The 224,169-nt window shown below is 37.0% G+C and overlaps 23 protein-coding genes and 4 long non-coding RNA genes across 47 annotated transcripts; 15 read left to right on the top strand and 12 right to left on the bottom strand.

Moving 5' to 3' along the window:
• The first annotated feature begins 1,346 nt into the window (after positions 1-1,346).
• On the top strand, positions 1,347-2,810 carry LOC113737782 (probable aspartic proteinase GIP2). Its single transcript, XM_027264956.2, has one exon. The coding sequence runs from the start codon at positions 1,385-1,387 to the stop codon at positions 2,675-2,677; it is 1,293 nt and encodes a 430-aa protein (XP_027120757.1). The 5' UTR covers positions 1,347-1,384; the 3' UTR covers positions 2,678-2,810.
• Positions 2,811-3,449: 639 nt separating this feature from the next.
• On the bottom strand, positions 3,450-5,634 carry LOC113736357 (small ribosomal subunit protein eS21y). Its single transcript, XM_027263293.2, has 4 exons — positions 5,498-5,634; positions 4,702-4,775; positions 4,433-4,565; positions 3,450-3,690 (listed from the first exon to the last, which is right to left on the bottom strand). The coding sequence occupies exons 2-4, from the start codon at positions 4,749-4,751 to the stop codon at positions 3,625-3,627; spliced, it is 249 nt and encodes an 82-aa protein (XP_027119094.1). The 5' UTR covers positions 4,752-4,775; positions 5,498-5,634; the 3' UTR covers positions 3,450-3,624.
• Positions 5,635-8,514: 2,880 nt separating this feature from the next.
• Positions 8,515-10,036, bottom strand: LOC113738110 (peroxidase 5). Its single transcript, XM_027265293.2, has 2 exons — positions 9,694-10,036; positions 8,515-9,502 (listed from the first exon to the last, which is right to left on the bottom strand). The coding sequence occupies exons 1-2, from the start codon at positions 9,901-9,903 to the stop codon at positions 8,723-8,725; spliced, it is 990 nt and encodes a 329-aa protein (XP_027121094.1). The 5' UTR covers positions 9,904-10,036; the 3' UTR covers positions 8,515-8,722.
• Positions 10,037-14,377: 4,341 nt separating this feature from the next.
• Positions 14,378-14,785, top strand: LOC113738111 (protein RALF-like 33). Its single transcript, XM_027265294.2, has one exon. The coding sequence runs from the start codon at positions 14,378-14,380 to the stop codon at positions 14,783-14,785; it is 408 nt and encodes a 135-aa protein (XP_027121095.1).
• Positions 14,786-16,585: 1,800 nt separating this feature from the next.
• LOC113738112 (heat shock factor-binding protein-like) lies at positions 16,586-20,196 on the bottom strand. The gene is made up of 5 exons (XM_027265295.2): positions 20,055-20,196; positions 18,376-18,429; positions 18,102-18,125; positions 17,878-17,920; positions 16,586-17,005 (listed from the first exon to the last, which is right to left on the bottom strand). Exons 1-5 carry the CDS (start codon positions 20,055-20,057, stop codon positions 16,863-16,865), a joined length of 267 nt encoding a protein of 88 aa, XP_027121096.1. The 5' UTR covers positions 20,058-20,196; the 3' UTR covers positions 16,586-16,862.
• A 1,218-nt stretch (positions 20,197-21,414) lies between these two features.
• On the top strand, positions 21,415-22,787 carry LOC140038597 (uncharacterized). 2 transcript variants are annotated; one of them, XR_011842173.1, is made up of 2 exons: positions 21,415-21,560; positions 22,705-22,787. It is a non-coding gene; the product is annotated as an uncharacterized lncRNA (long non-coding RNA). The 2 variants fall into 2 exon arrangements; XR_011842174.1 differs by having other exon boundaries at positions 21,550-21,684.
• A 3,375-nt stretch (positions 22,788-26,162) lies between these two features.
• Positions 26,163-28,285, top strand: LOC113738109 (xyloglucan 6-xylosyltransferase 2-like). The gene has a single exon (XM_027265292.2). It carries the CDS (start codon positions 26,610-26,612, stop codon positions 27,990-27,992), a length of 1,383 nt encoding a protein of 460 aa, XP_027121093.1. The 5' UTR covers positions 26,163-26,609; the 3' UTR covers positions 27,993-28,285.
• Positions 28,286-31,972: 3,687 nt separating this feature from the next.
• LOC113738107 (probable histone-arginine methyltransferase 1.3) lies at positions 31,973-39,826 on the top strand. Its single transcript, XM_072084187.1, has 15 exons — positions 31,973-32,550; positions 33,183-33,245; positions 33,985-34,087; positions 34,470-34,613; positions 35,246-35,349; positions 35,462-35,560; positions 35,659-35,728; positions 36,390-36,486; positions 37,039-37,093; positions 37,273-37,356; positions 38,119-38,196; positions 38,409-38,512; positions 38,601-38,773; positions 38,901-39,052; positions 39,534-39,826. Exons 1-15 carry the CDS (start codon positions 32,341-32,343, stop codon positions 39,621-39,623), a joined length of 1,626 nt encoding a protein of 541 aa, XP_071940288.1. The 5' UTR covers positions 31,973-32,340; the 3' UTR covers positions 39,624-39,826.
• A 324-nt stretch (positions 39,827-40,150) lies between these two features.
• LOC113738108 (uncharacterized) lies at positions 40,151-41,481 on the bottom strand. Its single transcript, XR_003460032.2, has 5 exons — positions 41,206-41,481; positions 41,044-41,095; positions 40,881-40,950; positions 40,649-40,721; positions 40,151-40,469 (listed from the first exon to the last, which is right to left on the bottom strand). It is a non-coding gene; the product is annotated as an uncharacterized lncRNA (long non-coding RNA).
• A 473-nt stretch (positions 41,482-41,954) lies between these two features.
• LOC113738106 (isoleucine--tRNA ligase, chloroplastic/mitochondrial-like) lies at positions 41,955-54,676 on the bottom strand. 2 transcript variants are annotated; one of them, XM_027265290.2, is made up of 22 exons: positions 54,436-54,676; positions 53,416-53,623; positions 52,823-52,977; positions 52,648-52,749; positions 52,415-52,484; positions 51,982-52,094; positions 51,794-51,862; positions 51,410-51,517; positions 50,827-50,974; positions 50,338-50,569; positions 49,721-50,007; positions 49,476-49,612; positions 49,033-49,180; positions 48,612-48,743; positions 48,127-48,255; positions 46,879-47,006; positions 46,632-46,796; positions 46,285-46,410; positions 44,928-45,001; positions 44,282-44,531; positions 43,577-43,756; positions 41,955-42,574 (listed from the first exon to the last, which is right to left on the bottom strand). In XM_027265290.2, exons 1-22 carry the CDS (start codon positions 54,460-54,462, stop codon positions 42,332-42,334), a joined length of 3,231 nt encoding a protein of 1,076 aa, XP_027121091.2. In that variant the 5' UTR covers positions 54,463-54,676; the 3' UTR covers positions 41,955-42,331. The 2 variants fall into 2 exon arrangements, with proteins under 2 accessions (XP_027121091.2, XP_071940287.1); XM_072084186.1 differs by lacking the exon at positions 48,612-48,743 and having other exon boundaries at positions 54,436-54,608.
• Positions 54,677-56,419: 1,743 nt separating this feature from the next.
• On the bottom strand, positions 56,420-60,892 carry LOC113738104 (translocase of chloroplast 101, chloroplastic-like). The gene has a single exon (XM_027265289.2). It carries the CDS (start codon positions 60,595-60,597, stop codon positions 56,569-56,571), a length of 4,029 nt encoding a protein of 1,342 aa, XP_027121090.2. The 5' UTR covers positions 60,598-60,892; the 3' UTR covers positions 56,420-56,568.
• A 1,162-nt stretch (positions 60,893-62,054) lies between these two features.
• Positions 62,055-65,319, top strand: LOC113737882 (uncharacterized). The gene is made up of 4 exons (XM_027265025.2): positions 62,055-63,440; positions 63,569-63,795; positions 64,407-64,610; positions 64,854-65,319. Exons 1-4 carry the CDS (start codon positions 62,117-62,119, stop codon positions 64,983-64,985), a joined length of 1,887 nt encoding a protein of 628 aa, XP_027120826.1. The 5' UTR covers positions 62,055-62,116; the 3' UTR covers positions 64,986-65,319.
• Positions 65,320-65,406: 87 nt separating this feature from the next.
• LOC113738103 (uncharacterized) lies at positions 65,407-67,384 on the bottom strand. The gene is made up of 5 exons (XM_027265288.2): positions 66,999-67,384; positions 66,747-66,853; positions 66,387-66,534; positions 66,019-66,213; positions 65,407-65,909 (listed from the first exon to the last, which is right to left on the bottom strand). Exons 1-5 carry the CDS (start codon positions 67,206-67,208, stop codon positions 65,682-65,684), a joined length of 888 nt encoding a protein of 295 aa, XP_027121089.1. The 5' UTR covers positions 67,209-67,384; the 3' UTR covers positions 65,407-65,681.
• Positions 67,385-69,350: 1,966 nt separating this feature from the next.
• LOC113738102 (uncharacterized) lies at positions 69,351-76,857 on the top strand. Of its 3 annotated transcripts, XM_027265286.2 has the most exons (13): positions 69,352-69,951; positions 70,549-70,732; positions 71,608-71,676; positions 71,761-71,859; positions 72,561-72,640; positions 72,930-73,761; positions 74,011-74,702; positions 75,334-75,418; positions 75,600-75,651; positions 75,746-75,795; positions 76,041-76,088; positions 76,212-76,384; positions 76,483-76,857. In XM_027265286.2, the coding sequence occupies exons 1-13, from the start codon at positions 69,614-69,616 to the stop codon at positions 76,484-76,486; spliced, it is 2,706 nt and encodes a 901-aa protein (XP_027121087.1). In that variant the 5' UTR covers positions 69,352-69,613; the 3' UTR covers positions 76,487-76,857. The 3 variants fall into 3 exon arrangements, 2 of the variants coding, with proteins under 2 accessions (XP_027121087.1, XP_027121088.1); XM_027265287.2 differs by lacking the exon at positions 76,483-76,857 and having other exon boundaries at positions 76,212-76,388; XR_003460031.2 differs by lacking the exons at positions 76,212-76,384; positions 76,483-76,857 and having other exon boundaries at positions 69,351-69,951; positions 75,334-75,447; positions 76,041-76,078.
• Positions 76,858-83,449: 6,592 nt separating this feature from the next.
• On the top strand, positions 83,450-91,893 carry LOC113738101 (ABC transporter C family member 4-like). 3 transcript variants are annotated; one of them, XM_072084184.1, is made up of 13 exons: positions 83,450-83,589; positions 84,017-86,156; positions 86,248-86,568; positions 86,729-86,815; positions 87,289-87,966; positions 88,046-88,210; positions 88,621-88,915; positions 89,279-89,493; positions 90,055-90,360; positions 90,460-90,523; positions 90,607-90,846; positions 91,141-91,283; positions 91,370-91,893. In XM_072084184.1, the coding sequence occupies exons 2-12, from the start codon at positions 84,060-84,062 to the stop codon at positions 91,239-91,241; spliced, it is 4,569 nt and encodes a 1,522-aa protein (XP_071940285.1). In that variant the 5' UTR covers positions 83,450-83,589; positions 84,017-84,059; the 3' UTR covers positions 91,242-91,283; positions 91,370-91,893. The 3 variants fall into 3 exon arrangements, with proteins under 3 accessions (XP_071940285.1, XP_027121085.1, XP_071940286.1); XM_027265284.2 differs by having other exon boundaries at positions 83,493-83,813; XM_072084185.1 differs by lacking the exon at positions 88,046-88,210 and having other exon boundaries at positions 83,493-83,813.
• A 740-nt stretch (positions 91,894-92,633) lies between these two features.
• Positions 92,634-98,026, top strand: LOC113733959 (ubiquitin-like-specific protease ESD4). The gene is made up of 10 exons (XM_072084183.1): positions 92,634-92,769; positions 92,859-93,991; positions 94,083-94,162; positions 94,263-94,356; positions 94,472-94,570; positions 95,426-95,518; positions 95,613-95,732; positions 96,080-96,183; positions 96,895-96,967; positions 97,776-98,026. The coding sequence occupies exons 2-10, from the start codon at positions 93,182-93,184 to the stop codon at positions 97,836-97,838; spliced, it is 1,536 nt and encodes a 511-aa protein (XP_071940284.1). The 5' UTR covers positions 92,634-92,769; positions 92,859-93,181; the 3' UTR covers positions 97,839-98,026.
• A 659-nt stretch (positions 98,027-98,685) lies between these two features.
• On the bottom strand, positions 98,686-106,496 carry LOC113738098 (kinesin-like protein KIN-13A). 2 transcript variants are annotated; one of them, XM_072084181.1, is made up of 15 exons: positions 106,271-106,496; positions 106,004-106,126; positions 105,643-105,893; positions 104,783-105,004; positions 103,968-104,159; positions 102,768-102,872; positions 102,534-102,611; positions 102,070-102,151; positions 101,638-101,800; positions 101,179-101,508; positions 100,517-100,735; positions 99,740-100,403; positions 99,569-99,640; positions 99,194-99,379; positions 98,686-99,118 (listed from the first exon to the last, which is right to left on the bottom strand). In XM_072084181.1, exons 3-14 carry the CDS (start codon positions 105,838-105,840, stop codon positions 99,197-99,199), a joined length of 2,508 nt encoding a protein of 835 aa, XP_071940282.1. In that variant the 5' UTR covers positions 105,841-105,893; positions 106,004-106,126; positions 106,271-106,496; the 3' UTR covers positions 98,686-99,118; positions 99,194-99,196. The 2 variants fall into 2 exon arrangements, with proteins under 2 accessions (XP_071940282.1, XP_071940283.1); XM_072084182.1 differs by lacking the exon at positions 98,686-99,118 and having other exon boundaries at positions 99,189-99,379; positions 106,271-106,410.
• A 4,554-nt stretch (positions 106,497-111,050) lies between these two features.
• LOC113737215 (uncharacterized) lies at positions 111,051-118,147 on the bottom strand. 7 transcript variants are annotated; one of them, XR_011842368.1, is made up of 7 exons: positions 117,898-118,145; positions 117,272-117,347; positions 113,648-113,773; positions 113,293-113,433; positions 113,029-113,084; positions 112,877-112,926; positions 111,051-111,764 (listed from the first exon to the last, which is right to left on the bottom strand). It is a non-coding gene; the product is annotated as an uncharacterized lncRNA (long non-coding RNA). The 7 variants fall into 7 exon arrangements; XR_011842365.1 differs by having other exon boundaries at positions 113,293-113,773; positions 117,898-118,147; XR_011842364.1 differs by lacking the exon at positions 111,051-111,764 and adding an exon at positions 112,733-112,795 and having other exon boundaries at positions 113,293-113,773; positions 117,898-118,147.
• A 1,980-nt stretch (positions 118,148-120,127) lies between these two features.
• LOC113738097 (universal stress protein PHOS34-like) lies at positions 120,128-121,253 on the top strand. Its single transcript, XM_027265281.2, has 4 exons — positions 120,128-120,384; positions 120,558-120,652; positions 120,763-120,884; positions 120,956-121,253. Exons 1-4 carry the CDS (start codon positions 120,210-120,212, stop codon positions 121,041-121,043), a joined length of 480 nt encoding a protein of 159 aa, XP_027121082.1. The 5' UTR covers positions 120,128-120,209; the 3' UTR covers positions 121,044-121,253.
• A 1,155-nt stretch (positions 121,254-122,408) lies between these two features.
• On the bottom strand, positions 122,409-124,478 carry LOC113733955 (translationally-controlled tumor protein homolog). The gene is made up of 5 exons (XM_027260212.2): positions 124,322-124,478; positions 123,403-123,476; positions 123,055-123,183; positions 122,819-122,976; positions 122,409-122,665 (listed from the first exon to the last, which is right to left on the bottom strand). Exons 1-5 carry the CDS (start codon positions 124,347-124,349, stop codon positions 122,548-122,550), a joined length of 507 nt encoding a protein of 168 aa, XP_027116013.1. The 5' UTR covers positions 124,350-124,478; the 3' UTR covers positions 122,409-122,547.
• A 9,231-nt stretch (positions 124,479-133,709) lies between these two features.
• On the top strand, positions 133,710-141,396 carry LOC113736823 (condensin-2 complex subunit CAP-D3). The gene is made up of 9 exons (XM_027263992.2): positions 133,710-135,435; positions 135,911-136,651; positions 137,070-137,564; positions 137,978-138,069; positions 138,170-138,257; positions 138,382-138,496; positions 138,580-138,706; positions 138,785-138,959; positions 139,230-141,396. Exons 1-9 carry the CDS (start codon positions 133,945-133,947, stop codon positions 139,920-139,922), a joined length of 4,017 nt encoding a protein of 1,338 aa, XP_027119793.1. The 5' UTR covers positions 133,710-133,944; the 3' UTR covers positions 139,923-141,396.
• A 1,069-nt stretch (positions 141,397-142,465) lies between these two features.
• LOC113738095 (chaperone protein dnaJ 49-like) lies at positions 142,466-146,497 on the top strand. Of its 5 annotated transcripts, XR_003460030.2 has the most exons (4): positions 142,466-142,613; positions 142,862-144,048; positions 145,435-145,563; positions 145,837-146,497. XR_003460030.2 is itself a non-coding variant. In XM_027265276.2 (3 exons), exon 2 carries the CDS (start codon positions 142,990-142,992, stop codon positions 144,040-144,042), a length of 1,053 nt encoding a protein of 350 aa, XP_027121077.1. In that variant the 5' UTR covers positions 142,466-142,613; positions 142,862-142,989; the 3' UTR covers positions 144,043-144,048; positions 145,435-145,729. The 5 variants fall into 5 exon arrangements, 4 of the variants coding, with proteins under 4 accessions (XP_027121077.1, XP_027121080.1, XP_027121079.1 ...); XM_027265276.2 differs by lacking the exon at positions 145,837-146,497 and having other exon boundaries at positions 145,435-145,729; XM_027265279.2 differs by lacking the exon at positions 145,837-146,497 and having other exon boundaries at positions 145,354-145,729.
• Positions 146,498-154,882: 8,385 nt separating this feature from the next.
• Positions 154,883-156,718, bottom strand: LOC113736237 (beta-D-glucosyl crocetin beta-1,6-glucosyltransferase-like). The gene has a single exon (XM_027263114.2). The coding sequence runs from the start codon at positions 156,594-156,596 to the stop codon at positions 155,208-155,210; it is 1,389 nt and encodes a 462-aa protein (XP_027118915.1). The 5' UTR covers positions 156,597-156,718; the 3' UTR covers positions 154,883-155,207.
• A 5,243-nt stretch (positions 156,719-161,961) lies between these two features.
• Positions 161,962-169,905, top strand: LOC113738092 (putative E3 ubiquitin-protein ligase LIN-1). Of its 4 annotated transcripts, none has more exons than XR_003460029.2 (17): positions 161,962-162,716; positions 162,940-162,991; positions 163,329-163,460; positions 163,547-163,626; positions 163,727-164,917; positions 165,281-165,422; positions 165,511-165,756; positions 165,863-166,157; positions 166,920-167,041; positions 167,837-167,956; positions 168,211-168,355; positions 168,452-168,574; positions 168,671-168,781; positions 168,856-169,002; positions 169,063-169,188; positions 169,455-169,571; positions 169,657-169,905. XR_003460029.2 is itself a non-coding variant. In XM_027265271.2 (17 exons), the coding sequence occupies exons 1-17, from the start codon at positions 161,962-161,964 to the stop codon at positions 169,672-169,674; spliced, it is 3,909 nt and encodes a 1,302-aa protein (XP_027121072.1). In that variant the 3' UTR covers positions 169,675-169,905. The 4 variants fall into 4 exon arrangements, 2 of the variants coding, with proteins under 2 accessions (XP_027121072.1, XP_027121073.1); XM_027265271.2 differs by having other exon boundaries at positions 168,224-168,355; XR_003460028.2 differs by lacking the exon at positions 169,657-169,905 and having other exon boundaries at positions 168,224-168,355; positions 169,050-169,188; positions 169,455-169,488.
• A 549-nt stretch (positions 169,906-170,454) lies between these two features.
• LOC113736527 (uncharacterized) lies at positions 170,455-172,635 on the bottom strand. Its single transcript, XM_027263549.2, has 3 exons — positions 172,476-172,635; positions 172,294-172,384; positions 170,455-170,835 (listed from the first exon to the last, which is right to left on the bottom strand). Exons 1-3 carry the CDS (start codon positions 172,543-172,545, stop codon positions 170,700-170,702), a joined length of 297 nt encoding a protein of 98 aa, XP_027119350.1. The 5' UTR covers positions 172,546-172,635; the 3' UTR covers positions 170,455-170,699.
• Positions 172,636-174,540: 1,905 nt separating this feature from the next.
• Positions 174,541-178,078, top strand: LOC113736526 (UDP-glucuronic acid decarboxylase 2-like). Its single transcript, XM_027263547.2, has 8 exons — positions 174,541-175,223; positions 175,629-175,927; positions 176,188-176,335; positions 176,674-176,753; positions 176,851-176,934; positions 177,014-177,088; positions 177,393-177,485; positions 177,587-178,078. The coding sequence occupies exons 1-8, from the start codon at positions 174,905-174,907 to the stop codon at positions 177,809-177,811; spliced, it is 1,323 nt and encodes a 440-aa protein (XP_027119348.1). The 5' UTR covers positions 174,541-174,904; the 3' UTR covers positions 177,812-178,078.
• A 3,693-nt stretch (positions 178,079-181,771) lies between these two features.
• Positions 181,772-182,718, top strand: LOC140038596 (uncharacterized). The gene is made up of 2 exons (XR_011842172.1): positions 181,772-181,822; positions 182,396-182,718. It is a non-coding gene; the product is annotated as an uncharacterized lncRNA (long non-coding RNA).
• Positions 182,719-224,169: the final 41,451 nt, after the last annotated feature.

Genomic DNA, 224,169 nt, shown 5'->3' with positions numbered 1-224,169 from the left:
AATAAATCAAAACTAAATGCAAAGAATAAAATAAAATACAGAGCTACAAAAAGCGAAAAATAAAAAATGAAATAAGAAAAGTGTTAAAATAAAACACCAAGAAAATTAATAAACTCAATTGGATTGTATAGATAACATCCGAAAATACTCATAAAACGCGTAATATGCTTGTGTCAAATGTCAATTAGAATTTTGAATAGAAATAGAAAAAGGTTATGTTTAATTAACAAATATTCTAAATTTATTATTATTAGATTATATAATATATTACATTTATTTATATTAATAAATTGAAGTGGGGGACGGGGTGGGGGATGGGGCGTGGTTATCGTCCCCCGCTCCCTGCTCCATTTAGAACGGAGTAAGAAAAATTCCCCTCGTCCCCACCCCCACCCCATTACTTCCCTCCGCGGGGCGGATGCCCGCATTGCCATTCCTAAAAAAAAGTAATCCCATTTTTTAAATTGTTCTTTGCATTCTAAAAATTAGTTTCCTTTTTTTTTGAAAAAAAAAAGCCGAAAATCACTAAATATTCCCTCAACTATGTAACATGACAAAATAATTTGCTACACCCTACTAGTTACTTGGGGCCTCACAAAATTTATATATTATTCATTCTTAATACTCTAGCAATGTATCCCGGACAATAATTGACTTCTATAATAGTATTCACGTGATTTTTGATGGCAACAATAATTTTTTACACTAATAAAAAACTCTTATCAAGAAAAGTGACAAGCTCTCTTGAAATCATTTCATCTTTAAAAATTGTCAACAACCTTTCCCCTAACAAACGTTCCCATGAAAGTCGAATATACCATAACTTTCCTACCACGTACTATAAACAGCGAATCCACCAAAACTTTGCCGGCTACACCAGGATAGAGCCCATAAATAATGTCATCATCATAAATTCTACGTTCACAAAGAGTTAAAATAATGACAATTTCAAACATTTGGAGCAATGGATGTTTGAACTATCACTACATAAATTTCATTCAACAATGCTTTCTGTACGTTCAAATATACTTTTGGTGTACGATGGTTAGCGGCTTAATCCAATATAAAGAAAGACTTTAGAACTAAACTGACCATACTCAAATTTCGCCCATGCGTTGTCAAAGTTGACGAGTGAGTTGTAAAGTATCCATGCTCGGCCTCTGAAGCATCCATGGAGACACATCACATGTACATGCCCACGTGCAAATTTGCATATTTAATCATTCATCCACCATTATTAGACATGCTTATTAATCACCTGAACTTTTCAAATTCTCATCTCAGGTAACCTTAAAATAATCAAACTTCTAACGCATCGTTCATCTATAAAAAGCCCATACAACAGCCCAACTTTCCATCAAACAACTACTTTTCATCACGTACAATGGGATTGCTCTCTTCTGTAATTTCCATCTGTGTTTTGTTCTTCCTAATCACTTCCTCCACAGCCAAAACAAGCCCTTCAAAACCGCATGCGCTTGTTCTTCCACTAGCCAAGGATGCCTCCACCGGCCAGTACATCACTCATATCAGCCGAGGAACCCCCTCAGTCCCAGTGAAACTAACTGTAGATCTTGGTGGCCAGTCGTTGTGGGTGGACTGCGATCAGGGATATGTTAGTTCATCCTATAGGCCCGCGCATTGCGGCTCAGCTCAATGTTCACTTGCAGATTTTCATTCTTGTGGGGACTGCTTCAATGGTCCTAAACCGGGGTGCAACAAAAACACTTGTTCACTCTTCCCGTACAACGCTGTAACCCAAAGTAGCACGACTGGGGAGCTTGCACAAGATGCTGTTTCTTTGCAATCTACTGATGGATCGAACCCGGGACAAATTGTTTCATCCTCTAAAGCGCTCTTCGCCTGCGGCTCTACATTTCTCCTGGAAGGTCTAGCTAATGGAGTTAAGGGGATTGCTGGACTTGGAAGGGGAAAAGTTGGACTTCCTTCTCAATTAGCCAGTGCCTTCAGCATCAAAAGAAAGTTTGCTATCTGTCCAGGCTCCCGCGGGGTTATATTCTTTGGCGATAGCCCCTACAATTTTCTCCCTGGTAAAGATATTTCCAAATCACTCACTTACACCCCACTTTTCATCAACCCTGTCAGCACTGCCGGTACTTCTTTTGAAGGGGAGCCTTCTGCGGAGTACTTCATTGGGGTGAAATCCATTAAAATCAATGGAAAACCTGTGTCGATAAATTCGACGCTGTTAACCATCAAGGAAGGAAATGGGGGTACAAAGATTAGTACTGTTGATCCTTACACTAGACTAGAGACATCCATCTACAACGCTTTTACTAAAGCTTTTGTTAAAGCTTTTGCTGGAGTTCCCAGAGTGAAGGCAGTGGCACCTTTCGGAGCATGCTTCAACTCGAGCAATTTACCTAGCACAAGAGTTGGTCCTCCAGTTCCAACCATAGATTTTGTGTTGCAAAGCAAAACGGTATCTTGGAGGATGTTTGGTGTAAACTCAATGGTTCCAGTGAAGGAGGACGTACTGTGTCTTGGATTTGTAGATGGAGGTGTGGAACCTAGGACTTCAATTGTGATAGGGGTGCACCAGATTGAGGATAATCTACTGCAATTTGATTTGGCAAGGTCCGTGCTGGGTTTCAGCTCAACACTCTTGTTCCAGCAAACCACATGTTCCAACTTCAACTTTACAATAAAAGCTTGAACAGGGTTTCTTCTACGACAGGCTACTTGAACAATTGCTTATTGGATTTCCACAGGAATATTGACTTTGCTTTTTTGTTCTTTTGACCCAGTTTTTGCTGATGATTTCGGAGTTTCTATCTGTTGTTAGTTGAGCCGAGCGAGGGAAATGATGGTTCAAGTTTGATTTGTTTTAATAAATGAGGAAAACTTTGATAAACCCAATTCCTTTCTACACGCTATGTGATAAAATCAGACCTCCACCCAATTTGTACTTTGAACCTTCTTAAGACACTGCATTATTGGATTTGCAGGCTGAAGCTTACGGCATCAATTTTGCAATTTCGCCCTAAGCGCACTTACAGCTTCCAATTATTTCTGTCAAATGCAATTTGCATGTTTCAACCATTATCATTTTGCTATTTGCACCTTAAAGTATTAATTATAGCACTTACCATCTAAATTTACCAATTCATAGGAGACAGCTCGTTGCTCGAATGTGTTGCAACCTTATCGATTTTGAGAGAAAACTGAGGGGTTCAGGCGGGTGGTGCACTAGTACTAACAGTGCACCATAGTAGTTACAAATAGTTTGAGGTGCATTTTGCAAACCGATTACTGGTTTAGGAATGCATGTTTCGGTCAACCTATTTCGACAAGTTAGACATGCGCTTGTAGGTTTGACTACAAATAGAAATTTGACATCTGTTTCACACAGTTATCATTCATTTGCCTATTGACCATGGCCAAGCTGCTCTCATGCAAAACATTTGCCAGAACCTTAACACCATGACTGAAGGTTCACCAGCTGAATATGTCATTCAAGATATAGCCTTAAAATTTTCAAGCTAGGGCCAAAGTTGGCATAGTACACAACAGAAAAGATCTCAGTTCCAAAACAGAAAATTCACTCAATTGCTAAACAAAATAGGAATTTAGATCAATGCAAAATCTCATTATAGTCTAATTCTACTGTTGACGAGCTTCAACTTTCTTCTTTTGCCAAAGACGATCAAGGGCACTGTCAGCATCACCCTGAAGAGAAGCCACAACAAATGTCAACTGTCAGAAAAGAAAATGAAAAAGAACAAAGAAGAGAAATTGTGGAAATGCATATATTTCACTGCCAAGTTAAGCACTTAACTTAGAAAAATGGCTAAAAAGAAAGCAGTAATAAATAGCCTGTAAATATTGACAAAAGGATAATTGGAACTGCCACTTAATGTGTATATTGTAGCACAAAAATCTCTTTAATAAAATATAGTCCACTGTTTCAAACCAATTTGGTTAGTACAACAAGAATTACAATACTTTGTCTCCCAATTTCAAGCACGGGATAAAGTGCATACATTATCTTACCTTATACCACCCACCCCCCTCTCTGTCTTAACCAACAAAAAATAAAAAAAAAGAACCTTTTTCCTGTGGGAGGAGGGGAAGTAAGGAACCTTAAATATCATTTACAGTCCTTTCAAAGTTATGTTAATGAACACATTAAAATTCCACATACTTGTCACCAATTATGGTCTCGGAAGAAACTAGCAAAAACCAATTTGAAATCCAACAGTAAGCTCCACTAAAAATCTCAAATGGATTGTATCAGAGAAGCACATAGGGTAGGCAAATAATGATCAACAAACATGGCAGGAAGAAGAAAAAAAGTCCAAATAAAATGAATCAGCATATTTCAAATCCCAAATACAAAAGCAGATAGTCAGTTTCAATGGTATGTACTCGACAATAAATGGTGTTCAAAATTTACAAACAAGAGGCCAACCTGGGCACGAACAAAACCACAGAGAGCAAAAGTAGAGAAGTTGCCAGTGTAGATGCCCCTCTCATCCAAATGCCCAACGTTGACCTGAACAGAGGCATGATCCTTTGAGGTGATCAACCTATTTGTAGCGGAACTGCAATTACATGACACCAACAAAGTCAAAATGAATAAGAAAATGCCCAGCCCACAGAAAACCTTTGATTAGACCATAATGTGGGATGGAAAAGACAAAACTAATGCAATATAAACAGACAAATCTGCATAATTACCATTTCCTTGGGATGTAAAGATCCATGTTCTGTCCTTCCTCGTTCTGCATCTTTGCAACAGTTTGTCAAAGAAACTGTTTGAAGTTCAAATTGTAAGTGCCAAAAACAAACAGGAAGTGTCTAGAGTTCAAAATCATTAGCAGAGATGAATCATACAAATTATCCACATTCACACATAAAAATGAAAACACACACTAACACGTTTTTCATTAAAAAGATTAATGGGACACAGTATCGCTTTTTTCATGTATCTGATGCCAATTCACATTTCTGGGTCTGGATTGAAAACAGAGTACAAACACACATAACACTTTCGTTATCAATACACGGAACAAGTCCAGAGTTTAATTTTCAAAAACAAAACTACCAAAACTAAATCCCCAAATCTTCATTCATCCAACAACAATGAGATTACAATATTCTCCCAGGCCACAAATTCAATTCAAACGAAAACGAAAAACAGAAATATCTCGGCAAAACGCATCCAATGATGAATTTAACAGCTAAATCTTCCTTTTACGGGGGCAAAATTTATTCTTTCATAGCGAAAACTAAAAGAAAAAGTCAAACAACAAAATTACAATTAGCAAACTAGTTATCAAGTTTTTCCCTGACAGTCAACCAATAAAACAACAATAAAATCATGGTTTTGATTATCGCAAACTACAGAGACTTCATCTAGAAATCTCATATACCAGCAATTACAATGTACAAACAAATCTATACATACATATACTACTACTCGTTCAATGGAAAAGAGCAGAAATTACTCTAATCGGAAATACTTCCGATTTACCTGGCCAAATGCAGCAGAATTCGGTGGCGGCCAATTGAGGAGGAAATCTTAGCTCTGCGGCGTGAGGGTTAGGGTTTAGAGCGACGGGAGCTCCTTAAATAGATCACGCTTTTTTCTTTTTATTTTGGGATAATTTCAGAAACCTAGCATGAGGTTTCTAATAATTTCATCAGCCTCCCTTAATTTTTGTACAATTATACAAACCTCCCCTAAAGTTAAGGTTTTGATAGCAAAATTAATCTAATTAGAAAAGTACTTTAAGGAAAAAAATAAAACTTTTATTCCATAAATAGTCATTGGCATGTATATAAATTGTATTAGTAAAAGAATAAAAAAATTAAAAATTAGAAACAATTACTACATAATTTCACCACTCAAAAGTTCGCATTTAATAATTAGACGATATAAATAATCAACAAAATTACACTAATGATCACAAGATTTAGCAAAACAAACCGGTCATCTCTTTTAACATGATATTTGCTATGATTCTTGTGATTTAAAATAGAAAAATTTTCAAACTTTGCCTTTTCTTTTTCCTTTACTTCCACGAAATTATTTGACAAAATTTATAGCTTTAAGAGTTTTAAAGAAAATATCCTCATGAACAACTTTTTTTTTTTGCCTGTGTTTTTTTGTTCTACCAAAACCCTTTTTCTTATAGTGTATAACTGATTTCTGGTCATTGTCAAATTTTATCAATCACAAAATAGTGCCATTAGATATATCAATTGATGTATTTTGTAATTACAAGTCATCGTTGATCATTAAAGAAATTTTCAACATTTATTTCCATTAATTAGTGCTCAAATTACTTAATCATCAAATATTAGTAAAGGAAAAAGGAAGGAAAAGAATAGCAGAATTTGAAAATTTTTCTTTTTAAAATCACAAGAATTATAGCAAACATCATGTCAAAAGAGATGATTAATCTGTTTTATCGAATCTTGTGATCATTAGTATAATTTTGTTACTTATTTGTGTTGTCTAATTTATTGAATGTGAATTCGTGAATGGTGAAATGTGTGTATTAATTATTTTTAACTTTTAATTATTTTCATTTTTTTAGTAATACATCTTATATACATGCATAAGGGGTATTTATGAAATAAAAGTTTCATCGCTCTCCTTAAAGTATTTTTTTAATATTATTTTTTTTAATTGGACTAATTTTGTTATCAAAATCTTAATTTTAGAGGAGGTTTGTATAATGGTTATAAACATAAGGGGAGGCTAGTGTGATTGTCAAAAATTTTAGGGGAGGTTTCTAAAATTATCCCTTTTATTTTTTTCTTTTTGGCTGGGTTGCTGAGTTGCTGGTTTTAACTAATATTTAAGTTTGGGCCTCCAATTAGTTTACCATTTTACACCTAGACCCCTAATGTTTTTCTGCATCGTTCTTGGGCCCGATTGAAAACTTTAACAGACAGTTAGTACTTGACTTAAACAACGACAGAACAATTTTGTCCAGACCAACTTTATAAACAGAACAATTTTGTCAATGAACAATTTTGTTTAAGAAAAGAAAGAAAAAAAACAGTGGAGTTATAACTTAAAACTGTAGCAAAATGATATTTGAGACAAGTCTAAGAAGATCAAATCGCCTATTAATAGCCCTATAGTTTGAACTTGGAGCATAAATGAACAATTTGTAATCAACCAATTTTATGATTACGATTTGATCAAAAAGCTAATAAAAAGCTCCTAACCTGTTTGGATCATTAGATAGTGAAGAATGAAGATGTTGCTGTAAGTTATTATCACAAGCTCCTAACCTGTTTGGGCAATACTTTGTTTTTCTTGAATCTCTTGAGTATAGTGAAACTTTTGTTGGTGGCAAACGTGACAGGTAATTGCCAGAGTAGAGTAGTGATTTATGACCAAAAATAAAACGAAAAATTGGGTTAAAGTAAACGTGGATGGGTGAGAAAGGTTTACCATTTATGACCAGAAAACAAATAATTGGGTTAAAGCTAATATGGATGGGGAAGAAAGGTTCATCAGATGGAAGAGCCCTCTACTGAACTTGTTTAAAGTAAATATGGACAGGGCAGCAAGGAGAAACCCGAGTAACGCCGGAGCAGGAGGAGTTATCATAGACGCAGTGGGAAGATAGGTGTGGCAACGCCATGCCTGCTACCTAGGCTTTTAGTCTTGAGATAAATGAGATGGCCTGCCTCTCCTTAGAACCCCAAAAAAGAAAAAAAAACTTTTTTTTAGTATTAAATTTATTTTTTTCAAGTAGAAAAGAGGTGTGGATTTAAAAAGTGATGAACGAAAATGAGATTAAATTTTAAGATTTTTAAATTGTGTGACCTCAATTTTAGCCACTAAATCGGATCTTTTCGACAACAAAAGGTTATTTAAAAATAATGAGCAACTAAGGGTTGTTTGATAATATAAAAAAGTGTTGAAACTAAACCTTTTCAGACATTCAGATATTTTGAGTGTTTGATAAATGAAAATCTATGTGCTGAATTTATTAAGCAGTGCTAAACTTGTGTGCACTTTTTTCAGCACAAAAATCCTAACTGAATGCTTAATTTTGATAAGAATCAATATAATTATTTCAACTATCTTATCTTATCTATCAAATCTACTCTTGTTTGTTAATTATATTCAAAATTCTTGTCTAATTAAAAAACTTGATATTTTCTATCTAACGGTTTAGGTTTCTCTTTTCTCCCTTTTTCATGACTTTCACTTCTTCTCCACACTCCTCATATAATATATTTCATCTTTTATATTAATTTGATTTAAAAATAAATATTGTTATTTTCATACCTAACAATTTTAAACTAATTAAATCATAGGTTCTATTTCTTTTTTGAATGAAAAGATATAAAGGCAAAATTGTCAACTTAAATTTATTAAGCATTCAGTTATAAATATTTATTAAACAGTATAAATAGGTTTAACATTATAATTCAGACATTCATATATTTCTTTTCAGTATTTAAAATTCAGCAAATTAATTGTTTCAGTATTCAGATTCAGTTTTATCAAAAGAACCTAAGTATGAATAAAAAGAAATGAAGCATTTATTTATTGTAAATGTCTCGGGATAACGGCAAAAATCCTCCAATTAAGTACATCAAAAGCACACACTCATTTATTTCTAATTCCAATATACATGAAAGCAACACATGACTGTTAAAAAAAATAAAAATAAAAATAAACAGAAAAAGCAATTAGCACCCCAAAGAAACATGGAATTTTTCTAAGTCAAAAGTTTACGAAGTGGCAGTTCTTCCTTATCTCTCCTCGAGTTCCCGTGAGGAGTTCAATTGAGCCCATTCGCACCATAGCAGCTGCAAATTTCCGAGCCCACAAATTTTCATGGTCTGCATTGTTCTTCACCATCTTTCTTGTTGAAGGAGTTGTCCAGAGGACTTGATCAGAAAACAGCAACCCTTTATGCTTCTCCAGATTCTTATAGTAATGATTATCAAGTCGGTCAGGTGTTGTTGGATCAAATGACACCACCTGATTAGGACCTGTGCTAGCACTTGGGGAAATTCTTGGACATTGGCTTCTCAAGTAATTTGCATAAGCAGGATCAAGAGATGGATCTTGCGAGTATTTTGAGTTGAATGAGTACAAACGATGGACGAAATTCGAGCAGTGAGAGCCGCCTATGGAATGAGCACCAGAAAGTGTTACCATTTCCTCTAATGACAACCTTTTTCTGGCAAAATTTTCTGTAAGCACTGTAACATTGGAAGTTGCCATCGGGAGATTTTCAGCTGCTTCGGAGGCTCGTGAAATTGTTCCGTCGCGACGCCCGCTGGGAACAGCGTAGTGTATTCCACCAGCCCTGGAAACACCATCTCTAGCCGCAAAGGCAATAATGTCTGCACAAGAAACTGTATTTGGACATTGAGCTTCTATCTTGGCCTTGGCCTCATCAATCAACTCAAAGCCTTGTACACCAAAGTTGGCGGGGCCATCTTTTTCAGCAACATTTCCTGGTACTGAATTCAGAAGAACCGATGCATCACAACCCTGCAAATTACGATGAAGTATTTTACTAAGTAGCACTAAAATAACAGTTTCCACAATCATGAATGATGCCATGTAGTTGCACAGATGGCTGCAACTATTCATTCAAACCAAACTGCATGCATTAGTTTTTTTTTCCCCCTTTAAGGGGAAAAAAAAAAGGAACCATATGCGTAGTATCTAAGATCCATTACCCTGACAAAACAGTCATGGAAGTGAAGTCTAATGAGAGCAGGAGCTATCCCTGAATCATTAGCATATGCTTGGCTTACAACACTTTCCACTATAGCTTCTGCTGATGGACATGTCTTTCGATAGAAGCCCACTTGCAAAGATGCAACTTTTGCTGAATAGCTCAAAAAAGTTGCAAGAAAAATTGTCAAACAAGTGAACGGATATGCCATTTTTTTTTCCCAGTGAAGCTGATTAATCCTAGTATGCTGAAGTGTATATAGGTCTAATTAAACTTAAGCTAATGTTTTTGGATAATTATGAGAAATAAAGAGAGCGATGTTGAGTTTGATGCGGAGTTCACAAGGTTTGGAGAGTGCAATTTATAGCACGCTTGCTGGAGAGTTCAAATTTGAGTTGAAAGCTAAGATCCGCAGAAATGCTAGAACAGGCAATACCGGAGAGATGCTTGGCAAAACTGCTTTGACTATAAAATTCTCTAGATAATAATAAACAGATAAAGGCGTGTGCCTGCCACAGGATTTCCTCAAGTCATTGTTAACTTTAGAATTAAAATATGCTAAGAATGCTTAGCTGGTCATCCAACACAAACCGCGGCTTCACCAACTCTTTTGATTCCATTTTGCAATCATAATTAAAGGACTACTAAACTTGGGATGCAGATATTAACCATGGTATAGACTGAAGTTAATCGGGTTGATTGAGGAATGACAAGAAACAAAACAATGCTCGAAACTTAGATTGCCATCAATCATTCTCCTATTTTAGAAGTCCCTTTTCGATCCTATCTTCTCATGAAGAAGTGTTGCTAAACTCAATAGTGCTGATGATCATGACCTTGGTTAAACTTCATCATTGGATACAAATGCTATGTTACATGACAGATCTAAGCTGAAATATTGCAGAATTGAAGTGCAGATGTATAGTTGTAGATTAACCATAAACCATTCACAACTATTGATGTCAAAACCTTGGTTATTGCAAGTGGTATGAATATATGCATCCGCCTGTGTGAACGTCTGAAAAGTAATGGAGAAGAAAAAGATGCCATCCTAGAAAATTGAATGAAGGAACAGTCAGGAAACTAGTTCTGCTGTCTTCGGATTTGGGGGGAGTACATCAGTCTATCCTTCTCCAGCTTAGACAAAAAAAAAATTTTTGGATGAAAATTCTGTTTAAATTAATTTATTCCATATAAGGACAAAATTCGTGGTCGTGTAAAATTTGCATTCTTCTTCTATAGATTATCATATATGGTAGGAGTAGCACTTAGTTTGAAACCTTGAAAGCATTCCGAATTTTGGTAATGTCTTCGTCCTACATTTGTTTCTTAGGGGTGCTTGAGAAGCGATTAAGGTTGATTTTCAAATTATCTTTGCTTTTATGTACAACAAGTATAGATAATTTCAGTTTAGCTCAGTAATATAATTTTTGCTAGGTCATAAAATAAAACAAACTCTAAAAGCAACCAACCTCTTTCTTGCTTTTTGTACTAGTGTTCTGAAAATTTGGCCGGTTTGACCGGTCGAACCGTCAACTGGTCATGTCTCCAATCTGATTCAATAGCTGACCCCAAAAATTTAATTGAACCGGTCAAATTTAATCAAAAATTAATTAAACCAATAAAAATTGGATGATTCAGCCAAATTTACTGACTTCTTTACTTTTTAAAATAAATATTACATCTTTACACATTATTTAAAATTAAAATAATTTTAAAAAAATACTAATTAAACCTTTGAATCGAGCGAATCACAAACCAAAAGCTCTTCCAATTCATTTTCTGATCCAGATTTAAAAACATTGCTTTTCACAAAGGTTCTTATCGACTTCATTGAATGGTTACCATAGCCCTTGATGAATAATGGTTATGTTATGAGCCCCAAGTTGTAAAAACACATTTCTCTAAAGAGTTCGGTTGCTTCAAATAAAAACCTTTGTGACTGGGGCTATGGTTACCCAATAGTGAAAAAGTCTTTCCCGCCCCCCGAAGCTTTATTGGGGACGGCACATAACTGGATCTAATTCGACCAGAAACTCCTTGGTGCACCCACAGGTGTTAGGTATTGGAAAGGAAACCCTCGTAAAGAAAAAAGAATAGACGGGCTGGAACTCTGGCCCAGTGAATGATGAGTTCAACGAAGGCCTTGTTTGCCTCGGCATCAAATAGTTCAATACCTGTCCTTGTCTGTGTGCTTGAAAACTTTCTAATTCAGCCCAAAAGCTACCCACAAACTTTCTTTATTAGTATTGTTTTTTCCTTTGACAAATTGGATCCTCTATATGCTAATTCTCGAGGGAAAAAACAAAAGAGAAAAAGGGCTGTGCCACACGGATCCCGTCTTGAAATGAGAGAATGGCCTTGCTAATTAACTAAGACATGGTCTACTAATTAGTCAAACCTTTCAGCTGCTGCAAGGGAAATTAAATTTTTGGGTTTTACTTTTTGTCAAAAGCCACAAAACATCTACTAACAAGAGGTTTGTTACCGAATCAAGTCGAATTCGAGTTGCTTCACTCGAATAAAAAATGCTTGAACTTGAACTTGTCGAACTCGAGTTTGAACTTAATTTTTTTTTTTTTTACTTGAACTCGAATTCAAACTCAAGTTCAATCAAAATGAGTTCAATCAAATTTAATCAATCTCAATTGAATTTTTGAACTTGATTTTTTTAGTTAATCTTTCACAATTTTATACTAAATGATTAAAAATTATATTATAAATGCACTGCTCAATAAGGTTCGACCAGTGCCGGGACTTTAATTTTTTCTGTCATAAATGCATTGCTCAACTTAATTACCTTCTTATTAAGTATGTAGCAGTTGAAACTCGACTCTGACTAATACGAGTAGTTTGATTAGTTTGCAGCCTAACTAATTAATAGTAAGTCCCAATAGTTCTTTTGCCAGGAGGGAAGGCATATATCTTTTTCGTTAGTGGAATTACACATGTGAGCGAGTGGCGTCCTACCGTAAACCAGAAGAGAGGGAACGGAGTAAGTGGTTGACAGCTGGTGACGAGTGGAACTCAATCGATATGATTTGACTAATACAATGCGGTGTAGTATGTGGAGCTTGTTGATTTGCCAAATCACGTCCATGGCACACGTAATTGTAGACACAAAGAATAACTCTAAACTGAGTGATGAGCTTTTTTTGTAAACAGGAGACTTTTTCAAAACGTATGTGGTAGTGCTTCAGCCAAGAAAAAAGGAAAAAGAATACGCGGAAATGGTAAAATGGTCACAGATGATTGATACAATCTGGGCTGGCTTCAATTAAGATCCAACCAGGCTATAGAGAATGGCGTGCGTAATGGGGAAGCGGTGCTCGAATTTAAGTCCATGCAGCAAAATTAGGCTTTTATAGTAAATGCTTGGGGTTGAGGAGGGATGCGTCAATTCAAAGCATGAATTGCTTAAATTCTACTAGAACTCTGCAGCAAAATTATCTACATCTAGTAGTAAATGAATTGTCTCTCTTGCTACTTTGTTGCTTCAAATTTGTTTTGCCGCAGGTAGGATAATAACCTTAAAACATCAGCTATATTATATTATTATGGTAGTTGCATTTTTGGCTATAGAGTTTGAAGATAAAAAATAAAAAAAAAGGAACATTTAATCAATGCATGATTGAATGAACTTTTACTTCGTGATCATATGAAAAGCTACAGGTTGTGTTTGGATTGCATTTTCCGTGATTTTTCCAAATTGGAGCCACCCTTGCATCCATCCACCGTCAAAAATCATCATCCACACCATATCTTCTTTGCACTTTGAACCATGCTAAGCTAGACATTTCGATCTCTGTTTGGATTGCATTTTTCTAAACTTTTTATAGATAAATTATTGTAACAATTTGGTATATATAAAAGAAAAAAATGATTAAAAAATGTGTTCATATAAAACGTAACAATTTTTCTTTAAAAAATTGACCCCATCTCATCCTCTAAACCTCATAGTAGAGTATTACACCAACCCGAATAAATGTCCACAGCTTATATAGCTTAAAGGTAGCACATCGTGGCCTGCAATGCCTCCTTCCTCCCAATCAAATTTGCCTACTGAACCATTGTCAAATGGGCAAAATGATCATTTAACATAAGCAGACACAATAGTGAGTGTATTAACGGTGCATAATTCTTAAATTTTATACAATTTTTAATGAACATTATACCTTCATTTAACTGATATATATATATATATATATCTATAGATAGCTAGAGAAATTCCAAAGGGTAAAAGAGGATCTAAAACACTTCCAAGTCCAGTTGAACACATCATAGGTTCTTAATTTTACACCCAAATTAGCTCTCAGTTGAGATTGCAGATCAAAATTTTCCGGTCCGGTTAATTTGTTTCTAAGTCTCAAAGCTTGCCATCATGAAAAGGTAAAGTGAAAAATATAACAACATACTAATAAAATTGCTAGTAAAAAAATAAAAAAATGGCATGGTCCATAAATAATCATAACGTCAAGGTCATTCTCAAAGTCCAATTTCCCATATAATTCCATCTCCTCCTTTCTCTCTCCTGTTCCCTAGAGCCAAGACTCTTTTCCTTTCTTCTCACTTCTCTTGAGCCTTCAAGAGCAAACAGAGAAGGCCAAAAAAAAAAAAAAAAACCCAGAAACACAGACCACACCCCAAGTTTAGCAAAGAAAAAAGACAGGAAAAGCAAAAGCAGAATGGTGAAGCCAAGTGCTGGGCTTTTCTTGATCTCAGCAACCCTGTTTGCAGCGACAATGCTGGTATCATTCTGGGCCGTGGGGGATGCAGCAAGTGGGTCCCACGAGCTAAGCTACTACTTCCCGGCGGTGACCGCCTCAACGGCGTCGTTCTGCAATGGGGGCTCAATTGAGAGCTGCCTGATGAGTGAGCAAGAAGAAGATGATGATCAGGGGGAGCTGGAGATGGACTCAGAAACCAACCGGCGCATTTTGTATTGGAGGAGAAGGTACATTAGCTACGGTGCGCTGACGAGGGACAGAGTACCATGTTCCAGACGGGGTTACTCTTACTACAACTGCCGACCTGGTCGTCCGGTGAATCCTTACAACCGAGGCTGCAATGCCATCACCCGTTGCCGCCGGTGAAGCCTCACTAATTCCGGTGGTTTCTGGACCTTGTTCAAAAATGGATTGGTCACGGGCATATCTATCTGTTCATGACAATAATAGTATTTTATTGCTGCGCTACCTACTAAATGGTCTACTGCTGCTTTTTTTTTTAATTTTATTTTTTAAATTATTACTATTATTTTAATTTTCGAATGAGCCAGCTGTTTCTGTTTCTGCATTATCATTACTTTTCTTTGTTGCTTTCCTCAGCATAATTTTGCCTGTCAGTTTCTCTCGTTTACGGCACGAGGGATACATTTGTTGTCATAAAATTTCTACCTTTTGAAACAAAAATTGGTCATTCTGTTTTTTTTTTCTCTTGTAATTAGGAAATATTTGATAATTTATGACCATCACTCATCAACTGATGTAGTGAGGAGAACCAATTTATCCTAAATTCTCCGTTCACGTAGTGTGGCTTAATTCGCGACAAGAATAGGAATAGAGAGAGGGAGAGACTGTGTATATAGTATTCTGATAGATGGGGAAATCATCGCTGGATATGCAATTCGTAAGATCTAAAGGATTCTGCTTCCTCCTTTACTTTGTGGTGAATTTTATTTTATTTTATTTTTTCAATTTTGGGATTTGTGAGTGTTGGTCGGTTTCTTTCGGGACCAATGACTAATTGAAAACCATATCCCACTAGATGGATTCCATAATTCTTGAGCAGAAAGCTGTATTCTGCATTTTTCCCAGGTTCTTCCTATTTCTCAACTTTAACATCATTTGCCATGAATGAAATGGGTTACTCGTATGGACAGAATCAGAGAGGCCGCAACCAGCATTTTACTTTTTTGTGGGGGTAAGAAAAACCAGCAGTTTACTCACTCGCCCAATGATGATTGATGAAAGATAGACCTCTCTGTAACAGTGCAATATATCTAGACCTTCATTTACTTTCTAAGTTTAGCAAGAAGATTTTCTGATTTACCGGCAATAATGGTTTGAAGGACCAATTTCCAAAAGAGGTGCTACGAATTCAGGACAATGATCAATAAAGGAATAATAACAAGGACTAAAAACAAAGAGAAATAACAATTCCACAGTTCGTGGACTGGGAGCATCACAGCCTCGAAGAAACAAAGCATGGGCATAGCAAGCACTAACTTAGTAGGGTTTCATATACTCATATCATATTACTACTTGAGTTGGTAGTGGTAACAGATTTTTAATGAAATGGATAATGAGATGCCATTTCATGATTTTCATCTGTGTTCAAAACAGAAAAGTAATCTCCCCATAGTTAAACCCTCCTATTGAAAAATGGATGTAACACCAACCTCAGTTGAAATACAACCAAAAATTAGCAGTCGGAACGCATACCACAGCTAATAAAGTGAAAAAACCATCAAGTACACAAGTCACCGACAGATTTCTAAGGTCATTGTCATATCCTGAACAAAGAGAAACCTCACACATAGCTATCAATTATTTCCTTCAATTAAAATCAGGAAAACCGGTATTTATCAACTGACCAATGGCAACCATCACATGCTCCGGGTTTTAAGGCACACATTTTATGTCCCACAACTATAGAACTAATACTAACTGCAAAATCATTTCCAGCATGATAGGCCTACAGAGCTGGAAACTTTCAGAGCTTTCAGGATCAAAAAAAGGTACAATTTATGGGATGTTTGCAGTAGAACCTGGATCCTTCACAATTTATGGGATTCAGCAAGTTGCCACCAGCCAGGTTGCTTGGATTTGCAGCTGCACGTGTAAAAGTACACTATCTACCAGTACAAAGAAACCATTTGTATTAAATGGCGCTGCACTTTAAACTCAGTCATTCTCGATATTTATAAGAACAAACAACCAAATGAGTTCTTATAACGCTTTTCAAGTTCTACACGATTCACAAACAGATTTAAGGAATAAAAACGGCAAACCAGAAGGCACTCCATATCTTGGTACAATGATAGGCAGAGAATGCCATGGCAGATGAAATTAGGCATTCCAAGTAGTCACAAAATTATCGTTTACTGTTTCCAACTAATAGTATCATGACCAACCCACAAATATCCAACGCAACATGTCATTGCTCAATCTAAGCAGAATCATCAGCTGACTTTGGCTCATCTTTTGACTTCGGCTGTGCTGACGGAGATGGAGAGCCCTCTTGACCCATCTCAGCTCTAAGATCATTGATGCTCTGTTCCAACTCATCAATCCGGTTGCCCATCTCATCAAGTGGAAACATGGTTAAGAAAATGCATGCCTTAAGGCCCTGAATCTCATTGATGGATGAAAGCAAAATCTGCTTCACATTTGGAGGACAGCAGGCACAAAATAAAAAGTAAACTGGCATATATCAACTTAAGAAGTTTTCGTTTCCCCCCCTTTCTGTTTCCTCTTTTCCCTTGTTTTCTTCTATAACTAAATGACAAATTCAGCTCTTCACGGGAATAATGCATCTATGAATTTAATGATAGCATTCTAGAAGAGTTCTAAATCTTGTATTTAAACAGTGATTACCAAAAACATCAACATCACTATAAGAAAGACAATCAAACTTCAGTAACACATTTTTTGGTCCATCCAAGTGCCTCAATGTTTGACACCGTATGAAGAAACCAAGGTGTAATGGGGCCTATCTAACAACAACCCCAATTTCCAAATTCAATTGCTTAAAACACTATAATTACCATGTAAACTCTAAAAAAAAAATCAGAAAAAGTATTGAAATGTCCAATACAATTATTATTGTGCATGTATGGCATACAAACTACTCATGCAACTTTGACAACAACAAAGCAAAAGGTCCAAACTGCCCTTTGACTGCAAATCTCCACCTACTGTATAAGAACAGTATTTCCTCCTTTGGAGATCACAGATTAATGCTGGCACCACATAACAAGAGGGAGCTGCATGCTATAGTCTTAACTACATGAGAAGTTAATGAATAGATTTCCAAGCAAAGAAGGCAAGATATTAGAACAGACAACAGATAACTTTTGCACTTAACTAAATTGATATACAGCATCTAAGAGAAGTTTATAAGACAAAGATATCAAAGTCATTATTTCATCAACAGAATGGACATGGATAAAATGGAAGGATATTCTTTGTAATAATTGATTCCGACATTGCTTGAAACCTGGATTGCTGAAATAGAAATGGCGTATGAGTGTCAACACAGCTTATTTAAAAGTTTGTACATGACTAAAACAAATATATTACAGCCCAAAGCTATAGAAAGAAGAAAATGGTGCAGATTCAGAGTGAAATGAAAATAATAAAGAAACTAAGACCACAATAAAGAAGAAAAAAGAAGATGCAGACATACCATTTGTTGAAGAAGGTTTTGTACCTGTTAAAAATAAACATAGTCAGCGACTAGCACAAAGAGACAATATCAGATATTGCATAATAAGGATAACTTTCAGCCAGATAGCAAACGCTCAGACATACGCCGCCAGAATTGAGAATGAAAAATTAGTCAACAGTAACTGACAACCAGTAAGACCATACGTAATCACAAGATATTGAAAATGTAGGAATGCTCTTAGCGTAAACAAAATTTCACAACACAGGATAAATCACAGAGAAAGGATGCTTACAAAAGCAGTCATATCAGCAGTGCTTTGCTTTGAAGCATCACCATCATGCCCATCCTGCCAGCAAAAGAACACAGTATAATTTACACAGATGAAGGGCCATAAAAAGGCATTTCTTTGGATTTAAGTTACATCATACATGAGTTCTATGTTCTTTCAATTTGAATCTTATAGCAATCAAAAGGTACAAACGCATCATCTAAATTTTAACGAGCCGACCTTATTATCACCAATACAAGCAGATTTCAAAGCAACAGCACATCCAGTTAAATATGTAGTCACTAGTGACGATAACGCTTAAGATGTCAGACCCCATACTTATCTAGAATTTTAGAGTATGATATTACAAAACAATACCTGTGTGCTTATCAATGACATCTATTATGATGCTGGTAAGGTCCCACGTAATGATTCCTCCAGAGAGGTACCACTATCTCTCAGGTGGAAACCAAAGAATGAATCAGAAATCATGGAACCCAGTGACAATGTTGAGTGTGCTTATTGTAGAAAGAAAAAAATGATAATTATTAAGGACTAATGAAGATTGTTATCCACTCTTCAAACTATCATTTAGGAACAAGACAACATCTCAACTATTAAAATTTCAGAACAAATCTTATGCTGCCAACTTTTTTTCCCGTCTTTTTTCACCAAGATGGTCAAACACAATACCATTCCATATAAAATGGGATAAAAAAGCTTCAATTAGTTGGTCAATATCTTCCTTTTGACAACCAAAATAAGTTAATAACCTAAAGAGCAAATCCCCACAGAAAAAAGAAACTTCAAATAACTCCTCATCCACAAACTAGTTGGAGGTAATTTCTTTTTTTTTAGTTAATTTCGTTACTAGTTAAAAGACTAATATCCATGCTAAACAACACAACATCGTCTTTTGAAATCTAGATACATCGACTTAAGAAATCAATCATAACATTTTATAGCAAACCTGTCCTTTCTAATATTATTAGTTCAAACCCCACAAAAGTGTATAGTACCCAGTCATTCATATTTGGCTAAATAGTACATTTAATACCCAATCATCTTTTTAACACGCAGGTACACCAGCTGATGAAATCGATCTATACTATTTCCACCCAAACAAACCTTAAAGTTCTCCTTCAAAACACAAGGAGTTTCCAGATTTCGAGAATTATTGCATCTATCACTTTCCTTTGAAAGAAAAAAATCCAATTAAACTGTGCCCCTAACTTTCCTTTTTGATAGAACAACAATGCGGAAAGAGAAGGTAAGGCCACACCACAATGAGCCAGGCGCAGCTAAACACTGAGCAGGGAACCATATACTTCCTAGAAGGGTAGCCAGTAGCCACATAGAGACCCCATCCATGTCCCTAATTTTTGTTTCATCCCTAAGCGTTTTCTAAAAAAGTAAAAGGAAAAACCAAAAAGCACGTACAGCGTAAAACAGATAACAGATCAAGCATACTCGCAACAAAATTAAACATCACCAAAATCAGAAATTTTACAACCAGAAATCATTCATTGCTTACAATGGAACAACAATTTGCAGCAAATATAAGGAAATTAAACCAAACCCTAGAAGCTAATTTGTGCGAAGCAGATTCGAAGCAAAAGAGATATTTCTGCTGAGTAAACAGATAAATCAATTGATACGAACGGAAATACGAACATGGAAATTGAATTTAGCTACGACATTACCATTTTCTCGGCGTTCTCAGTGGCTGTTGGCCCGAAAGAAGGAGACACAGTTAGTGTGTGAGTGTGTTTGGCTTTCCCCTTTACAGAACGAAGAAAAGAATGATGTGGGTGTGATTTTGAATTTGATTGGCAAGCTCGCAAATGTGTAAATTAGGAAGACGCTTGGATGATGCGAAATGACAAAATTCTCCCCTCCAACAAACTTTTTTTTTTTTGGCTCCTTTATTGAGTTGTCTTTTCTTTTCTCTTTTTTTCTTGTTTTCTAAAATGCAAGGAGCCTTCGCATATCATGATGGTTGGTAAGAAGACAGGAATATTTGTTACGGAAAATCTACAAGAAAATGCATAGGTATGTACATATCTTCTCTTCAAGCTACGTTTAAGGATGTAAATTAATCAAGCTATTCAATTCTAACTTGCAAGTAATTAAGTCAAAGGTTCAACTCAAATTCGAATTAATTTCGAGTTATTTGACAAGGAAATTGAGTCGAGTTCGAATAGAAAAAAAAATAAAACTCAAATACTCGTAAAGTTATTATCAAATGGTGTATTTATGATATAATTTTTAATAACAAATTAAAATTTTATGAAATTTACTAGAAAAATGGGTTTGAAAACTTGATTGAATTCAATTAAACTTGATTTAGTCAAAATCGAGTTCAAGTTCGCAATTATTTTTGCTCAAACAGAGTTTGAGTTGTGCACCGCTCCAATTTAATTTAACTTGATAGCAGCCTTTGTTGTGAATGGAAGCACATTATGTCAAAGTTAATAGAATCTCAATGAAGTTGAGAATGAGTTTGAGTTCAAAATTAGTAAATTGTACTTGATATATCTGAAATATATATGTATATAAAAAATAAGAGACCATAAGAAACGAACATGAACTTCTTCAAATTTAGTGGATAATAAGATGAATATTTGGGAATGATGCACTTCTGTCGAATTTCAAAATTGCACCATCTCAAAGAGATATTTATCCAAAAATAAAAAAGGGCAAAGAGGACAAAAGAATTGATTCTTAAGGAAATCCTTATACTATATAAAATTGAGTTTTTGGTCAAAGAGTAGGTTGAATTTCAACCGCATGGGTGGGGGCTTTTTGGGAATGTTAAATATTGTGTATTAGCCTAACAGCTTTAGGTGCAACTTCACGAAGCATGTATTTGGATATGTTTACTGAAATGACCCCATTTTAGTACATTTAAAGTTCTCATTGACGAGCCATCTGAGTATTGATGGAATATATAACGAGTGTGCAACCATTTTTGCCTGTTGTACACCCCATATATGCTTGTGTGCTGATGTAATTACTAAAATACCCCTTAGACCCAATTATTCCTCTAAACGGACAAGTAAACGTTGCTTCTATGTGGGAGGGGGTGTCGTTGAAATCGTCCGGTACCTGAAACATTCCAATGGTTGCCTAACCGGTATGGCTGTTAATGGTTTGGTCGGAACCCACTTCCTCATCTTTTAATCTGCATTTATGCCCCACGAACGTAGGTCCGTTACCCCCTTTCAGCTTCAATTTCCCGTCGCCTCCCTTTACAGTGACCTGCCATGACGTTTCCTCTTCTTGGATTCAATTGCTTAGGTCCGACTTCTGTTAGCTAGATGAGCCACTGGTGTATGAACTCTACTATGAAATTACCAATCATTTGTCTGTTCTTTTTAGACTTTGGATTGATCGCAAATTCTAGCATGATTGGTATTCGGCCTTTTTCTTTTCTGTGTAAGAGTTTTAATTAATTTGTCGAATGTGATTTGCATTTTTTTGGTTTTCAATTGGCGAAGAAAGAGTAAAGATGCCCATTTTTGTTTCGAATTTAAGCTGCATTTCTGCTGCTTGGTACTTGGGAATAATTGTTTTAGGAATTTAGGAAAATGGAAACTTTTGCAGAACTTTGAATAAGCATAATCCCATTTCAATTTTCGAAGCCTCGTATGGTGCCTCAAAGGTATGATCACAGACTCATAGCAATGTTGGAGGGTATAGTGATTGTGAGTTTTGAACTCTAATTTATTCATGATTCTGGGAACTTTTTTCATAATTTTGATTGCCATTAGGAGTTCATGAAAGGTGTGGTTGGTGCAAGGTCATCTTCTGCATTCTTTAGGTTATTTTGCTTTTTGGTAGTATCGAATTTATGGGGTTCAACAGCTGAAGTTTAACAATTGATAAACTTCAGGTTTTCCTTTTTCCTTTGCAGTTCAAGAGTTAATAAGTTATTAGACAGTGAAGTTCTTAGTTCACCACTTTTGCAGTTCAGGGTTTTTCTATGTTTGCTATGAAGAAATTATTTTATCTCAAGTCATGTTGCAGCGGAAATGGAACTATTTGCTTTGACATTTTCACTGATCAAACATTTTCTGCATCAAAGTGGTTTGGTAGCTCCTTTTCAGCCTCTTTTCTGCTCAGGAAAGAAAATTTATTAAGGGAAGGGTGGTATTCATTGCATATTAACTGGATTTCTGTTCGGTGACAGTTGCTCTTCATTTCATCTGGTCTTTGGTAGTAATTTTTAGCACCTTTTCTTGCTTTTTTTGCTTTCTAATGCAAATTTTAATTTTTACAACCGTGGTTTCCATTCATTTTATTTAAATATTGTTGTAAATGTCTTAATGGTGGTGAATGGATTCTTTGTAGGTAATTTTTCCTGAAGTAATAGATGTTGACATGGATGACGACTATGAGGATATTATGCTTTTGGATAGAGAAGTGGACACAAAGAGGAAGGGCAAGGTAACTATAAACTTTTGTTCGCAAAATGTTGCTTGGTACAATATTAATTGGATTTGTGAGTCAGCTGACTCCAATATGGTACTTCTTGTTTGTAGACATGACTCTTATATGGTAATTTTGAGAGTTTGATGGCGGTTTTTCCATGTGGACTTGCATTTTAAATTTGAATTCGTTATATGGTTGGTATTCCTGTTAGAACTTGGTTGTATTTATATATCTGCAGATGTCACAGCGAGGGGGTTGTTTTGGCCAATAATGGGCCAAGAATTAGTTCATGGTAAATTGGTGAAGGTATTACTAATGTTGTTGTACTTATCATAAATATTTGTCCGTACACCTTTGGGAACTTGCTGCATCTAATTATTTGTTTTCGGGAACTTCCTAATTCTAATATTGGAAGACTCTTATGTTGTTTGTCTTATAATCATACCTGTATTATTATTTGTCTAACCAAAAAACTTTCTTCAACCACAGGCACCAAACACCCGCGCGATGCGCGGGCACTCCTCCCCTAGTAGAGAAAAGGAAACACTACTACATATTAGTATACATGTTTTCAAATGTACATTTCATTGGCAGTGCCAAACTTGAGACGAGAAGTATAGAAAAAGCTGTTGAAAATGTGAATGATGACTTATTCCAGTTTATATAAATATATATATATATATATATAAAATGATCCAAGTCTAAAATGCAACCATCATAAAAAACTTTAAAAAGTTACAAAAGACTTCCACACCCATGGCATGATGGGTAACGTTGCCAACATTGACAAGATTATAATTGCACGCCGCGCTTTGAGATCAAACCTCAAAAATGATGCTTCTTAACAAGTACTACTTAGCAACTAACAAGCAAGACACAAACCGCCTGCATTTATCACCAAATTTGTCCCTCGAGAAGTCAAGGAGATCACCAAGTTCCATAAGTACTTTAAATTTCTAATTAGACAAAAAAAATAAAATTAAAAGGGCAAATGGTGCAATTATGTTTACGGCAAGCAAGCGAAATATCCCATGTAATACAGAACCCATATAAATCTCAACATTTGAAAGTGGAAGCACAAAATTCTCGTGCTCATTCAAAATATAACTCTTTGTGTTTGTGATGTGATATATACATATATGAAATATAAAATGATTAAAAAGATAAAAAAAATTATTAAAAATGCATTTATGATACAAGAAAAATAAAAAAAAATCAACATCCAAACATACTCAATAATTGGTGTACAATTTCCTGAAAAAAAAAGCTAATTTACTCCGTTTGAATTAGTTATTTTAAAAAAATTTTACTGCAACAGCGTATATGCAAAAGTTTTACTATAAAATTTTTTTAAAATATTTAATTTATTATATGGATGAAATGTTTTTGAATTATTTTTATTTATACATTGGTGTAACATTGTAACACTACTGTCACTTGAGGTATTTTGTGCACAGGAGCCTAGCTAGATCGCCTCACAAGTTTTGATTCCGTTCCTTGTGCCTACCCAATTCCATTTCTTAAATAGTACTAGTGATTAGGTTTTTACCGGGTCTCGCCTCTATACAGCACCGATTGTGGATCTGTAGTCTGAAGAAACCAGCCGAAGTTCCAAAAAGAATGGAATATGCTTCACCACCCCACTGCTCCACATGTCATGAGTGAAAGATCTTCTTCAGTTGTTTATAATCATTGGTACCTCCCCTTTCAAGAACTTCATCATTCTTCGTTTATTGACAATTAACAACTAATACTAATGATTACAATCGAGTTATAGAGTAATTGAATGATTACTAATCAATCTCCACCTTCCTAAAAATCCTTTCACCATAATTACCATATCAAGTCTAATATTGCATACCGCGCAAAGGGAAATAGTCGTATGCAAATTGATGGGTTTAATTAGTATTTTGAATTTACTCGTTTCTTATTAAGTTAGTAACAAGAATGCCAATGGAAACAAAGCTAAGATTTAATCAGGTACTTACACAGAAGGATTAAATTAAGGATTTAATCATGTGTCTTATGTGGTTCAAACACCGAACTAATAAACTATCAAGCAAATATGATTTTACTTTTAATATTTGAGTAAATTTTATATACACTGACTGACAGTGTATATATTATCATAGTTAGATTCGTGACACACGTGTAAAAGTTGAATTTTAAATTCAAAATTTATACAATTATCATTTATTCTTATCACAGTTAGATTCATGACACACGTGTAAAAGTTGAATTTTAAATTTATATAGTTATTATTTATTCAAAACACTGTCAGTATAAAAAAAATTAATCATTAATATTTTAGTACCAAAAAAAAAAAAATTTAAAGGCATCGGCATGCAACGTGTATAGACAAGTCAACTTGGGTCCGGGGCAAAAAAAACTTCAATTAAGTAAAACGTCGCGCTTTCTGTTGGCTGTATCTGGTTTGCATTTGATCCGTTCCACCACATGATGACGGGACCCGCCGGACAACTAAGGCTGAGACATACCACGCTGATGGGTGATGGCTAAGCCCCCACTCTCGTACGCGTAAAAGTTCACGTTCAAACTTCGAGCCCTCATTGCCTTAATCTACTCGTTCCGTTTGAACAACAAACAAAATGAAATCCTTAACAATGGGAAAATAACTAAAATAGGCATCTAGCTTTTCACTGAAATTTGTTTAGTCCCTCAGCTATTATTTTCACTTAAATTGGTCCTCAAAATTTTTTTTTCTGTGTTAACTCTGTCCCCTTAGTAGTTGCTTCCCCAAATGAAAAGAAAGATAACACTTCTGATTGATGCAAGGTGCATATTTAGAAACCATTGGTCATCTTACAAGTGGTGCTAATCTTATTTACTCTTTTCTTGGTACTTTAAATTTGTTAAGTAAACAATAGACTATGATAAAAAGTGTTATTTCCATAATATAATTGAATCTTTAATCAATCAAGGTCTCCATCTTGAATCTGACCAAGTTTTTTTTTTTTTTTTTTAAAAAGCTGATTTTATTTCAAATGTGTGATCCAAATCATGCCCTTTGAATCTGCATGGCATTGAAGATTATTGGAAAGAAAAATTAGGCTAATATTGTGACAATTTTTTGTAATTTGTATATACGAGGTAGAAATTTTATTAACAACATGTTTATGATGGAAAAATGTTTTGAAAAAGAAACTGAGAAGTCCAAATGAACTCTTATGCCTATATCGAGTCAAGCAACTATTGGGGGACGGAATTAGCACCTAAATAGAAGTTCGAGGACCAATTAAATGAAAACAGAAGTTGTGGGCGTAAGAAAAAGTTAGAGAATTGTTTTCGCTATTCAACCCTCCTAAAAAGGTAGTAGTAATATGGACATATTTCCTCTGTCCGAACCCAACTCTCTCTCTCTCTCTCTCTCACACACACACACACAAACACAACTGTTCTCTCCTTTCATTTCTAATAATAATCACCTTCTTTCCATCTTCTCTTCTCTCCAGCTTCCTTCAAATCTCGCCTCTCACTCTCTTCACCGACACCACCCCCACCCAATCACCCCTCGCCCAACAAACCCTTTACCCTATCCCGTACCCCAAATTCATACCCTAGCTCTACTTTCTTCAAACCCCTCACACATCTCAATTTGGTAATTCAACCAAAAGCTAGAATAGAAACCCATTATCATATTCTTCTTCTTTTTTTTTTAATATCTCCTATATTTCCACTTTTCCAATGAAACCCATCTCCATTGTCTGACAATCGCTCCTAACATTTATTATTTTGTAGTACTAGACTTTGTATTATCACGTACTGTTTGATCTTTCCTCCTAAAGAAGAAAAAGAAGAAAAAGATGCTGGAAAGATGCTTGAGCCCGCGTCGAGCTAGGCAAATGCAGAGGCTCTTGAGAAATGGGAAGCTTACACTTCTTTGCCTGTTTCTTACGGTCATCGTTTTAAGAGCTAATCTGGGTGCTGGAAAATTTGGCACACCCGAGCAGGACCTTAATGACATCCGGGAAACCTTTTCTTACATCCGCCGGCGAGCTGAGCCCCGCCGTGTTCTTGAAGAAGCCCGGCAAACCTTTACTGCCACGGACAATGGTGCTTCTGATACCAATAGTTATGCTGATTTCGATATTAAAAGGATAATCGCTGATGAAGATGACGGTGATGAGGTAGTGTACAAGAGAGATCCCAATCAGCCCTATAGTTTGGGCCCGAAAATATCGAATTGGGATCAGCAGAGAGCTGAATGGCTGAAGAAAAATCCCAACTTTCGGAATTTTGTAGCACCCAATAAGCCTAGGGTGTTGTTGGTTACTGGTTCGTCGCCTAAGCCCTGTGAGAATCCTGTTGGGGATCATTACTTGTTGAAATCGATAAAGAATAAGATCGATTATTGTAGGCTACATGGGATTGAGATTTTCTATAATTTTGCCCTGCTTGATGCGGAGATGTCTGGGTTTTGGGCGAAATTGCCATTGCTCAGGAAGCTTTTGCTTTCGCATCCTGAGGTTGAGTTTATCTGGTGGATGGATAGTGATGCTATGTTTACGGATATGGCGTTTGAATTGCCATGGGAGAGGTATAAGGATCATAATTTCGTGATGCACGGGTGGAATGAAATGATTTATGACCAGAGGAATTGGATTGGGCTGAATACTGGTAGCTTTTTGTTGAGGAACTGTCAATGGTCTTTGGATATTCTTGATACTTGGGCACCTATGGGTCCTAAAGGCAAGATAAGGGATGAAGCTGGAGAGCTTCTGACTAGGGAGCTTAAGGATAGACCGGTTTTTGAAGCTGATGATCAGTCTGCTATGGTTTATATATTGACAACTCAGAGGGAGAAGTGGGCCGAGAAGGTGTACCTTGAGAGTGCTTATTATTTGCACGGTTATTGGGGAATTTTAGTGGATCGATACGAGGAAATGATTGAGAATTATCATCCTGGTCTGGGCGATCATCGGTGGCCACTTGTGACTCACTTTGTCGGTTGCAAGCCTTGTGGAAAGTTTGGGGATTATTCAGTTGAGAGGTGTTTGAAGCAGATGGATCGTGCACATAATTTTGCAGACAATCAGATTCTTCAGATGTATGGATTCACTCACAAGTCACTTGCTAGTCGGAAAGTCAAAAGGACACGGAATGAGACAAGTAATCCTCTTGAAGTGCAAGATGAGCTTGGGCTACTTCACCCTGCATTTAAAGCTGTTAAGGTTTCTGCTTCTTAGGTGCGCATTGGAGGGGTGGATTTGGAATCAAGATTAGGTTGCCCTATCTGCCTTATTTTTGTTTTTTGGGGGACTGTTAATCATAATACATGTCATTTTGTATTTTGTTGTTGTCTATCACTCGTCTAGAGCTCTGGTTCTTGTATTCCTTTATTTGTCGCAATCTTTATGTGAAATAGTCTTAATGAAAGCATAGTCAGAATTTGTATTAGCTGTTAACTTTGGCAGTATACTTCAATTAATGCAATATCTAAGGAAATGCGTCTTCTGGGTTGCATTTTCTGTTTCCTGGACAGTGCGTTTAATGGATCACTGAATGTAGTCCAATAGTTGATCAACTTGCACTTATGGAATTTAGTCCATCATTAAGTGGTGAGCGCGATTCATAGTAATGTACTCCTTTTTATAGAATTTGGTTGCTTGTCTATATTTGGTTCCTTAGCATAATCTAAACCATTAATATGTTTTGGTTGTCTGTCAATTGTCTATTATCCGATTCATTTGGGTGTTTCTAGTAGCAGAAAGTTGTGAAATACGCTTGTCATACGATGGCACATTACATCTTTCAAGTGTTTTGAGTTTCTGTCATATTATACCTTAGCCCTAGCAATGTAAGGCTTTAAACTTGTGAAGTATGTGATTGAACATCCCCAATAAGCCACTGTCTAGTATGATGACATGACAGGATTAAGTTGACAAAATATTGCGGCACACACAAGTTGCCTAAGGTTTGTAACAGAAGCTTGTGATATTTGAATCAACTGCTCTGTGAATACACCAGTTTTCTATAGGTAATTTGGTAATACTTTGTTCTATATATTCATTTATGGCTGCAAGTTCAATACTACTGGTTAATTAGCATAATTCCAACACTGGATGCAGTTATGTATATGCATGTTGTAATAGTTCCATAAGAGGGAGAATGTGAGAAGATTGGTGGATGGACTTCATTTCTTCTCAGCTATTAGTAGGCTGGACTCCTAATGACTTCAAGGCATGTCGTTTTCTGCTTTTCCACCATCTGTTATTTCGATAAACTTTTCCTGCTGCTCCTGAACTTGCCTGAGTGCTGGAACGTCTGTATTAGGTAGAGTTTTCAAGTTGGGTATTGCCCAGAATATGTTGGATGTAAGGTAGAGTTTTGATATTGATATCAATTTTAAGGGAACAGAGACACCATCAAATTCATCTTGAACAACTTTTGCTGAAAAGATTGGTTTCTGAATCAATTAGTGACAATAGGCTAACAAAATTTGGTGAATTGACGGGGCAATGTCCATATTGGAAGCAGTTTGAGATCAACCTGTTACGTTTGTCAAGCTTATTTCTGAAACTTTGTTGACGATTTTTAAGGTGTCTGTCTCTGCTGCAAATAGTGTTCTGGCATTCCTAATATTTATTGACTGACTTTCTAAATCTTTGAAATTGAATTGGATCTGTAAATGGAGACAGAATATCAGCCGATTGAACGTCTCAAATGTGTTCCTGATTTTGGTTCTTTCTTCCTTGTCTTGATATTTGGATTAGAATTATGGCTTAGTTCATTTAACGTGCAACTGTTACACAACAGCTGAAGGCTGGAGAGAAGGTGCTTGGCTAACAAATGGACCTGTTTCTGCTGTATGTATGTATGCCTGTTGTTTGTTATTGGAATAAAATGGAACAGAATTCTAAACAGTGTGATAGTCAGTATCTGACATGGTTGTAGACTTTCTCTGATCCTTATGATTCACTGCAAATGGGTAATTGCAGCAATATGCTATGTCGTTGATCAGCATGTGATGCGGTAACCGATAATACCTTGATGGACTAAGCTGTTATGTTGGCTTAACTCTCAAAGAGTTTGAGGCTTGAAATTTGCATAGTGCGCATAGATGCACGAGTATCAAGGACGTAAGAATTATGGATTGTGGACTGCAACCGTTTGTGCGGGTTGTATTCATTTTCCACGGCGCGCGTAACTTTCATTGTACACGATGTAACTTACTTTGCACACAACGTAATTTTACAACACTTTTTTGTGGATCCCACACATGACGTGAAAATCGAGTTACATGGTGTAATCTGAGCCGCACAAATTTTTAAGGCCACATCGTGACCGTGAACCTTCATGAACGGTTGTCACTGATAACCGTTCCTGCCCCATTTCCTTGGATTGTTAAGCATAAGCTTGAAACCTAGTAGCACTGCTACCTGACTAACATCGAGAAAACAGTGACAAATACACAGTAGTATTCGCTTTTTGAAGTTGAATGGAAAAGGTTACTCCAGAAGAGTTTCTGTGCTGAAGCAACATAGTATAATTTTTGTTCTTTGCGGCACTAGGAATAATGGCCACGTTTGATAAGATCAGGCTCCGTGGTCTTAGAGCATGGGCGACGCGAAATAATGAATGCAATTGCTGAAGCTGATGATACGCCATGAGCCAAAGGTCAGGTGCCAGTTGGCCTTTGGTGATGTGATAAACTGGTTGAAGTCAGATAGAAAACTGAGTGGTTTATGGATTTATTTTAGTTCACTTTTTATCTTTTGGCCCTTTTCCTTTTTGTCTTTTTACAATGCGGCCGACAGATGGAGAAAAGATGAATCATGGTTTAGCTTCTTGCTGCTGTGATTTCAGTCTTTTCTTTTGTTTGTTAGAACACTCGGGAAACCACCACGAAGTTTGATTGCAAGCACTTCGTGGGTAGCTTGTAGTTGTAAAATGTTATTGACTGATACCGAAAATGTGTGTGAATGATGATGAGTCCATTTGCCTAGACAATGAACTAATCTGTTTTGTTTTGACTGATAAGATTAAAAAAAAGACTTAACCAGCACGAGGATCCATAATCACAGCTTGAAACAAGCTTTGAGGATCCAATTCCACGGGATTCATCATGAGTACACTGCTTCAAAAGGAAGATCACTGGTTCAAGTTATGCTCTGTTAAAGCGCCATGCTTTTTCCATTGCATGCCCCCTAATATATTCCATAAGCACTAACTTTTTTGTTGCGATTGGTATAATCTACAACTTTGCTTTTGTACTTTCTGCTCCTATAAGATTGATTGGGATGACTTAATCTGTATGATGAACCTACACTACGCCACACTATTCAGAAGTATACCTTTGAAAAGCAAAAACGATAAACTGCCGTGCGTTGAAACAAGAAAAGCACCAACAGAGAATTTAGTTCTAAAGCGTATGCTAAGATGTCCGAATTTTCTTGTAAACAATTAATTAATTACAATCTTATACAAGAAATACTGCGAATTAGCAGTAAAGCTAAACCCTTTTTTTTGCTAATACACCCTATTGCTATCTATAGGGAAAAGTGATCGGATTTTTGATTGAATATATTATTTAATGAACCTTAATTTTTATTAGCAACTATCAATTATGGTTATATGAATTATCAATAAATAATTATTATTTTTTATATATTTTATTTTAGTGAATTTTCTACATATTTACCATTACAACATAAAACTACTTTTTTGTGAAAATAATAATTTCAAATATATTCAAACACAAATTACTTTCATTAGTTGCATATGTGAACGTGTGTGCCTTAGACACTAGTCTTAAATAATCAATTACTTTAGAGTAGTTGGCTATCAAGAGAGGCTTAAGGTTTGACTTGAACGTAGGTCAAGAAATCATACCCCTGGCCTGCATTTTAAATTTAGAATTTTCTTAAAATATTTTACCAGCGGGTGTATAGATATCCATTTAGATCGATAGTGGTTTACTCCCCCAGATTTTTCCCTTGACCCTTTTGGATCATTCCTTTCTCCTAGTATAAAGTAGGACTCCCAGTATAGGGTAGAAATATAGATATCCGTCTAAACCGGTGTTGGTTCAGTTCCTTCGAATTTCCTCTTAACTCCTTTGAATCCTTCCTTCCTCCCAGAGTGGGACTTCTAGTATAAACTCCTAGTATAAAGTAGAAGTAAGTGTAGATACAGAGTAGAATCTACTGGTGGTGGTCCAGTCTCGTTAGGTTCCCTCTTAACCCTTTTAGATCCCTCATTTTTTCTAATATAGACTCTTAGAATACAGTAGAAATAGATGTAGAATAAAATCTATCGTGTCTGATTAAATAAAAAAGAAAAAGAAAAAAGACACTAGTCCTAAACAAGGTGGTAGAGTTCCAGTACAAGAAAGCTGTTGCGGCACTAGAACCGCCCCACTACTTTGTCACCTTCTGTCAGTCAGTCAGTCTTCTCTTAAACCCTAGATTTTCTCTGTCATCCTATACATACGGATATATACGTATACACATTTGTACACACACGAACACCCCCCAATTCTTATTCATACAGAACTAATTCCAATAAAGCTCCGAATTTTAGAGAAATTGAAAAATGGAGGTTCCTGTTGTAGAAGAGGGGAAAGAGCTAGTAAAAAACGAAGAATTTAATGTGGCTTCAATAACGGAGGTACCGGCGTCATCGTCTTCGAGTTCTTCTCCCGTGATTGGGCGGTTTAGGTTGAATAATGGAGTGGCGGAGCTTCGGTTTGGTGAAGATTCTGAATCTAATTTATTGCCTCATTTTGATCTTCGTTGCACTCAGGCAAGTTTTTTTGGTTTTCCTTTATATTCGTGTAAATTCTATATTTGAGATATAGCTTGGGGAGTGCAAGTCGCACATTTAGGATGTTTCATTAATAGAGAGAGATTGTATTGTTTGTTTTGTGTGTGTGAAATATTATTTTGCAATTTAAAGTTTGGAAGTTTTAGCTGGGAAAAAAGGACATCTTTTTAAAGTATTTTATGGTTTTTGGATGTTATGGTTAAAAAAAGATTTATAACTCGAGGAATGTCCTTTCATCGAAGGCAACAATGCTACTAAGATTTTGAAAGAAGGTGTAAAGTTTATATTTTTTTTGTTTAAGTTTAATGTCTATTTAAGTAGCTTAGAGCTGTAGATGTCCTGTTTTGCTAACTCGTTCCATGGTCTGTTAGAGTAAAAGTCGGAGGTGTTTTTGCGATAGATCTTAAGGAATTTGTGTGATGCTGTTTTCCTTCATCAATTTTTATCTTGAGAAATTGCAAATAGAAGTTAATTAAGGCAATAGAAAAGGAAAAAGGGATTGGTGAAAAGCCTAAAACTTTAACATTTGTAGTAATGTCATCTGACTGTTGAGACTTGCTTGCAATTCTCTTGAAGCGTGAATCGTTTTATTTTCTTTTCATTTTTGCCAGCTTTTTAAACTAAGCCAAGTTCAGTCAATGTGCATACAAGAAGCTTCGGAAAGTAATAAAGAGGTACAAGTTACTGATTATCAACTCTCATTTACTTTTATGAACCATGCATTATATGGAATAGTTTTCTACATTTTAAATTTACTTGAGCTGTTCAACAATGGTGGACTTCTGATTCTTTTCATCTTAGAAGAATGGCCATGTTTTACAAGCTCGGACTGATTTTTGGTATCTGATTTGACACCCATTGACCCTGGTATGCCTACACATTCAACTTGTAGTTCCCGAGACCTGCAAGTTGGGACATTGTCCCAAAATTTTTGACTAGACATGCTAAGGATCTTGAAAGTTTTAATCTTCCAGATCTGCATTGTACCAAAAGAACCCCGGAAGGGGGGGGGGTTGTTGGCATCTTTTCTGATCCAATTTCTGTGGCTATCAGGCTAACATCTTCTCTCTCTCTCTCTCCCTCTCTCTGTGCATGTGTGTGTGTGTGCACTGTACTGTATAACCTTGGATATATGGACTATTTCGTGGTGCAATTGCAGATTAAAGTTGTGAACTTTGAGCATTATTTTACTAATCATGCAGTAAGGTTTCAAATTGATCTTGCCAGATGAAATAGTTCTTCAACTATTTTATAAAAGCCTTAACAAAGAATTTACTTGTAGTATAAATTCTTTTATTTGATACCAACAAATAAACTGGAAAAGAAATATAATTCTCTTGTGCTTGGCATTATTGTGGAAGCTGCCCTTGCATTATCAGATGTCCTTGTGTTGACTTTGTGCTTTTGAACCAGAAAACCTATTCAAGGGGAATCACCATTCAATTTAGAAACGAGGAGGAAAGTAGGGCCTTCCATTGTGCATTTGATCAATGGAAGAAAGAAGTGGTTTTTCAAGGTCTGTTTTGATATTTATCTATGAGTTTTGGAGAATGGACTGGCATGTTGACTTTAGTTGCATATTGCATGCATCTTCTGTTTCGCATGACTGAACTCCTCTTTTGTCTGTTGTGGGTGAGGTTGTTTCTTCTGATGCATTTAATGGTTAGGATAGTGTATCAAACTTGGACTTTTTGCTTCATTTTGTATACATAATTTTTCATTGGGACAAACTGCATTTCAAATGATATTGCATTTTCAATTTGCATTTAGAGCCAGTTCCTTGAGACTTTTAGATAAGAGATGGGCTCTTTATCATTACTTTGATTCCTGTAATTTTTAGATGTTTGATATTAGCTAAGAACAATAACTTAATTTGGCACTCATTCTTTTTCTTTCAGCCTCACATTTGCCAAATGGGACTGTGTTGGCATCACAAAGCAAATTTGATAGCAAAATAGAGGCATCTTCTGCTAAAATGTACTTCCACTATTATGGGCAACTATTGCATCAGCAAAATATGTTGCAGGATTATGTGAGAACAGGTTAGAATTGTAATCTGTAATTTTGTATTCCTTCAACCTCATCTATGGTGATATTTTGTTTGAACAAGGTATATGTTGCTACTAAATAGGATCCTTATTAAGCTGCTAATTTAATGCATGATGTACATGGCCATGGTCGAATAAAAATTAGGTTGTCTTAACATGGTTGGGCTTGTGCCCTTGCTTGGCTTAATGTAATGAATTTCACCTCATTTTAGCTTTTTCTTCCTTTTTGTTTTGTGAGTTCCTGTTTCAACCATTCTTTCTGTTATACACCTAGCAATCCCTCTCGTCGTTACAAAATTCCCTCTAATGGATTAGGCATTCATAGCTGACAAGCTTGATATGTAACATATGTTCATAATAATATGTATATAAATAATTAAAATTGTGCAATAGCCTGTTCTGCGATTTCTGAGCTGAAACGTTAGCAATTGAAGTGCGTTTCTTGCTGTATGTAAATCAAGACAGATGGAAAATCAGTATGAACATCTTTTCTGGAATTTCATTTAGTTGCAGCACGATGCTGATACTTAAAGCAAGAGTTGTAATGATAATGCTATAATTTTTCCCCTTTTGTTCATTGTTTCTTAAACTATGAAGCTGTGCCATTAATAATTTGTATGTTTCAGGAACATATTATGCTGCTGTCATTGAGAACCGTGCCGACTTTTTTGGCCGTGTAGTTGTTGATGTTGGTGCTGGTAGTGGCATTTTGTCCCTATTTGCTGCCCAGGTTTTCCTAATTACTTGTATCTCTCAGAAACATTTGCTCTTTATTATGGTTCTTTTTGTGAGACACGATATGAAGAGTTGTTTTGGCAGCTTGCTCACTCTCTCTCTCACAGGCTGGTGCAAAACATGTCTATGCTGTTGAAGCGTCTGAAATGGCAGAATATGCACGTAAACTTATTGCTGGGAATCCAATACTTAGTCAAAGAATTACTGTGAGTGCTTGTCTTGACATTTGATTTGTCGGTGAGAATCATTATTAGCTGTTATATAATACATTTGGAATTTAATATTCCCATCTATATTATAATAGGTAATCAAGGGCAAAGTTGAAGAAGTTGAATTACCTGAGAAAGCTGACATCTTGATATCTGAGCCTATGGGTAAGTTAACTTTGTCATACTCGAAAGGAGATCTAGTAGATGAGGTTTCTGGTTCTTGTCATTGCAATGCCATAGTGAATGACTAGTGGACTAGATGAGGTTTCTGTTCATTGTCTGCTTTTTATGCATTAACGTTCATCATCTTCATTTTCCAAGTCTCTTTAGAAGTTTCCTCTGTCTTCATCTAGGGTCTTCAGCATGTTCTTTGAATTTGTTTACACACAGCCCCTTCTCACCAAAAGAAAAGACCAAAAGGGAAAAAATATTGTTTACAGCAACTTGATTGCTGAGTTGTGGCTGAGGAGTTTGGCATCTTTTCTTTTTCATACTTGTTATTTTCATTTTTTTTTTTGCAGATTCCTTTCCTCTCCTATTGCCTTTAGCTGACTAGTCCGCATTTTTTAGTCATGAATGTTGTTATCGTAATGCATGGGATGGCAGCATGCTCCTTTTTGTTCACCTCTGTGCGTGTGTGTGTCTCCCCCCAGCAGGGCGGTGACGTTAAAGTTTGAATGCCCTTGTCAAATAAATCTTATGTTATTACTTCCCATCCAACGCATGCAATACTTGAGGCCTATGTGGCCTTTTTCTTTATTTGGGCTATTGTGATGAATATTAATATGTTTACCATCTAGTTGACGAGAATGATTCCCTCATGCAGGCACTTTGCTGGTCAATGAGAGAATGCTCGAGTCCTATGTGATTGCAAGAGACCGTTTCCTTGTTCCAAATGGAAAAATGTTCCCTGCAGTGGGAAGGTAATTTCAGAGACTATTACAACCAAGGCACTCTTTACTTGTCATTCTATCTAAAAACTAATTTTTCTTCTCTCCCCCACCCAAAAAAGAAAAAATAAGAAGCATTTTTAGGTTAACAAAATCAGTTAGCAGATTTATGGGTAGAGATACAATTTAATTGCCTTAATATGAGTATATTTTGTTCACATTTTGTCCTAGACAAATGGAAAGGTCAAATCTTGGTTCAAATGTTTACTTATTCTTGATTTACTGCACGACATTCTAGCAAATGAATTTCAAAAGAAGCATCAACTATTTTTTAATTTGCGAGAACTTTGTTTTTGTTGCTTTCTTTTCTTTACTAAGCATAGTCATCTGCTGCTGCTAAGCAACACACATTATCTATGTAATCCGAAGTTTTGTCAAATATGTTGAGATAGACCTTTTCCAGCTATATGTACCCATTTTCTAGCATGTAAGGCCTTCTAGGTCTCTGTTTACCTCAGAGGTTGATGAAGCTTCTTTTCTCATCCAGTGTAGCAGTATGATGGCTTGACTTGTTTGCTTTTGCAGAATACACATGGCTCCTTTCAGTGATGAATATTTGTACATAGAAATTGCGAATAAGGTATACATTTGAGGTGTATTGTTACCTACTTGCTCATTACTGGGTGAACCCGCGGGGGGGGGGGGGGAATACAAAAAGTCTGTAATTTTTTCGAAGCGGTCCTAGTGTCATGGTTAATTTTACTGTCCTTTGACAACACATACCTTTCCATGAATTTCCATTCATTTCTTGTTTTATAGGCTCTCTTTTGGCAGCAGCAAAACTATTATGGTGTTAATTTGACATCGTTACATGGATCTGCATTCCAAGGATACTTTTCACAGGTCTAACTTTTTTATTTCTTAGAGTATTGAATTTGGACTATTTATGGTTTATCTTGTTGATTTTCCTTTTTTACTCAACCGTTTTTTTGATGTTCTGAGGAGGGTGTTTTGAACACCAATACAAGTTAGAGCTATGTTATAAATGTAGAAATGTCTGATCAATATTAACATGTCTATGTTATTAAAGAACCTCTTAAGAGTATATGATTTTGGACTTACTTATGGTTTGCCTTTAGCAGAATTTGTTGCAGGTTCTTTGCTATTTAATTTCCTATAACCTCTGTGACTAGTTGGAAAACTTTTAGCTGATAATCTTCAAATCAAAATGAAGGGCGGGGTTTTGGAAATAGAAGTGCATTTTCAGTGAACAATGTTAAGTAAAAGGAGGTGATGAGAAAAGCTTGCATTCATGATCAGTGTGTGCTATATCTTAGCTTCTGCAAAATTTTCTGTAGACTCAAAATATGTTACATAACTTCCATCTATCCTATTGGACTTGCTGGTTTTGGTGGGACTCATAAACATCTGCATTTTTCTTCTAAGTCTTGAGAAGAAATTTTTATTTTTGTTCTCGTCCATCTCTGAAAATTTTTTCCTGTCACTTCTCTGCCCTATTTTGTAGTAAACTATACATCAGTCTCCCTTTCTTTATTATTGGTTAACCCTATATTTGTCTTTTCTTTGGAGAGAATAGGTTTTTAATTTTTGCCTCATCAATTATGTGCTTTCTTCTACTCACAACCTGCTTCCTGTTTGCTACAGCCTGTGGTTGATGCTTTTGATCCAAGGTTATTAGTGGCTCCTGCAATCTCTCATGTGATAAACTTCACTTCAATCAAGGTACTAGTAAAGTCTCTGCTGCTGCAAGTTACGTGCTCTTTACCAAGCAATGGTCCAGTTGTACCCCCAATTTCTTTCAATTTAATTAGGTGAAGAAGGGTCCTGTTATACCTTGAATATGCTGGGGTGTTTACATGAAGGAAGAAAAATTGGCTTTGATTTGATCCCTGATTGGCATCATGAGGGTAATGTAAATCTCAATCGTATTTCAGGAGGAAGAATTATATGACATAGACATCCCTTTAAAATTTGTGTCTTCTGTTGGCACTCGAATTCATGGTTTGGCTTGCTGGTTTGATGTACTATTTAATGGAAGGTAAGCCGTTCCGTTTTTGTCTCTTCAGTAGTCATTCTAGTTATTGATTGCATTGTAAAGCAATCGTGTAAAATTTCTTTGCCTGCAGCACTGTTCAGAGGTGGCTGAGCACAGCACCTGGCTCACCTACCACACACTGGTACCAGCTACGTTGTGTTTTATCTCAGCCAATTTATGTCATGCCTGGACAAGAAATAACTGGTCGACTTCACTTGGCTGCCCACACTGCTCAGAGCTATACAATTCACCTGACATTATCTGGTTAGACATTATAGTTCCTTCTACAATTTACTTGACTTGGACTTGTGATAATTTTAGTTTCTCTTAATTGCCAATGTTACCATATTTTTGTTAGTAAAAGTAAAAACTGTATTGGTGTCATTAATAGCTAAGACGTGGGGCCCTGGTGCTGAACAAGGTGGAATACTCCATACTTCAACGGGCAAACTTGATCTAAAAGAACCCTATTACCGGATGTCTCAACCCCAGGTCTACCCTGTGGCCCAGGACCAACAATCGCAGCAATTGTTGCAAACACAGGTATTGACTGGCATCATGTAAAACCCTAGTTTATCTTCTTTGATTTTCTGATATAGTGATTAAGAATTGAACAATTGCAATACATGGCTTCTCCTTCGCAGTATGGTATACATGGACTTTTAGGACATGCATGACCTTTCAGGATAGAAGCGTAATTGCTATCCCGCTTGTTGTGAGAGTGCCACTGTTGTAAAGCAAATGAAAACTGGTGTTAGTAGTATGCCGCTTCCCCCCTCCCCTCTTCCCTTTCCCCCCATCATTTCGTGTTGATTTATGAGCATTAGTTGGCTTTATGGTTTTGTTATGCAATGGAAGGAAAAATGGCTTAGTGATTTTGGTACTTTGGTCCAAAATGGTCTCCTCTCCTTTGAGTATGCTTTGCGACATGTTTCTGGTTTTATTGGGGGTCATGGCATTGGTGGGATGCCGTAATTCTTTTTCTCGATGATGACTCATAACTTACCCGGCTTATCCTTGGTAGGATATACCAATATTATCCCAAGATGAAGATGGATCAGATTTGATGCAACAACCATTTCAAGAATCTGGTGCTGAGTTCAATTCTCTTTGAAGTCATTGGTTGGTGCCGAGCTCCCATACTTGTAACATTAAGCCATTTGGCCAAACAATAGTGGAAGAGTCTTAATCTAGTCACGTAGTTTTAACCGATAGCTTTTCCATCTGTGCCTGTAAATTAAAAAAAAAAATACAAGATTTACTTCATATTCTTCAAGTGGTGGCAGATATTTTACAACTAAATTGCCTCGTTGAAAATTACTGAGTCAAGCTTAGAGCTAGTTCTTCTATAGTGACTTTTCTTTTAATAGTGACGTTTCATTGGAATTGCGTCTCTTTCCGCGCAACAGCGCGGGTAGACGCGGGTAATTTGCTCAGGTTAATTTTTGGTAATAAAAAGAAGAATTATTTGGTTTATTTCCTTAAATTTGCTGAAACAAAGATTATTGAATCAAAATTGGTTAATTTTCCTCGGCTAAGATTCTTTTTTATGTTTTGAAGGGTGCAAAATTTCTTCCACAAAACTTTTGAAGGGTGTCCAGATTCTCGAAGCAAAGATTATTCAATAGGCGGTACCAGGGGTCAAAGAAAAAGAAAAAGTAGTATTAGCATTGAATAAAAATTCTGCAGTAGAGAGCTGCAATAGCATGAATAGGATACAAGACAAAGTTGCCATTCCCCAGGTCTAATCTCATTCGTGCCGTTGATTGCCTTTCCAGTCAATCCTCTGTTGGTTTTCCACCGATAAATCCCTTGTCCTCGTCTTTTCTGTAGTTTCAACCCGTCAGGTGTCGTATGCTACTGGTTACTACTCCTCGCATATCTGACGCAGAGCACAAACACGCCTCCCTCTCTGTAGCTTGTTTCTCATTCATTCTATTGAACATTTGTTTCTCAAACCCTAGTAGATGCACAAGATCAAACATTTGATCAGAGTATTGATCATAAACCACCGAAAATAATTACTAGGACTAAATTTAACGAATAACTCTAGTAACTGCAACATGGTAAATGAGTTCACACAAAAGAATTTTCTTTGGGGCCAGTCCATTAAACAGCAGAACTTAATCAGAAAACTACCTTGACCAAATGTGCCATAGGATCACCCCATCTAACTCTTTCCTTGAGCGTTCTATCAAGTTCGGGGTCATCTCTGTGATGAGGGATTAAAAAACATAAAATAAATCAGGCAGGCGCTCAAGAGACGATAGTTTTTGTGAAAATCCAGATAAAAAAAAATTTAAGCAAACATTCTCCACATTGGCTGAGTAACCATATGCGAGAAGAATGCTTCCATGCGATTATCATAAACCTGAAGAGAGTGGAGAGGCAGCTAAAAGGGAAATACTGAAGTCTTGCATCAAAGACCTGGTTTTTTTTCCCTGGGTAAATACACAATTCAAGTTAATCCTCCTCATCAATCGTATCGTATCACTGAGGTAAGACACATAAAAAGCAAGATAACGTGCACTAACCAATATAATTCTTCTTCTTCTTTTTGGTCTGAAGCACAATCCATAGATTTAACTGTGGGAGAGCAACTAATAATTTCAGAACCATACACAATAAATCATGAATTTCATTGCCAAATCGCTTGGTTATTTTTAAGAACTAGGTCTGTTTAAAGAAAGGAGAACCTGGAAGCTACGGTGACGGCGGTGGCAACTGAGAATGCAGTGGCGGGACCGGCGATTGCAGCTGGGAAAAGCGAAGCGTAGAAGCGGCGAATGCAACGTGGGCGGTGTATTTTGGATGGAAGCACAAATGTGGAGCTAGACTTTCAGGTGATGTTGGAAATTTGGAGTGACATAACACTGAGGATATGAGCTGCAGACTGATGGAGGAGCTTCTGAGTTCTGAATATATATAAAACTAAAACTACATACGAAGACGAACGAGAAAGCTGTAACTAATTTGTGATGTTGTCGATAGTTTTTGTTGTATTCTAATTTTATATATATATATTTTTTATTCACTACAAAATTAAAATCTATAATTATTATTTTAATTTTTAACTGATGATATATAGTTTCTAATTTTGAATAATTAGTTTTTGAGATGTTTTCATATTTTAATTATATTAAGTATGTTTTAATCACTAAAAGAATTTAAAATATATAATCAGTCAACGAGCGGATTTTGCTGAATCTGATTATTTAGTTTCTATATTTAGATTTCGTGAAGCAACCGTCGAATTCTAAACTGAAGTCGATTTTCCAATATCAACTCCAGCTTTTAAAACTGCCGCCACTCTTCATTCTAAACAGACTGGATTCTTCTGACTACTTCATCTTATACTGAATTCGATGGACATATATATATATCTTCTTCGTGATTGGACAGCATCATAATGGTTCAATAAGTATTAACTTGCAGGCTTGTCATGTAATGGAAGCAGATGAAACAGTTTTTGCATTAGAAATCTTGAAAATGCTTCTTGCACTGATCAGCTAAAACACTCACAGCTTTCTAATGTTTCTACACATCCCTTGTTTTGAATATAATTACTGGTTTTCCTAACAGTAAATGGGATGTACTACTTCCCCCAGAATTGCCTCTAAGCTGTTCAGATCAATGTATTTACATATCAATTGACACCAAAACTTGCAAGTTCCAAAATTTGGGTCTTCTTCAAAATAATGAAATCCGAGAATTTCTTGTAGCTAACTTGCGAGGCCCAATGATAGCTTGGCTGAACTGAGAGTGATTCAAATATGGCTTTCAAAAAGCTTATCAGGGAGGGCTTTCACCTCCCCAAGTTTTTCAGCTCACAGCTGCCAGAGCAGGTTCTGGCTGACCGGCGACAACATTGTAACAACGGCTGCAAAGTGAAGGGTGCTCATCAAAAGAGCCAACTTGAGGCGAAAAATTCCAACATCGTTCGCATTTTGAGCCCGCTGCACGCGTTACGTGAATCCATACTCTGTCTTTTCCTCCAATGAGAAATTCTCCTGTGTATGATGCATCTTCAGTAAGCTCGTTTTCCAGGGATGGAAGAACCTCCACCTGCATCACACAATTAATCATCATAGCTGATAAGGCAAACTCAACCCTACCCTGATTCATGTCTTGTACCTGTAGTAAACCAAACAATTATTTCTTATTTTCAAAAGGATTAAAATATAACCATCAAAGAGGTGATGTATAAAATCACTCAATAACTACTAAACCTCTCCTTTATGATGGTTATGGCCAAAGTTCTGTCTAAAACATGGCTTGCAGTTTAACCAATATTTGGAATCTTACCTCCAACTCAATTCAAATCCTCTTCCAACGTATCAAGTAAACCCTTTATGAGACACAAGTCATAAAATTAAGAAAGGCTTGATTGGACAGAATTAATTTTGTCCACCTTCAGTGAGAAATTTCGTAAAAAGCATTCGATGGCATCCGATGTGCGATTACGGGTTAATCCTCAGAAAGCCTAAATTCAAATGCTTCAGAAAAGATTGAAGAAGAATATCAAGATATATAGTTGCTTATCACAGCTTTGAAGATATTTGAGAAAATAACAAGGACACTTTACTTTGTGTCGCTTTTGCCTTAGTCTGCGTGACCATTGGCTGTTCTAGTTTGTGTTGTGAGTCATTTACACGTCGTGGGTTTTATACTGTAGTAAGACCTTTATTTGTTTACTGACAGCTTTTAAGTTTTGAGGGAACAAAAGAAAAAACAAGGGGAAGGACATTGTCAAATGGAGAACGACCAGGTTCCTACATAAATAAGACAAGTCTCTCAGACTGTAATGGTAACCTCCTTAATAGTGTGCCACAAGCATGGTATGGAGGACTGCACCATGGCATAACTGCCCGTGCTGCACAAGTCCAGGAGTTCCAAAAAAGGCAAATAAAAACAAAGAAAGAGAGTTCCTTAATGCATTGTCTTGGGAAAACTAAATGCAAAGGAAATCGGCTTGTTATACACATCAGACTAACTTTTACGTGATTTACTAGTTGAAATTCCAAGAGTCAGCAATTGCAAAGAGATATAACCCATGAACCAAATTACCTGAGATGTAATGAATATACGAGGTAGCGTATCAGCATCAGTTTCAGATTTACAAGCTTCTGTCAATCTTGCAGCTAGGGTATCATCTGATGTGTGGAGGTAGACCTTCGCCTCTAAACTTGAACCAATTAGCTTCCCAGATCGAGCAACCTCTAGCACTTTATTTACCTCAGTTCTTAGCTGGTCAAAGTATCTTAAGTTAGAATTAGTTGTTAAGCTCAAATCTGGTTGATAGAAAGAAAGATATGCATAAATGTGCATGTGTATACACATCTTTTGAGAGAGAGAGAGAGAGAAAAGACAAGCATTTTACTTTAGTTCGTACATTTTCTCAAATCACATTGAGAAATTGTGAAGTTGGCCAATGACTTGACTAAAAAAACAAGCTATAAGAAATGTAGCTGTTCAGTGCCATCATTAAGCAGCAAAAAACAAGGACTTAAGGTGAGAAATGGAGCTAAACCAAGGAAATCAATACTGAAGTAAATTGAAGGCCTATAGCTTTCAATTCTTCACCACAAATCTATGCATCTATCTAATACGAAAAAGAGGGGATTAGGCAATATCATCCAAATTTGGTCATCATGACAACTTTATCTCTTAAAATGCTTTTTACTCTAGATGCACTTTTTGTCTTAAACACAGAGATTTGAAACTGCAGTTACTGCACATATCTTGTAGTCTTTTTTCACAGATAAGTATTACCTCAAGAATTTTCCCCCAAAAATTGACTTCTTCGACAGGAAAAGCGAGATATCTTTCCTTAATTATAGGCCATCTTGACTCAAAGACAAATTTGGCAATTTGCCCTTCTTCATTAGTATATTGAAAAGGAAGATGTTGCCAAACATCCTCAGCCAAATGCGGGAGGATGGGCGCAACCACCTTTACTATGGAAAGTAAGTGTTCTGCAAGGACACTTTGGCAACTCCTCCTCGTAAAGCTCGTTGTTCCCCTAAAATTAATGAAGTAAATAGAAGCCTCATTAACACATTTTAATTGCTTTTCATGAAACAGGGAGACAGGAGAAAAATGGTATATGTCCATTAAAAGCAGAAAATATCTATGAAAATGCATAAGAATGATTGAATTTTATACCTATACACCATCATTCTATTTTTGGATCACATTTCTCATGAAAAAAAGGACAAAAAAAAAAGATAGAAAATGATCAAACCACAAATGCATGGATAAAGAATATTTGACAAATTGTAATCGCACCTCAAACAATGGACTGTAACTTTTGCTCAAGAAACACGCTTTTATAACTTTTTCTAGAACATGAAGAGATCCTCAAGACATAAGGAAGTCAGCTGAACAGCATAAAGCAGGTTTTGAAAAAGAAGCTTACCCAACGTAAAGACGATCTTTGGCAACGTCAAAGTAAAAGTTTGAGAGATCGACGATCACAAAGCGTTGAATAATCTGTAAATATTTGGACAAGATAGGAAGGGAAAAGAATATGAGGCTCACTGCTACAACATCAGATAAAAAAAATTCTAAGAAACTATCTAATAAAATCGTAGAATATCACATATTTATCCACTATGCCTAATTCTGAAAGTTCCTGGTTACTGGAATCTCTATGGACTTTCTTCTTCTGTTCTGGTATTCCACTTGTTGCCAGTTATAATCACTTAGGAGGCATCCATTTGAAGGATACAAGGTAACAAGTCTAAAATGCCATTGGTCAAATGTTCCATGCCAAAATCCTTAGAAACACTGAGTAAACACATAGATCTAGCATTATGCTGCATAAAAGTAACTTGTTATATGCATCACCCACCGGGAAAATTTCCAGCACACTTCATTGACATTTTAAGAATAGTATTTAGGAATCATTCTTTTCTCAGAGAAAACTCACTAACACGGTTAAATGCCCTCAGGACCACGTTCTGAGAATTCAAGGAATAAACTGTTCGATGGACAGAGGCAACATCTTCTAACAAATTTTTTTTGCCACATTGAAGTGAATGTTGCCTGTGACAGCCTCAACTCTTGATCAAGCATTACATTTTGTTTTCTGTGTATGTGACAGGGATCAATGACAATCTTCAGTTTGACTTTTCTTTCGTTCCAGAATTTGGAGTTTCTTTGCACAGGGAAACATTTATGGTTTCGGCATAGTTCAACAGGAGGGTTGGCTGACAGGATTGCCTCAGATGCCGGGCACAATGTTCAGATAGTTTTAATGCAGATTCTTGTATTGTTCAAAGTTTCTCATAGAAATACAGTTCAAAATTAAGAATAAGCAAAAAAAACACTAGAGCAAGTAAGTGATAGACAAATAGTCATTAAAAAAATGGATGGCTTCAGAGAATCCAGGAAGTGCCCGAATCAACGATCAATGTGCGAATTTGAGCTTTTAATAATGAAAGTCAAACCACCTGATTTTATGTGATCAGACTTGTTTGTGAGTTCAAGTTGGTACTGCTCATTTAGTTTCATTTTGCATTTGAAGTCCTATAACATGGTCAACTTTGTCCATGCTGTAGCTTCAATGGGAACTATTCCCAAGTCTCTTCATCATCCAGAGAACCATCTTAGGCTTCTGTCAAGCAAGCAAGTACATTTTCTGGTATAAGGGAACTATTATCGTTGCTACTCGTATATAAGGCTCAATCACATTACTTGACAGAGGTGTTTCACATGTGGTTTTTGTCTCGTTCCTGAACTAATGCAGTCAATACATCAAAGAAAAGGTATACCTGAAAAATTTTGAAGAATTGATATTGTTCATAACTCTCCTTAATGTTCTTGACAACATTCTCAAGCTGAAATAATGCATGCTGATCAATCTTTGGAAGTTCATGATATGGAACAACATAATCAACCTACAAAATGAAACCGTAAGTGTTAAGACTAAAAAGGCTGATGTGAATATACACATGCTACATCTGATATTTCAGTGTGTCTGTTTCGAAACAGGGAAGAAGAGATTAATGATAGAGATATTATCTTGTTGACATGTATAAAGGAACACTATTGACACTTAAATAGTAGACAGAATGTATATCCCAAAACAATACCAGCAATCATAAGAAGTCAGCCTTACTTTCCAGTCATGAAGGTTTGCCAAAAGAAATCTTAGAGTTCCCCGTAATTTCCGGTAGATATCAGACATTTGACGGAGGACTTGATGCCCAATCATCACATCCCCAGTATAATCTATGCTAGAAGCCCAGAGTCTTAGGACATCAGCACCATAAGGAGGAGATTCCTATCAGAAAAATGCAGTTATCACTAATTACAGAAATGAGGACGTTACACCTATACATGGTATATGGCAGACTGGTACTAACCACTTTGTTTTTTCCTCCTTCAATGATTGTAACTGGATCAACAACATTGCCCAGAGATTTACTCATCTTATATCCTCTCTCATCCAAGACAAACCCATGAGTAACAACAGCAGAATATGGAGCCCTTCCTGAAAGAGAAATGAATAAAATCACAAAGCTTATGTTAGAAGGAGAATATTTTTGTATAAAACTGCACTCAGAGGCTGACAAAATGCAAGTAGAGAGAAAATAAACTATTTAAGAAATACTTGCTCCAACCAAAAGCTTCAAACTTGAGGCACCATATTTTAAGCAGCTATGATAATCACAAGGACAAACTGGAGATGATGACAAGAACCCCAAGTCAAATGACAGCAGCAGGAACCAAAAGTGAAAATTTGTTGCAAGCCATTAAGGAAACTTGGGCAGAAGTTTGTACAAAAGGGAAAGCTAAGGTTCCCATCCTTGATCAACTAAGAATACTATCCAACTAGATTTTGATAATGAAATTCAAACTATGTTCAAATTTTGAGTGCCTCAATTCTCCTCTTGACACACTACACCAACTCAGAATGATAGCTTTACTTATGCTAGTCACATCAAGAAAAGTACATGACTACTAACTAACTACAGTCAGAGAGTGGCTTTACTAAGCAAGAAACTGCATATTTTTAGATTTTCAATTTAATTTCTGGCAATGTCCCTGTTTTCCCAAAAAAATTTTCCTTCCTTGTTAGACAATTTTGAAATGATATGCTGAAAGAAAGCTTCCTTGCATACAAGATGATGCGTTATGAATTCCATCTTATACATCCACAGTGCTTCACCAGAAACACCTGAGCTGGTCAAAAAGACATCTGGACAGTCCACAATCAGGAGAAAGAATAAAAAGTCTAAATATCTGTACAATGTGACCAAGTTCATCCCAAGCCCAGCATAAAATAGCTCGTTTCCATCCTCCCAACTGGGACATTTTGCATTACTTGCACAATCAGATTCCCTATCTATAAAGGTATCATATGCCTATCCCACTCAGTATGATAGCATGCTTTTAAGTCTCTTACTTTTCATGAATACAGATCGATAAAAGAACTTACGGTGAACTTGGCTCTAAATGATTATTGCCCTCCCCAGAAGTTGTTGATCAAGTGGTGAGAGCAGTCATACAGTTAAGCAGGAAAAGAAACATGAAAGGAATCTCAAAAACCTAGACTTTGAACACAATAAAAGCATAAAGGTTGGCAAAGGAGCAACTAGGAGGTTGTTTACCTTTAGTAGCAACACTTGTCAACAACGAGCTTTGGAACCAACCGCGATGCTGATCTGTACCCTCAAGATACAAATCTGCAGGAGAACTGAGTCCATTTCTTTTCTCCAGCACAGCAGCCCATGAAGACCCTACAAATTAAAAACAAACATCATACCAAAGCCCTCAGAGATTATATTGAAATTCTTAATTATCAATAGTCTCAATATTCAATATCTTATTTTGACATTGCACCCAAGCAAAACATTGCCATGGCACAATACAAGTTATGTGCCAACAAAATAGGCAAAACAGAACTGTCTTAAATATAACAGGAAACTTACTGCCATCTACGCAGTTAAGGAACATAGTATAACAAAACCTTTTAAATCAGGAAGGAGAATCCATTGCTCTTTTGTTTCAGCAAGCATAAATTAGCATGACATTTATGTGTTATTGTGTCCAATAACCAATTAAAAGAAGGAAGGCCAGCACAAGTGGGGCTTACCTGAGTCAAACCAAACATCCATTGTATCAGTCCCTTTTTCATAATCTGATGCTTTATCATGATAAGTATCAGGAAGTAATTCCTCTACCGTCATATACCACCATGCATCACTACCCTTTTGAGAAATTATAGCTGCAAACTCAGGATTGGCCAACCAAAATGGTAAAAGTTAGATTAGACTTCCCACACGGGGGAAGAAAGACACTTAGTAGTCTCATGAACCAGCCAGCATAAGAAGGTGTAACACATGTATTACACAGAGAGAGAGAGAGAGAGAGAAGATATACACTAGTAGTGTTAATAACCAAAGCAAACAGCAGCTAAAATGGAAAAATTACTTATGAGTTAAACAGTAATTCCAAGTTTTAACCTAAGTAAAAGAAAAAAGAAAAGTATATTAGTAATTAGAAGAGTCCCTCACATTTGACATGATCAATGGTTTCTTCATTCATCAGTGGCTCCTTTGTTTCCACATGGTAAAACACTGGAATGGGAACACCCCATGTCCTTTGCCGTGATATACACCAATCAGAACGGCTTGAAGTCATTGCAATGATTCTTTTTTCTCCCTGAAAATTTCCCCAAAATAATAAAAAAAAAGTACATACAATTAGTAACTCAAATAATTAGCGTTCAAGTAGGATTCTGACTGAAAATACCACACAAGGTAGGAAAATACATTTATGGATCACCAGTTCTTAGAACAGAAGCAGGAAGGAAGTATGCCCAGATATACTCCAATTTGTAACGATATCTATTCTACTGTGACTTCCTGAATAGGAAGTGCAAAGTTCTATGAATGGGCAAATTTGAAACTTTACTAAAGCACCAAGAAAAATTACAAGCGACTGCAATATCACTTACCTGAGAAGGAATCCATGTCACTTGGCTGATTGCATCAATTGCAGCATTACGGAATCCTTCCACTGATGCAAACCATTGTTCAGTTGCCCTAAAAATCGTGGGCTTTTTTGTCCTCCAATCATATGGATACTTGTGTTCTGATAGAAAGATATTTGTGAAGTTAACATGCTTGTGATCCTAACTCGATAACGCCAACAACAGATGGATCCACAATCTTGGACTGCAGGAGATAGAGTAGAACTTACTGTAGGGTTCCACCATAAGCATTGACAAATGCTTGTCCAAGTATTCTATAACTGCAATATTTCCATCACCAAGCACATCAAGCCCATTGAACTGTGCAGCTTCTTCTGTGAATTTGCCATCATCATCCACAGGGGAAAGAATAGGTAGACCATATTTGAGGCCAGTTACATAATCCTCCTGGCCATGACCAGGAGCAGTATGAACTAGTCCAGTTCCTGATTCTGTTGTGATGTAATCACCACCAATGACAACAGGACAGTCTCTGCCATCTATTGGATGAACATAGCTGAACCAGCAAGTGGCAAAACACGTTAGAAATGTAAACCTTGACATTGACTAAGAAGAATGTCAATTCTTCAATTAGTCTCATTAATAGAAGACAATTGATTAGCAGACGAACAAGACACACTCTCTCTCTCTCTCGCTTCCCCCCCCCTTTCTTTAGGACCTTCTAACAACTGAAACAGCCACAAGAAAGACAACCTCTAGATATGATTATCAGGTAACATCAAGCTAAATGCATGTCACACATTCTATGCAGAAAGTAGCTTCACGTGCACAAGGCCACAACATCAGAATTGAGAACCATCAATGAAAGACGCAAATTCAAACTAACCTGCAATTTTCGAGATCCGAACCCAACAGTTTTTTCTTTATAAGAAGTTTTTTGCCCCATTTTGCTTCTAGAGTTGGTACAAGGTCTAATGCCACAATAAGGAACAGCTTCTCATATTCTTCAAAAACATTGCCAAGTTTCTTTTTTGCATTGCCAGACAGTGTAGAACTATCTGTGGAACCCGACTGCACTTCAACAATGGCATATTGAAGCTTAGGATTCACTGCAACAGCTGAGAAACCAAAAATACGTTTAACCAGAGGTAAAAGAATGGATATATGGAGGACATTACAGATTGAGTTGGACACATTGAATTGCATGTGTCCATCTTTCCATAACTTTAAAATATCACATGCACATTACGTATCCTCTATAGCAGTCATGTACTTCTAAGTCCAACAAATTTTGACAGAAGATAACGTTAAAAGTAATAGAATTCCTGCAAATAAGCCTAATTATCTCCTTTCTAACACATGACAATTAACTTACCAGCATTAGCAGGTATAGTCCATGGAGTTGTGGTCCAGATAGCCAAGCACAAATTAGGGAAGAATTCCTCCAATAAATTGCACAAATTCGGAGCATTGACTAGTTTGAAAATGGCATACATGCTGTTGGAAACATGCCCTTCAGGATACTGCAGGTGAATTTCAAAGAAGATAAGGTGTATATAGATGAGAGGCATGTTAAGTTTGTTCATCGGGATGAATAATTATTTCAAGCACCAAAAGTTACACCATATCCCATCTTTATTGGCCCTCAATTCTCTTAGGTGTCCCAAAAGTTTTACCAAAATCAATGATTGAAGGTAAATACTTTCAAATTTCATTAATAGCCCTTAATTGTTAGAGATTTTAAGGTATAAAATTTTTAAGCTATTAAAAGTACGATTTGAATCAATGACAAAAGAGCAAGGGTATCAAAGCACTTAATGTACATCTCTAAAGTTCCTCAGAAAAGGAGAATGGAAAGGAGATGGCATGGCCAGATTTTGAATTCTTTAGTGGCAAAAGCATGCAGAAAATACAGGAAAATGGGCCCATTGAGAAGATGTATGGAAAGATCCATCTACCTCCAACTCTGCTTCAGCAAGAGCAGTGCGTGATGACGGACTCCAGTGAACTGGTTTTCTTCCCCTATAGATAAACCCTTGAATAGCCATTTTGCCAAATACTTCAATCTTGCAGAAATCAGGTAAAACAGATCAATAAGCTTCAACTCCTAAGTAGTAAACTATGAAAGCTGCAAATGCAAGCAGGTGTATATTGGCCTTCAATAAGATAATGAGAAAGATGTAAAACACAAAATACAAACGTCCCTGCCCCCCCCCCCCCCGCCCCACAAAAAAATTCAACCATGCATTGTCGAAATTGACCTGCTATAACAAGATGTGCTACAAAAATCTTAACCAAGGAAGCCTTAAAATATAAAATCCCTTAATAGCTATTCCAACTACCTGTGCAGCTTCATACTCTGGATCAAGAGTTAGATAAGGATGATCCCAGTCTCCCCATACTCCATATCTCTGAAACCCACTTTGAAGGAACCATTAGCACTGAAGAATTTCTCAGACACCCAGGGATTGATTTGTGAGAAAAAAGGTTAGCCTATATTAGTCTAACAATAAAAAACTCGAGTGAATACCCTAAATGATGCCATTTGAGCTTTCACAGTTGCAGTGGCAAATTTTGCTGCCTTTTTCCTCAACTTTAATGGTGTCAGCTCCTTCCTGGTAACCTCATCTAGTGACTGCAATACTGAAATAATTCACAAAAAGATGGAGCACAAACATATCTGTTAGATTCCCAAATTACAAGGAATTTTTGTTCTTATTAACAAAAATAAATTTGCCAGTTCAAATAAGCATACTTGAAGTAATTCTAGTTTTTCTCCTAAAGTGCCATTCTTGCCTTTCATTTTTACATTTTCTGCTTCATGCATAATTTCTAGCTTCTATTTTATATATTACAGTAACCCCTGACCAAAAGCATCATAGCATGTGAATAGTTGCCAACCAAAAATGGGAATAATGAATTAAACACAACAAATTATTACATTAATAGCCACTGATACGTGCCTTTTAGTTCTATTGGTAAGCCATGACAATCCCACCCTGGAACGTATTGAACCTTAAAATTTTGAAGAAGCTGTAAAGAACAAAGAATTATTAGACAACAAGATGTTTATGAGAACATGTAGGCACAGATGCTTGAATATGAGTATCAGCCAACAATAACTGAAAATCTGGAAAACATGGATGAACTTTCATTATCAAGATCAAAGTAGCAATATGAAGGACAGCATGGCTACCTTGTAACGGTTTATAATATCCTTCAAAATTTTATTTAAAGCGTGCCCCATGTGCAAATCACCATTAGCATAAGGAGGACCATCATGGAGAATAAAACTACCCTGTCAAAGTAACAAAACATTAATTACAACAAAGGGAGGTATGAGACAGATTCAAGTGTGCAGAAATACTTACTCCATCATTCCTATCAACAACTCTCTTAAACACCTGATGCTCATCCCACAATTTCTGAATCTCAGGCTCCCTTACTGTAGAATTTGCCCTCAAGCCAAATGTTGCCTGTGGTAGGTCAACCGTGTGTTTGTATTTTCCATCATCCTTCTTTAATCCTAAAGGGTATCAAGTACTTAGCAATTACAAAGACAGGATCCAAATCAGTATTAAGGAGTGACAACAAATATCCCTCCCTCATAGACAAGGCAAACTTCACTTGTTCACCCACACCTTACTGTTCAACTTATATTTTGCCACTTAAATTTAACTTTTTGCAGGTTCATATTATTTGGTATATTTCTTATCATCAATTAAGAAATATTTCAATTCTCAACTTCCCTGTAACCATAATTTTTATTTGGGACTTCTATGCTATTGTCCTATTCAGCCATCCCTTTCAAAGGAAAGATAAAATAAACAGGAAAACTTTATGAAGGACCTAAATATATTCAAAACAGAAGGGGGAGACTGCAAACATCAGAAACCATCAAAACGAAACCTTGAGTTCCAATCTATTCACAGTGGAATTCATTCAATTAGGTTAACTTATGCACCTTCAGACGCTTTTTTTGCTGCCATAACAGGTCCACGAGACCTTCTTTTTGCAGATGAACAGATTTCAGGACCAGGGTAGGTAGAATAGTGTCTCACATTTAACAGAGATAACAGAGATAGCACTTGAGATGATGAACATTTTCTGAGATACAGGAAGCTAACGGGTGGAGTTTTCCTGAATGATGGACAGTTCTTCAGCAATATCACCTGAGGAAATATAAGATACCAAATTAAATTGCTCCAATTCTAAAGAGGAATGATCAAGTCATTCTGCAGGATCTCTCATCTAGAATTCTTTCTAGATGATGGACAGCCTTCCACAAGCTTTGGTCAATAAGAAACAACTGGAATAGGAGACTGACACATAAATAACCAAAACAAAATTCAATTTAAAACTTCTAATCGGCCTCAGATTACCAGGTGACGAATATTGTCACTTCTCTATAATTCATAATTAAACAAAGATGAAAAGCAAAATTGGTCTATGCATACATAAAAAGCTCCGTTACTTTGTTGCCAATACTTAATAGAAGTAGAAATTTTTCACTTAAAAAAAAAGTCACTGAACAGCACACACGTCTTACCATACTCCCCATGCTTAGAAAATCAATGTAGAGAAGTCAAAAAAAAAAAGGAAAAAGAAAAGTAAACATAAAAAATGGGACCTATGATCAAGCACCTAGCGTGCCGGCCAATTCAGTAAGCATTACTTTCCAAATTTCTTTTCATGATAAGAGAAACAAAGAATTCAAATTTCATCTGTTTATCTCAAAAAAGGTAGAGCCTTTCTTGAAAGAAAAAAAAATAAAAATATACCCAACAACTCAATGCCCACAAAAAGTACTGAGAGGATTGATTTAACGGTGCCTTATTCAAGTGCAATGATGCTATTGCCACGCCTTCACATCTCTATAAAGATTCAAGCTTTTGAAACTTTTCAATGCAAAATTACAACTTGAGCTCATCACTCATTAATCAATCGATAATGTTCCTATAAACGATACAGTAAGTGATACTACCTTGTAAGAGGAGTTTTGGACAGCCATGTGGACTCGAGTAGTAGCAAAAGCAAACGGATTTAGCGGAGTAAAGGATTTAACGAAGAGGGTTGCTTCCGTTCAATTGCTCCACTTCAGCTTCCCCATTTAAAAGACAAATAAATACTCTAAGGGTTCAGAAAATCGTTTGAAATTTTGTGGATAAAATGGGAGTGGGGGAAGGATGTTGGCAGTGTTTCAGCTTCACAGGTTCTTCAGCCACAGACGGTTTTACAGAGTTTACGATTACTTATACTATTCTGTAATTTTTATTTTTTTTTTTTACAAAATGGCCTCAAGTTCTATTTATAATCACGTATGGCTCCGCACCCCTTTTTGGTGCTGTTCTAGAATTCTACTACAGTACATTTTATTTAACTAATTAATTAACAACAACATTTGCAAAGGTCTAAATTTTCTGGAGGAAATTAGTACTTGAAAGGTACTTCGGCCATTCTCAACGCATCTTCTGTTCTACCCTCAGTTTCACTGCCATCTCACTTTTTATTATGCTCTTATTTCTCCTTTGCAAATATTATTATATCATAAACACTGGACAAGAGTTATTATCACTTTGCTTTCTTAAACGATATTACTATTATCAATTTACTCCTTAATGTATCTTTTAGTCACTTTACTCCATAGTAATTCAACTCAGCATGTTAATTAATTTTTGATAAAAATACCCTTTTATTTTATAACATTATTATATTGTTATTATCACTTTATCTCTTTAAATTATAGTGATATAACCGCTTTACTCTCTAACATTATTTTCTAGATATTATCTTATCGTTAATTTAAAAAGTATGTTCAAAAATTTTTAAATGTATTTACCTTTTTTATATAATTCATGTGACCTTTCTTTTATTTGGAGTTGTCATCAAATATTGGGCGTTACATGTATGGATGACTACATAGTTATCTCATATACTCCTTTAGAAAAGCTTGGATATCGTATTGATTTAAGTTTTATGGTAGATCCAGACATGTAGACAAATTAAAGTGGAGCTTCTACATTTCAGCTAAATTGATTGAACCAATAGTTTTTTAACAGGGAAATGACTACTTAGTATTTTGGATCACAGTCAGGGGAGTACTGTAATTGCTGTTCCATTGGAGGACAATTAGGTTCTTTTTGTAGCCACATCAAGTTAGCAAGGTGATTGCTATCTCTTGATGCTTTGCCCCAGAGGATGAAAAAGCAAGCTAAGAGTTGTTTTTTCTATGTTGGATTTCAACTGTGATGAGACCATGTCCGTTTGCAGATTCATCTTTGTGCAGAAGTCATTCTACCAGATGTTTCTGCATGTTTTTGTTATATTTCAGGGTTAATTATAGAAGCATCTGCTTTACTTAATTTCTCCCCTTTTTTGATATTCAATCAGCTCAAACAGTAGTATCAAGGTCCATCCTTGAACCGAGTTTGAGCTGCTCTATATTGACTGAATATCTGGCCTGACTTACTGAATGTCAGGATATGCCCGACAAAAAGATGCAAGTAACTGTGAGATTTTGTCTTGCAGAATACAGAGGTTCAGTATCTAAATGGGGGTTTCCATTTCGTTCTAATTTTCCTGATAAAAGAACATTAACTTCATAAGCATTTCTTGGTGTTTGTACGATATATCAGTTTTTTGAAATTTTCGGTTGAACGAAGTTGTTGATTAGGATGTATGTGCATGGAATGGTAATATGTTCTTGGTCCTGTTAAAACTTGCAACTCCTATAAATTGTGCCTTTTGTTGTTTGCAGGCAGAATGCTCAATTATGGCTACTGATTGTCTGCATTTCTCTTTGATATTCTACCCGGATTAGTTTTGCATAACTGAGTCACTAATAACTTGCTAATTTGCATATGTATCAGTAACCAAAGGTTCTATAACCAAATGCTAGTAATAAAGGTTCTTCTTCAAATCGCTAGATGATTGGTTATTTGGTTCATAGTAAGCAAAAACATACTCAGTTGAATCTGGAAAGATGTTCTACCGTCATCTGCATAAATAGGGCCAAAGAGTTCATAATATTACACAAGTTTGGAAATGCTGGAAGTTAAACAAATGGCAGCAGAAAAGCTGGGCTGTGCTGCAAAGGAAACCACATGTGGTGTATTCCCTATCTTCGACCAACTAGTGTGAAAAGATTTTTCCATATGGTATTGGCAATAGGAAGAAGACCCAATGTAGCAATTATAAGTTGATCAGAACTGCTTATCCGCGTAGAAACCTGCCCTCTTTTGTTACTGTTGAATCCGGCTCGAACAGTCATATTGGAATTTCGTCCCACAGATAGCTGGGACTGCAGGTTCAATCCCCATACGAGGTCTCCTCTCCACTTCGTAAGAGACAGGCCAAGTGTACTTTGGTCCTGACCAACTGGATAATCCTTTTCCCTAAGCCGAATTCCCAAGTTGGCTCCATATGCTGCATCAGTTTCACACTTAACTAGCCCAGTACTTCCCACCAAAACCAAATCTTTTCCAAGTGCAATCTCATCCTCCACCTTGAACCCAGCAATCAGATTTTCTCCTATGCATGTAATGGATACCCCTGCTGCAGTTCTATTTACTCCGAAATTACTTAGTTTAGTATCAGCCTTCAGGGTATAAGCAAGTTGCTCTCCAACTGTCTCAATATCAAATCCTGCCATTGTTGATCCTTTGTCCCCATGCTTGGCTGCAACGCAAGAATTTAAGCGGATGTTGAACACTTCCTTGTCTTTTGTCAGTTGAACATCAATGACTGCCGGAAAACGACCTGCAATGCCAAGATTGTCTTCAATACTGACACCATCATATCCACAGTCGTGGTCCCAACCATGCAAGTCCAGAACAGGCCTTGTTATACACCGCGATGAGGATTCTAAAAGTCGGTATCTATAGGCAGGATAGTCTCCATCGAAAGAAAGTGGAAGTACCATGTCAGGTACGGGAACTGCTACAGCTTCTTGGCAATCCATGTCTGGATCCTGACACTCATCCATGTCTTTTTGTTTCTTCTTTGCATCTTGAAACCTTCTAACCATTCCACTCCACTGCTTCTTTTGAAGTAGCTTTATGCGATAATCATACTCTTCAGCATATGCGTCTCTTTGTTCCTTGTTTAACTTGGCAATCTCAGATTTTGTCAGTGGCCTGAATGGTGGCAGTTGGTCATGCTCGTTCTCACTCTGTTGATCGCAATCAGATGAAAATGCCAATTCAACATCGGAGTCAAAATTCTCACCGCCTTGAATAGAAGAAAGCTTTGGATGAGAATTGGATTGTAAGAGAGAAGACATGAAATAGTGCAGAGATGGAGATGGAACTCTGAAGCCAAACAACTTCTGATAATCTGTGACTTCATCAGTTTTGACTTCAGAATCTATCTCCAATAAGATCTTCATGGAGTAACACAACAGCAGTAATTCGGATCTCCAACTGTCTCCATTGGTTAGGAAAGTCTGCTCATTTTTGTTCATTTCACACATAGAGCAGTTCTCTACGAGAGCAACTGGGATAAGACCGGGTTTCATGGTATGCAAATTACCAACAGAGTGGCTAATCAACTGCAGAACAAAACGTGATCTTCCTGAAACATATATATCATAGCTCAAGGGGTCCCCAGACGGCCCTTCTGGAGGAACTGAAGCGGCATGCGTCAAAATCAGAATGGTTTTATACCATATTGATGAACCAAGATAACCGGTGACTAACTTAAGCAACGGCAAATCACTAAGATCTCCGGTTTGGGTGTCTATACGATCAACGTAGAGAACAACATCCGGAGGAAGTTTCTTTGTGAACCTTTTTATAGAGGACAGAATCCTCCGATTAAAAGATTGATCCCCGAGAGAAGATCTAAAACCAGGGGTGTCCAATACACGAACTTCAGTGCCATTTACTGTTCCCGTAATCTCGTTCACACTAGTTGTGGCGGGTTCAAATGCATTTGTTGTTGCTTTCTCTTCACCAAAAATAGAGTTTATGGTTGCACTCTTGCCAACTCCACTTTTCCCAATAACTAGGATATTCAAAGAGAAGTTCAAGTCTTTCTTACCCTCTGCTTCAAGCCGAATTGCATCCTGCTTAGCAAAATCAAAATGGAATGCTAGAACAGAGGGCCTTCCAGCAGCAAGCTCTAGTTGGTATAAAACCTTTACAGCAACAGGATCCTCAGTAGACCTATTTAACCTATGGAGAAGCCGCAAAAATTTCACCCTAATTTCATGCAATCTGTCAATCTTCCTTTTTTCTCCTCGACTTAAATTTTCTACTGATTCAACATTGTCCATCCGCCCTGGAGTAAAAAGAGTAGGACTTAGTTGAGCAGTAGGTCTCAAACCAAGGAACCTAGAGTCTGAACCAACAGGTTGCTCCAGACGAAACAGACTTTTGCCATCAACAGAAGTAAGCATAACGCTGCTGCTTTCAGATTTAACCCCTGTGGCAGCCCTCAGTAGTGCTGCAAGTGAAAAAGGATCAACCATATCTTCCCATTCACTCTGCCTATGCACATCCGCCTCATCACCCAGATCTCTAACAACCTGTGCCTGCAAATGACTATGAGAACTCTCTCCATGAGAAAGTAGACTAGGGGCAGTAGACTGCTCAAGTTGATCTATAGTATCCACTCCATTTGAACCTTCAAAATCCAACTCCTCGGTAACATCATGACCAACCAAATATTCATCCTCTTCCACTAAAACTGCATCGTCTTCGTATTCACGAGTTCCTTCTGGTCCCAATTTGGTGCATTTTGATATAGCTTGCGGGATGGGGGATCCACTACATAATGAATCTTTCATGACAAGTCTTTGATACACATCCAAATCGCCATTCGTATAGCCCTCAAGATTCTGAGCAACATGTTCGTCTGAAAGCTTGACATAGTTCATCATCTGTACTTCCTCTTCACTCGTAGCATTATCTAGAGATTCAACATTGTGGGGATCATCAAAACAATGAGATTTCGATTTTTCATCAATCTTGTGCTCAATTTTACAAACCGACTTCTCACCCTCATTAGGCTGACTGCGAACAATGGACCCATTTCCATCATTATTTGCACATTTCCCACGATCCATGGATGCAGCTTCAAATTCGTCTTTGGCTTCTCCTTCTGTGGCCTTAGCTCCTGTGAGCTCCACAGCATTAATTTCAAGGATGTTTGAGTTGACAACAGTAGTCGGGTCAGGATTGTTTGCATTAGCGCCTATTTCAAAATTCATTTCCCCATTATCTCCATGGAAATCTTGAAGGTGTTCATCTAACTCGGCACCTCCTGCTTCTTCAGCAATTTCAGGACCCTTGTCTTCAATCACATCTGCAGACATGAGATGATTAGAAATCTGCTTTTCTTCCCCGTTGTCACCTCCAACCAAAACGGAGTCCTCACCAACCTCAGCTTCGGAGCCATAGTCAGATACTGAGGCATACCCATCTCCTTCTCCTACCTCGAAGATCCTGACTTTAGGGGCACTAACTAATCTCTCCAGAACCCCGGAACTGGGAACTCTCGCAACACCTAAAAATGTTTCCTCCTCTACACTCTCACTTCCCAGAGAATCATCATCACTGAACCCAGACAGCTTGGCAATTGGCATCCCTTGCTTTTGCAGCAATGGAATTTGAATATCAACAAGCGGTAAGTGATTCCCAGGAGCAGTTTCATGCTCCTCTGTGGATGCCCCTACATCTTCTACACATTTATCAGCTAAAATTGGCCTTGAACCGCTATATTCACCAGCAACATCATTTCCTACAATTTCTTCATCTGTGCAAGGCAAGACAGGCCTAGAATCATCAAATTCTCTATCTGAACTACTTTCATCATTAATCTCTTTAGGTGGGCATTTCACGAGAGGCCTAGAAACAATATATTGTTTGAGAAAGCGAGTTTCTTCGTGAATTTCATCATTAGTTTCAGCCACAAAAGCCCTCTCAGAAGCAGTTTGAATCCTTTCTTCACCACTCAAAAACCCATCAGAATCAACGCCGCTATCACTGCCATAACTACTAAACCCACTGTCTTTTTGACCATATTCAACGTCAGAATCATCCAGAGTAAGGGGAGCTCTAATACCTGTTGAGGCGGAAGAAGGTAGCATTGGAGGAGCTGATTCTGTAGCTGAAACAGGGACACCAAGAAGCCTTTTTGAGTCCATTTTATCAACTTTTTGTTAGTATTTGCTGATTTCCTTGGTCAATGAACAAAGATAAAATCCACGCCCAGGATGTAGTTTGGCATTAGGCAGGAAAAGAGTAACGAAAGGCACAAAAAGATTCTTTGGAAAAGATGGTGGTGTAAACTGTACAGGATTTTCTTTTTGGGATTTTCTAGGATTGGTGTTCTGTTGTGTTTGTTGTTTGTTCGAGGTTTCTGATTGGCAAAGATACTGCTGCTGTTGAAGTGTGGCGTTGGGGGGTTGGTCAAGTGAAGCCATAAAACATGGTTGGAGTTCGAGAGATAAGGTCAATCGGTTAACTTAAGGCTTGGCAATTGGCATGGCTGCTTCCGGGGCCTACAATGTTCGGCTGTTCATTTTCTGGGCACAATATTTTGCGGACCCCGCGGTTCCTTCTTGGATTATTCTGCACTTCTACTTTTCTTCAAGGCTAGTCTTGGCTGTGTGTCACGCCTAGTGATCACGGGACTAAGGTTTTTTTTTTTTTTTTTTTTCTCATTTTGTTTTTGGGTTAAGAAACCTAATGATAATTGCTACTATATATTATTCAAAAGCAATTTTCAATATTGAAACCGCTGAATAATTTAATTATGAACGTACATCTATACTATTATTTGATTGTGAATTTTTTTTACTAAGAAAAGAAAACTATCATTTACATGTACTCATGTCCTATCATTCGCGTTATTTATGTTTTTACTTGGAAAAGTACACATTGGTTAAATTAATTATTTTCATACTTTTTTGCTTTAAATCATTGATGACAGGAGGGAAAAATGTAAATGAAACGCTTCGAATTTGACATGAGTCAAAGAAACTTATTCAATGATCACTCTTAACTGCTTCTGGCCCCAAATCTTTTAGAGTTGCTTTTTTCAATAAATGTTGATTACATATTTTTTATATTATTTATACCAATAACTGGTTTATGGATGAGCGCTTTCAAAGTAGTCCGTTTGACTCTAAATCTACGTGCTTGGGATTTCATTTCTCAATAAAGACTATTCAGAAAAAATAAAAAAATCTCGTTTGAATTGTCATTTTTTTCTAAAAAGTTCTTAAATTTTTTATAAATTCATTTTCTAATCTCCTTTTTACTTCATATTTTTTTATTAAAAAACTCTAAAAAAAATAGCAATTTAAACGGCTCTACTGTCATTGGCAATTTTTTTCCGATGTACTCATTCAAACAATGCGTGACTAGTTAAACATTAGAACAACTTTTTATGAGATTGAATCTAATATTGACAATTAAACGATTTAAATTTGGATTCCTGTACTTTATGAATCAACAAGACGTATGCTTGAGGCTGGCTTCGTCAGTTTCTTCTGTGGATTACTTAATTCTAAAAGCCGTCGTAAATAATAGCAAGACTTTTAACTTTTTGTGCCATGCTGACGAAAAAGAGAGTTTTTATTTCAAGACTGAACACTTGCAAATTGAATATATATAATCTCCTCTCCTGCAGCTGGAGTTCTCAGCCTATCCTCCGCAGCAATGGCTGCTCTGGGAAGCGGCACCATGGCCACGGGCCTCCCCCACCCAAATTTCGCTGCCGCCGCTGCAATTCTAAGGAGGACGCCTCTCAGACTTGTTTGCTCTGTTCCAGCTCCGACCCCAAGAAAGCTCACCAACAGAAAAAACTACCTCCGCCAAAAAGTCCTTAAAACCCTAACTAAACCCTACCCCAGTTCTTTTACTGTTGAATCGCCCCAAAAAAACCCAGCTATCCCAGTCGAATTGAAACAGGAACAAGTTCTAATCGAGCAATTTTCCGGCGATTTTTGCCCTGCCACTGTTTTAAATGAGCTGGAAGAGCGGGAAATGCAAGAATTTCGAGAAGCCGAAGTTCGAGAACCTGTTAAGCTGGTGGACGATAGAATTGGTAATGTTTCTAAAAATTCAATTTTTAAACATGGTTTGTGGTTAGTGGCGGCTTTTTTGTTTCAGACCATTTGTGCTGTTTGGGTATTTGGGTCAGCTGAATTTGAGGATAAAAATTCAGCCTTGGAGGTTGATGTGAATGGAAAAGGTAAATCAAACGTGAAATATCTAAGGAACACTGAATTGAGATTGGAAAATGGTGGGTTTGTTTATGTGGATGAAGATGAAATAGAGAAGAAAATTGAGGAAATACAAGTGATGGCGCGGGAGGCGAGGGCGAGGGAAAGATTGGAAAGAGAAGTTAATGGTTTTCCTGCTGGAGATAGTGAGGGAGAGGATGAGTTTGGCCAGAGTGGTATTGAGAAAGAGGTTAATGATCGACTGGCCAAAGTGAGGAGGAGGTATAAATATACTCGTGGAACAGTGCCTGTGGGATCAGTTGATCGTGTGAAGGAAAATGCGGTCAGTGAGAAGAATAATTTGGCAGGGCGACAGCCAATGGATGATGTGAAGAAAGATGGTGTGAGTGAGAAGAAAAGTTTGGGTGGGAAAGAAGTTGAAGAATCATTGATGTTTAAGAAGAAGTATAGATTTAGAGGTTTATCTAGCAAGCCGAGTGATAAACCCAAGGGTTTTACTGGTTTAGTCGATCATGGTGTTGGTAAAGAGGCAATTACTAGTGAAGGTGGTGGGGGTGAGGTGTTGATGAATGGTGGCATAGGTGGTGATGTTGCAGATTTGTTGGTTGATGTGCGCAAGCAGGACCTCTGGCCCAGTGATTTTAGAGCTGGCATGTCCATTCGTTTGGAGGATGGTGAGAAGAAACAAGTGCTGGAAGCACCTATGCTTCAAGGAACTGCTGAAAAGAAGTTAGTGAAAGAAAAAGACAGAAGAGAAGCAGAAGAGAAAGTAGGCTTTGTTAAGTCCAAATCAGACGGTATTTTTCTTGAACACGTTTTTGAGATTTAAACTTACATATGAGCGCCCTTTGTGCAATTGGTGAAAGTGTGCATCATCTAGTATCCTTTTTTTTTTTTTTTTGTTCAGCAATTTTCTAAATTACAGGTCTTGCACAGGAGAGAAACCAGGGAAAGCCTCTGACAAATGCTGAGATCTCAAGAAAATCAAATATTTTGGAGAAGACTGATTTATCCAATGAACATGATGTGTTGAACAATACCGGCAATTTGAAGAGCAGAGGAACTGAGAACTACCAATCAGCCTCTAAAATTGGACAGGATAACTTAGAAAGTGTGACTGATTGTTGGTGGTTGAGGCTTCCTTATGTTCTTGTAAGTTCATTAAATATAATTATCTTGTTCGTTAGTCCTTCCTTTGTCCCTTTTACTATTATACCGTCACTTAAATTTTCTGGTTGTTTAAGGAAACCATCTATATTTTGCTCCCATGTTTAGATATTAAGAAAATAAGAATGCAAAGTGAATTACTGTTGTTGAGAAGATGAGATTTTTTCAGATGAATCACGCTTACAGAATGTTCCTATCAACGATTTATATTAGGGTCCTTTATATCTGTCTCTGCTACTTAGGCACAAGTATTTGTGTGCTGTGTTTAATCAATAGCTGAAGTTGCTGTGCATAAGATTGTTCCCCATGTGAAAGCAATATGTAGAACAGTTTCTTCCCCAAAGAGTCATGAAGTGATTCAAGTCAGTGCAACTGATTGTTTCGCCTTCTTGTTTGATATGTCATATGTTTTCATGACATCTTTTCTACCCTGTCCTTGTAAAACAAGTTGTGAAGTTCTATTGGATGTGGAGAATAGCGTGATCATCAGGAAATACAAGAATTTGTTTGAAAAATTATATGCAACTGATCTGCATTTTCCTCTATTTAGATGGTGGGTAAAATCTGATTTGGTTTGTTACTGCTGGTTTTTTCAGGTTATCCTCATGCAAAGAAGACTTGATGGTAATGGTGTAGAACAAGGCCTATATACTTTGAGCAGTCCTTATGCAGAGAACGATTCATCTCACATGGTTGCTTTTGAAGATCGTAGTGATGCAACCAACTTCTGTTATCTGGTGCAATCCTTCTTTGAAGATCTTGAAGATTTTACTGCTGAAATTGTTCCCTTATCAATCAAAGTAAGAACCTTGAGCTGATCTTACTAGCCAATGAATCCTGCTTCGTTAGCTTCTTTGATTTCTTTTTTTTTTTTTTTTGTTCTCTATGCTTTGTACTATTTAAGTCCCTCTTTTTCCCCCAAAAGAAAATCCATGTATTGCGAAGTGTGAGTTATCCTGAAAATGGCAGTGAAAAAGTGTTCTACTTCACCTAAAATTATATTCACGAACCTGAGTCTAATATATGCGTATTACCCTTTTCAGGAACTCAAAGAACGAGTCAGTTCTGATACTTTGAAAGTAATTGTTGTGAAGAAGGGGCAGCTGAAGCTTTATGCTGGGCAACCGCTGCCAGATGTGGAGATGGCCTTGAGGTCTCTGGTTGGACAAAATTGAAAGTAATTATGGTTCTACAAAACCAGATAGGATGACAAAAGAACCTTCTTTCTGCGGTGCAAATTTTCGTCGCGTGGTAGTGGTGGGAGTTTGCATCTGCTGATGCAGAAAAAAGATTACATTTTGATATGGTACTAGAATTTTGGGGTAGGCCTGCTACAAATTTGTTAGTTGTACGAATTCTTTGTGTGCTAGGAAAAGGAGAGAGAAGCACTTTCTTCTGTTCTGTTTTTTTTTTCTTCGCGGGCTATGTTTTTTGATGTACTGGCTTCGTTTCAGTTATTTAAGCTTATAAAAGTGAGAGAAGGTAATACAACAAAAGCTAGCCAACCTATTCTTTTGTCGCTTCAATGAGCACTTCATTTCTTCGGATGAATAGCAAACGGCGTCAATTGTATTGACTTTTTAGCTCAACTGCCTCTTAAATATCACAAATTCTCTTGAAAGCCAAAAGAATTGTCGACATGTAGTCTTATTGCTAAACATGTTTGCGCCATCTTCAATACTTCTACTGAATGAAGTTGGATAGAACAAGATGGTCAGTTCTTCGCCTTAATCATTTCCCTCGCACAACAATCTTGGAAGCCTAGCATTCACATGAAGGAATACAAGTGTATGGTTCCTCCAACTGCTAACGGTACTACTGCTACCTTTTGCTACTACACTACTTAGCCAGTAGTGATATGAGTAGTATTGCTAAGAAACAAGTTTAATCATAGCTTGTGCATGAATAGCTGGGAGATTAGATTGGCAAAAGCTTTGCCATTCCTGCTGCTTCTCTTCTTCATTTTCTGTAAGAGCTTCATACGCCGAAGCAACAATGGCTCGAGCTGCTTCTCTTGCTTCAGGAAGCCTATCATTCAGCAATTCAGCAGCAGTTTTTGTCAAAGAAACCAACCCAAATTCTTTCATTCCTTCCGGTTCCTAAGATTGATATTACATAATAAAGCACCATGTCACCATTATGAAAAAACCCTTCATAGTTGTAATCTAAAAGTAGAGCTTTTTTTTTTTTTTTGGCATATAACCGTACCAGCTTGGAGACACAGCGTGAGATTGAAATTGCGGCTTTTGCTCTGATCCTTAGGTTTGAATGGCTAACATAGGTTTTGAGCTTACGGAGCAAAGGCAAAGGGGTCATGGACTCTACCATTGCCTTCACTGCATTGTCTGCTTCTTCACAAACAAACTTTTTATCTTGTGAAGCTTTGAGCAGCAGCTGCAAAAGCTGTAAGTTGACCAAAAAGTAGTCCAACTCTTCATGAGAGCACTTTTACACCAATATGGCAGAGGGAATGAAAGTTAAGTTACAGATTGCGGCCACTCTTAAGAGCTAATTCAGTCTAAGTAAAACAAATATAATTCGAAAACCAAGATTAAAAATGAGACTAAGATGCAAACCAGCCGGTCAAATGCATCAGATGTGGAGGGTTCCAGCAACTTATCACTGAAGGCTGTGAAGATATCAGATGAAGTCATGATAGAAGTCTTGCAAAGAGCACTTCTTGGGTTCTTCATTGCCTTCGCTGTCACCAACATAACTCTATCCCTATATTAGTACAAGATCTGCATTAGCACAATCTCGTTTCTCAGTCCCTTTTTTCTTTTTTGGTTGGGGGAGAGGATGGTTGAGAGAGAAGAATTAAGCCCTTGTTCTAAATCAAGGAACGAAGGCCCTTAAAGTCACGTCGGGTCCTCCAATGCTCAGTGCATATTTTAGGACAAACCTATGAATTAGGCAGGAAAAAATGAGAAACTTACAAGATTGGCAGCAGGAGAATGGAATGATACAGAGCGAACCGCCTAGCATCATTTAATGATTCACAAACCTTCACCCAATCTTTGGATTCCAATCCTTCAATAAGTCCCTGAATTTCAAACAAAAGACAAACGGGATCCATCAAAAACCTATTTTTCCTCTCAGAATTCAATTAAAACGTCTGTAGAACATTCAATGATATACTCAAATGAAAAGCCAATTTTTCGAAAAGCAGGTAGGGAGGTTAGGACTACTCGGACTTCGGCTTCTGGGTCAGCAATAGGTTTGAGATTTTCAGAAGGGATATAATCAACGGAGGCATCAGCAGTTGCCTGTGGAGGTTTATTTTCATCATTTACTCCATAATCAGGCTGTTGTTTCTCGGCTGTGACTGCAATTTTGGCCTGCTTTTTTGGTCTTTCTGATGGGATTGGTAAATCATCATCAGGAGGTCTCAGCGCCATGTTTCAATCAAGATCGATAACAGAATTTCACGGATGAATTAAGGGGGTTCTTGAAAAGATGACCTTAGGAAGAGAGATTGGAAGATAGAGTTCTTAGATGATGGGGTCTGACCTCCATTTCAAGAAGCGCTACTTCAATTGAAGGAGATAGTGCAACGGTCATTTCGATTTTGAATTTTGAGGCTAAGGTTGAAAAACAAGCAACTTTAGGCACACTTTTGCTAACGGTTACTTTATTTGTTCTCTTTTTTAAGATATTAAATATTGAAAGTTATCAAATACAAACAGTCTATAACAAAAGACTACTAATATCTTCAAATTTTTCATGCTAGATCACAAGCTATTATGATTACAGTAGTTTTATGATAATATAAATCCCTTAATACTAACTCAGACATCAATCCTTTTTTTTTTTTGTTTTCCTTTAGGAAGATTAAGAAAAAGAAAAAAAAGATAACTCGTAGCCAAGTGAATTTTAAAAAATGCATATATGACAAGCATAACAAATAAGTTTTGACCACAATGAAGGACCAAAAGAACAACGGGAAATGAAAAAGGATAGCTCCTACCAGCCCTCACTTAGGCACTAATCGTGTATTAGTTTGAAACAGGTTTTTTTTTTTTTTGCTTTTTTGTTCTTTCTTATTTTGATAAAAGAAGATATTATTAACCAAAATTGCTTAACAAAGTTGAGTGAAGAATTCCATCAGGTTTGAAATTTTAGCATAAAAAACTAAATTCATATGCCACTTTAGTGATACCCGTTTGGAAGCCAAGTTTGTCTGCTACAAGTTTTTTAAAAATTTTAGCTACAGTAACTTTAAAAAACTTTTCAGAGTTTTTAAACTATACACTTCAAAATATTCAAAAAAAAAACACACTTCGAAAATTTTTTTAAAAATTTCTACAGTAATTTACAGTAAAATTTTATATAAACACCTAAAAAACTCACCGTGCAAACGGGGTTACATCAACATATTTTGCTTCTAGCGTGGAATTATAGGCCACTAGTTGACAATTCCTTCATGAGCTGCTATCGTCAGAAAAATTGCATGGTAGGCCATTTTTGACAGAAAAATTTGCGTGGTGCCATATCCATCGGTCCTTGACTTGGCTCTTAGGAAAAGAAATACCTGTAATGATAGCAGCTTCCTCCTCCAGTCCAGAAAGAGTTGATCAAGTAAATCAAACTTAAAGCGGTTCTTTCTTATTAGTAAAGCAATAATTGAAACTCATTAGCGTAATAATTGTGCCTTTTATTGGGTGTTTGTCAACTTCAAAGAATAAAAAGTATTAGTCAATTTTACAATCACGAGGGGTGGAAGCGCATGTCCGTTGCTCCTCTTTCCAGTTTCGAAAGGAAACGTTGTTCACTCACAAAATAAAAAAAATAAAATCCATGTATTATTGAGAGTTAAGAAGGAATCAAATGCCAATATTTTAAAAGAGCGAGGTTAAATCACGAGACTGTTTATGTGCAAGGAGTAATAACAGCATTGGTTTGTCTAATGAGTGCCTTATCAACGCTTAAGATAAGTTTCACAACAGAGTGTGTTTGGATGGTAAATTATTTGCGATCATTTTGTGAAAAATACTGTAGCACTTTTTAAATATGATGTATGTGAGATAAAAAAATGATTGAAAAATGTATTGATGATGCAAGTAAATTAGTGTGTGTAAATAGGTTATAAATAAGGTGTAATAATATACAATCCAAACACATATTTTTGAAAGAATAAAAGCTAATTCGCGTTAGTGTCTGATATGCACTAAAATGTTTCAAAGTAATAAAGTAGTACTAGTGTGTGTCTTGAATATCGAGATAGAAATACTAGAATGACCCATACAAATTGGCTCGATTGATAAAAACGGATCATTTTTTAGCAAAAGGTCATGTATTTGAATCTTACTATCGTATAAAAGGTGTGTCGTTGAGTGATACGTAAGAATCCTGGTAAATGACTGGAAGTTTAATTTTGTGATAGTGATCGAAGTCGAATTCATCCAAATTTTTTCTTACTTTAAAAAAAAGTATTTAAATGATCAATGTGTGTTTGCCGGTTTAAGCGGTAAATTGTAGTACTGTATTAAATTAAACGAGTGCCCATCAATACATAATAGAAAAATCCTACCAATGCTTGAAACAACCGGCGTTTCTGTATGTCGTTTTGAGTAAGAGCCTTTTGGTAACTACAAGTCCTCTCGCCAAAATGGCCCGTTAATTTCGTTTCGGTCAAGGGGGAAAAAAAAAATCCCGAGGAAGATTTCCATTTCTCTTCTCAGAAATTTCATAGAGGAGGCCATTTGTCTCCAAGAAAGAATGGCATCAATCCAAACAATCCTGAAACTTCTCCATGACCAAACACTAACCATTTTCACACACCTCACGCACTAGATATAATAACATGGAAACACACTACCCTAACGCTACTCTCACTAGGCAGCACCACCATCAACGGACGGTTCAGAATCAGAGACCTTACAGCCACAGCGGAGGAGCCGGAGGAGGACCAAGCCCTAGCATTGAAATGCCGAAACAGCCTTCCCATACGCCGTCCGATAATGACCAGAGCAGCGCCAGTGAGCTCCGGGCAGCGGCACTGGATTGTAATCTCACTTCCCTTTGTGACCACATCCAATTGGAAGGTTTCAATAATGGCGCTTTCTCAGACGTCATCGTGCATGCCATGGGGTCCACTTACCATCTCCATCGCTTAATTCTATCTCGTAGCTCTTACTTCAGGTCCTTGTTCTTCCTACTCTTTTTTATTGTTTATAGACATAACTGCTGTTGCATGGTGGGAATCGTGTAATTTTAGTCTGAATTCGTGAAAAGATGTAGTAAAGTTCATATCTTTTAGCTAGAATCATGAAATTAGAGTTCTCTGGAGACTAATTTTAGGAGGAAATTTCTGTTGGGAAGGTGTTTTAATGATTTGGTTTCTTTCTTAAACCCATTATTGTTTGATAGGATGCCAGTGAGTCTAACCATGCTGAACACCGCAATGCTCAACCTTGGTGTGATTTTAAGATTGTCTTCGAGCTTGGGTCAATTATCATTTGAGCTGAGCTTATGTATACAAGTTGTAAACTTAATGAATTTGTGCTTCTTTTTTTTTTTTAAAGCATTTTTGAGGTTGTGCTTAAAAGGTTGATGAAGAGTAAACCTTGTTGCAGCTTGGTTTGATTAGTTGAATCTAGCAAGCATGACTTGCTGCCTCTTGCTTTATGAACTTGGTTGCTGTGCTTGTATGCAAGAAAAAACATTCCTTCGATAGATGTATGTTGAATGCCTCATGTCTTGGATCACAGTTGTTTGTTTTTGTACTTTGAGCTGCAGAAACATGCTTCAGGGACCCTGGAGAGAAGCTAATGCGCCAATCTTGACCTTGCATGTTGATGATAGCAATGTAAATGGGGAGGCTATCTCAATAGCTTTGGCATATCTCTATGGACATCATCCTACGCTTACGGATAATAATGCATTTCGAGTTCTTGCAGCTGCATCCTTTCTTGACCTTCAGGTACTTATTAATTCATGGGATCTAGTTATGGTTATTTAAGAAATTATTATCTGCGACATGTTTAAGCATCCATAATCTCTGGAAACAAGATGTCTGGGGTTATCGACTAAGTTGATATTGAGAGCTGTGCTTTGGTTTTAAGCATTAAATAATGCTTATGTTCTGCTTTCTAGTAAGTTAGCTTAGCAAATTTACTAAATTGATATGAACCATAGAAACTGTATGTGGTACTTGTTACCCAATTCACTTGTATTACTCATATACACAAGGATGAGCATTGGCACACTGATAAGATCTCTGCAGTGTGATGAAAGAAGTCATAATTTTAAGCTGTGGAACCAGCTTCTGCTTTCACTCCTTCGAGACCTGTTTATTGGTTCTATTGACCATTATTATGGAGGGTCCAGATTGGGCTTCTGGTTGATGGCTGGGCTTCCTTAGTTTCAATATTCAAGTATGGTTTGTGTTTCTAGCCATATCCTTTGATAGGGCAAATGGTCATTTTTACCAATCCAGCTGAGTTCCTTGTCTTTCCCTTTCTTGAATCTGTTGCATGTTTCTTGGCTTATCTCCATGTGAACCTGTGATCATCTTTAGCAGTCTTCTGGTGGATGTACTGAATTGTGCTGTCATAAGTCAATGTTAATCAAGTAAAATGAGATTGAATTTTCGGGTATTTGGTTCTGATCTGACTGTCAGATCAAATTATTTATCTCTCTCTACACAACACGAGTTTTGGATAACCTGAAAGTTAATCTTGTATCTGTCAAACTGTTAGCATGTTTATTTGCTCTTCTGAACGTGTGTGCACATCTTCCTGGTGACTTTTCCACCTCCCTTGCATGCCATAGTAACCCTTGATGTTTTACATGCAGGATTTGTGTGCATTCTGCACAGATTTCATTGTGTCTGAATTGTGGACTTCAAACTTCTTAGCATATCAGGTTTAAGATTTCTGGTCATGATCTCTATCTTTTCATCATCAACATGTGCTTATTTGATACTATTAACTTGGACTTCTCAACTAGGTATTTGCAGAGAGCCAGGATTATGGTATATATGGAGAACGAGTTAGGAACGCTTGTTGGGGTTACCTATGTCAAAGTGGTGCCATAGAACTTAAGGAGGTGACAACTGGAAATGCCTGTAACACCGTGACATATGATGTTTAGAGAATTTTTTTCTCGAACTACCTTTTGAACATGCAGCTTAATTCCCTAACTGATGTATATTATTGGAGAAATTGTTTGAAATTCGTAACATGGAATAGCTAATTCTCTTGAATGACATGTGCTTCAAAAATTCATTAGTGTGTTTTCAGGATGAAGGGGCTAATTTGAAAGACTATTAGCATGAGTAGGTTCTTGGAATCTTGCTAGAGGAAGAGTACTAAGTTTCCCATATTGGAAATGGATAATATGTTTATTTTATGTTTTGTATTTTTACTTGTAAAGAAACTGACAAAACCTTGATTTCCTTAACTATGTCACCTTCTTGAAAGCAGACACTAATTGCATAGGTTTCTCAGAGTTTTTGGGAAAGCACATAAGTCTGCGTGATTATAGATCATGAATTAAAAGGATATTTAAGTAAATCACAATATGATTTTTTTTCAAACAGTATTGGAATAATGCTATTGTGGATTTTGGCTTAATACTTGAACATTTCTATACTGTGATGATGGAAACTGTTTTTGCATGCATTGTTTCTTCTTGTGAATGATGTTTTATCTATGCCTTTTGCAACTCAGAATCTTTTCTGATTTCATTCTATGCATATAACGATGACAATACTGATAGTCTCTTACCTAATCCTCTGAATAAGACAGGTGCTGCCTAAGCTATCCTCTCAAACTTTGCATGCCCTGTTGACTTCCGATGAATTATGGGTGCCCAGTGAAGAAAAAAGGTGAGGAACTATTCTTTTGATTTGAATTTCAAGATTGAATCACTCGTTTGGGTATACAATGAATCACCACTCATCTAGAAGCATAGATTATAAGTAAACTAACACCTCGTATTTCCTGTTCTTGTGCTGGCTGGATTGTTTTAAATAAGCCTAAACAATCAAACTCCGTGATGGTGGTGCAGCAAAATTGAAGAGCCATATTGGATTAATAACGAATCTAAATGCTAAAAAGTGTATGTTTTCACCAGGTTTTAATAGACTAACAGTTAACATCCCTGTTGATGAAAAGGTTTGAACTGGCATTATATGCTCTCCTTGCAAAAGGTGCTCTTGGCAAGGTGGAGAACGAAGACTCTGGAAATTGCAGTTCTGAGGTGGGAAAAGCTGATTACGCTGATGATTCTATAGGAAGTGGAAATAACTTGATTGAGGATTGCCCTAAAAGATTGGAACTTGAACTCGGGTGTATCGATTTAAAAGATGAGCACGAAGGCCAAAATGCTGCGCACAACATTTTGGTTGAGCTTGCTGATCAGGTAGTTGATTCACACTCTGAGGTTCAAAGTTGCAAACAGAAGGTTCAACAAACAGCATGTGAACAATCCAACACGGTGGCAGAATACCGTTCCAAACTTGGACAAGCATCATCAAGCAGCTCCTTTCCATATACAGGTGGTGGAACTGGGTCTTCATGTTCTAATTTTGAAATGCCAAGTGGTGTTCGTCCTTGTGGATTGGGGGGAAGTACAATGGCAATGGAAGGACCTTCTGAGGAAGATTCATGCTACCAACTGAATAATAACAGTTGGCTTCCTGGAGATGAAAGACATAGCATGTCCATGAACTTTTCTCGTGATGCAAGTCTGTCCAGCGAATGGGGAAGATGCAATATGCCTCCTCTATCATGGGGTGGTAGGACTGTTGGGCGAAGAGAGGTGAAAAGTTGCTTGACTGGGCATGATGGTCTGAGCAGGGAATATTATGATGCTTTTGTCAGTATATTTGAAGCTGGCACTCTTTTATATTGCAATATGTCTTTTGAAGCTCTTCTAAGTGTCAGAAGGCAGCTTGAAGAAATGGGATTCCCTTGCAAAGCTGTGAATGATGGGCTTTGGCTGCAGGTTTGAAACTGAAATCTTGCATATTTTGTACATGTATCTTGATGATGCAAACATCTGATTTGTCTGATATCTCCTTGCTAGTTTGACATAGAATTTTGAATTAAAAATGTATAACCTGCCAAACGTGAGAGGCTATTTGCTGAACAAACAGTTGCACTTCAACAGAATATTTCACCTATCTTGTGCAAAGATTTTGCTATTCTTTGCTTTCCTGAAAGCTAGTAGTCACTTGTTTCTCTATTCTTTCAGATGCTACTAAGTCAGCGAGTTCAAGAAATTGGAGCTGAGACATGCAAAAACTGTTGCCTTACGAGTATGGTATGTGCATGTAGGCAACCATATGGATATCCTTGTAGTGTTCCAGCTACTGGGTATTACATGCAAGATCATGACCAGAGTAATCCATCCAGTGATATTGGAAACGTGTTTGTTACTGGTTCTGTTCAGGGGGAAGGAAATGGCCACTTCAGGCCTGTGCGTGTACATATTCGAGGACCTATTGATGGGCTTGCTGGTATTGGACGAGGAACTACATGTGTGCCAGCAGCTGCATGGACTCCAACACGTTTTGTTTTTTCTCGCGTACCATTTGGTATGGGTAGCCGGAACTGTCAGCAATCTATCGGTAATGATGATCCAGAGAATAGAGCTGAGCAAAATGGAGACCTTGCTGGGGATGGTTTGACAGCATTGGTTGGGCTAAGTCAGGGAGGAAGTCATATGGGTAATATTCATGGGGAGCAGATACCAAGAGATTATGAAACAGAATTACAAAGCAGACTGGTAGATTCCTCTGTGACTGGGCCAAGTACTAGTGGTAGGCATATGCAAATGCTGGATTCTTCTGAGCATGATATTGGAATTGAGTGGCAAAGCACGAACAATGGGATATCATTGGACATGAAGACACCTCTAAGTCACTTCCCTCCCTTCCGCTTTGCGTGAGTAATTATTCTTTATGACTATACATTTCGCTAATTGGACAACTGCATACATGTTCAAATGGCTTCTTTAGTAGATTTTTGCAACACTGTTTGCGGGTTCAGATGTTTGATACATCTAATTGATATTGGTGTTGCACTGCCTGCAATAAGCTCGTATCTCCACTTAAACATGGAAACTGTTTGTTACTGCTTCTTCCAGAAATATGAATGAGATCATGAACTAGATTTTATTTCAATGAGGTCTAAAACTGATATAGATGGAAGGATAACTACCCCTTTCAGGTGTGTCTCTGGCCCTATGACATTATGACACATCGCATATATTTTCTATAAAGACACAGTTATTGGGCCTTTCCTTTTTTAGATAATTTTTCAGCAGGGGAAGGGCAGGAAGGAAGAGGCAGGAATGAAGGGAAATGGAGAATGAGAGTTGATCCTTTTTTCTGAGATGAGGAACCATGATCCTAAACTACTGGGTCCTATCCAATTCTCAGGGGAAAAAAAACTAATTTAACCACAAAAATTAGCAGACACCATGGCGGCTTTTTTTTTTTTTAATTAATGAATATTTTCTGCAGTTCTTTGATGCTTGACCTCCCCTTTGATTCTTCTGTTTCCCACTCGACAGGGTTGAGTTTCAGGATGTACACAGGCTGGGTGATGGTCAAGTGAAGCACTCTCCAGAAGTCTTTTATGCTGGTTCGTTGTGGAAGGTATCTGCAATTCCAGTTCTTTTGTAAATGTATGTCAGATGACAACTCCTCCCCCCCCCCCTCTTCCCCCTCTCTCTCTCTCTCTCTCGCAGTTGTAGGTCCATTGTGATACTTCACACATATTTGTATCATTTCCTCACCTTTTTTTTTACTCGCTTTTTTGGGTGTCATGAATTAATAGGTGAGCGTTCAGGCTTTTAGTGATGAAGACCCTCAAGGGCGGAGGACCCTGGGTAATTTTCCCCATGCTTCATATTAATAACTTCTACTCTTGATAGCTTTTATCTCCATCGTTCAGGTCAAGTTTTTAAATTCTTTTGAATTCAGGACTTTTCCTTCATCGGCGGAAGGCTGAGATAGCTGGTACAGTGAGAAAGGTCAGCCTTTTTCCTAGGTGGTTAGAACATGACATGGTTTCTTTGAGTGATTACATTGAGCTTCATAGAACATGTGCTTGGGAAAAGTCGTATAATGTGATGGATTATCCTATTCGTGGATTATGTTTTCTAATTTGCTGGAGTTCGTGGAAGGCCTTTAGAGTATCCAAACTTTGCTCTTCCCTTGTGGTGTTTTCTTCCACTTAGCTTTCAAGCTAGCCTCGTTTTCTTTTATTGTTTTTCAGGTCCATATGTATGTTGATTCTCGTGAAAAAGTCACTGCTAGATACCAGGTGAAATTTGATAGAGGACTCTCTTATCAAAATCTTCTACCTAGTTTCTTTTAGATATGACGCTCTGCAAGAATATTGTGTTAACAAATGTGGTGTCTTCTAACTTTACCTTTCTTGAGCCAGTTGATATGTCCATCAAAGAGAGAAGTAATGGTCTTTGGAAGCTTTAAGCAAACAGGAACACTTTTGCCCAAGGCGCCCAAGGGATGGGGCTGGCGTACGGCTTTGCTGTTTGATGAGCTTGGTGATCTTCTGCAGAATGGGGCGCTGCGGGTTGCGGCTGTTGTACAGCTTATGTAAGGAAGCTTGGGTAGATAAACTGCAATTCTTGATCATTTTGGATATCTGAGTCCTACCATGAAAGTTGACTGACAACACTGTGTTCTGTGTTCAGATGAAACTCAGCTTTGCAGTGCGAGGACTGCAGTTCGGAGCTTTGTCAGAACTTTTAACAAGAAGCTAAATCTTTATCGCAAGAGTTTTACAAAGGCCAACCAACATTGGACTGGAAACACAGAAAAAGTTCTTACTTGTTTTCGGAAGTTATTTAAGCGTGCTGCTGGAAGAAATATACATCCAATACTTGAAACATAATTAGCCCATTGTGAAGGGGTAATGTGTATTTTGAGCTATCTTTATCAACATATAATTAGCTCATTGTGAGGCTGATAATGAATGCTGAATTAGTAAATGATATTAAGCGTTATTGTCGATAGAGATTCGAATCTTCTATTAAAACCCGTGCCATTATTATCTATGTTGTAACTGATATAGTTGTTGTTCTACTCTTATTACTTCTTATCGTCCTGTTTTATGTTCCTTTTTCCTATGAAGGAAGGAACAGCTGCGAGTGTGTTTGGATTATATATTATTTTCTCCTTATTTATTATATACACTGACTTACTTGCATTATCAACACAGTTTTCAATCACTTTTTTATCTCACATATATCACATTAAAAAAAGTGTTACAGTATTTTTTCACCAAATTATCTCAAATAATTTACTATCCAAACACACTTTTATTTCATGGTTCTAGTAACTACATAGATGTTATATGATAGTAGTAGTATTTTATACGAATCTCGGCACGCATCAAGAGGAAGTTGATTTTTCCTTTTCAGCCGTTTGAATCCTTCCAGGATTATCTGTTCCTCTATTCTAGCTTTTAGTATGCCATTTTTCCTGTTTGGATAGCAAATTATCTCAAAGAATATTTCGCTTGCATCATAAATACATTTTTCAATCAACCTTTTCATATTTTTAACCCCAATTTTATCTCACGTACATCACATCATAAAAAGTGCTACGATAATTATTTCAAATAATTTCTATCCAAACTTTCCTGTGATAAATACTAGTGTTGCAAGTCTGTGGCCTGCTACCAGTGGAAAAACTTTGGTAAGGCCGAGCGAGCTGTCATGTTCAGATCAGATATTTGGGAGGCGTGTTCGAGTTCTTCTTTTTTGCCTTGTAAAACGCATCAGTCAGATTTCCCATGTTCTGTTTCCATTTCGTTTTCCTGAATTCTCAGATGCTTTCAAACAACTTACTAATTGATTGCACTGTTAAATGCTGCTCCTACTATGGAAATGCATTCAATTATTGCTGGTGGAGTTGAGATCGAATGTGGTCCTCCTGCGGGTTTCCTCAGAAAAAAAACAAAAGATTTTGTGATCCTGCTGGAAATACCTGCGTCCAGTATTGTCATATCCTAGCATGCCTACTCCTATCACCACGGGAGTATATTTTTTAAAAAAGAAAAAAAAGTACTACAATAATTTGATATATATATATATAAACTAAAAGAATGATTAACAAATATATTTATGAAAATATTATAAAAAAAAAATTGCAAAACAAACAGGGCAAAATAAAAATAATTGGTGGAAGAATATTCTACGCACAAATGGTGACAAACAGAAGTGCCTAGGTAAAGTCTTAGTCGCACAAGTGGTGACCAAGTGTGGCCAATTTGATCTGGACTTTCTTCAATCAATGGATAGGGTCAAGAGGGATGAGCTGGTCCCTGCTGACATTTACTGAAAGTTGATGTGCTCTCCATCATTTTAGCTTAGCTTGGCGGTGGGATTCACGGAGGGTATTGGGCAAATAAAATATTGGCGTCTTGTACATTGTTGTTCTTGGCATTTTGCCATTGGCGTTCCAGAATTGATCCTTTTTTTTTTTTTTTTTTTTGGTTGAAGGAAAAGTGTGGACGCACCTCACTCATGATTCATGCACAAGACTCTAATAATCTAAATAAACAAATGGTGGCAGCGGACAAAGCCACCGTGAGATTTTGATATCATATAATTAGGGGACAGTATAATTAGGGGACATTTACCCGCTACTATAGCCACATGACATCCTGCTAAATCACGTGCTACATTGCGCATTGGAAATCCTAAAAGCTCGCTCAATCGAGATTCTCACAATGATTGTAGAAGCTTAGCGCCGCCAACAAGCTTGGCCTTGTTTGGATTGCCGGTTTCCGTCGAAAAATTACGTCGTTTTTCGTGATCACATTTCCCTATTACCTTTTTCCCTCACATACATCAAATCGCTACAGTAATTTTTCCATGAAAAATCACGGAAAATGCAATCCAAACACAACCTTATTTAGTTATTTTATTTTATTTTTTGGGTTTTTTTTATACTATAATGACCTTGTTTAGCACTTGAATTTTTTGTCAAGTTTATCTGCTACAAGTTTTTTAAAAACTTTAACTACAGTAACCTCAAAAAACTTTTCAAAGTTTTTAAACTATATATTTCAAAATATTAAAAAAAAAACATACTTCAAAAAATTTTTTAAAAATTTCTACAGTAAGTTACAATAAAGTTTTAGACAAACACCTAAAAAACTCACTTGCCAAACTACTTAACTTTCTCAACTGTGAAGTAAATTATTGCTCGAAATCTTTGGCGCTTTCATCCAAGATAGACTATGGGCCTGTTTGGAACCTGAGTTTTTTGGGAGTTTGTCTAAAACTTTACTGTAGTGCACTGTAGAAGTTTTTGAAAAAATTTTGTAGAAGTTTTTGTAAGGTGAAAAACTTTTTTGTAGAAGTTTTTGAAATGTTACTGTAGACGTTTTTTGGATTATTTTTAGAGGTATTTTTAAAACATATTTTTGAGTATTTTATAATTTATAATTTATAATTTATATATTTTTAAACATTTATGCATTTATAATACATTTATAAATATTTAGAAATAAATATATTTATATATTTATATAAAAATATAAAAATGTATTATATTATATATAATGCGTAATATACATATATTTATAAATGTATAAATATATAATTAATATAAATGTATAAATTATAAATGAATATTATATAAATGTATAAATTATAATTTATAAATGTATATGATGATTATGTATAAATGTAATAATATAATTAATATAAATGTATAAATGTATAATTAATATTGTTTATAATTTATAATTTTTATTGTTTAAATATTTATATGCATTTATGCATTTATAATACATTATAAATATTTATAAATAAATATATTTATATATTTATATAAAAATATATAAATGTATTATATTATATATAATACATAATATACATGTACTTATAAATGTATAAATGTATAATTAATATAAATGTATATATTATAAATAAATATTATATAAATGTATAAATTATAATTTATAAATATATATGATGATTATGTATAACTGTATTAATATAATTAATATAAATGTATAAATGTATTAATATTATGTATAAATGTATAATTAATATTGTTTATAATTTTTCATTTTTATTGTTTAAATATTTATATATATTTATGCATTTATAATACATTTATAAATAAATATATTTATATAGGTATATAAAAATATATAAATGTATTATATTATATATAATACATAATATAAATATATTTACAAATGTAATAATTGTATATTATTATAAATGAATATTATATAAATATATAAATGAATATATTATAAATATATAAATATATAATATTATGTATAAATGTATTAATATAATTAATATAAATGTATAAATGTATTAGTATTATGTATAAATATATAATTTATATTGTGTGTTAATATTATGTATAAATGTATTATATTATACATAATACATAATATAATTGTATATAAATATATATACATAAATGTGTAATATATATAATATGTATTATATATATTAAATATATAATATATAATATTTATATAAATGTATAATTACATATTTATATTAATATTAATTTATATGGTATATTATATTTATATAAATATATAAAAATATATTTTAAATAAAATAAAATATTTATAATATTTTTAAATAAATATATAAATATATAATATTATAAATATATAATATATATAATAAATTTTTGAGGGTGAGGGACTCAAAAATTCAAAATTTTTTTTTTGAGGTTACCGACGCCGGGAGAGGTGGTGGAGGCGGTGTCTGGTGTGATGGGTTGGGTGAGGGAGGAAGAAAAGTTTTTAAGAAATTTTTTGTGTATAGATTTTTGAAATGTGTAGGTAAAAAACTTTGAAAAGTTTTTTGGGGTTCCTGTAGCAAAAGTTGTTAAAAAATTAGTAGCTAAAAAACTTGGTAAAAAACTAGGGTGCCAAACAGGCCCTATATATATATCTTACTTGGGCCATCTCAAAACAATATCCACTATTCTAGTATACTAGTATTTCTTTCAACGATTTATTTAATGGGCGTTCATGGGACGATCGTTAAAATATATTTTAAAAATTATAATTTTTAAAATATAAAAATAATTAAAAATTTAAATAATTACAAGGGATAAAGGGTAAGATTAAATAGGAAAAATATATAAATGCAAGAAGGATATTAATTATTAATATTTGTGTGTGTATATATATATATATATATATATGATAGGTTAGATGAATACTATATGTGTTAACGAACATCTTAACGGCACTCTGTCAGAAAAACACTTTATTTGAATTGTTGGCTAGACGCTAAAGCATTTATATTTTTGAGGTAGTAACCGTGACACGTGACAAGGACATTATCCCTTAATTACCTACGTTTGAATGACTGTTTCTATAAAACTTTTTAAATAAAAAAAAACTATTTTGTGGTGATTTTTTATAGTCATTTATTGGAAAAGAAAACTTTACATTTTTTTAAAAATTACACTAGTAATTGTAAAGCAACAGGTTTAAAGTCCATCAGAGGTTTCTGTTCATCATGAATCATTCACGAGGCAACGCCCAGAAAAGCAACAAACAAACAAACGAACGAAAACCCCACCACCTTTTGAGGTTTTCTCCAAGAACAAAGAAACAAACAAAATTTAGCAAAAAATAACAAAGATACGAAAAAAAAGAAAGGGACAATTCCAAAAACCTCATTTGAATATTTTACTGCCTCCCTCAAAGTTTTGAGAATTACACTAACTTTTCTTGAGTTTAATTATCTTATAATATTTAGATCCGATCAATAATTAAAAAATTATATTATGAGAGAGAAAATAATGTGATTTCATCATCATTCCTCATCTACTACGTTATTTAATTAATTTAATACCGATCCACTTATTAAAAGAAAAATACTAAAATTTGTTATTTATCATTAGGAATCAAATCACATACAACATAGTATATTATTTTATAAACGGTTTATTAAAAAATAGCATATCATAAAAAATAATATATTATTTTATATTTTTCATCTAATACAATATTCAAATTACTCTTTTCAATTACATTCTCATTGTCAAACATAACCACCAACAAATAATCAAAAATTTTGCAAAAAATAAAACACAGAAAATAGACTTTAACATCATAAACATTCTTGTTGATATACTAAGGTTGCTTTTTGGAATTTTTATGATATTAAAGTTCACTTTTTGTAATATTTTGGTTACAGATTTTTTTTAAAATTATTTGTTGTTGATCGAATTTGACAATGGCTTTATAATTGAAAAGAACAATTTGAATATCATATTTAATGAAATATATGGAATAATATACTATTTTTGATGCCTTATGTGATTTAATCCCTAATGATAAATAATAAATTATAGTATTTTATTTAATGTCTGGATTGATATTAGATTAATTAAATAATTTAGTAGATGAGGGACAATGGTGACATCATATTATTTTCTCTCTACTAATATTACTTTTTAATTATTGGTTAAACCTAGATGTTATAAGTTAATAAATTTAAAAAGATATTAGTGTAATTTTTAAAATTTAAAGTGAAATAATCAGAAATCTCGAGGGGGATTTTTGAAATTATTCTAAAAATAGAATCAGCAGGCCACCACCTCCACGTAATACAAATAGTACTGCTGTACTAGTACTCTCCTTCCTCGTTTGACCTTCCAGAAATCCTCGTTACCCGCAACTCCCCCATTGCCTATTTCCTCTCAACGATTATCTTTACGTTTTCTATGAATATATTTTTTAATTATTTTTTTATTTCATATATATCAAATTATTATAATATATATTAAAAAAATTGCAATCCAAACACCATATAAATTATTCTCAATTTTTTCCCTCCTTTCGTTGCGTCTCTAAATCTAGTCAAATGATAATCGTTGATTGATGGATACCAGTACCAATACAGTATAATTTGTCTATTATGCACAATTATCGTGTGTTGGTCACTTTGTATCGAGTTCTTGAGATGGAAAAATGGTTCTGTTTGAATTGTAATTTTACGAAGTTTTCATAGAAAATGTATATATAAAATAAAAAACTAATTAAAAAATGTGTAAGACAGAAAAGTGAGACATTTCAATGCATAGTTTTCTACTAAAATGTGTACATGTTTTCTCCTACTATATAAGTAGCTTTTAGTAGGAGAAAAAAGGCATGGCCGGAGAAGTGAGTTTTCGATGCATGGGAGTCAATTACATGCGCCATGTGAATGTTTTCTCCTACACGCAGCTTTTAAACATTTTATTATTCTTATTTTCCTTCAAAGAATGTATCATTTAGTACCAATCACTTGTTGGCCCTATGCATGCTAAGAATGACTTTCCCCTGAGGGCATTGCGTTTTTTCTCGAAAAATATATTAGAGTGATGTGATGTATATAAAATAAAAAATTTAATTTAAAAATATATTAAGAAAAATTCTAAAAACTCACGATCGTGCACTTAAACAATTTTAAAGGGTGCCATATGCAAAAAAATGACTTTCTTCCATAGCATCCTGAATGACACAAAATTATTATTAGTCGTGCTTTTTTTGTGATGGAAAAGGATACAGACGTTAAATCGTGAAAAGGCATACCCAAAAAGTTAAAAAGGGATCTTTTTTTTTTTATTTTATAATAAGAAAAATTAAAAGAATCTTGATTGCTACAGTCTCACCTTTTTTCCCATATTATGGAAGATTTCAGCTGTCAGTGGCATTTATATATTGGCCTCTTCTGACTGCTCATGTAAGCGATGAATAAGTAAACAAACGAGATCCTGTCTTCTTCAACAGCTGCAGACTACAGAGCAGCGGAGTAGTACTCTATTTTTCTACAAAGAGTAGATATTTCCTATGCAATTACTGATTTAAGAAGGCTTCCTCGTTACGAGTGTACAAACTTGTCAATGGAGTAGTTGCTTCTATTTTGTCTCTTTTCTCGACTTATTTTGAAAATTCTTCTGAACAATAGTAACCACATCGAGTTTGCTTTCATTTCTGTTGAATTTTCTGCCCACAAAATTGCTAATGCAGTAGCAGGTGAATTTTCAGTTTCCATTGATACGTCTCTTGTGTTTACTTTGACATAACTCAATTTTCCGTGCTGAATCTAGCATCTGAAATTTTGAGCTCTTTGCTTGCCGCACATGTATTTCTACGAAGTTCAGGGAACCAAGTACTACAAGGTTGTTTCTTGATAGGTTCAGCTGCTGTTAGACTAACTGATGCTTGTTGCTTTGCAGAGGTAGAGGGGAGGAGGATCGTCAAGTTGACTTACTAATTACTATGGCCATGGCTTCTAGATCCTGGCTAACATCCCTGGAGTGTTCAACCTCAACCATCCCATCGTCAGAAGGCCTATCTTTTCTTTCAGTTTTAAAGAACTGGTCGGAGTTCATTTTTTTATCACCATGTTCCCAGAGGATTCTTTTTTCTTCAGTTGACCTTCTTTTCCTAATCGTCTGCCTTGTATTGGCTGTCCGAAAGCTATGTTCTAGATTTTTTACAGAAAAAAATTCAAGCTCTGATCTTGATAAACCTCTACTTCCAGAAGAGAGGTCTCAGCTTAAGGTCACCCCTTGGTTCATAGCATCCGTAGCCGTGACTGCTCTTTTAGCTCTATCTTATATAGCCATCTGCATATTAGCCTTCACTCGAGGCGTTCAATCACCATGGAATCTCGCAGAAGCATTCTTCCTTCTGTTTCAAGCGGTAAGTCATGTTGTGATCTTGGTTTTGGTTGCTCACGAGAAGAGATTTGGTGCTGTTACTCATCCTATGGTCATTCGAGCCTACTGGGCTGTGAGCTTGATTGTTGTAGCTTTATTCTCGGCCACTGCAATCACTCGTATGGTAACCGTTGTTGGGGAAAACTTGGATCAAGAAATGAGAATAGATGACATCTATTCCTTGGTTAGTTTACCCTTTTATGTGTTTCTATTCATAGTTGCCATTCGAGGATCATCGGGACTTACTGTGGTTGAGGATCTAAGAGTGGAGACGCATGATTCTGTTGATGCAGATGTTAATATCAGTGGCTTTGCCTCTGCTTCTTTGATCTCCAAAGCAATGTGGCTGTGGATGAATCCCTTGCTGAGTAAGGGATACAAAAGCCCTTTAAAGATGAATGAAGTGCCAACACTTCCACCGATTTTTCTAGCTGAAAAAATGGCAGAACAATTTGAGGTTAATTGGCGCAAGTCTGGTGAGAATTCAAAGAACCGTGTGATCTTTACATTGATTAGATGTTTCTGGAGGCATATTACCTTCACTGGTGTCCTGGCTGTTGTGCGGTTGCTAGTTACATATGTTGGTCCTATCCTGATCCAAACATTTGTTGATTTTGCTTCTGGGGACAGAAGCAACCTTGCTGAAGGATTTTATCTGGTATTGATCCTCTTGGTTGCAAAAGTTGTCGAAGTCCTTAGTTCACATCAATTCAATTTCCAGACCCAGAGACTTGGTATGCTCATTAGGTCCTCTTTAATCACTGCCTTGTACAAGAAGGGGCTCAGACTTAGTTGCTCCGCTAGACAGGCTCATGGGGTTGGACAGATTGTGAATTATATGGCTGTGGACTGCCAGCAACTCTCTGACATGATGCCCCAGATGCATGCTTTGTGGTTGATGCCATTACAAATTGGAATATCTTTGGTTCTTCTGTATCTATACATGGGCATTTCAATGCTTGTATCACTAGTAGCAGTTTTTGCTGTATTGATATTCACACTCGTGATTGCGCGCAAGAACAATTTCTACCAGTTCAATCTTATGATGAGCCGTGATTGTAGAATGAAGACAACCAATGAGTTACTTAACAATATGAGAGTGATCAAGTTTCAAGCATGGGAAGAGCAATTCAACAAAAAAATCCTGCAATTTCGCGAAAAGGAATACGGGTGGCTCAGCAAGTTCATGTATGCAATTTCATACAATATGGCACTACTTTGGAGCGTCCCAGTTGTTATAGCAGCTCTTACCTTTGTTGTTGCAATTTTAATGCATGTGCCCCTTGGCGCTGGAAAAGTGTTCACTGTGACGACAATCCTGAAAATTTTACAAGAGCCCATCAGAACCTTCCCACAATCTCTTATGGCAGTTTCTCAGGCAATCATCTCTCTGGAGAGGTTGGATGGGTATCTGACGAGTCATGAATTGGACACTAAGACCGTGGAAAGAGAGGAAGGCTGCAGTGACCGAATAGCACTGCAGGTCAAAGATGGTACCTTTTCATGGGAGGATGAAGGAGCAGAGCAAGTTTTGAAAGATGTCAATTTCCAGATCAAGAAAGGGGAGCTTGCTGCAATTGTCGGAACTGTTGGATCGGGGAAATCTTCCTTACTGGCTGCAGTTCTTGGTGAGCTTAAAAAAATATCAGGAAAGGTATGCATCTCATTTTTATCCTTTTATCGAATCGATTGCCTAACGTATAATGATATATATGATCCTACTTCTTGCTTAACGCATTGTACAGGTTAGAGTTTGTGGGAGCACTGCATATGTGGCACAAAGTTCATGGATACAGAATGCAACTATCCAAGACAACATCTTGTTTGGTTCACCCCTAAACACAAAGAGATACAAGGAAGTAATAAGAGCTTGCTCACTGGAGAAAGACTTGGAGATATTTGAATATGGTGACCAGACTGAGATTGGAGAACGTGGAATCAACCTTAGTGGTGGCCAGAAGCAACGTATACAACTTGCAAGAGCAGTATATCAGGATTGTGATATCTATCTTCTTGATGATGTATTTAGTGCGGTTGATGCTCACACCGGGACGGAGATATTTAAGGTCAGTGCACAGTCTTGTGCCAATTTCCGTTGGTTATTGGATTTTGTCTTTCTTTAGATGATAGTTTATAGATATTAGACTATGATCCTGCATAATCACGGTAATATTTGGGCAAGTGATGGGACTGCATGGAAACCTAATGCAAAATGAATTTTTGCAGGAGTGTGTGAGGGGAGCTCTGAAACATAAGACAATCTTACTTGTGACTCACCAGGTTGACTTCCTGCACAATGCTGATCTTATTCTGGTGAGTCTAAGCAGGCTCCAAATTATGACGTTCGCTTCTACTTGATAGGCAAATTGATGACTTCAGTGATCTGAAGCAGTCTCATATTTATGACTTTCTTTCGTCAGTTTATAAAAAAGAGAGTATACATGCAGGGTTTTAACATTCATAAATATTTGACTGTGGTTTCATTAATTCATGTCTGAGTTTGTATCTAGATGTTTTCACTTAGTTGATTTAAGTAGTTTACATGTGCCATATCTGAAGCTAACACGTATTCTGCACATAAAATTTTCATTATCCACGTTTGGTAAAGTTTGATCAACTCCACCTTTATTGCATCTTAGATATGGAAGCTTCCATCGTAATATTAGCATGTTTACATGAAAGTGAGTATGTTGCACAGAATCTCCCAAACAAGGCTATAATGCTAAAGCATGGATGAAAACATTAAACTAAAATTTCTGTAGCTCAAGGTGCAATTCTTGTGCCAGGTGATGCGCGATGGGAAGATTGTGCAATCTGGGAAATATGATGAGCTTCTTCAATCTGGGATGGATTTTGGTGCACTTGTAGCTGCCCATGAATCCTCTGTAGACCTTGTAGAAAGGAGTGCAAATAATTCTGATGAAAGAACACAAGAAATATACTCCCCACGCCCACTCCCCATAACACCAAAATCACCCCACTCACCAAAGGCATTAACGCCCATATCACCTGTATCAGGCCAGGGTGATCCAACTGATGAAAGCTGGTCCTTAGACGAATCTAATTCTGAAAAAGGCAATTCCAAGCTCATTGAAGATGAAGAGAGAGAAACTGGTAAAGTCAGTTTAGCTGTCTACAAGCAGTATTGCACTACGGCATATGGATGGTGGGGAATAGTAGCTATTGTAGGTTCATCCCTGTTATGGCAGCTATCCCTTATGGCGGGTGATTACTGGCTTGCATATGAGACTTCAGGAGATACTCTATTCAACCCTTCGTTGTTCATTGAAACGTATGCAGCTATAGCAATTGTTTCGTGCATACTGGTGGGCATCAGAATGTTCTTTCAGACGTTTATTGGTCTGAAAATAGCTCAAAGTTTTTTCAGTCAAATTCTTGAAAGCATCCTTCATGCGCCAATGTCATTCTTTGACACCACTCCATCAGGAAGAATATTAACTAGGGTAAGTTTCACCTCCTTGTCCAGTTGGAAATTTATTATAACTCTCTAGTACCTGGACTGATAAAGGATCTATTTTGCAGGCATCAAATGATCAATTCAACATTGATATATTGATTCCATTTTTCTTAAGTCTGACGATTTCCATGTACTTCACAGTAATTAGCATTTTGTTTATCACCTGTCAATATGCTTGGCCAACAATATTCCTCATAATCCCACTGATTTGGCTCAATTACTGGTACCGGGTATGGACATTTTTCCATCTATTTGATTTCCATTGTTTTGAATTTTCATTTTCTGAAAACTGCTGATCTTTGATGGCTATGTCTGGCATCCCTTCAATAGTATTGGATGTTTTGCATTTTGAGACTAATAGTAGATGTGTCCTATAGATTGAAATCCTATGGAGATTGGTGAGTATTTGTGTCGCTATCTTGTACCGAGTATGTAGCAGAAGTTTCTTTTCTACACCATTCATGGTCCCATAGAATTCAATTTCGCATCAACTAATGTTCACATCAGCCTTGGTTTTAACATACATCAGAGGCTTTGCCAGCATATGTTTAAATTAAATATGCACTAGACACCAACCTGCCATTGTCTTCCCAGTAACGGATCTTATCCATTTTATGGTTCAAAATTTTTTGGCTTGCAGGGATATTATCTTTCCTCATCTCGTGAACTAAGCCGTCTTGATTCAATCACCAAAGCCCCAGTCATCCATCACTTCTCAGAGTCGATTTCTGGTGTTATGACCATACGTGGCTTCAGGAAGCAAGAGAAGTTCTTTCAGGAAAATTTTGATAGAGTTAACGCAAATCTGCGCATGGATTTTCACAACAATGGATCTAATGAATGGTTGGGTTTCCGCTTGGAGATGATTGGCAGTTTTCTGCTGTGCGCTGCCACAGCATGCATGGTCTTGTTGCCAAGTACTATTATAAAGCCAGGTGGTATTCTTTATAATTTAGAAGTATGCAACTCCTTGTGAAACGCATATTTCCTTTAAATCTTATACAAGGCTGAATTTATATATATCTACCATCATCATACATAAAAGGAAACATCCACAACAATGCCCAACTTGCATGTGTCTCTCCAACTGGCATGGATCCCATACCCCTAGCCAGTGTCATATCAGGAGCTAAACAATAGTTACAATAAATTATTCTTTTTTACATGTTTACCAAAAGTATTTAAATTTGGTAACAAACAAAAGCAATTGCAAATTTTTTTTGATGGAATGAAGAAGATAATGCTAAGCTCAATATTTAGATTTCCAAAGTTTGACATTTTGGTTTTCATGCTATCAGAATACGTTGGCTTGTCTCTTTCCTATGGCCTGCCACTGAATGCTGTGCTATTCTGGACTGTGTACATGAGCTGCTTGGTGGAGAACCGAATGGTTTCAGTTGAGAGGATAAAACAGTTCATAACCATCCCATCTGAAGCTCCATGGAGGAATAAAGAGTATGTTCCACCTTCCAACTGGCCAAGCCATGGTGACATTGAAGTTACCAACTTACAGGTAATCTGCTTACATTTCACCACAAAAGCTTGGAGTATTTGAGCAGCTTTAGCTGCATTCCTTATAGCATGTAATTCTAATAATCTTACTCTTAAGTTGACAAAAACCTTACTGCAAATTGAAGATTAATTAGGATTGTTTTTCTTCTTCTCTTTTAGCACTGGGACTTAATTTTATTGGAATTTCCACAGAGGGAGGTATATATGCACAATGTTTATGATTTATTTTGTACTATTGCCTTGAAGGAAATTAGGGAATACCATTAGTTAGCTTTTATGCTTGTTTAAGTCCTAGACAATGCGACTGATGTTGTCCAATATTCAGTAAATATACTAGAAATCCTTCTGAAAACGCATGTTGCCTGAATCTTGATTAGTAGGAACTGGGTGCAATGTGCAGAATGGCTTTTAATCAATCTTGTCCCGCAATTTGTGGTTGGCATGATACATAGTAGTAGTTTCACATAAATTATGAAATTCATGTGCTTACCCATACTAGCAAGTAGACTTTTTTCTTGCGTGTGGAAGCTCTTGGTGAATCTCTATACCTGACTTTGAGCAGGTTAGGTATCGAACAAATACCCCTCTTGTTTTGAAAGGGATATATCTCAGAATCCATGGAGGAGAAAGAATTGGTGTTGTTGGCAGAACTGGAAGTGGAAAATCTACTCTCATCCAAGTTTTCTTTAGGTTGGTGGAGCCTGCGAATGGCAAGATTTTCATTGATGGGATCAACATTTGTCAGCTAGGCCTCCATGATCTTCGATCTCGCTTCGGGATCATCCCTCAGGAACCTGTCCTTTTTGAGGGAACTATTAGAAGTAACATCGACCCCATTGGGTTGTATTCAGATGATGAAATATGGAAGGTAGTTACTACATGTCATTTAATGATCTGAGTTTCAGATCTTGTGGTATTACATTCTGACACCTGGGCGTTATCTGTCATGTTTTCCTTGTCTGTCCAGAGTCTTGAACGTTGCCAACTGAAAGATGTAGTGGCTGCAAAACCTGAAAAACTTGATGCTTCAGGTCTCCATTGCGGATCTTATTTCCCTTTGACTCTGCATTTCTGGTTTATGTAGACTTAATGGTAATACTTATATTATCTTCAGTGGCTGATTGTGGAGACAATTGGAGTGTGGGCCAGAGACAGCTTCTCTGCTTGGGGAGGGTCTTGCTGAAACAGAGCAAGATCTTATTTATGGATGAAGCAACAGCTTCTGTTGATTCCCAAACTGATGCTGTGATTCAAAAGATCATTCGTGAGCACTTCTCAGCCTGTACAATCATTACCATAGCTCACAGGATACCCACTGTCATAGACTGCGACAGGGTATTAGTCGTAGATGACGGTCAGTTTCTCGCTACTTTGCTGATGAAGCATTCATTATTCCATCGTTAAAATTTTACAAAAGCTCTTCCCCATTCATTACAAACAGTCGAGTTTCATAGGATATTAAGTGCTCACTATATCATGAATTGTTTAGACCTCCAATTTGAGTTCTTTTTCCCTCCTCAACCCATTCAATGCTGCTGCATCTGCTTTTTGATATTTTGAGGCTTCCAGTTCCAAGACCTCTTTACAGAAGCTACAGAAGTTACATTTAGGTGCTCTAATTTATGGCTTTGGTGTTATGTTCGAACAGGATGGGTAAAGGAATTCGACAGACCATCTAAGTTGCTAGACAGGCGCTCGCTGTTCGGGGCACTGGTCCAGGAATATTCCAACAGGTCATCAGGATTATAGCACGTCCTGCTCTCCAAAGGTGCTGGAGGTTGCAACAACCAGGTATTTAAGCGACTTGCTCCTGCACTTGGGATTGGGAAATCAATCCTCTCTACATCTCTCTCACACCTTTTCTCTTGGCTGCTTAGAACCCAATTTTGAGGAGTCGAGAAGGCAAGTGAATGAGGAGGGATCTTGGTGATGAAATTTTGCCTTTCTTTCTCCTGCTCAGAGGCAGGCAACTGTGGTGAAGTAGTAGTAGTAGGTTCGTCAATAAAGTTACTATGACGGCGGCCTCGAGAGAGTCGGGCCGGTAACGCTGCAACAGGGTTGAAATTGCCGCGATTCTGGACTTTGCAGATCTTTTGGAGATCAATAATCTGTTAGGCTAGCTTTTCTTGTAGACATCTGTAGCATGGCGCTAATGGCAGATTCTTGTACATCTAGAGGATTAGTTCATCATCAATTCTGAATTGTTTGTGGTTAAGAATAATCAGAATAGATGGGACTTATCCAATGTTTTTGCAGGTACATTCAGCTTTTTCTGAAAATAAGCACATTTGTTTATGTGCATCTGGTATGATCATGAAACAAATGATCCATCAAGAAAAGTTTACGAGACAAATGCTAAAGCTATGTTGTCAATACAGGAACTGAAGGCCTTACATCTCAATTGGATCCTTTTCTCGTGAGGAAGTGCTGCAAGATTTCGCCCCACATTTTATGAAATCCCACGGCCATGAAATCCAATACTACTATTTTGCATCCTTTTGATTTGACATACCAGACACAATATCTACTTTTATTCCTCGTTCTACTGCGTTTTGCAAGACTAAATACTCACATTGACGGTGAATCCTGGACTAGTTTTTTTTTTTTTCTTTAAATTGGGTAAGTAAAAATTTATTATTAGCACATAAAAACAAAACCAACAAATGGGAGGTTTCAACTTTCAAGTCAACAATTCTAATTTATACAATTTACGCACTATGATAATCCGATAGCACTCTAACATGTATTTTTGTATATGAAATCCAGTATCAGTTAACTACGAGATAACATTACAATACAGTTCATTTAAGTATAATAAAAATTTTGAAAATAAATATTAAATAATTCTCATTCTTCGAGAATAATAATAATATTAGTATAAATATATTCTAGATATATGAAAAACTTAAACTTGTCACACTTTACCAGAAAAATTTCTTCATACATTGTGCATTGAAGTAACTTTTTCAAATACCCCAAGTTCTATAATGATTATCAACAATTAGCTGTTTGGTAAATCATCTCATACATAATTTACAATTTCACCAACACATTGTACAATTTTCTCATCAACCACGTCACACAATTGTAGAAACTATGAATTTACTTCCAATCTCTCAATTCTCAATAGTAGCCCTAATACTACAATTGAAATTGTGATTTTTTTTTCCCCTGAAAGTAAAACCGCGAAACCCATCAAAACCCTTTCCTTTGCGGAATCCCATTTCTCTCCAGGGCCCCCTCTCTCTCACACGCGCACGCACAGTGGAAAACACACGTACTCTCTCTCTCTCTCTCTCTCTCTCTACACGTATAAAACAAGTCAAATTTTCAAAATTGATAGCCTAATTTTCATATTTTCGGCAGATCGATCGCTCCAATATTTGATCTTCTATTTCCCAACGGACTCATTCATCAGAAGCAAGCACTAATTCCAGTAGTATTAGTTCTCCCTTTGTTTTTATCTGTTTGCGGGTTAAATTTCGAAACCCTAATTTAATCTCTCCCTTTTCCATCAATTTATGCTTCTTCCTTTCCATTGCCCATACATTTCATTATTGTAGCCTCATTTTTGTTGTGCGTCGGTGAATTGATAGAGAATTTGCCGGCAATGGTTTAGGTTTCTCGATGATTTTTCGGAGGTTTTTTTCCCTGCTACAGTTTGTTAGAAATCCAGATTTTGTTTATCCATGGGTGCGTTAACGAGTAATAGGAAGCGCGGATACGACTTTAGCAGCAGCGTGAATTACGGAAGCCTAGTTTCAAATTCACCTGTTTCTAAAAAATCCAGACTTCCGGCGTTTATAAATCAGACTACAGGTCGGACGGACCGTATAACCGCAGTTTTCCAGTTTTTTAGGTATCCCGTTGAGAAAACTTTGTTCAAAAGGGAACCTCATGCCCCTGTTAGACGGCACAGAGGTGTGTCTTCTGTGAATTTGGGGAATTCTCCTTCTAAAGTTAGTTACAAAGACGGTTCAGCTGACGAAATGGGGAACCTTTTGAGTGGGCAATATAAAAGTACGAAAAGAAGTGCATTGGATACATTGAGGTTTAATGAAGAAGATAAGAAGGCGACTGAGATAGCTAAAGAGGAGGTGCAGGAGGTTTCCGAAGATTCCAGTATTGAGGAGGTTGAGATTTTAGAGGTTAGGGAGGACCAGACGTGGAAGGACGGTAATGGGGTTGTTGATGAGGACTCGAGGAAATTTGATGGGATTGCTGTGGATAAGGATTCTCGGCCATCAAGTTCGTCAGCAATGACAAATGTGAGTGATGGGATTTTGAAGGTGGAGACTACAGAGAAGTTGCTGGAGTCTTTGTCGTTAAGTCAGGAGTTGGGCGTTCCACAAGAAAGCGTGCACAAGAAATTGTTATATGTTGCAGAGAGGAGGAATGATAAAATTAACTCGTTGAATTTTCAGATTGAATATACTGAGAAGCAATTGCAGCTACAACAGTTATTGCGTCCCCAGAAGAAAGAAGAAGCTGCTAAGAAGGTAATCTTTTTGAGCCATGAAAGTATGGAATTTTCTTGCTGTGTATATTTATTTATTTATTTTTGCTTACTTTGCTTGCATTTGATTGCAGGATGTGACAGCAGAAGCTTTTAAGCCTCTTACTGAGGAAGAAGAGACTGAGGTTAACCGTGCTCTTTCTAATTCCAGTCGGTATGAGTTAATGCTGTCTTTGTTTGCCTTTAAATGGCTCCATATTGGTCCATTTTATGTGCTGTTATCATTTCATTTTTATTCTGTGGTTTATGTACAGGAGGAAGCTTTTGGTGACCCATGAAAATTCAAATATTAGTATTACAGGAGAAGTTTTGCAGTGCTTGAGACCACGTGCATGGTTGAATGATGAGGTGAACTTTGCTTTTTTGTCAGCTTCCATGAACTTGGTGAAAAGACTTCTTATCGAGTTAGCACAAGCATTTGACAAAGTTTTTTCCTCTGTAAATGGGCTTTCTTCTTTTGCAGGTTATCAATTTATATCTTGAGCTTTTAAAAGAAAGGGAGAGAAGGGAGCCTAAAAAATTCTTGAATTGCCATTTCTTTAACACTTTCTTTTTCAAAAAGGTCAGTGAGCTCTCTTTTCCGCATTTAGGCAAGAAAAGGTTGATTGGTTGTAATAACTTCTATATGTATTGGTTCTTTTAGGGCTTAGACTTGAATGTGTTATTGTACCCATTTGTCAACACTTCATGCAATTTGCTCCAAAACTTACAAAATAGAAAATTAGAGTAAAAAGGCTAAGTTTGGAATTTGAATATCAGTCTTCTAGATTTTTACCAGCATTTTTTAGCATCTATGAGATTGGAGAACTTAAACTGTACACTTTTTGGGAAGCATTGGAGGCCTGGGGCCCTGGGCATGAAGACTTCTATTGCAATTATGAGTTTTCCTATTACATAGTACATGCATAGAAGTGTGGAAAGATGGATAAGCTTGAAAGAAAAATTGGTTGTGTTTTTGTAAGGTGAATATAATACTAAGGATGGAAATCTATTGCTGATGTTAAATATTGACTGCTAAGTAACATATGCCCCGTCATTCTCAAATTCTCTGCATGTTAAGGATTTCCAATTTGTTGGTCAAATCAAGTTAATGAAATTCTAGAAATTGGACTCCTGTTGCTTTTTAAATATACGGTGCATGCTTCGCTGAGATCTAGGTGGATTCAATCAATCAACTAAACCTACTTTGTGATGGTTTCTAGTTTTTTTTTTTTTTTTTTTTTTTTGAGAATGCTTTCTGCTTTACTAGGAAAATTTTTGCGTGAAGTTGTTGTAGAATTGCAACTTATTCATTTGAAAGAATTGTGAGGTCATGAGTTTGATATATGATGTGATTTGATAGGTTATCCTTAGATTTAAGAACTTTTTTTGTCTTCTATGCCTCAATCAGTTTTTTGGGTGACATTTGAAATTGCAGCTAGTTAGTGGAAAGGGCGGATATAACTATCAATCAGTTCGGAGATGGACTTCCCAAAAGAAGCTTGGATATTGTATCTTTGATTGTGATAAGGTAGGATCCTTAGATCCTTAGGTTGTTTTTGTGGAGTACTGGATTTGATCCCTTGGCTTAGTTTAAAGTTAGATGATGTTTCTAATTTATTCAGATTTTTGTACCAATTCACAAAGAAGTCCATTGGTGCTTAGCAGTCATCAACAAGAAGGATGAAAAGTTTCAGTATCTTGATTCGCTTGGTGGAGTTGATAGTCAAGTGATTAAAGTACTGGTAAGCTTTTTTTTTTTTTTTTTTTTTAAAGTGCTTTGAGTCCTCAATTACAGGGTTGATAAAGTTGTCAGAGGAGTTGACTCACTTCTATGGTCTTCAAACAGAGTCATAATGGGCCTTACTCTCACTAGTTTAAGAAATCCAAAACGAAATGTCCCATATTGTTGTCTACATGTTAGCTGCAATTCTTCAATTGTTCCTATGATTGATTTAAATTTTTTTTCTCTCTCATTATAAAGAAGTAAAAGAATGTTCTTGATACATAAAGAAAGAAGACAAAAGTTTTGGTGTTTAACTCATAGTGCTATGTGGTGATGAAGCCAGTTTTTTGATATTTATATCTCCAGGCTAGATACATTGTAGATGAAGTCAAGGACAAGTGTGGCAAAGGGATTGATGTTAGTTCCTGGCAGCAAGAATTTGTTGCGGACCTTCCAGAACAGGAGAATGGGTACTGAAGTTTCTTTTTGGTCAAATTTCTGCTTGCAAAATGGTTTCAACCTGAGAAATAGTTCTAAGCTAATATCCATATCATTTAGTGATTTATCTTATGTCTAGGAAAACGTTCCTTGTAAACTGCTAATAGCCTAATACATAGCCCTTTATGTGTATGAAAGTTAGCAAAATTCTGGCCCTTCCCACCCTCAACAATAGCAGCAGGTATATGAAATAAATTTGCCTCGTGCATCTAGTGATATTTGGATAGATATTTGACATCATATCTATGTGTGCTCTCTGTTAAATTGCTTATAAGCACCAATTATAATTTGAGGTTAAAATGTGGGAGGTTAAAACGCCTACTATATCCTGTCTTTAGTTAGTGAATCTCCTCTTTGTCATCTTCTTCATTCTTAGCCCAATTTCGACTTTTGTTATTGCAATATAGATCGTGTGAAATGGCAGTCATCATCACTTTCACAGGATACCTGATTAGTCTTTTCTGCCATTTACCTTTGGGATGCTGTTCACTTTCTGTTGTTAATTGTTGTGGTTTGCTCATGTGGTATGAGCTTAAATGATTGTCCCTCTGTTTTGTCACTGGTGCAAAAAGATTGATTTCATTTAGCTCTAATATAACTGTACAAGCGAAATTAAGAATTCTTCTCCATTTTTCTTTATGAATTGTTCAATAAAACAAGGTTTTTGTCTGTGTTATGAGCAGATTCGACTGCGGTGTGTTTATGATCAAATATGCCGACTTTTACAGTAGAGATATTGGACTCTGTTTTAATCAGGTAAATGCACAACCTGAGAGATATGGTTTATTTATGTCTTTTAAATCTTCTTGAGCCTGCGATTAGCTTGACTTTACAGGATTTCGTTATTCTTTCCTGTTTGAATTTGTTGGATACTTCAGATTCTGAAGGAGATTTTAGTTTAGTATTGCAGAACATCAGAAGGAGGCATGTGCAGATTGTTTATAAACCGCAGTGTATTAAATATCTTCTCTCTGTGATGCTGTCGTAGTTCGGTGTTGAGATAGCCATAACATATTATTCCATGGAGCATTCATGTCTCTAGTTGTATGTCCTCTGTTTATGAAGGGATCAGGGGTGTATGTTATGTCAGATGAGAGTTAGCTGACACTGAATTGGTGAGATAATTAACTAGAAAGGACAGAGTTATCATGGGCCAAAGTAAAAAACAAAGTGTTTATTACTTCCGGTTGTACCATTAGCAGATTTGGTTGTGTATTATTCTAACATTAGTAGGATTGGACAGCATTTCATGGAAATTTCTGAAGCTTAGTTGATGCCTGCAGCTGCCATGTTTACCCAGCGGTTAATGTCAGAATAGGTTGTCTTGATTGTTTGGTAATTTGTAATCTCTGTCTATTGAGCTTTCTCTGTCTATTGAGCTTTTTCGTTATTCTGTGCACCTGTATGTCAAAGATCAAGGTATGGGTGGGGGAGACGAGGTTTACTAGGGACTTAAGCATGTTATTCATTACTGCTTTTAATATCTCCAAATGTCTTAGTTGCTGCTTTAGCTTTAGATTGAAAGGGCTCTTCTTTCTAACTTGTGTTTTCTTCTTGCCTGTAGGAACACATGCCATACTTTAGGCTGAGGACCGCTTTAGAGATTTTGAGGTCAAAAGCTGAGTGATCATTTGAACTTCTGGATGCTGTATATTTGCTAATTGACAGATCATGGATATGCATGAAAATGCTGGAGAACGAGGAATGAACAGATTAAAACAAAAAATGACATCACTTGACATCCTGGTACGAGTGAAGTGGCATTTTATCTTTGCCCAAGAGTTTGGTAACCTTTTTCCCCACACGTGAGCCAAATGGACAGCTATCAAGTTTTTTTTTTTTTTGTTTTTTTTTTCTTTTCCTGGTATGGTTTTGTTTGGGAGCTTGTGGTTTTGATGCTGGTCATCTTCTCTGAGTGACTGCCTATTATTGGTGTGCCGAGTAAAGGTTACCTTCATCGGAGATGTAATCTCTGGGGCCCTTGTTTCACTAGGAAATTGGATTGATTCTATAGTGGTCTGCATCAATTTTTTTTTTTTGGCTTAGAATGTGAAGGCATGTATACTGCAGGATCAGGTCTCCATATTGTTAATCTTGTCTGTTTTTCCTCGTATACTTGCATTCATTGACGGAGGGGTTTTTTGCGCATTCATATCTTTCCTTTCCCTCCCCCGTCTGCTGACAGATCGCCTGTAGCAGTTTGGGTGCGGTTGGATCCATGTTCCTGGATAATGTAGGACAATGTGGCACAGCACAATTAAGGTCTCCACTCAATTTTTTTTCAAACAGGGATTGGGACGTTACCGAGTTTTATGGCTTAAAACAAAAAATACGTCTACACCTGTATTCCAACTCGCAAATCAGATTTAGTGCTTCACAAGCCCTCTTTTCGCTACGGGTATAAACGAGACGAGATTCTTCTGTCAACAGGCTCTTAGTAAACATAAACGGAGGGGAAATAAAGGATTTGGAAGTGGGTAAAGAGTGAAGTATACTCCCGAAAAATGAGAAGATTATCCCTTTCAGTACAAAGCGTACGTCTCCAAATCATTTCAACAATCATCAAACAAGAAGTCCCATAAACCCACCAACGAAAGAAGACATCACTCATTTTGGAATACATTCTCTATACAACCAACACCACCTACGAATATGATTTCTTGCATCATTGTTTGAGCCAGCAATTCTGAATGTTAAGCCTCAGCTTATACAACTTGAGTTACAACAAAGCCTATAAACGTCTCAACATTGCAATGACCACGTCACTCCGTCCTCTGCAACCAGTGCACTAGGCAACTTTCGAAGATCTTGTGGTTTATCCAAGTGCATGATGCAACTGCACTGCTGATGCCATTCTTGACAATCATAAATGTCCACATTGATACATATTTGACAAGTACTTTTCAGCTGTACCAAATTGTGACATGCAAAAGTCAGTGGATATAAAGTAGATGCGGGTCATGACATTTACAAGATATTTACCCCTTAGCGATGCACCCGCTTTCTACTCAATATTTCTTGTTCCTTCAGACGATGTTGGAATCTGGCAAGACGAGCCTGTAGGCTGACCAGACTTGCTGCTTTACGTGAAAGCACAAAACTCAACTGTGTCACGTAATTATCAATTAGGCTTCCGGGTTGATCCACCTCCGCGAGTAGTTTCATTTCCTGAAATCAGGAGCACAAGTTAGGCTGATAAGCAGTGGCACTAACAAGCATCTCTCTACAAAGATCAAACCTTTCTTTCACACCCAGACATTTCAACTGGCATATGCGCTCAGTAAAGTTACTATTTTACACTATAAGAATCCACGAGGTGCAAGCATAAGTCAGAAGCAGCATGGAAAGTACACTTACTTCACGAACAATCTCCATCTCCATTGTGTCTTCAATTTCCTTTCTATGGGCAGCAATGAGGGCCTCTTCTTCCTTCACAATCAAAACAGTGAAACTACCATTTCAGCATCTACTAGAAAAAACTACTCAACATGCACAAGGAGTTTGCTTAAGCACACAACAGAAACCAACCTCAAGTATCTCATTGATACTATCTTCATGAGGTTGCTCAGGCTCATATTGCTTAGACCCAACACCATTTGTGTCGGCAATATTCACATTTTGTTGTTTATAGCTAGACGACGAATCAAAATTAGCAGCATCTTTTCTTGGCCAATTTCCCAGTTTTTCGGGCCTTTCATCCCTATATGTTTTCCGACGGGGAGGAGACACTTTCTGCACTTTCTCTTCTGTATCGACTGGAATCTGAGGATACACCTTTCGACGTGGAGGAGAAACTTTCTGCACTTTCTCTTCTGTATCAGCTGCAATTTGGGAAAATGATGTCAAGTTAATTTTCTGACTTGAACCACCATGACTGTTTTTCATATCAGACCTCTCCTTGTCGGGAGCACTGGAAGTTGCTGTACTTTCCTCCAGTCCAGAAGTATAATTTGATGTAAAACTAGAAGGTTGTTTATCAACATCACTTGAAGAATTGTAAGAAGTAAATTCCTTTTGTACAACCCTTCTGTTATCCACTGCTTTAGATTCCTGATGTTGGTCCACCAAATCCTCTACATCAGCAGAGAAAGAAGAAAATGGTGCTGATGAGGATTCCTTAGTACTGGAAGGTGGTAATGAACTTGAACCCTGATCCTTTTTTGTATTTCCACTTTTGGAGAGACTTTTAACCCTGTTCATATGATGAGCTTTAGTGACATAGTAAACTGTTATGTTATAACTCAAATTTGGTCCTACCCACCACCACACAAAAAAAGGAAAAAAATCTCAAAGAGATGACGATACCTATCAGCATATCTCAATGTATTGAGTGTGTGTTCACATGAACCAGCATTAGGAGAAATGCACGATATCATAACAGTCCTTGAGTTGCCGACAAAGGAGTCACGGAGCACCTCAGTAAGTTTGCTCCCACGAAAAGGAATATGGATCTGGTCATTGTCCAAGGCACGAATACACTCCTTAAGAGCCAAAAGACTCTTGTTAATTTCTGCTCCTTCAATCCTTAAACAGAATAAAAGTAGCGTTTGAGTGCAAAAGTGGAGCTTATTTTAAGCACATAATGAGTTAACGTGATACAAACAAGAAGAATTGCTCAACTAAGTAAAACACTTTGTTTGAAGCATCAAAAAGAAGTAAGAGAGAAGAAGAGACTTTTTTTTGAGAAGAAAATACGTTATTTAGCCAGAAAGCAATTAACAAAGAAAAAATAACTAATCTCTGAAGACGAGGTACTACTTTAGGCACTCATAATCAAGGCAATAAGAAGGCATTCTCATTGGTAAGTCAAAGATAAAGCCAAATGAATGTTAAATCGGATCAAACTCAAGAGGAAATGGCTGAGATCCAACTCCCTGCCCATGCGGCAGAAGGTTTGAATGACAAGTCTTGTAAACACATTTCCCACTATTCTGCAAAAAAACAAAAGTAGTTTCAGGAATTATTACCGTGTTTGCCGGTCAGTGTCCGTTGTATCAGCACCTCTCTCGCTACCAGCAAGATCAATGAAAGAAATCTTCCCAACAACCTTCCCGCTCCTGGATTCATTTCCGTCATTGTTCCTCCTGGAGTCTTTAATCTCATTATGCTTTTTGATAGCAAGTTGTAATATTGCATGTGACCGCGACGATTCCTCATTGGCACCAGTAGAACCTGTACTTCTCGCCGCATTTCCCCTCTCAATAAATTCTTTAACAATCTGGACATCAGATACTTCAAATTCTTGTAGTCCAACAATGCAAACTTGTTGTCGTCCATCTTCTCTCATGCACAGTTTTCTGCATTTGCACAAGAAAATGAGTAACCAAAAACAAGCAAACATCACCATTATCAAGCACTTAAATGGAGAACTTCTCATGATTGTTGCATCAAGCAAGAAACCTAACAACGCCAAAGAGAGTACTAACTTCCTGTCACTGAGAAGATCAAAAAGTTTTCCGCCATATATCTCAAAGAAGCTGAGCCACAACTTAAATCTCTGATTACGATAAACTGGCTGATGCAGCAATCTAACAATGTCTTCTGCAGCTCTAAGAGGTAATGGCTGCATTGTGTATGTCTTGCCACTCCCTGAAGAAATCACAAAGGAAAAGAGAGAAGAATGTAATTTAGTAGTATCTAACACGATTAGAATGAACAGAGGCCCATGACTAGTCAATGATTCAGAGAAAGGTCCACAAAACCACTATAACTACAGGAAACTAACTATCATGCACCCTCAACAGTTGACTAAGGAGAGGTGGTGTAAGGAAATATGTGTCATTCAGACCATTTTAACATAAGAAGTTGCCGATGGACAAGATCATAACCAACAATCCAACAAAAGAGACAGAAAGTACCTGTCTGGCCATATGCAAAACATGTGGCTTTTGTCCGCTGGAAGATGGTAGGAATAATTGGTTCTACAGTGACTCGATATACCTGATCCAATTGACAGAAAGAAGGCTTAAAACCTTCAAGGGTCAAAGAAACAAAAGTGGACATATTACAGAAGATGCAAAAATGAAAACAGTTACTTCCCAGCCTACAAATGCAGAATACATACTAGTGACACGCAGATGACCCCCAAGGAAGACTCACACAATTAGAGAGAGAGAGAATCACCTAAGTACAGCAGCACAGAGGCACGATAAAAGACTTTTTTTTTTCTTTTATGAACCAAATTCACAATTACTACAACCCCCCCCCCCCTCCAACCCAAAAAAAAAAAGAGGAGAGAGAGAGAGGAACTCTCTTCACAGAAATTTCAGAGCAATGCAGTATTCAAGGCTAATTTGTGCTACCCAAACATCAAGGGTGTTACCTCGTCATTTGTCACATGCTCATCCAGAACAGCATCAAAACAAAACTCATGCTTCTCAACGTAGGCAGTCAAGTCAACCTTCAAAATAAAATTATGGATAGTGTCATAACTAATGCGGCTAGAAAGCAAAATGAAAGAAACATGATTTTTATATTCAGCTTTCATCATCCTAAATTTCCTATGACATGGTAAAAAATTATGAAGCCATCATTTTTAAATGGTCGAGATATATACCTTTAACTTCGGTTCATGAACAGTCAAATAAGCATCCTCATGTACAGTTACAATGTCATCTTCTTTACGAGCAATTTCCTTCTTGTTCAAAGGTCTTTTACGCACCTAAGACAAACATGAAAATATAAGATGAAATGTCCTGTCACAAGAACAGCAAAGAGTGGCAAAATAGATCAGTATACATAAAAACAGCAATAAAACTCAATCTCTGCTGCAAATTGTTATTGTACAAGAATTTTATGTTATCTTATTTCATAAGAAATACTACCAAAGATTAGACATCATAAACAATGTACTTATGGTAGATGAAAAGTATTTATTAGAAAAAATATAAGAGAGGGGGTTGTAGCTCCATAAACTTCCAACCTTTTGTTTGAATGTACTTCAAATTGGGAATTCCATGGGAATAACAGGATCTTTAGTGTCCACAAAAAAAAATGGAGGGTTCTATGGATGCTTCAATTAAAAATTCGGGAAGAAAGAGAAGTTTTATGGTATGGTATCGAGATTGTTGGATATCTTCAACAGAAGATGAGGTAAAATAGATCAACAAATACTAAATCAAAACTTTCAAACATTTGAAATGACAATAAACTTTTCAATGTGACATCCAGTCCAACTTACATAGACAACACTCTTAGGATTGTAACAAATGGATGTGTGTCCTTTTTTCTGATTAAACACATGAGCAGAAATTGCATATGACAGAAGCGTAAAGGAAGTATATGTCACTGCAACCCACATTTGAAGATATTACTTCCAATCTCTTAGCAGATGGGAACATAGAAAGTTTGCATTAGCAACATCCCAAGAAGAAATAGTAATTAAACTTTCTGATGGAAAAAGCATTAAAAGATACGTGTACATATAGAAGAACTGCAGCAAATGCAACATTGTCATGCTTAAACTGAGGCCATATAGAAAATGGTTGGTAGAAGAAAAATAGAACAAAAGCAACAACTCTTGCAACAATACGAAGGCTTAGACAGCTCCTAGCAGGTCTTGAATTTACAGACCAAACCAAAAACAAAATGACAGCTCACACTCTTGTTCACACATAAATGCCATGTCCCATCAACAAACCAATAGCCCAAATATATACTCTGTACCCCACCAATTACACAAAGAAACCCAAACACAAATCCACGCATAGACACAGAGGGATGTTGGGGAGAGTGTTTTGCAACAAGAACAACGCACCACAACTTTAATCTTAGCCACATTGTTTTCTCTTGTGTTTATATCTTTTTCACTTGCAAGAAATCCAGATGGAACATCTGCATCAGTTTGTCCTTTTTGAAGCTGACTGGGTATCACCTCAAAATCACTGTCAAATGCTTTACTCACAGCTGGCATGAAAGGTGACGGCTCAAATGGTTCCGAAATGACATGCTGAAAGAGGAAATCAAAGATACCAACCATAAGTATGTATTAGCCGTCAGCAAATAGATATGAACAACCAACTACACACCCAAATTCTGCAGTATAATGTCATCACAACAACGTCAGAATTCATAACCATCCCAGATGATTATAAATGACTACATTTACAATTTAGTAAATCTACACATAAAATTTAACTGTCTTTAGATAGCCACTAAATTAAACAAGGAAGCTAATACTCAAAAGCCAAAATGATGTGAAAGCATATCTCATAATTTTTCTTTCACAAAAGAATTTCATAAACATATCTGACATGTTGTAATTCCTCATTTGAATGTAATTCTAATATATGTCATCATGTGCCATAGTGTAGAAACCTGATCAACAAATAAGAATCTCCATTGAAATAACTTGCACTGAGGAAAAAACAAAATGTCTAAACCTGAGAGTAAATGCTAAAAATCCCTTATCAAGTGCCCAACATCCCAAATCATATAAAGGGAACTAACAATTTAAAATAACCAAAATGGCACATTATCATTCCAAACCCTTTGACAAGTGAATGTACAGCAGGAAGCACCCAATTGTATCAAATTCGAAACTAAGGAATACCAGATAAATAAGAATCAAACCTCAGATAAGAGCTCTGTATCATCCATAGAGTGTAGGTCCAAAAGGCCAGCACCAAAATCCCCTCTAAATTCAGGAGAATAAAAGCCATCTGATGCTGCAAACCCACTCAAACTTTGGGAGGTAGGAGTGTACGGCTCAGAACCAGGTTCACCGTTAAAATTCAGGTTCCTCATTAGTTTAAAAAGCCTTTGTTTCTCTTCTGCAGATTGTGCTCCATAGCCCTTTTAAACAATATCAAGTTTCTACAGTTATTCATGAACTAATATAATATAGCTAAACTGATAGGATAAATACATGCAAATATAAGATTTGGCACTTGATATTTCTTTTTTTGATAATTAGATTTCTTCCATATCAAATGCAAAATGCAAAAGTATATGATTTTTCATTTCTATGAAATGTCCTTAAATAAAGCCAATTACACAAAGCAATTTCCGAAAGAAACTGTACGAGTTACCATTTATCAAACGAGGATAACGAAAACCCAGGAACCATCAAAAGATATCAAGCGACCTATCTCCCTCCCTCTCCCTTCCCCCCCCCCCCACCAAAAAAAGGGGAAAAAAATCATGAAAACGCAATAAGATATTCTGAAGCAAAATCTGGCGAGTCCTCGTATCAAATATCATTTAACTTCAAAGATCGAAGGTGAAAGCATGAATAACAGACTCTCAATCTAAGTAGAAGTTTCAGGTATGAAAACCTCAATGCCCAGATAATACCAATCGAAGCACCTGATTCTAAAAAGAATTAGTCAGTGCACTTTCTTTTGGTTCGATACAAAAGTTCAATCTTTTTAGACATTTCCTTGAAATTTAGAAAGCTGAGAATTGAAGAGACATTATAGGTAGAGAAGCACCTGCATGAGAAGGTTAGGAAGGAGCCGATGATCAATACCAGTAGAGGCCAATGGAGAGGCCAGATGCTGCAACCCGGCAGACTGAAGCCACCGCGCCATAACGGCGTCTCCAGCATCACCGCTGGCGGGGCCCCCATTGCCGGGGTGATCATACAGAGCAGTGGCGGCAGCATTGCTCTGCTGCATCTGGCCACCCATGTGGCGCTGTGATCGCCGCTGAGGAGCCAATTTTCAAGATCTAATTCCCAAAGCTTTCCCACCAAAAAAAAAAAAGGTAATACGAGTCACCGCTAAATTCCTAAAAACACTTAAAAATCTGCCAAAACCGAAGAAAATTTTTAAAATGCTAAAATTTACTTACAGTGAGGTGAAAAGTCCGAATCAAAGCGGCACATTAACGAATTGAAACGCCCAAAATCCAATTCAAAATCAGAAATTTCGCCGGTGATCACAGAAATGAGATTAATCGGAGTTAAAATCCGCCCTAGAAATGATCAATTCCACAATGCATGTTAGGTAGCAGAAATTAAAATAAAAAACCTTATCTTGAATCTCGATATCTAAGCATAAATTTCGCAACAGATGACGCAAAAAAAAAGGGAGCGAAAGCGGGAGACAGGGAGATCACCGGATGCCGGAGAAGAGTGAGAATTGTGCGATCTGGGGGAATGAATCAGGCTAACTGGGGGAATAGATCTGGGAGAAATGAGCAAAAAGCCCTAACTTGATGGTGTAAAGAAAATATAGAGAATTTGAAGTGTATGAAATTGAGTGGGTGTTGTGCGTGTTTTTGGGATTGCTTTGGAGGGATGAGAAACAGAGAGAAACTGAGGTTAGTATTTTATCACAAGCCGGAGACACAAGCAAGTTCTGATGGAGAAATTATATCTGTATAATCTACAATCTATATTCTAATCCCATATATCGTTTGTTGGAGATATTTATTGGAAGGTGATTTTTTTTTCAAAAAAAAAAAAAAGAAAAACTGAAACGGCTATATTTGAGTATGTGAAATGACATCTTTAGTCTTCACCCTGCTTGCTTATTTTCTCCATAAAGCTAAAAATTACCATATTTTGCAAGATTTTATAAAATGGGGAAGAAAAATAGTCTTTGTTTCGGGTACAAACTAAAACAAAATGAAAGCTCCGGAAAGTGTTAGATTTAAAAAGCAGAGAGGAACTCAGAGAAATTCTGAGCCCAATAAATTGAATTTCTGAGACATTAATCTCAACCACTATGCCTTCAAGTGATGAATTACAAATATTTTTCAAAATGGCCTCCCCAGTTTTGAATAGCTTCTGGGATGCTGCCTTGATTGGAGAAAAACTCTAATCAAAGTCATGGAGAAAAATTGGACATTCCATTCTCAGCACTTTTCTGATTACAAGCTGGTAATAAGATAGGAAAATGAAGGCATCGGCAGTGCCCCTTTTAAAGACATCAAACCCTTTTAATGTGCCAAGAAAAGTTTCCACCTTTTAATATACCCATCTTATATTACAGTTCTATTATGTGAACACCAAGTTAAACTAAACCCTTTTTTTTTTCTTTTGGGAAAAAGAATTGTGGCATTATAGAGAGTAAGCTAGTGAAATAGAGAGTATTTTACTGCCCTTGTGGCATTATTGTTCTCAGAAACAGAGAGTAATTTTCCTGCATCTCTGACCAAACCAGCTGTGGCATGGGCATGGGGCACAGTGTACAGTACGCATAGTTCTATAACTCTCGGAGTTGGAGGCAGCAGGCAATTTACCCTTAGCTCAAACTTGCATGCAGTCTGATTCTCTTGTCGTCACTCAAGCAGCCAGGGATGATTGACCTGACTTGTCCCATTATTTTCAAGGCAAAACAACTAGGCAGAGTGATGACATTTTTTTGTCCACTTCTATCAAACATATCAACTTCCTATACACCATTTTATCGCTTTCTTGATTCCACCAGTACTTACTGTAAATACTCAAATTTTGATATTCTCCTGTTCTTTCTTTTTTTTTCTTTGGAATCTTATTAGCATGTGGTTGACTGACATTTTCAGGTTTTAGTTGAAAAAAATGCACAAATATCTATTTGATTCGGATGCCACCATAAAAATATCATCATTTCTTGATTTTGAGACCCCCCCTCTCTTTATAGTTCTTCTCTGACAAAAAATTATATATATATAAACACTAATGAATGCCATGGATATTGATGGTCCAAGTAAACAAAGATGCTAGAAGACAATAAATAACTTCTTGCCAAGACCACAAAATAACCCTATACTATGTTAAAATCAGAAAGCAAGAGGTGGTTTACTTTTCATTTCTGCTGTTTAGATAAATCGAATATGCAAATTCATCTTATCAACAATGCGTCAATGTCCCACCCCACAAAATAGAACAAACAAGAACCTCGATGTGTGAACTCCATTCAAAGAGCTGGTAAATAAATTGGGCAAATTAAATAAGAAAAACAGTTATACATGCGAAATTCTGCCATTGAGTTCCACCCAAGACTCATAACTAAAGAACCTAAATGGGATCTTTTTCTTTTTCTTGAACCTATTTATGTTTTATCAGACAACTCATGCTCTTAAGCTTGCCTGCCTGCTCAATATGTAAACCTATACATTATGCACGGCTCAGAAGTTGGAACTTAGAACCCATTTCGCTTTTTCTTTTCTTTTTTTTTTTTTCTGGTTTTGGAGAGATGGGAGAAGAGAGGGGGGGGGGGGTTGGTGGCATGGGTGGGTGGAACTCTCTTGTCTATAACAATTCTTGATGTTTAATTACTTGAATAGTATGCACGTGAGGCGGTCTCTGGATTTTAGTGTAAAAGCAACCGAAGCACTGATCTCTTGGCAATGCAATGTCTGATCCCAAGAACCTTCGTCATCTTAATTCGCTTCCTTATCCAAGAACCTTGCAGATGTACTACGGTGGAATGGAGTGGACCCTTTACAATGAATCACGATTAGAAAAAAAAAGGGCTGATTAAACAAGGCAAAAGTTAGTAAATTTGATTGTAGTAATAGTCAACAGAATCGTGTCCAAGTTCTTGTTTTCGGGAGACAATTGGTATATAATTGCAAGGAAGAAAATCTGAACAACTCTGTACTCATTCTGAGGTTGTAATATGATATGGACTAGGAGTTTCCTTTATTTAAATGTTTTAGGTGGAAATGGACGCTAGGAGTTTACAAGATGCTTTTGACTGCCGGCCTCTCAGATAGACTATACTCTATATTTAGGAAGATCCTTAATCAGTTTCTTGCTATCTTTTATTCGTTTGTTTTTCTTTTTTCTTTTCTTCTCTATGCATAGTGATAGTAGTGTGTGTATTCATGGCAAAGGAGTAGTACATACTAGTATAAATTAATGGTCAATTTCATTCCAAGTTGATTGAAGTTAATTAATGTGAACCACCCGAATAGTGGCAGCCCTCCGTCCTAATCCAATGAGTTGGTTGGCAGGACAGGAGGTGCTACATTTCCATCACATGCAACTATTATGAGAAGTTTGGCACAAGTGCAATTTGCAGCTAGTCTGATGCCTATATTGCTGTTCAAATAATTTTTGCCTTTTCTTTTCGAAAACTCTGAATTGAAAATCTCGATAATCATGATCATAGCTATTCCAACTTGCAAAGCACACAAATCAAGCTGTACTAAATATGAAAGTATGAGCACCCACGGGTAGCTCAGCCGGGACTGGTAAGTCCGTTTTTACGGTAAGATCCCGTGTTCGAGCCTACTGTGGTAAAATTGCTGATATCCTTAGGCAGGGCTCTGCTGGCCTTAAGGGGATTAGTCTGGTCAAAAAAAAGTTAGGACACCCCTGAGTGGAAAAAAATATATGAAAGTACGAGGGATTCCTCAATATCCTCTATTCTTCCATTATCTTTAATACATGTCCAAAGTCTTTTCACTGCTAGTTTGTGAGTTGAGGATAGAAAAGAAAGGAAGAGAAAGGTTAAGTTATGAGAGAAAAGAAAAGATAAGAAAAGAAGGGAAGGGGTTTTAATGTTGTTTGGGAGTTTATGAAAGAAAAGAAGTGATTTTGGACACATAAGTAAATAAATATTTCATTCAACAGCTTTTTAGGGGTAGAATGGGCAATTTAAAAAACTTTTTGCTGCCTTTCCGTGCTTTCCTTTGCTTTCTGCCCGATTTGGGCCGGAAATTTTTTTTAAACTGTAGCTACTTTTTCCTCCTTCCAATTCCGTCGGTTTCTTTTCCTTTCCTTTCACTTAAAACTCTCAAATGTGCGAGATCCAGTCTTTCTCTTCTATTCCTTTCTTTTCTGTTCAAATCTCATCTCCCAAACTAGCTAATGTTATAGCATCTTGTAAACTTATCGTGTCAACGTTAACGGTTTATGTGTTGTACTTAACTAATCTAATCTACATTGCACAAGGTTCAGTACATGAGTTTTACATGGATCAAATTTAACTGAGAATTTTCTATTCTTTTTAAATCAACCTAGCCACTTCAATTAGACAAAAAGAAAAGAAGTTTTCTTGGACGAGTTTGATTAGGTGGGCAACAAAGAAGAAGAATGATACATACTTGCGTATTTCAAACGTGGAGCCGTAAGCACTTTTGAATCTAAGTATACAAAGATGTGCATATAAATTACCTAACTTATCATGGCTTGCTGTACACTTCTTTTGCAAAAAAAAAAGCCTTGCTTTTACTTAAAGTATGTGGGGTGGGGTTGATGAGATTCAACGATTAAGAGTGCAATTTGAATTAAAGTTGGTTTCATCCATCCACTGAGACTCTTTAGCTGGTAATTAGCTCCCACCACCCTATGCGCTATAAGCTATGATGCACCAACTTCCCAAAGAGTAGTAATGATGCAGTGCTGGTATATATTACCACTAATGGCCTTATTCATAAGATCAAAACTTGAGTTATAATATATGATGGATCTCTTTTTTTTTTTTCTTAAATCGTTAACCCTACTTCTACTCCTACTCTATCTAGGGGGAGACCGATGGGGACAGAATCACCACCGGACCAGACGGATGCACCACGCACCCGTCTGGATTTTTTGAAGAACCACAATTTTTTGAAGAATCTTGTCTCCCACCCCACCAAAGCCTTAAAGGCTTGGTGGTGGCCATCAGCCTAAGGCTGATGGTATATATGATTGGATCTCACAAGGTGAGCATTTGTTATTAGCCTCTGCATGTGGCGTAATCTGAATTTAGGATATCATAGTCCAAGTTGACAAAGCAATCATGGTGTTGAATAATTAATCAATGAATACCGGTGGATACAGATGAAATATATGAGAATAGAACCATCTCATAATAGTTGTCAAATGTTCTGTTTCACTTGTTTTCCAAATCATCTCTAGTTTAGCACCCAATTTTCTTGGAAATATCTGAATATTATATCTAATGGAAATGGAAACATCTAATGATATCAAATGGTAATTAATTAATCTCTGCTGTTTCCCCAGGTTTTTGTACAGACTAATACGGGTCCTTGCAACTTTCAGAATTTCTATTGTCGCATTGATAATAGGCTTTGCTCAGTTGCGAGAATCATTCTCCAATCCATGCCCCTCACTTAATTTCAGGCTACTATTTTACTATCGCATGCTCCCTAGAACTGCATTGTCTATGAAGGGAGAAACTAGTTCGCAACTTTGCTCCAAGTTCATCCTACCTACCCATTCCTTCAAAATCTCACATTCCAAGAACTCACATCTCGGATCATGCTTGACAACTCCACCCATTTTTGAAACCTTGAACGTGAAATAGGCAAAATCTGGATCATTATAGTCTCTGGGATGTGTATCACGCAGGCAACAAAAATAACCTCCTCCAAGATCAACCAAACTGGCAATATTATGAGCCCAACAAGACAAAAGCTTCTGTTTCCTAACAACTCTCCTTCTATCCATTTGGTATGCCACCGCTAGAAAGGGACTTCTTCCACTGCATAATAATATGTCCTCCTCATAATGAATGACATTCCCATAGAAGTCAAATGGAGGACCACACACTGTATCGCTAGGATTAGTGATGTAGTTTTTCCACTGCTCACCATTGAAACCGTCAAATAGAAATAGCTCGGTTACAAGCCTCCCATTTGTCCTCCACCATGTTATAGGCAAATGAGGCACGGTCTGATGAAACACATAACTTATTGTCAATAACCACATAGAGAGGCGTAAAGTTGTACGGCCAACAAAATAGTTGCTAGATTCTTCCAACAGAGGCAGGCTCGCAAGTTTACGCCAACTACCGGTACTTGGATCATCAACCTCAAAGTTGGGATCAGGTGTATGAAATTTGTAGGACGGGCCAGCAAGGACCAACCTAAGTTTCAAAAGGCTTCTCTCCACCGAAAAAATAGAGCCTATTTCGGATGTTAACAAAGTCCCTTCCCTAACACTCAGTACTGCTGGACGCAGCTGAGAATCATCAAACAAATACTCCAGTGGGAGTGAATATATATAATATTTTGCAGGGTCATGGTAACTACAAGACTTCATGCAAAACAACAGATTTTTTTTTGCTTTGCAAAAAATTTGCAATATCTGGTTTTCCTGACAAACTCAAGTCCATCTCCCAGCAAAATTTGACGCATGTTTGATTGAAAATACAAAGATACAATGCTATGTTTAATGAGTAAAAGTAAAACACAAAAAACAACATACAAATGCAGTCACAGTAACCAATCAAAGATTTTGAAATATTCCATGAAACGACCAGACAAACTAGTATTTCCCGCCGACTGTTTATACACTAAATATAACCAAAAAACAGTCGAAAGAAACCGATATCCAAAGGTAATCACAGTGAGACGGTAGCATGTACTAATGCCTACATTCGAATTATGCTTGAGTGTTGAGCATGATAACCTTTCAAAAGTATAAATACAATCTCCAGAAAGCAATGCAGGTACAAAATAGGGGTTTGAGTAAAGCCATCCTCCATTATTTCAAGTCAAAGATTTTGTCTATAGTATTTGGGCATTGACACTCGAGTTAGTCTTATCTTGACTACAATCAGAAATCAGATTCATGGTAAACACTAACAACGACAAAGAAATGGATTTGCATTATGGATTCCTCGTAAGCTACAAAATGGGTTAATAGCAACAGCAGTGTTAATTAGTAGCAAAATATTTTCAAGTACACAGGGAAAGCCAATCCTGAATCAAACAGCAATACATGTCAACAATCCAAAACTAGAATAGAGACACATCCTACAGAGGGACAAAACTGTAACGTACTCTTTGTCCATGTCAAGAATGTAACTTTTTCCTGCCTTCTTGTCAATAACCTGGATCATAAAAGAATGTAAGGCAGGCTTAACAGGTATATTCGACGTGAAGCCAGGAACTATTACTATCCTCCATTGACCAGACAAACAAAAAAACCTTACTGGTGTTGTATGACATAATCCGTGCATGATACTCGAAGATCCTGAGTCCAACCGAACTGAAATGGGGAGGTAAAAGATGTGTTATCACACCAGTTGGATGAGTTTTAACAGATTTGGACTTGTTAAACGTTAATTGATACATACTATCGTTTATGCAACTTCTTCTAATTTAGGGAGGAGAAAAGGAATAGCAGATGTGCACTATTTTCGAGTTTCCAACGGATGCATATGCATTTGTACACACCTAAATTGTAGGTAACATACCATGCGAATACACACAAGACGCATATCATATCGATCTCGATCCTCCCTCAATTAGCCATTTTTCCCAATCAAGCCCACTTTTGCAGACAAAAATTAAAGCCTGAGGGAGACTCATGGACCGGAGCATCCGTTAGCCAAAAGCTTGCGGGATCAAATTCAACACAAAACGTTACACCACCAAACCAACACAAAACGTTACAATTAAGCCAGCAAAAGAGAGGATTTCTATTTACAGATGGTTTGTAACTTGATTGCGGAAACTAAGAAGGGATTGCTTGAAGAAAATAAATTTTGTCCGACAAAGTAACAAGAAATTAAAAATTTGTCCGAGTATACATGAATGGAATATGCATACTCCGTCCGAATTTGAAGTCACGGTCGTTGAAACTGTTAAAACTTGCGCAAACTACCCTTTTAGATTCAAGACCGTCGTCGGTCGTGGCCGTGGCAGCGAAATTCTTTGGTCACTTAGGATGATTTTCTGCAAATTAATAAATAAGAGTGAATTTTTGCTTTTGACAAAAAAAGTTGGAGGCCAAGTAAGATATACAAGGGTGAACATAAATAGGTTGGGGGGGTTGCAAAATTACTAAAGAGGCGCAATTAAGAAGGAGGTGAAAGGTTCTAATCTAATTTTAGTATGCTACTTGATTTGAACAACCTATCAACCTTACGAAACAATAAAGTAAAATCACTATGAATTAATAACCTTGGGACCATATAAATTGTATTAATTTAAGGAGATATTAATTAATCCATAAATTAATAAATAATTCATTAATTTATCGAGTGTACTTTTATATTCGTCACGTCTTGGGCAACGCGATGTGGGCTGAAATTGGCAGAGGGCTTGATTACACAACCCAACACGTGACGAATATAAAAGCCCTCTCTGGTCTTCTCTCCAATTTTGTGTGAGAAGATATCCTTATATATACTATATAAGAACGAGTTTAGGACTAGATTTCAACCGCAGGGGTGAGGCTATTTTGGGAATGTGAGAGTGTTTAAAGAGTAATTGGAACATTGAGTACAAGTCATTATAGCTTTAATTTCACTATAATTACTTATATAACCTTTCAGACATTTAAGGTTAGGGGCAGGTTTGGTATGTTACAATGTTTGGTACCAAGTTGAGTATCAAGTACAACTGAATAAAGCTTGTGTTTTGATAGAATTACATAAAAGTCCTTTTAATCATTTATTATACTAACATCCAAGCCTTCCAATTTCCTGAAACCTTTCTCATCCGTTAAGAAATTAATTGGATGTTTACATAATTGGATTTTAATTACAATTAATTAACTTAATTATTATCTAAACAATCATTATCATATTTATGTCCCCATGTTTAGCCGATACCCTTTCTTCTTTTTCGGTTTCACCTCTTTGGTTTTATTATGGCTATTAAATATTTGGTGGAATGCATAGCTTTTCCTTTAAATTGAGGTGAGTTCTTTAGATTTGTCTTCTTCGATTGTAGTTTTTTTTTTTCTGATGATTGGTTTATTCAACAACTCCATATAGTTTGCCTTTTGATACTTCTAATTCCAAAAACTGACTAATTGTATTGTTTTCCTTAGTAGATCTTAGAGATTCTGTCTCTGATCAAAGTACAATTTGAGATAATGTTGTCATTTTTTAAAATAATCAGAAAAGCAATTTTATCATCTTCTCCTCCTCGGCCAAGGTATTATCTCCTTATTTAAGTCAAATAACCTTATTTCTCATGAACTTTCTCATATTGTTCTTGACTCCAGGGATCTGTTGACTACATTCCAGCAGTTATGGTTCAAGTAGTTATTTTTTCATGTAATATGATTTGGAATCCAGCTTGTGTTTATTTTAATTGGAAATTTTATGATTGTAAAATTTATTAACTTAGAATTTTGTACTTCATTGAAACTAAAAAAGAAAATTAATCATGCTACATAGTACTAAGATGTCATTTGCACTCTATTTGCTTTCCATGTTATGATCTCGTTCTTGTATTATACTGTTTATATAGTTTCAAATACAAAAAATTTGTTTTTTATGCTATCTAAAAGAATTTGTAGTGAATCTTGATGAGTTTAAATGCTTTAGCTACAGCACCATTTTGATTGCATTGTATTAATTCATTTACTCATAATTGTATGTTGTACAATGATAAATAATGTTTCTTGATTTGATTGAAGCAACTATTATCCATAGTTCAAACGAGTCAATTAAGTAGAAATGTTATATTGGATACTTATATAAGTAAACATTGAAAAATCATTAAGCAGTTTCTACCTATAGTTTGCAATTCGAATTCATATGAGGAATTTCTTCTGATTTTAGTTACCATTTTCTACAATTTCAAAATTAGAAAATATTATTTGCACCAATTGTTTATAATCAAGATAGTTTCAATTCAGATCTTTAACAATTATGCAGATTTGAACTTATTTATGATATTATAAAGAAATGCCCCTAGCAAAAAACACCAAATTTGAATAGTTTCTACAAAATTTTGAAAAAGACCACTTAAGTTTCTTATCTATCTATCATTTTTGGGCATTATTATCTTTGTAAAAAAACATGTGATTAAGTCGTATTATGCCCACCAAATTATATAAATAGTTAGTCAAAAATAAAATTATTTTAGATTAGATTGGATGCAAAGTGATTGATGGATAAACTTGACTTGATAATTTAGGTTGAGCTTAAGTCAAGGGAGAAATCATAAGCATTGCTTGAGGGATCTTTCACGAACATATATATATTCGAGAGATGAAGGGTCCAATTGATACTTTAAAATATTTTATCATCTTGGATAAGTTTTAGAAGAGACCTTTGGATACTTTTCAATTGCACTTCAAACATTTTTACATTTTCAAACTATCCTTATCTTTGCAGTTGAAATTCAAACATAACCTTTGATCGCAACGGATTGTTATATAGTATAACGATAAAGATGTCTCATTGCACATTATTTTTATTGACTCACTATGTAACTTATGATTTTTCTATTAAAATCACATGATACAATCATCATACTTCAGTTCTTATACTACAAAATATTAAACAATAATTATTAATTATCTTGAATCACAAGCACCAAATTCCCGCGCGTCGCGCGGGCTATCCCTCTCTAGTACATATATATATATACTAGATTTTTAGCCCTGATGCCATGCATCAGGCAGCTGAGACTCGTTATTTTTCTGTTATGTTTGTGTGTTTTTTTTTTCTTTGTTAGATATAGTAGTCATGTGGTTGAGTGTGTGTCTTTTTCTAATTACACAGATAAACATGACAGTGGCAATGACAATGGCAACCAATTCTATCATCTACCAGTGGCAATGACAGACCGTATGCATGTGTAAATTTAAAAGGAAAAATTATTAAATTTTTTTAGTAATTGTTGGAGATTTTTTTCTTTTTTAAAAATATGAATGAAAAAATTGTGTTTTTCTTCTTCTTTTTTTTTTTAGGAAGTTGTTGATTTTTTTTTTTTTTTTGTCAAATATCAACTTCAATATATATATAGATATAGGAAGTTGTTGATGGTTGTTGCTTTATTGGAAGTTTTTCAGTGGTTCATTGGTATGGAATATTTTTGCCCAAAAGGATATATAAATTGTTAGCATATTACAGGATAGTTTTGTCCCTCAGGGGTTTGAGTGACACCAAAAAAAAAAAAAAAAGAAATAAATTGTTTGTGTGTGTATTGTTCTCCCGCATAGGCCAACCTAATGGGAAATAGATTGATATGGGAAATGATAGTAATTCTTCGGACAGATTAACCTGTCCCAACTCAACCAAACAATTATAAAGCTAAAAGAAGATAAGTTAATAGAAACAAATTGTAAACAAAATGCAGTAAAATTAAAAAGAAGATTTATAGTGGTTCAGCACTAAAATCGACGTCCACTATCCAAAGTCTTTCTTCCTAACTGGAATCTAAGAAGCTAAATTCCTTTGACAATTGTAATGCAAACAGATTGATACAAACCTGCTCAGAGATAACAAAGTGAGTCCCTTCCTTCCATTTGCCTTTCTTCAACAAGTTTCAACTTTTCGAGAATATACTGTTTACAAAAAAAAATGGTACAAATTGATTAACGGAAACCAACTAAAATAAATTCCACAAAAAAAAACATAAACAATTTGATTGTAAAAGGGCAAAAAAAGACACAATTTTATGTAAGCAAAGCAGAGGAAGAGGAATGGGAGGGGATTAAGCTCCAAAAACCAAGTCCAACCCATCGCACGAAATAAAAGCTGGTAATACACATAGTTGGTGCTACTGCGCCCGCAGCCGAGTTTGAAGAGGGGGAAGGATTGAACGACAACCTTCGGTGGGTTTACTAAATTCCCCTTCTTTGAAAACAAGATTGACAGCGGACTCCTAAATCGACAGTTCGCTCACGCTTTTCGTGTTCATGCAGCTATGCAGTGGAAGGGAAGAAGAATGAAAGCTAAGAAGACGCGGACTCCTAGATCGATAGTTTCGTGCTTTTCGTGTTCACGCAGCTATGCAGTAGAAGGGAAGAAGAATGAAAGCTAAGAAAAAATTGCTAAGAAGAATGAAAGCGGAGAATGAAAGCTAAGAATAATGACCGCCCACCGCCCACTGACCGCTAAGAATTGGTGAGTGCCAATATTGTGAGCAGAAATTTCTGGCTAGCAAAATCGTCCCCCACCGCCCACTGACCGCTAGGAATCGGTGACTGCCAAAATTGTGAGCAGAAAGTTGCTGACCGCCACTGGCCAGAGAAAGCTAAGAAGAAGAATGAGGAATTGAAGCGGTGCTCCCAAAACCAAGAACAGGCCAAGAATGAGAAGAAAAGCATGAGAGCCACGCGGATGAGAAGAAAGGAATGAGAGCCACGCAGACAAAGGAAATTCCAGCGCAGCCACTAAACACCGAATGACAAAGGACCAAAACGCCCCTCAAAAATAGGACCAAAACACCCCTCAAAGCCACAAGAATCACGCGATAACCGGCTCATCCTGCACTGTTCACAAAGGCTATCGACGCTTTATATATGTAAGATATACTAGTAAGGCCTGGCTGTGTGTACCCACTCTAAAGTGTTTAAGGGTAACAAAATTTGAAAGATTGTTTATGAGTTAAGTGTCATGTGTAAATATATTATAAAGAGCATCTTAATGCATTGCTGGTTAATAAAAGGAAAAAATTTGTTGTAATAAAAAGCAAGTATTAACGCATAAATAAAATAAAATAAAATTGATAGGAAAAGTGTATATTGTGTTTGATGACAATTCCAATCGATTTATATAGGTTTAACGGGTGCTAAATAAAATAAATGAAGTGACAAATCTAGAGTAAAGTGAAAGGCAAAGTAAAAATCTTGAGTACTGAAAGTAATGCTATAAAAGGAAAATACAAAACATGCAAAAGAAAGTATATGTTACTATAGCAAGATATAAATGCATAGATTTGTTGAAGTAAAAGTAAGAAAAATTGTATTACTAAACATGAGAAAACAAAAAAGTGAAGGGAGCTTTCTCTCCTATGTGAGAACGAGAAGGAAATGAAGCACAATAAAGGTTGATAGTGTACGTAAGGGTGTGTACTATACTATTCAAGATTAGTTTGTTGATAATAATTTCATCTAAAAAAGTAGTCTATGAAAACTGAACTAAGCTAGTACTTTGTCTTTCAATCTAATGGTTATAAATTGATGAAGTACAATTGATAATTCATCAAAAGGTTGACTTTTTTATAAAGGACAATCTAATTTTGAAGAAAAATGTAAGTATCTAATCTGGTTAGATAATTGAGAAAAAGTTGAGTAGTTGAAGAATGATTGCGTTATTTGACTTATGACTTATTACAAGCAAAACAAAGGAAAAATAGGAGAACCAATCGATCTATAAACTGGCTTATTAAATAATTTAATAATGCAATAAGTTTAAAAAAAGTTGTTCTCTCCAAATTAGAACTTATAATAAATAAGCTTTATTAAATAATTTAATAATCTAATAGTATAGAAAATAAAAAAATGCAAATCTAACGGTTACCATGAAAACAACAACAAAAAGCATTTTAATGAAATATAATAGAGATACACATATCTTTGTCATTTAGACGTTAATGCATTCGTTTGATTAAGAAAGGAAAAAAATTAATTGTAATAAAAAACCTTATTAAGGTATAAATGAATTAAAATAGAATTGATAACAAAATAAAATTAGTATTAAATAATCTTTTTCATTACATTAACAAAATAATAAAATGTCAAAGAATATAACAATTTGAAAAAATCCATTCAATTTGACGATTTGTAACAAATGCAACTTAATTTTAATATGGCAAACAATTCTCCAAGGCCTTGCAGCAAATATAGTAAGTAGTATATTACATTTTATTAAAGATGTTGTTATGTGAAGACAGAGGTAAAAAAGAGAAAATCCAGAAACGAAACAGGGAACATTTCACTAAAGAAAAAAAAAAAAGAGTTCAATAAATTGAAACATCAGAATTTGTAGGAACTGAATGCAACATCTTTCTTTTCATTGATGCTTAAAAAAAAGATGGTTAAAACGGAAAAACAAACCCAAAGAGCTAGTTGACCAGGAAGTTGAAGTACAACCGTACAACAAACTTTGCCTGGTTTATCTGCCGTGCATTGGACAGAGACCAAGTCTTCAGGAGAAAAAATTGGTTTCCTTAAGAACTCCGTCACACATCACGAAATTCCAACTTTCAATCCGAATTCAACGGATTGGGAAAGGACATCGTCGTTCCAAATCTAACAGCCTGCGGATTCCAGAATACCAGCTATATAAGATGATCAAATGGGATGCGATCATACTCGGCATTTTTTCAATTCAACGAAGAAAACTTTTATTTATCTTTGGGAAAAAGGCAGAGTTCAAGAAGACTAACTGAAGTCATCAAATTAATCAACAAATAAACAACAATGGCAGGTGGGAAACAAGTGATGCTTCTTGCAATTGATGATAGTGAGCATAGCTTTTATGCTCTTAAGTGGACCCTGGACCATTTCTTCACTCCTACATCGAATGCCCTGTTCAAGCTCGTTATTGTCCATGCCAAATATCCTCCTACTTCTGTTATTGGACTTGCAGGACCTGGTAAATGAATATTACCTCTTTCCTTTTCATAAATTTTCAGAGATAAAAGGAAGCTTATTAATTGTGTGACCCTTTCATCTGACAGATTTTCACTTTCATGCATACAATCGAATAAACTTTAAGGCATTAAGGCATGCTCTTGTTTGCATTAACAAGATTTTGTTTGCTTGTAGGATCCACGGACGTGCTGCCACTTGTGGAAGCCGACCTGAAGAGGACAGCTGATAGGATTATCGAGCAAGCTAAGGAACTCTGCAAGGAAAAAGAAGTGAGGAAGCTGAAAATTTTGAGCATCATTTTTGTATAGTGCATAGTTTCTGTAGTTTGATAAGAGCCTGATGCATGATTACGACAAGCCAATCATAATTTTCTATGCAGGTGGAAGATGCAGAATTTGAAGTGATCGAAGGGGATGCCAGGATGGTCATGTGTGATGCCGTTGACAAACATCATGCATCTCTCTTGGTTCTCGGTAGCCATGGATATGGGGCTTTGAAAAGGTGAACCTATTTTCAAGTCTTTAAAAGATGGTACCAATGAATCCCTGAACTCAACCTTGTTAATTCTGCAGGGTTGTTCTGGGCAGCGTCAGCGATCACTGCTCCCACCATGCTCACTGCTCTGTGATGATCGTGAAGCAGCCTAAAGTACACCACTAAAGCCCAGGCCCACCTTTTCGATCAATCAGATGGCAAAGAGGTTTCAGTTTTCCAGATCAAGTTTTTGACTGACTCCCTAAATGACCATCACAGAATACAAGGATACAATAATCTTCTATTTGCTGATCTTCTTCAATGCTGCAAGTTTAGTGTTTAAGCAATTGGTCAATCCAGTCATCAGTAGTGAGCTCATGCCAGTATAAGAGTATTTCCTTCTTTTTTTATTTTTATTTTTTGTTGGAAGAAGCATTTGTTTTCTTCTTTTAATAGCTGACAGGGTTAATTATAATATTGTAAAACTAAAAACCTACCATGGGATTAACCCATTGGTCTTTGACTTTGCTTTTGATTCATCCTTCAGACTGGGATTAAGATTTTATGACTAATAGTCTCAGGATGTTTTAACCCTTTTGGTAGCCAGTGATCAGGTGTTTGATCTTACAAGTGCGCAGATACATTATATAGTCCCATGCTACACACTCGATCACTGTTCCAAGCTAGAGTTTTTTTTCTTCCTTCTTACACTTACCATAATTTCTGAGAATTTGAATAAAGCTTAATCCTGCCTAATCCCTAAACATGAAAATTAACTAAAATGAGGCAGAAAGAGCTTTACAGAGATACGCTAATTGTAATGGATAGCCTTCCATCTTTCCTACGAGGTTAAACTCACCGCCCAAGGAAGAAGCCTAAAGTACACCACCAAGGAAGAAGCCTAACATACACCACTAGGGACCCTCCCTCTCGAGACTTGATCAATCATATGACAAAGCGGTTTCGAGTTTTCCAGGTCACGCTTTTGGCTGCCTGCCCGGATGACCATCAGCGCATCATCACTCAACATAGGATGCAGCAATCTCATTTGCTGTTCTTCTTCGACATAGTAGCGAGCTCAAGCCCTCATACAAGTACCTTGCTTTTTCTTTTACCCAACCGGTTGATTGTACCACCGTAAAACTACCTGCCCATCCTAGGATTAACCCGATGGTCTTGTGACTTGTATTCAATGCATCCCTTAGACTGGATCTCAGATTTTGGGACTAATAGTCACAGTGCTGCATTATACCGGTTATCAGGTGTTTGATCTTTACAATGTGTAGCCGACATATTTGCCAAATAAAAATAGATGTATATCTACAAGTATGCAGATACACTCGACCGATGCTCAAGATATATATAATCTTTGAGATTTTTCTGAGCTTACCATAAATCCTGAGCAATCAACTCAATCCCTGAGTAATATTAATTTCTAAACACGCCAATTAGCTAAAAGGGAGGCAGAAAAAGCCTTACAAAGACACGCTAATGGGTGAGGGTAACATTACCAAGAATAATTAGAGAATTTTGTAAATTATAAGATACCTCTGATCCAGGAAAAACAATCATTAATGGTCAAGGAAACTCGATAAGTTGCAAAGTACACAGATCAAAAATGCAATAACAGCTACTAAAACTACAGCAAGCACCAGTCTCTCTCAAAGCCCAAAGACAACATTATTTTTATCTAGCACTTGACCTCCTTCAGGCCAACGCTAAAATACAAGAAAGTCGGATCGATGGCACCATCTTTGTAGTAAGCAAACACCAAGGTACTGTCATCGGCCATGCTCTCCCCCACAAAACTGTCAACATGAGTGAACCTTGACCATTTAGTATAAAAACTCTAATTTGCAGTGTGCTCAAACAATCAAATACTTCCAAAGAATTACAAGCAGAAAAATAAAAAAGAAAGAAAGAAAAGTGAACGAGGGGGCATTAAAGGAGGTTGCACTCACAATTGGAGGTCACCGAGCTTTGAGAGCAAGTACTTGGTTGCGCCCTCAATATTCTTCTTAAAATGCTCTTGCTTCTCTGCATCTATCTTTGGCGTCAACAACTTGATATACTTCTTTATGTATGCAACAAATTGCTTCTTGTCAAAAGGAGGTTGCTCCTGCAAGGTAATAAATTAGCTTCATATTCCCTAAACGCAATAGTCAACCTCATCCAAATAGTAAAATCAGACAAAAACCTGGAGCCTAAATGTGTCAACAATGTCCACCACCTTCACAGCCTGGTCATCAACACCCTCATCCTCTCCACAACCTTCGGCAGAAGGGTTTGCACCAATGTCTACTTCAACAGCTCCTTGGACAACCCACTGGAATTTACAAATTTGCAGCAAATCAGACTTTACAAAACTCTTAATCATTTATACTCTTATGTAAGGTAAAAAGATGCTGGAATAAGAAACTCATTGGTTGCCAACATACGAACAATAGACAAGTCATAATGCTTGCACAAGTAATGATCATCATAATAGAAATTCAGATCTTTTCCAAAATTAAGCAAGTTAAACAGAAAAGAGAACAATTTTCACCTTTCCCTCAACTTCCCAGAGGATCCCGTTCTCAATTTCCTTGTATGGAAACGAGTCCGAGAGAAGCTCATCACCTACACAATCATAGAAGTGAATCGAGAAGAGAGTTAAACACGAGATTCACCAAAACAAATCAAAACATACTCTTAAAAGCCGGTGTAAGAGAAAGTAGCAGGGGACATTAATCAGCAGTAGCTAATAGTACAAAATCGGATTAATTAAATGAGCACAATCCTTCTTTTAAATCTCTTTTTATATCCAAGAGAAAGTTTAGTCCCACTCTATCAATGCAATAACAAAAGAAATTTCACACAGACTTCCGATCCAAGTTACAAATCAGAATCAGCCTTCTCCAACCCATTCCAAAATGTTCATAGGCAGAAAGAGCAACTGGTGTTTTGGGGGGGGGGGGGGAGGATGTCAAAAACCGGGTAGATATCCACTCTCAATAGTAACAACACGTGTATATCCACCTAAAAACTGCGACAACCAAACAATTCCGCTGACCTTTTGCACCAAAACATAAGTTCTGAAAATGTAATCATCCAATTCCCGAGCGCATGCGAAAGAGACTTAATCTTTAACACGGAAATTTAAAAAAGACTTGATTTTTAATAGGAATCAAATCACAAACAATCAGTAAGAGCAAAAACAAAGAAAAATTAAACCATTGGTAACAACAATTCAGAATCCAATTAACCATCAAACCCCTCAAAAACTAAAGGCCACCACAGAGCAAACTACAGATTCAATCTAACACAGATCTAGAAATTAACCTTGCAAAAACCCTATCGAAAACCCGTTATACATAACTAAAAACCAAGCCCAGAAAGCAAAAGCAACTCAATCAGATCACACATCTATAGAACTACAAATTCATTCGTAAAACCAGAAAAACAAAAGTCAAAAGTGTGTGTACCGGTGACTAAATCCTGATAGACCAACATGATGATGATGAGGACAAGCCTAGCTCTCGGATCGCTCCAGACAAAAGGTTACTGCTACAAGGGAGAGAGGTTGAAGCTTGGGCAGCCACAATATATAGGGCGAGGGTTCTGGGGAAGAAGTAGAACATCAATTTACAAAAATAGGATAATCTTTCGTTTATTGACAATTTCGTCCTTCTCAGTCTCAGATGAATACTAAGGCTCAGGACTCAGGAGTTCCAGATTTGGATTAATTCGCGGGCTCAATGACAAGACGGACTTTTTTATTTTGGGTTGGGCTTTATACTCTATAGAAATGGAATTGTCCTGGGTAAGAAACTTGGGCCTATCAAAATTGAGGTCTGCTCTTTTGAGCGGAAAAGTTCAGCCTAACTTTTGCAGTCCGTAAAATCTATCACCGATGAAATTGTTCTCTTGGAAATTTTTAATTTCTGGCTACTATTCCTAAGTAAAATAATATATAGATAAATGGCAAAAAAATACTAATTGAAAGGATTAAAGCACAATTAGTGCACAAAGAAATCTAGACATCTGCATGGCATGGCATGGCATCTACTGCTCTGCTCGGACCAAGTGATTCATTGAGTTGTGTGAAAGGTCTAATTCCCTTGTCATTGTAATTTGAAGTGAGTTATATATTAATACTCTAGTCAAGGCATATAGTTTCCTTTGAAGCTATTTATTACTAAAAGAAATTGTTTTCAAATATGGATCCTCTTTGTTCTAGTGGATGTAATTAAAGTTTATGCCTCATGAGTTTTTGGGCAAGAGTGTTGATTCAAAAATTTTTTTTTTTTTGGTATTTCGAACATTCAATTGAAATAATCATATTTGTAACACATTTTTGTTTCAAAAAAAATTTTAGATCATCTAACTGATCCCTAAATAGTCACTTGCAGATTTGAGCAAACTTATTCGCTATATATTTTATTCAACAAGTTAGAATAACTATTAAAGTATGAAGACCAAACTATGGATTAGGATGCATTGAAAACTGATGATTCATGGACTACAAAGCTTTTAATTGGATGGAGTTTGACATATTATAACCTTCTGATAGTATTTAACAGCTAGAAAACTAGCAAATTAATAAGCTTTAGATACAGGTGAATTTGCGATATAGTGTTGCATTGGAGCTGATATTGCAGTCCATGGTTTAGAAAATTCTTTTAAGAATTCGAAAAAATATGTACATATTTTTATAATAGAAAGAATGACGAAGAATTCAAATAAAATGATGAAGAAAATCAATTAGCTGAGTTATGTTGCATTTTTAGTTATATTAATATCTATAGGCCATAAAAAGCAAACTTCTTTTAAGTTCCATAAAACATAAATAAAACCAAATAAGATCAACACCTTACCATTGACTTTACAAAATCTAAAAAAAAATGCTCATATGTTTGTCATATCTTTCATTACATAGATAGGGTTTCAATTGTTTCTTTCACTGCAGTTACTAATTAGAAATTTATTATATTGTATACGTTTTTAGAAAATAAAAGTGGATAATAAGTGTTCAGTTAGTAAAAACAATACTCGTTTTAGGTTTTATTAATTCTCTCCTAGGTATTCCCCATGCAATACATACAATTATTAGGATCCAAGATCGATTATCATTAAAGTTTTTGCTTAATCATCACTTTTACAAAGTATAGATTAGAATCGCAAAAAAAAACCAAATATCACTTATTTTTGAGCGGGTGTAACCCTGTTAGGGTTAGTTGTCGTTGATGACTTATAAGTTATTGCGTTTAATCCTTAATTAAATGGTTACAAGATTATATTTCTCGCTGTACATGTAATATAGAAAATAGGGTTTAGACTATTGATTAAAGATATAATAATTTGATGTTACTTTATAACTCATCATTATGAGTGCAATGTCTCCAGAAATATCCTTAGTCACGAGCAAATTAAATCCTAACCTTTATGAAAAATTTTGGTTTCACAGTTACGTGTGCATACATATACCCTTGACTAAATGCTTTAGCAGTGTAGTAAAATAACTAAAGTTGACGTTTTATAAAAGAAAATTGTATGCTTTGATATACTCATAATTCATTTGTTGCAGCACGCCATTATGTTGTTATGCTTCTTAAAAGTTGTTTGACATGCATAAATGCTCAGATATGTTTTCATAAATTGTTTTGGTCCACAAGTTTAATAGTGATTTATTTTCTGTGTCAGCAAAATCAAATCTAGAGCAAGGTTGCACCCAAAAAGACAAGTAATTAAGATTTCAGTGACAGCTTGGATATACTTGAATAATGCCGAACAAAGTACATCATCAATAAGTAAAACGAGTAGAGGGGTGCATCAGTTCTTTAAGAAAATTCATATTTCTCTTGTATCTTTTGGGTAATGTTACATTCGCCCCTTGAGTTTTTACTAATGAAAAAAGGGCGCCCTTCTATACTATATGTTCCTTTGTAAGCTCAACATACATAGCGTTAGGGAGAGAGGCAGAATAGGTGGGGAGTTTTTGTCTCAAATGTTAGAGTTGATGTTTTGGTGGTCAAACTGTTACATGTAAAAGTTTAGAGGGCCAATGTTACTCTAGTTCAAAAGTACATTGTAATTTGATTTTGCTTTTTGGAAATATGGTAACCATTATTATTTACTTTCCATATTAACAGAATCATTTATGACAAGGAGCCATTCCACACCGAAGCCCAGGTGGATATACTTGACAACGAATAAAATAGTTCATGAACCTGCTAATCTCTTCTATATATACAAGCAAATATTATTGGGTCTAATATCTGTTAAGATATACTGTGTAGAGTGAGAGCAACAAGTGCCTGTGAGATTAAGAGTTATGGGTTCCAGAAGTCAGGTTTCTTCTGCTGCACAGGAAACTCCATTCATCGGAGAGTGTTCAATTTGCTTGGAGGACGTGGTCGACAATAACTCCCGAGCCATTGCTAAGCTGAAATGTGGCCACACATTTCATTTGTGTAGGTTTTAAGTGGATTTCCTAATGTTGCTCTTTTCATTTGCTTGATTATTGATTATCTCCATACGTGATATATTGCCTGAGATTGAATTGTCCAAAGTCTTGGTCTTATTAGTTTTTTCACCCTAGAAGTTACGTATAGCTATCTCGCTCTTTCTCTCTATCTTTTCTTTTTGTTTGTCCTTTGATTTATATTCAGTGTTCGTACCTGTCTCTCTTAGAAGGATTCTTTGATCTCGGATGCTTCCTTTCTCTTTGGTGTTTTTCTGTCTGATTTGAGTTTATGACCTTTTTTTTAATTTTTTTTTTGTTTAATGGGTTATCCTTGTTCTAGCGGGGGGGAAAAAAAAATACAACGTCAAATGGCATAGATCACCTCTCAAGTACACACAGAAATTCCGTCTACCTAAATGAATCTGAATTTACATGAAAGCAAGATAAGGGGAGACGATTTTGCACCATTATACTTGGTTATAAATCTTTTATTCCATTTTCTTCTCTGATTTGTGGGTGCAATTTTTACAGTTCTTTAATTACTTATGACAAAAACTAATGAAGTCTATAAAATAAAAGAACTTGGGGGTAGATACTCTCTTATATTCAATCCCAAGGGTATATCGGTTTATGTTATCACGAATATATATAGGAGTTAGAAAGTGTTTTCTTTATATTTTTACTTTATAACATCTTAAAGATAAAAAGGGTTTTGACGATTTTTCTATACCGGGGCATATATTATGAATACTTATTGCCTGATTGACTGTATTATCTTTTCCCCGGATAGAGAATTTCATATGCTTAGCCACATTCCTCGGATAATATTCGTGCCATTTTTTCATCTAATGAATTAATTTTTGTTGTGGAAAAAAAATACTTCAATTGGTTATTTCCAATTTTTCGAAGAACTTGTGGGCAAGATTAAGCATACCGGCCAGTGTATAGTTAAAACCAAAAAATAAACTTCAATGGTAAATGGTATAATTTACCTTACAAGTGGATCGAAAAAGTTGGTTTACATATATAAATCTGAATTTACATCAAAGCAAGAAAAGGGGAAGACAATTTTGCGCCGTCGTACATACATCTAAATCAGTAATTCCTCATGTAGCTTTTACAGTTATTTACTGACATTACAAAATCTAGTTTAGTCTATAGAATAATTCTTGGATAGGTACTTTCACTTAGAATTAAGCTCAAAGGTATGTTTTGTTATGTTATCATACATAGGAGTTCGAAACTTGTACTGCATTCTTTTCTTTTCTGCGTCATATTTAAAAGAGGGTTTTGATGATTCATCTGTTGGGGAGTAAATAGAGTCCTTTTATGATTTGTTGAAGATCAGACCGTATTATATATCTTTTTCCCCATCCAGAATTTCATGTCCACAAACAATTGTGACTTTTCTACTAGAACTAGCAGGTGTCAGCTACCAAAATAAGTAAAGGAATAAAAAGTACAATTGATTCAATGGGCAAATTGGCGAGTCCACACTGTTGTAAATATTTATTTTGCTTGATCTCCAAAAAAATATTTTATTTATCAACTTTTGCTCTTTACAAAGTCATAAGAATGTTTCGGCTTAAACTGGTGATATATAAGCCGTTTAAGTTTGAGAATCCATGAATACCTCTTAGAAGAGAGTGAGCAAACAAAAAATGTCCTGTACATGTCTAGTTTTTCCTGATCTCATGTTAGTGGCATCATAACTTTTACCATAATCTCGAACTTCCTCCTTTTATTTTTTATTTTTTGTTATTTCTACTTCTTTTTTCTACCTGCAAGTGATTTAAACTTGTTGTTTTAACAATTTTTTGTTTGTCTCTTGCAGCATGCATTGGATGCGAGTTTAACGCCAGGGGTGCAATGCAATGCCCCAACTGCAGGTCGATGGAGACCAGCGATTGGTTGTACAGCATGGAAGCTCCTGGGCTTGATACCATTGATGAAGATCCTATGCTTGATGTCATTGCTGAAGAGAGTGATGAGGAGACCAGCAATGCAGATGCGGTAATACCATTTATATGTCTTTAAATCTTTTTTTCAGTTCATGTTGTGCTAAGGTGAAGAGTACAATTAACGTCAAATAATTTGCTGTCCGCTAGATTAGGCTTGTGACTTGTAAGAATAGGCAGTACAGACGGAGGCCAGGAGAATGCAAGGGAAAATTTTTTGAAACCCAAGACAGATATAAAGCAAAAACTAGATAGGTTTCGCCCTATGGACTATTGCTTGTGCTTTGTCCTGCAAACTAGAATGGTTTAATGATAATGGTAGCTGCTATACATTGCAAATCCAGTGAAGATGACTGGCAGTGCCGTTATCGGCAATTAACACAGAAGATCTAGCCATAATTTAAGAGCAATTTTACTGTAACATCCGTTTATATATGCTAACAATAGAACTATAATAATTCTTGCTATGTTAATTCAGAGTAAATTTATACAGATAATTAAAGCCAGACAAATTTACTAGTAATTCAGTTGCATGGCCATGCTGCTTTGGTAGCCATGTAGAGGTTCTGTACCCCTTAGTACAAAGAAAGAATGTGAGCAACTCTGCTATTCAGATTTCCCGCTTAGATAGTTAAAAAAAAATGCCAATCACTAGACGATAATAATCATACATCTTATGCATTATACTTCAGCGATTACTAACTGTGGTACTTGAATTCTCCATGACCAGGACCAGGAGCAGGAGCAGGATCACAATTACCAGAACCAAAACTTTTTTCAGTGTCTACATGGGCATCCTCACTGCCCAGGGCCCGACGACGGTGATGATGCATGGCCTTTACGAGTTTACAGGTGAACACTTTACTTGAGAGCTTCCTGCCTTTAAGATTTTGATCCTTTCCCTTTCTATCAAAAATTAAGCATTTGACGTTGAAATCTTCGTTTACATACCTTCTTCATTTTTCTCAGAGATGTTACTTGTTGAAGTTAGATATAGTTTGTGAAGAGTTTTGTTTTGGGGGGGGGGGGGGGTGAGTGCTTTTCAAGCTTATTACTTCTAAGTTAACATTTTTTATTCTTCAAAATATTTTTCAAATTTTAGGCCTGTATGCATCTGAACTATTTCAATGCCAAATTGAACCTAAGCGTCTCCACTAAATTGACATATAATTTCAAGGAGGGCCAAGCAAATAAATTGACATATAATTAACCCGGAATTTTATTCCCATGATAGATAGAGACATGAAATTCGCTTAGCATATACTATTGATATCATTCTTCTACGTTTGGCAGGCCAACAGGGGCACTCCAAGTTGGAGGTAAGTTCTTCTTTCGGCAAAAAAAAAAAGGTTTATTTTCATTTTATTAATCCTTAAAAAAAAAAAAACGAGATGTTTGTTCGAACATGTCATGAATATGCAGGCAATAGCAGCAACGTTGGTTTCCCCGACGTCGGTGTCCACCAGCATAACTATTTCCCCTTGACACTAGCACGGCTGGCACCACCCTCCACCCCTCTCCATGCAAGCAATATTAATGATGCTGCAATTGGCCTTGCCAACAATGTCGTCAACTATAGGCCCCCTGCTGCTCTTGTCCCCATTGGGTAAGTTCTACTTTTTTTGTTTTTAGTAGCAAGTTAAATATTCTGCCAGCTTGTTACATGATTAACTAAATGCATGTCCGAGATCGATATCCAAATGAGTAAAAACCTTTTTCTTGTTATCGGATGATCCGTCATTCAAATCCATGTTTTTTTAAGTGAATTCCACGTATTTAATACCTACTGTTGAGTGTTAACCGATACTGCTACTAAATATTCGTACATCAATATATGCATGTCTGTAATTACAACTAGTATTTTGATATAATTAAGCATATAATTATGAAGAAAATTGATTATATATTTGTAAGGTCTGATCCTTCTGTTGGCAGACCTCATTTTCATCCAAGTCTGGCGACGTACCCCATTTTGCACGGGGGCAATCCGCCATCTCCATTGATGGAGGTTGTGTTAGCCAGTAGAGGAGGACCATATTGGGTTCCTCGCCATGAGCTGAACCTAGCTGGACCAGAGCCATCGGTGTTCAGTCAGGGCAGAGGCTGCACTACTTCTGCTGATCATCATGTGGAGCTTAACATGGAGCAGCCGCCGCCTCTTTTTCCCTCTACCGGCGACTATGGCGGTAATCCCAGTGAGGCTGCGAATCCAGAAGATGCAGATGCTCCAAGAATGATACACTTCCTGTGAAGCTTATCATGCAGAAACCATTAATAACCCTGGATATCGGGCAACCAAACCTAGTTTGGTCTATGGGAATTTTCCAGAAGACTTTGTTTTCTTAATCCAGTCATGTTTCGACTGCTTTGTTTTATGTTTGTGTTGTTGCGAGACATTCCTTGAGTTCCTTTAAGTATTATGCATGCGTGTAATAAATGGTTTTCCTTGTCTATACCAGCTGGTGGTGAGCTGTATCAAGGAAAGAATACAATCCAATATTTTCTACAATATGTTTATTGGACTTTTTGCGTTCCTTAATCTGTCTGTAGACTGTACACATATTGCATCATTTCTGAGTCTTGCAGGGATATACTTTGATTTTTAGGTGCGGCCGAGTAAGGCATATATCTCATCTCATAGGGGCGATATGGCAAGTAGATATAGTCAGTTGATAGCAAAAGTCAGTCATGTAGCTTTATTTGCATTACAGTTTTGGATTTCAATGTCACTTTTATCGGCATGTACAGCTTTATTTTCAAGGTTGGATCATGATACTTGTAAAAAGAAGCCAAAAGATGGCTACAGCATACAAGTATTAGCCAACCTCATTGTCATGTAGCCTAATATTATAGGGATGTTGGACATTTCTGTGTGTAAGTTCGTCAAAGACTCAAAATTATATGCTTGGGTAGGAAGAGAACGTTAATGATGCGATTGTTCAAGATAAGTGAAAAGTTCCGAGCTAGATAGATATCATACCTAGTTAAGCACGCTTTGGTCAAAAACTAGGGAGGAATATCGTATCATTACTAGCTAGAAGGTTTATATCCCAGTCAGCCGTTTACAACCAAAATATCTGCTTCCATTTTGAAAATATGCAAACCACAATAAGGGGGATTATTAATTAATATACCCTTAAAGTGGAAGCAATTACAGAATAAAATAAATTGGAAGGATGTTTGGCCAAAGATCTAGCAGCTTTGCTGTCTCTGTTATGGCAGAGAATTTGCTAGTGAATAGGAATCAGCTGGAGCATTGTCTTGCAGTCCAGCGTTAGTATCCTCATCAGGCTTTCCTCCAGTAGAGACACTGGTTGAACCTGGTTAATTCATTCGTCAAATCAAAGGCTTGGAGTAAAAAATAATGAAGACTCTATGAGAATAAGCACGATTTAGGAAAAGGAAAGAGAGTGAGATATTTATGAGATGTTTTTCTCATTCACTTACAGATGTTAATCATATTATTAGCAGTATATATAGTGTTAAGGACGAATCCCAGGCTTTGTAATGAGGTGGGTAATTGCATTTAATGAGGAGGTGTATACCTACCAGACCAACCTTTTTCCTTTTGCCCTTGTGTGTGTGTGTGTGTGTTTGAGTTGAGAAACACAAAAGTGCTCAATATAGAAAATGTAACATGGAGAGAAGAAGTTGCAGATTGTTGGTTCTAAACTCACATTCCATATAATAAGCTGTATGTTGTTGATTATAAACTCTAGATTTGTGTAATCTTATGGTTCATGTTGTGATCCACATTCTGCAACCAAAAGAAAATATAGTTAACCAAAAGAAAATATAGCTAAATAGTTTTCATTATTGCTCGATATTTTTCGAATCCTTCTGAAAATTTCCGGAGTTGAAAGGATCAATTCTCAACGGTGGTGCTATTTGTTTAGCTGTGAAATCAGGCCATGGACATTGCAACTCTCTAATTGACCTAAACTAGGAATATGTAAATCTTGCATGCCATGAAATGCTATTTGTTTTACATAATCAGTGTTTTTTTCCTAAATCATTCTTCAAAGGAACTTTACAAAAGTGGAGTATAATATTTTATATTAATCTTCTATATACTGACAGTGCATATACTTTTATCAATGGATGTCCGACACATAATTCGAATATAAATTTGAAACTCAAATTTTACAGATATATCATATAACTAATCATAATAGTGTATACATTGTCTGTATAAATTACTCTAATACTTTTGCATATGAAATTTTGTCATCAAAATATTTTTCAGGTATAAATTATTTTTCCACCGGAAAAGCTAGATCCAAGTAGAACTTTTAAGCCCATGCAGCAAGTAGCGTAGTACCGTAAAAAGAGACTCTAGTAAATCCCTTGTCCCTCCCGCTCCTGAGATTGAAACCGTGCTGGTAACTAAGCGCTTTCTAGAGTACATTCGAGACCACAAAAAGGCAGCTCAGAAGCTTGAAACCGTGCCTCTAAGTGAGCGCTGTCTCGAGTACTTTAGACACTACGAAAAGCCGTTGTTAATGTTGTATAGAGCAGTATTTATCCCAATGTTAGAGCGGGAAAGCCAAAAAATTTGAAGCCGTCAGCGTAGAAATGAAGATGAAAGTTGCAATCTTGAAGAACGACCGAGTCATGGACCTCAGTAATAGATAGAGCAGCAGAACCCTTCAATCTCCAGAGCCCAAAGTCGATCAATTCAACCATGGATGAAGAATCCATCAACAGAATTCTTGCAGAACTGGAAGCCCAAAATCCCCTTTCAGCAATTTCTCTCAAGGACCTTCAAACCCTTCTGGATTACACACTCAGAACCAATGATTCAACAGATCTTGAATCTTTTTATGCTGAAATTTCTTCAAGAAACCTCTCTTTAACTTCATTAACCAGTTCCATTTCCTCCCTCATGGATTCTACCGGACCCACAAGAAGTACTCTTTCCCTTTTAGCCTCAAATGTTTACCTTTCTTTGCTTTTATCCCCTAATTCTCCTGTTTTAACTCTGTTCACTCCCATGGCTTTTGTGTCACTGTTGCGGTCGATTCGTTGGGCTTTCAAGAACCCATCTCTGGTTTCTAATGACGGTCCTGGGGGTGAAAATCGGGGTAGAAAAAAGCGCGGTGGAGGGAGGCTAGGGGTGGGGAAAAATAAGGGAAAACTGGTGGAAGAGAGTGAAAATGACGGTGAAGAGGGAGTTATTGAGGCGAGGGTGTTTTTTAGTGTTCTGGAGAGGTTGGAATTAGTGTTGGGCTTGGTTCATTTGGATAGGTTTCCGGATAGTTTGAGGAGTTTGGTTCAGACAGTGGCTGAGATTCCTGTTGTGGCAGTTGAGGTTTGTAGGAGTTCAGGGAGTTATGAAAAGTTATGCGAGCTGAGTTCTCAGATTTTGAATGAAGTGCTTAAAGCTGAGCATGCGGATCAGACAGTTTCTGCAGCTGAAGTTTTGAAGTGTTTGACACCTTTGATGTTTCTTCCTAAATCACAGGCTAGGAGTTTTGGATTGCAGTTTGTGGTGAATAGAATGATGAGATTGGCTAACCATTCGAGTCAGATTAAGAAAGCAGTTGTCAATTTGCCCAAGTACTTGGTGCATAAGGCCCCGGAAAAGGCTGAGCCAAGGGCTTTGGCTGTGGAATCTATAATGGAGATTGTTAAAGTTTTGGCGTTTGAGGATCAAGTTGAATTTACACATTATGTAGTCAAGATGAGCCAAGGAAAAGGTCAATTTAGGCTTCTGTCCGTTGACCTAATTCTTATGTTGATGACGACATTGAGAGACCCCTTGGGATTGGATTCAGGTGATAAAGTTGAGAACTTGTGGGGTTTGACTTGTTTGGAGACATTAATTGAGCGTTGCTCAGATGTTACCGCTGGGATTAAAGCGAGGGCCTTAACTAATTTAGCTCAAGTTGTAGGATTTTTCTCTGGGAATAATAGGAGCAGGACATTGTTGAAGGAAGTGATGGGGTTTGGGAATGAGGGCTTGAGTAGCACGAAATGTAGGATGAATGATCTCTTGCTGAAACGGTGTATGGATGAGAAGGCTGCAGTCAGGAAGGCGGCTCTTTTTCTGATCTCCAAGTTAACAGTACTTTTAAGAGGTGCTCTTGATGGAGAATTGCTGAAGATCGTGGGCATGGCTTGTTCTGACCCCCTTGTTAGTATACGGAAAGCAGCAATATCAGCTCTTTCAGAGGTTCATTAGCTTACCTTGAAAATATATTTGATTGATCTTTATTTTATTTGTTTTGCTTATCTAAAGTTGTTGTCTAGGAAGAATCCAATTGCATACTTTGCTCTATTACCTAGATTTGCAAATACAATTTGTCATATTAACATGCCTGAAATGCCTTTTCAGTTATCCATATTCACGTGCATGATTTTGCAGTTCCTAAAGCACCTTTTTGTGATTTATTCTTTAGATTTCCCTTCCAATGAGATATGATAAAAGATAAAGCCCCAGGGTAAAGCATTTTGCAACCATTGGTACTGCATGCCTCATACAAAGCAAACTATTCTGCCACTCTTTTCTCCCAAGTTGTTATTGGCTGTATTAATCCTTTTCTTCCTTGGATGCTATAATAGTTTCAGATGCATTTTCTTTACTGCACATTGAATTAGCTGGATTTGTAATTCCTCAATCATATCTTGACATGTGTATTGCTGTGTAGGCCTTTAGATTATTCTGTGATACAAACGTAACTAAAGAGTGGCTACATTCTGTTCCACCTTTAATAGCTGACAATGAATCTAGCATCCAAGAAGAATGTGAGAGCCTGTTTTCAGAACTTGTTCTTGATCGAGTATCTAAGGTTCCATCAGATACCACATCCCATCATCATTCTTTCACGGATAAGTCAAATGGAAAGTCAAGGATTTTGGATAGAGAAATTGAGTTGTTATGTCCTGAGGGAGTTTTGTGTATACTAAAAGAGACTTGTGATGCAGAGGTGACTTCTTGGGTGAAGAAGATCTGTACAAGCTTAGGAAAGAAAAAAAGGCTCAAGCCCAAGATTGCTACAGCCCTCCAGAATATCATAAGGGCGTCTGAATCCCTGTGGTTGAGTCATTCTATGCCAATCGAGAAGTGGACAGCACCTCCAGGTGCCTGGCTTCTGTTATCAGAGGTGTCAGCATTCCTTCCAAAGGAGGTGGAGTGGGAATTCCTCCATCATCATTGGCAGCTCGTGGACAAGTATGAACCTGCTGGTGAGCTTAGGAGCCCACACGAAAAAAGAGATGGCAATGAGGAAATGGACATAGAACCTAATTCGGTTGCTTGGGCAGGGGACCGTGTCTTCCTCTTGCAAACAATCTCTAATGTTTCTGTGAAGCTGCCTCCTGAACCTGCTGCTGATCTAGCTCATAACTTTCTCAAGCGACTTGAGGAGTTCAACATGCATTCAACTGAGGTATCTATCAAACACTACTGTATTTTGTTCTATCAATTCCATCAGTATTGTCTTCTATTCTTTAAAATGCATTTCCTGTCCTAAATTTTTCTGTTGAATGGCCTCAAGAGTTGTAAAAGACATGAGATTTTACTTGGTTAATTAAACAGCACATCCGAAGAAGACTTTTGATATTTATTGATAATCTTCTCGATAGTTTCACTACAATAAAGCATGAGCATTTTCACTCAATTAGGTTTCATTCACTGTCAAAAAGAGTATGTATGGAAGGCCAGAAAGCTGCATAAATGTGGTTCATATGCTTATTTTTATCCCTTACCTGCCTTGGCTTGGAAAACAATGAGTTGCATGTTCTTTATTCTCCGGTTGCTGTATGACATCTTTGGCACATGTCTAAGCAGCTTTCAAACTTTGACAGGTTAATGCTCATGTAAAGGCACTCAGAACTCTTTGCAAGCGTAAGGCCTTAAACCCAGAGGAGGCAGATTCCCTTGTCATAAAATGGGTGCATCAACTTCTTTCTAAAGCCTCCCATGTACTAGACATGTATATCTCACAGGATTCTGATAAAAACAAAAACACCTTTCTTACACCACATAGTAGTGGCACTAGGCATGGAAAAGCAGTAACAGCATCCATGAGTAAATTATTGTTACAGGCAATTACTGCAGTTTATACAATTGGTTCTTTAGTAATCATTTGTCCTTCAGCTGATTTAAAGGCAATAGTTGCAGTTTTACATACCATTATCACCTCTGGAAATTCTGATACAAAATCTAAGATATCAGTGGGGCCTGCATTTTCTGTAAAGGAGGTAGCACCTTCTTTGTACGTTCAAGCATGGCTAACAATGGGCAAGATCTGTCTTGCTGATGGAAAACTGGCTAAGCGCTATATTCCTCTTTTTGTGCAGGTATGGTTTTCTCGTGGATTTAATCCTTTTATTGTTTCCTTAGAAGCCTTAAATCCTCAATGCAAAGAGAAACTGAGTGAATAGAAGTTTCTTCTAGATTTAAAGACAATGCTGTGACTGAATGGATGTGTCATAAACCCATTAGGTGACGATAGCTTTTTTATCTTCACTAATTTGGGAACATCACACTTTGTTCACATCGAGTACAGCTTTTCAAAGATTCCAAAAGTAAAAGTGAGAGGATATGACTTTGCTCTTATTCCTTTGTTTGCAGTCCTGATCATTATTCCAAAAGAGTTTTAACAGGACTAGCTTACTTCTACCTTCTTGTGATTTTCTACATTAACAATTCTTTGACTAGTACTGGTATATTCTCTGCAACCACCTTACTCTTAATGCTTATTATGGCTTAGGAGCTTGAAAAGAGTGATTGTGCAGCTCTTCGCAATAATATAGTTGTGATGATGGCAGATTTCTGTGTACGACATACTGCATTGGTTGACTGGTGAGGTTTAGTACTTATATCCAAGTCCATTTCCACATGAATAAGAACTGATTTTCTGAAAATTTAATCAATGTGCTCCATATGATTTTCACACCAACAGTTACATGACAACAATTACCAAGTGTCTACGTGACCCATGTGAACTAGTTAGAAGGCAAACGTTTGTCCTGCTTGCCAGGCTATTACAGGTGATCTTTCGTTTCTCAAGATCAACTGGGAACATTTACTGCATTCCGGCCATTATGCTTCTCTTCCTTTTTCCCCTTTTTCTCACCTTTTGGATTTTGTTGTTTGACTTCTTATCATGTTCAGAGGGATTATGTGAAGTGGCGAGGAGTGCTTTTCCTTCGGTTTCTGTTATCCCTTGTTGATGAATCAGATAAAATAAGGCAATTAGCTGGTTTCCTCTTCGGAAACATTTTGAAAGGTTAGACCGGCTTTATAATTTGTTGATGCTTACTGCAACATATCATCAATGGAGTCTGACTTTCATTTCTTGTGTTTCTGCAGTTAAGGCACCACTTCTAGCTTACAATAGCTTTGTAGAAGCTATTTTTGTTCTTAATGACTGCAATGCCCACACCGGACGAAGTAATCCCCAGAACTCAAAAAGTGAAAACCAGGTGTTTTGTATACGGTAAGGATGCTTTAATCCTTTGAGACTTGGAGAGTAAATCTGTAAACATTAAATAACCAGGGAATCTCTATTTTCAAGAGGTAATGACGACCAATCAAGGTCTAAAAGGATGTATGTTTATGTCACTTTGCTAAAGCAAATGGCTCCAGAACACCTTCTAGCCACCTTTGCAAAAGTTTGTGCAGAAATTCTTGCTGCTGCATCTGATGGTATGCTGAATCTTGAGGATATTACTGGACAGTCAGTTTTGCAGGTAATAATTTCTCTAAACTGCTCTCTACGTGTACATCGGATATGCTGTTTTTGAAGCTAGGTTATTTGAATTAGACCATTTTTTCAACTGTACCCACACCATTAATTAAAGTTTTCTTTTGGTTTACCTTTCTGCTTTCCATGCCTTAAGTCATCAATTCCCAAAACTGCCTCAACTTAGAAAAGCACTGTTGTGTTGGTTAACTTCTTTGTTTTCTTCACTTATTTTTGAAACTCGTCCTTCACCTGAATTTGCTCTATTGGGGGATAGGATGCATTTCAAATTCTATGCAGCAAGGAGATCCGAATTCCATCCATCCGTGCATCATCATCTGACTCAGCGGAGCTGGAAGAAGATGGAGGTGAGGGCGGAGGATCAGCAGCTGTTGCTAAGGGAAGAGCTATTACACAAGCCGTTAAAAAAGGCCTAATTCAAAATACTGTCCCCATTTTCATAGAGTTGAAACGGTTACTGGAGAGTAAAAATAGTCCTCTGATTGGTACCCTTATGGAATGCCTCCGGGTCCTTCTCAAGGACTACAAGAATGAGATTGATGAGATTTTAGTAGCTGATAAGCAGCTTCAGAAGGAGCTTATTTATGACATGGAAAAATATGAAACGGTGAAGGCCAAGTCAGCAGCCGCTGAAGCTATTGCAACGAGACAGAGATCAGAAACCTATCAATCGCCCTGTGATCCTAGGATAGCAAGATCTGGTCCCTCACAAGAGCCTCTACATAGCCATTCAAAGGTGTCTTCAGCCATGGCAAGTGCAGTAGCTGCAACCAGGGCTCAGGCCGTGCTCAAGCAAGTTAACCAGGGTGCATCAACACCACCACTCAGTGCTATGAGCGTGCCTAAGCTCAAGTCTCGCACCAATGCTGTTACTCGAGGAGAGAAGTCATCAGATTTAATAGAATCTTTACGACGAAGACAATCTTTTGACTCTGACGAAGAGAACTGATTTGCAATCAAAGTATTGCAAGTCAGATCTGTTTCATGCAATTATTGTATCTTTCTGATATAGTTTCTTGGGCAAAAAACACCAGCGGCCATTAAACTATTGTCAGGATCATGTTTTGGCCATCAAACTATTTTTTGTCAATAATTGGTCACTGAACAATTTAATCAGTAAATTCGTGGCCATTTCGTTGATAATGACTCCTAATTTCTAAAATTAGTAGGACACGTGGCAAAGGACAAGGACAATTTTGTCCAACAATTTGCAAATCAAATGCCACCATTTTCTGCTGCCGCTGCTCAGTCAATAAGCCGAAACCCAAGTCCAAGAACCCCAAGAATCAGCTTTCCGACGACAACGCCCGCTGGATTATCAAAGCCAAAGCCCAGTACTTGAGCCAGTTGAGGCGCAACCAGGGCTCCTGGGTTCAGATTCCCAAGTGGATTAAGAGGACCCCTGAGCAGATGGAGACGACAGGGATGTATAATCCCACTGATTGGCTCTTTTTTTGTTGCTCGACTTATTTAGTCAAATCCTTGTACTCCTGTGAACAGCCATCAACCATCGTTCCCATGGCGCAGCCGGCTATAACGGCACCTATTCTTCCGCCTATCAAGGCTGAACACGATCCCAATCCACCACCTCCGCAACCAGAAACTGCCACCCCTATCAACCAAGAGCCACAACCCACCACCATCTCGACCATCACAAACCCCGTCATCTCCTCCGTTAGTCCCATCTTTTCTGAATTCAATCACCTACCTCCGCAACCTGTCCGTCGCCCTTGAAGCCTTCAACAGTTGCTATTACGACCTCCAAGCTCACCTCGATTCCATTAATTCCGCTCTTGATTCCCAATTATCCCTCCAAAAATCTAATCTTTCCTCCCCACCCCGTGAAATTTTACCCATTATTCCCCTTCCTCCGCCCACCTCTATCCGACTGCCATCAAACCTTTCTCCAGTAAAAGAAAAAGAAAAAGGAAAAGGGAAATCATGTCAATCAGAGCTGGAAAGCCTTTGTACATTAATGTCTAGTAGAGGGCTTCGGAAATACATGGTAACTAATATTGGAGAACCGGATAAACTCCGGGAAGAAGTTCCAAAAGCATTGGAACTCTCGCCTAATCCGGCAAAATTGGTTCTGGAATGCTCTGGGAGATTTTTTTTTGCAAGGGAGTAAAACTTATACTAAGGATTCCCCCATGATTCCGGCGAGGGAGGCTTCTGTTTTAGTGTTAGAGTGTTTTTTGCTGATGGAAAATGACGGTGGCGATGATAGAGTGATTAAGATTGAGAAGGCGACAAAATTGTCCATGTCCTTTGCCACGTGTCCTGCTAATTTTAGAAATTAAGAGTCATTATTAATGAAATGGCCACGGATTTACTGATTAAGTTGTTCAGTGGCCAATTATTGACGAAAAATAGTTCGATGGCCAAAACATGATCCGCACAATAGTTTAATGGCCGCTCGAGTTTTTTGCCCTAGTTTCTTTGTTCCGAGATGGAACAATGCATCATCAATCATCATCATCATCTGTGTAGGTGGCTCGAGATGGTCTTGAAGTGCACAAGTTCTGTCACCTTTCAATATTTTTGAGGGACACCCGACAATATTCCCACACCAAACTACCATTATTGACGTTTCACCCTCATGTTTGATGGTTCTAAAATTTTGACACAGCAACCATTAATGGAAAACTACTGTGCTTGTGTTCTATTTAGGGTTAAGGAGTATATTCGGATATATAACTACCTTTTCAGAAAGAACGCATATGGCCTTAATCAGGCCACTCGTTCACACATTTAACAAGTAGACCTTTAAGAAGCAAAGGGAAAAGGATGGCATTGCACAAGCACTTCCATGCCATGCTTAACGCAAGGTGTCAACCAAAAACAAGAAACGAAGATGGGAAATAAGCAAGTATAATAGTACAACTTTTACATTCTCCAAAATGGTTACTGGCACAAGTATAAGTCTTCAAATTTTTGGATGAATGTAGGTGTGGAAGCGGAAGCTCCTAACGAAAAGGAAAATCAGTTTTGTCCGAGGCGAAAGAATGAAATCTTTCAAAGAGGTATGTTTTCAAGTATTATATATTTGCTAACTATAAAAAATAGTGTGAATAATAAAAAGTTTTATGAGGTGCAAAAGAGAATTGGTCGGGGACATTTTCATAATGTAGGGAAACCTCTCCCGGTCTCTTTCCTTCCTTGATCATTCCCCTGCTCCAAACAAAAGTTGTTTAATCTAGCAAGTAATTTTTGTTGCCACTTTTTCCGCAGGCGCCAATAAACAGGAAAAATAAAAATGTTACCATTACTAACAAACTGTTTTAAATTAGAAAATAAACTCACAAAAAAATAGGAAATGATTTGTTTGGATAGAATATTATTTGAAATAGTTATTATAATATTTTTGTGATGTGACGTAGGTAGAATAAAAATATGATTAAAAATATAAAAAAATAAATTTAAAAATATGTTTATGATTTAAAAAAAATATTATTCAAAAAAAATTTTGGTATCTAAACAAATACTATCAGTCAAGAAAAACTGGCTGCTTTCACCACTTACCTTTTCTATTTATATTTTTTTTTGACACAAAGATCAAAACTTCTCCCTCTCAAGAGCCCCATCTTCCCCAGTTTTCATCTGGGTCGGCCTTAAAAACTCGCGATTTCGTCTGTGCAAAGTGAGTAACTTCACTTCTTTTCTTTTATTTACTTTATTGTATAATCCATATTACATGTTCATTATCAAAGTTTCATTCTTGACTTTTAAAAGCCCTAGTTTTATCTACCCTTTACCCTTTATCATGAACATGTAGGAGTTGTACCTGCTTTAGTAAATGGGAATTCTTTTGATTTTTTTTTCAAAAATTTCGTTGATCAGGTTAATTTGATGTCTTACTTACCATAAGATCCTGATTTTTCTGTGAAGGGGTCAAAATTAGCTCTTGGATAGTTAGGTTTTGGATCAGAAGAAAAGGAGAGAACATTGGGGTTGAATTTAATGGCCGTATCTTGAGTTAAATTGTTGAATTTTGAAGTGGGTTTTTCAAGGTCATAATGGATGGGAATAAAGATGAGGCTTTAAGGTGCATTGGCATTGCCAACGAGGCAATTGCGTCTGGGAATAAGCAAAGGGCCCTAAAATTTATCAGGATTGCGCAGCGATTAAATCGCTCTTTATCGGTGGACGACCTGTTGGCTGCTTGTGAGGATCTTGATTCGTCGTCTGCTAGTCCTTCAAGTACTGTGTCGAGCAGCAATCATGTGAGAAATGAGGAGGGTGAGGTTAAGGTTGATGGGGTTTCAAACGGGGAGAGGACTTATACGGAAGAGCATGTCCAATTGGTTAAGAAGATAAAGAGTAAGAAGGACTATTATGCAGTTCTTGGCGTGGAGAAGAATTGTTCGGTTGAGGAGATTAAGAAGGCATACAAGAAACTGTCATTGAAGGTTCATCCTGATAAGAATAAGGCTCCAGGTTCAGAGGATGCATTTAAGAAGGTTAGCAAGGCGTTTAAGTGTTTGAGTGAGGATGACTCGAGGAGACAGTATGATGAAACTGGTTTGGTTGAGGAATTTGAGCATAATCAGCAGTATAATGTGAGACGGCGGAGGAGAACAACTGGGTATGGCATTTATGAAGATGATTTTGATCCAGATGAGATTTTTAGGGCCTTTTTTGGTCAGAATGACATGTTCAGGACAGCTCATGTTTACCGAACCAGAAGCGCAGGTGGTCAGCAAAGAGGAGATTTAGGTGGAAATGGGCCTAATCTCATGCTGCTACTTCAGTTGCTGCCATTTTTGCTAATCATATTGCTCGCGTATCTTCCATTTTCGGAACCTGAGTATTCTTTACAAAAGAACTACACCTATCAGTTCAGAAAGGAAACAGAAAAACATGGAGTAGAGTATTTTGTTAGGTCATCGGAGTTTGATCATAAATATCCAATGGGCAGTCCTGGACGAGAAAACATTGAAGTTAGTGTGATTAGGGATTATAAAAATATGCTTGGCCGCTATTGCCATATAGAACTCCAGAGGCGTCAATGGAACAGAAACTATCCAACTCCTCACTGTGACAGGCTACAAGAGTTTGGAGTTGCCTGAAAATTGGTAAATTTCTTCTATTTTATAAGAGACACATTCTTTATGTTTGATTTAGCTAGTTGTTACTTTTGCTGTCCAGTTCTTCATTGCATTTTTAATAAAAAAGGACTTTGTAGAGTACAATATTAATTGCTGTTGCTAATGGGATTAGATTCTGTGTTTCCCCTCTTATTATTTGATAAATAGTATTTGATTTGTATAAATGAATGAGCATTGAAGCTTCTGAATGAAGCTTATTAGTGTTGCCTGTTTGGAAATTAGATTTTCTCTTTAAGGAAACTAATGAAGTTAGGATTTGCGAGCTGTCACTATCATACTCAACTTTGAGGGTACTGGTAGATTTAGCTTCTGCACGGTTTTATTTCATCCTTGAATAATTTAATTTACCATCACAATCACACAAAGAAAGATTTAACACTTACCATATTGAGCTCCGTCTTTTAGGCAGTGATGTGCTTCTTGAAGTTGGAGTAATGTGCAGTACTTCTCAATATGTAATGAAATATGCAGCGGTGATGAAATGCAGTAAAGACCCTTCTGTTTGTTGTACAGTGAGAGTCAGTTTTAGATGGAAGTTTCGTTAACCTCTTGTCTACTATGTCGTAATTCTCAACTAATTTTTGACTTACTGTATTCGTACTGCAATTTTGTGAGTAATAATATGGATGATTGCCTTGTCTAGTAAACATTGATATCCTATGTGGTCTCATGTTTTTCTCTGTACTGCCAAGTTCCCATCCTTGAGAGATAATTTAGTGTATAAACATCAATTACTACATTGAGGAGGTGTAAATCATTATATCTTTTTTCTGTCAAATACTATTTCCCTTTTTTTGTGTATCCTTGTTTTCCTTCTTTTTCATTCTTTTAGCTGGTCATCCCTGCCAAATATAGGAAGTAATAGGTGAACAAAACTTTCCCATATCTGTAAAACGTATCCCCAGTTTAGAGATGCATCTGTCATGGAATTCTATTTTCAGGCTTGTCATGACATTCCTTTCAAAAGTTTAGGTTAGGTTGGCACATAGGGATATTGATGGCTTTGAAAAATATTGATGTCAGTCCATTTGACTTTATTTATACCTTTTCAATTCCACTAGAAACATACCTTTGACATGCGTTCAATTAAATCTCATTTAGTGTTGAATTGTTGACTACTTGCCCTTTGCTGCTTTTCATCATATGATGGTTCTCTAAGTTTTGTGCTATTGCCTGTGATTTATGTAATCTCATACTTTGTTAATCAGTAAGAAATTATATAGACTCATGGTGATTTTGCATGTTAAGGTTCCTGTACAACTTGACATGCAGATTCTTGTTGGCCGTTGAAGGCTGTCGAATTTCCAGCTGGGAATCTAACTCAGCTTTGCTTCTTTGTTGCGCTGATTTCAGCTTGGAGTAGATGGCGTGATATTGCATGACAATTGTTTCACGGACCAAGATATAGTTGGTGGGGTAGTTGATCCGTTGCTCCATCACTGTTTGATCTCAAAACTGCAGAAGATGGTTTCCTGAGTCCAGGTCACCTAGTAGTGCTATTCTTATCAGTTGTATAAGTAATTTGTTTAGAAATTACCTGCATTATTGCATAGTGAAAAACTATACTGCATGGAGTGACAGCTGTAGCAAACCCGTAGTTCACTTTATAATAAAATGATATCATCAGCAGAGCTTCCTGCTTATGCAATTCGTTGTGTGCTAGGTAATTCATGATATGCTTGTCTCTATAGTCATGAATTTCATTGCCTACCTTCGCGGTGGACTGGGTCTCATATCTTCTGAATATCATCACAGGTGACAACTCACCACCATTTATGCTCCAAGTTCCCTTCAGGCATCCATCCAGGCTTTTGAGTTTCTTGTGGTTTGTGTATGGCATAAGAATCGAGATTAGTCATCTTTCGTACAAGTTTATATGTAAACGCGTTAGCAGATGCTGATTTATACTTCCGAGTAATATGATTACTGGTTCTTGGATCTGCATAAGACCCCAGAGTGTCGGTCATTGATTGTACACTTTGACTTAGTTATCCTCCTCCACCCCACCCCCACCTGCGTTTATTTCAACTTTACTGGCCATTCTGACTCTAGCTCAGTACTCTTGTGGTGATTAGTTTACACCTCCATTCCCAAACCTGGAAGCAGAAGATATCCCCACATGCATGTGCCGGCTGACAAGCGTACTCCTAGTTTGTTTTACTCCTGGCAGTATATGTTGGCACTCGCTTTAATCATTCTTCATGCTCATGCGGGCAATGAAGGCCCCAGCAGACAGAAATAAGTAAATGGTCCATGGAAATAGTTTCGTAGCAAGGAAGAAATTATTGGGGGGACTGCTAGATGTACTATGAATGAACTAATAATTAGCCTCTCCCCAACAAGGCACCATGCATGTAAGTGAAGCTTTTTGTTTCTCTAACACAAATATCAGCTATTCAAGTTCTGTCCTTTTACATTTCTCTAATAGTCTCACAATTACCAAGCAGCTGCATTCGTTTTAACCTTCACGGTTGTTGAATTGTTGACGTCTTCCAAACACTTTGCGACCACAGGTAATACTACTAATAGTTGTTGTGCGCATCCCCAGTCTGACTTATAGTGCCTTTGGGAGGAAGGATTTGGCCACAAAAGAAAAGAAAGTGACAGAGGAAATTAATTTTCCACCGTCCGGGAGATTTTTTATGTCAAAAAAAAAAAAAAAGAAGGGAAATGGGCTGATTTGGTCAGATCCATTTGTAGGCTACAGTAGAGAAAAAACTTTCTGCCCGTTTTGGCCTGATTTGGACGGAAAGTGGAAGAGTGGCTAAATTTTTTTTTTTTTTTTTAAATATCAATTGTGTCCTTAGATGGTTATTGAACAAATTTTTAATAACATATATATCCAAAATCTTTCCATTTTTTTCTTTAAGTTATCAAACAACATCAAAATTTCTTCTTTTTTTCTCATCCTTTCTTTTCTTTCATAACTTAGGGTTTCTTTTCTATCCTACACTCCCAAACTAGCTGTTCGTTTATAGGGATGTCAAAATGGCCAGAAAGTGTGCAAATTGTGCATGTGAATGTTATATAACTGTTATCGTTGCGACAAAAAAAAAAAAAGCATGTGAAGAAGGCATGAAGAAACTTTTCTACTTCGCAGAGTCATATTGTTTTGTTTGGTAATATGAAAAATATCTAAATTTCCATTTGTCAGTAACTGCAGAGTCATCCCACTTCTTCTGACTTTGCACCACAATTCTTTCGAAAACCACATAAAAAAAGAAGTCAAAATCAACGTGCAAAAAACCTAAATTAATGCGTTATAGGAGTGAAGAAGACAGCCAATTGAAGAGAGCAATATGAACACTGGCCACCGGCCGGAATTGCCGACAGCCAATCGTCGGGTCTATGCCCATAGTAATAATAATAATAATAATATACCTCCTTCCTGTACGATTGATAAAATCTTAAAAACAACAATGGATTTTGTCACATTGATACCAGCCATATTCACAATGTCAAAGTCAACTTTCATGTAATACAAATGGACATAAATTGGCAATAATAATAATAATATCCGCAGCTCGCGGTATATCGCAATGTGCAAGCCTCAATTTTCATACAGCAAAGTTTTCTCTACGTCCGTCCATACAGTAGTACTATTTACGTATACCCTTACCGGTTACCAGACAAAAATTAATGAAAGATAAAAAAAAAAAAAAAGGAAGAAAGAAAACGAACAAACATAAACAAGAAAGTATAGCAGTAGCAGATTAAAATACTAAGTAGTAGTAAATCACTTGATCTAGTTCAAGCACAGACAAACCCCTCCCAGCTGATTGTTCATTCTCCTGAATCATCATCACCTCCAAAGATGGAAACGCGGTTGTAGAGAAGGAACAATAGGAGCACAAGAAAGAGAGCAACGCCTACCGGAGAACCACTAACCCGGTGGATGGTGTTAGGCTCTCCAGTAGAAAAGATGCTAGAAATGAAGGAGCCACTTTCTGAAGAGAGGAACTGGATGGTGAGGAGGAGGATGATGGGGAGGAGTAAGAGTCCAACTGGGCTCAAAAGATCGGCTATGAACTCGGTGATAGCTTCGCCTTGATCTCCTACAAGCATAGGTACTGCTAGCACCACCACCACCACCGCCGCCAACAGAATACCATGCGGAGGGCCGCGACCGCGATCTTCAATCATCTTTTGATCTTCAATGGAGAGATCTTAGCTGGTTTCCTTTCGGTTTCAAGAATGTGGTTTGGTTTTCTGATATCTTGAGGTCTTTCTCCTTTCTCTTGTGGAGTTGTGGTTGTGGGGGGGATGTGTTTGCTTTTCCTTTTTCTTGCTTGGCTTTATGATGTTTGTTTATCTTTCTTTTACACGGCTAAATGAGTGACTGGAATGGCCTTAAAATGTATAGTAGTCTCATGGACGCGCTTTGTTTGAATAATTTTTTTCTTTTACACCTGAGCATGTGTTGTTGTTGTTTTTCTAAGCTATGGAAGTTGAAAAAGGGTTCTGGTTTGGATTGGTCTGCCTCGTTTCATTGCAAGACGCGGGCACTAGAATTCCTTGTGACAACTATCAGCTTGTTTGGATGGTTTTTTTTTGAAAATTTTGTTAAAAAAATATGTTATAGAGATTTAATATATATGAGATAAAAAGTAATTAAAAAATATGTATACATAGTAACAATAACGTATTCAATAGAGGAGCCGAAGTGTTTATTGTTTTGTACTTTCATTGTATGCCAATGAGCCAAAAAGTTAACAGCAAACTTTAGATTTGAGTTTTTGACCACAAAACAGGAGTAAAAAAAAAAAACCAATAACTTTAATGTTTGAGTTAAAAGTAAAATATATTGGTCCCAATTTTTTTTAATCTGTCAGGATTTCTGCCCGCTGCTCCGACTCTAAACAAAACCACCCTAGCTAGGAAAGAGATAAGAGACTAAATTCTTTCTAGGTTCCATGCAATATTATGTCCTACTGCATTCACTAAGTGCTGTCCCTATTGCCATTGATATTCCATTTCTTGATTTATCACATCATTCTCAATTCTCTTAAGCAGCCGGGCAATTCCCTCAAAATTGCAGTTCATCTTGTCTAGTACTAGCTGCTTTTCAAGGAAATGCTTATTCAATTACAGATTTACCATTAGAAGATGGTAATAAAAATTTTGCCAAGCAGCATTTGTTATAGAGTGTAAGTAGTGAGGTTTCGTTATAATAACAAAAGAATAGGAAAGAGGGCATTGGCGAATACAAGAAGGTCTCCATCTGTTGGATAATTAATAATGGTCATAGAGATTCTTTTGGGGGACCAAATTAATTAACCAAAATCTCGTAGTGGTTGCATCATCAAATATATTTTGCCTCCTCAGTCGTCCTTTTTTTTTTTTTTTTTTTTTTGTCGACGGAGTGGGGTGTCCGGGTCAAGTCCGTAAAGGCGGCCCGACTAATCCCCACTCCGGCCCGGCCCAGCGCCCCAACCAGACCTAGCACGTTAAATGCACGGCGAACTGATGTTGCTGCGGAGGTTCGACCCCAGGACCTAACGATCCCGAGGAGGAGGCGCCAACCACCAGCCCATTCACGTGGGGGCAATCATGACAACTAATTAAACACCTTCAGATGGGAGCCGCGTTTTGAACTTTAAATGTTTTTTGTTTAATTATTCACTAAGGTCCACAGCAAATAGTACGTACTAGTTTATGGGAGGGAGCCAAGGGGATGGCTTTGTATAAAGACTAAAGTTGCATCGCTTTAGTCAAGAAAGCCAATAGGTGTGTATTATGGACTTCGAGGAATTGAAAGTGTGGGAGCCTTGAAGCAACAAAGCAAAAAATGCGGTCGTTTCCATGCACTCGGGACTCGGGACTTTTACCACAAACCACATACACCACATGTTTCTCTCTTAGCTATGTATATAGCTATGGAAGGGAATGAAGTGTGTCATAGGCTAGCAAAGTTTGCCTTGAAGCTAGTTAATGATGTATATTGGGAATCATGTTTCCCTGGCTGGATTAAAGATCTAGCAAGAATAGATTATGAGAGCAATGAGCTCCTTTTGTAAAGTGCTCTTGTATTATCAAGTTTAAATCAATACAAATGTTATCATTTTGACAAAAAAAAAAGCTATGTATATATTAGGGTAGTAAACAAATCCAATCGCTCGCCAGTCAAAATTCAACTCGATTTCGATTAACATTGAATTCGAATTGAATTCAAATTGATTAGATCGAACTCGAGTTTAAAAATATTAAATTTACTAGATTTACGAGCTCGAGTATATATATATATATTATTTTATTTTATTTTAATCATGAGCTAAAGTATATATTTTTTTATTTTAATAGTAAAATTACATATATTCCTAATATATTATTATTTATTAAGAAAAAAATATTATTTTATTTTTTTTTTAAAATAAAATAAGTAATTTTTATTTTTTAAACTCGAGCTCAAATTCAAGTATGAATTTGATAAAACTAAGTCAAAGCTCGGTTCGACTCTACTCGACTCATTTGCAACCCTAATATATATATATATATATATATATAGAAGAAAATATATATTCCAATTTAGTGGCATTTTTCTTGTTAAGTTGTCATTTGTCACTTGCTCTGAAATATTGTAATGGGTAATCTTTGAAGCCAAGCCTCCCCTTTAACGAGTAGGTTTTCTTTCTTCTTTTATCAAGCTTAAGGCGTCCTTGACTAAAACTTCCAATTGGAAGGTAAAATGTCCATATATCATCATTCAGGGGAAAATTTTTTTTTTTAAAGAGGGCTTGAGATAACAAATTAACAGGTTTTTTTGAGATAACAAATTAAGAGGTTATCTTATTAGGCTTGATTGAAACATGGACATAATTTGAATGGCATGAATGAAATTGACCTTAAAAAAGAAATGAAGGGACGAGTTTTTTTTTTTTTTTGATAATAAATGAAGGGACGAGTTAGATCCCATCATCATCAGTTCATCACATGGAGTAAGGTACGTAAACACATAAAACAAGACAATGCAAGTTTTCTTTAGGGATAATTTCAGAAACCTCCCCTGAGGTTTCTGTAAATGTCAGAAACCTCAGGGGAGGTTTCTGAAATTACACTCACCTCCCCTGTGATTTGAACAATTACACTGACCTCCCCTGAGGTTACTAATCCTTTACAAATTCAGTCCAAATGATTAAAATATTATTTTAGAGAGTGAAATTAGAATTTTGTACCTAATTTGCCATTTATGCTACATGTCCAATGAATGACAAAGTATTACAAATTAATTAATAATTAATAAACTTAAGGAGCGTAGTTTATAGGCAAATACGTATTACTTATTTAAAGTACCAACTCTTTACGGATATTTTACTTTCAAACATTTACTTTATTACAAATATTTATTCTCAAATACAGATTTGTATTTACTCTCAAATATTTAATTTTCGTTAAATAAAAAACCTACCAGTTTTTCTTCCGTAGAAATATTAATATAACACTTTTTCAATTTTAGTTATAAATATTTATGTATTTAGCATAAATTAAATGATTCATGATAAAATACTCATAAAGAACTAATACTTTACTCATGTAATGGATGAAAATCATAAAAAATTAATACTTTATGGGCCATTTCTTTTTTTAAAAAATATTTAATTTATATCAAATAGATAACCTACTGATTTTCTTTTTGCGAGAATATTACTGTAACACTTTTTAATTTTTAATTACAAACTTTAATATATTTATCATAAATTAAATATTTGAAAATAAAATATCTGTAAAGAGCGGGTACTTTAAATAGGTTATGTGTATTTGCCTATAAACTACACTCCTTACTTAAATCAATAAACTACACTCCTTCCTTTAAAGAGTATAATTTATAGGCAAATACACATAACCTATTTAAAGTACCGACTCTTTACAGATATTTTATTTTCAAATATTTAATTTATGATAAATATATTAAAGTTTGTAATTAAAAATTAAAAAGTGTTACAGTAATATTCTCGCAAAAAGAAAATTAGTAGGTTATCTATTTAATATAAATTAAATATTTTTTAAAAAAGAAATGGCCGATAAAGTATTAATTTTTTATGATTTTCATCCATTACATGAGTAAAGTATTAGCTCTTTATGAGTATTTTATCCTGAATCATTTAATTTATGTTAAATACATAAATATTTATAACTAAAAGTGAAAAAGTGTTATATTAATATTTCTATGGAAGAAAAATTGGTAGGTTTTGTATTTAACAAAAATTAAATATTTGAGAGTAAATACAAATCTGTATTTGAGAATAAATATTTGTAATAAAGTAAATGTTTGAAAGTAAAATACTCGTAAAGAGTTGGTACTTTAAATAAGTAATACTTATTTACCTATAAACTACACTCCTTAAAGTTTATTAATTATTAATTAATTTGTAATACTTTGTCATTCATTGGACATGTAGCACAAAAGACAAATCAGGTACAAAATTCTAATTTCACTCTCTAAAACAATATTTTAATCATTTGGACTAAATTTGTAAAGGATTAGTAACCTCAGGGGAGGTCAGTGTAATTGTTCAAACCACATGGGAGGTTAGTGTAATTGTCAGAAACCTCAGGGGAGGTTTCTGAAATTATCCCTTTTCTTTATTCATATCTGATGCACATCACTGACAATTTAATTAGGACCCATATGTGGAATACGGTTCTAATATGTAATGGAGGAGTGGTTGATTGAGGCTTGTCATGGTTGCTTATGGTACAAAAATAAGCCTTAAAATCTCTTAATAGGATGCAAACTGCAGTTAGGCAACGAAATTTGTTTTTTTCCACTGAACTATACATCAGCACAAACCCTCTGAGAATAAAATATATATATATATTTGTAACACTTAATTTAGGTTTTACCAAATTGCATGAGTTAATATCATATACAACTTAAAATTTATTTAAAAAAAGAAAGGAGAGAGTGATTTTTTTTTTTTTTTGTTTGGTAAGAAAATTAATGGGTTGTGGAAAATAGGCCGAGGCCCAAAATCACTAATGGTTTGACAAAAAGCCTAGCATGCCATAAGGTGAAACTCGCAAGAGTCTACAATCCATTCCTTATCAATTATGCTCAAGTTTTAGCCTGAGGTGCCCATCCATCCACAAAATCCCTCTCTTTCACCCCTTCAGCAAATCCCCCAGGCAATGCTCCTTCAATACTACAAATTTCATTCCCTGCAGGAAATCTGAGAGCCCAGATAAAGTTAACATTGCTGAGGTCTAGTCCATATGCTATTTCTTCCCTTTCTTCACTAGACATGAAACACTCAATCCCAAAAGAGACAAAAGCTACAGAAGATTGATCTTTCTTGTTCAGAAATTTGATGATACTCACATGATCATTATCCTCAGTACTGAGCTTTGATTCTTGAATAAGTGGACCTATGGTTACCATATTTTTCCCACAAAAGATAGACAGGTAGTCAAGATATTTCTCATCAACTTCTCTGCTGCTTTTGATCATAAAAAACTCAGAAGACAGTTCAAAACATCATGCAACTACTTCCTCAGCATCTCTATTGTATTCAACCACGGCTTTCATTTTCTTTCTTTCATAGTCCGTCAGAGAAAGTGCCTAAAATGGAGAAGTATCAGTGTTGATTCCATAAGCGTGCAGATGCATAGTATAAAGACAAGGATGCAGCCCCAGAAGTTACACAGTGAAGACAAGGGATATTATTTATAGCAGCCAGTTTTGGCGCCCATGTTTGGAAGCTGTCATGTCATATATTAGCAAATCAGGGTTCAAACAGTTGAGGGTTTTCCTGAAGCTGGGCTTCGCATTTTGAAAAGAACCCGTGAGGATTGATGCGAGATGGGATGATAGGTTTTTTTTGTTGTGTGATAGTGCGGAGGAAGTTCAGGCAATTCTGGCAGATGAAGTTCCACTAATTCTATTTGATGAGCTGGAGCAGACATCTCTTCAGCAAAATTTTTTCTTCATGGAACTCAGATTGATGGCTGAAGAACAGAAGTGTACTTTGAATTTTCTTCTATTTGAGAGTTGTTTGGAGAGTTCGAAGAATGGGAAGATGCGGCCAAGAGCTAACCATGGAAACCCTGCAGACTTGAAGGTCGAGGCAAAGGGTGCATGAGTTCTAGTAGCATTAAGATAAAATTCTTGTGGACATAGATTGCAGGAGTTATTAAGGTAGAATTCAAGGTAGAATATTGCTTGTGACTCGTAAAGATGATAGGAGCCAAAACCAACTAAAATAAGATAGGCACAAACACACATTCCAACCTGCTCTTGCATCATGATTCCTGATTAAGCATAAATCTAGAAGATACAAAGTTGAGAGTGGGTAAATAAATCCAATGATGTTAGACGTATCAAGGGCCTAACATCTCTCATCGTTAATTACGTAATGGCGAAATAGAAATGTGGATGCAATATTGCAATCCCACTTCAAATCCAGCTTCTTTAAGATTTTCATGAATCCAAAAAGAATTGTTGTTGTACATGCCGAAGATCACTATGGAAAGAATGTAGCGAATCAGTGTTCAGTAGTTGACGGTTCCGATGAACAACGTAATTAGACCGCAGGCGCAGGCCCTGAAGTTTCACACTACTTTTTTATTTTGAGCTTTTGAAGTTTTCTTCATTTGAATTTTTTCCCATCTTTCTAGGTCAAAATCCCTTAGATAATAATATCATCCAATCAAGATCTCGACAGATGTTAGCACAAAATAAATAATCATTCAGTGAAAGTAAATATAATATCTCTAATTAAATGATCAATAATTGATAAATTAAGAAACAAACTTATAATGTCAATCAAACGGATGAACAAAGGATAAAAGAAAGGAAGAAGAAGGCTTGGAGCAAAATAATGATTCATTCTCACAATACCATCCGATGGCTTTGCTCAATTAACACAAACCAGCCACAAGACCATTAAATAGGACACCAGACTAATTAAATCCTAAATGAACTTTATTATCAGTTCCACGTAGACAATTTTCTAAATAACTATAAAACCCATTCTCGTACAACTTTAACAATCAAACCAAGCACAAACTTGACATTAATATATAAAACAACTAAAACGCCAATTAATTTTTGAATTCTAATTAGCTTGGTTTAAATTATTCTAACAATAGAGATATATAAGTAGGGCCAAACATATATATGGAAAAAATTGTCATGAGGGCCTTCGGCTTCTCTGCTGATTGTGCTTGCTGCATAGATTCCTAAGCTCCTCCAAAGCTTCATCCAGCTCTGCTTCACCTTTTGCTCTCAACTTCTTGCCCAATTCTCTAGCCTTTCCTCTTATTTCTTCCCCATTTTTCTCTAAAACCACCAATTTTATAACTCTAGCAACCTCTTCTTTCCTTATCTGCCCATTGTCACCCCTCAGAACCTCCATTCCTACACCAATTTCCACCAAAAGTCTAGCATTAGTAGGCTGATCAAGATGCATAGGCATCGCAATCACTGGAACACCATAGTACAAACTTTCCATTATAGAACTCCATCCACAATGACTCACAAATCCACATGTGCTTGAATGCTCAAGAATTTTAGCCTGAGGTGCCCATTTATCCACAACCATCCCTCTTTCTTTCACCCTCTCAAGAAATCCTTCTGGCAATGCTTCCTCAATGCTAATTGTGTTCCCCTCAGCAAATCTAACTACCCAGATAAAACTTAAATTACTGAGCTCCAGCCCGTATGCTATTTCTTCCCTTTCTTCTGTGGACAAAAAATATTCACTCCCAAAAGAAACAAAAACCACCGAAGATTGTTCTTTTTTATTCAGAAATTCGATGATACCCACATCATCATCATTCTCATAGTTGTGGTGTGATTCTTGAATGAGTGGACCTGTAGTTACCATCTTCTTCCCACACAAGAAAGACAAGTAATCAAGATACTTCTCCTCAACTCCTACGCAGCTTTTCATCAAAACGATCTCAGAAGATAGCTCAAAGCTTCTGAAAGCAAAATCCTCTGCAACCCCCCTGTTGGATTCAACTAAGGAATCGAATTTATCTCTTTCGTAATCCCTCTGAAAAATTTCAGAAAAAGGAAAAATACCACTATCCCTTCTTGAACTAAGCTGGTGATAAAAGAAAGACATCGTAGCTGCCCCTGAAGTCGAAAAATGAACTGAAGGAATGCTATGGATTGCAGCCAGTGTAGAGGCCCATGATTGGAAACTATCATAAATAACCAAATCAGGTTTCAAAGTTGAGACGATGCTGCTAAAGCTGGCCTTTGCACTTTGAAAAGAACGCATGAGGGTTGACATGAGATGGGGTGGTAGTTTCGTTGTTGTGTGATAGCATGGAGGAAGTTCAGGAACGTCTGGCAAATGAAGTTCTACTAGTCTTAAATTGTCAGATGAGTTTTCACCTAAGTTTTTCTTGATAAAACAGAGGTTAATGGCCGTAGAACAGAAGTATATTTGGAAATTCTTTTGGGTCAGTTTTTTGGAGAGTTGCAAGAAGGGAGAGATGTGTCCATGAGCTAACCATGGGAACATCAGTACTCTGAAACTAGTGGACTCTCGTGCCTCTTCCATCTCCATGGATCAATGAACAGTCAAAATCAAACTTCGTCAAGAATTGATGGAGGCTGATGAGAATGAGAATGGAAGGTTCAATGATGGACATGATTTATTCTGACTCGCGAGCATGGCAGGCCAAAATTTCCAATAAAATATGGCGGGCGTACCCACCCCTCATTAGAAGTTCCTAAGCCAAAAAAATTTTCTACAAAAAATAAAAAAAAAAAATGAAAGAAACGACAAGCATGACTCATCTGCCCAGTTGAGAAAGAATATTACTAATAGAGAACTGAATAGTTGGTCAGCTATGATTTTGCTCCAATGACTTCTCCAGAGAGGAGTCGGGTGGGGGGACAAGGATAAGACAAGATCAAATGCGAAAGCAGGAACTGGATGTAGACTTTATCGTGAACCAGGAATGGAGATGTTTTTCGGTCCTTCCCCTTGACCAAATGATTTTCCCAAAATTTTCTTTACCTTTTATTTATTCCATGTGTGAAAGTCTAACCACTTACATCTTACCCAATGTTATGATGTAACTAAACATAAACACTTACTGTCCATTGGTTTTATATGTTGCAATTGATGATTAGATTAGATCATGTCAATCTTCCTTTTTTTATTGGTACATGCTCTTCCATACATTGTACGAGCACTTCTAAGACTTCACTTGCCTCAAGTGATATTTCTTTAGAACACGACTCAAAATAATTTAATGTATTTTCCTTCTTGTTATTTATTTCAGAATTCCACAGAGAGAAAGGGGAACCACCTATACATTTTGGTTCTCAGGAAAAAAATAAAAAACACCAGTTAGTTATATTCGATCCATTGACTTCTCAAAAAAGCAGGAGAGAGCACCACATAGCATTGCATATACTTTGCCGATTGATTTATGTGACAAGAGGTGGCAATGATATGTGGGCTTTTATTTTTTTTCCCCCCCTTCATTTGCATAAACTTATTTTTATGCCAAAAGTTAAAAAAGGAGCAAGGCTGTAGTGATTAGGTATATAAAAGACAAAGACGCACGAGAGAGGTAGCATCACAAATTTGAGACAACAAAGGCAATCAGCTTCCTTTGATTAGAACAATGAGCCCAACATCTTGAAATTTGAATTACAAAATGATAAATGCACTAAAATTATTGATTGTTAGGAGCATAACAGGAGCTCCATTATTCTGAAATCTTCATCAAAAAAAAAATCCAAAAAGAAAATGAAAAAACTATTACCCACCATAATCACACATAGCGAAGGAGCATCTATTTTGGCCTGAACATTCTTCAAAACAAGCACCACAATGTTGAGGATCATTTTGAATGTCTACACATTTTCCATCACAGCAAATGAGCCCAAATGCACAAGTACTCCCACATGCCCCGCAGTGGCGCGGGTCACTTCTTGTATCCTTGCAAAATTTTTGGAAACAGCAAGTGGTTCCCCCCCAAGGGTTCTTCTCAGGATCCAAGCACAAAGTTGGATCATTTGCACAAGTGAAAACTCTGTGTCTTCCTCTCAAGAAATTATAATGTGTTGGTATATTTGCAGAATGAGCACTATCCCTTTCAGCTGCGGTCAATCCAGGGGAAGTCGATAGAAGAATTAAGACAAAAAGGGGCCAAAGATGGGTAGCTTTACATGAGCGTTTTCCAGCAGCATCTATAGAAGGGAATGTTGGACTAGTAGTTATAAGCATGGGAAATCAGAAAATGAAGTTGACATTGGTCTTTTGTATTGATGAGGACGAAGGGTTCTTCTTGATCATCAGATGGCAGTGTGAAGAAGACTCAGTCATATTTATTGAATTGTCTACATTAGCAGGTAAGTTTAGTCTGTCAAATCGGGGCAGTTTTATTAGGTCAGAGAGCTTAACGTAACATCTTTGAAATTGATCATAAGCATGCAACATGTACGCGAAGTAGATATGAATAGACTCATACAAGTTGTATATATAATATGATAAAGTTGATTTTCTATCCTTTGTCTCTTTTGTTTATGAGTCGAGAAGCATCTTTAACTACACAGTTTTTGACTTCTCAACAGTAGAAGGAAAAAAGAAAAAGATCATCAAAAGCGTGCTATTGCAATGTTCAACCTCTTCAAACAAAACAAATTTGACATGTTGAGGCCTTCATTTAGTCACCATTGACAACTTACACATCATATGCTCATGGCCTCGTACTCGAATAAACAAAGCTATGTATAGTTCAGATTTAGTTATCAAGATTCACACATATTAGAATTGGCATTATCTACATATTGCAGCTGAAGTAGATTATCCAAAAGGCACCTCTAATAAGGATTCTTCTATGAGTACAATGATAAGATCTTTAATCTCAGAGACATTATTATTAATCTTAGCGTAAACAATCCATTTCAGTCTCGTTAAAAGCTAAGGTAAAGGTTATTCAACTCTCACTCAAACTATAGGCTAGGTGAGTGTAAGCACAAGTAAGCTCCTTCATACATTTGATATTCAACAATTTAAATATAATAAATATGTGTCAAGACTTTTTTTTCTAAATTTGTTGGGATTACTTTTCCAAGAAAGTTGAAGTACCAAAAGGCATATGGGGCAGAGGAAGTGGAAAACAACATGGATGATGAATTCATTTTTCACCTCAACCAATCCTATTGCTCAACTTTTTACAAAAGTAAGGGCAAGAGACATTTGCACTCCAAGAATAGCTACTGGCACTCCATTCTAGCATCTTATTACTTGAAGAAAGGTGGAGTGCCAGAGGATTATTTTGGAGTGCAAATATCAATTGCTAAAATAAATCACAAAAATGAAAATAAAATAATATAAGATTAAAAAAAAAAAAAAACTAAGCTGTCTCATTTTGGGCAGCGCGCCTAAAGATATCAACCCGGGCCTCAACGGCTGAACTTCTTACATGGCTACCATTCAACTGAAAGAGAATTCCAAGTCTCTGGACTCCGAGACTCCGAAGTCCAATCACGTTTGATATGGTGTCAACCTAGGCAACACGGCCCATAGTAAAAGATAATGAACGCATAGTAAGCTAAGAGTATCGGGCTTTCTAGAGTTAGGTGAGCCTGTGACCCATTTCATTCCAACGCACATATATATGTCTTCCTATATTTTATAGTTTGTGTTTTCAAGAATTGGCAGTACCTTTATGTTGGATGTTTCTTTTCTAGTTATAGTAGTATTTGCTCACCAACATATAGCTTTACATATCACTTAGATTAATCTTAACTGGACTTTTCTTGCAATTATGCATAAAAATGAAAGCATGGAAAAAGCAAAGACAAGGAAAAGAACAATAGAACTGACCATTTTCCAGTCATCCCTCATTTTTCTAGTGTCAGGTTTACTGGTAAATATGCTTACCGCTTATTGGTGCATTTTTAGTTACTTCCTTAGGTTCTCCATGATTAATATCATTAGACGATTTTGGTCGACAAATTATGAATTTGATGCATCTGAGTTTAGGTAACAGTCTTGTAGAAGATAAATGAAGATGCTCGTCCTACTTTCCTTTCAATCTTTCATCTACACATGATTACATGTGATTTGATTTAGTGCCCATAAAATCAAGAATCTTAAAAAGGACCAAATGTTTCTGTGCCCGTGACAGAATAGACCTTACCAGTGCAGTGACACTGGGGACCAACAATCTTGACCCCAATCCAAGAACTCAATAATGGAGTCATCCACTTGCTGAAATCTCATAGCCTTGCAATTTGCACTACCACTGTAGCAAAAGAGGTAATGGGATTGTGCAGTTAATTCTGGAATCACAGTCTGATTTTCACAAGTCATTCACAGAAGGCCTGAGAGAGTAAGCAAGCAGTGATACAGAAGCCTCTGCTAATGTATCTTGTAGGGTCTCTTTCGTGACAGCCTTACGAGGGTTGTCATTATTGGCCTCCATCAAACCCAACAAAAGAAATTAAATTTGATCATCACACTGCCATGTTGATCACATGACCCGCTATGTCATCGGAATTATATCCCAGAATCTAGCTGTTTTTCAGGAATCGGGACCTTCTTTTGCTTTATCTCTTCTCTTTTAGTACGGAGTTTGGCTTGTGTTTTAGAACTAAGCAAGTGCCAGATAGGTTATGCCAAATAATGTATATTTTGGCAAGGAATTTTGGTGGAAAAAAGTTACTCCAGTTGATAAAAAGGAAATGGTGCACGGTTCTGTTCTGACAGGTCAAGGAATCGATCTGTTCTGCTTTTGGCTTCTTCTAGTCTTCATACGTGCTAAAGGTGAATCAAACTTTTTAGTGTCCGAGCTGTATTCTGTTTTATGTGACACCAGTCTCTGCATCGCAACCTACTCTACTACCACATCAACTCACGACCTTGTAGAAACTAAGAATTTCATTCTGTATAGAAAATGCCAGCAAATCATTTAACATGATGATCTTTCAAGAAAATAAACGACTGAGATAAATAAGCGAGCATGGTTAAAAATCTAAGCACGAAATGTAACCTTGTATCATTTTGAGAGACATATTGCACCCCCTGTCACTGTTAGGTCAAGAAGATAGGGATGTACCTCTAGAAAAAGATGTTCCACAAACTCCAGTACTCAGAGCTCCATCAGAAAGACTAGATTTTTTTTTTTTGCCCCTTGTAAGAATGCATAATTTCTTTACTGAAACATCAATCAGATTTCCTATTCTGCTAGTAACCACAATTATCTTTTTCACAACTGGAAAGCGAAGACCATAAGGTGTCGGGTTGTTTCCCCTTTCTTTGTTTATCTGACAATAATAGGTGTCTCTGTTGGTGAGCACGCGTGCATTGAGTGTGAGTAAGCTTGTCCAGAAGATGTAGAAAAGGGTTAAACATCATGGTGGAGCACTAATCCACCATGACTAATCAATTTGCCCAAAAGAAAACAAAGATGTACTGAATTTAATATAAAAAGGACCATACATGGGAAAGGAGTCAAGTACATACATCAACTTCCGAAAAGGCACTACACATTCTGCTTAGCAGGAATAGTTTTCAGATAAGTGTATCATTCATTTGAAGATTTTTCCTACTCATTCTTCACCAACTATCAACTGTAACATTCTCAAAAAAAAAAGGGAAACTGTTGTTAATATGGCTTGGATAATGATCTTCAGTGACTAAGAAAGTGCAGCCAAAACATAAATTTGTTTCACTCGATTACTTTCCCTCCTTCGACAGCCGCAACGGCCATATCTTTGTCTTACGGCTAATACTCAGTAAGAGAGGGACCACAGAAGTTTGGGAGTTTTAGCAAAAAATCACGAGCAGATGTTGCAGTCTTGCAGACCTCTAATGCTCTGCAACGTTTACATACATATCGCCCTCTTATCTGCCTCTTTTTCTTCTTCCTTTTGTTCTTGATGAGGCTAAATTGTTGCAGAACTCAATGGCTTCCATCTCTGGTTCTTCTGCTTCATCCTTTTCCAAAGATAACACTATGAGATTAGACATTGAGTCTGTGAGTGCACTTGCCACTACAATCAATCAGCACATAAATGCATTACTTGCAAATAATAAGGCATGGATGTCTTTGAAATTCAAATGCACTTCCAAGCTTAAGATTCAGAAGCAACCAACTTTTGAATTCTCAGAGTATTCGATAGTATCAAATCTGTATTGGGGTATTGAGGCTATTGATGCGGCAACTCGAGCAAAAGGGGAAGAAGAGAGAACCTCGAGGCTGCAGAATTCAGAGAAAATGCTTCAAGTTCCTGCTTCACTCCATGAGCAAGGATTTACATCTGGAATTCCCAATGAATATTTGATCTGTTGCTCCTACTTTTACCTATCAGTTGTCCGGAAGCTCCAAAAAGATGATTGGCAGGCTGCATTACACTTTCTTCAAGCTCTTCTTGTTTCCCCTAGGCTTGTCCGTGATGAATTCGCGCCAGAGCTTTGCCAAAGTATCATGCATATGTACATCAGGCATAAAAGGCAGGAAAGACCTGGGAGTAGGTTATCAAAATCAGCCACTGTCATAGATCTTGATGAGGATCAGGCCAATGAAATTATGGGATGGATGGCTAAGGAATATAAAGCCTGGTTGTTATATTACCAGATCATGTCTAATGGTGAGCATGATCCAAAGCACCTTGCAAGCATAGACAATGCTGTCCCAGACGACAAATCAAAGTACATAATGTGAGAGTTTTTCTTGACGCTCATTTCATCTCAACTGGTTGGCACTTACATGCTTTATGGCAAAGTGATTGCTAAATTAGACTTTGAACTAGTAAAATAGAACTTACATACTTATGCATCTTGTCTTTTACTATTATAAATTTTTTAAACAATTCTTTCTCTGGGAAATGCTCAATACTCTTGAACTAGCCATATCTCGTTATTAATTAATGACTATGAACAGGGAACCAGTTTTCAGAAGTGCCAATGGGAAAAGCCAAGGGAGCAATCTTAGGGTGAGTCTTTGCCTATGTTTTATCTTGGGAGTAATTAAGTATAGAATTGAATTCTTTCAGAAACTTGAAGATTAACTATTTCCATATGCGCATGCAGACCATCTATCGATGTATGTAAATCAAGTTGCATATCCAGAAACAACACAGGAAAAAAAAAAAAGGCACAGAAAACATAAAGGATACATTCCTTCAACTTGTTTATAATGTTTAACCTAGAGGAAAAACCGGGTCTGTTAGGTCCACCTTGATTATACAGAATACATTACCAATAATGGGATCTGATAATCAAGATTTCAGGGTCCTAAATGATGCAATAGCTATTCCACATTTGACACAGGGCTGTTACGCAGAAACCATGAGAAGCTCGAGTAAGAAATGCTTAAAAGATATCCTAACTGAATCACAGTCTGATACTCCAATTTCCATGGAGTCATGCAACAGCAGTTCAACAGAAGAAACGTTTCCTGAGGTAATACCTTCCTAGAAAGATGAGTATTTGAACGAGGAGTTCTTCTATAAATAGATCACAATTTCTTCTTCTTCTTCTTGAATCAGGGAAACCAGAGAGGCTCGGCATTCTCACTGAAAATCAGAAAGAAAAATGCAGACGACCAGCAAGCTGAAGTTGATGATCAGTTTGGTGCATCGTCAAAATATTAAAATTCTTTTTTAGTGACTGATCTTTCAGAAGATATTAATGTGATAGACTAATATGATTTATTTAACTGAATATAGGAACTTGCAAGCTTCTTGCTACAAGCAGCATGCAGAAATTACAGCATGTACGCCCCAGCATTCTACACATCTAATGCGTAGAGATGGCCGAGGATTGGCTGTTCTCAATCTCCTTTCTAGAACATTATCCAGCTCATTCAGTGACATAGATGTATCAGCTACAAGACCGATAGACAATAATTCACATGTCCCTGTACATGGAAAAAGAAAAAAAGATGCTGCTCAAGGCAAATTCGAGTTACAAGATTGGCGACAATCTAGTTTTAAAGAGTTGGCAACTCCTCCAAGGGGTCATCAGTTCCACCAACTGCATCGTACAAGAAGTTTAGTTTCTGATACGGGAATGAAAAGCACAACTTTTGGTGATACTTTACATCAACTTCAAAAATATCCTGAAGAAACCTCTCATATCGAGCAGGCCCAAATACTAGAAAGGCTAATTTCAAAGCTTTGCTTCTCCGAAACACTGGGAAATCTTGAGGAAGATTATACAGTTGAAATTTCAACGGTATACAAATTGTTGAACAATAGAAGAGGTTTGAAGTATTCCCTACTGAAGGACATCATTTTGGATCAACTGCTAATGGCTATTTCAACCTCCAAAAAGGAGCAGGTGATCAGAGCTTCAGTGACTATACTGTCAACAATAGTTTCGGGGAACAAAACAATTATTGAAGACATCAAGCGCAAGGGTTTGCAGTTGTATGATTTGGCAACTGCTCTTAGAAGAAATGTGCATGAGGCATCTATCTTAATCTATTTGATAAATCCTCCACCTGAAGAAATCAAGACATTAGGAATTTTACCTTGTTTAGTGGAGGTCGTCTGCACTTCTAACAGCTACAAGGATGCTATAACATCAATTCGGCTGACACCTCGGGCAGCATCACTGATGATTATTGAAATACTTGTGACTGCATTTGACTATACAACAAATAACATGCACCTGTCCACTATCAGCTCACCTAGAGTACTTTCTGGGCTCCTTGATGTCCCAGGAAACAATAACCTTGAAGAGTTCATCTCTTTGGCTGCTATCCTTGTAAGATGCATGCGTTATGATGCACACTGCAGAAAGTTCATATGCGAGTTCGCTCCAATTACTGAACTTTTCTCTCTCCTACGAAGCAATCAGAAACGAGCAACATCAACTGCCCTGGAATTTTTTCATGAACTGCTTCGCATGCCAAGGTATTATAATGCTGCTTTAAGTGTTTTTGAGTGTAATGCCATTAGCTAAAAGCAAAGAGCTGAAAAAATAAGAGAGAGAGAGAGAGAGAGCGAGAGAGACGGGGTAAATTTTATCAAAATCTCTCAGATGCATCAGCATTCTTTCAGCGATTCAATGTGTCAATAGACTAGACCCATTATTCAACTCAAATAACCGATTCAACTAACAATGTGGATTCAAGGTGGAGCTTCACTAAAAAATAGCGAAAACCCTCCTTGCACTTACAGGAACAAGTAATTTCCAAAAACAAGTTAACTGGACCCTATGTTGTAAGTAGATCATGATCCTAGTTGTGGCAGTCTAATGAGACACTTCTGTATCAGGTCATCAGCAATTAAATTGCTGCAAGAGATAAGAAAAGACGGAAGCATCAACAGCATGAGTGCATTGCTACTTCTCATCCAGAATTCTCAACCTGAGCATAGACTCTTAGCAGCAAGTTTGTTACTCCAATTAGACTTGCTGGTAACGTAAATTTGTTTAAGTTCTCCATAAACAAAAATTAATATCCACATATGTTACTTAACACGATCTAAGGTTTTCCGCATTTCAGGAAGAAGCATCTAGCAAGCTCATGTACCGAGAAGAAGCCATGAAGGAACTTCTTGAATCACTGATATCTGAGGAAAACTCTGCAAAACAAGCATTATCAGCATTCATCCTATCAAATATAGGCGGAACTTATTCTTGGACTGGAGAACCATACACAGTGGCGTGGTTGGCAAAAAGGGCTGGTTTAACCTCACTACATCACAAGAACATGATAAAGAATTATGACTTCTCAGATGAAAGTTTGCAGGTAAATTGTCATCATATTGTCAGTTTGGAACGGTAAAAGGAAACAAGGTGCAATTATCTGAAAAAATAACCCATGAGTAACTGTAACAACTTATGTGGAACTATAGGATGCTGGCATTGACGCATGGTGCAGCAAACTTGCAAGACGCATTATGAAGTTTGGCGCTCCTGTCTTCCATGATCTGGTGAAGGGACTTGACAGTAAGTCAAAGAGGATTTCTCGAGACTGTCTCACAGCTATTGCATGGATTGGATGTGAAGTTGCAAAAAGTTCTGATGAGTTGCGATCCAGTGCATGTGAGATCTTGTTGAACAAAATGGAGCAATATGTGCATCCTGGATTTGAACTCGAGGAAAGACTATTGGCATGTCTATGCATCTACAACTATACTTTGGGTAGAGGTAAAGGCCCCATAGCATGATAGGGCATCATATAGATTGAACAAAAATAAGAATGTGATAGACTAAAAACTGGAGGAAAATAATCCAGCTTCTGAGGCTGTCATATCTTGTCAAAAAGGCTTCACGAAGGATTACACTGTCAATGGTTGGAAAGTTTGGCTTCTGAATTCGTAGGGGTGTCTTAGTGTATATGTGCAAACATAACTGACTAAACGATATTATGGTGAGCAGTTACCTGTTGCAAGAACAAGGATAACTACTTAATTTACATCTAAGCATTGATTAGCAAAGAACTTAAAATACTTTATTACAGTTAGAACATATTGAAAGACACAATGATGTTCATAGCAACCAAATAAAAGGCCAGATACTCTGTGAGCCCTTGAGGAGACTGGTTCCAAAGCAGTGAGCTGATGAAGAAACTATTATGTGCAATGTTTTCCATTACACTGTCAGACCAGTTTTTTAGCTAGATTATGTGAGAGTAAGCTAGAATCTGTCACATATTTATTTGTTGAACGACCATAAGAATGATGTTCTTCCACATTAAGCTATAATCACCTACAATCACCTTGAGTGAGGACCCCATTTTAATCAACTAGATTCTGGGAGAACAAACTAGGATCTGTCACATATTTATTTGCTGAACGACCATACGAATCATGTTCTTCCACTTTAAACCTATAATCACCTACAATCACCTTGAGTAAGGACGCCGTTTTAATCAACTCATTAATTAACCTCACAGTATTGTTTAAGCAGGGATGAAGAAGCTGATACATTTTTCAGAAGGAGTGCGAGAATCACTGAGACGCCTTGCAAATGTCACCTGGATGGCAGAGGAATTACTAAGAGTAGCTGACTATTTCCAACCTAATAAGTGGGTAAGGTCTGCAATTACATCCACAGTTTTCTTATCATTGAGCCCAGGATGTGCATTTTTGTGTTGATGTAATCATCCATGAAGCATCACTTTTTTGAATACTTTCCACCCCCTTTCTTTAGCTTGGTGGATCAACAGATTCCAGCTTTGCAGGCAAGTCCTACAAAAAGAATTTTACTTCTTTAAATAAAAGGAGCAAATAGATTAAGAACAAAATATGCCTTGTTTTACTCTTAAGTCTAGCACTTGGCATTTGGATCTACAAAGTAGAATTACAGCATAAAGTCCATAGCAACTGAACAACACTTCTAACACACATATTAGAATTTGTTTAATGAATCGCAATAAACTTGCAATGTCACTAGTAGCTTAATTTAGTTGCACCTAATATTCCCCAAAATGTCAAGAAACTGGTGATAGACATCTTGTATCTTCCCGTACTGAGGTAACATTCGAGTCCTCTCATCTTCCTCAAAGAATATAGCTACAAAATCTCATAACTTTAAGTACGATAATTTTTTAAGAAGGAAGCCAAGTGAAAGGATGCAGGTGTTTGAAACAACATACCATTGTGGATGAAACGACGAATGACAATGAATGCAGCTGACAAAGAGGTATCCAGCAACCAAGTTTCGATGGAATAGATATCAACACGAAATTTAGGATAAACGTCTAGCATGATCCATCACATTCAAATTCACAAGGAAAAAGAAAAAAATCACGATATCTGGTACATGCACAAATGTGTTTTTCTATGTTTTCAAGTACTAACCTCTGATACATTGGCATCATGCAGCGAATATCTTGTGTTCATACTCAAACTTTGGAGGTTGGTCATGGTCGTAATGGAGCTGTAACAGCTCTCATATACTACAGGGGACAGATTTGCAGTGGATATGCAGATGGTTCAATTAAGGTTAGTTCTGTCTTTGTGTTTTTCACACTTCTTAATCACGAAACTAAATTAGTGCAAAAAGCATGTCATTCCCCACCAAGTTAGTTTTTGGGCAAGCATTGCCGTTTTATCTTCTCTTTATGTTGTTGAACTTGGCCAAAAGCATTGGAGAATCTTCTAATAGCCCATCATGGAGTTTCAACAATATATTTGACTCCCTCGATCTCAAGAAGCATAACATGGAATTTGATGGAGAAAATCATCATAACCTGCAGTTTGATATCATAGGTATGGGACATTAAGGGACAGACTGCAACACTAGCACAGGACATGAAAAATCACAATAAGGCAGTAACATGCTTTGCTCTTCTTGAACAAGGGAATTGCCTGCTGAGCGGATCTGCAGACAAATCAATTAAGGTAGGAAAACCATCATTTCTCTTATCAATTGTGCTGATAGCAGAAAAATGACGAGCATCTTCATAAGAAGCGTTGCTTTTTTTGTCCCTCATGCAGATTTGGCAAATGGTCCAAAGAAATCTTGAATGCATAGAAATAATAGCAACCAAGGAATCAATTCAAAGTATTGATACTTTTGGGCAATTAATTTTCACAATTAGCCGAGGTCATAAAATGAAGGTAATGATTATGATGAGCGAACTTATAATTTGGTCATGAACATTATTCTGAATGAGTACACGAACTAATTACCTTTAACATGATCCTATCTACTAGGTTTTTGATGCCTCAAGAAATGCAAAAGACATTTTCAAGAATAAAAGTGTAAAGGCCATGACGGTTGTACACGGGAAGGTATACGCGGGGTGTGTAGATTCAAGCATACAGGTTAGTTTGAGGCTTCAATGAACACACAGCTGGTTCCCAATATAATACACGCAGTAATATACAACTTGATTCAGGAATTGGCCATAACAAACAGCAGAGAACAAGAGATTAGAGCACCAGCAAAGAAGTGGCTGATGCAGAATAAGCCAGTCAACACGCTAGCTGTTTACAAGGACTGGCTATATGGTGGAAGTGTAGTAGTTGAAGGTTCTACAATAAAGGTACACTAATTGTTAACATCTAATCTATTAAAACACTTCAGTAATAGGACAAACGTGCAGGATTGGAGACGCAACATTAAGCCCCAAGTATCAGTGATGTCTGAGAAAGGTGCAAATGTGCTCGCTATGGAAGTAGTAGAGGATTTCATATACTTGAATACCGCTGCGTCAAGAAGCAGTCTTCAGGTAAACAACAATATCTAGTTCATAAATTGACTGGTTCATGTCAAAACCAGATTAATGATAGGCCTTAATGCCTTGAAATAAGGTAAGTCGAGCAAGACGACCATCACATGTAGATAACTGCTAGGCAAATATGGAATGTCAATGCTCCACTGTAGAGTAGGAATGAACAAGATCTTCATTATGTTCTTGAACAAAAAGGATTAAACACATTTTCCCTGGACAAAATCATTTGGTGCCCTCATCTTACCTGTATTTCATGTGTCCAGATCTGGTTGAGAGGAACACTACACAAAGTTGGAAGATTATCAGCTGGCAGCAAAATAACGAGCCTACTTTCCGCCAATGACATGATTCTTTGTGGTACTGAGACAGGACTCATCAAGGTTAGTTAAATTCAGCAGAAAGCACAATTCGGTTTAATTCTGTAACAATTAATCCTCGTACTCGTGTAATATTGTCATTATACAGGGCTGGATTCCACTGTAACAGAAGACGGACATGACCCCAGATATGGGTCGACTCAAATGCTTAGAATCAGTTTGGAGCCATATTCCCCATGTAAAAAGTTTATATATATATATAGAGAGAGAGAGAGAGAGAGAGCAAAGAATGTAACTAGAAAACAAGAACATCATACGATAAAATCACTGTATATCATCAAAAATTGTGTACGCCTGGCATGTAAATTAGTGGAAAATCTGATATTTGTTTGCATAATTCAATTGGGGCACAACATTTTGCACGAAGTTAGTCCTTGCCGCTCCCTGCATATCAATTGACTCGAAAGTTTTACTATCATGTACAAACTACAAACAACTTCGCGTGGTTTTACCGGGATCAAGTGTTCTTAGCACGTGGATAATATAGCAAGTTATGGCATTTGCTGCATGGAGCAACGTTCCAAACATCCGTCCTGTACAAACTTTTTCAGTCACTGGGAAAAGTTCTGTTTTCATAGCACAGCTGTAGCAGGTGGAACTGAAGCTTTAGTGACATATAAACTGAAATCGTAGAATCAAAAGTAGGATAGTCCTGAGTAGTTATCAACAATTCCCTTTCAAGGTTAAGACAAGACAGTTGTTTGAGCAGAACTGCACCAAAATGAACGGAAATGTAATACTGCCAGAAAACGAAGCTAAAATCATAGGTGCAGTATGCTGAATGGTACCACTGGGATTTGCCGTCCCTTCTGAGCTTTTCAGTTTTTTAAGTTTTAACAAAACGTAAGCGATTAAGCCAAAAACCCCAAGAAAAAACCAAGATAACTACTGCAAATAGAAATATTCCATTCACTTTTCCTCTTCTTCAGGTTCTCAATAAGGCGGCCGGACGCGACGAGCAGTCCATGCAACAAAATCAATCATCCAGGCTGAATAATCAAACATATCACAAGAAAACAAAAGCTCCGTGTGTTTTCCCCGCAAAAACATCCTATTAAGGAACTAAGACTATCTCGTATTAGATTAAATGATATTCCAAGTGGATGTAATAACATTCAACGAATCACAGATTCAATCCTTTTGAGGATGTCCTTCATAATTAAGAAACTTGGCAACACGTTCAGCTTTTGCTCCAGATTTGTGGTCAAAATATTCAACACCAGCAGCCCCAACTAATGCAGCAAGTGTCAGCGCTTGCGCATGCAACCTGATTCACGAAAAGAAAAGTCAAAATACCAGAACCCAAAAAAATAATAATAATGGAAAAAATATAGGCACTGGAATATTAACCAAAACAACCTACCGCAATCCTGATTCCTCTCAGCAGCAATTCAAAAAAATTACTTAGACAAAATAATTTTCAGATCTAGACCATAAGCGACTAGAAATCAGCTAGAGACAATAATATTTTGAAACATTCATTAATATGACTACTTCATATGTGGAGAGCCTGAAATAGATATGTGAGTGGAAAAGCCACCAAGAGCTTGTGTAAAGCTTCAGAAGAAGAGCCATGCTGCTCCTACAGCCCCTACCATGTACTCTAAAAAATACATTATATAAAACCCAGGATTCTGCAGAATCCAAGGCACGGTAACATTTTGTTAATTCAGCAAACCTGATCTCCAAACAGGAAAGTCTTATCAGGGGCTAGTAGGTCAGTATCATAGTAGTCAATAGATAAATTAGTCAGCCTACCGTAACAGTGAATCACCAAGCATGCGAAGTATCCAGCCCTAGACAAGCCTGGAAACGAAAATCGCTGATTTTGTGAGTGCTACATTTACATCAATTAGTGTGCCCAGGCACTTAGAATTATCATTCTTGCTTTCCTCATTTCTGCCAAAAAATTTTGAGGACCTCATAAAGTCTAATTTTTTAATCTCCCATCACACTACTCAAACCAAAAGCCACTCTACAAGTAGTTTGATTTGCTCACTATAACAGCAGTTAATGCTTCTGATGTGGTTATCACATTAATTCCTACAAGTATTAATATCTAAACCCAGGTGGCTGCGCAATATCAAAACTAAGTTTGATCAGGGTAAAACATGAGAGTTAAGGATAACTCACTTCATTATTGCCCATTGAACAATAAAGTGGTCACTGGTGGAATCGGATCATTTCACACTACGACCAGATCATTCAGGATTGCGGATCCGTTAGCCTAAACACTACAAACTCAATGGTATAAAAAAAAATGTACGTTCACTGTTTCATTTACTTCAATGAAATATGTCATTAAGGCAAAATGAAAATCAAAACTGCATATAAAAACCATCATCTCTACGTTTCTCCTCCTCAAACATACAAGAAGAGAAGGCTTTAAGCAACCTCAGTAGGTACTTGAGGCCGAACCAAGAAAAGAACTGCAGGCGAAAAGGTAAATTTGGGATCGGTCATTTTTGTTTTCAAATTTCCTCAGTCTTTTTCTTTCCCAATTCCTACCTCCCAACCCCACTTTTCTATGGACCAACAAATCACGTCTAAGAACTAAAACACATACAAACGTACTTTTCCAATAAGATAACATTTAAAATGTAATAAAAATTTAATCTTTATCAAGTGTAACAAATTACAGCAGATTCAAGAATCGTTCCTATATCATACTCCTGAAAAACTTACATTTATCTCTGAGGAAGCAAAAGGGCAAAAATATACAAACCTGGCGTGAATAATCTTAACGCTGGTTTTCATGTTGGGTTGAGACCAATTGTATGCAATCGAACCCGCTATTCCACTCAGCCATAAACACCCTTCGTATTAAAGCAAGAAGAAAACAACTGAGCCCATCAAATATAATATCACAAAAACAAACAGCAATAAAGGAAAAAGAGTAAACTTTACCAACAGTACGAAGCTTGTGCTCGGCAATCCATTCACGGACAGAATCGAAGGTGTTCTTATTTTCCGTCATCTTTTCGTCTTTTTTTTGAACTTTTTTTTTCCCTATTGCTTTTCTGAAGCACTTTTTCGTTCTTTTGGGTCAAAGAGGAAATGGAAGTAAAAGTTTGGGGAACGCGTGTTTTTGTGTTGGGTTGGCAAGGTCCACGCAGTTTCTCGATTGATTGTTAGCCTTGCACGTGTCTTTCGGCATTGTAACGTTTGGGTTCGTTTGCCGACTACGATGAATGCAGGCCCAACCCATTTTTATTGGGTTTTGGACCAGATATTTCAGCCCAATTTTATCTCCGGGAGCGGAGGGGGATGAGAACATTACGTAAGGAATGAACCACAGGCGTGGCTTAATTCTCATCCTGGTGGCGAATACAATATTTGCATTTGGCAATCATTGCGTGGGAGGCAAATTAGCCGTTTCGTCTCCAGGATGCCTTGTGCTACAGCTAAAAGTGATCAAGACCACCAGGTGAATGTTTTTCTGTTCCAGTGGACTGCATGGTGTACGGTTCTCCAAATCAAGTTCCATTTAGATCAAATGCTGTACTAGTACTTGTAATATGTTTTGCAGTTTCACCAATATAGCCATCAGATTCGACTAAACTTCCCTAAAATTAACTGGTACTAGCTATTTTTGGCTAATGTACCTTTTACCATGGTGAGTTGTTCTAAATCTACTGCTCAACTTGTTATTATTATTGACTAAATCATCTGGACCAGATGACCTGACTTTCTGCCGAAATTTAATCACTTGAATTTTGGTTGCTCAGTGCTCCCGGATACACCATTACACATCCCGTAGTCCTTAGTAGGGTTGTAATCGAACCGAGCTGCTCGCGAGCAGCTTGATCAAAAACTCGATTCAAACTCGGATTGATCGATTTCAAGTAATCCGAGTTCAACCCCAGTTTGAGTAGCTCGACAAGCCCTAACGAATCAAGTTTGAGTATTCAGTAGTAAAACTCGAAAGCTCATCGAATCTTATCGAAATTTTTAATTTTAATTTTTTAATATATTATTATTATGAAATTATCCTTATGCTCACAAGAATGGTTGAATTTACAAAATGTCTTAGGTTGTATAAAAATTTTTGAAGAGTGATAATGTCATTCGCTCAAAATTTGTAAAAAAAAGATGAAATTTCCAAATTTTCTTGAATCCAACTCGATAAGGTGAACCAAATCCCATGGGAGTCGAGCTCGAGTTCTATGAATAATGTATCGAATTCCAGTAATGCTACTCGCTTGAGCTCGAGCTCAAACTCGAGTATCAATCCTGCAAGTTGAGTTGAAATCGAGTATGGCGATATTCGAGTTCAACTCAATTACATCCTACAACTGTTTAGACAATAAACTTTACAATCTTGAAAGCAGGATACATCACCATTCAGCTTGACTACTACAAACAAATTAGCAGGCGTTCTAGGCTGCTATTGGTGTGAAAGTGCCAAAAAAAACAGCTATCATCCTCCTCCATAAAAGAAAACGTGTAATATCAAGCTTGTAAATTGATTCTGTTACAATGCACACGTGTTTGAGACGATCTTTTTCTGTCTGAAAAATCAGAAATTAATGAATTTCTTGGTGTTATATTATATATCCTCTTGGAGAATTACACTAGTATTAGCCTCTTATGACCCCCCCCCTTCGTAGCAATACTGTTCAGTCTAGCACCAATCAGAAAAATAAGATGTTATTAAGCGTAAAAGAATCTCAATTAGAAAATCCTTAAATACTAATCCGCATTCAACCCCAACTAAGCTAAAAAAGAAAAAAAAAAAGAAGAGGAAAATTAACTACATTCTAACTAATGATTCAGGTAATTGCTTTGAAGGGTATCCGTATATATACATAGGCTTTTCCATTGTTGCTCCAAATTTCTGCAATGAAGGCGAGAGACACTAAGTATATTTTCTGGTTGCCAGAACTAGTGAAGGTGGTCCAACTCCATAATGTAATGTGATGAAGATGTTTACCATTGCTTGAAGGAAATGTAATTAAAGTCAAAAGCAGGTGGCATTTAATTAAGAAAGCAAAGCAGACCATAAATCAAGATGAAAAGCGTTAACAAGAGCCGAAAACCAGAGAACCATTGGTCACGCGCGGCGGGACAGCGATCTTACGGCGAAATTTCATGCAAAAGTCTACACCTCGCCACTCTTCACACCGCCATCTCCGAACTCCTCTTGGTTTGAGTCTTTCTCACTTAAAGATCCCTCACCACTCTCCTCCTTTCTTTCATCTCTCTCTTTCTTTTCTCTCTTTCTCAGAAAAAAAAAAACACACACACACACACACACACTCATTTCTTGTGCCATATTAAGACCACCAAATGCACAAATCATCACATTTTTGAGATCAAGAGAGAATAACTCTTAAATGGTGGAAGGAGACGGAACAAAATATATGGGTTCATCCGGGAAAAGCCAGGCTATTAGGCCTAGAAAAAGGCTATCTTTTGTAACGTATCCGATTCAATATGTGCTGGAGGAGCAGAGGTTGGTATGCCTTTTGATCGGGATTGGCATTGCATCTCTCATTTTCACTGCCGTTCCTGCTTTGACATCATCATCATCATCATCTACCCCGAATCACCATGGATGGATTCCAGATTCTTTAATGGAGTCAACTCATCATGTCCCTCGAAGAATTGCTCTTGAGCTGAGCGATTATGACCGTGATCAATCGTCCAATGGAGGTAATCAAATTACTTGAATTGTATCTCTGAATTTTGGCATAAGTGATTCTTTATGGTAATTTAGTTACGAATATTTATACTCTGTTGCAAGTATAGAGATGTGGCACTAGTGATGAAAGGAAAACATCAGAAACAAGTATTGGCGACATGAAGAGCATTTTAATGCGTATTGAAAAATACTACTTTGTACATTGGTTTCACCTCTTGCTTTTCATGCATGTTAGACTAGAATTTCTTTTTGTGTTTTGTGTTTTCTTTTTTTTATAAAAAAAAAACATATTATTTTCAATCTAGAAAAATTCTATAATCGCTCTAGGAATCGAGTTTGATGGCAGAGTATTATTATCAATCGGTGGGGTTGAAGATGATATTGTTGGGACTAAATTGTTAGTATATATGATGCAGTTGCAAGGTTACCGGTGGGGTTGAAGAACAAAAGGCTGAGAGTTTTGGTAACGGGCGGGGCGGGGTTCGTCGGGAGTCACCTTGTGGACCGTCTGATGGAGCGCGGGGATAGCGTGATCGTGGTTGATAATTTCTTCACCGGTCGGAAAGACAATTTAGTGCACCATTTCTCCAACCCAAGGTTCGAGCTGATTCGGCATGATGTGGTCGAGCCGATCATGTTGGAAGTGGACCAGATCTACCATCTCGCCTGCCCGGCCTCACCCGTCCATTACAAGTACAACCCCGTTAAGACCATCATATCCTTTTCTTGCACCTAACTTCCAAAGATTAGTTGTTTGTACCAGTACTAGCTTTCTTCCCCTTTTTCTTTTTCGAGTTACTATATCAATTATTAGTGTCACTTTCTAACGTTTCATGTCTTGTCAAAATAGTTGAATGGCTTTTTGTCACCATCCCTTTTAGTCACCATATCCCTTTTGTCAAAATGCACGTGTGTGTGCATGATTTTAATGCCGGCTTTTGGAAGAATCCTTTAACTTTGATGGATAGAGATCACAAGACAAATGTAATGGGGACATTGAACATGCTTGGATTGGCGAAGAGGATTAATGCTAGATTTTTGCTAACGAGCACCAGTGAGGTGTATGGTGACCCTTTGGAGCATCCACAGGTCGAGACCTATTGGGGAAATGTCAACCCCATTGGTGAGTCACTTTTCTTTTCTTGTTTTCTTTTGGTGATTACTTTTCACCACCTACTACGGGCTCTAGGAACTTCTATGTCCACTTCCATCTGTCAAACTTCTCAACTTGTGACCGAGTGTTTGGCTTTGATTGCCTTGGAGTACTTTCTTCAATTATATTATAATAATCAAAATCTAAAGGATTGGAGTGGTTAATTAATTAGGATTGCGTGCTAGAAAATTGAGTGATCTATTTGGTTGATGACATTTTTGTATGTTTCAAAAATGATGATTAAGCAAGTGAAGTTACACCTTAGTTTGGTTCATTAACACCTTAGTTTGGTTTGCTTCTTCATTCAGGCGTTCGCAGTTGTTATGATGAGGGAAAGCGTACAGCTGAGACCTTGACTATGGATTATCACAGGGGCCTAAATATTGAGGTACTCAAATCATGGAGCCACCTTTAATTAATTAACCATTGATAGTGATGGAGCTAATTATTCTTTTTAAAAAAAAAAAAAAAAACCTGTTTCCTAGGTGAGAATTGCTAGGATCTTTAACACTTATGGACCACGTATGTGCATCGATGATGGCCGTGTGGTTAGCAATTTTGTTGCTCAGGTTTGCTTCCAATTAATAGTTGTGTTCTTTTGCTTTAGAGATGCAATGGTCCAAAATGTAATGCTACTTTGCACTGCAGGCTTTAAGAAAGGAGCCATTGACTGTTTATGGGGATGGGAAGCAAACTAGGAGTTTCCAATACGTTTCTGATCTGGTAAAGGGTCTATGCCTTCTCTGCCTGAGTAAATTGAGCATTTCTTCTTCTATGTTTTGATGGATGCCATTTGTCTTTTAGAATTTGCTTCAACCTTGTCATTTCTCAGTCAATCTTGCGCTAGTTATTTCATTTGAGCATGATATGGATTCCAGGATATAGCAAAAGGGTTTGGCCTGTTGGTTTCTTTTACATTTTTATTTTTGGGGAGCTCCTTGCCAGAATTTGTTCCTAGTAAATTTCATCCAGTTTATTGAATGCGGGCCTGAAGAGAGAACTCGTACCATGTTGCATGATGTTGCAGGTTGAAGGTTTGATGAGGTTGATGGAAGGAGACCACGTAGGACCTTTCAATCTTGGAAACCCTGGTGAATTCACCATGCTTGAACTTGCCAAGGTAATAATAAATTCACGCATACCAAGAATAAATTTGAAAGAAGAAATGAAGAGGGGAGGGAAAAAAAATGCTTGTTGAGCCTTCAAATTGCATTGATACAGGTGGTGCAAGACACAATTGATCCAAATGCAAAGATAGAGTTCAGAGAAAACACTGCGGATGATCCTCATAAGAGAAAGCCGGATATTTCAAAGGCCAAGAAACTCCTTGGATGGGAACCGAAAGTGTCCCTTCGCGAGGGACTTCCTCTCATGGTCTCTGACTTCCGGAGACGCATTTTTGGTGACGAAAAAGACACCCAAGGCAGTCAAAAGCTTGCAGAATAGCTTCTAACACGAGGTTATCGCCGCCTTGGATATATAAGTGAAAGTTGATAGGAGAAACCATGGAAACAAATTAAATAGAGTAAAAATAAGGGAAGAATATGAGATAGAACAAAAGGTCATAGCTTGATTCTATTATTTCCTTCAAGAATAATGGTGTCCTAGATAAGAAAAGTTTTACATTAGTGCTAGTGGTAACAATTCAATTTGTATCTGTATACAATCCAATTGCTACCTTTAGTTAATCTAATGCTTGTTTGACATTCACAATCATGGACTGTCATTTTTTCACAAAAACATTTTTATATTTTTTTTAACATATTTTTCAATCATCTTTTTATCTTATATATATATATATATATATATATATATATATATATATATATATATCAAATCACTACAATATTTTTTTTTTTATAAAAAAAAACTCCAGAAATAAGCAATTCAAATGGGCTCTTAGCCTATTAGCATATAAATTCCAATTTGTGACAGGCAAATTTTAAAAATGTATGTTGAAGATACAGAAAGTTTAGCAACCACATCTTTTGAGGTATAGCATGCGTCCAATCTTCAAAAAGAAATAGTACTCTCTTATTGGGGAGGAACGTAGCTGATTGAAGAATTGAGACCTCCAAATTTCGCCCTTTGATGGATCACTCTTCCTTTTGTGTGCAATATTATGTTTCCATTCTGGTCTATTTGAAAAGAAAAGCTTAAAGAATATGAAATTTGTCAATATCAACTACAGAAAGAAGAACTTGGATTACGACCAAAGTTTTTCACGATTTGTGAGTGATTGGATGTTGAAAATCTTACATCAGTAGATTTTGAAGATTAATAATGGTTTGTAGATAAAGACCGGACAAATAAGAATTGCATCTCCTCTTTCACAAAGGAGGGGGAAAAAAGAGAAGCAAATAAAAAATAGAAATAAAAATAAATGACTCCATCATGTTATGTTATGAAACGGATAAAATTACCGCAAGATTTTAACGGATAAAATTATTTTTTCAAATAATTGAGAACATTATTCATGTCAATCACCAACATCTTTGTAGAATCATTAGAATATTTTTTTTAAAAAAAAAACTTGTGATAAAATTGTCATCAATTATTAGGTCAAAAAAAACTTCTTATTTGGTCACTTGTCTCATAGCATCTCTCTAAATTATCTATTGTTCTATAAGCGATGCCAATCCATAAAAAATCATTCAATTAAACCAAATATCATTTTTTTTGTGGATATTTACAAACTAAAAGAAAATAACAATCTAGAGCAATGTGTATATTTGCATGTTTAGCAAATATTAACCTCAAGATTTTAACCCAGAGAAAAAGCTCTACAGGGCAGTAAAACCATCAGTTTTTATTTTTTACTGAGAATCTTTGACCATTTGCCTTTTGTTCGTAATTTTTTGGGAATTTCGCCAATTTGATCCCTAAACATTTTCACTTAAACAAATTTCGTCCTTAAAGAAATATTTTAACTAATTTAGTCCTTGAACAAGTTTTTTACTTCCAATGTAGGACTTTTCACTGCATTTTACTCAATTCACGTGAACCAACAGGGGTATAATTGTCATATTGGTTTAATCTTTTGCAATTAACCGACGAAACAAATTAGAAATCATTACAAAAAGAGGCAAGCATCTGGGTTTGAAGACAGTAGGGCTCATCACAATTTCTCAATTCTATCTGCAAAGGAGCACAGGTAAGATGCATTAAGGGAGAAACTATTTTAATTGGGCATCAAGTTCGTGCAACTACCAACACTCAAATCAGTATTACTCAAGAGACAATAACTTGAAAGCATATGAACCAGCCATAGCTCCAATGAGTGGTCCGAATGCTTGGGTCCAGTCAAAAAAAAATCCGGTGCTACCTTTAAAGAAGTTAAAACTCCCGGTAGGCCACGAAAAACACAGAGAAGAGAGTTTGATGTTAGCTAGTGCCTGCACCCTTACTCTTTTCTAGTTCCTTGGTCTTGCAAGGAAGAGATGGCACAAGCTGTCGAAACAAATGGGATGGGTGGGTTCAGAAGAACAGTTTGAACAAGTAGGTGAATTGAGCCAGTTGCAAAGAAGAGAAGTGCAGGGAAGCGGGTGGTAGCGGTACGTACAGGAAGAGGGGTTGCTGCATGTGTATTCCACCCAGCTGAAAGAGGTAGTGAGGTCAACGAGTAGTAAAGACACAGCACAAACGCTGCCTGCCAGTAACTACATCAATTTTTAAAAAAAAAAGTAAAGGCACCTTCAGCGATTCCAATGGTACTGGAACAGTGACTCATAGGCAAAATGGTAAATACGTAGCTGAATAAAGCAATGCAGCAAAAAGAATGCTAAGCAGAAATAGAACAAAAACACAACTATCACACTCAAAAAATACAAAATCCCATCTAAGCAATAAACAAAGCATCTAAAATACGAACAAAAAATCACAAAAAAGAAGGTAGGGATAAGAAGAAATGAACGAACAAGCAATAAGGTGAGCAAGTGAAGAATTTGCGCAATGCAATTCACTGACCAGGAAACACAAAGAGCAGCCAGGACAAAAAACCTGAATGAGAAATGAAAAGAAAGGAAAATAGATAACACAAAAAAGGAAACATCACCAGAAAGCTGCACCATGTATCCACCAGGCAAAACAGAATTACCTGCCATGATCGTACCAAGAAAGTAGAGAAAACAATGCGCTGTCGAGTGGACAGAGAGAAGCCAATTTCTCGGCTGGAACCAAAAGTGGCGGCAAATTTTCCTGAGAAACATGCCCATTCACCCAATATTTATTACAGAAAGTGGGAGACACAAACGCATAGCAAATATATAGGAAAATAAGGGCAAATTAGTCTTTTTAACCCAAAAATAATCTTAACAGCCACAACTGCTACTGTGATGGAATGTCAATAGCAACGTCAATGCAATAATAGGTCTGGATCACTCCCATTAGGTCAGAATCTCCACCATAAAATTTTTTTTAAAAAAAAACAAAGGGCCCAACGCCAGCTCCACCTCAGTACAGGCCAATCTCCTGACATCCTCACCACTGGCCAATCGCCACACCGCACATGGGCGGACGACCATCCTACGTGGCAGTGGGTGTTCCCTTTTTATCCATATGGTTAATAATTAGCTAGGAGGGATAAACCGCACAAAACATGAATGCCCCTAGAAGCATTAAAATTATGTAAATACTAGTTGGAATTGCTAATAGGGTTAATTGCAGAAACCTCCCATGAGGTTTCTGACATTTGCACTGACCTCCCCTGTGGTTTGAAAAACTATACTGACATCCCTTGAGGTTACTAATCCTCTGCAAATTCAGTCCAAACGATTAAAATAGTGTTTTAAGGAGTGAAATTAGAATTTTTTACCAGATTTGTCCTTTGCATTACCATCCCCAAGCAATTTACTTAGACTGACTGATGGAATTGGCTCATAACTTCCATTTCTTGTTTTTTACATGAATACATGAAACTTTTTTATACATCTATTTTCAACTGATTTACATGAATCTTTTTTCTGAGTAGAAACTTAATGCCGCAATCCCGACAGGTGATTTTACTAAATTGGATTTTGAAGCCTACAGTAGGCCTTCCAGAGGATATAATCAGTTGGGGAGTATTGGATATAGCACTGAGCAGTTCTTTTTGCAGTTAAGAAAGCAACGATTTCACATAAGCAAGAATTGGCTTGGATTAACATACACTCATCTTGAGGTATGGGACTCAATACAGTTCCTTCTCTTTTGTGTTTTTCCTTTTCTTTCCCAATTGAAGATTAGAATTATGGGACTCACATAGTTTTTTACCAGAATTTTTTCAAGAACTAAATTGGTTAAAATATTTCATTAAGGATGAAATTGATTTAAATGAAAATGTTTAGGGACCAAATTGGCAAAATTTCCAAATTTTTTCCTATGCCCCCAATAGCTAAAGCCCTAACCTTAAATGCCTCTCGCTCAGTCTCTCAACCCCTTACTTTCTCTCTCTACAGCTTCTCCATCGCCTATTTTCTGGTAAGTCCACTTTCTATTTACTGATTTATTTACTTTATATGCATGTATTGCATTCATTTTCTCCCATGTTCTTTTTTTTCCATTTTCCTTTGGGATATTTTAGGACAGAAATTTTGAATCTTATTGTTAGTATGCTAGAATTCAACGGTAGAAATAGGAATTTGTTTGCTAAAATTGATGAAAAAAGTGGGTTTATATGGGATTTGCCTTTGGGTTTTCTGCAATCCCATTCTCTTCTGAACAAAGCCCTAGCAGTGCTACGATGGGAAATGTATCTATTTTATTGGGTCCGGTTTTGAACGTACCTTTTTTCGATTTTAGGGTTCTTATTTTTGGGGAAAATAAATGTAAAAATCAATTTTTTGCTTGTTGAGTAATTTGATTTTGTTATATGGGCTAACTAAAATGGGAAAAGAAAAAAAGTGGGAAAAAAGAAACATTTTCCTCCTTGTGAAGTTCTTTGCAGTATTCTGTAAACGATGCATTTGGAAAGATGTTTCTATGGATGAGTCTCTAGGGTATTAGTGATTTTTTATCTTGTCTTTCTTGGATTGATCTTCACATGGCTTGCAGTATAATATCTATTCTTATGGAGCAATGCCAGAATTTCTTTTGTGATGTGGACATACTGAGCTGCCTCAAATTGGTTACTATATATCCATACATATTTACTAATTGGGCGTGAGGGAAGGGCTATGCATGAAGGCTTTATGTATAGTTTCTTTAACAGGATCGTCTCAAACTCATTTAGTATAAAAAGCTCCAATTTTGTTACCTTTCTGTAAATTCATTGCTTTAGCATAGTTTTGACTTCCGATACTGGCAGCTTGGCTGTTGTGGCATAGGATTCATCTTCTGTGTAAGAAATAAAGAATCAAGAGCTCAGGAAATCTTAATTGCTTTGGATTCAACCTTTCTTTCATAAGACTAATTTTCTATATTTAGCATAAGGCATTGGATATTACCTATATTAATAAAATTTGGTCCATCGAGGAGAGCATGTGAATTGGAATGAGTATTTTATGCAGAGGTGGAGCAAAATAGGATATGTATTGATGTACTTACTGAATGTCCGATGATTTAGGAAAAATATAGATCTGACTTTCAATTTAAGGAAGATATTAGCTCACAAACAAGAAGTAATAGTAATGCATATCTTTAAGGAAGCATTGTTATGCATCTTTGAATTAATCAGAAGTTTGTGTGGTGGTGATTGAGAATTGATCATGAAGGCCTACACTGTGGTTTTGCAGTATGTTGAGTACTTCTTGAAAGGTTCTCGATGATTTTTTAAGATTGTTTTTTTCTTTTTTGGTTCTTTTGGTGTGGTGGTCTTGGAATGGTGGAGTTCTGCTTATGGCGGCAAAAAGAGCTCCTCTTGGATGGATTCCTGACTTTTAAGCAAAGAGAGAACAATAGAACTCCTGATGCAGTATGTTTTCTCTCTGCTTAAAAGTCAGGAATCCATCCAAGAGGAGCTCTTTTTGCCTCCATTTGCAGAACTCCACCATTCCAAGACAACCACACCAAAAGAACCAAAAAAGAAAAAAACAATCTTAAAAAATCAACGAGGACCATTCAAGAAATACTCAACATCAACAGACCCAATATATATAGAAGTTGACCTTTGACAAAAAAAAAAAATCAACAGGCCCGATGGCTACCAGGAGAATAACTGTGTGAGCCATTACACTTCCAAATAGCTGCAAAAGGTTAAATCGGTAAATCAAACTGAGAATCTCCCATCAAGAGTTGTACCACACGGCTCAACAAAAAGATTCACATGGACAACAAAATTACTAAAATGCCAACCATCGTGGACAGATCAAAACCTTCAAAAGCTTGGAAAAGGGTAATCAGTAACCCAAGCTAACATCCCCTGCTTTAAAGATTGTACCACAAGCTCCATCAATGATTTACATAACATGAAAAAGTACAAAAAAAGCCACGGGGAGGCAGATGAAAAGCTTGCCAAAGTGCTTTCTATACTACATGTAGGATTACTATTTTTTGTTTGGAGCTTGAATTAAAATTTTCTGTTTGTCATATAATAAAGCCTTTCTGTAAAAATTTGACCAAGAATCGTGCCACCAAATGCAAATTTAAAGGCAAAAAACATACTTTATTAATACTTCAAAACTCTATAACAACGGGGCAACGTAATTGGTAGAAATATGTGCATGAGAAACACAATATTTCAAAATTATCAAGAATTCTACATTCGGAGAAACAAGATTCTTTCATTACTCATTAGTCAACACAAATGCATGCCGAGAAGGTTTTCCGTACATCGCACATGCCACATGACATGCTAAGTTGTGTACTAATACGAATTATTCATCAATAAATAATAGCGACGGACCATTCCTTGTCTCATAAATACCAGATAAGGAATGGTGCACCACATTACTTGGTAACTTTTGATTGGTTTTAGTACAATATCATGTGGGCAAAATTCTCTAAATATTGTTGAAAAAAAAAAGTCGGGAAAGTGTAGCTAGTCAAGGGGATTTTTCTGAACATATGGCCCCCATGTTTTCAAAACAAAAGGGGCTGAAAATTTTTTCCTTAAATTCAAGGCCCCCTCGTTTCAGAAATGCAAGGACCCTTTTTGCACAATAGTCCCTTACATTATATACAAGGAGCAATTAGTAAAAGGTAATTGTTTAGCAATTTAAATTAGATATCCATCGCATTTTCTTAAATTTAAATGCTTAAAAGTTGCATCATAGTTATAAATTTCAACTTGACCCAATGGTCGAATCAGTCAATCCGATGAACCGGCAATAGGGGCGAGTTGGGTTGCTAATTAAATCAGTTAAGCAATAAATCCGTTAACCAGTGAACGACCCGACAGTTTAATCGGTGAATCGAGAAAAAAACTATCAATTGAACCACCAACTTAAAAATTTTACTATTTTTATAATTTGAAATATATTATTATGTTATATGATATACCTATCGTGCAACACGCAGTTGAACCGGTGACTTGGTCAACTCTTTGGATTGAGTACCGAGTTGGGTTTAATAACTATGAGTTGCATAATTAGAACAATTTACATTTAAACCCTAAATTCTAAGTAATACAATTAGTTGCATAATTTAAATTATTTATTTATTTATTTTGATAATGTTCCATAGTTTTAACTTTTTTAGATAGTTAGAACAGGTACTCGCGAAAGTCAAACAAAAAACTAATGAAGGCCTGCCATGTTTCTGAAACAGTTATCTACAATTATCTTTTTCTAAACAAGTACTTTTTGCTAATCAATCCCTTCATGTGGTGGTAGGGACTATTGTGCAAAAAAGGAGCCCTCTCGTTGGGCCTTGTATTTAAAAAAAAGAAAAAAATTTTAGCCTCGGTGGTTTCAAAGACTTCAAAAAAAAAAAACCCTTGGCCAACCACATTTTTCGGACTTTCCTTTTTTCAACAATACTTAGAAAAATTTGCCCTGTCACATGGCATACGCGGTTCAACTAATATTCACTAAATTATTTTTCCCTAGAATACCACAAGATGCCTCGTACAAAAGCATCATGTGATTAAGGACTATTCAATTATTTCTATTCTCGGAGGATATAAGGAGGGCTACAGTGCCGCCTTCCGACGAATGGCCAACAATCTCAAATTCAAAGTTGATGCTTCAATACAATTATATAATAATACATGTCGTTTGTAATGTTTTTAATAGTTTTGTGATCATTCAAAACTAGAAGTAGCTATTCACACTTCGAAAATATAAGACTAGAAAGTGATTGCGGGTAAGTTAAGTAATGCTCGAAAATTTGTGTGGGATTGATGAGATTCAACGATTAAGAAGTGCAATTTGAATTAAAGTTGATTCATCCACTAAGGCCAGTTAGCTCCTGCATCCTCTTGAGCTAACCATCATCCATCAACTTCCCATAGATGAGTAATGAAGCAATAGTTGTAATACCATTAATGACCTTAATTGTAGCTAGTTATATAGCTAATTCATAAGATCAAAACTCGAGTTATACTACATGATATCACAAGGTTGAACATTTGTTATTAGCCATTGCTCGTGGTGTAATCTAAGCTTAGGATATCATAATCTGAGTTGACAAGGCAATAATGGCGTTGAATGATTAATTAACACCTGTGGACAGAGATGAAATGCACGAGCAACCATCTCATAGTAGTGCCAAACAAATGTTTCCTAGTTGGCAAATGCTTCGCTTTGTTTGTTTTCCAAACGAGATTATAGTTGGGCAGTTGCAGTTCTGCAGATAATTTTTTTTTCTTGTTCTTTAGGGTTTTTATAATTTCGATGTTCTCTTGCACTCAATTTTCTGGAAATATTTGATTATATCGAATAGAAATGGAAATATCTAATGATATCAAATGGCGATTAATTTCTGCTGTTTGCTCCGATTTTGGTAGAGGTCCTTGCAACTTTCGAAATTTCTATCATCACATTGATAATTGGCTTTGCTCAGTTGCCAGAATCATTCTCCATGCCGTCATTTACTCTCAGGCTACTGTTTTACTCTCATATGTTGGAATTTTTTGCAATTAATAAGAGACCTCATCATGGTGTCTAATCATAACAATTGCCTAGAACTGCATTGTCTATGTTTACACTACGGTCATGCGAAATCAGGATAAAAACATAGCAGCATACAAGCCATTCCTATCCTAGCCTGGATGGTTCAAGTTAAACATTTCTTGATCATCAGCAGCAGTAAACTAGAATCTGTTAGTTTGTTTGGTGCCCATCAGCTGGTGCAGATTGTAGACACCAAATTTTGAATAATTTGTATGTGGCATCTACTTCATGATTTTTATTTTAGATCGCTTGCATTTAGTTCATTGTTGTGTGTTTTGCATTTTTTAGTTGTTATTTTATTTTAGTTTTATTCATTTTGCCCTTTTAGTTTGTCTATTTATTTTTATTTTGTCATTTTAGGTTTTTAATCACTTTTAAGTTTTAGATTTTAGTTTTTAGTTTTTAGTTTTTTTTTAGTTTTTAAGCTTAGCATAGAGTTTTTAGAAAAAGAAAAGGAAAACATCAAAAATATGTTTTAGTCATTTTGGTTTTTATTCAATGCTTTCTTGAAAGAAAAATGGAAATGAAAAATCATAAAAAAAAGGAGAAAAAAGAAAATGTAGAAAAAGATGGAAAAATGGCCATTTTTGTTGTTTTTAAATTATTTTCATTATTATTACCTGGTTTTTGTCAATTTGTTATTATTATTATATTTATTAAGTTGAAAGTTAAAAAAAAAAAAAAAAAAAAAGAGTGATACGCGGCAGCAAGCTGCGTTTTTCGCAGCTTGCAAAGAAATGTTCGGCAGCTCCTTGGGCTGCAAATATAGAAGAGCTGGCTTGAAGTTTAGGGTTATCATGGGATATAAAAGGAAAGCTGAAAGGTAGCCGCAAGAGAGGGGAGCTCGGTTAGGGAAAAGAAAAATAGCAAAGGAAAAAGAAAGAAAAGCTGCGGGCTTTAGGGAGAGAACCAACAGAGTGAGCTTCATCGTGGGGGGGGGTTGAACGGCTGTGAGAAGAGCGGCTAGGAGAGAAAGAGCAAGAGAGGAGGATTTGGAGAACCAAGGGAGAACTAGAGAGAGGTGGCGCAGCAAGGAGGAGGAGCCCCAACGTCATCATCATCTTCGATTCATCAAGCAATACGAGTACTGCGGACCTGAAGAAGAACGTTGACAGCCGAGGAAGATAAAGCTTTTAGGCTGCGCAAGGACGCCCAGTTCATCAGCCCAGATCCTGTTCTTTCCTCTGGAAAGGGATAAAGGTAACGCCTTTCATTTGTCTTCTGCCCATAGCTTGTAAAATCATGCCAGAAAGGTTGAAATTTTGCTGCGATGCTAGATTTTGTTTTGCTGCGAGTTTGGTTTTTCTTTTTCTGCACTTCTGTGATTGGCAACCCGGTCAGGTTATCTGGCTTTGGGGCAATGTTATGAGAGTCATGTGATTATGGACGGACTGTTGTGAAGCTTGTCTGAATTTTCTCTTTTCTTCTTACGCATGAGTAGATTGGGTTTGGACTGAAATAATTGTAGAAACAGATTTTTCTGGGTTCAAAATTGTAGTGGGCGTTGATGCTTTCTTTGCTCTTTTTCTTTTGTTTCTTCACTACTGAGATTGATGTTTGGTAGATGAATGGGGAGTCCAATGCAATGTTTCTGCCTTTAATTTACGTGAACCCATAGCTGCAGAAAGTTTCCGCAACAAAGAACAAAAGGAATTGCATTTCCTGTTCCGTTTTCTTTTCCATAGTTGCACATCAAGTCTTTCCACTTAAGTTGCATGTTTAATCTGTTTTGGGGGAATGGAAATAGGAGGTTAGGTGTTGAGTTTGCATGTTTAGGGTCTAAAATACTAGAACCATGATCGAACACCTTGTTGAAAAGCAAACAAACAGGCTGCCGAAACCATTTCTGCACTTACGTTCAGATTTCTGGTATGATATCTTCCCAAATTTTTGGTCTTTGGTTTGTGATTATCATGAAGTTTTGTTGCTTAGTTCTGAGGTTGTGATGTTGAGAAGAAGAATGTTTAATCAAAGCATTGTATTTGGGCCAAAAATCTGGTTTGCATGAAAAGCCACGGTTGGAAAAGAGAATTGCAGAAAGTGTTCATTGCAGAAATTTTGTTTCCTCGTATGCATGCATGTACTAATTCTTCAAAATTGCCTCTTAACTCCCTCAAGTTCCTCCTTGACTCACTATGACCCAGAAATTGGAAGGATTAATCAATTTAGTCCATGAAATTTTGCAGCAATGCTACAAAGACCCGTTTTCTTTTCAATCGTTTGCATTCAAGTTCTAAAGTGTTTGCAATCTGAGCTATTACTTGCTTTTGTCTTTGCCCTTAGACCTTTGAAGTTCCTGAAAGTGTTTGATCAAGCTTGAGTGCTTTGCTAATATTTGCAATTTGGTCCTTGGAAATTTTAATTTTTCAATTTCATTGCTTGTTTTGCTTCAACTAATTACCATGCTTTGTCAATTGCACTTAAGCCATGACTTTGGGAACTTTATGATCAAGTGAGCTTTGCTTTGCACATTTCTTTTAATTTTTCTTAAATAAATTGGTACCTTGACCATTTTTTTATTTTGGAGGGTAAATTAGTAATTTCACTATGTTGGGGCGTCGCTTCAAGGGAGGTACACTCTATCCCTCATTTGCACTTCATTTGACCCTACGTGCTCCTACGTGTTATGTGAACATGCATGCCTACTCCGCTTTCCTTGCCTCCTTGTGTGCATTTACTTGCTTTTACTTTTATTTAAGTTTTATGGGGTATGTGTACACCTCTTGGCTTGTAATAGATAGGGCTCGGAGAGCCTTTGGTCCATTTCCCCTTCCCCTTGGTTGCTTTTATTTAAGTTTTATGGGGTATGTGTACACCTCTTGGCTTGTAATAGATAGGGCTCGGAGAGCATCTGGTTCATTTCCCCTTCCCCTTGGTTGCTTGTTTTTGTTGTTACATGTTTAATTGCTTTATTAGGCTCTTGCATCTAGTCGAGCATGCTAAATGCTATGTGCTATGTGTTTACGAGTATTTTGGCATGTCTACTTGCTTTCATAGCCATGAATGAATGGAATGGATGAATGTACGTTTCCGCTAGTCCAACGCTAGTCGGAATTCATAGAATGGGCTAGTCCAACGCTAGACCCTTAGGGATTTCCCCTCATTAGCATATCATTTGCTTGTTCACCACATATCATGCATTTTTCTTAGTTTTATCACTTGGCATGCTCCTCGAACCCCCTTTCCCTTCATTTTAGGATTTTTGCATATCATGATAGTTGTAGGGTCCATTTGCTTGAGGGTCCCCTTCTGATAAGGGAAACAAGCGAGTGTGGCTACTCGATAGCCTTAGCACGCTAGTTTTGCCTTCTAATCAAAGGGAAAATCAAAGTCGAAAGTTAGGAGTCAACCCCCGTACCCGTCTTGCTTGCATTCCCTAGGCTCATGCATTCTACATTCACTCTATCATTCTATACCCTCATTACACTTTTATTTTCTCCTCCTACTTTCACACATGCACCTTCATATCCCTTCCCTTGCACACAAACACTTGGATTTTTCACACAATTTCGCACGAGCACCTTTTCATACATCTGCACACAAACACTTGGATTTTTTTTTACAATTTCACACAAGCACCTTTATACAATTTTGCACACTTGCACTTACATTTCTTGCATCTTTCATACACCTTCACACTTGCACACTTGAGTCTCATTTGCATTAATCGACCTCTATGGGGTTTTCCTTTGTTGGCCGCCACAATTCATGTGGTTTGGGACCAAAGGCCTCACAAGAGACATCGTAGAATTTAGGATTGCATTTTTCTCTCCGTTTTGCATTCATATAGTCATATCCAACGTGCGAACATACATTGGGTAGAAAACTAGGAAAGGTAAGGTTAAGTCGCGCAACTAGCCTTGGCTAGGTCAAAGGGGTGCCTTGGATTCTATCCTTGCCTTCCCCTTTGTCAAACGTGACCCCCGAACCTTTTTCTTTGGCTTACGTGGACTAGGAGTCGTTTTAAAAAGGGTTTTACTACTTTGTCTCTAAAAAACACTTTTTGGGTGACTTGGTACACCCCAAATCTATACCAAGTGGCGACTCCGTTTTCATATTTAAAAAACCCTTTTTAAATTTCATTTGGCCAAATCGTCGCTTTCCAAAGTCCCATGGCCTTTTACTTTTCATGTTGCACACGTTCACACCACACTTCGCACACATTTCACATCATTCAAAAAGTGGGGCGCGACAGTTGGCGACTCCACTGGGGACTTCCTAAGTGGGTCCAAGCATTTTGACTTAGCCATTCGTTTCCTTTTTCTACCCTTTTATGCATTGCATTTGGATATTAGGGTTGCATTTTTCATTTTTAGGGCCTTTTGCCTCGCGCGCGTATCCAACTATTCCCTCACTCACGTATATGTGATTGGTTGATTGGATGTTGTTTACTTGATTATCTCGCGCTTGCATTGCATTTGGGAGGGGGTGTGTGTCACCTCTAGAGCCTCGCGTGGTTCTCAACCCCTTCCCTCAAAATAGGGGAGCACTTCATACGTGCACGTTTATTTACTGTTATCCCATTTTATTTTATTTTTCGTGGGCGTTTCCCACACCGCCTTGTAGGATTACGATCGATTGCCTTGGGTAGGCGGCTGGTGTGCTCTGCGCCCATAGCGCTACCTAAGGGATCACTCGAGCCACCGATCGAAGGCCCTGGGAGTGATGACCCTTCGCCTTTAGGTCTGAAGGCTTGGGAGCCGAAGCTTTATCGAGTCTAGACATTAGTGAGCCCCAGCCTCATGCATCCATGTTAGAGTTTGCTTAAGTTAGAGTCAGCCTCACCCTTTTAAGCACATTAGGCACGAGGGAAGGGGTTCCGCCCCTTTTACTTGCTTTACTGTATTTCTTTTCTTAATTGCTCTCAATGTGTTATGTGTATTATCAATTGCACTAACCATTCTTGTGTTTCCTTGGCTTGCATTCATGTGCCTTAGCAATAAAAGGCCTTATTGGCACTCTTTTAGTGACTTACCCACTAGATAGCTCACATGTTTAAATTTCAGTCATTACATTGAATTTTCGATAAGTACATGTCATTTTAGACCTTTTTCCTTCGATGCATTATTTATGTCCTTTAGGTCGTATTTGTCACATATTTACATCGCTTTAATAAACTGGCATCATGCATAAACCCTAGAAAGGGAATGCCATTTAGGGGATCCCGTGTTAGGAATAAACCACCCCATGTCTCGGATATATAATCCAAATGAGACTTGCACGTTTACCTTTCTCGTACCATCCGAAGGGGTTGTGCACAAGGTAAGGTAGGATCCAATCATTTTCATAGAGTGATTTTTGGAATATGAGCATCTAATAATCACTTTTTGGCCATTTTCTCAAAATTGGTAAAATTCCCTTGCGTAAAAGGACATTAATTCGAAGAAAATTCACAAATGATTCCTCATTGTTGAGACGATAAATATAGAGGCCAAATTTTGATTTTAGAGGCTCATAGACCAAGGCATTGTAATGATTTCTTGAAACCACCCAGTGGGCGAATAATTCAATCGATTTTTGAACAAATCATCCATCTTATCCAATCCATTTTTTTCAATAACTTCATTTCATCCAATTCATTTGACCAATTTACCCTTTTTAGGGTCATCCGGTCGATTCTTCAATAAATCATCAATTCATTTGACCAATTTACCCTTTTTAGGGTCATTCGGTCGATTTTGAATAAATCATCAAATCATTTGACCAATTTACCCTTTTAGGGTCATTCGGTCAATTTTGAATAAATTGTCAATTCATTTGACCAACTTACCCTTTTTAGGGTCACCTGGTCGATTTTGAATAAATCGTCAATTCATTTGACCAATTTACCCTTTTTAGGGTCATTCGGCCGATTTTTGAACAAGTCACTAATTCAATTTCATTCATTTGGCCAATTTACCCATTTTTAGGGCAACCGAGCCGTTTTTGAATAAATCAAGGTCCGTTTAATCTACTTGATCAATTCACCCTTTTTTAGGGTGCTCTGATTAATTTTGAAATTTCATTCAATTCATTTGACCCGTTTCCCTTTTTAGGGTAATGCGGTCGATTTTAAATAAATTTCATTCAACCCATTTGCCCTATTAGGATTTCAATGTCGAATTCCAAATTGGGAAATCTAGTCAATTTTGAAGAAAACCGTCCATTGCATCCAATCACTTGATCAATGAAGGTTTTGACCCGTAATTCACTGAGAAATTTTATCAACGAATTCCAATCTCTTTGATAGGAAGTTCGTCAAGGTCAAACCCGTGCGTTTTTGCAAAGTCTTGTACCGATCAAAAGTGATCCATCCATTCGGACGTTGACCTCATTTTGATAAATATCTCTCGTCACCCCAATTGACCAAATTCTTTCAAAATTATTTTTCACTCCATGAGCTGATTGGATCCATCAGGTATTGTATAGTGCCTATTCTAGCGGATTGCATTTTCATGCTAGGCCTACCCTTGGCACAAAAGGGCTCCCCCCATAGGACATGCATACCGATTTTGCAGTTTTGCCTACTAACTCGGGGTATTTTTCTTTTGTTTCCCCCTCCCCTGCATTCATAAAAATGTTTCAATAAGACGAAAATATTCTTCTATATCTGATGATAATTTTAATCCAATAAAGTTTGAAGATTACAAATGTTATTTGATTCTTGGGCAGATCCTACAATGAAAACATAAATGATCTATCTGGAAGCTCTACGCTAAAGCCTCTGAGAGATGTTGTAATTGTTTTCCAAAGGAAAATTTTGTATATCTGATTTGTTAATACATTTTGTTCCAAAAAAGAAAAGGAGACAAAAAGTGTATATGTGGAGCTCTTTACAAGTTTCTCTCTTCTCATTTGTATCGTAATTGAATGAGAAATTTTGTTTCAAACTTTTTCAGCAATAAAATTTTTGGACAATTATTGTTTTGTGTATATTTATGTACATTTCATTCTTTATTCTTATTCATTGGAGATTTCATGATGAATTTTAAGAAGTAAGACCAAATTGAGAAGCTTCAGGATCATAAGTGTCTGCTTTCCAAAATCCTTACGTACACCAGATTGTTGATCCGAGTCATCCAATAAGAGTGCTAAAAAGATGGTCACTCAAAAGGTCCAATGAGATACCTTTTCTCCTTCATTTAACCTCAAAATAAAATCAGTCACATTGATTGATAAATTGCAAATTGGGACATTCTTTGCTTGGAAAAATCCCCATTGGTTTAACCGGATTCAATTCACATCTAAGTGAAAGCAAAAATGTGCATTATTCTTGTTTGTTTTGAAAATTTGGAATGATACTTTGAGCATTTGTTTCACTACCTATACAGATTTTTATCACTTGCTCTCCCATTTGAGCCTATGAAAGAATAATTTCGTTTCAAATAAAGGCCTTAATGATCTCTACCCTATATTGAAAAATTTTCAAAAATCAAAAGAGGAATGGATTTTCAATGAGCATTTCGTTACGCTGGTTGTCATGAAGTGTAAGAATGATACTTTGGCCTTCGTTTCTACAACCTAAACACTATTTATCCCTTGCATCCTCATTTGAGCCAAAATTGGAGGTTCTTTTCGAATGCACTTATGATCGTACCCCGCATTGGGGAAGGAGATTGGGGAATTTTGAAAAAAGAGAAAAGCAAAAATGCTAGAATAAGGAGGGAACCGCAAATTGGGGAAATTTGATTCCACTTGGGGTCCAGTTTTGAAAAAAAGAAGAAGAAAGAAAGGGAAGAGTTTTGTCCGCACGGATCGCCTACGTTTCACAAATATGGACGAACAATGGTCTTCCTCAGTCAGTTAATTCAGATACACGCAAAAAAATTTCGCATTAGCGAAAATTTCCTTTCAGAGTTATTGTAAGGAACGGAATACAAGTCAGGCCATCTTCTTTTCCAATCAAACATTCTATCCCTAGTTATCCCTTTTGAGCCTTCAGAATAAAATACTTCATTTGGCACCCCCTGAGAATCGCAAACCCCACACTGGGGCAAGTTGGGTTGAAAAAGAAAATTTCAAGAAGCGAAAAAGTGAAAACCCACAAAATCAAAAGGCAAAAGAAGAAAAGAGAACCTCAGTTCAAAAGTAAACTGGGGCAAATTTTGTGAAATTTCAAAGAATGGCAAAAAGGCCGAAAAGTCAAAAGGAAAAAGAAAAATGAAAGTGAAAAGCCTCAATTGAGCAAAAACTGAGGCAGATTTTGATTTAACCCTGAAATAGGGTTGGCGCAACAATGCGATCTCGGATTTTTCAAACCACTTTGAAATCCGTTTTCAAGCCTTAACTTTTCTAAGCACCCCACCTGACCCCATTACAAAAGCCGAAAGCCCTGACTTCTGTTCTTAGCAATGGCCCTGTTAAGAAAATTTCTGATGTCGAAAAATTTAGCTGTATTTCTGAATTGATTTGGCGTGAGGTTGACACTGCTCTTCATATGAAACCCCGAGAAGGTATTTCTGAAAAGAGGGAAAAAGAAAAGAAAAACGAGCGAAATGAATGCAAAAGAAAGATGCAAAAAGATTTGATGTTGAAAGACCCTGTTGGGTGATGATAAAAAGTCAAACAAAGTCCAAGAATCTGGAGTCCAGATGAAGGCAATGTTGAAAAATGCGATCTGTGGTGTAATGTCCTTGAAAGTTTTATTCTTTAGCTATCGTTTTCAAGCCACATTACAAGCTCATAAAGTCCATCGTTGACTTATTCCTTCATGACAATCCAAAGTGACGACTATGCTCGTAAGAAATCCATCAATCATTTGTGATCATAAGGGAACAACCAGTTTTTTCATGTTTTAGCTATCGTTTCCATCCGTGTTATTGCAAGCCTATAAAGCTCGTATGTGGACTACGTTTTCTTAAGAAATAAGGATGATAAACTCTTTGCTTTCACCAAGATGTGGTATAGAAGGGGTTACATACCATCTGAGCACATGAATAAGACAAATCTTGACCTCCCATTTCCAAATCAGAAATAACGCCATTACCCAAAGCTTCGATGCTAAGGTAAGGAAGAAATCCTTTGTAATTTGGCATTATTTTGAGAAATTCATCATGAAATTTTCTTTCTTATAGTGTTCGCATAAATGGAAAGTCATCCAAACCAATTGTTTGCAATCAAATGGGCCCATACTGGGGCAAAATTTTTATTCGCAAGATTTCACAAAATAAGCCCACACTGGGGCAAATTTTTTATAGTCCATTTGAGGATTTCGTCAAAGACTCAAGCAAGACTTTCAAATCAATCACGCTGCCTTTTTCTTGAAAATTTGAGTGCATGTAAGCCCCCTGTGCAGGTATTCACAGTTGAAGTCGACGAAAAGCATCTGGCGATGTGGAAGGCCGATGCCGAAGAAAGGAAAGAAAGAAGGGAAAAGGGCCCTACACTGGGGCAAATTATTTTTGAAAAAAATTCTCTCGAAAAATCAGAAAAATTCAAAAGTCAAAAATCGAAAATCAAGTTCAAATTTTTGTTTCTTGGAAAATCAAAATTTAATTTCTTATATCTTGACAGATCGAATCCAATTTCTTGACCAATTGGATGGCAGGATTGGGTCTTATCCTGCTGACCATTCACCAGATCACGTTGGGCCTGGATTTTGTGCCGCCAACTTCACAAAGATCACGTTGGGCCTGGATTTTGTGCCGCCAACTTCACAAAAGTCATGTTGGGATTGGTTTTAATTCAACCGCCGTTAGCATCGAGTCTATCTCACTAACGTGCGTGTTTTCATTCTACCGCCGTTAGCATCGAATCTATCTCACTAATGTACGTGTTTACTTCAACCGCCGTTAGCATCGAGTCTATCTCACTAACGTGCGTGTTTTCATTTCAACCGCCGTTAGCATCGAGTCTATCTCACTAATGTGCGTGTTTACTTCAACCGCCGTTAGCATTGAGTCTATCTCACTAACGTGCGTGTTTTCATTCTACCGCCGTTAGCATCGAGTCTATCTCACTAACGTGCGTGTTTTACTTCAACCGCCGTTAGCATCGAGTCTATCTCACTAATGTGCGTGTTTTCATCCTACCGCCGTTAGCATCGAGTCTATCTCACTAACGTGCGTGTTTTATTTCTACCGCCGTTAGCATCGAGTCTATCTCACTAACGTGTGTGTTTCATCCTGCCGCCGTTAGCATCGAGTCTATCTCACTAACGTGTGCGCTTCCGTTCTACCGTCGTTAGCATCGAGTCTATCTCACTAACGTGCGTGTTTTCATTTCAACCGCCGTTAGCATCGAGTCTATCTCACTAATGTGCGTGTTTACTTCAACCGCCGTTAGCATCGAGTCTATCTCACTAACGTGCGTGTTTTCATTTCAACCGCCGTTAGCATCGAGTCTATCTCACTAATGTGCGTGTTTACTTCAACCGCCGTTAGCATCGAGTCTATCTCACTAACGTGCGTGTTTTCATTCTACCGCAGTTAGCATCGAGTTTATCTCACTAACGTGCGTGTTTTACTTCAACCGCCGTTAGCATCGAGTCTATCTCACTAACGTGCGTGTTTTATTTCTACTGCCGTTAGCATCGAGTCTATCTCACTAACGTGCGTGTTTTCATTCTACTGCCGTTAGCATCGAGTCTATCTCACTAACGTGCGCGTTTTCATCCTACCGCCGTTAGCATCGAGCCTATCTCACTAATGTGCGTGTTTTCATCCCACCAACACTCCATTTCACTTCAATTCATCTAATTTAAATTTCTGTTCGGGTCTATCCCGTGGGTCTATCCCAATTTTACATTTCTGTTCGGGTCTATCCCGTTTTTACATTCATGTTCGGGTCAGTCCCGTTTTTTAGAATTCTTGTTCGTTGGAATCATTTTGCAGCCCAATAACACAGGTAAGTATTTGGTGTCCACTTCTTTGTCTCAAGTTTTTTCAAAACTTAGACAAAGAGGGGCAAACTGTAGACACCAAATTTTGAATAATTTGTATGTGGCATCTACTTCATGATTTTTATTTTAGATCGCTTGCATTTAGTTCATTGTTGTGTGTTTTGCATTTTTTAGTTGTTATTTTATTTTAGTTTTATTCATTTTGCCCTTTTAGTTTGTCTATTTATTTTTATTTTGTCATTTTAGGTTTTTAATCACTTTTAAGTTTTAGATTTTAGTTTTTAGTTTTTAGTTTTTTTTTAGTTTTTAAGCTTAGCATAGAGTTTTTAGAAAAAGAAAAGGAAAACATCAAAAATATGTTTTAGTCATTTTGGTTTTTATTCAATGCTTTCTTGAAAGAAAAATGGAAATGAAAAATCATAAAAAAAGGAGAAAAAAGAAAATGTAGAAAAAGATGGAAAAATGGCCATTTTTGTTGTTTTTAAATTATTTTCATTATTATTACCTGGTTTTTGTCAATTTGTTATTATTATTATATTTATTAAGTTGAAAGTAAAAAAAAAAAAAAAAAAAAAAAAAAAAAGAGTGATACGCGGCAGCAAGCTGCGTTTTTCGCAGCTTGCAAAGAAATGTTCGGCAGCTCCTTGGGCTGCAAATATAGAAGAGCTGGCTTGAAGTTTAGGGTTATCATGGGATATAAAAGGAAAGCTGAAAGGTAGCCGCAAGAGAGGGGAGCTCGGTTAGGGAAAAGAAAAACAGCAAAGGAAAAAGAAAGAAAGGCTGCGGGCTTTAGGGAGAGAACCAACAGAGTGAGCTTCATCGTGGGGGGGGTTGAACGGCTGTGAGAAGAGCGGCTAGGAGAGAAAGAGCAAGAGAGGAGGATTTGGAGAACCAAGGGAGAACTAGAGAGAGGTGGCGCAGCAAGGAGGAGGAGCCCCAACGTCATCATCATCTTCGATTCATCAAGCAATACGAGTACTGCGGACCTGAAGAAGAACGTTGACAGCCGAGGAAGATAAAGCTTTTAGGCTGCGCAAGGACGCCCAGTTCATCAGCCCAGATCCTGTTCTTTCCTCTGGAAAGGGATAAAGGTAACGCCTTTCATTTGTCTTCTGCCCATAGCTTGTAAATTCATGCCAGAAAGGTTGAAATTTTGCTGCGATGCTAGATTTTGTTTTGCTGCGAGTTTGGTTTTTCTTTTTCTGCACTTCTGTGATTGGCAACCCGGTCAGGTTATCTGGCTTTGGGGCAATGTTATGAGAGTCATGTGATTATGGACGGACTGTTGTGAAGCTTGTCTGAATTTTCTCTTTTCTTCTTACGCATGAGTAGATTGGGTTTGGACTGAAATAATTGTAGAAACAGATTTTTCTGGGTTCAAAATTGTAGTGGGCGTTGATGCTTTCTTTGCCCTTTTTCTTTTGTTTCTTCACTACTGAGATTGATGTTTGGTAGATGAATGGGGAGTCCAATGCAATGTTTCTGCCTTTAATTTACGTGAACCCATAGCTGCAGAAAGTTTCCGCAACAAAGAACAAAAGGAATTGCATTTCCTGTTCCGTTTTCTTTTCCATAGTTGCACATCAAGTCTTTCCACTTAAGTTGCATGTTTAATCTGTTTTGGGGGAATGGAAATAGGAGGTTAGGTGTTGAGTTTGCATGTTTAGGGTCTAAAATACTAGAACCATGATCGAACACCTTGTTGAAAAGCAAACAAACAGGCTGCCGAAACCATTTCTGCACTTACGTTCAGATTTCTGGTATGATATCTTCCCAAATTTTTGGTCTTTGGTTTGTGATTATCATGAAGTTTTGTTGCTTAGTTCTGAGGTTGTGATGTTGAGAAGAAGAATGTTTAATCAAAGCATTGTATTTGGGCCAAAAATCTGGTTTGCATGAAAAGCCACGGTTGGAAAAGAGAATTGCAGAAAGTGTTCATTGCAGAAATTTTGTTTCCTCGTATGCATGCATGTACTAATTCTTCAAAATTGCCTCTTAACTCCCTCAAGTTCCTCCTTGACTCACTATGACCCAGAAATTGGAAGGATTAATCAATTTAGTCCATGAAATTTTGCAGCAATGCTACAAAGACCCGTTTTCTTTTCAATCGTTTGCATTCAAGTTCTAAAGTGTTTGCAATCTGAGCTATTACTTGCTTTTGTCTTTGCCCTTAGACCTTTGAAGTTCCTGAAAGTGTTTGATCAAGCTTGAGTGCTTTGCTAATATTTGCAATTTGGTCCTTGGAAATTTTAATTTTTCAATTTCATTGCTTGTTTTGCTTCAACTAATTACCATGCTTTGTCAATTGCACTTAAGCCATGACTTTGGGAACTTTATGATCAAGTGAGCTTTGCTTTGCACATTTCTTTTAATTTTTCTTAAATAAATTGGTACCTTGACCATTTTTTTATTTTGGAGGGTAAATTAGTAATTTCACTATGTTGGGGCGTCGCTTCAAGGGAGGTACACTCTATCCCTCATTTGCACTTCATTTGACCCTACGTGCTCCTACGTGTTATGTGAACATGCATGCCTACTCCGCTTTCCTTGCCTCCTTGTGTGCATTTACTTGCTTTTACTTTTATTTAAGTTTTATGGGGTATGTGTACACCTCTTGGCTTGTAATAGATAGGGCTCGGAGAGCCTTTGGTCCATTTCCCCTTCCCCTTGGTTGCTTTTATTTAAGTTTTATGGGGTATGTGTACACCTCTTGGCTTGTAATAGATAGGGCTCGGAGAGCATCTGGTTCATTTCCCCTTCCCCTTGGTTGCTTGTTTTTGTTGTTACATGTTTAATTGCTTTATTAGGCTCTTGCATCTAGTCGAGCATGCTAAATGCTATGTGCTATGTGTTTACGAGTATTTTGGCATGTCTACTTGCTTTCATAGCCATGAATGAATGGAATGGATGAATGTACGTTTCCGCTAGTCCAACGCTAGTCGGAATTCATAGAATGGGCTAGTCCAACGCTAGACCCTTAGGGATTTCCCCTCATTAGCATATCATTTGCTTGTTCACCACATATCATGCATTTTTCTTAGTTTTATCACTTGGCATGCTCCTCGAACCCCCTTTCCCTTCATTTTAGGATTTTTGCATATCATGATAGTTGTAGGGTCCATTTGCTTGAGGGTCCCCTTCTGATAAGGGAAACAAGCGAGTGTGGCTACTCGATAGCCTTAGCACGCTAGTTTTGCCTTCTAATCAAAGGGAAAATCAAAGTCGAAAGTTAGGAGTCAACCCCCGTACCCGTCTTGCTTGCATTCCCTAGGCTCATGCATTCTACATTCACTCTATCATTCTATACCCTCATTACACTTTTATTTTCTCCTCCTACTTTCACACATGCACCTTCATATCCCTTCCCTTGCACACAAACACTTGGATTTTTCACACAATTTCGCACGAGCACCTTTTCATACATCTGCACACAAACACTTGGATTTTTTTTTACAATTTCACACAAGCACCTTTATACAATTTTGCACACTTGCACTTACATTTCTTGCATCTTTCATACACCTTCACACTTGCACACTTGAGTCTCATTTGCATTAATCGACCTCTATGGGGTTTTCCTTTGTTGGCCGCCACAATTCATGTGGTTTGGGACCAAAGGCCTCACAAGAGACATCGTAGAATTTAGGATTGCATTTTTCTCTCCGTTTTGCATTCATATAGTCATATCCAACGTGCGAACATACATTGGGTAGAAAACTAGGAAAGGTAAGGTTAAGTCGCGCAACTAGCCTTGGCTAGGTCAAAGGGGTGCCTTGGATTCTATCCTTGCCTTCCCCTTTGTCAAACGTGACCCCCGAACCTTTTTCTTTGGCTTACGTGGACTAGGAGTCGTTTTAAAAAGGGTTTTACTACTTTGTCTCTAAAAAACACTTTTTGGGTGACTTGGTACACCCCAAATCTATACCAAGTGGCGACTCCGTTTTCATATTTAAAAAACCCTTTTTAAATTTCATTTGGCCAAATCGTCGCTTTCCAAAGTCCCATGGCCTTTTACTTTTCATGTTGCACACGTTCACACCACACTTCGCACACATTTCACATCATTCAAAAAGTGGGGCGCGACAGTTGGCGACTCCACTGGGGACTTCCTAAGTGGGTCCAAGCATTTTGACTTAGCCATTCGTTTCCTTTTTCTACCCTTTTATGCATTGCATTTGGATATTAGGGTTGCATTTTTCATTTTTAGGGCCTTTTGCCTCGCGCGCGTATCCAACTATTCCCTCACTCACGTATATGTGATTGGTTGATTGGATGTTGTTTACTTGATTATCTCGCGCTTGCATTGCATTTGGGAGGGGGTGTGTGTCACCTCTAGAGCCTCGCGTGGTTCTCAACCCCTTCCCTCAAAATAGGGGAGCACTTCATACGTGCACGTTTATTTACTGTTATCCCATTTTATTTTATTTTTCGTGGGCGTTTCCCACACCGCCTTGTAGGATTACGATCGATTGCCTTGGGTAGGCGGCTGGTGTGCTCTGCGCCCATAGCGCTACCTAAGGGATCACTCGAGCCACCGATCGAAGGCCCTGGGAGTGATGACCCTTCGCCTTTAGGTCTGAAGGCTTGGGAGCCGAAGCTTTATCGAGTCTAGACATTAGTGAGCCCCAGCCTCATGCATCCATGTTAGAGTTTGCTTAAGTTAGAGTCAGCCTCACCCTTTTAAGCACATTAGGCACGAGGGAAGGGGTTCCGCCCCTTTTACTTGCTTTACTGTATTTCTTTTCTTAATTGCTCTCAATGTGTTATGTGTATTATCAATTGCACTAACCATTCTTGTGTTTCCTTGGCTTGCATTCATGTGCCTTAGCAATAAAAGGCCTTATTGGCACTCTTTTAGTGACTTACCCACTAGATAGCTCACATGTTTAAATTTCAGTCATTACATTGAATTTTCGATAAGTACATGTCATTTTAGACCTTTTTCCTTCGATGCATTATTTATGTCCTTTAGGTCGTATTTGTCACATATTTACATCGCTTTAATAAACTGGCATCATGCATAAACCCTAGAAAGGGAATGCCATTTAGGGGATCCCGTGTTAGGAATAAACCACCCCATGTCTCGGATATATAATCCAAATGAGACTTGCACGTTTACCTTTCTCGTACCATCCGAAGGGGTTGTGCACAAGGTAAGGTAGGATCCAATCATTTTCATAGAGTGATTTTTGGAATATGAGCATCTAATAATCACTTTTTGGCCATTTTCTCAAAATTGGTAAAATTCCCTTGCGTAAAAGGACATTAATTCGAAGAAAATTCACAAATGATTCCTCATTGTTGAGACGATAAATATAGAGGCCAAATTTTGATTTTAGAGGCTCATAGACCAAGGCATTGTAATGATTTCTTGAAACCACCCAGTGGGCGAATAATTCAATCGATTTTTGAACAAATCATCCATCTTATCCAATCCATTTTTTTCAATAACTTCATTTCATCCAATTCATTTGACCAATTTACCCTTTTTAGGGTCATCCGGTCGATTCTTCAATAAATCATCAATTCATTTGACCAATTTACCCTTTTTAGGGTCATTCGGTCGATTTTGAATAAATCATCAAATCATTTGACCAATTTACCCTTTTAGGGTCATTCGGTCAATTTTGAATAAATTGTCAATTCATTTGACCAACTTACCCTTTTTAGGGTCACCTGGTCGATTTTGAATAAATCGTCAATTCATTTGACCAATTTACCCTTTTTAGGGTCATTCGGCCGATTTTTGAACAAGTCACTAATTCAATTTCATTCATTTGGCCAATTTACCCATTTTTAGGGCAACCGAGCCGTTTTTGAATAAATCAAGGTCCGTTTAATCTACTTGATCAATTCACCCTTTTTTAGGGTGCTCTGATTAATTTTGAAATTTCATTCAATTCATTTGACCCGTTTCCCTTTTTAGGGTAATGCGGTCGATTTTAAATAAATTTCATTCAACCCATTTGCCCTATTAGGATTTCAATGTCGAATTCCAAATTGGGAAATCTAGTCAATTTTGAAGAAAACCGTCCATTGCATCCAATCACTTGATCAATGAAGGTTTTGACCCGTAATTCACTGAGAAATTTTATCAACGAATTCCAATCTCTTTGATAGGAAGTTCGTCAAGGTCAAACCCGTGCGTTTTTGCAAAGTCTTGTACCGATCAAAAGTGATCCATCCATTCGGACGTTGACCTCATTTTGATAAATATCTCTCGTCACCCCAATTGACCAAATTCTTTCAAAATTATTTTTCACTCCATGAGCTGATTGGATCCATCAGGTATTGTATAGTGCCTATTCTAGCGGATTGCATTTTCATGCTAGGCCTACCCTTGGCACAAAAGGGCTCCCCCCATAGGACATGCATACCGATTTTGCAGTTTTGCCTACTAACTCGGGGTATTTTTCTTTTGTTTCCCCCTCCCCTGCATTCATAAAAATGTTTCAATAAGACGAAAATATTCTTCTATATCTGATGATAATTTTAATCCAATAAAGTTTGAAGATTACAAATGTTATTTGATTCTTGGGCAGATCCTACAATGAAAACATAAATGATCTATCTGGAAGCTCTACGCTAAAGCCTCTGAGAGATGTTGTAATTGTTTTCCAAAGGAAAATTTTGTATATCTGATTTGTTAATACATTTTGTTCCAAAAAAGAAAAGGAGACAAAAAGTGTATATGTGGAGCTCTTTACAAGTTTCTCTCTTCTCATTTGTATCGTAATTGAATGAGAAATTTTGTTTCAAACTTTTTCAGCAATAAAATTTTTGGACAATTATTGTTTTGTGTATATTTATGTACATTTCATTCTTTATTCTTATTCATTGGAGATTTCATGATGAATTTTAAGAAGTAAGACCAAATTGAGAAGCTTCAGGATCATAAGTGTCTGCTTTCCAAAATCCTTACGTACACCAGATTGTTGATCCGAGTCATCCAATAAGAGTGCTAAAAAGATGGTCACTCAAAAGGTCCAATGAGATACCTTTTCTCCTTCATTTAACCTCAAAATAAAATCAGTCACATTGATTGATAAATTGCAAATTGGGACATTCTTTGCTTGGAAAAATCCCCATTGGTTTAACCGGATTCAATTCACATCTAAGTGAAAGCAAAAATGTGCATTATTCTTGTTTGTTTTGAAAATTTGGAATGATACTTTGAGCATTTGTTTCACTACCTATACAGATTTTTATCACTTGCTCTCCCATTTGAGCCTATGAAAGAATAATTTCGTTTCAAATAAAGGCCTTAATGATCTCTACCCTATATTGAAAAATTTTCAAAAATCAAAAGAGGAATGGATTTTCAATGAGCATTTCGTTACGCTGGTTGTCATGAAGTGTAAGAATGATACTTTGGCCTTCGTTTCTACAACCTAAACACTATTTATCCCTTGCATCCTCATTTGAGCCAAAATTGGAGGTTCTTTTCGAATGCACTTATGATCGTACCCCGCATTGGGGAAGGAGATTGGGGAATTTTGAAAAAAGAGAAAAGCAAAAATGCTAGAATAAGGAGGGAACCGCAAATTGGGGAAATTTGATTCCACTTGGGGTCCAGTTTTGAAAAAAAGAAGAAGAAAGAAAGGGAAGAGTTTTGTCCGCACGGATCGCCTACGTTTCACAAATATGGACGAACAATGGTCTTCCTCAGTCAGTTAATTCAGATACACGCAAAAAAATTTCGCATTAGCGAAAATTTCCTTTCAGAGTTATTGTAAGGAACGGAATACAAGTCAGGCCATCTTCTTTTCCAATCAAACATTCTATCCCTAGTTATCCCTTTTGAGCCTTCAGAATAAAATACTTCATTTGGCACCCCCTGAGAATCGCAAACCCCACACTGGGGCAAGTTGGGTTGAAAAAGAAAATTTCAAGAAGCGAAAAAGTGAAAACCCACAAAATCAAAAGGCAAAAGAAGAAAAGAGAACCTCAGTTCAAAAGTAAACTGGGGCAAATTTTGTGAAATTTCAAAGAATGGCAAAAAGGCCGAAAAGTCAAAAGGAAAAAGAAAAATGAAAGTGAAAAGCCTCAATTGAGCAAAAACTGAGGCAGATTTTGATTTAACCCTGAAATAGGGTTGGCGCAACAATGCGATCTCGGATTTTTCAAACCACTTTGAAATCCGTTTTCAAGCCTTAACTTTTCTAAGCACCCCACCTGACCCCATTACAAAAGCCGAAAGCCCTGACTTCTGTTCTTAGCAATGGCCCTGTTAAGAAAATTTCTGATGTCGAAAAATTTAGCTGTATTTCTGAATTGATTTGGCGTGAGGTTGACACTGCTCTTCATATGAAACCCCGAGAAGGTATTTCTGAAAAGAGGGAAAAAGAAAAGAAAAACGAGCGAAATGAATGCAAAAGAAAGATGCAAAAAGATTTGATGTTGAAAGACCCTGTTGGGTGATGATAAAAAGTCAAACAAAGTCCAAGAATCTGGAGTCCAGATGAAGGCAATGTTGAAAAATGCGATCTGTGGTGTAATGTCCTTGAAAGTTTTATTCTTTAGCTATCGTTTTCAAGCCACATTACAAGCTCATAAAGTCCATCGTTGACTTATTCCTTCATGACAATCCAAAGTGACGACTATGCTCGTAAGAAATCCATCAATCATTTGTGATCATAAGGGAACAACCAGTTTTTTCATGTTTTAGCTATCGTTTCCATCCGTGTTATTGCAAGCCTATAAAGCTCGTATGTGGACTACGTTTTCTTAAGAAATAAGGATGATAAACTCTTTGCTTTCACCAAGATGTGGTATAGAAGGGGTTACATACCATCTGAGCACATGAATAAGACAAATCTTGACCTCCCATTTCCAAATCAGAAATAACGCCATTACCCAAAGCTTCGATGCTAAGGTAAGGAAGAAATCCTTTGTAATTTGGCATTATTTTGAGAAATTCATCATGAAATTTTCTTTCTTATAGTGTTCGCATAAATGGAAAGTCATCCAAACCAATTGTTTGCAATCAAATGGGCCCATACTGGGGCAAAATTTTTATTCGCAAGATTTCACAAAATAAGCCCACACTGGGGCAAATTTTTTATAGTCCATTTGAGGATTTCGTCAAAGACTCAAGCAAGACTTTCAAATCAATCACGCTGCCTTTTTCTTGAAAATTTGAGTGCATGTAAGCCCCCTGTGCAGGTATTCACAGTTGAAGTCGACGAAAAGCATCTGGCGATGTGGAAGGCCGATGCCGAAGAAAGGAAAGAAAGAAGGGAAAAGGGCCCTACACTGGGGCAAATTATTTTTGAAAAAAATTCTCTCGAAAAATCAGAAAAATTCAAAAGTCAAAAATCGAAAATCAAGTTCAAATTTTTGTTTCTTGGAAAATCAAAATTTAATTTCTTATATCTTGACAGATCGAATCCAATTTCTTGACCAATTGGATGGCAGGATTGGGTCTTATCCTGCTGACCATTCACCAGATCACGTTGGGCCTGGATTTTGTGCCGCCAACTTCACAAAGATCACGTTGGGCCTGGATTTTGTGCCGCCAACTTCACAAAAGTCATGTTGGGATTGGTTTTAATTCAACCGCCGTTAGCATCGAGTCTATCTCACTAACGTGCGTGTTTTCATTCTACCGCCGTTAGCATCGAATCTATCTCACTAATGTACGTGTTTACTTCAACCGCCGTTAGCATCGAGTCTATCTCACTAACGTGCGTGTTTTCATTTCAACCGCCGTTAGCATCGAGTCTATCTCACTAATGTGCGTGTTTACTTCAACCGCCGTTAGCATTGAGTCTATCTCACTAACGTGCGTGTTTTCATTCTACCGCCGTTAGCATCGAGTCTATCTCACTAACGTGCGTGTTTTACTTCAACCGCCGTTAGCATCGAGTCTATCTCACTAATGTGCGTGTTTTCATCCTACCGCCGTTAGCATCGAGTCTATCTCACTAACGTGCGTGTTTTATTTCTACCGCCGTTAGCATCGAGTCTATCTCACTAACGTGTGTGTTTCATCCTGCCGCCGTTAGCATCGAGTCTATCTCACTAACGTGTGCGCTTCCGTTCTACCGTCGTTAGCATCGAGTCTATCTCACTAACGTGCGTGTTTTCATTTCAACCGCCGTTAGCATCGAGTCTATCTCACTAATGTGCGTGTTTACTTCAACCGCCGTTAGCATCGAGTCTATCTCACTAACGTGCGTGTTTTCATTTCAACCGCCGTTAGCATCGAGTCTATCTCACTAATGTGCGTGTTTACTTCAACCGCCGTTAGCATCGAGTCTATCTCACTAACGTGCGTGTTTTCATTCTACCGCAGTTAGCATCGAGTTTATCTCACTAACGTGCGTGTTTTACTTCAACCGCCGTTAGCATCGAGTCTATCTCACTAACGTGCGTGTTTTATTTCTACTGCCGTTAGCATCGAGTCTATCTCACTAACGTGCGTGTTTTCATTCTACTGCCGTTAGCATCGAGTCTATCTCACTAACGTGCGCGTTTTCATCCTACCGCCGTTAGCATCGAGCCTATCTCACTAATGTGCGTGTTTTCATCCCACCAACACTCCATTTCACTTCAATTCATCTAATTTAAATTTCTGTTCGGGTCTATCCCGTGGGTCTATCCCAATTTTACATTTCTGTTCGGGTCTATCCCGTTTTTACATTCATGTTCGGGTCAGTCCCGTTTTTTAGAATTCTTGTTCGTTGGAATCATTTTGCAGCCCAATAACACAGGTAAGTATTTGGTGTCCACTTCTTTGTCTCAAGTTTTTTCAAAACTTAGACAAAGAGGGGCAAACTGTAGACACCAAATTTTGAATAATTTGTATGTGGCATCTACTTCATGATTTTTATTTTAGATCGCTTGCATTTAGTTCATTGTTGTGTGTTTTGCATTTTTTAGTTGTTATTTTATTTTAGTTTTATTCATTTTGCCCTTTTAGTTTGTCTATTTATTTTTATTTTGTCATTTTAGGTTTTTAATCACTTTTAAGTTTTAGATTTTAGTTTTTAGTTTTTAGTTTTTTTTTAGTTTTTAAGCTTAGCATAGAGTTTTTAGAAAAAGAAAAGGAAAACATCAAAAATATGTTTTAGTCATTTTGGTTTTTATTCAATGCTTTCTTGAAAGAAAAATGGAAATGAAAAATCATAAAAAAAGGAGAAAAAAGAAAATGTAGAAAAAGATGGAAAAATGGCCATTTTTGTTGTTTTTAAATTATTTTCATTATTATTACCTGGTTTTTGTCAATTTGTTATTATTATTATATTTATTAAGTTGAAAGTAAAAAAAAAAAAAAAAAAAAAAAAAAAAAGAGTGATACGCGGCAGCAAGCTGCGTTTTTCGCAGCTTGCAAAGAAATGTTCGGCAGCTCCTTGGGCTGCAAATATAGAAGAGCTGGCTTGAAGTTTAGGGTTATCATGGGATATAAAAGGAAAGCTGAAAGGTAGCCGCAAGAGAGGGGAGCTCGGTTAGGGAAAAGAAAAACAGCAAAGGAAAAAGAAAGAAAGGCTGCGGGCTTTAGGGAGAGAACCAACAGAGTGAGCTTCATCGTGGGGGGGGTTGAACGGCTGTGAGAAGAGCGGCTAGGAGAGAAAGAGCAAGAGAGGAGGATTTGGAGAACCAAGGGAGAACTAGAGAGAGGTGGCGCAGCAAGGAGGAGGAGCCCCAACGTCATCATCATCTTCGATTCATCAAGCAATACGAGTACTGCGGACCTGAAGAAGAACGTTGACAGCCGAGGAAGATAAAGCTTTTAGGCTGCGCAAGGACGCCCAGTTCATCAGCCCAGATCCTGTTCTTTCCTCTGGAAAGGGATAAAGGTAACGCCTTTCATTTGTCTTCTGCCCATAGCTTGTAAATTCATGCCAGAAAGGTTGAAATTTTGCTGCGATGCTAGATTTTGTTTTGCTGCGAGTTTGGTTTTTCTTTTTCTGCACTTCTGTGATTGGCAACCCGGTCAGGTTATCTGGCTTTGGGGCAATGTTATGAGAGTCATGTGATTATGGACGGACTGTTGTGAAGCTTGTCTGAATTTTCTCTTTTCTTCTTACGCATGAGTAGATTGGGTTTGGACTGAAATAATTGTAGAAACAGATTTTTCTGGGTTCAAAATTGTAGTGGGCGTTGATGCTTTCTTTGCCCTTTTTCTTTTGTTTCTTCACTACTGAGATTGATGTTTGGTAGATGAATGGGGAGTCCAATGCAATGTTTCTGCCTTTAATTTACGTGAACCCATAGCTGCAGAAAGTTTCCGCAACAAAGAACAAAAGGAATTGCATTTCCTGTTCCGTTTTCTTTTCCATAGTTGCACATCAAGTCTTTCCACTTAAGTTGCATGTTTAATCTGTTTTGGGGGAATGGAAATAGGAGGTTAGGTGTTGAGTTTGCATGTTTAGGGTCTAAAATACTAGAACCATGATCGAACACCTTGTTGAAAAGCAAACAAACAGGCTGCCGAAACCATTTCTGCACTTACGTTCAGATTTCTGGTATGATATCTTCCCAAATTTTTGGTCTTTGGTTTGTGATTATCATGAAGTTTTGTTGCTTAGTTCTGAGGTTGTGATGTTGAGAAGAAGAATGTTTAATCAAAGCATTGTATTTGGGCCAAAAATCTGGTTTGCATGAAAAGCCACGGTTGGAAAAGAGAATTGCAGAAAGTGTTCATTGCAGAAATTTTGTTTCCTCGTATGCATGCATGTACTAATTCTTCAAAATTGCCTCTTAACTCCCTCAAGTTCCTCCTTGACTCACTATGACCCAGAAATTGGAAGGATTAATCAATTTAGTCCATGAAATTTTGCAGCAATGCTACAAAGACCCGTTTTCTTTTCAATCGTTTGCATTCAAGTTCTAAAGTGTTTGCAATCTGAGCTATTACTTGCTTTTGTCTTTGCCCTTAGACCTTTGAAGTTCCTGAAAGTGTTTGATCAAGCTTGAGTGCTTTGCTAATATTTGCAATTTGGTCCTTGGAAATTTTAATTTTTCAATTTCATTGCTTGTTTTGCTTCAACTAATTACCATGCTTTGTCAATTGCACTTAAGCCATGACTTTGGGAACTTTATGATCAAGTGAGCTTTGCTTTGCACATTTCTTTTAATTTTTCTTAAATAAATTGGTACCTTGACCATTTTTTTATTTTGGAGGGTAAATTAGTAATTTCACTATGTTGGGGCGTCGCTTCAAGGGAGGTACACTCTATCCCTCATTTGCACTTCATTTGACCCTACGTGCTCCTACGTGTTATGTGAACATGCATGCCTACTCCGCTTTCCTTGCCTCCTTGTGTGCATTTACTTGCTTTTACTTTTATTTAAGTTTTATGGGGTATGTGTACACCTCTTGGCTTGTAATAGATAGGGCTCGGAGAGCCTTTGGTCCATTTCCCCTTCCCCTTGGTTGCTTTTATTTAAGTTTTATGGGGTATGTGTACACCTCTTGGCTTGTAATAGATAGGGCTCGGAGAGCATCTGGTTCATTTCCCCTTCCCCTTGGTTGCTTGTTTTTGTTGTTACATGTTTAATTGCTTTATTAGGCTCTTGCATCTAGTCGAGCATGCTAAATGCTATGTGCTATGTGTTTACGAGTATTTTGGCATGTCTACTTGCTTTCATAGCCATGAATGAATGGAATGGATGAATGTACGTTTCCGCTAGTCCAACGCTAGTCGGAATTCATAGAATGGGCTAGTCCAACGCTAGACCCTTAGGGATTTCCCCTCATTAGCATATCATTTGCTTGTTCACCACATATCATGCATTTTTCTTAGTTTTATCACTTGGCATGCTCCTCGAACCCCCTTTCCCTTCATTTTAGGATTTTTGCATATCATGATAGTTGTAGGGTCCATTTGCTTGAGGGTCCCCTTCTGATAAGGGAAACAAGCGAGTGTGGCTACTCGATAGCCTTAGCACGCTAGTTTTGCCTTCTAATCAAAGGGAAAATCAAAGTCGAAAGTTAGGAGTCAACCCCCGTACCCGTCTTGCTTGCATTCCCTAGGCTCATGCATTCTACATTCACTCTATCATTCTATACCCTCATTACACTTTTATTTTCTCCTCCTACTTTCACACATGCACCTTCATATCCCTTCCCTTGCACACAAACACTTGGATTTTTCACACAATTTCGCACGAGCACCTTTTCATACATCTGCACACAAACACTTGGATTTTTTTTTACAATTTCACACAAGCACCTTTATACAATTTTGCACACTTGCACTTACATTTCTTGCATCTTTCATACACCTTCACACTTGCACACTTGAGTCTCATTTGCATTAATCGACCTCTATGGGGTTTTCCTTTGTTGGCCGCCACAATTCATGTGGTTTGGGACCAAAGGCCTCACAAGAGACATCGTAGAATTTAGGATTGCATTTTTCTCTCCGTTTTGCATTCATATAGTCATATCCAACGTGCGAACATACATTGGGTAGAAAACTAGGAAAGGTAAGGTTAAGTCGCGCAACTAGCCTTGGCTAGGTCAAAGGGGTGCCTTGGATTCTATCCTTGCCTTCCCCTTTGTCAAACGTGACCCCCGAACCTTTTTCTTTGGCTTACGTGGACTAGGAGTCGTTTTAAAAAGGGTTTTACTACTTTGTCTCTAAAAAACACTTTTTGGGTGACTTGGTACACCCCAAATCTATACCAAGTGGCGACTCCGTTTTCATATTTAAAAAACCCTTTTTAAATTTCATTTGGCCAAATCGTCGCTTTCCAAAGTCCCATGGCCTTTTACTTTTCATGTTGCACACGTTCACACCACACTTCGCACACATTTCACATCATTCAAAAAGTGGGGCGCGACAGTTGGCGACTCCACTGGGGACTTCCTAAGTGGGTCCAAGCATTTTGACTTAGCCATTCGTTTCCTTTTTCTACCCTTTTATGCATTGCATTTGGATATTAGGGTTGCATTTTTCATTTTTAGGGCCTTTTGCCTCGCGCGCGTATCCAACTATTCCCTCACTCACGTATATGTGATTGGTTGATTGGATGTTGTTTACTTGATTATCTCGCGCTTGCATTGCATTTGGGAGGGGGTGTGTGTCACCTCTAGAGCCTCGCGTGGTTCTCAACCCCTTCCCTCAAAATAGGGGAGCACTTCATACGTGCACGTTTATTTACTGTTATCCCATTTTATTTTATTTTTCGTGGGCGTTTCCCACACCGCCTTGTAGGATTACGATCGATTGCCTTGGGTAGGCGGCTGGTGTGCTCTGCGCCCATAGCGCTACCTAAGGGATCACTCGAGCCACCGATCGAAGGCCCTGGGAGTGATGACCCTTCGCCTTTAGGTCTGAAGGCTTGGGAGCCGAAGCTTTATCGAGTCTAGACATTAGTGAGCCCCAGCCTCATGCATCCATGTTAGAGTTTGCTTAAGTTAGAGTCAGCCTCACCCTTTTAAGCACATTAGGCACGAGGGAAGGGGTTCCGCCCCTTTTACTTGCTTTACTGTATTTCTTTTCTTAATTGCTCTCAATGTGTTATGTGTATTATCAATTGCACTAACCATTCTTGTGTTTCCTTGGCTTGCATTCATGTGCCTTAGCAATAAAAGGCCTTATTGGCACTCTTTTAGTGACTTACCCACTAGATAGCTCACATGTTTAAATTTCAGTCATTACATTGAATTTTCGATAAGTACATGTCATTTTAGACCTTTTTCCTTCGATGCATTATTTATGTCCTTTAGGTCGTATTTGTCACATATTTACATCGCTTTAATAAACTGGCATCATGCATAAACCCTAGAAAGGGAATGCCATTTAGGGGATCCCGTGTTAGGAATAAACCACCCCATGTCTCGGATATATAATCCAAATGAGACTTGCACGTTTACCTTTCTCGTACCATCCGAAGGGGTTGTGCACAAGGTAAGGTAGGATCCAATCATTTTCATAGAGTGATTTTTGGAATATGAGCATCTAATAATCACTTTTTGGCCATTTTCTCAAAATTGGTAAAATTCCCTTGCGTAAAAGGACATTAATTCGAAGAAAATTCACAAATGATTCCTCATTGTTGAGACGATAAATATAGAGGCCAAATTTTGATTTTAGAGGCTCATAGACCAAGGCATTGTAATGATTTCTTGAAACCACCCAGTGGGCGAATAATTCAATCGATTTTTGAACAAATCATCCATCTTATCCAATCCATTTTTTTCAATAACTTCATTTCATCCAATTCATTTGACCAATTTACCCTTTTTAGGGTCATCCGGTCGATTCTTCAATAAATCATCAATTCATTTGACCAATTTACCCTTTTTAGGGTCATTCGGTCGATTTTGAATAAATCATCAAATCATTTGACCAATTTACCCTTTTAGGGTCATTCGGTCAATTTTGAATAAATTGTCAATTCATTTGACCAACTTACCCTTTTTAGGGTCACCTGGTCGATTTTGAATAAATCGTCAATTCATTTGACCAATTTACCCTTTTTAGGGTCATTCGGCCGATTTTTGAACAAGTCACTAATTCAATTTCATTCATTTGGCCAATTTACCCATTTTTAGGGCAACCGAGCCGTTTTTGAATAAATCAAGGTCCGTTTAATCTACTTGATCAATTCACCCTTTTTTAGGGTGCTCTGATTAATTTTGAAATTTCATTCAATTCATTTGACCCGTTTCCCTTTTTAGGGTAATGCGGTCGATTTTAAATAAATTTCATTCAACCCATTTGCCCTATTAGGATTTCAATGTCGAATTCCAAATTGGGAAATCTAGTCAATTTTGAAGAAAACCGTCCATTGCATCCAATCACTTGATCAATGAAGGTTTTGACCCGTAATTCACTGAGAAATTTTATCAACGAATTCCAATCTCTTTGATAGGAAGTTCGTCAAGGTCAAACCCGTGCGTTTTTGCAAAGTCTTGTACCGATCAAAAGTGATCCATCCATTCGGACGTTGACCTCATTTTGATAAATATCTCTCGTCACCCCAATTGACCAAATTCTTTCAAAATTATTTTTCACTCCATGAGCTGATTGGATCCATCAGGTATTGTATAGTGCCTATTCTAGCGGATTGCATTTTCATGCTAGGCCTACCCTTGGCACAAAAGGGCTCCCCCCATAGGACATGCATACCGATTTTGCAGTTTTGCCTACTAACTCGGGGTATTTTTCTTTTGTTTCCCCCTCCCCTGCATTCATAAAAATGTTTCAATAAGACGAAAATATTCTTCTATATCTGATGATAATTTTAATCCAATAAAGTTTGAAGATTACAAATGTTATTTGATTCTTGGGCAGATCCTACAATGAAAACATAAATGATCTATCTGGAAGCTCTACGCTAAAGCCTCTGAGAGATGTTGTAATTGTTTTCCAAAGGAAAATTTTGTATATCTGATTTGTTAATACATTTTGTTCCAAAAAAGAAAAGGAGACAAAAAGTGTATATGTGGAGCTCTTTACAAGTTTCTCTCTTCTCATTTGTATCGTAATTGAATGAGAAATTTTGTTTCAAACTTTTTCAGCAATAAAATTTTTGGACAATTATTGTTTTGTGTATATTTATGTACATTTCATTCTTTATTCTTATTCATTGGAGATTTCATGATGAATTTTAAGAAGTAAGACCAAATTGAGAAGCTTCAGGATCATAAGTGTCTGCTTTCCAAAATCCTTACGTACACCAGATTGTTGATCCGAGTCATCCAATAAGAGTGCTAAAAAGATGGTCACTCAAAAGGTCCAATGAGATACCTTTTCTCCTTCATTTAACCTCAAAATAAAATCAGTCACATTGATTGATAAATTGCAAATTGGGACATTCTTTGCTTGGAAAAATCCCCATTGGTTTAACCGGATTCAATTCACATCTAAGTGAAAGCAAAAATGTGCATTATTCTTGTTTGTTTTGAAAATTTGGAATGATACTTTGAGCATTTGTTTCACTACCTATACAGATTTTTATCACTTGCTCTCCCATTTGAGCCTATGAAAGAATAATTTCGTTTCAAATAAAGGCCTTAATGATCTCTACCCTATATTGAAAAATTTTCAAAAATCAAAAGAGGAATGGATTTTCAATGAGCATTTCGTTACGCTGGTTGTCATGAAGTGTAAGAATGATACTTTGGCCTTCGTTTCTACAACCTAAACACTATTTATCCCTTGCATCCTCATTTGAGCCAAAATTGGAGGTTCTTTTCGAATGCACTTATGATCGTACCCCGCATTGGGGAAGGAGATTGGGGAATTTTGAAAAAAGAGAAAAGCAAAAATGCTAGAATAAGGAGGGAACCGCAAATTGGGGAAATTTGATTCCACTTGGGGTCCAGTTTTGAAAAAAAGAAGAAGAAAGAAAGGGAAGAGTTTTGTCCGCACGGATCGCCTACGTTTCACAAATATGGACGAACAATGGTCTTCCTCAGTCAGTTAATTCAGATACACGCAAAAAAATTTCGCATTAGCGAAAATTTCCTTTCAGAGTTATTGTAAGGAACGGAATACAAGTCAGGCCATCTTCTTTTCCAATCAAACATTCTATCCCTAGTTATCCCTTTTGAGCCTTCAGAATAAAATACTTCATTTGGCACCCCCTGAGAATCGCAAACCCCACACTGGGGCAAGTTGGGTTGAAAAAGAAAATTTCAAGAAGCGAAAAAGTGAAAACCCACAAAATCAAAAGGCAAAAGAAGAAAAGAGAACCTCAGTTCAAAAGTAAACTGGGGCAAATTTTGTGAAATTTCAAAGAATGGCAAAAAGGCCGAAAAGTCAAAAGGAAAAAGAAAAATGAAAGTGAAAAGCCTCAATTGAGCAAAAACTGAGGCAGATTTTGATTTAACCCTGAAATAGGGTTGGCGCAACAATGCGATCTCGGATTTTTCAAACCACTTTGAAATCCGTTTTCAAGCCTTAACTTTTCTAAGCACCCCACCTGACCCCATTACAAAAGCCGAAAGCCCTGACTTCTGTTCTTAGCAATGGCCCTGTTAAGAAAATTTCTGATGTCGAAAAATTTAGCTGTATTTCTGAATTGATTTGGCGTGAGGTTGACACTGCTCTTCATATGAAACCCCGAGAAGGTATTTCTGAAAAGAGGGAAAAAGAAAAGAAAAACGAGCGAAATGAATGCAAAAGAAAGATGCAAAAAGATTTGATGTTGAAAGACCCTGTTGGGTGATGATAAAAAGTCAAACAAAGTCCAAGAATCTGGAGTCCAGATGAAGGCAATGTTGAAAAATGCGATCTGTGGTGTAATGTCCTTGAAAGTTTTATTCTTTAGCTATCGTTTTCAAGCCACATTACAAGCTCATAAAGTCCATCGTTGACTTATTCCTTCATGACAATCCAAAGTGACGACTATGCTCGTAAGAAATCCATCAATCATTTGTGATCATAAGGGAACAACCAGTTTTTTCATGTTTTAGCTATCGTTTCCATCCGTGTTATTGCAAGCCTATAAAGCTCGTATGTGGACTACGTTTTCTTAAGAAATAAGGATGATAAACTCTTTGCTTTCACCAAGATGTGGTATAGAAGGGGTTACATACCATCTGAGCACATGAATAAGACAAATCTTGACCTCCCATTTCCAAATCAGAAATAACGCCATTACCCAAAGCTTCGATGCTAAGGTAAGGAAGAAATCCTTTGTAATTTGGCATTATTTTGAGAAATTCATCATGAAATTTTCTTTCTTATAGTGTTCGCATAAATGGAAAGTCATCCAAACCAATTGTTTGCAATCAAATGGGCCCATACTGGGGCAAAATTTTTATTCGCAAGATTTCACAAAATAAGCCCACACTGGGGCAAATTTTTTATAGTCCATTTGAGGATTTCGTCAAAGACTCAAGCAAGACTTTCAAATCAATCACGCTGCCTTTTTCTTGAAAATTTGAGTGCATGTAAGCCCCCTGTGCAGGTATTCACAGTTGAAGTCGACGAAAAGCATCTGGCGATGTGGAAGGCCGATGCCGAAGAAAGGAAAGAAAGAAGGGAAAAGGGCCCTACACTGGGGCAAATTATTTTTGAAAAAAATTCTCTCGAAAAATCAGAAAAATTCAAAAGTCAAAAATCGAAAATCAAGTTCAAATTTTTGTTTCTTGGAAAATCAAAATTTAATTTCTTATATCTTGACAGATCGAATCCAATTTCTTGACCAATTGGATGGCAGGATTGGGTCTTATCCTGCTGACCATTCACCAGATCACGTTGGGCCTGGATTTTGTGCCGCCAACTTCACAAAGATCACGTTGGGCCTGGATTTTGTGCCGCCAACTTCACAAAAGTCATGTTGGGATTGGTTTTAATTCAACCGCCGTTAGCATCGAGTCTATCTCACTAACGTGCGTGTTTTCATTCTACCGCCGTTAGCATCGAATCTATCTCACTAATGTACGTGTTTACTTCAACCGCCGTTAGCATCGAGTCTATCTCACTAACGTGCGTGTTTTCATTTCAACCGCCGTTAGCATCGAGTCTATCTCACTAATGTGCGTGTTTACTTCAACCGCCGTTAGCATTGAGTCTATCTCACTAACGTGCGTGTTTTCATTCTACCGCCGTTAGCATCGAGTCTATCTCACTAACGTGCGTGTTTTACTTCAACCGCCGTTAGCATCGAGTCTATCTCACTAATGTGCGTGTTTTCATCCTACCGCCGTTAGCATCGAGTCTATCTCACTAACGTGCGTGTTTTATTTCTACCGCCGTTAGCATCGAGTCTATCTCACTAACGTGTGTGTTTCATCCTGCCGCCGTTAGCATCGAGTCTATCTCACTAACGTGTGCGCTTCCGTTCTACCGTCGTTAGCATCGAGTCTATCTCACTAACGTGCGTGTTTTCATTTCAACCGCCGTTAGCATCGAGTCTATCTCACTAATGTGCGTGTTTACTTCAACCGCCGTTAGCATCGAGTCTATCTCACTAACGTGCGTGTTTTCATTTCAACCGCCGTTAGCATCGAGTCTATCTCACTAATGTGCGTGTTTACTTCAACCGCCGTTAGCATCGAGTCTATCTCACTAACGTGCGTGTTTTCATTCTACCGCAGTTAGCATCGAGTTTATCTCACTAACGTGCGTGTTTTACTTCAACCGCCGTTAGCATCGAGTCTATCTCACTAACGTGCGTGTTTTATTTCTACTGCCGTTAGCATCGAGTCTATCTCACTAACGTGCGTGTTTTCATTCTACTGCCGTTAGCATCGAGTCTATCTCACTAACGTGCGCGTTTTCATCCTACCGCCGTTAGCATCGAGCCTATCTCACTAATGTGCGTGTTTTCATCCCACCAACACTCCATTTCACTTCAATTCATCTAATTTAAATTTCTGTTCGGGTCTATCCCGTGGGTCTATCCCAATTTTACATTTCTGTTCGGGTCTATCCCGTTTTTACATTCATGTTCGGGTCAGTCCCGTTTTTTAGAATTCTTGTTCGTTGGAATCATTTTGCAGCCCAATAACACAGGTAAGTATTTGGTGTCCACTTCTTTGTCTCAAGTTTTTTCAAAACTTAGACAAAGAGGGGCAAACTGTAGACACCAAATTTTGAATAATTTGTATGTGGCATCTACTTCATGATTTTTATTTTAGATCGCTTGCATTTAGTTCATTGTTGTGTGTTTTGCATTTTTTAGTTGTTATTTTATTTTAGTTTTATTCATTTTGCCCTTTTAGTTTGTCTATTTATTTTTATTTTGTCATTTTAGGTTTTTAATCACTTTTAAGTTTTAGATTTTAGTTTTTAGTTTTTAGTTTTTTTTTAGTTTTTAAGCTTAGCATAGAGTTTTTAGAAAAAGAAAAGGAAAACATCAAAAATATGTTTTAGTCATTTTGGTTTTTATTCAATGCTTTCTTGAAAGAAAAATGGAAATGAAAAATCATAAAAAAAGGAGAAAAAAGAAAATGTAGAAAAAGATGGAAAAATGGCCATTTTTGTTGTTTTTAAATTATTTTCATTATTATTACCTGGTTTTTGTCAATTTGTTATTATTATTATATTTATTAAGTTGAAAGTAAAAAAAAAAAAAAAAAAAAAAAAAAAAAGAGTGATACGCGGCAGCAAGCTGCGTTTTTCGCAGCTTGCAAAGAAATGTTCGGCAGCTCCTTGGGCTGCAAATATAGAAGAGCTGGCTTGAAGTTTAGGGTTATCATGGGATATAAAAGGAAAGCTGAAAGGTAGCCGCAAGAGAGGGGAGCTCGGTTAGGGAAAAGAAAAACAGCAAAGGAAAAAGAAAGAAAGGCTGCGGGCTTTAGGGAGAGAACCAACAGAGTGAGCTTCATCGTGGGGGGGGTTGAACGGCTGTGAGAAGAGCGGCTAGGAGAGAAAGAGCAAGAGAGGAGGATTTGGAGAACCAAGGGAGAACTAGAGAGAGGTGGCGCAGCAAGGAGGAGGAGCCCCAACGTCATCATCATCTTCGATTCATCAAGCAATACGAGTACTGCGGACCTGAAGAAGAACGTTGACAGCCGAGGAAGATAAAGCTTTTAGGCTGCGCAAGGACGCCCAGTTCATCAGCCCAGATCCTGTTCTTTCCTCTGGAAAGGGATAAAGGTAACGCCTTTCATTTGTCTTCTGCCCATAGCTTGTAAATTCATGCCAGAAAGGTTGAAATTTTGCTGTGATGCTAGATTTTGTTTTGCTGCGAGTTTGGTTTTTCTTTTTCTGCACTTCTGTGATTGGCAACCCGGTCAGGTTATCTGGCTTTGGGGCAATGTTATGAGAGTCATGTGATTATGGACGGACTGTTGTGAAGCTTGTCTGAATTTTCTCTTTTCTTCTTACGCATGAGTAGATTGGGTTTGGACTGAAATAATTGTAGAAACAGATTTTTCTGGGTTCAAAATTGTAGTGGGCGTTGATGCTTTCTTTGCCCTTTTTCTTTTGTTTCTTCACTACTGAGATTGATGTTTGGTAGATGAATGGGGAGTCCAATGCAATGTTTCTGCCTTTAATTTACGTGAACCCATAGCTGCAGAAAGTTTCCGCAACAAAGAACAAAAGGAATTGCATTTCCTGTTCCGTTTTCTTTTCCATAGTTGCACATCAAGTCTTTCCACTTAAGTTGCATGTTTAATCTGTTTTGGGGGAATGGAAATAGGAGGTTAGGTGTTGAGTTTGCATGTTTAGGGTCTAAAATACTAGAACCATGATCGAACACCTTGTTGAAAAGCAAACAAACAGGCTGCCGAAACCATTTCTGCACTTACGTTCAGATTTCTGGTATGATATCTTCCCAAATTTTTGGTCTTTGGTTTGTGATTATCATGAAGTTTTGTTGCTTAGTTCTGAGGTTGTGATGTTGAGAAGAAGAATGTTTAATCAAAGCATTGTATTTGGGCCAAAAATCTGGTTTGCATGAAAAGCCACGGTTGGAAAAGAGAATTGCAGAAAGTGTTCATTGCAGAAATTTTGTTTCCTCGTATGCATGCATGTACTAATTCTTCAAAATTGCCTCTTAACTCCCTCAAGTTCCTCCTTGACTCACTATGACCCAGAAATTGGAAGGATTAATCAATTTAGTCCATGAAATTTTGCAGCAATGCTACAAAGACCCGTTTTCTTTTCAATCGTTTGCATTCAAGTTCTAAAGTGTTTGCAATCTGAGCTATTACTTGCTTTTGTCTTTGCCCTTAGACCTTTGAAGTTCCTGAAAGTGTTTGATCAAGCTTGAGTGCTTTGCTAATATTTGCAATTTGGTCCTTGGAAATTTTAATTTTTCAATTTCATTGCTTGTTTTGCTTCAACTAATTACCATGCTTTGTCAATTGCACTTAAGCCATGACTTTGGGAACTTTATGATCAAGTGAGCTTTGCTTTGCACATTTCTTTTAATTTTTCTTAAATAAATTGGTACCTTGACCATTTTTTTATTTTGGAGGGTAAATTAGTAATTTCACTATGTTGGGGCGTCGCTTCAAGGGAGGTACACTCTATCCCTCATTTGCACTTCATTTGACCCTACGTGCTCCTACGTGTTATGTGAACATGCATGCCTACTCCGCTTTCCTTGCCTCCTTGTGTGCATTTACTTGCTTTTACTTTTATTTAAGTTTTATGGGGTATGTGTACACCTCTTGGCTTGTAATAGATAGGGCTCGGAGAGCCTTTGGTCCATTTCCCCTTCCCCTTGGTTGCTTTTATTTAAGTTTTATGGGGTATGTGTACACCTCTTGGCTTGTAATAGATAGGGCTCGGAGAGCATCTGGTTCATTTCCCCTTCCCCTTGGTTGCTTGTTTTTGTTGTTACATGTTTAATTGCTTTATTAGGCTCTTGCATCTAGTCGAGCATGCTAAATGCTATGTGCTATGTGTTTACGAGTATTTTGGCATGTCTACTTGCTTTCATAGCCATGAATGAATGGAATGGATGAATGTACGTTTCCGCTAGTCCAACGCTAGTCGGAATTCATAGAATGGGCTAGTCCAACGCTAGACCCTTAGGGATTTCCCCTCATTAGCATATCATTTGCTTGTTCACCACATATCATGCATTTTTCTTAGTTTTATCACTTGGCATGCTCCTCGAACCCCCTTTCCCTTCATTTTAGGATTTTTGCATATCATGATAGTTGTAGGGTCCATTTGCTTGAGGGTCCCCTTCTGATAAGGGAAACAAGCGAGTGTGGCTACTCGATAGCCTTAGCACGCTAGTTTTGCCTTCTAATCAAAGGGAAAATCAAAGTCGAAAGTTAGGAGTCAACCCCCGTACCCGTCTTGCTTGCATTCCCTAGGCTCATGCATTCTACATTCACTCTATCATTCTATACCCTCATTACACTTTTATTTTCTCCTCCTACTTTCACACATGCACCTTCATATCCCTTCCCTTGCACACAAACACTTGGATTTTTCACACAATTTCGCACGAGCACCTTTTCATACATCTGCACACAAACACTTGGATTTTTTTTTACAATTTCACACAAGCACCTTTATACAATTTTGCACACTTGCACTTACATTTCTTGCATCTTTCATACACCTTCACACTTGCACACTTGAGTCTCATTTGCATTAATCGACCTCTATGGGGTTTTCCTTTGTTGGCCGCCACAATTCATGTGGTTTGGGACCAAAGGCCTCACAAGAGACATCGTAGAATTTAGGATTGCATTTTTCTCTCCGTTTTGCATTCATATAGTCATATCCAACGTGCGAACATACATTGGGTAGAAAACTAGGAAAGGTAAGGTTAAGTCGCGCAACTAGCCTTGGCTAGGTCAAAGGGGTGCCTTGGATTCTATCCTTGCCTTCCCCTTTGTCAAACGTGACCCCCGAACCTTTTTCTTTGGCTTACGTGGACTAGGAGTCGTTTTAAAAAGGGTTTTACTACTTTGTCTCTAAAAAACACTTTTTGGGTGACTTGGTACACCCCAAATCTATACCAAGTGGCGACTCCGTTTTCATATTTAAAAAACCCTTTTTAAATTTCATTTGGCCAAATCGTCGCTTTCCAAAGTCCCATGGCCTTTTACTTTTCATGTTGCACACGTTCACACCACACTTCGCACACATTTCACATCATTCAAAAAGTGGGGCGCGACACAGATCATGAGTTTGATCAGCAAACTGGATTATGAGCACAATAGTGCAAGCAGCCAGTAGGCCCAAAAAAAAAGGAAAGAAAAGAATGGTCAGTAGGCTCAAGAAAGCTATCTATTTCTTTCTGATTGTCTTCCACCCAAATTCACATACACATTTTCAGCCACAAGAGTATTTAATCATCAGCATAATTGCTTAAGCAGCAATTCAACCAACCAAACCCAAAACATCTGAAAAGTCATATCATAAGCAACACAAAAAGACCTGTAATCATTACCAATCATTTACTAGTAAAAAATTACATCATAACCAGTCTCCTGATAACCTCGCCTTTAAATAGGTAGCCAGCCTAATAAAAAACAACACAATAGTTTCAGAATATGAACCAAAAGCAAAATAAAATGCTAACTATAGAAGGGAAGAGAGGTAGAAAAGGATAACTTTCCTTCCATAAAGACAAAAGGATAACTATCTCGCCTATATGGAGTGTTTCTAATCTAATCAGTTTGATAACCTATTATATACCTGATTCACATGAACAATCATGTTAGGGTTATGATTGGCTCTTATCACAAAGTGATCTATGCGGTACTTATTGGAATCAAAGGAATCTCCCACTTGTGGGGTGAATTTCTCCACACCATAGGATGGGAGAATCTAACTAACGGAAAAAAAATTCAAAGCTCAATTAATCAAGTAAAAGGAGAAACGATTAAAATACTATGAACCCAAAATCATTGACTGAAACTAAAAAAGGTCCTAACCCTGTCGAGGCTTGCTTTAGGAATGGTCTCGTCCGCCAACAAGCTTTTTGCAAGAGCCTGCATTTATAAAAGATAAAGTACTAATACTATCATAAAGCCCACGTCACCATCAACACATTAAGTGTTATAAAATTAATAAAATAAACTATTATAATAGAAATTGAAATATTAGAGAAGGAAATAGAGAATTAGAGAATGATGTTCTTATTGTTCCAACTTCCAACTAATCAAAAAAGTACACCCAAGAAGTGTCAAGGTACCTCTATATATAGGTACTGCAAAATTAAAGGTATATCAATTCTATTAAACACTCATTACTATAAGAACATGAATAGCTATATGAAACGGTTCATCTAATACATGAATAGTTCTTATGGATTGAAACCGTTCATCCAATGTAATTCCTTTCCATAATATAGTGATGAATTATGAATTAATTCTCCTGGAATCAATGAATTATGAATTAATCCTCTTAAGAATACAAATGAACGTCCACACTTTAGTTGTTTCATAACACTCCCCCTTGGATGTCCATTATACAGAGAATATATCTCGATAAAATCTTATTAAGAAAAAATTTAATGGGACAAAAATCCTAGTGAAGAAAAAAGAGTACACTATTCCTGTGTATTAATTTCTCCCCCTAATACAAACATCATTTAAGATCTTTTAATCGTCGCATTCCAATATT

Source organism: Coffea arabica, chromosome 3e, assembly GCF_036785885.1.
Source record: "Coffea arabica cultivar ET-39 chromosome 3e, Coffea Arabica ET-39 HiFi, whole genome shotgun sequence".
Classification (NCBI taxonomy): domain Eukaryota; kingdom Viridiplantae; phylum Streptophyta; class Magnoliopsida; order Gentianales; family Rubiaceae; genus Coffea; species Coffea arabica.
This window is presented reverse-complemented; position numbering and strand designations above follow the sequence as displayed.

What these genes read in the sequence shown, in the direction of transcription:
- LOC113738098 (XM_072084181.1), bottom strand. Translation starts at nt 105,840, where the DNA reads ATGGGTGGCCAGATGCAGCAGAGCAATGCTGCCGCCACTGCTCTGTAT. An exon ending in AGCATGTGACAAATGACGAG is followed by an intron (nt 102,152 to 102,533) that starts GTAACACCCTTG and finishes CAATTGGATCAG; the next exon opens with GTATATCGAGTCACTGTAGA. An exon ending in AGATGGAGATTGTTCGTGAA is followed by an intron (nt 99,380 to 99,568) that starts GTAAGTGTACTT and finishes TCCTGATTTCAG; the next exon opens with GAAATGAAACTACTCGCGGA.
- LOC113738109 (XM_027265292.2), top strand. Translation starts at nt 26,610, where the DNA reads ATGCTGGAAAGATGCTTGAGCCCGCGTCGAGCTAGGCAAATGCAGAGG.
- LOC113733955 (XM_027260212.2), bottom strand. Translation starts at nt 124,349, where the DNA reads ATGTTGGTCTATCAGGATTTAGTCACCG. An exon ending in CTATCAGGATTTAGTCACCG is followed by an intron (nt 123,477 to 124,321) that starts GTACACACACTT and finishes ATGATTGTGTAG; the next exon opens with GTGATGAGCTTCTCTCGGAC. An exon ending in TCTGGGAAGTTGAGGGAAAG is followed by an intron (nt 123,184 to 123,402) that starts GTGAAAATTGTT and finishes TGTAAATTCCAG; the next exon opens with TGGGTTGTCCAAGGAGCTGT.
- LOC113738106 (XM_027265290.2), bottom strand. Translation starts at nt 54,462, where the DNA reads ATGGCTGTCCAAAACTCCTCTTACAAG. An exon ending in TCCAAAACTCCTCTTACAAG is followed by an intron (nt 53,624 to 54,435) that starts GTAGTATCACTT and finishes ATATTTCCTCAG; the next exon opens with GTGATATTGCTGAAGAACTG. An exon ending in GTATATTCATTACATCTCAG is followed by an intron (nt 42,575 to 43,576) that starts GTAATTTGGTTC and finishes TGTGTGATGCAG; the next exon opens with GTGGAGGTTCTTCCATCCCT.
- LOC113738097 (XM_027265281.2), top strand. Translation starts at nt 120,210, where the DNA reads ATGGCAGGTGGGAAACAAGTGATGCTTCTTGCAATTGATGATAGTGAG. An exon ending in TATTGGACTTGCAGGACCTG is followed by an intron (nt 120,385 to 120,557) that starts GTAAATGAATAT and finishes GTTTGCTTGTAG; the next exon opens with GATCCACGGACGTGCTGCCA. An exon ending in GGATATGGGGCTTTGAAAAG is followed by an intron (nt 120,885 to 120,955) that starts GTGAACCTATTT and finishes TTAATTCTGCAG; the next exon opens with GGTTGTTCTGGGCAGCGTCA.
- LOC113737782 (XM_027264956.2), top strand. Translation starts at nt 1,385, where the DNA reads ATGGGATTGCTCTCTTCTGTAATTTCCATCTGTGTTTTGTTCTTCCTA.
- LOC113738101 (XM_072084184.1), top strand. Translation starts at nt 84,060, where the DNA reads ATGGCCATGGCTTCTAGATCCTGGCTAACATCCCTGGAGTGTTCAACC. An exon ending in CAGGAAGAATATTAACTAGG is followed by an intron (nt 87,967 to 88,045) that starts GTAAGTTTCACC and finishes TCTATTTTGCAG; the next exon opens with GCATCAAATGATCAATTCAA. An exon ending in CAGATGATGAAATATGGAAG is followed by an intron (nt 90,361 to 90,459) that starts GTAGTTACTACA and finishes TTGTCTGTCCAG; the next exon opens with AGTCTTGAACGTTGCCAACT.
- LOC113733959 (XM_072084183.1), top strand. Translation starts at nt 93,182, where the DNA reads ATGGGTGCGTTAACGAGTAATAGGAAGCGCGGATACGACTTTAGCAGC. An exon ending in GTATCTTTGATTGTGATAAG is followed by an intron (nt 95,519 to 95,612) that starts GTAGGATCCTTA and finishes TAATTTATTCAG; the next exon opens with ATTTTTGTACCAATTCACAA. An exon ending in CTTCCAGAACAGGAGAATGG is followed by an intron (nt 96,184 to 96,894) that starts GTACTGAAGTTT and finishes TGTTATGAGCAG; the next exon opens with ATTCGACTGCGGTGTGTTTA.
- LOC113738092 (XM_027265271.2), top strand. Translation starts at nt 161,962, where the DNA reads ATGGCTTCCATCTCTGGTTCTTCTGCTTCATCCTTTTCCAAAGATAAC. An exon ending in CAACTATACTTTGGGTAGAG is followed by an intron (nt 166,158 to 166,919) that starts GTAAAGGCCCCA and finishes TTGTTTAAGCAG; the next exon opens with GGATGAAGAAGCTGATACAT. An exon ending in GCCGAGGTCATAAAATGAAG is followed by an intron (nt 168,575 to 168,670) that starts GTAATGATTATG and finishes CCTATCTACTAG; the next exon opens with GTTTTTGATGCCTCAAGAAA.
- LOC113738095 (XM_027265276.2), top strand. Translation starts at nt 142,990, where the DNA reads ATGGATGGGAATAAAGATGAGGCTTTAAGGTGCATTGGCATTGCCAAC.
- LOC113738103 (XM_027265288.2), bottom strand. Translation starts at nt 67,208, where the DNA reads ATGGCGCTGAGACCTCCTGATGATGATTTACCAATCCCATCAGAAAGA. An exon ending in ACCCAGAAGCCGAAGTCCGA is followed by an intron (nt 66,854 to 66,998) that starts GTAGTCCTAACC and finishes TTTGAAATTCAG; the next exon opens with GGACTTATTGAAGGATTGGA. An exon ending in CTGATGCATTTGACCGGCTG is followed by an intron (nt 66,214 to 66,386) that starts GTTTGCATCTTA and finishes GTCAACTTACAG; the next exon opens with CTTTTGCAGCTGCTGCTCAA.
- LOC113736357 (XM_027263293.2), bottom strand. Translation starts at nt 4,751, where the DNA reads ATGCAGAACGAGGAAGGACAGAACATGGATCTTTACATCCCAAGGAAA. An exon ending in CTTTACATCCCAAGGAAATG is followed by an intron (nt 4,566 to 4,701) that starts GTAATTATGCAG and finishes ATGTAATTGCAG; the next exon opens with TTCCGCTACAAATAGGTTGA. An exon ending in GTGGTTTTGTTCGTGCCCAG is followed by an intron (nt 3,691 to 4,432) that starts GTTGGCCTCTTG and finishes GCTTCTCTTCAG; the next exon opens with GGTGATGCTGACAGTGCCCT.
- LOC113736526 (XM_027263547.2), top strand. Translation starts at nt 174,905, where the DNA reads ATGGTGGAAGGAGACGGAACAAAATATATGGGTTCATCCGGGAAAAGC. An exon ending in ACAACCCCGTTAAGACCATC is followed by an intron (nt 175,928 to 176,187) that starts ATATCCTTTTCT and finishes GATAGAGATCAC; the next exon opens with AAGACAAATGTAATGGGGAC. An exon ending in TCCAATACGTTTCTGATCTG is followed by an intron (nt 177,089 to 177,392) that starts GTAAAGGGTCTA and finishes ATGATGTTGCAG; the next exon opens with GTTGAAGGTTTGATGAGGTT.
- LOC113738110 (XM_027265293.2), bottom strand. Translation starts at nt 9,903, where the DNA reads ATGGCATATCCGTTCACTTGTTTGACAATTTTTCTTGCAACTTTTTTG. An exon ending in TCCATGACTGTTTTGTCAGG is followed by an intron (nt 9,503 to 9,693) that starts GTAATGGATCTT and finishes CGTAATTTGCAG; the next exon opens with GGTTGTGATGCATCGGTTCT.
- LOC113738107 (XM_072084187.1), top strand. Translation starts at nt 32,341, where the DNA reads ATGGAGGTTCCTGTTGTAGAAGAGGGGAAAGAGCTAGTAAAAAACGAA. An exon ending in TTGATCTTCGTTGCACTCAG is followed by an intron (nt 32,551 to 33,182) that starts GCAAGTTTTTTT and finishes CATTTTTGCCAG; the next exon opens with CTTTTTAAACTAAGCCAAGT. An exon ending in AATTCACCTGACATTATCTG is followed by an intron (nt 38,774 to 38,900) that starts GTTAGACATTAT and finishes TGTCATTAATAG; the next exon opens with CTAAGACGTGGGGCCCTGGT.
- LOC113738112 (XM_027265295.2), bottom strand. An exon ending in CTGCTGATATGACTGCTTTT is followed by an intron (nt 18,126 to 18,375) that starts GTAAGCATCCTT and finishes TATTTTTAACAG; the next exon opens with GTACAAAACCTTCTTCAACA. An exon ending in GGAATCAATTATTACAAAGA is followed by an intron (nt 17,006 to 17,877) that starts ATATCCTTCCAT and finishes CCATGTTTCCAC; the next exon opens with TTGATGAGATGGGCAACCGG.
- LOC113736237 (XM_027263114.2), bottom strand. Translation starts at nt 156,596, where the DNA reads ATGGAGATGGAAGAGGCACGAGAGTCCACTAGTTTCAGAGTACTGATG.
- LOC113738111 (XM_027265294.2), top strand. Translation starts at nt 14,378, where the DNA reads ATGGTGAAGCCAAGTGCTGGGCTTTTCTTGATCTCAGCAACCCTGTTT.
- LOC113738102 (XM_027265286.2), top strand. Translation starts at nt 69,614, where the DNA reads ATGGAAACACACTACCCTAACGCTACTCTCACTAGGCAGCACCACCAT. An exon ending in CAAACTTCTTAGCATATCAG is followed by an intron (nt 71,677 to 71,760) that starts GTTTAAGATTTC and finishes CTTCTCAACTAG; the next exon opens with GTATTTGCAGAGAGCCAGGA. An exon ending in TTCCCTCCCTTCCGCTTTGC is followed by an intron (nt 74,703 to 75,333) that starts GTGAGTAATTAT and finishes CCCACTCGACAG; the next exon opens with GGTTGAGTTTCAGGATGTAC.
- LOC113736823 (XM_027263992.2), top strand. Translation starts at nt 133,945, where the DNA reads ATGGATGAAGAATCCATCAACAGAATTCTTGCAGAACTGGAAGCCCAA. An exon ending in CAATATCAGCTCTTTCAGAG is followed by an intron (nt 135,436 to 135,910) that starts GTTCATTAGCTT and finishes ATTGCTGTGTAG; the next exon opens with GCCTTTAGATTATTCTGTGA. An exon ending in CATACTGCATTGGTTGACTG is followed by an intron (nt 138,070 to 138,169) that starts GTGAGGTTTAGT and finishes TCACACCAACAG; the next exon opens with TTACATGACAACAATTACCA.
- LOC113737882 (XM_027265025.2), top strand. Translation starts at nt 62,117, where the DNA reads ATGGCTGCTCTGGGAAGCGGCACCATGGCCACGGGCCTCCCCCACCCA. An exon ending in TGTTAAGTCCAAATCAGACG is followed by an intron (nt 63,441 to 63,568) that starts GTATTTTTCTTG and finishes TCTAAATTACAG; the next exon opens with GTCTTGCACAGGAGAGAAAC. An exon ending in TTGTTCCCTTATCAATCAAA is followed by an intron (nt 64,611 to 64,853) that starts GTAAGAACCTTG and finishes TACCCTTTTCAG; the next exon opens with GAACTCAAAGAACGAGTCAG.
- LOC113736527 (XM_027263549.2), bottom strand. Translation starts at nt 172,545, where the DNA reads ATGACGGAAAATAAGAACACCTTCGATTCTGTCCGTGAATGGATTGCC. An exon ending in GCACAAGCTTCGTACTGTTG is followed by an intron (nt 172,385 to 172,475) that starts GTAAAGTTTACT and finishes TTTAATACGAAG; the next exon opens with GGTGTTTATGGCTGAGTGGA. An exon ending in GTTAAGATTATTCACGCCAG is followed by an intron (nt 170,836 to 172,293) that starts GTTTGTATATTT and finishes TTCGTGAATCAG; the next exon opens with GTTGCATGCGCAAGCGCTGA.
- LOC113738104 (XM_027265289.2), bottom strand. Translation starts at nt 60,597, where the DNA reads ATGGACTCAAAAAGGCTTCTTGGTGTCCCTGTTTCAGCTACAGAATCA.